We start from the raw sequence: 288,358 nt of genomic DNA, 5'->3' as shown, positions 1-288,358 counted from the left end.
GACAGAAAGAGGCCCATCATATATGTCTTCAAGTTGTTCTTTTCTGAGTCGGAGACCCAACAAGGAGAGTTGCTAAGAGGACGTATTTTCCAAAATAAGAATACCAACCATCTTCTCTTAGACAGAAAAGCTTTCCAATATTTCTTTCCATATTTCAGGAGGGAAATACTTCAGATTGAGAGCGCAGTTATTTTACACAAAGTCAATTGAGAGGTGTAGCAAATATTGAACTTGTAATGTATGTACCTTTAAGGGGGGGAACTACTTTCTACAGCTCATGTATACTGTAGTACCGGCAGTGACCACACCTGTATATAACGCTGAGTAGTAATCTGTTGTTTCAGTTGCAGTTTGAACCACATTGAGTAAACACCTGTTGTACCGTTCTCTGCAGTCCTTTTCTTATTAAGATACACGGATCTAACAGTGGCGACGAGCAAGTTTGAACCTACCTGCAACTCTGCATCACCTCCCAGGGATTCGCTCCTGGAGAACAGTGGAAGAAGGTCGAGTCCAGAAGCACGGGCGTCGACCATGGGCAACCACCCAGTCATCCAGCGGAGATTTGAGCATCGCAGGGGAGGCTGTCGAGAGCCAGGCTTGGCTTTCCAGTCATGGTGGTCCAGCGAAACGGGCTGGCAACAGGTACTGCGCAGACCCTTCCCAGACAGCGGCGGGCTAGAGCCTGACCGGGCAGCACAGAAAAAGGCCGAGCAGCATCGACGGGGGAGAGAGAGAGGGCAGAGCGCACAGGGCACAGCCGGTGTTCAGGACCGAGCAGCGTCAACGGGGGAGAGAGACGAGAGAGAGCAGAGTGCAGCCGGTGTTCAAGGGCCGAGCAGCGTCAACGGGGGAGAGAGGCACGCAGGAAAACGCAAGGCACTGCCATTGCCACGAGGACCGTAGAGTGGCATTGGCAGCAGCGCAGGAGCAGCGCATGAAACCCACAGGGCGTCGCCATTTGCCACGAGGACCGCCGAGAGCGGCGTTGGCAGCAGCGCGGGAGACGCCATTTTAAGCCGCAGCGGGGAAGAAAGGAAAGCGCGGGAGACGCCATTTTAAGCCAGTCTAACCACACCCAAAAATGCAGAAGAGTGGCAGTATCACAGCGTTCGACAATGAAGTCAAAGATTGGACGACATATGTCGAACGCATAGAAGTATACTGCAAGGCGAATGAAGTGCCAGATGACAAGAAAGCGCTGGTATTGTTGAATTCAATGGGTGCAAAAACGTATGGCTTACTACGAAACCTAGTAACCCCAGAAAAGCCAGTAGAAAAGGATTTTGAAAACAGTGTCAATCCCTCAGGACCACTTAAACCTCACACCGCTGCTGATAGCAGAAAGATTTAAGTTTCACAAAAGGAACCAGCATAAAGATGAAAGTAATGCTGAGTATTTAACGGAACTGCGCAAGCTATCGAAACACTGCCAGTTTGGAACGAGACTAGCAGATACTTTAAGGGACAAGTTTGTGTGTGGGCTTCAAAGTGAAGGAACCCAGAAACGGCTTCTATCAGAAAAGGATCTTACGCTGGACAAGGCTTTCAGCATTGCAGTATCACAGGAGGCAGCAGCACGGGGCGCTGCAGAGATACAACGGAGACCGCAAGAATATGGCACAAATGAAATGTCATACGGAACAGTGAAGTGCTATCGCTGCGGCAGAACAACACACGACCAGAATGATTGCTGGTTCAAAGACAAAGTGTGCAGACAGTGTGGAAAAGTAGGACACATAGCACGGGTCTGCAGGTCGGGAAAGAAAACCAGCAATAAGAAACCGACCAAAGGGAAGTACAAGAAGGTACATAAGATAACGGAGAATAGTTCAGATGAACAAAAGAGTGATAACGACTCCGAAAGCAGGGAACTGAGTTGTCTGAAACTACATAATGTGATCACAACGGAGGATCACCGAACCATTTGGGTCACTCTCAAGATAGCAGGAGTCCAGGTAAAGATGGAATTGGACACAGGATCAGCTCTAACAGTCATAAACCAACGGGACTACGAGCGGCTATTCTCACACATACCCTTGAGAGACACAAAAATTATTTTGAAGACGTACACGGGGCAAAAAGTCTACCCCAAAGGAAAAATAAGGGTGACCGTTATATATAACGGTAAGGAAACACCAAAACTAGACCTGCATGTATTGCAAGATGGAGGACCACCATTACTGGGACGTGAATGGATCCGGAAAATACAACTGGATTGGCATTCCATACAGGCACTGACTGTGGCTGACAAAAAGGATGACGACGTCACACCTGGGTGACTGTCAAAGATCCTAACTGACGCGAAAGAAGTGTTCCAGCAAGGACTCGGAACACTAAAAGGCATGACAGCGACGATTAAAATTGAAGAAAACGCAAGCCGTCGAAGCAGAGCTGGAGAGTCTGGAACGTTCAGGTGTACTGTCCAAGGTAGACTGGAGCGAGTGGGCTACACCCATCGTCCCTATGATGAAAAAGTCGTTGAGCAGCACGCCTGGGGAACCAAGGAAGGTTCGCATCTGTGGGGACTTTAAGGTAACAGTGAACCCGGTCCTTCACACCGTACAATATCCACTTCCGTGGATTGAAGATATTTTCGCCTCGCTATCTGGAGGGAAACGCTTCACTAAGATTGATCTGGCCCAGGCGTATCTGCAAATGGAGGTAGAAGAAGCATCAAAAAAATACCTCACAATCAACACCCATAAAGGTCTCTACCAATACAACCGGCTGGTATTCGGGGTAGCATCAGCTCCGGCTATTTGGCAGAGGGCAATGGAACAAGTCCTGCAAGGGATCCCAGGGACCCAGTGTTATTTGGACGACATCCTGGTCACGGGCGAAAATGACAGTGATCACCTTGCCAACCTGGAGCAGGTGCTCACTAGATTGCAGGAATATGGGCTCCGAGCTAACCGCCACAAATGCGAGTTTTTTAGAAAACAGATCTCGTATTGTGGCCACGTTATCGATAAAGAGGGGTTACATAAGTCCCCAGAGAAGATTGAGGTAGTAGTCAAGGCTCCAGCACCGGAAAATGTGTCACAACTGAGGTCGTTCCTCGGGCTGGTAAACTACTACCATAAGTTCTTGCCAAATTTGTCTACAATACTACACCCACTGAACACCCTACTGCAAACTGGGGTGCCATGGAAGTGGAATGACGAATGTAGACGAGCTTTCCAGAAGAGCAAAACACTAATCACATCAAAAGAGGTATTGGCCCATTACAACCCAGCGTTACCAATTCGGTTGGCTTGTGATGCGTCACCCTACGGCATTGGAGTGGTGCTGTCGCACAAATTCTCGGACGGGTCAGAGAGGCCAATAGCCTTTGCGTCACGATCACTAACCTCAGCCGAGCGTAACTACGCCCAGATTGACAGGGAGGCACTCAGCCTAGTGTGGGGAGTGAAAAAGTTCAATCACTATCTGCACGGGCAGAAATTCACCTTGCTGACTGATCACCAGCCTCTTGTCTCCATTTTTAATCCGAAGAAGGGCGTTCCGGTGATGACTGCGCAACGACTACAAAGATGGTCACTTTTTCTAGGGGCGCACCACTATGAGATTGAATATAAGGGCACGAAACAGCATGGAAACGCTGATGGGCTATCACGCCTGCCACTGCCTACTGCGGAGGAAGCACCAGCAGTGGATCCTGTCGAAATATTCCATTCGACTATAGTTGAATACCTACCGGTAACTAACGCTTGTATCGAAAAGGAAACCCGAAATGACCCGACACTGTCTCGGGTATATGATTTGACGGTGAAGAGATGGCCAGCATATGGCGACTCACTGTTGCCAGCATTCTCGACAAGGAGAGAACAGCTGTCAGTGTGCCGGGGGACCTTGATGTGTGGATCCCGAGTGGTAATTCCACCCAAGTTAAGGGAGAGAGCGCTCAATGAGCTTCATGAGGGTCATCTGGGAGGGGTAAAAATGAAACGCCTAGCCAGGGCTTATGTGTGGTGGCCGGGAATCGATAAACAAATCGAGGACCTGACCAAGAGCTGCTCAGGATGCCAGAAAGTCCAAAATGCACCACCACAGGCCCCTCTACACCCATGGGAGTGGCCCTCATCTCCATGGCAACGGGTGCATCTTGATTTTGCTGGTCCATTCATGGACTCAATGTTTTTAATAGCCGTGGATGCGCACTCGAAATGGCCTGAGGTCATCAAAATGTCCTCCACCACCACGGAGAAAACTATTGCAGTCCTACGGACCATTTTTGCCAGGAATGGCTTGCCAGAACAGATTTGCTCCAACAACGGACCACAGTTTGTGTCCGAAGAGTTCCGGAGGTTCTTGAAAAAGAATGGGGTAAGGCATTACACATCCGCCCCGTATCATCCAGCCACAAATGGATTGGCTGAGAGGTTCGTACAAACCTTTAAGAAGGCAATAAAGGCTATGTACAATGACAACATTCCTCTGCAGCACAAGGTGGACAATTTCCTGTTCGCCTACCGGAATGCGACACATGCAGTCACCAACCAGGCCCCAGCCATGATGTTCTTTAACCGAAGGTTAAGATCTCACCTGGATTTGCTCAGACCAAACGTACGAAGAGATGTTGAGAGTAAGCAATTCCAGCACATCCATGAGAAGCCAACAAGGAGCTTCAATGTAGGGCAACCAGTCTTGGCCCGCAACTACCGAACAGAAAAATGGCAGCCAGGAACGATATGCACACGGCAGGGCCCACTAATGTACACAGTGGACGTTGGGGAGAGCATCGTGAGACGCCATGCTGACCAGATCCTAGAGTCACAGGAACAAGTCAACCCCATGCCTCGCCCATACGTACCTGGTGATGAACCCGACGTACAGATAGCATCTACCCCAGAAACAGTAGCATCGGAAGCTGATGAACCAACTGACGACAGGGGGCCAGAATCGCCTCCGCACCAAGAGCAAGACACTTGGGAAAGGCACTATCCAGAAAGGATCAGGAAGCCTCCCCAAAGACTGAATTTTAGACTATTTTCAGCTAATGTTGCATGTTAAAAGTGTTAATTGTAATTAGTTTGATATTTAATTGTTAAATGAGTGTTATGGTACTGTTAATCTAAAAGGGGAGGAATTGTAATGTATGTACCTTTAAGGGGGGAACTACTTTCTACAGCTCATGTATACTGTAGTACCAGCAGTGACCACACCTGTATATAATGCTGAGTAGTAATCTGTTGTTTCAGTTGCAGTTTGAACCACGTTGAGTAAACACCTGTTGTACCGTTCTCTGCAGTCCTTTTCTTATTAAGATACATGGATCTAACAAAACTGATATCACAGCACTTTGTACTGTAGTGGGATCTAATGGGTAGAGCCCCAGTGTAATTGAAACATAGAAGATAGGAGCAGGAGTAGGCCATTCAGCCCCTCGAGCCCGCGCCACCATTTAATGAGATCATGGCTGATCATCCAAATTCAGTACCCTGTCCATGCTTTCTCCCCTTGATCCCTTTAGCCTTAAGAAATATATCTAACTCCTTCTTGAATATATTTAATATTTAATGAATTGGCCTCAACTGTCCTGTGTGGCAGAGAATTCCACAGGTTCACCACTCTCTGGGTGAAGAAATTCCTCCTCATCTCAGTCCTAAATGGCTTACCCCTTATCCTTAGACTGTGACCCCTGGTTCTGGACTCCCCCACCATCGGGAACATCCTTCCTGCATCTAGTCTGTCAAGTCCTGTTAGAATTTTATAAGTTTCAATGAGATCCCCTCTCATTCTTCTAAACTCTAGTGAATATAAGCCTAATCGACCCAATCTTTCCTCATATGTCATTCCTGCCATCCCAGGTATCAGTCTGGTGAATCTTCGCTGCACTCTCTCCATGGCAAGAACATCCTTCTTCAGATAAGCCGACCAAAACGGCACAGTACTTAAGGTGTGGTCTCACCAAGGCCCTGTACAACTGCAGCAAGACATTCTTGCTCCTGTACTCGAATCCTCTTGCTATGAAGGCCAACATACCATTTGCCTTCTTAACCGCCTGCTGCACCTGCATGCTTACCTTCAGCGACTGGTACACAAGTACACCCAGGTCTCGTTGCACTTCCCCTTTTCCCAATCTATTGCCGTTCAGATAATAATCTGTCTTCCTGTTTTTGCCACCGAAGTTGTACTGGTCTCACTGGACGTGCTCCTATCTAGTTATCCAGCCAGCTAAACACTCATTCAAATAATTCCTCGAGAAGCGGGTTTGCTGTTTTGAAGCTTTACTTGAACAAATTTGTGAAACTGTAAACAAAGACAAAGTATGTTTTGTACTAGAACTGAGTACTATACATTAGATGTTACATGAAATATAAACCTGTTTATGACAATAGAATAGACTAATTGTATAACTAAATAGCACTGGAGCTAAACTTCAGAAACTAACAACTAATAACTTCTTATAGACAAAGTCTTGTCAAAATACTACACTGACAAGGTTGTTCTCATGTTATTAAACAAAGATACTCACAGACATTGCGTCTTACCTAGCGTATGAGAAGAGATGGAACAGGATTGAGAATCCCTTATGTAGCTTTTTTCATAACTTTGCCAGGTTCTTCCTGGAATACTACTTCCAGGTCAAACAGGAACAAGGTCAAATAACCTAATGCTATACACTAACTACCACTAGAGGGTGCTATCTGCATGTAATAAGTCCAGAACACTCCCCGTCTGGGGTCATTAGCGACTCCACATAATCCTAACTCTACTTGTCACTGGAGGGGCCATGCATTCATCATGGCGGTGACCTCAGCCATCAGTGTGGTCAAGACTTCATGTGTGAGGCACGACGATCTACCTTGGAGAAGCATGCAGTCGAGGATGCGGCGGGCAATGCCGATTATGCGCTCCCATGCGCCACCCATGTGGGATGAGTGAGGTGGGTTGAATACCCAGGTACATTTCTGCTCTTGGAGATACTTCTCCACACTCTCCGAGCTGGAACTTGATCCATCCATCTTCAGCTCTCTGCAAGCGCCAACAAAGTTTGTGCCGCAATCTGAGCATATTTGCTTTGCCGGGCCTCTGATTGAGAAAAACCTTCGATGTGTACAGCTCTTGTGGACATACATGAGAACATCACTGCCCACCTTTTGCTATTGGCGTGTTCTCCTCTGGTGCGGCGTGAGACGATGTCCCATGGTCTGAAGACGTCTACACCTACATAGGTGAAAGGTGGTGCTACTTGTAGCCGCTCGGCTGGCAGATCTGCCATCTGTTGGTGCTCTGTCTTCCCACGGAGTTTCTTGCAGGTGACACATTTGAAAAGCGTGCCGCTGATACATCTCTTAGCTCCAACCAACCAGAGGCCATCTGCTCTGATGGCACCTTCGGTGAAATGTCTGCCCTGGTGCTTCACAGCCTCATGATGATGACGCACAAGCAGAGTGGCCAGGTGATGACGACCTGGAATGAGGATGGGGTTGGTTGCATTTGTTCCTAGTTGAGACTGCGATATGCGTCCCCCAACTCTGAGAAGTCCGTCGATATCGACGATAGGATGCAGCTTCCGTAGACTGCTGTGAGGGGGTAGGTTGCATTCTGCTGCTATGCACTCAACTCTTCTGAGTAACACTCGTGTTGGACGCTCTTCATCACAAGGATTTTGGCTCTCTTGAGCTCCTCTTCAGAGGGACTCTTACGACAGATGTGCCACCCATGGCAGCTACTCTCTTGTGTAGGCTGGGAGAAGGTATGAGCTATGTGGGTTAGGCGTGCTACTGTCTTTATGAGAGTGTTCCATTTGGAGAAACGCTCGAAGCGTTTGGTGCTCATCAGATCCTTAGAGATTTGAGTAATGTTCGCTGTGACTTGTGGGCGTATCTTGGAGTCAGAAACAGGGTTGAGGAGGTCGAATGACTCATTGAGTTCGAAGGAGTGCAGGGACTGATCCTGAAGAAAAGCAGGTCCTGACAGCCAAGTTGTGCTGCTGAGAAGGGACGCTGTTAGAGATCTAGACCCATGGTCAGCTGGGTTCAGGTCTGTGGGGACGTACCTTCACTGGTCGGGGGATGTGGACTGTCGAATACATTGGACCCTGTTGTTCACGTATACGTAGAACCGTCTACTTTGGTTATGGATATATCCTAGCATCACTTTGCTGTCTATATAATGCGTGATGCTGTCGAACTTCAGATCAATCTCCTCTACTATGAACTCTGCAATCTCAACTGCTAATACTGCTGCGCACAGTTCCAATCTGGGTATGGTGAGGTCTGGCTGGGGTGCCAACTTGGCCTTACCAAAGACAAAGCTGACTTTGCTTTGTCCATCTTGAGTGGTGACCTTCAGATAAGCCACACCTGCAATGGCCTTAGCGGATGCATCTGCAAAGACACAAAGCTCTTTGAATTGGGCATTTGAGGGAGAGAAGGATGTATAGGAGCGAGGTATTCGGATCTCCTGTAAGTCTTGAAGTGAGTCTCTCCATCTGTCCCACTCTGCTTCCATCTCTTCAGGGAGGGGTGAATCCCACTCTTCAGTGCATGTGGAGAGTTCCCTGAGGAGCAGCCTGCCTTGTATGGTGACAAGGGCTAAGAAGCCGAGAGGGTCATATAGGCTGTTGACTGTAGAGAACACTCCTCTATGTGTGAAGGGTTTCTTGTCATCTAAGGCTTGGAACATGAACTGTTGCTATGTTCCAAGACACTCCTAGGCTATGCTGTAGGGGGAGGTCATCAGTGAAGAGGCCTAGATCTTTAACGTCCTTAGCACGATCTTCAGGGGGTAATGCCTCCATCACTGCTGGTCTGTTAGAGGCTATCTTGTGTAGCCTGAGGTTGGATAGTGCAAGTAGTTCCTGAGCTCGTCCAAGGGTACTGATGGACTTTGCTTCAGTCGGGAATGACTTCAGTGCATCGTCGACGTAGAACTCTCGTTCGATGAACCCTCTCACATCACTGCCAAATTCGTCTTCTTCTTCCTTGGCAGCCCTCCTTAGTCCGTATATAGCAACAGCAGGGGATGGGCTATTCCCGAAGACATGGACACGCATTCTGTAGTCCACAATGTCTCTGTTGGGGTCGTTGTTGCGATACCACAGGAAGTGGAGGAAGTCTCTGTGGTCTTCTCTCACCACAAAGCAGTGAAACATGTGCTGGATATCGGCAGTGATGGCGACGGGCTCTTTCCTGAATCTCGAGTACTCCCAAGAGGCTGTTGTTGAGGTCAGGCCCTGTGAGGAGTACGTCGTTGAGAGAGACTCCCTGATATGGTGCACTGGAGTCAAACACCATGCGGATCTGTTCCGGCTTTTTGGGGTGATAGACTCCAAAGGAAGGGAGGTACCAACACTCTTGGCCTTCCTGGAGTGGAGGAGCTATCTCTGCATAATCATTGACAAGCATTTTCTTGACAAACTCTAGGAAGTGTGCTTTCATCTTCGGCTTCTTCTCTAGTGTGCGACGGAGTGAGTTAAGACGATTATAGGCATACTCCCTGTTGTTCGGCAGCCGTCATCTGGGGTTCTGGAAGGGTAAGGGTGCAACTCAGCTGTTAGAGCTGTCACGAGAGACCTCATTGTCCATAATCTGGAGGAATCTCATGTCGTCGATCGATGGAGCAAGTTTGTGGTCATTGGCGGTGCGACAGAAGACTGACTGACCCGGGTTCTCTCCAGTGAGCATCATCTGTGTGCTGTTTGTGGAGATCAGCACTGGGGGGTTCTGAGGCTGGGCCGTATGACTGAACTTCTCTGTCACTCGGATCTGACAGGTAGCTTGGACGACCATTCTCCAAGATGGAAGTTTTGAGTGTGCTCACTTGAGATGGCTTGTGAGCACCCCTGAGGCACACATCTCCAACAATGACCCAGCCGAGGTCTAGCCTTTAGGCGAAAGGGGCGTCATGTGGACCGTTGATCTGTTTCCTTATCTTATGTACCCTCAGGATGTCCCTTCCCAACAACAGAAGTATGTCTGCATCTGGATCAAGAGGTGGGATCTCGTCTGCAATGCACCTCAGATGACGGTGGTGATGAGCTGCATTCGGAGTGGGAATCTCAGAACGGTTGTCGGGGACTTGATTACATTTGATCAGTGTAGGAAGGGGGAGACTAATCTTCCCATCGGCTGACTCAACAACATAACCACAGGCCCTCCTGCCGGCTGTCTCTGAAAATCCAGCACACGTCTTCAGCGTGTAAGGCGACGGACTTCCTTTGACCTTGAAGATGTCAAAGAACTCGGATCTTGCTAGAGAATGATTGCTTTGTTCGTCTAGTATGGCATACATCTTTTCAGATTCCTGGTGACGTCCTACAGGGTACACATTAACGAGGCATATCTTGGAGCATGCTCTTGCGCTCACTCCTTCTCCACACACCTCGGTGCACTTGGATATAATCTCCGGACCGGCAGCTCCCTCTCTCTCCCTGCCGTTCTCTGAGGCGGGAGGAGGCGACTCTGACTTCCAAGGAGCTGGGCCTGGGTGGAGTGCTGAAATGTGCCAATCACTTTCACATTCCGTGCATTTTGCATCTACCTTGCAGTTCTTGGCGAGATGGTTCGTGGAAGAGCAGCACTTGAAACATTTTGAGTTCTCTTTGAGATACTGTTTGCGGTCTTCCAGGGACATCTCGCTGAAGCCTCTGCACTTCTTTAATGGATAGGGCTTGCTGTGGATGGGGCATTGTTTGCTCATATCCTCAGATTTCTTCTGATCCTTCGTGTTCTCGGTTGAAGACACTTGCATTTTGTGGACAGATATTGGTGTCTTTCCATGTCTGTCAAACTTATCTCTCCTGGCAAGTGCTGTGTAGGAGGGGAAGAGGTTGAAGCTGGGGTCGGTGCTGGCTTTGGCTTCTTTACGGATGAAGTTGGCAAACACAGAGAATGGAGGGAAGGTAACGTTGTGCTTTAGCTTGAACTCTGACCCGAACGATATCCACTTCTCCTGCAGATTGAATGGAAGCTTCTCAATGATGGGACTTACCCCTCTGGAAGTGTCTAAGTACGATAGGCCGGATAGGTAGCCGTCCTGCTTTGTGGCTTCAAGTTCCGACAGCAGAGCTCCAAGGTCGCGGAGCTTCTGGGGTTCCTTATTTGTCAACTTCGGAAAGTTCTCCAACCTGGCAAAGAGAGCCCTTTCAATGGCTTCAGGCGAGCCGTAGCTTTCTTCCAGCCTCACCCAAGCCATCTTCAACCCCGCTGGCAGATGTCCCACACTGACCGCTTTTATCCTGCCTGCCTGTCCGGCGGACTCTGGGCCGAGCCATTTGATAAGGAGGTCGAGCACTTCTCCTGCCGACAGGTTTAAGCCCGATATGGCACCGTGGAAGGAGGACTTCCACGCCCGATAATTCTCTGGCCTGTCATCGAACGTGGTTAACCCTGTAGTCACCAGCTGGCTGCGTGCAAGGTATTTGGCAAGGTCGTAGGTGCTGGGACCTTTGCCAGGGTTGCCTTGAGTAGGGGCTCTGTTGGGGGTCTCAAGGAAATGAGAGGGAGTTTCCTGTTGACTTTCTCTCTTCAGCGCTCCATTCCTCTGCACCGTGTCCTCTGTTTTGCAGGGGAGGATCCTGTGACTTGAGGCACGCTGTCCATTTTGACCTTGATTGGTGCCATGGGGCATGTTATATGAAGTGCTTGAGTCTGTAGAGATGTGCGGGTCTTCATCCCTCTCTCTCGTAAACTGTATATCGGCTTGGTCGCTCACGTAATCTCTGGTGCGCTGTCGTCGACTCTACCGCGGAACGGGAATTAAAGGTTTGTTAGCTGTCTCAGGATCAGCTTCCACTAAAATTGCCTCCAATACTTGTGCCTCAGCTAATGCAGCATCTATCTCTTTTTCTTCCTGTAGAGTGTCTAATGTGGCTTGGAGACGGGCTTGGTCAGCTTTGAGGCAGGCCTGGTCAGCTTGGAGACGGGCCTGGTCAGCTTTGAGACAGGCCTGTCCAACTTTTATTTCTATTTCTTTGTCGGCATGCGCAGCTCTGGCTTGGGCTGCTTCTAGCTTAGCCCGTGCTTTGGCGATGGCCATGCTTACCCTAGAACCACCTGATGACCGTGAGCCGGCTGATGACCGTGAGCCAGCTGATGACAGTGAACCAGCTGGTGATCTAGAGCAACGAGAGCTTATAGACAGATTGTCAAATTCTACAGTTTCATCTAACTGTTTAAGGTCTTCTACTCGCTGAGTAGCGTTTTCAGTATTATCTTCTGACATGTTGATGTGAGGTAAGTGTGGTGTACAAGGTGAAGACTTAAGCTGGCTCTGTCGTGATGGCCTACTCTGAGTCCTTGCTGCTCCACGTGGAGGCTCTCCTCTCTTCACAGCTAGCCGTATTGCTGTCTTTTCACTGTACTGGTCTCGCTAGACGTGCTCCTATCTAATTATCCAGCCAGCTAAACACTCATTCAAATAATTCCTCGAGAAGCAGGTTGCTGTTTTGAAGCTTTACTTGAACAAATTTGTGAAACTGTAAACAAAGACAAAGTATATTTTGTACATAGAACTGAGTACTATACATTAGATGTTACATAAGATATAAACATGTTTATGACAATAGAATAGACTAATTGTATAACTAAATAGCACTGGAGCTAAACTTCGGTAACTAACAACTAATAACTTCTTACAGACAAAGTATTGTCAAAATACTACACTGACAAGGTTGTTCTCATGTTATTAAACAAAGATACTCACAGACATTGCGTCTTGCCTAGCGTATGAGAAGAGATGGAACAGGATTGAGAATCCCTTATGTAGCTTTCTTCATAACTTTGCCAGGTTCTTCCTGGAATACTACTTCCGGGTCAAACAGGAACAAGGTCAAATAACCTAATGCTATACACTAACTACCACTAGAGGGTGCTATCTGCATGTAATAAGTCCAGAACAGAAGTGGATAACCTCGCATTTATCCACATTATACTGCATTTGCCATGCATCTGTCCAATCACCCAACCTGTCCAAATCATATTGGAGTTTCTCTGCATCCTCCTCACAGCACACACGCCCACCCAGCTTTGTGTCATCTGCAAACTTGGAGATATTACATCTAGTTCCCTCGTCTAGATCATTTATATATATTGTGAATAGCTGGGGTCCTCGCACCGATCCCTGCGGTACCCAACTAGTCACTGCCTGCCACTCGGAAAAAGAGCAAAGTTATTAATATTTATTGCACACTGGTATCTGGCTATGTATGTAGAGCTGGATTCTTGTTTGATTATATTTGGGTTTTTTTGATGCTATTATACCAAAAATACAATTCATGTTTAAGTTTATTTTGTGCTATAATAGGAAATTGTCTAAAACTGATAGATACTAATTACTTTTGCTCTACACACAGATCATAACCACCCAATACAAAAGAGTACACACAGATCATGATATACAAACTAGGAACCTCTCTCAAGTGAGGTGAACTGTCGAGAAACAATTTGGAAAAAAAACTGCAGCATTTTGTGGGAGGAGCTTAAATATCAATTTATGTCATAACGTCATGACATCACAAATGTGAAACCCCAGTCTGACTGTAGGTATGATACATCAGGGCAACTGGCTATGAATCCATCTGAGTGTAGGTATGAAGCATTAGGAGCGCATCAGTTATCAGGATGCAATCTGTTAGTACTATGTGTTGAAAATTGGCCATGGTCCAAAAGTTCTCCCTTTAGCCTCAACTATAAAAGATGACATGCACCCTGTTGTAATACACTTTCCTACAGACATCTGTGTACTGCAGTAACTTTCAAGTGTTATCAACTTATGGTCTTTTTTCATGCTGAATGATTACATTTTTGTCATGTACAGTGCTTTTTTTTTACATCTCTCATTGTGGACATGGTGACAGGGTCAGGATGAAGTTGTGAAAATTTCTAACTGTGTAAGCTCTGCAGGATTCATTTGAAGAAACTTGCTCTGATCTTTTCAATCAGATAGGTTCAGCACTGACACCTTTGCTGTAATAAATGTTCAAGTTGACACTCAAGCCATTCTATATTTTCAAGGTGGAGCTAGGATGAGCTGGACCACCAGCTAATTTGGCTTTTTGAAACCTGCAATTTTGTATTGCGCATTGTTGCATTTATTCTACATCAAAAATAGCTTGAAACACATTTTTTCAATGTAAACAGGCCTTAAATGTCAGCTGTAGCTCAGTGGGTAGCACACTCGCCTCTGAGTCAGAAGGTTGTGGGTTCAAGTCCCACGCCAGGGACTTGAGCACATAAAGCTAGGCTGACACTCCAATGCAGTGCTGAGGGAGAGCTGCACTGTCAGAGCTGGCGTCTTTCGGATGAGACGTTAAACCGAGGCCCTGTCTGCTCTCCCAGGTGAACGTAAAAGATCCCATGGCACTATTTCGAAGAAGAGCAGGGGAGTTATCCCCAGTGTCCTGGCCAATAGCTATTCCTCAACCACCATAACAAAAACATCTGGTCATTATCACATTGCTGTTTGTGGGAGCTTGCTGTGCAAATTGGCTGCTGCGTTTTCCATATTACAACAGTGACTCCACTTCAAAGAGTACTTCATTGGCAGTAAAGCGCTTTGAGACGTTCGGTGATTGTGAAAGGCGCTGTATAAATGCAAGTCTTTCTTTCTTAAAACACTCACTTTAAATCATCTAACCACTACTTCTAAACTTATCTTTTCTCCTAGTTTTTTCTGGCGCGTTTACAGTTTTCTTCTTCCCTCCTCTCTTGAAAGTACCTGCAGTAAATGAGTTTCAGCAAACTTTTATGATTATGGAGGGCACCACAGCTAATCCCAATCCTGTTCTTGCTTCATGCCTACACACTTGCACTTTCCAGCACTCTGGATAGTAATCAGTAGTGGAACTCTATGCCTTCCCCTTTCCCCAATTGTTGCCAATGCTAAGATCATCTCACTCAGCACAGAGTGGGATTCAAACCTGGAATTTTAAGAATATCAGAGAATCTTACAGTACAGGAGGAGGCCCATCGTGCCTGTGCTGGTTCTTTGAAAGAACTATCCGATTAGCCCCTCTCCCCTGCTTTTTCCTCATAGCACTGCAAATTTTTCCTTTTCAAGTGTTTATAGTAAAATCTCTTACAGAAATTTGAAAAAATTCTCATCTCCCCCCTGTAGAATTAATGTACTAATGAAGCAAATATGCAGTGAATGTACAACATATAGGGTGAATGTACTAGTGAAACATAGGGGTCAATTTTCTGGCAGCCGTCGGGCGGCTTTTCATGCGGCCGGGGGCCGAAAATCGCCGAAAAAGCGGGTCGCGACCACCCCCCACGCCGGATTCCCCGCCCCGTCCGACTTTCGGACCGCCGTTTCTCTCCGACCTACTTCAGTCCCGCCCGCCACTGGTGGGACTGGCCGTCGGAACAGTAATGATCAATTATCACCTTGTTTAAGCCGATTTTAGGCTGCCCTTGCGACTTTCAGAGATTCCCCATGCAAAACACGCCTGCGGGGAACCCCGCTGATGAAACCTGGCGTGAAGCTTGCCGGCTTGCTAGATGTCAGCTGCAGGTCAGGGAAAGCTGCGATTTAAAGGGACAGCATTTGTATGTTGAAGGACCTTGTTGTTGCAGGTTTGGGGCTACTTCTTCAAGGCTTGGGCACAGCTGTGGAAGGTTGGAGCCTCACACACTTCTCCAATGCGATCTCCTGGGAAGCCCCTCTCACCACCCTCACTCAGCGCTTCCTCAGCGGAGGCATCTACGAGAAGCATGGGACGCCTTTTTTTCCTTCCCTTCTTGCCATTAGAGGATCTCCAGCAGCAGAGGTGGCAGCAGCAGAACCAGGAACAGCAGGCTGCTGCTCACTCACCTGAAGCTGCACAGGCCAGAAGGGGCCAGCGCTTGGAAGTGGCTTGAGAGCACCTTGCTGCGCTTTAGGGGGCCATGTGGACCCGTTTCTGCACTGGCAGTCCTACTCAGAAGGACTTCCATGAAGATCTGGTTTCTCTGTTCAATAGATGGCCAACACTGCTCAAGAGATGTCATTCTCTTATGAGCACTCACCATGTTTTCCGTACCCTGGCGAGTTATCTCCTCCATGGAGGTTGCCAACCTTTCCATGGTGATGCGTTCCTGCACCAATGACTCCACAAAGGCTCTGCTCATGGTCGCTATGGACTCCTCCATTCGCTCCACACTCGCAGCGACCCTGGAGACAAAACCTGCCAGAGACTCCTGCATCTGTGCATGGAGATCCATCACCTCTTCTCTTGCGGATGGACCCAGAGGCAGAGGGTCGACATGCAGCGCAGCTGAGCTGAGCTGAGCAGGCAGAGTACTGTGCCCTCCGACGAGGACTCTCCACTGCTGTCCCTGTCTCCAGAATCTGCTGAGGCTCACTTGTGAGCTGTGAAGCACCAGGTGACAACACTACTCTATGTCCCATAGGTTCCCCCGAGGTGTGAATGTCTGCGCTGGTGCTGGGTGCGCTTACTTCTGCTGACGCTGCACCCTCAGAGGTTGGAGCTTCCTCTGAGGAGTCTGGCTGCACAGCCTCTTCCTCCTCCATAGTGGGGACGGGGGCTCTGGGTGGTCCTGTGGGGGAGTAGAGGAAGGAGTTAGAGATGTGATGCCAAGGTTACATGCACATTCGAGTTGACATCTGCTGACACCTGCATCCATGCAGCCTTGGTCTCAGTGGGAGGCCTCTTCCTGCCTGACCTAGGGAAGAGGACCTCCCTGTGGGCCCTAACCCCATCCAATAATGCCTGCAGTGACGCTTCATCGAATTTGGAGGCAGCTCAGGGTCTGGCACTGGCCACAGCTGCTGCAGGCTCCTCTGCCATCCTGTATGGTTCGTTTGGAAGCCTTCAGAGGATGCAGTGCTTGCTATGGACCTTGAAAGCACCACGAATGATGACATCATACTGTGGTGCTTTCTGACATGAATTGGACAATTAGCAAGGCTTCCCACATGCTGGGAATTAATTGGCCACTTGAGGGAAAATTGCGTGGAGCTGGCTGACACTTTTTTATGTGTGTCAGAAACCCCACATTCAGGGAAACCTGACCATTTCCCACACAAGCCGAAAATCGGGGCCATAGAGAAGGTACCCTAGAATGTGAAACCAACATTGGAACATAGAGCTAATGTAGTAATAAAGTAAAGAATCAATATCGGAGACTTGGAAACTGTTGTTCCCAATGTGGAATGTTAGATTAAGGTACTGAAGAAATACAGATGAGACACGCTGGCACTGGTGAATACGAATCCACGTTTTCCCGAAGTTCTGACGAAGGGTCATCGGCGGCGGACCTGGGTGAGGCGGCGGCGGCAGAGGAGCGACTACAAAAGCGGCGGTGAGGTGCAGGTAGGCCCCACAGCTTAACAATCTCCGAGCTCAGAGGGAGAGAGAGAAGTAAAAAGTAATCGAAGTGTGACATCACCAGAAAGCAGGTAAGTGATTGGTTCGTGAGTATTTCTCTCTTTTTCCAAACTTAAACTCTGTGGTCTATAGTTTAGAGGGTCTCTGTGGTGTAGCGGGGACTGTTGGTAAACCAGGGCCCTTAAGTATATCATTTACCTGTAGTGTAATTGGTGGGATTGATTTGATTTAATTTAATTTGAATTAATTAAAGGGTAAGTCATGGCAGGAGAGCTCGGCCCCGTGGTATGCTCCTCCTGCGCTATGTGGGAACTCAGGGACACTTCCTGTGTCCCTGATGACCATGTGTGCAGGAAGTGTATCCAGCTGCAGCTACTGGCAGACCGCATTGCGGCACTGGAGCTGCGACTGGATACATACTGGACCATTCACGATGCTGAGGACGTCATGGATATCACGTTTAATCAGTTGGTCACACCGCAGGTAAAGGTTGCACAGGCAGAAAGGGAATGGTTGACCACCAGTCAGTAGTAGTAGACACAGGCAGGTAGTGCAGGAGTCCCCTGTGGACACCCCCCCTCTCAAATAGATATACCACTTTGAATACTGTTGAGGGGATGGCTTATCAGGGGAAAGCAGCAGCAGCCAACTTCCTGGCACCAGGGGTGGTTCGGCAGCACAGGACGGGAGGAAAAAGAGGGGTAGAGCTATAGTAATAGGGGATTCTATTGTAAGGGGAATAGATAGGCGCTTCTGCGGCCGCAAACGAGACTCCAGGATGGTGTGTTGCCTCCCTGGTGCAAGGGTCAAGGATGTCTCAGAGCGGTTGCAGAACATTTTGGAAGGGGAGGGTTAACAGCCAGTTTTCGTGGTGCATATAGGTACCAACAATATAGGTAAAAAACAGGATGAGGTCCTAAAAGCTGAATATAGGGAGTTAGGAGGTAAATTAAAAAATAAGACCTCAAAGGTAGTAATCTCGGGATTGCTACCAGTGCCACGTGCTAGTCAGAGTAGAAATAGAAGGATATTTCAGATGAATACGTGGCTAGAGGAATGGTGCGAGGGGGAGGGATTCAAATTCCTGGGACATTGGAACCAGTTCTGGGGGAGGTGGGACCAGTACAAACCGGACGGTTTGCACCTGGGCAGGGCTGGGACCGATGTCCTAGTGGGAGTGTTTGCTAGTGCTCTGGGGGAGGGTTTAAACTAAAATGGCAGGGTGTTGGGTACCTGAGCAGGGAGACAGAGGAAAGGGAAACAAGGATAAAAGCAAAAGGTAGGACGGAGAAAAACAAAAGTGGCAGTCAGAGAAATCAACGGTTTTAATCAAACATGGCCACAAGAAATGATCATTCTAAAAGGTCGAAGAGTGTTAAAAAAACAAGCCTGAAGGCTTTGTGTCTTAATGCGAGGAGCATTCGTAATAAGGTGAATGAATTAGCTGCGCAAGTAGAGGTAAACGAATATGATATGATTGGGATTACGGAAACATGGCTCCAGGGTGGCCAAGGCTGGGAACTCAACATCCAGGGGTATTCAATATTCAGGAAAGATAGGCAAAAAGGAAAAGGAGGTGGGGTAGCATTGCTGGTTAAAGAAGGGATTAACACAATTGTAAGGAAGGATATTAGCTCTGATGATGTGGAATCTCTATAGGTAGAACTGAGAAATACCAAGGGGCAGAAAACGTTAGTGGGAGTGGTATATAGACCTCCAAACAGTAATGCGGAGGTTGGCGATGGCATTAAAAGGGAAATTAGAGAAGCGTGCAATAAGGGCACAGCAGTTATCATGGGTGACTTTAATCTACATATCGATTGGGCTAACCAAATTAGTAACAATACTGTGGAGGAGGAATTCTGGACCAATATGTCAAGGAACCAACGAGAGATCAGGCCATCTTAGACTGGGTATTATGTAATGAGAAAGGATTAATTAGCAATCTTGTTGTATGAGGCCCCTTGGGTGGGAGCGATCATAATATGATAGAATTCTTCATTAAGATGGAGAGTGAAGTAGTTGACTCAGAGACGAGGGTCCTGAATTTAAATAAATGAAACTACGGTGGTATGAGGCGCGAGTTGGGTAGGATTGATTGGGAAATGTCACTCAAAGGGTTGACGTTGGATAGGCAATGACAAACATTCAAAGACCGCATGGATGAACTACAGAATGTGTTCATCCCAGTTTGACATAAAAATAAAACAGAAAAGGTGACTCAACCGTGGCTAACAAGGGAAATTAGGGATAGCATAAGATCCAAGGAGAGGACATATAAATTGGCCAGAAAAAGCAGTAAACCTGAGGATTGGGAGCAGTTTAGGATTCAACAAAGGAGGACAAAGGGATTAATTAAGAGGGGGAAAATAGAGTATGAGAGTAAGCTTTCAGGGAACATAAAAACTGACTGTAAAAGCTTCTACAGATATGTGCAGAGAAAAAGATTGGTGAAGTCAAGCGTAGGTCTCTTGCAGTCAGAATCAGGGGAATTTATAATGGGGAACAAAGAAATGGCAGACCAATTAAATACATATTTTGGTTCTGTCTTCACAAAGGAGGACACAAATAATCTCCCAGAGATGTTGGGGAACATAGGGTCTGATGAAAGGGAGGAACTGAAAGAAATCAGTATTTCTAGGGAAATGGTGTTAGGGAAATTGACGGGATTGAAGGCCGATGAATCCCCACGGCCTGATAATCTACATCCTAGGGTACTTAAGGAAGTGGCCCTAGAAATAGTAGATGCTGTGGTGTATGTGCCTTTAAGAGCCCCCTGTGTACTGTAATGCCGGTAATGGCCACTCGGGCTATATAAGCCTGTATAGTGTCTTGTATCTGTCAGTTCACCTCCAGACTTAGTTCAGTAAACACCTGTGAAACCAACTCCTGCATTCCGTGTCTCCATTAACACACGGATACAACAGTGGCGACGAATTGGAAATGGACTTACCTGCAATTCGGCAGCACCTCAAGGAGATCGATTCCTCAGACGAAAGTCGAAGAAAAACAAGAAAGAAAAAAAAAAAACTGTGGTTTCACCAGCTAGCCGAGCTGGTGGCAGGTACTGCAATAATCCTTCCTGAGCGGCAGGCTGGGGCTCCATCGGCTGGCTCTGCAGCGGGGCCGAGCAGTGAAGGCGGAGGCAAACAGAGACAGAGGGTGGAGCACTCAGGAGACGGCCGGCGCTGCAAAGCAGGTCGGCGTTCGGACCAAGCAAAGGGAGGGAAAAGTCCCAGAGAGTCCGGCGGGAATGAGTCTCCACCTATTAAAAATACCTATGTGAATAAAAACCGCGGAGAACAGCGTTGTCAGCAGCGGCAGCGGCGGGAAAGCGCGGGAGGCGCCATTTTTTTCTGCGGGGAAGAAAGGAAAGCGCAGGAGGTGCCATTTTTTTTTCCAGGATGCCTAAGACTGGCAATATTACTGCTTTCGATAGCGATATAGAGGATTGGACCACATATGTGGAAAGAGTGGAGATTTATTGCACAGCAAATGAAATAGAGGATGATAAAAAGGCATCAGTACTTCTAAATCTAATGGGCGCAAGGACATACGGGCTGTTACGAAACTTAATCACTCCAGCCAAACCGAAGGACAAGAATTTTAAGGAGATTGTTGATACCCTACAGGAGCACTTAAACCCAACACCGCTACTGATAGCAGAACGGTTCAAATTCTTCAGGAGGAATCAGCACAAGAATGAAAGTAACGCTGATTACCTCACCGAATTAAGGAAGCTGTCAAAGCACTGCCAATTCGGGGCAGGACTGGCAGATTCTCTTCGAGACAAATTCGTCTGCGGTCTCCTAAGTGAAGGAACACAAAAAAGGCTACTTTCTGAGAAAGATTTGACACTGGACAAGGCTTTCAGTGTGGCTGTATCATACGAAGCAGCCGCAAGAGGAGCTGCAGAGATACAGCAAAAGCCACAGGACTTCGGCACCCATGAAATGACACAGGGTTTCGAGAGATGTTATCGCTGCGGCAGATCCACCCATGCCCAGAGGGACTGCTGGTTCAAGGACAAAGCATGCAGGCAATGCGGAAAGATTGGACACATTGCACGTGTATGCCGATCTGGAAATAAAAAATCCACGGACAGGAAAAAAATTAATAAGGAAAAGTACAGAAAGGCACAAATGACGGACAGTAGCTCCGAAGACCAGAAGAGCGATAGCGACTCCGGAAACAAGAGACTAAGCTGTCTCAAATTACATAATGTAATTGCCAAAGAAGATTACCAGACCATTTGGGTTACCCTCACGATAGCGGGGTCCCCAGTTAAAATGGAGCTAGATACAGGATCAGTTCTGACCGTCATAAGTCGACGGGATTATGAGCGGCTATTTCCGCATATACCTTTGAAAGACACATCCATTATCTTGAAAACATATACGGGGCAGAAAGTATACCCCAAAGGGAAAATAAGGGTGCCTGTTGTATACAACGGCAAGGAAATACAGAAGTTGTATTTATACGTTCTGCAAGATGGTGGTCCACCGCTGTTGGGATGTGAATGGATCAGGAAGATACGTTTAGACTGGCACTCCATTCAGGCACTGACGGTGACCAGTAAGAAAAAAAATGATGATGGCGTCATACCTGAACGATTAAAAGACATCTTGGCCAATGCCAAGGATTTGTTTCAACAGGAACTAGGAACCTTGAAAGGCGTCACCGCCTCAATAAAAGTAGAAGATGCGGCAATTCCCAAATTTTTTAAGGCAAGGCCGGTGCCATACGCAATTCGTCCAGCAGTCAAGGCAGAGCTGGAGAATTTGGAAAAGGCAGGCGTATTATCCAAGATAGATTGGAGCGAGTGGGCAACACCCATCGTCCCGGTCATGAAGAAAACGTTGAATAATGATAAATCTGAAGAACAGAGAAAAATTCGCATCTGTGGAGACTTCAAGGTGATTGTAAACCCAGTCCTTCACACGGTACAGTATCCTCTTCCGAGGATAGAAGATATTTTCGCCTCACTATCCGGAGGGAAACGTTTCACCAAAATTGACTTGGCACAGGTATATCTACAGATGGAGGTTGAAGAGGCCTCTAAAAAGTATCTCACGATAAATACACACAAAGGCCTGTACCAGTACAATTGACTGGTTTTCGGAGTAGCATCAGCTCCAGCTATCTGGCAAAGAGCTATGGAGCAAGTCCTCCAAGGGATTCCGGGGACTCAATGCTACCTAGACGACATCCTTGTAACAGGAGAAAACGACAACGAGCACCTTGCCAATTTGGAGCAGGTGCTCACTCGGCTGAGAGAACGGGGCCTACGAGCAAATCACCCCAAGTGCGAATTTTTCCAGAAACAAATATATTGTGGCCACATAATTAACGAGGAAGGGTTGCATAAGTCACCTGAAAAAATTGAAGCGGTCATAAAAGCCCCAGCACCTGAAAATGTCTCACAATTAAGGTCGTTCCTGGGATTGATAAATTACTATCATAAATTTTTACCGAACTTGTCAACTCTTCTGCACCCTCTTAACGAACTGCTACAAACGGGAGTAATTTGGAAATGGAGCGAAGACTGTAAACGTGCCTTCCATAAATGCAAAGGCTTGATCACGTCCAAGGAAGTTTTGGCTCATTACAACCCATCACTGCCAATCAGACTGGTGTGCGATGCATCCACTTACGGCGTAGGAGCGGTATTATCGCATAGATTCCCTGATGGCTCGGAGCGGCCGATAGCTTTTGCGTCACGCTCATGGAACTCAGCTGAGCGTAACTATTCCCAGATCAACAGGGAAGCACTCAGCCTGGTGTGGGGAGTGAAGAAATTCAACCATTACCTACACGGACAAAAATTTACCTTGTTGACTGACCATCAACCCCTCGTCTCCATATTCAACCCTTAAAAGGGTGTTCCCATTATGACAGCGCAAAGGCTACAGAGGTGGTCCCTTTTCCTAGGGGCACACCAATATGACATAGAATACAAAGGATCAAAACAGCATGGGAATGCTGACGGTTTATCGCGCCTACCGTTGCCAATGGTAGAAGAGGCACCTACAGTGGACCCAGTGGAGATGTTCCACTCAACCATAGTGGAATGTCTACCAGTAACAAATTCTGCCATTGAAAAGAAAACGAGAAATGACCCGACTCTCTCACGAGTCTACGATTTAACGGTGAAGGGATGGCCAGCACATGGCGAACCACTGTTGCCAGCATTCTCGCAAAGAAGAGAACAGCTGTCAGTGTGCCGAGGAACCTTGATGTGTGGATCCAGAGTGGTGATTCCACCCAAACTCCAGGATAAAGTGCTAAAGGAGCTTCACGAGGGGCGTCTGGGTGGAGTGAAAATGAAGAACCTAGCCAGAGCATTTGTGTGGTGGCCAGTTATCGATGGAGACATCGAAGAAATGACCAAGAGCTGCCTAGGATGCCAGAAGGTCCAAAACGCCCCACCACAAGCCCCTCTACATCCATGGGAGTGGCCCTCATCTCCATGGCAAAGGGTACACATCGACTTTGCTGGTCTATTTATGGACTCAATGTTGATGCACACTCCAAGTGGCCGGAGGTAATAAAGATGTCCTCCACCACCACGGAAAAAACCATCACAGTATTAAGGACCATATTTGCCAGGAATGGGCTGCCTGAACAGATCTGTTCTGATAATGGACCGCAATTTGTGTCCGAAGAATTCAGGAAGTTCTTAAAAAACAATGGGGTTAAGCACTACACGTCCGCCCCATACCATCCCGCCACCAATGGATTGGGTGAAAGGTTTGTCCAGACCTTCAAGAAGGCCATAAAGGCCATGGATAATGAAGACATAAATCTACAGCATAAGGTAGATAACTTCTTGTTTGCATACAGGAATGCAACACATGTGGTTACAAACCAAACTCCCGCCATGATGTTCTTCAAAAGAAGCCTAAGATGCCGGCTGGATTTGATCAAGCCAAACATCAGAAGGGATGTGGAGAACCAGCAATTTCAAGGCATGAATGAAAGGCCAACTAGAACCTTCCAGATAGGTCAACAAGTTTTGGCCCGGGACTACCGTACCGAGAAATGGCAGCCTGGAACTATTTGCACATGACTAGGACCGCTGATGTATACCATGGACATTGGAGAAAGCATAATAAGGCGCCATGCTGACCAGATCATAGAGTCATCCGAAAAGGGACAACCTACACCACAACTCTATACGCCTAATGATGAAGCAGAGATACCCATAGTATCTACCTCCGATCCGGTGATACTGGAACCAGATGAACCCGACACTGGCATTCAAGCCGAATTGACCTTGCCACAAGAACCTACTACACCACCAAAAACTACTACACCACCGAGGCGTTATCCAGACCGAGTCAGGAAGCCTCCAGAGAGACTGACTTATAATTGATTAACTGCAGCAAATGTGTAGATTATTGTTCTTGTAACATGTTAATTAATAATTACTTAAAATGTTATGTGCTGGTTGTCTAAAAGGGGAGGAATTGTGGTGTATGTGCCTTTAAGAGCCCCCTGTGTACTGTAATGCCGGTAATGGCCACTCGGGCTATATAAGCCTGTATAGTGTCTTGTATCTGTTAGTTCACCTCCAGACTTTGTTCAGTAAACACCTGTGAAACCAACTCCTGCATTCCGTGTCTCCATTAACACACGGATACAACAGATGCATTGCTGATCATCTTCCAACATTCGATAGAATCTGGAACAGTACCCATGGATTGGAGGGTAGCTAATGTTACCCAACTATTCAAAAAAGGTGGCAGAGAGAAACTGGGGAATTACAGACCGGTAAGCCTGACATCGGTAGTGGGGAAAATGCTAGAGTCCATTATAAAAGATGTAATAGCAGAGCACTTGGAAAACAGTGACATGATCGGACAAAGTCAACATGGGTTTACAAAAGGTAAATCGTGCTTGACTAATCTACTGGAATTTTTTGAGGATGTAACTGGTAAAATAGATAAGGGAGAACCAGTGGATGTGGTGTATTTGGACTTTCAGAAGGCTTTTGATAAGGTCCCGCATAAGAGATTAGCGTGTAAAGTTAAGGCACATGGGATTGGGGGCAAGGTATTGACTTGGATAGAGAATTGGTTGGCAGACAGAAAGCAAAGAGTTGGAATAAATGGGTTTTTTCCGAGTGGCAGGCAGTGACTAGTGGGGTACCGCAGTGATCGGTCCTTGGACCCCAGTATTCACAATATATATTAATGATCTAGACAAGGGAACTAGATGTAATATCTCCAAATTTGCAGACGACACAAAGCTGGGTGGGCGTGTGTGCTGTGAGGAGGATGCTGAGAAACTCCAGTATGATTTGGACAGGTTGGGTGATTGGGCAGAAGCTTGGCAGATGCAATATAACGTGGATAAATGCGAGGTTATCCATTTTGGTGTCAAAAACAGGAAGGCAGATTATTATCTGAATGGCAATAGATTGGGAGAAGGGGAAGTGCAACGAGACCTGGGTGTCCTTGTGCACCAGTCGCTGAAGGTAAGCATGCAGGTGCAGCAGGCGGTTAAGAAGGCAAATGGTATGTTGGCCTTCGTAGCGAGAGGGTTTGAGTACAGGAACAAGGATGTCTTGCTGCAGTTGTACAGGGCCTTGGTGAGACCACATCTTGAGTATTGTGTGCAGTTTTGGTCGCCTTATCTGATGAAAGATGTTCTTGTCATGGAGGGAGTGCAGCAAAGATTCACCAGGCTGATACCTGAGATGGCAAGGATGACGTATGAGGAGAGATTGGGTTGATTGGGCTTATACTCGCTGGAGTTTAGAAGAATGAGAGGTGATCTCATTGAAACTTATAAATTTCTAACAGGACTAGACAGACTAGATGCAGGAAGGATGTTCCCGATGGTCGGGGAATCCAGAACCAGGGGTCACAGTGTAAGGATAAGGGGTAAGCCATTTAGGACAGAGATGAGGAGGAATTTCATCACCCAGAGAGTGGTGAACCTGTGGAATTCTCTACCACAGAAGACAGTAGAGGCCAATTCATTAAATATATTCAAGAAGGAGTTGGATATATTTCTTAAGGCTAAAGGGATCAAGGAATATGGGGAGAAGGCAGAGACAGGGTACTGAATTTGGATGATCGGCCATGATCTCATTGAATGGCAGAGCAGGCTCGAGGGGCCGAATGGCCTACTCCTGCTCCTATCTTCTATGTTTCTATGTTTCCCAAGGATGAATGGTAACAAAGTGCTCAAAGAATGTAAAATTGTTCTACCTTCTGTAGACTTGTGTTTAACTCTTCCTTTTTGGTGTAATTATGAAATGGGTATAGGAAGATTATGGGCCCAGAAATTCGGGTCCCAACGCGCGAGTACGCACGGGGTACTCACGCGTGGACCCGATGGAAGTCCCGGTTTCTTGCATGCACTGCGCATGTGCGGGAAACCGGCACTTCCGTTCCTCTGAACGAAGTGGTTCAGAAGTCGAGCGCTTGCGCTTTGAACTTACATTTTTTTTACTGGTTTTTCCGTGAGGGTAAGTCTTTAGATTTTAGAAATGTAAAAACCAGGCGTAAGGACTGCATTTTAAAAGGTAAGTGGTCAATTAATTAAAATTAAAACATTTTTTCCACAGGTTTATTATTTTTAAATACTTTAAAGCAAGGTAAGTTTATTTTTAGCCCTGTTTTTTTATAAAATTATTTTTTTCAAAAATTTAAATTATTGTTTAAAATAGTTATTTAATGTCATTTATAGCTTATTTTAAAAGTGTGATTTAAAAAAAAAGGTATTTGAAGGTTTACTGTTATTTTGGGGCCTGTATATTCATAAGTTTAGACAGGTCTTCCTGTCAATCTTATGAATGGGCTTTTCCCTCCTCTGATTGGCTGCCCATGGCTCACGTGATCCCAGGGGACGCATCGCACTAACTATGCCCCTGGGACACGCAAGCACAGCGCGCCAGGAGTTGGAGCAGGGCCCGGAGCAGAATTCCACAGGAGCCCAGAGCTCAACTGCTGGCGCGCAAGGTAAGTGCAGGTCGGGGGCTTGCACCCGCGGGAAGCCCCCGACCCGAATTTCTGGGCCAATGAAAATACTACATTTCTGACGAAGAGTCACTGACCTGAAAAGTTAACTCAGCTTCTCTCTCCATCGATGCTGTCTGGCCTGCTGAGTGCTTCCAGCATTTTCTGTTGTTACTTCAGATTTCCAGCATCTGCAGTATTTTGCTATTGCTCAAAGAATGTGCTGTGTGATAAAGTGTCTGGTACCAAGAATAGAAACATAGAAGATAGGAGCAGGAGTAGGCCATTCGGTCCTTCCACCATTTAATGAGATCATGGCTGATCATTCAAATTCAGTACCCTGTCTCTGCTTTCTCCCCATATCCCTTGATCCCTTTAGCCTCAAGAAATATATCCAACTCCTTCTTGAATATATTTAATGAATTGGCCTCAACTGTCCTGTGTGGCATAGAACTCCACAGGTTCACCACTCTCTGGGTGAAGAAATTCCTCCTCATCTCTGTTCTAAATGGCTTACCCCTTATCCTTACACTGTGACCCCTGGTTCTGGACTCCCCCGCCATCGGTAACATCCTTCCTGCATCTAGTCTGTCTAGACCTGTTAGAATTTTATAAGTTTCAATGCTTCTAAACTCTAGCGAATATAAGCTTAATCGACCCAGTCTCTCCTCATACGTCATTCCTACCATCCCAGGTATCAGTCTGGTGAATCTTCGCTGCACTGTCTCCATGGCAAGAACATCCTTCCTCAGATAAGGCGACCAAAACTGCACACAATACTCAAGGTGTGGTCTCACCAAGGCCCTGTACAACTGCAGCAAGACATCCTTGCTCCTGTACTCGAATCCTCTCGCTATGAAGGCCAACATACCATTTGCCTTCTTAACCGCCTGCTGCACCTGCATGCTTACCTTCAGCGACTGATACACAAGGACACCCAGGTCTCGTTGCACTTCCCCTTTTCCCAATCTATTGCCGTTCAGATAATAATCGAAGTGGATAACCTCGCATTTATCCACATTATACTGCATTTGCCATGCATCTGCCCAATCACCCAACCTGTCCAAATCATTCTGGAGTTTCTCTGCATCCTCCTCACAGCACACACACCCAGCTTTGTGTCATCTGCAAACCTGGAGATATTACATCTAGTTCCCTCGTCTAGATCATTTATATATATTGTGAATAGCTGGGGTCCTAGCACCGATCCCTATGGTACCCCAGTAGTCACTGCCTGCCATTCGGAAAAAGACGCGTTTATTCCAACTCTTTGCTTCCTGTCTGCCAGCCAGTTCTCTATCCAAGACAGTACCTTACCCCCAATCCCATGTGCCTTAACATTACACGCTAATCTCTTATGCGGGACCTTATCGAAAGCCTTCTGAAAGTCCAAATACACCACATCCACTGGTTCTCCCTTATCCTACCAGTTACATCCTCAAAAAATTCCAGTAGATTACTCAAGCATGATTTACCTTTTGTAAATCCATGTTGAATTTGTCTGAACCTGTCACTGTTTTCCAAGTGCTTTGCTATTACATCTTTTATAATGGACTCTAGCATTTTCCCCACTACCGATGTCAGGCTTACCAGTCTATAATTCCCCGTTTTCTCTCTACCACCCTTTTTAAATACAGGGGTTACATTAGCTATCCTCCAATCCATGGGAACTGTTCCAGAGTTTATAGAGTTTTGGAAGATGACCAGCAATGCATCTACTATTTCTAGGGCCATTTCGTTAAGTACCCTAGGACGTAGATTATCAGGCCCTGGGGATTTATCGGCCTTCAATCCCGTCAATTTCCCTAACACCATTTCCCTACAAATATTGATTTCATTCAATTCCTCCCTCTCATTAGACCCTATGTTCCCCGACATCTCTGGGAGGTAATTTGTGTCCTCCTTTGTGAAGACAGAACCAAAGTATGTATTTAATTGGTCTGCCATTTCTTTGTTCCCCATTATAAATTCCCCTGTTTCTGACTGCAAGGGACCTACTCTTGACTTCACCAATCTTTTTCTCTTCACATATCTATAGAAGCTTTTACAGTCAGTTTTTATGTTCCTTGCAAGCTTACTCTCATAATCTATTTTGCCCCTCTTCATTAATCTCTTTGTCGTTTTTTGCTGAAACCTAAAATGCTCCCAATCCTCAGGTTTGCTGCTTTTTCTGGCCAAATTATATGTCCTCTCCTTGCATCTTATGCTATCTCTAATTTCCCTTGTTAGTCACCTTTTTTGTTGAATTTTTATGCCAAACAGGGATGAACAAATTCTGTAGTTCATCCATGTGATCTTTAAATGTTTGCCGTTGCCTATCCACCGTCAACCCTTTAAGTAACATTCTCCAATCCATCCTAGCCAACTCATGCCTCATACCATCGCAGTTTCCTTTATTTAAATTCAGGACCCTAGTCTCTGAGTCAACTACTTCACTCTCCATTTTAATGAAGAATTCTATCATATGATGATCGCTCCGCCCCAAGGGGCCTCGCATAACAAGATTGCTAATTAATCCTTTCTCATTACATAATACCCAGTCTAAAATGGCCTGATCTCTAGTTGGTTCCTTGACATATTGGTCCAGGAAACCATCCCGTATACACTCTAGGAATTCCTCCTCCATAGTATTGTTACTAATTTGGTTAGCCCAATCTATATGTAGATTAAAGTCACCCATGATAACTGCTATGCCCATATTGCACACATCTCTAATTTCCCTTTTAATACCATCCCCAACCTCAGCATTACTGTTTGGGGGTCTGTATACAACTCCCACTAACATTTTCTGCCCCTTGGTATTTCTCAGCTCTGCCCATACAGATTCCACATCATCAGAGCTAATATCCTGCCTTACTATTGTGTTAATCTCCTCTTTAACCAGCAATGCTATCCCACCCCCTTTTCCTTTTTGCCTGTCCTTCCTGAATATTGAATACCCCTGGATGTTGAATTCCCAGTCTTGGTCACCCTGGAGCCATGTCTCCGTAATCCCAATCATATCATATCCGTTTACATCTATTTACGCAGCTAATTCATCCACCTTATTACAAATGCTCCTCGCATTAAGACACAAAGCCTTCGGGCTTGATTTTTTAACACTCTTGGCCCTTTTAGAATTATTATGTACTGTGGCCCTGTTTGATTTACACCCTTGATTTCTCTGCCTTCCACTTTTGCTTTTCTCCTTCCTGTCTTTTGTTTCTATCCTTGCTTCCCTTTCCTCTGTCTCCCTGCACAGGTTCCCAAACCCCAGCCATTTTAGTTTAAACCCTCCCCAACAGCACCAGCAAACACTCCCCCTAGGACATTGGTTCCAGTCCCGCCCAGGTGCAAACCGTCCAGTTTGTACTGGTCCCACCTCCCCCAGAATCAGTTCCAATGTCCCAGGAATTTGAATCCCTCCCCCTTGCACCATTCACCTAGCCATGTATTCACCTGAAATATCCTTCTATTTCTACTCTGACTAGCACGTGGCACTGGTAGCAATCCTGAGATTACTACCTTTGAGGTCCTATTTTTTAATTTACCTCCTAACTCCCTATATTCAGCTTTTAGGACCTCATCCCATTTTTTACCTATATCGTTGGTACCTATATGCACCACGACAACTGGCTGTTCACCCTCCCCCTCCAGAATGCCCTGCAGCTGCCCCAAGACATCCTTGACCCTTGCACCAGGGAGGCAACATACCATCCTGGAGTCTCGTTTGCGGCCGCAGAAATGCCTATCTATTCCCCTTACAATAGGATCCCCTATCACTGTAGCTCTCCCGCTCTTTTTGCTCCTGTCCTGTACAGCAGGACCACCCCTGGTGCCAGGAAGTTGGCTGCTGCTGCCTTCCCCCGATAAGCCATCTCTCTCAACAATATCCAAAGTGGTATATCTGTTTGAAAGGGGATGGCCACAGGGGACCCCTGCACTACCTGCCTCCGCCTATTACTCTGCCTGGTGGTCACCCATTCCCTTCCTGCCTGTGCAGCCTTTACCTGCGGTGTGACCAACTCCCTAAACGCGCTATCCACGATGTCCTCAGCATCACAAATGCTCCAGTATGTATCCATTCGCAGCTCCAGCGCCGCAATGCGGTCTGTCAGTAGCTGCAGCTGGATACACTTCCCGCACACATCATCGTCAAGGACACAAGAAGTGTCCCTGACTTCCCACATATTGCAGGAGGAGCATGCCACGGGACCGAGCTGTGCTGCCATGACTTACCCTTTAATTAATTCAAATTAAATTAAATCAAATCAATACCACTAATTACACTACAACTCCCCGCTACACAACAGAGACCCTAGAAACTATAAACCACAAAAATTAAGTTTGGAAAAAAGCGAAAAAGAGCGAAATACTCACCAACCAATCACTTACCTGCTTTCTGGTGACGTCACACTTCGATTACTTTTTACTTCTCGCTGCTGCCGCCAGTAAGTCTGGGCCGTTCTCACTCCCCCGCTCTTTAACTCCTCGGTCCCTACCCAGGGCCGCTCTCGCTGCTGCCACTGGTATGTCTGGGCCACTCTTGCTCCCCGCTCTTTAACTCCTTGGTCTCCGCACTCAGTCTCCACCCAGGGCTGCTCTCGCTGCTGCCGCCGGTGAATGGTAGTCATCTTCATTAACTAAACTGTCTATAAGATGTATGTTTACTTCTTAGTTCTACTTTCTATAGATTTGTGTTTAACTCTTCCTTTTTGGTGTAATTATGAAATGGGTATAGGAAGATAATGAAAATACTACCTTTATGATGGACGTGTTAACATGCACCCAGGACCTGAAATGATTTAAAAGGAGAGATTTTCAGCAGCTCTGGTGATCACATGCCTGGGAACTGGCAAGCAAGATAGAACAGTTAGCAGACATGTCTCCCAGGTCAGCTGTTCTATTAGTCTGTTGAAGCTTGTTTTTAGGACTTTAAGGTTTGTTTTACAGTGTCAGCTGTGGCTCAGTTGGTAGCACACTCGCTTCTAAGTCAGAAGGTTGTGGATTCAAGTCCCACTCCAGAGACTTGAACACATAAATCTAGGCTGACACTGCAGTGCAGTGCCGAGGGAGTGCTGCACTGTCAGAGGTGCCGTCTTTCGAATGAGACGTTAAACCCCGTTTGCTCTCTCAGGTGGACGTAAAAGATCCCTCGGCACTATTTCTAAGAAAAGCAGGGGCGTGATCCCTGGTGTCCTGGCCAATATTTATCCCTCAACCAACATAACAAAAACAGATTATCTGGTCATAATCACATTGCTGTTTGTGGGAGCTTGCTGTACGCAAATTGGCTGCCGCATTGCCCACATTACAACAGTGACTACACTCCAAAAGTACTTCATTGACTGTAAAGTGCTTTGAGATGTCTGGTGGTTATGAAAGGCGCTATATAAATGCAAGTCTTTCCTTCTTTATGTTAAATCTGTGACTTACCATAAAGCCTATTAAAAAGTTATATTGTGTAGTGTCTTCGGTGAAGGTTCTGAGCCAAATTTTAAACATCTAACGAATGAGTCTAACAGACTGACTGGCCTGTATATTTTAGCACTACACCAGACAGTGATTTTGCCTACTTATCTACTTCCGTTATCAACTCAGTGTCTTTCAATACTGGCCTTAGAAGGTTTTTCAATAATATAAAATATTTCCATTCTTACTGGTTCTTCATTAGCAGGACAAATCCTGGCTTAGCATGTTTCTATTAACACGTCCATCATAAATGTAGTATTTTCATTATCTTCCTATTTCTCAAAAACATTCTACTGTGGCGGTACCACCGGTTGTCCCTTACATTGAGATACATAATTCCCTTTAACTTACCTTTGAATGTATCTGTTACTGCACTCAGGCTTCATTCCTGTACTCTGCGTGATGACGTCATGACGTCAGAGCTTGGAACCTTCTGGCAGTAGAGCTCGGAACCTGCTAGCAGTTGAGCTCGGAACCTGCTGGCAGTTGAGCTCGGAACCTGCTGGCAGTTGAGCTCGGAACCTGCTAGCGGTTGAGCTCAGAATCTGCTAGCAGTTGAGCTCGGAAACTTCTAGTCAGTCCACGTGGCGTCCCCGCTGGGGAAAGACCTACACCACAGTGCTCCTGCAGTCAGCCATCTTACCTGCTACCTTACCTGTTGTATTTAACCTGTTCCTGTAAATAAACAACTTATTTATAGTTCGTCGAAGTCGAACTCAATTATTTAGTGGCGATGCACACGAATCGCTATATTGGTGACCCAACGACGTGAGTACGGGAGCTCATCAATTCCAACACTACAATTGGTGAACCCGTATCCGTGAACGATTTTCACGGTAGCAACGCGCGCCTGAACTTGTCTTCCCACAAGACAACCGACGCACAACCGACGAACAACCACGGAACAGCAACCGCCTAACACCGATTCCTCCAAAGGCGACCCCGTCTTTGCGAACGTATTCGCAAGGTAAGCGCAGTCTGGAGCAGATCCCGTTTGACACGGACAAAACTCAACCGGACCCCGTTTTTTTGTGAGCAATTTTCACAAAAGAAGCACGCCATGGAAGCACCAGCCGTTTTGCTGTCGCTACCGCAATCCAGGGAGCCACAGTCTCCCTCGTGCTTTATAAAGGTAGAAGCCCCGTTTGACGAGAACATCGATGCGGCACCGACCACGCACTTGCTTACGGTCCCCGTACTTGTCTTTCCTACCGCCACACGGATCGTCCGCCTCTACGTCCAAAGCAACAGCAAGTATACATCTCTCCAAGCGCGGGGTACAGCATGTTTGGGCCCACAAAATTGGAGCGCGCCCTGCGGGGATACCACGAGGACTCACCCCCACGAAACACGAGGACGCACTCCTCGCGTACGAGGACCCATCCCTCACGAACCATGAGGACCTATCCCTCGTGAAAAACGATGACTCCTTCTCCGCCGACGACACACCAGCCCTTCAGCCTGCTGGTTGTGTTACCTACTACACGTTTCGGCGCGAACGAAAAGCGTTGCCGCCCTCACGGCTGTTTTCTCCTAAATCTACAACAACTACAAGTGTTGCCGCCCTCCAGGCAGAGTTTACCCCTCCCGAAAGCAACAACAACCTGGACCGTTGCCGCCCTTTCTCCAGTTTTCCCTTTAACAAACGCAAACGTCTACTGAAGCTGCACACATCGAGGACGGGTCCAACGGGCATCCTGCGGCCGCGATCAGCCACGTGAAAGTTGCTGGCCTCACCGATCACTGGTCAACGCAGTAACTCTTCACCCTCTGTTGTGTTAACGTCGTAGCACTATGGCATGCACCGTTCCGCGTGTTCCAGCCTCCTGAAGGTTTCGCTCACCTGTCGGCGAGTTCATCGACCTCGCCCGTCGGCGTTCCTGCAGATTTTGTCAGAACAAGGACTTGTTCCAACATCAACAGAGTCATCGCCCGCGTCCGCCCGACTTGCCCGTCACTCTGACAAGGCCTGCTGTTTCGCACGTCTCCACGGTCCTTTGCCTGACGGATACACTTTATTCGCCACGACGCGCCTAAGGATCAGCTTACTTCGCCCGCCAAGTCAAGACAGCACGACCGCCGAGACCACCAGCTCGTCAGACCATCTCATCCTTGGACTTTCATTAAAGCGAATTCTGGGGGGGCCTATGTGGCGGTACCACCGGTTGTCCCTTACATTGAGATACATAATTCCCTTTAACTTACCTTTAAATGTATCTGTTACTGCACTCAGGCTTCATTCCTGTACTCTGCGTGATGATGTCATGACGTCAGAGCTTGGAACCTTCTGGTAGTAGAGCTCGGAACCTGCTAGCAGTTGAGCTCAGAACTTGCTAGCAGTTGAGCTCGGAAACTTCTAGTCAGTCCTCGCGGTGTCCCCGCTGGGGAAAGACCTACACCACGGTGCTCCTACAGTCAGCCATCTTACCTGCTACCTTACCTGTTGTATTTAACCTGTTCCTGTAAATAAACAACTTATTTATAGTTCGTCGAAGTCGAACTCGATTATTTAGTGGCGATGCACACGAATCGCTACACTACATTATATTTTGTAATTTTGATTAATGTAACCACATCTACAAATGTACAGTAGTTGTATAATTTTACTTGCATGACTTCAATTGGTAAAAATCACAAAGTCGGTCAAAATGTTGTCAAACCTACAAACTTTCCCATTCAGAAATCCATTGCTGTATTAAATTAGCACACCTTAATTGGGTCCAGAAGAATGAGAAGGCATTCAGGTCCAGCTCTCAGCATATAATCCTTAATGGTCCTCCCAATTACAAAAGCAAATAGAAGCAGTTGACTTCATTCATTCTTCCTATATCCTATTCCTTTTACATTCTGTTCTATATTGAAACATAAATCAAAATGTGAAACAGTTTCATGCCCTGGACTCTGACATGTCAAAGGGATTTTCAGTGTAGAGCTCATTCATCCTCTTGGCTAGGCCCATTATCCATGGGTACTAAAGGGTGTCTCATTTTCAGAAAGGTTGATGAAGATCAAGGGGGATGTTTTCTGCTTTTTGAAACCATGGTGTTAATTTAGTAATTTTCTTTTTCTTTTAACAGCATTTTAATACTAATTACTTTAATTTTCCATTGGGTAAGTCTGATCAATGGGCTTGCCATCAGAAAGCAGGCCAATTAGAGTCATCTGCGATAATGATCCTTTGGCACCCCTCAAATGGCTGAACAGTCACTTAACTGGTCAAGTAATGGTCCATGACATCAATTCAGCTCTAGAGGATAGGAAACTGTAGGAAATTAAGCACAGCAGTTAATTTATACAATAGCAAAATACTGCAGATGTTGGAAATCCGAAATAACAACAGAAAATGCTGGAAAAACTCAGCAAGTCAGGCAACATCCGTGGAGAGAAATTTGAGTTGACGTTTCGGGTTTGACCCTTCTTCAAAACTGGAGAGAAAAGGAACTAGATCGAAGGCAGGGCTGCGATCGGACAAAAAAAAAAAAAAAAAAAAGCCCATTTCACTGATGCACAGCTGTTTTGGGATTTTGAAAGATGAATTTATAGATATATGGCCTAAGAACCAAAGAACATTCTCTTATGTGTGTAAGCAGCCTCCGAGTTGTGAAATCAGAAACAATTCAACTTTTAAAATTGTGTGCATGGTCTACCCGTGTTGTTTGTATTGAAAATTAAAATTAATTTCTTGGTTCTGATCTTCTTTGTACATGTAATGATCTACTTAACAATCAGACCTGGAGATTTCCCATGAGGGAGATTTAAATATACAGCTGAGCAGTACATCATGACTTTTAAACAGTTTACTGTACCTCTGTTTAAAGTGTCAGTGGATGGAGTGCTAATTGAATTGAGAGCAGTGCAGTAAACCATTGAAGAGTCCCGATAGCAGTTGGTAGGATCCGTGAGAGTTGATGTGTCTTCAATGGCAAATATTCCTAAAATATTTAGCAACAAATTTCGCTCCTTTTCTTGTGTGGAAAACAATAATCACACTAATGTGATGGCTGGCGCCCGTTGCGCTGCTCTTCATGTTATCAGGTGCAGAGGCCTGAGGTTTATCATACATCTGCTGCACATTGCTCCCATTGCAGCCGGCCAGCACTAAGAGCGCTGGTAGCCCGCACACAAAATATGCGCAAGGTTCATTGAAGTCCTACAATTTATTTCAACTTATCTCTCAGTTTTTTTTGTCAGTTTTACTGTTAATCTCCGTAGTTGTTACAGTCTGAAAGCACTCAAATTGCACTACTTTCAGAGGTAGTTTCCTAGTCAGCCAGAATATAGTAGGGCTTTCTTCAGTTTGCCAATGCATATGGATCTATAGGTCTTCTTGAAGATGATGGCAACTGGCTGCCTGCTGATCCCGAGCCTCTGGAGGCAGAACTCCTCAGTTATTGCCTTGGCCTGTCGGTGCAATGGCCAGAATGGTGGTGAATGTGGGCAGAATGTCTCTGGTGCCATTTCATATCTCTGGCAACTCTACTGATTGTTTCTGTTTAGTCTGGCACCTTCGGGATAATTTTGCAAAATTCTGTTGCCAGAGCAGAGCCTTGGTAGCTACAAATGCTGGTCAGAGATAGGGCTGAAACAGTACAGCCACCATTCTCTGACTCACGCTCACTGCAAAGGAGACTCCGCCACAGCAGCGTAGCCTCTTCAATGGAAATAAAAATCGGCAGATGCCCAAAGTCAAAATGCCCCCCACCATTCCTGAAAGCAGCCAGCATCCTCATTAAGAACCCATGACTTTGAACCTGGTTTATAGTAAGTTCCGAGGAATGTGCTTGCCAAGGGAGAACTTATATTAAAATATTATAATTAGCTTTATTAGTTGTACAGCCGGAACCAGGAACTGGTGGTAAACTGACAGCCAGAGACAAAAATGGCATCGCGGTCCTAACTAAGTCATCTCATTCCGATTACCATACATTCACGAGGATCGTACCGGTGGGAGCTACAACCACCAGGATCAAGCTCCGCCTCAAATCGAAACGAGTGCTCACTCTGTATGGTGGTACTTGGATTTCTGGTTAATCAACAGAAGCTTACAGTTCTGCTCCACCACAGCTCTCCACATAATGCCCCATATCAAAGGGCTCAAATATTAATTGTATAAACTTAAGGTCAGTAAGTGAACTGAGGCTATGGGCTGGATTTTGTCAATGGGGACGTGATGGAGGCGGAACTCCCACTTTTTGGGTTGTAGTCCCTCCTCCATCGATTTGTGGCCAACCCACGCTATTTTCCCATGATTGACCTTGTTAAGCCCGCCCAGCAGGCTCAGCAGGCCAATTAAGGGACACCTGGTTACTGGTGACGTCAGTGATTGACATTTCATCTGTCAAGAGCTTTTGACAGATGAAAAATCAGCGTTTGACAACTCTGTGAAGCTGTCAAACACTGACAATCTGTCTTCTAACTTGAGTCCTTCTACTCAGACTCAGTTAGAGATCTCTCCAGACTAGAAAGCAGAAGGCTGCAGCTTTTGACATTTCAGCGGCCATTTTGCTTTCTGTGCCGGTGAACTGAGGGACTCCCGAGAACTGAAGGAAGGAAGCCTGCTGGAGAAAGTAAAGGTAAGTAAAACTTATTAAAACACTTTACACTTACCTCACACACTTATCTCTGCACACATGCACTCATCACTCACCTGCACAACGGATATCTCGACCCCTCCAACCCCTTCAGACCGACGGACCACCTCGCTAACTTGGCGTGGTTCGGAGCCGTTGGGAAGCCCACACTTCAGGGCTAAAAATAGGGATTAGGCAAAAAACTGCCTGTTAACTACCTGTTAACAGGCAGTTAATTGGCACTAATCCCCTTCCCGCCTCGGGGAGGCGGCTCCCAGCACAGGTCGGGTACCCGCCTCCTGGGACATTGACACGGAGGCGGGTTGGGGGCGGGATGGGTTTGTGCCCCCCTATTCTGCAATTTTCCCACCACTCCTGCCTTCAAACCCGCCTCCACGGGGCTTGGAAATTCGAGCCCTATATGTTCATTTAGGCCACTTTAAAGAAAGCTCCCTCTGAAACAAATGTTGGTTCTTACCTAATGCTGAAGCAGGTGATCGTTGCTGTGCTTAATTTCCTACAGTTTCCCATCCTCCAGAGAAAGATTTTTCCCTGGTTGAGTTTCCCTGTCCCCAGCCCAGGGACACTGAGGCCAATTAGAATCATAGAATTATAGAATGGTTACAGCACAGAAGGAGGCCATTCGTCCTGTCAAGGACGTGCAGGCTCTCTGCAAGAGCAGCTGCAGTTGTAGAAATCCTAATACTACCCAGAGAACAGCTAACTTAGCATAGACCAGGGATTTAGCATTTAACCTTCTTAAATAATGTTTCAGCTAACAGAGACTTTCACAGTGTTGATAAGAAAAGTAAAGGACGAGAAAAAGTCTCTTTGTTGCACTGGAACTCAAGACTCTAGTACTCCAACTTTCCCACAACAATTTACTAACAATCCTTACAGTGCTTTGGATTTATGGGTAGTATCTGTATTACATTGAATGTGTTTCATGAAAAACAGTTTTTAGTAAATGAATATTAAGAAAATAAAAGGCTAACACCAAATTTAGTTCTGTTTGCAGGTTTGTTTTATGTGTTATTCCCCTTTTATTGATAAAGCAAGCCTCATACTACAGGACACCACCAAGGGTGAAAAGAGTAAAAGAAATGTGGTAAATTTGGAAGTAGTGATTAGATGAGTTTTAAAAACCCAAAGATTGAGAGACGTGAAGAGTTCCACAGTTTTGAGTTCTGGGGAAAGAATGTGTTAGAATAGAAGACTGTGCAATGAGAGTTGACGTCGGGATGTAAAGAGGAGGACATGCATGTAGTCTTTACAATTGCAGCTTAGGTAACAAGAGCGGAAACTCAAGAAACATTGACTATAATAGTTTTGATAAAGTCAAGAAAAGTTGCAAGACAAAGCTAAGTTGGCAATTGGAGGTGGGAAATGGATCCCCTGTCTGATGGTGAGCTTTCTCTTCTTTCCTCACCAGGTCTATGAGAGGTATTAGACTCAAGACGTGGATGGATTTGCTCTTTATAAAGTGGTAAGAGTCATTGAAGGTTGTTTGTTACAAAAGATAAAACCAACCTTCTTGGAAGAGATATGGAATTCCATTTGATGCCATGGAAATCGTGAGAACTAGAGTGTCAATAGATGAGTGACCGCAGGTGAAATGAGCCAAGGTAAACAGGACCCTGGTATATAACTTTAAAAAGGCTAAATTCAATGAAATGAGGGAACAACTAAAGGAAATAAACTAGGGAGGATGTTCAACAATACTTCAACAGAAGAAAGTGGAATACCTTTAATACTGAGCATACACGATAAATACATCCCCAAATCCAACAAACTCTGACTAAATAAATGTGACCCAAAATGGATTAACACACAAATGAAAAGATGAAAAACGGCCTGTACAAATCCTGCAGAGTGCAAGGAGAAGGGACTAACTAGGGTGAAGACAAGAAAAATGCAGAAACACGTTAAAAGGGTCATCAAAGAGGCAAGAGACCTGGAAAATAGCACAGCAGGTGTGGCTAAACATAACAGTGAAAAATTCTTTCAGTACCACAACAAGAGGGCAGTCAGAGAAGAAGTGAATACCATAAAAGTTACAAATGGGATCCAGTGTTTCCCAATGTTCTTGGAATAATACCACAATACTTGCCATGTTCCTTCAGCTCCAACATCACTGTTGTCTTTCATTCAGTTCATACCATGCTCAGGGCAAATACTTGTAACAGTAAGAAAAGTAGAAATAAAAAATAAAATTGAAGTATCAATTAGGATGAGCATGCTAAGGTCAGTGCTATCAGTGTTATTACTGCAGTGCTTCTCACATTCCTCCACCATATTGAAAACCTGGACGCAGTAGCACAAGGCTTGAGCCGCCTTGCCCAATTCCAATAGCTGCTTTTCAAAGTTAAGAAAAATGTATTGGCATGTGCATTGTTCTGACTGCCAGCCAAGAAATCATCAGTGGCATCCAAGAAAAAATGCCACTGCAACATGCAAAGTCCATTGGGCAGGATTAAAGACAAAAGAGAAAATGCAGACTTTGGGCAGCAGTCGATTCAACTGTAAGATTATAGTCTTTTTGCTTATTAAATTGTTTATCAACACTTATTTTCTTTATACACATATATATGCAGACAATCATAATTAGCTTACAAGGCAAAGTAACTGGCTTAGCAGAAGGGTAGATGGGAAATTACTGAGTAGCTTGATTTATAAAAAAGAGCAACCATTTTAAAATAGTACATATAACCAAACAATGGCACATTGAAAAGGCATAAAGTTACAGACTTTGAAAAGACAGGAGTTGTAACGGCTCTAGAAACACATCTGCTCAACCACAGAAACCAGACTGATAAGGTAGCAACCAGACAGATAGGGGAGGGGCCTATGTGTTGAACCAAGGTTCTTGAAAATAGTTTAACTGCTGTGGAAATTTACAAAAGAGGAAGGACTGGGTAATGTCTGAAGCGGGAAAGGAAGGTTGAGTGTCAGCTAGTGATAGGTCCAGGGAAGCTCCATAGGTTTGAATTGAAAATGATGGTATAAGAAGGGGACCCCAGTAGTGCTTAAGGATAGAAGATTGGAGTCAAGTTCGGTAAATTCGGGGAGACACTCAGAGGTGGATATGGGCCTGGGGCCTGAGCCGGAGGGTGCAGACAATTCTTTCTTTTAGCCAAGGCATAACGGGATAGTATAACTCTTCATTATACCTTGTAAACTGCTGCTTAAGATACGGTAATTATATTGATCCTTGTTTGTGATTAATAAAATTTTAATCACTGCTACCAATACAGGTCAACATCGAAGCATTTGGAATAATAGAGGTCCCAAAAGGAGGGATTCTTACAGATGGCAATATCACAACCTATGGGGTAGATCTTGACTTTATTTAATAGTGTAAAAGAGTGATAGCGAGTCGGCAGCCCGTTTTACAACTCTCCTGATTTTTACTTCCATTGAAGTCAATTGAAGACAGGGTATTGTAGAAACATTGGCCTAGAAATTCAGCCGCGTTTGCGCCCACTTAGGGGCGAAAGAGTGGGTTGCGCCGGAAGTTTTTTAGTGCCCGAAATTAAGTTGGTCCCTAACAGCGGCGTTAGCCGGTAGCGCTGCGCCGGCACCGATGACATCATCGGTGTGCGCAGCGCCCCGGTTCCAACGCGATTCCGTGCCGAAGGCCAAATTCAGTTGCGGCCGCCTCGCCCGCAGCGGCCGCAAACAATGTTTGAAAAATGGGGCCTTGCAGCTCCGAGAGGCCGGCGCATAAAGGTGGAGGGGCGGCCGGCCGCTTTCCCGGCGGCCGCATGGCCGCACCTCCCTCCCCGGACTCCTGCACCACCCCCCCGCGGCATTGCTGTCTGACTCCCGCGAGCCCGGCACTTCTCCGTGGTGCCGGGCTCATTTGCCGGGGGAATCCAGCGGCGATGTCACGGCTGCAGGCAGCTCCTCCTTAAGAGAAGGAGGAGGCCTGCAGTACCCCAGCCTGCCGCACCGCATCGGGTGGCGCAGCGGCAGCTGGACGCCTGAAATAGACTTTCATCGCCCCAAGCGAGGCGGCCAAACCCTGCAATAGTGCCCGCCTCCGTCTTGGCCCGTCGCAACTGAATTTCAGGCGGGCGCTACGGGAATCCGGGCGAGCGCTAAATTTCGGGCGCTAAAGACCTGGCGGGGCCTTACTGAATTTCTAGGCCAGTAAGTCCTTTTCATTTATACAGTGAATGCTTAAGCTGAGGTAAGATAGATTCATAGGTCAGTAAGGATAGAAAGGTATTTTAAGTTTCTTATAGTCAGTTACAAAATTCCTTCTGCTTCCCACACATTTTATAGCTGAGAAAGTTAATACTGCTATGAGCTTTCTAAAACTGACCACAACAGCATCTCCCCTTAAAACTGAAATGCTAATTTTTAAAAATTATTTTATACCAGAACAGCTTTTAGCTTGAATTGCTTTTGAAAATGTTAGATTTTAAAATAAAATAACTGCTATGGTTTATATAGGTCCCAGAAAAAAACAGTAAAAAAGTCAGATAGGCAAAGAAATTGAACCAACAACACAAATTAAAATGCATCAACCTTTTGATTTACAGCAAGGTAGAATTGGTGACGGGTGATTATGATTCATACAGTTTAAATCAGTTTAAGTACACCATAAAATGACTTCTGGTGGCAAGATGGGCACTGCAGTATTTAGAAAATTTTACTTTATTTTGAAAAATAGTATTTCAAAGACAAAGGCTCTTTAAAAAAGAAAAATTAAAAATCACAAACAAGAAACAAAACCAATTTAGAAGCAAAAGGTTATTGATAAGAGAACATTTAACCTCCAGTAAAATAAAAGTAGATGGTGTTTTAATACAGAAAACAATGGCATGGCTAACAGGAAGGAGGAGGACAAGAATATGCACTTTGGATAGAAGTCGCTAATCCAAGTTGACACAGCAGTATATACGTATGGATCGGTGGGAAAATGAACTGCTGGAGAACTTTCCACCAAAACAATGGAGACAGAACTAATGGCTTTGTATAAATTATTTTAATTTTATTTATTTTCAGATGTTAAGCCCTCTCGCTATTAGATAGGTAATGCACACTTCATCAATGCTAGCCTTCGAACTAAGGACCAAATCCAGCATCCCTCAGAGGGTGAGTTTCAGATCATTATTTCTGCTGACACAGTGCAGCTGTTGCAGAGTTTTTTCTAGGAGCAGCTTCGATTTTTTTTCTCTACCACAGAAGTCTTTAGTGGGAACAAGAAAGCATGCCCTGTTTGAGCTGTGATCTAACACCAGCTGACAGGCAGGTTTCAGGCGAATCTCTGGGGCTGTAGCCTCTTGAGTGGCTTTACCACTCCAGAACTCAATTACAGCAGAGTTTTACGCTCCATGGCAAAGCTGCAGCCTTTTTTCTTGATGCAAAACCCTATCACATGGAAAAGTAAATAAGTCATGACGATGATATGGTTCACCATCTAATATTCATTGTGGTACATATGTTAGGAAATTGGAAGCCAGAATGAACCCTTGCTCTTCATTTGTATCTACTCATAGCTGTGACTGCAAAAAAAAATGAAGTGTGGGCAGAAAGATTTGGTTGTTTACTTTGCATATTAATAGCTATTCAGTTATAAGAGTAACTGTTCACTCTTGATGGAGGAAATGTTAATTAGTTAATATAAATGGCATCTAATTACCGTCTGCTGTACATTAGCATGTGCTTTGTGATATAAAGGTTTGGCTGGTGACATCTGCTTTAATAATGCAATGCACAGCTTCCTAAGGGGGACAGGGCTTGATTTGAAACTGAATATGGCGCACTTGAAATTCTCTCCCCTCAGGAACACTGACTAACTGATGAGTGCCATGAGCCAGAGTGGGGACTGATTCTGTCAAATCAGGCTCAAACAAAAGGCATAATGTGGAATCTTCTCAACTCTCTGTGAAGTAATGTGAGCAGACACTTCTGACATTAGACAGTGCATCAGTCGTGGAACACAGTAAAGTTCACCCTCTTACCAGAAGGATGATCTTGGATGACAGAAAGAAGAAAAAAGGAATTTGTGTTAATTTTTTTTACTGAAAATTTTAATTTCATCACTTTAAGTATAATTAGAATAAAACAACAGGGTAAGTGGCTTGGAAGCTTGAGTCTTTCAACATTCTACTCCTGAGGTCAGAAGTTTAATTCCAAGGGCTGCCCTGTAGCTTTTGAGTTTATCATCTCAGTTGGGTGAATTTTGGTCCATCCTTAGTGAAGCCACTAGAATGGAATGATGCACAAACTTTTGCAGAAGTCAAGAGCTCCATCTTGGTAGAAAGAAGAAAAAGAACTTGATACTATGGCTCAGTCTGGGAACAGTCACTTAGTTTGCAAAAGTGTGTTACTGGACGATAGTGATAGGAGTCTGTGCCTTAGGCTTTTTTTAATGAAGAGACCTAGGCGAAGGACGAAGGCCTATAGTGCAGGATACCATCAAAGTTGAAAGCAGGAAAGCCAGAAAGCAGGCACAGACACGAGGGGTCAAATGGCCTTTTTTCTGTGCTGTAAACCTCTATGGTTCTAGCAACATGAAGAAATAATGATTTGATCATGTTAACCTTGGACTTGTTTGAGAAGGGAAGGACTAAGGAAGGCAATTAGTTCCATAGCTTTGAGGTCCTCAGAAAGAAAGAGTTAGAGTTAGAGGCAGTGCAATTAGTGTTTGTTTTGCTCTTCATTCAGGAGGAAGATACATACTGGTGAGCTGCTTGCACTCTATTTGATTATTTGGTTTCCTAGTCCTAGAATCCAGATAACTATTGTTGGCCATTTCTGTGCTTAGATGCATTCATCCATTCAGTAATCCTCAGAAACCCTAGTATTTATACTTAACACATAACACTGTTGCCTTATAAGTCTGTGGCCTAGAAATTCAGTTAAGGCCCGCCAGCAGGCTAACGCCCAAAAGTTAGCGCTGCGTGCGGAGCCAGAAATTCACTTTTAGCGCCCCAAGTCGGAACCGGGCGCTGTTCCAGGGTGTGCCCGCCTCCGCTTGGGGCGCTGAAAGTGAATTTCAACGCTCCAGCTGCCGCTGCGCCACCCGATGCAGTGCGGCAGGCTGGGGTACTGCAGACCTCCTCCTTCTCTTAAGGAGGAGCTGCCTGCAGCCGTGAGATCGCCGCTGGATTCTGCCAGCAAATGAGCCCGGCACCACGGAGAAGTGCCGGGCTCGCGGGAATCAGCCACCAATGCCGCGGGGGGGGTGGTGTAGGAGGCCGGGGAGGGAGGTGCGGGCAGGCGGCCGCCGAAAAAGCGGCCGGCCGCACCTCCACCTTAAAGCGCCCCAGTTGCGCAGCAGTACGGCCCCATTTTTCCAGCGCTGTTTGCGGCCGCTGCAGAAGAGGCGGCCGCAACTAAATATGGGGTTTGGGCCGGAAGCGGGGCGGAACCGGGGCACTGCGCACACCGATGACGTCATCGGTGTCGGTGCAGCGCTACCGGCTACCACCGCCATTACCGCAGCGCTGAATATCAGCGCACCCTCTTACACTGGCGCAGAAACCCTCTTTGGGCGAAAAGTGGGCGCAAAGCCTACTGAATTTCTAGGCCTGTGTTTCTTCTCATATATCCCAAATTGTCGTTACTCAAACCATCTGCTTTTTGTTGCACACGAACTTCAAATACAACCACGACTGCAAAAAATGTTTACAAGGTTGATACCAGAACTGAGACGTTATAACTGAGGGGTGACCTAATAGAGGTCTTATGAGGGGGTTGAATAGGGTAGTTATGGAGAAGATGTTTCCACTTGTGGGGGGAGTCCAAAACTAGAGGTCGTAAATATAAGTTAGTCACTATTAAATCCAATAAGGAATTCAGGAGCAACATCTTTGCCCAAAGAGTGGTTAGAATATGGAACTTACTACCACATGGAATAGATGAGGTGAATAGCATGGATGCATTTAAGGGTAAGCTAGATAAATAGGTGAGGGAGAAAGGAATAGAAGGGTATGCTGATAGAGTTAGAGGAAGTAGGGTGGGAGGAGGCTCGTGTGGAGCATAAACATTGGCATAGACCAGTTCGGCCAAATGGCCTGTTTCTGCACTGTATTCTATGTTATTCTAGCTAATACTTCTTGATTTCCCTTTTGGTGATGTCCTGCTTTCCAGCCTTGGCCCTTCACAGATTCCTCAGTTTAAAAAAAAAAATTGACTCATTGAAGCCTTCTTTTTAAATGGGTTTAGCACGGGGCTATAATTTGCTTTGTCTAGGTTTGTTTGATTCTAAGGCCTAGAAATTCAGTTGTTTGCGCCAGCCGCTAGCGCCTTAGGAGGAGGAGATGTGGGGCGCTAGGCGGCTAGCGGCCGTGCGCAGTGCGATCTGCGCCTCTCCCCAACTTCAGTAAAGATTTAGCGGCGGCACAAAGCCTTTGCGCGCGCTCAGCTGCGCGCGCAGATCCTGACGTCATTTCATCGTGCAACGCCCTTTGTGCGCCCCAAACCGGAAATTCAGTGGCGCCGGCCTATTGTGTGCCTGGCACCCCTAGCGACTGGTAGAGGGGAACGGTTCCCAGTCGCTGCGGGGTGCGGGGGGCGCAAATTAAAGGGCACTCCTCCTGCAGTAGAAAAGGCAGCCATTTTGCAACACTCCTTCTTTGTGAGAGACGGATCTTTGCAGAGAGACAAAGGTAGAGAGCTTTCTGGTTTGGCTCAACACTCGCACAGGTACTTGTGGCTTCAGGCCACAGCTTTCCACTTGTCTTTAACTTCAGAGCCATATCATTGATTGGAAACATATAATGGGGGCTGCAATGGGTGCAAACGTTGGCCTTCTCCATTGCATTCAAAGGGCTCACAGACGCCGTGAGAGAGTGCCAGTCATGGCCAGACGGAGAGGGGGCAACAGGCGTCGGCAGAGGAGGCCTTACCCACCCAGGGTATACCGCCAGCAGTTCTCATATCTGAACATGTCTGACGAGCAATGTGTTCGGAGGCTGTGATTCCGAAGGGCGGTGGTCACTGAGATCTGCCACCTGCTTCGCGGAGATCTGCAGCCACATCTGAGGAGCAGGACGTCTCTGTCGGTGGCAGTGAAGGTGACGGTGTCTCTCAACTTCTATGCCACCGGCTCCTTCCAATCCGCTACTGGGGACATTTCCAACATCTCCCAGTTTGCCGTACATTGCTGCATCCGCCAGGTGACCAATGCCCTTTTCAGAAGGAGACGTCAGTTCATCTCCTTCTCCATGGCCCTTGTCAAGCAGCAACAGCGTGCAATGGGCTTTGCAGCATTAGCGGGCTTCCCCATGGTGCAGGGCGCCATTGACTGCACGCATGTGGCTTTGCGGGCACCTCTGGAGAATGCCGAGGATTACCGCAACCGGAAGGGCTACCATTCGCTCAACGTGCAGTTGGTGTGTGACCACAGGCAGCTCATCCTAGCTGTCAATGCCCGCTTTCCAGGCAGCAGCCACGATGCCTTCATCCTGCGCCAGACTTCTGTGGCAGACATGTTCCAGGCCCAGCCTCACCCACGAGGATGGCTTCTCGGGGACAAAGGCTATCCTTTGTGCACCTGGCTGATGACCCCGCTCCGTGCGCCCAGCACCCCTGCTGAAGAGGGATACAATGACAGCCATCAAGCAACCAGGAACATCATTGAGCAAACAATCGGCGTCCTGAAGCAACGGTTCCGCTGTCTGGATCGTTCCGGAGGAGCACTACAGTATTCGCCTGAGCGAGTCTCCCATTTCGTGGTTGTGTGCTGCATGCTGCACAACCTGGCTATCCGCAGGACTCAGCCACTGCCACCAGACATTGGAGGACCACCACAGGAGGAGGAGGAGGAGGAGGAGGACCAGCACAGGAGGGAGGCAGAAAGTGCAAGGGCTGCCCGTCGGCGGCTTATTGAACGTCGGTTCTAGGCCCCCTCTCAGGGAATGGCTTGTGGCACAAGATGAATGTAGCCACTCCACAAGCCCTCAGCCGAGCAAGGCAACCAGGACTTCCAAAAGAAAGCATGGACAGTGCGATTTAAGAACATTTATTTCTTTGAAACCTCTGCCCTTCCCACATTACAAATTAATGGAGAGAAGCCCCCCCAAAAAACACAAATCGACCAGTCTCGGCCTTTCAAAAAACACAAATCGACCAGTCTCGGCCTTTCAAAAAACACAAATCGACCAGTCTCGGCCTTTACAAGTGAAACAAAACATTTGGGCACACCTACTTTTTGCCCTGCGAGGGTGATGCCTTTTGCATCCGTGACTGGCCCCTGCCCGCCCTGCAGCTCCTCCTCAATGGGACCCCAGTGGCTGCAGCAAGGCTGGGGGAAGGCTGCGGAGGGTCAGATGGCGAGACGGCAGATGCCCTTGGGGGTCGGCCTGCACCAGCTCTGGCCCTGGAGGGGCCGGCTGCTGACTGCTGCAACTCTGCTTGTGCGGCAGCAGTCTGTCCAGCGGCTGGTGGCAGCTGCAATGGAGGAGTGGCAGTGTCGGCTGCAGGAATGCTGCCAACCTGACAGATCACAGGTACTCCCTGGTCGCCTGAGACAGTGGCACTCGCACGGGCCAGCACTGCAGCATGCGCAGCAATCTGCTGAAGCACAGACTGCTGGGCTGCTGCGGCGCGGCGAGTGCCCTGGCGATGCCTGGCCGATCCAGCGAGGGTGGCAGCAGTTAGTGCCCGTGTGGCCCTGGTCTGTGTCCGCATGACACCAGCCAGTGAATGGACGGCACGACTGAGCACTTGGCTAGAAGCCGCCTGTGCTGCCCCGAATTCCTTCACACTCCTTGACAGTGACTCTATGGAGTCAGGCATCCTTGCCACTGCAGCCATGAGCTCAGTGTGCCTGCGCTCAGCCTGGGCGGCCATTTCCTCTAGGAGCCGCACCTCCTCTGCGCTCACCGTCGCAGGACTGGAGGCCGGACTCACCCTCTGGGGCGAAGTCCGCCGAGCTTCCCCACCCCTCCCGCGTTGCTGCAGGCCGCTGGGCCCCGGAGCTTCACTCTCCTCCGACCCTTCCCCCCGGCTCCCCTCCAGGGAAGACGTGTCCCCATCATCGCCATGGGCTGCCTCGGCTGAGGGTGGCACTGATGGTCCGGCTTCCTCTTCCTCTTCGCCCTCCGATTCACTCACAGTGCCAGGTTGAGGGCCCGCCTTCTCACCTGGCGATTCAGCATCTGAAAGCAGGGAGGCACAAGAGTTGCTTTAGAGTGAGGACAGGGCGGCAGCGAGGGAGGCATGAGTGCTGCTATGCACTGCATTGGTCGGACAGTGGCAAAGGATGCTGTTCTGAGGCGCAAGTGGAAAGAGAGAGGTCAAAAAGGTGATGCCCTTACCATTGGGGCCCAGAACAGGGTCGGCATCTCCACTGGCGATGGGGCCAATCAGCCGGCCTGCCATAATGCGCTCCACACGCTGGTCCAGGTCGGAGAGCTCTTTGAGGTCAGGACGGCCTCCCCCGGTCTCACGCTGCTGCCTCCGGTTGTGCGCCACCTTGGCCTGCAAGAGAAAGGACGGCCTCTAAGTACAGTGTGAAGCCCTGATCTTGTCTGCACTGCCTCCCATGGTGGACTAGCCCTGACAGTGTGAAGCCCTGATCTTGTCTGCACTGCCTCCCATGGTGGACTAGCCCTGACAGTGTGAAGCCCTGATCTTGGCTGTACTGCCTCCCATGGTGGACTAGCCCTGACAGTGTGAAGCCCTGATCTTGGCTGTACTGCCTCCCATGGTGGACTAGCCCTGACAGTGTGAAGCCCTGATCTTGGCTGTACTGCCTCCCATGGTCGAATAGCTTGTACAGTGTGTAAAGTGCTGAATGTGCAAGTGATTTTCATGACAGTCCCATAGCTGCTGGATGAGGGCTGGGCATTAGGGGTTTCAGGTCCCTTTGCCCATAAACTGAGGTGCACATGCAGGGATGAGGAGGACACTGGAAAGGGTACTCACCCTGACAACCTGAGTGAGGTCGTTGAACTTTTTCCGGCATTGCACAGGAGTCCTGGCAACCACGCTGTTGGAGGTCACCCTGTTTGACACCTCCCTCCAGGCTTTCCGATAGGCGCTGGGCAGCGGCCTCCTGCCACCTTCAGGGAACAGAACATGGCGCCTGCGCTCCACTGCGCCAACCAGCACCCTCAGGTCACCGTCGCTGAAGCGCTGCGCTCTCTCCCTGGCCTTCTCCATAGTCCTGGGCGTTGCACAGATCAAGCAGCAGTGGTCAGGCCTTGCTTCAGGGCTGCAGTGTGCAGGGCGTGGCAGGCAAACAAATCCACCCTCCCCCTTTAACAGCTCACCGGCGCCAGAGTGTCTGCCGTCAATCAGCAACTCGCCGCACCTGCGCTGCGCTCGCCCTCGGGGGTATCGCCCCGGGCCGCCGGCTTAGCACCTAATGATAGTCGTGCATCGCCTGTTTTAGCGCAGCAGCAACCTCTTGGGGCGATGCCACTGAATATCGGCGAAGGTGGCACGAAGTTGCGCCGGGCGCAAACTTTAGCGGCCGCCCGGCTGTAGCGCCCCAAACGCGGCTATACTGAATTTCTAGGCCTAAGAGACTTGTGCAGCCAGTTTTGTTGAAATATATTGAGGTGTTCAGCTGATGTCAATTTTCTTGCAATATTTGCATGTAGCATGAGGCGAGGAGAAGATAATACTTTGGTTAATAAGGATAATTACGTAACACAAAAATCCAGTTTACAAGTTTCTACAGCCTGTAAGGGAAATAACAAAAGCAAAATACTGCAGATGCTGGAAATCTGAAATTAAAACAGAAAATGTTGTAACACTCAGCAGATCAGCCAGCATCTGTGGAGAGAGAAACAGAATTAATGGCCCAGAAATTCGGGTCTCCGGGGGTGAGTACGCACAGGGTACTCACCCGTAAGCCCAATGGAAGTGCCGGTTTTGTGCATGCACTGCGCATGCGCGGGAAACCAGCACTTCCATTCCCCTGAAAGAAGGGGTTAAGAGGTGGAACGCGTGCGCGGGAGAGGCAGCGCGTGCGCATCGAACTTACGTTTTTTTTCCAGGTTTCTCCGGGAAGGTAAGTCTCCAGGAGTTAGACATGTAAAAAGCAGTCGCAAGGCCTGCTTTTTAACAAGGTAAGTGGTGAATTAATTAAAATTAAACTTTTTTTCCCCACAGGTTTATTATTTTTAAATACTTTAAAGAAAGGTAAGTTTATTTTTAGCCCCGTTAGAAAATGTAATTAATTTTTTCAAACATTTAAATTATTGTTTAAAATAGTTATTTCATGTAATTTATAGTTTATTTTAAAAATGTGATTTAAAAAAAAAATGTATTTGAGGTTTTAGTGATGTTTTGGGGCTTATAGTATTTATAGGTTTGACAGCCCTTCCTGTCAAACTTATGAATGAAGCATTCCCTGCTACCATTGGCTCTCCATGGCCCACGTGATCCTACGGAACGCATCGAACTAACTACGCCCCTGGGATACGCAAGCACTGCACGCCGGCAGTTGGAGGAGGCCCAGGATCGGAATCCCACGGGGGCCCACAGCTCAACGGCCGGCGCGCAAGGTAAGTGCAGGTCGGAGGCTTGCACCTGCGGGAAGACTCCGACCCGAATTTCTAGGCCAATGTTTCAAAAAGGTTATTGACCTGAAACGTTAACACTGTGTTTCCTACCACAGATGCTGCCTGACCTGCTGAGTGTTTCCAGCATTTTATGTTTTTATTTTGGAAGTGAAAGAAAATGGACAAAATATGCATCTTAAAAAAAGAAAATAGGAGAGGGAGCAGTTTTGTTACATGAAAACCAAGCCTATGTAAATGCATGAGTGCATATTTGAAATCATAAGCTAGAAAGTGTATTCTCATTGATGTAGAATTGAAATTCATTGGCCCTGAATTTGTGGTCGGAGGCTTCCTGCCTCCGACCACAAATGCCTCCGATCAGCAAATAAAATGCCGGCATACCTGGTGGTCTGGGAGGTACGGAGATTCGCGGTCCTGGGCCTCTCTCGGTACCCACGGGTAGAGGCCCACCTACCCCAGGGATGCAGGTGGTTTGCAAGCATCCCTGAGATCACGTGGGCTAGCCCAACCAATGAAAGAAGGGGTTCCCTATTCATGCTTATGGAGATTCCTTATGTACGGAAACCTCATAAGCATGAATGGGAATACCACAAAAAATACATCTATACATCAAATAAATGTAAAAAAAATTACATATATAAAATTAATTAAAATGTCATTTAATTAAATATTTAAAACAAAATTTTATTTTTTTCAAAAATAAATTAAAATGTTTTAAAGTGGCTAAAAATAAACTTACCTTATTGTACAGGTCTTCCAATGTATAAATGATTAAAAAAAAAAAAAAAAAATTTTTTTATCAAAAACTCTTACACTGGTAAAAGCAGGCCTTACGCCTGCTTTTACCAGGCAAATTTCATGGGCATTCGCTGGGCAGAAGTTGGGCAAATAGTCCAACTCTCTGTCCACGGGTGCCCTTTTCCCAGGGATGCAGATGATCTGTCAAGAAAATTGTTGATATGCCTAAACCCGGAACGTACGTGGCCCTTACGGACGCATACACACCCATATGGGCCGCAAGTTATGGCCCATTATATGCTCAAACATTTATTACCTCTTTTTCTTCCTGGCAACATTTTCTTGTGGTAATTTTCATAATACATTTTGTACAATAAAACTTGATTTCAATGTTCATGCTTACCCACAGCTTTAAACATTTATTTGTTTAAAATATTAAAATAGAATAAGTTAAATGAGTTGGAACAGTTCATGTGCTGAGAGCCTATGATGTCAGTATAATGAGTATAGCTGGATTGATGGAGGTTGCTAATGTGTTTAACCAACGAGGGAGGAAAGTCATTCCAAACTTTATGGCTCAAAGAGTTAAATATAAATTGCTAGATCACAGTCAGATCAATGTCAGCACTGAGATTGTTTAACAAAATGTTGCTAAATGCTTAGAATACTCACTGAGAATTCCACATTGGAATCTTAAATCTGCTGTGTCATTGAACAGCTAAAGCTATTTTTTTGACAATGACATTCCTTCATTTAGGGTTTTCCCTCCCTTTCCTGATCATTTCATGTCTCATATCATCTGTGGCTGAGCAGATGGGTAATTTATTCCCAGGTCTCAGACAATGTAACTGGGAAGTGTTCATTAGGAGAGCACCTCACTTCTTATGATTTTCCTTCGGTCCTTCCCTTTGGAAGGACATATGTACACTCTGCCCAGCACTTCCAAAAAGCAGCATACAGTCATAACAGCACAGAAGGAGGCCATTCGGCCCACCGAGTCCGCGCAGGCTCTCTGCAGAGCAATCCAGTCAATCCCACTCCCTCGCTCTATCCCCGTAGCCCTGCAAGTTTATTTCCCTCAAGTGCCGATCCAGTCTCCTCTGGAAAATATTGATTGTCTCCGCTTCCACCACTTCCGTCGGCAGCGAGTTCCAGTCCTCACCACTCGTTGCGTAAAAAAGTTTTTCCTCACATCCCCCCCTGTATCTCTTGCCCAAAACCTTAAATCTGGGTCCCCTTGTCCTTGTACCATCAACTAGTGGGAACAGACTTTCCCCACCTAGCCTATCCAAACCTGTCATAATCTTGTTCACCTCCATCAAATCACCCCTCAACCTCCTTTGCTCTAATGAAAACAAATCCAGCTTCTCCAACCTGTCCTTGTAGCTAAGATCCCCCATCCCTGGAACCATTCTGCTAAATCTGCTCTGCACCCTCTCAAGGGCCTTCACATCCTTCCTAAAGTGTGGTGACCAGAACTGGACGCAATACTCCAGTTGTGGCCTAACCAGCGCTTTATAAAGGTTCAGCATAACTTCTCTACTTTTGTACTCAATACCTCTATTTATGAAGCCCAAGATCCCATATGCTTTGTTAACCACTCTCTCAATATGTCCTGCCACCTTCAGGGATCTATGCACATATACTCCCAGGTCCCTCTGTCCCTGCACACTCTTTAAAACTGTGCCATTAAGTGTATACTGCCTCTCCCTGTTCCTTCTGTCACAATGCATCACCTCACACTTCCCTGTATTAAATTCCATCTGCCACTTGTCTGCCCATTCTGCTAGCCTTTATGTCCTGTTGCACTCGATTGATATCATCATCACTGTTTGCCACACCCCCAAGTTTGGTGTCATCGGCAAATTTAGAAATTCTACTCTGTATTCCAATATCCAGGTCATTTATATATATCAAAAAAAGCAGTGGCCCCAGCACTGACCCTTGGGGAACACCACTGTCTACCATCCTCCTGTCTGAAAAACAGCCATTTACCACAACTCGATGTTATCTGTCCTTAAGCCAATTCCTTCTCCAAACTGCCACTGACCCACCTATTCCATGAGCCTCAATTTTGTTAACCAGCCTTCTATGTGGTACTTTGTCAAACACCTTCCTAAAATCCATGTAGACAACATCCATTGCATTCCCTTCATCAATCCTCCCTGTTACTTCATCAAAAAGTAAATTAGATTAGTCAAACACGATCTGCCTTTTACAAATCCATGTTGGCTCTCTATAATTAGCTTAAACCCCTGCAAGTGCCCGTTAATTTTTTTCCTTGATTACTGTTTCTAAAACTTTACCCACCACTGATGTTACGCTGACCGGCCTGTTGTTACTAGGATTGTCCTTTCACCCTTTCTTGAACAATGGTGTCACATTTGCCACTTTCCAATCCTCAGGCACCTCCCCCACATCTAGGGAAGATTGGAAAATTATGGCAAGCCCTTCTGCTATCTCCTCCCCCAATTCCCTTAGCAACCTGGGATGCAAGCCATCTGGACCAGGTGACTTATCCACTCTAAGCATACCCAGCCTTTCTAGTACATCCTGTCTATCAATTTTCACCCCTTCCATTGCTTCTACCTTTTCCACTTCTCCTGATATTTTGTCAGCCTCCACCTCCTTAGTAAACACCGATACAAAGTACTCATTAAATATTCTAGCCTTGCCTGCGCCTCTAAGCATATATCACCTTCTTTGTCCCTAATAGGCCCCACCCCACCTCTTACTACCCACTTACTGTTTACATGCCTGTAGAAGATTTTTGGGTTCCCTTTTATGTTAATCGCCATTCTACTCTCATATTCTCTCTTTGCCAATCTTATTTTCATCTTCACTTCCCCTCTCAACTTATTGTATTTGGTCTGGTTCTCCCTTGAAGAATTCACCTGACATTCATCATACACCCTCTTTTTTTGTTTCATCATCTTCTCTATCTCCCTCGTCATCCAAGGAGCCCTTGCTTTGGTTCCCTTATCCTTCCCTCTTGTTGGAATGTATCTAGCCTGTACTTGGAACATCTCCTCCTTAAAGATCACCCATTGTTCCGTTACAGTTTTTCCTGTCAGTCTTTGGTTCCATTTTACGCTGGCTAGATCCCTTTGCATCCCATTGAAGTTAGCCCTATTCCAGTTTAGAAGTTCCACTCTAGATTGTTCCTTGCTCCTCTCCATTGCTAATCTAAGCAATTAAGCATTGCTAAGCATGCTTAAGATCAGGAGCTCAATGTGCAGGAGATGGTGCGTCACGTCTGTTCCATGGCAAAGTTTGTTGGTGTTGCACTCGCCACCTGACATCAGGAAGCTCATCATATGGTCTTTAACAAAAAACTCATGGGTTGCTGCTGATATATTCTTTTCCTTCTTAAATGTTCTTGAATAAACACTTCTATTACATTTGTGCCATGATAGCGGACTTGTGATAGTTTGGGCATTAGCACCAGTGGCAGTGACTGGACAGTGATGCAATAAAATTTGTTAGTGCACGATGTTTAGTAAAACAAAGGTTCAACAGTGAGGGCCAACACAGGCAATGAATCGCTGATCTTCCCTTCCCCCTCCCCCGCAACGTGAACAGAATTAGAATTGAAAAAGAAAAGAGCTAACAGAGCTAGGCTGTTTGCTTAAATAAAGAAAAATCAGATCATTGTTGAATCAATACCAATGCTATAATTTTACCCTTATGACCTTATAAACCCCTGGTGTACACATTCAGAACATTGATTTTAGAATTTTTTTTATTACATCCTCCCTGTGCTTCTGCTTAAAGATTCAATCTCCTGCTGCTGCAAATATCACTACAAATCTAAACTCTGTTTAAAAATCATTTAGATCTGTGCTCATGGCAAAACAACCACTGGCATTGTAAACCACTCCTTATCTTTACCTGATATATGGCTGCCTTTACATTCATTATTGCTTAACCACATTATTGACACAATACACATTTCTATTTTTGAATCTTTCTCCCCATACGATAGTGCTCTGCAACCAAATTGAGCTCCTTCCAAGGTGCCTTTTGAGGTTCATCACCCCTATATTCATGTTTTGTTTAGTTCTTTGAACTTGTGTCCCATTACTCCTGTACAATATCACCTGGCCTCTGCTTGGTACCTCTCTCTGATGGCAAGCCTGTGATTGGGAATTATAACAACAACTTGCATTCCTACATTACAACAGTTACTACACTTCAAAAGTACTTCATTGGCTATAAAGCGCTTTGGGACGTCCTGAGTGTGTTGATTTCTTTTTGGGTTCAATAAAGACTCATTTCTTGAAAGAGAAAGTTGTTTTAATCTAAAGTCTATTCAACTCTTTTTAACAGCCTTTTTACAGAACACTCTATACTGTGATGCAGCTAGAATCAAAGTGAAAGTAAAACTCTCTGCCTTGCTTCTCTCGGTCACATGACCTCTGCTGGTCAGGCATAAGTAATCAATACCTGCAATCATGCTATTAAGACATCATAATCGAACAGGCAAATAACATCACTATTTGCTGATATCATTACATCTCCCTTTCTTAAAACAAAAGTATTTTACTTTTAACTAACAACATGTTTTCTTTGTATTAATCTGCATTTTAACTGTAACACTTAATGAACTTACATTATCATGATCAAGGTTTTTTACCCTTGCTTTGTGTGTTCACATGAAATATGTCAATACACTAGAACTAGAAGAAAGAATAAGATAACATTACTTCCTTCTTTAACAATAGTCCTTAAATTTGCTCAATGAGTCTCTCAGGAGGCTTCACGTGTCTTGAGGATTTTCTGATTGATTGTCCTTGAATCTGAGTTGTTGCCTCAGATGATTGGTTCTCAGCTGTGTGAGCAGGTTGTTCACCAGTATCAGTCTCTTGACCTGCTGTGGCTGGTCCCATGAGAAGATCTCGACGATTTCTTCTCAGAACAGCACCCTCATCTGTCTGAATGGTGTATGATCTTGGTTGAACTTCACTCAGGACAGTTCCCTTCTGAGTCCATGTGTTTGTTTTGTCTTTCAACCTTACTTGGTCACCAGTGTGGAGTTCAGGTAGGTTTTGTGTTCCTCTGTCATAGTAGTACTTTTGCTTTTCTTTCTGTTGCTCTTTGAACTTCCTCACTTTCTCCCCCTCTTTTGTTTTCAGGAGGTTCTCCGGGATGGGTAGGTTTGACCTTAGCCGACGTCCCATCAGGAGTTGGGCTGGTGACATACCACACTCGAGCGGCGTTGTGCGGTATACAAGCATGCTTTGGTAGAAGTCAGTTCCACTGTCTTTTGCCTTGTACATCAGTCTTTTCACTGTCTGGACTGATTTTTCCACTAGTCCATTGGACTGTGGATAGTGAGGACTTGACGTTGTGTGGACAAAGTCCCACTCTTTGACAAAGTGTCGGAAATTTGCATTGTTAAACTGGGGTCCGTTGTCTGTGAAGACCTCGCTTGCCACGCCATGTCTGGAGAATATGGCTTTCATACTTATCACAGCTTCTGCAGTGGTGGTGTACAGTCTACAAACCTCTGGATACAGGGAGTAATAGTCTGTGACGACAAGATAGTCCTTCCCTTGACATACGAATAGGTCAGCGCCTACCTTCTGGTAAGGTCTGTCTGGTGCTGGGTGTGGCTTTTCCCAGACCTAGATCTTGCTCTCTTAGCAGCCTTTCCCTTAGATCATTAGCTGGAATACCACACACCAGTCTGTCTTTTATCAGCGAGTCTGTGAGTCCCCCAAATTCACACGATTTGCTCTGGTTTCTCAGTTCAGTCACATACTGATCAATAGTCTCGCCGATTTTCTGTACACGTGAAAAATTTGTGCCTCTCAAACGTAACGTTGCGTTTAGGTATGCAGTAGGCCTCAAACTGTTCCATTATTTTATCTAGCTTCATTTTGTCTCCATCAACAGCAAATGTGAAGTTATTATATACCTCCAGCGCTTCATCACCCACGACATGTAAGAACAGTGACGCTTTTACATTATCACTTTTCTCTTCAGCTCCGATTGCTGATAAATACAACTCTAAAAGTTGTTTGAACCTTCTCCAATTTTCAGCCACATTACCTGACAATTGAAGCGTCGCCGGTGGGTGTAAACCTTCCATTTTTTCACTTCGTTAGCTATTCTCTAATGGTAAGCAACGATGTTCTCTTCTGGCTTGCTAATCTGTGGAGAGCTGATTTTGCTTACTTGCCACAACTGCTTGCACTGTCCCATCAAGTTGCTAACTTCAGATTTTTTTTTTTTTTCTTTCAGCCACTTCTGACATCATGTGTTGATTTCTTTTTGGGTTCAATAAAGACTCATTTCTTGAAAGAGAAAGTTGTTTTAATCTAAAGTCTATTCAACTCTTTTTAACAGCCTTTTTACAGAACACTCTATACTGTGATGCAGCTAGAATCAAAGTGAAAGTAAAACTCTCTGCCTTGCTTCTCTCGGTCACATGACCTCTGCTGGTCAGGCATAAGTAATCAATACCTGCAATCATGCTATTAAGACATCATAATCGAACAGGCAAATAACATCACTATTTGCTGATATCATTACACTGAGGTCGTGAACGACGCGATATAAATGCAAGTCTTTCTTTTTATATAGAAAAAAGAAAGAACCTGCATTTATATAGTGCTTTTGACAGCATCAGGATGTTCCAAAGTGCTTCACAGCCAATTAAGTACTTTTGTAATGTAGCCACTGTTGTAATGTAGAGAAACATGGCAGCCAATTTGCACACAGCAAGGTCCCACAAATAGCAATGAGATAAATGACCAATTAAACAACTTTAGTGGTGTTGTTTGTGTTGTGCCGGTACCTTTCTACCTAGACACAATTTAGGACTCAGAACTCAGAGATTCAAACATGAAGTGCTTTATTGGAAGGAAAGGAAGTTCTGGAAAGTTCCGAACAAAGAGAGCTAAACTTAACCGAGAACACCCAACCATTTATCTCCTGTGACAGCGCCACTATAGGTGGGAGGAGAACACACAATAGAACACACAATACATAACATTTCCTCCCCTCTTGAATGGAAGGGCCACATTATTCCTCAACAGGTAAGTTACTTTCAATGCACTCAACTAACCAAGGGTAGAGGAAGACTGCCTCAAACCCTGACTTTACCCTGGGGTTTATTCTGCCCCAGTCTTGTGGGTAAGTCGCTAAGCCTACAGATCCAAGCGTCTTGGAGGCCGCCGCTCTCTGACAGGATACCGGCGGTCATCGCTGGCTTCCTCAGCAGTAGGCATTGACACAGGCCTAGATGGAGAAGGTGCCTGTGTCAGTTGAAAGTCAGGAGTTTGCACAGGTGGAACAGTCTCTTTGACTTCCTGTGTTGGAGAAGAGCACTGTGGCAAAGGATGCTGGTTTGCGGTATCATCCGGAAACAGTTCAGGCCAACCAGCCGTTGGAGCCTCTGTGGCTGTCTCTGCTCCTAGCAACAGTTGATCTGTGTGTCTTCTCCAGACGACATCCTCAGCAGTCTCAACCGTGTAAGACACAGGGCCCGTCTGCGCGATCACCGTAGCAGGAACCCATTTCGGTCCAGTGTTGTAGTTTCGAGCTAGGACGTGCTCTCCCGGATGAAACCGTCTCTCCTTGGCTCTTTTCTCTCTCTTTTCAACTTGAGCTTGTTGTTGACGATGGACAACCTGCTCTGCCCTTGGATGTTTGAGTAAGTCAAAACTTGTCCGCAACTGCCTCTTCATCATGAGCGAAGCGGGGGAAGTTTTGGTTGTGGCATGCGGCTTGTTCCTGTAGGACAACAGGAAGCTGTTCAGACGTTGGTGGATTGAGCCCTGACCTTGCGATGCCTTCAAGGCGTGCTTCAAAGTTTGCACGAACCTTTCTGCCTGGCCATTAGTAGAGGGATGATAGGGCGCAGACCTGATGTGTTGGACACCATTCACATGCAGGAAGGTTGCAAACTCCTGTGATACAAATTGTGGACCGTTGTCACTTACGAGTTGTTCCGGTGAGCCATAACGGCTGAACATCTCACCAAGTTTCTCAATTGTTTTCTCTGCCGTGGTAGACCTCATCACAGCGACCTCCGGCCACTTGCTACGAGCATCTACAACCACCATAAACATCTTCTCTTCGAAAGGACTGGTGAAGTCCACATGTACTCGCTGCCACACTTCTGCAGGCCAATCCCAGGGGTGTAGGGTTGCCAGCTGTGGAACATTCCGGACCCTTTGACATGGGGAACATGTTTTGGCTTTCTCCTCAATATTCCCATTGAGACCTGGCCACCAGAAGTAGCTTCTTGCCATTTCCTTCATCCGAACCATCCCACTGTGGCCTGTATGAAGTTGTTGCAGTATAGGTTCCCTCAGAGGTGGCGGAATGATGACACGGCGTCCCCAAAGAAGACAACCTGCCTGGATGGAGAGCTCATGTCTTTTTGAAACGTAAGGTTTCAAACTAGGAGAATCTCCTATAGCTCTCCCTCGAATGACATTGTCTCAGACAGGACTGGATCGTTGCGGGTGTACCTTCGCACCTGAACTGCAGTGACAGGTGCTCCCTCCACTTGTCTAAAGTAGGAGATGTCTATCTGATGAGGCTCTGGGGGAGTAACAGGCAAGGGTAGCCTCGAGAGACCGTCTGCGTTGCCGTGCAAGTCTGATTTGCGATATTTGATGTCGTATGTGTGTCCTGACAACAGTAAAGCCCACCTTTGCATCCTGCTTGCAGCGAGAGACGGAATTCCGGTGTGGGGCCCGAAGATTGAAGTCAATGGACGGTGGTCCGTCAGGAGTGTGAACCTTCCCCCAAACAGGTACTGATGAAATTTTCGAATTCCAAAAACGATTCCCAAGGCCTCGCGCTCGATCTGCGCATAGTTACTCTCGGCCTTGTTCAAGGTGCATGATGCGAAGGCGATAGGTTTCTCTTCACCCGAAGGCATGATGTGGGATATGACTGCTCCCACACCATATGGTGATGCATCACATGCTAGCTGCACGGGTAGCTTTGGGTCGAAGTGTGTCAGGACCTCTGATTTCAGCAATGCTTTCTTTGCGAAAGCTTCGTTGCACAGTTCAGTCCATTTCCATGTTTTGCCTTGACATAGCAACTGATGTAATGGCTTTAGCAATGTTGCTAAGTCTGGAATAAACTTCCCATAGTAGTTAAGTAGCCCCAAAAATGAACGTAACTGGCTCACATTCTGGGGTGATGGATCCCATTCTCATCGCCACTTGTTGTGTCGGTACCTTTCTACCTAGACACAATTTAGGACTCAGAACTCAGAGTTTCAAACATGAAGTGCTTTATTGGAAGGAAAGGAAGTTCTGGAAAGTTCCAAACAAAGAGAGCTAAACTTAACCAAGAACACCCAACCATTTATCTCCTGTGACAGCGCCACCACAGGTGGGAGGAGAACACACAATACATAACTACAACTACAACACTGGACCGAAATGGGTTCCTGCTTCGGTGATCGCGCAGACGGGCCCTGTGTCTTACACGGTTGAGACTGCTGAGGACGTCGTCTGGAGAAGACACAATAGAACACACAATACATAACAGTTTGAGGGATAAATGTTGGCTTGGTCACCATGGGAAATTCCCATGTTTTCAAAAAGTGCAATGGGATCTTTTACGAGTAGAGAGGACCTTGGGTTAACGTCTCATCTGAAAGACAGCACCTCCAACACTACAGCACTAGAGTGTTAGCTGATATTGTGAGCTCAAGTCCTGGTGTGTTTAACATAGCAAATTGCCCTAAGGTGTTTTACAGAGGTGAAAAATAGATGCCAGTTAGTCGCAGAAGAATTGGGGCATATGACCAAAGGGAATGTTAAATATAGAAAGCTTTGAGGAGGTTTTTGAAGGTGGGGAGGGAGATTATGAAGCGAGCTCCAGAATGCAGGGCCTAGATAGCCGAAGGCCCTGCCACAAAAGGTGGTACCAAAAGTGGTGGGAGAGAGTATGAAAGGGAGATCAGAGTTGGAAGTGCAGAGGGCCTGAAAGAGGTATGAGAGATAGAGAGAGGTGAGACTATGGATGAATTAGTAGATGAGGGTTTTGACACCAATCCATTGGGGGATAAGGAGGCAATGAGATGATCTTGTAACCTACTAATTTTTCTGTCCTCATTCACTGTGTACTATGGAAAAAAGAACTCAGCTGGCAATTTTAGAACTAATCTCCGATAGAAAATAATCTATTCTAGCAATACTGAGGCTTGGAGATACAAAATACTAAAGCCATCACACAAAAAAATGAGACATAGAAACATAGAAGATAGGAGCAGGAGTAGGCCATTCGGCCCCTCGAGCCTGTTCCACCATTTAATGAGATCATGGCTGATCATCCAAATTCAGTACCCTGTCCCTTCTTTCTCCCCATATCCCTTGATCCATTTAGCCTTAAGAAATATATCTAACTCCTTCTTGAATATATTTAATGAATTGGCCTCAACTGCCTTGTGTGGTAGAGAATTCCACAGGTTCACCACTCTCTGGGTGAAGAAATTCCTCCTCATCTCAGTCCTAAATGGCTTACCCCTTATCTTTAGACTGTGACCCCTGGTTCTGGACTCCCCGACCATCGGGAACATCCTTCCTGCATCTAGTCTGTCTAGTCCTGTTAGAATTTTATAAGTTTCAATGAGATCCCCTCTCATTCTTCTAAACTCTAGCGAATATAAGCCTAATCGACCCAATCTCTCCTCATACATCATTCCTGCCATCCCAGGTATCAGTCTGGTGAATTTTCGCTGCACTCTCTCCATGGCAAGAACATCCTTCCTCAGATAAGGTGACCAAAACTGTACACAATACTCAAGGTGTGGTCTCACCAAGGCCCTGTACAACTGCAGCAAGACATCCTTGCTCCTGTACTCAAATCCTCTCGCTACGAAGGCCAACATACCATATGCCTTCTTAACCGCCTGCTGCACCTGCATGCTTACCTTCAGCAACTGGTGCACAAGGACACCCAGGTCTCGTTGCACTTCCCCTTTTCCCAATCTATTGCCGTTCAGATAATAATCTGCCTTCCTGTTTTTGCCACCAAAGTGGATAACCTCGCATTTATCCACATTATACTGCATTTACCATGCATCTGCCCAATCGCCCAACCTGTCCAAATCATACTGGAGTTTCTCTGCATCCTCCTCACAGCACACATGCCCACCCAGCTTTGTGTCGTCTGCAAACTTGGAGATATTACATCTAGTTCCCTCATCTAGATCATTTATATATCTTTTATATCTTTTATATCATTTATGAATCTTTTAAAAGATAAATAAACTGAAATCTTGCAATAGTTTTTTCTATTTTCTCTCATTTCTCTGATGAAGTTGCAGACACATGGTAGGGCATGGTTCCAGAGCGTCAGCAGCCCCCCAGTAACTTACCCAAGTGGTCATTACTAATGTGTAACCCCAGACAGTGTCAGCAGGTGATCTGACAATGGATCTTATGTAGAAATACCAGCATAGAAACAGGTAATTTGGCCCAACAGGTCGATGCTTGTATTTATGCTCCACATAAGCCTCCTCCCACCTTACTTCATCTCACCCTCTATTGATAGTATCAGAATCAAACCTGATGCTGCCACCTACACTCATGTACTTTCCAACAGATGTCATTGAAAAGCAGTCAGGAACAGGGACCCAGGACGATTTTTCTCACCCCTATTGAGGCAAATTGTAGTATCCCAGTTGCTGTCCTGGCTTAGTACCACACCACTACATCAATTTGCCCACTGAACTATTATGGCAGCAAAAACTGCCAGGATTGGAGCCATTCAACACTCAATTCACTAATTCAGGACTCTAAGCAAATGTCATAATTGTGCCAACAAGTTAGTGCAATGTTGCTTGATATACTAAATTTTACTTCAAAAGCCACACTGGTCGGAAGACAACCCAGCTGCAAGTGAGATCTAGTCGTATCAAACTCTTAGATGTCCAAATGTTATCCTCATCAGCTGGTGAAGACCCACTATCATTACAGTCCTTGTGATGGGCACCACATAACCACCACTTTTCTTTATTCTCTTACAGGAGTGAAGTTAGGAAACACTTCTATACGCAAAGGGTGGTAGAAGTTTGGAACTCTCTTCCGCAAACGGCAGTTGATGCTGGGTCAATTGTTAATTTTAAATCTGAGATAGATATCTGTTAACCAAAGGTATTAAGAGATATGGGGCAAAGGCGGGTATACGGAGTTAGGTCACAGATCAGCCATAATCTCATTGAATGGTGGAACAGGCTTGAGGGGCTAAATGGCCTGCTCCTGTTCCTGTGTATCTATATGTTCCTATTGTAGCTATCATATCCAAGTCCTCAAAGGTCTGTAACTCAAAAACTTAAAATGGCACAATGGTGACCTTGGAGTAAGAGTGAAGCAATGAAACTAAAGTACCTTTGGTACAGCAAAAACTTGAGATTAGTAGAGATCCCATTTTTTCTAATACTGTTCATTACACTCCAGAGTAGGTGTAACAAATAGATAACTTGGCTGTGGGAGGCCAGGATGGTGTCATGAATCTTACCGTTCATGTAGAAATGACTCATGAGATAACACTGGGCAGCCAGCTGGTGGCGCCGTCCAAGAAAAGTATAAATACTCGGGCATGGGCCCAGCTTGCTCAGCACATTTTTGTAACCAGGAACTAGTGATGTAACTAGAACTCATGGTTGTGAAACAGTTGATTAAAGCCTTGTTTTATACTCAAACCAAGTGCTTAGTAGTTTTCTTACGTCAGATAGCATTCCTGCCTCAAGTGGCCTCAAGCCATGAAGCTCCTCCTTCACAGTACATTGATCATGCAAACACTTCTGGTACCAAATTCTCTTTATAGCTTTCAAAATGTACAAATAGGTTATATTGTGTCATGTTGTGGCTGGAAAATAATTTTCTAAACACTTATTAACACTAAATGTTATAAAGTAGTTATACAAAAGAAAGGTATCATTCAATCAATCTCAGTGGCTACAATCTATTCAATTAATAAAAAAATCTGCTACAATCTTCTTATTTATGTGCTTCAATGTAGAAATGTTGCATCGTCCTGAAAGGCTTATGTTGTCAACTGATGTTGTACAGTATCTGATTTCCAGGACATTGAACATTTTGTTTTGCAGTAAACAATGGCCTAACATGAAACACGTGGAATTACATTTAGTTGCAACATCCTATATCAGACACTGTTCTGACATCATCGGTTCTCTTTAGGAAGCAGCCGAGATACTCTATGGCTTCCACAGAAGGATAAATTTGTGCACAGATGCCACAAACCATAGAAGCAAGGATGTTGGGTACTCACTTGTGGTGGCCAATTATGTTATCCACAACATGCAGAGCAGTGTACATTACTGAAAACATCTTCCTGCATAACTTTCACTTTGTTAGTGCCAACATCACTGAATCCTATTCTCATGAAATTGGGATGGTTGCAATTATTCAACAAAAGCTTTTTGACCTAATAGATATTGATTGTTGGTTGGTAATGTCTAACAGCGTGGAATTCAGCAGTAGAAATCTATGCTAATCATTGGCAGAGCACCCTGTGCACTGTGGCTGGTGTAATGGAGCCACTTGGTGGACTACTGATGTATATAATAATAAAGCCACGTGCAGTACAGTTCTTACTGGAAAATGTTGTGCTGTTATACACTGTGTCTCAAGATATCACAGAATTGGCGATAAGGATGCGATTGCGGATTCCCTAGCTGAAATTTTTGTTGGAGGATAATCCTGCCAACCGACAGAGGTTAGAGGTTAGAGGTTCTTCGTTTTGCAGAAAAACTTAAAAATCCTAGATAAATTTCGAGCACATGTGGCTGAACTGTCAACGTTACCAGAGTCCAGATGGCCGCGCCTATGGGAATAATAGGACACTTGGGTGAGTTCCATCATGACCGAGAGAATTTCGGAGCATATGTGGAACGGCTAGAAATGTTTTTCACCGCGAATAGTATCGTCGAAATCTCCGGTGATGTAAACTGTAACCAGGCGGTTTTAGAAATGAAACAGGCTATTTTTTTGACTGAAGCAGGCCCCGAGATGTATAAAACCCTGAAAAATGTGTTTGTTCCCACCAAGCCAAAGGGCACGCCACTGAAAGAGATCCTAAACAAGTTATAACAGCACTGCAGTCCTGAGCCCCTGGAAATTGCTGAAAGTTATCATTCTGGAACACGTGATCAATTAAATGACGAGGGTATCAGTGAATACATTGTAGCTTTAAAAAAGCTATCCATTCAATGTCATTTTGGAAACTCTCAGGACCGAGTTTTGTGTGACTGCTTTGTTTGTGGGTTGAAAAATGAACGTATCAGAAGTAAATTGTTGACAACCCCTAATTTGACGTTTGACTTAGTTTGTCAATGTCGATGGATATGGCCGGCCGATACTCCTGAGAGTTCTGCGCCATTTCCAGTCGTCAGACAACCGAGGTGAATTGGCTGCAGGCTAAAAGTAAAAGGCAGTTGGGCCCCAAGGCCTCTGCAACTGGCCAAGGTAACGGCATTAAAATCGTGCTATCAGTGCCCGGGACAACACATCGCTCAAAGCTGTCCATATGTGAAGGCAGAGTGTTTCTACTGCAAGAAAACTGGGCACCTTGTGAAGGCATACCGCCAGAAGAGTAAACCGACTGGCAATGCAAGAAGTAGAAATCGCCAGACACTACATACCATTGAAGAGAAGCAGCAGGATGAGGAGTTTCTGGAGATTCATGTAATCAGGAGCACAAAGGTATCTAACAGCGATTCGAGTAGATGTTGCAGGAACCAGGATACCCATGGAAATCGACACTGTTGCATCCGTGAGCGTAGTACCGGAATAACTATATCGCGACAAGTTGCTTGATTATTGATCACTAAAGATGGATTGAAATGAGATTTTTCGTGTGGAAGCGAAATTTGCATCGTTAGATGATGTCCTCAAGCAGTATCTGAAGTTGTTCAACAAAACGGGCAGTCCAATCCAAGACTTCAAGGCGAGTGTCAGAGTGCAGAAGGACACAAGACCAGTTTACTGCAAGCCACGTCCCGTAACATACACACTCAAGGAGAAAGTTGAGCAAGAACTCAAAAGACTAGAAACTGAGAACATTATCTCTAAGGTAGATCTGATAAATTGGGCTACACCCATTGTTGTTGTACCTAAGTCAGATGGAAAGTTAAGGTTGTGTGGTGATTGTAAGGTAACCGTAAACCAGGTTCTAGAGTGTAATCTATCCAATACATTGCCAAATGTGGAAGATTTGTTCACAATGCTGACAGGTGGCCAGATCTTTTCAAAGTTAGATCTAACAAACGCCTACCTACAACTTGGTTTAGATAAAGAGATAGAGTACATAGTCGGTCAGTGTACAACATGTCAGTCGTTGAGCAAGAAACTACTATCAGTACCATTACAGCCATGGAAATGGCCTCCCAGAGTGTGGCAAAGGTTACATGTAGATTTTGCTGAGCTAGAAGGACAGCAATTGTTCATAGTGATAGATAGCCACTCGAAGTGGGTAGAGGTGTTTCCGATGCGGATAATAACAACAAGCAAAACACTAGACAATTTGCGAAGATTGTTTTTCTTCATACAGCCTCCCAGAAGAAATTGTGTCTAATAATGGACTGCAATTTTGTTCAGAAGAGTTCACACAGTTCGTGAGCAGAAACAGTGTGAAACATACCAAAGTTCCACCGTACCACCCTGCTTCAAATGGTGCAGCAGAGCGCACAGAACAAATTGTCAAACGTGCCCTCAAGCAAATGTTGGATCCAAATCCAAAGAAACATCAGTTGTCATTGGACCACAAACTGGCAAATTTTCTGATTACCTATTGGAATACTCCTCATACCACTACTGGTAGAAAACCAGCAGAGTTGTTTCTCAAACAACAGCCATGAACCAGGTTCTCGTTGTTGAAGCCAAACCTGGCACAGTCCGTAGAAGAGAAACAATCAAGGCAGAAAGAGAGTCATGATGAAGGTAGAGTTAGAGAGAGAAGTGTGAAGTTTAACCAGAAGGTTAGAGTGAAGATCCATCACTGTAAATGGTTAAAGTGATTACCAGGAAGAGTAGTGAAGCTATGTGGCCCTCGCACATATTTGGTCAAGATGTTTGATCATGGAAAGGTTACGTTTGTTCACATTGATCATATCTTACCTACAGATGTGGAAGGAGTTGTAAGCTGGGATGATTCAATTTATTCTGATGAGTCAGATAGTCTTGTTACACGTAGAGTACAAGTAGCAAATCCTACATCAGACGTACCAGAAACAAGTCCAAGACAAAGTCAGAATTTAAGTCTGAGCCCGAGTCAGGCAGACTATCAGTCTGAAAGTGTAGAGAGTCCAAATGTAGATCAAGGTCAGCCCCTGGAGAAAAATTCTCCGCAGGCTCAGCCTAGAATGAGTCAAAGTCCTACAACAAGATCTGAAAGTTCTGTTCAAGAAAGAAGGTATCATCTTTGAAACAGAAAACCAGTGGTTAAGTTTAATCTGTAAATATGGAAAATAAGTTCATATTTTTTGTTTGTGTTACAGAATTCTATAGTAGAATTTGGAAATATAAAATGGGTTCCATTTGAGAAATGTATACCAAGAGTTGTGTATACCACGCAAGTCATGTACAATGATTATTTGCTATGATTAACTACTTCACTAAGGAGGGAGAAGTGTAATAGAGCCACCTGGTGGACTAGTGATGTACATAATAATAAAGCCATGTGCAGTACAGTTCTTACCGGAAGCCATGTTGTGTTGTTGTATATATATATGCTGTGTCTCAAGATATCACAGCTGGCAGATGTATATGGACTTGTTGGGTTGATTGTGAAAAGGGCCAAATCACATTTGGAGATTCGGGTACTTTATTTTTGAGGTGGAAAACCAGCGGAAACAGCCTATGACCCAATTTGTTGTCCAGTCAGCTAAGCTGCCTCAGAAACGCAGAAACAGCATGGAATTTCAGGATCCAAGAATTTAGAAGAGGGAGGTTTTTTACACTAAGTGTAATAACTTGATGGAATAGGTTATCAGGAAAGTATATCATGGACAATATAAATGGGTATATGATAGTTCAATGTATTTCTGAAGAGAGAAAGGAATATGGGATACAGTGAGGAGGTAGGCAGGTCGGTTTGAGATCTATTAAAAACAAGGAATGACTTTTTCCCTATTCCTAAGAATGTTTTTATAGCAGCCGTCTGGTTTCCCTGAATTTGCAATAAAAGGTTTGACTTTTAAAAAATAAACATCAAGAACCCGAGAGGTTTGTTTCTAACTATATTTAAGCATTATCTAGATTAGCAGCATTTATCGTCAAAGCTAAATGTATTACAAGACAACCATTTCTTGGCTGAAGAAAAACTGTTGTGATGCTGTCAGACTTACTCAGCTAGACTTCTCATGAAGCTAATGTTAATTTATTTCCTTAGAAAGCTGGCTTGTAACTTTAGGTGATGTGTTTTGCTATGGTTATAATGAGCCTTGCTTTGTGCTTGGTGCTGCAGCAGGAAATGGAGAGCAGATTAGAATACTATTCTACAATTAGAACACGTTCCTGCAAAGTCTCCATCCCTTTCTCTCAGCTTCTTTGTTTCTGTCATACTTGTTTTCATATGGCATCCTTCTGTCCTTTCCAACTGCTGTCCCATATCTAACTTCCTTTTTTTAAGGTCCTTGACCATGTTATTGCTTTCTAGCTCCATGCTTCTCTTACCCCAAATTCTTTCTTCAAATTGCTACAATTTGGTTTCTGTCCTGCCCACAACTTTAGTCAAATCACCAATGACATCTTCTGTGACTATGATCCTCTTGACCTCCTCATCCTCCTCAACCTCTCTCTGGTGTTCAACCTGGAGTACTGTGTACAATTTTGGTCTCCTTACCTAAGGAAGGATATACTTGCCATAGAGCGAGTGCAACAAAGGTTCTCGAGATTGATTCCTGGGATGGTGTGACTGTCGTATGAGAAGAGATTGAGTAAACTAGGCCTCTATTCTCTTGAATTCAGAAGAATGAGAGGGGATCTCATTGAAGCATACAAAATTATTTCAGGGCTTGATAGGGTGGATGCTAGGAGAATGTTTCCCTTGGCTGGGGAGTCTTGAACCAGGGGCCACAGCCTCAGGATAAAGGGTAGGCCATTCAGGACTGAGATGAGAAGACATTTCTTCACGCAGAGGGTGGTCAATCTTTGGAATTCTCTACCCCAGAGGGCTGTGGAGGCTCAGTCATTGGGTATATTCAAAACAGAAATCGATAGATTTCTGACTCGTAAATGCATCAAGGGATATGGTGATAGGGCCGGTGAATGGAGTTGAGGCAGAAGATCTGCCATGATCTCATTGAATGGCAGAGCAGGCTCGAAGGGCCAAATGGCCTACTCCTCCTATTTCTTATGTTCTTATGTTCTTATGATTGACCACTCCAACTTCCTCCACCAACTCTCCTCATTGGTTAGTTCCCAGAGGAACACCCATTCCTGGTTCCACTCCTACTTGAACCAACAGAGTTGGCACATTCCCCTTGTGCCCCCACTAGGTCACCTCTGGAGTATTCATAGGTTCTATCTGTGTGCCCCTCTTCATTATTTACATGCTATTCCTCAATTAATGGCAGAGCTATACTATGGAATTCCCTCCCTAAACTTCTTCATCTTGCCACTTCCTTCCTTGCCTATAAGAACTCCTCTAAATGTATCCTTTCACCATGCTTTCGGCCAACTCTACTAAATCTTCTACAACAGCTTGGTTGGTTTTTTAATATATGACACATCTTTGGGTATTTTATTGCATTAAAGGTGTTATAAAATGTTAATTATTGTTGTTGATGACTCAATTTTCTACACCAGAGCTTCTATGATGTCCTCCTTTTTGATCAGCTGAAGTTTGCTCAGGTTAAGAAAATCCTTCGTCACATTAGCTCAATTTCTCTACTCTCAACTCTTCTTCCCTCCCCCTTACACTGACAACAGGGTCCTCTTGTCCTCAGCTTTAATCCCAGCATCCTGCACACCCACATTTCTGTCATTTACAACATAGTCCCAGCACCCAATGATTGCTTTACGGAGGGATCCACCCGCCGCTGACCCAAGCTAGTGTGGTCAGGGAAAGATCAACTAATTTACATTATTAATGCAGATGTTTGCACCACACAAAGTGCACCATGGGTGCCTGCCGTTGATGAGAAGCAGCAAAATGAGACAGAGTACCTCCCCCTGGAAACATCTTTATCTTGTGCCTAGTGGCCCCTTTCTAAGGTAAAAAATCTCAACAATATCACAGGCCTGGAACCCCAAGGTAAGCCCTACATTTCTCATTCAGCAGACTGGTATGCCTGCTCTCATTTGGCATATCTGCCTGCCAATGCTCTGCCAGGCCAGTGACGAGGAAACTAGGCCTGGCAGAGGCTCTGCCCCCAGTAATTGCTGTAGACATCCAGGACCACGCCTATCTGGATCCCGGCCTAATTTTCAGCCTTTCCACCAGATCCCCATCAGTCTTATGTCAGGAGTGAGCTGAAACGGCCATAGATTTTCGGTCTACTATGCGTGCTCTTGATCTTTATCTGTTGTTCTGCCCTTTTTGTTTTAGTCAGTCCAAAAAGGATTCTCTTCTTCAATCATTTCTAACAAAGGGTCCCACTTTAAATATTAATTTGTCTTTTCTCGTTTCAGATGGAGAATGTAGATAGAGGGAGCTAATTGTTGGAGCTACCTAGAGGGAGCTTGGGAAGGGGGGGATGGGGTGGATAGTTGGGATGCATAGCTCTCAACTGTATTAATTTGAACAGGATGTCCCAATTCTATGGAGGAATTTAAATCCTGGATTGCTGTGAACTGTCCCAATGTCTCTTTTAACCTGAATACTTAATCAGGGAAACAGGCCCAGGGACAAATGGCCAACACCAGGGATCATTTATCTTATTATGTGCAGACCATCAACATTCAAATAACCTAATGAGTGTTACATATATTTTCCACAAATGCAAATTAAGTGCACTTCTGTCTGGTATCTCCTTAATTTGTGTTTATTTCCATATAAAAATAATTATATCTCAGGAGTTGTTACAAAGTAGTAAAGCTCATCTTGAGGTTATAAACAGCTCAAGCTTCACTTTTGTGCTTTATAATATCTTGATTAGATTCCTAGGAATCTATTATATCTATTATTCTTAACCTCTTTACTTTTTGTCTATACAGTACTTTGTTTAATACCTGCTGTGTAGGCTTAAGGACCAAACACATTTTCTACACAGTCAATATACTCTATTTTTAAAACATTTTCACTTTTGGTCTATAAACACTTCTCTCTATTTCAATGTAGATTATGTGTGTTAAAATATATTGCTTACCCTTCAAAGTGTGGAGTAAGTCTATTTTACATTCAGTAGTAAGAGCTTCAGGCTGCTCACAGCTAAACAGGCAGCAGAGAGAGTTGTGAGGTTACTGACAATTCCACTTACATCAGTCAGTTTATCAGGTCAAGTGCAAAGAGGGGTAGTACCGTATGGTTCAGTTTTGTATTTACAGCTGTCGTCTCACTATATTCAAATATGGAATAATTTGATATTTTTAAATCCTTCAGGAAGTGATCTACACACAGCCTTCTCCGTTAAGTGATCTAAGTAGATTATGAATAGTATTCATTTAACAGCTAGGGAACAAGTACCTCAGGTAAGTGAAAAAAGTAAATGGGTACACTCTGAAATTATCCTGGGGAAACACCAAATAGGAAAGAGAATTCTGTGCCAACTTGTTTTTAGTCTGCATTTCCAGTCAAGAACCGATAGCTCCGATTGTAACTTGGGAAATGTGTACAGCATGCATGGGGGCCACAGTGGGCAGCAAGCTCACATCTCGGTCCCGCATGGGACCTGGAAAGATTTGAATTCCCTGGCCTCATTTCAATGTTGGAGGTGTCTCCTACCCGAATTTGGCAGGAATCACCATCTGGCTGGTGGGCAGGAGTGGGTATTGGGCAGGAGGCCCACAGGAATGATCCCCAGCACTAAGGTAAGTGGTAAAAGAGGTTCAGTGAGAGTATACTGGTCATGGGGGTGGGTGGAGGGGTGTACGTTCAGGGCAGAGGAGGCCCAAGGTTTCCTTGAGGAACACTCCTGCACCTCCAGGCAAACAAGGAAACCATAAAAAAATGAAAACCATAATTTTGAAACTTTATTTTCCTTGAACCCGTGATGCATATCTTAAGAAGGACCCCGCCAACTTGGGGTGGGTGTTCTTGCCTCCAGCTCAGGAGAGCAGGTGAAAAAGCAAACCGGCCAGCTCCTGGGGGCTGGAGGGCGGGCACGTAACTTTGGTGATTTTAACTGCCCACCCGCTCGGTTTTCACCAGGCAGGTAGGGTTAACCTCATCCTTCTCTGTGTTAGAATGCTACTACTTGACCTGGTTCTAGGTAACGAATCAGAACAAATATATGACCTAAAAATAGAGAAATGTTTGGGAAGCAGTGAGCACAATGTAATTTGATTCTGCATAAGAATAGAAGCATTTGAATGGAAAAGAAGTAAATTATATAGCAAGATAAAATAAAGGACATTGCCTAAATTAAATGGAGGAAACCTTGGTAAATAAATGGGAAATATTTAAACAGGAGGTGGAAAGGATAAAAATCAAGTATACATCAGTAAATAAAAAAGGTGTGTATCAAGTGCTGGTGTTCCAAAGGTGAATAGGGAGATTAGTTTAAAAATCTGAAACTAAAAGAAGAAGCATTATGTACTTACAGGGAAGACAATAAAAAGAAAGTTAGAATAAATATAAAGCAGATAGGAAAGTTCTAAACAGGGAGATAAGAAGAACTAAGAGGGAATGTGAGAAGGTGATAAGAAATGAATGAGGCAAGCTTGCATTGGAGAGTGAAGGGATGGCAGAGGTACTAAATAAGTACTTGGCCTGAGTTTACACAAAGGATGTGAATGTTGGGATTGAAGAACCTGATTTTGTAGAGTAATTTGGAGGTTATGATTCAAAGCGAGATGGTATTAAAGAAGTTAGTCAAACATAAGGTACAGAAATCCCCAGAACTTGATAGTTTATATCCAAGGTTCCTGACGGAAGCTGGGGAAGAAATACTGATGGCTCCGACCATATTTTTGTGAAATTATGTGGAAAGGAAAATTGTGCCGGGAATGTGGGAAATGGGATACTGCTCTTCAGAAAAGGAGGTGGAGTTGAGGCAGAATATTTTAGACCAGTTAGTATTACTTCACTTGTAAACTATTAGAGTCTATAAAATGAAATTAAGTTACTAATTTACGTAGGAAACTTATGGCAAGCTAAGGAGAATATTATTCACATGAATGGTGAGAGAAGGTTGCGGGGAGGCAGAAATCAAAGGGGAGAAGTAAAAGGAAGTTTCTTTGAATGGAAAGGTGAGATGAGTCATGGTCCACATAGATCCGTGTTAGAGCTGCTCTTATTATTATTAATAAATAAATGATCTGGACTTTGGCATTAAGAGAGCAACATTGAAATGTTCTGATGATGCCAAATTGTGACTAGGATTGTGAAAGAGTGTAGGAGGTCATAGAGAGGCCAACTGGTTGGGCAAATTGGCAGCAGATGCAGTTCTGTGTAGAAAAACATTGTTTGACACATTTTAGAAGTATGAATATGGAAAGAAAATACACTTTAAATGGTGGCATTTTAAATGGAGTAGAGGAGCAGACAGATCTTGGTGTGCAGATGCATGTAATTAAAAATGGCATCGCAGGTAACTTAGGCCATAAAAAGGACACACAGAATCCTTGTTTCTGCATCTAGAGGCATGGAATACAAATGCAAGGAGGTAATATTGCCCTTAGTTAGGTCGCAGTTGGAATATTGTGTACACTTTTAGGTTACCCCATTACTGGAAGGATATAAAAACAATAGAAAAGGTGCATCATAGATTCAATGGACTATTACCTGGGATGAAGGATGACAGTTATGAAAAGAGACTTGAAAAGTTAGGACTTTTTTAACCAAGTTGTGAAAATTTAAGGGATGAACTGATAGCAGTCTTAAAAATAAAAAAGAATTACATTTATATGGAGCCTTTCACGACCACTGGGCGTCCCAAAGCATTTACAGCCAATGAAGTACTTTTTGAAGTGTAGTCACTGTTGTAATGTAGGAAACGTGGCAGCCAATTTGCGCACAGCAAGCTCCCACAAACAGCAATGTGATAATGATCAGATAATCTGTTTTTTAGTGATGTTGACTGAGGGATAAATATTGGCCAGGACACCAGGGATAACTCTTCTGCTCTTCTAAATAGTGCCATGGAATCTTTTACGTCCACCTGAGAGAGTAGACGGGGCCTCGGTTTAACATCTCATCTGAAAGACGGCACCTCCGACAGTGCAGCACTCCCTCAGCACTGCACTGGAGTGTCAGCCTAGATTTTTGTGCTCAAGTCTCTGGGGTGAGACTTGAACCCACAACCTTGTGACTCAGAGGCGAGGGTGCGCCCAACTGAGCCACTGGCTGTTGAGATTATGATGGTGAACAGTGGTTTCCATTGGTCAGTGAGATGCTAACAAAAGAGCACAAATTTAAGATAATCACAAAAAGAAAAATTAAAGGGGATGTTAGAAAAACATTCTTTATACAGAGGATGGTTCGAATGTGGAATTCTCTGCCACAAACTATTGTTAACACTGAGTCCATAAACTCTTTTAAAAGGGAATCAGATAGTTGCTTGAAAAAGGGGGGATATTAAAGGGAATGCAGGGCGAGTAGGAGAGTGGCTAATGTGGAGAAAAAGGACTGCAGTCCTCATGGACTGAATGGCCGATTTCTGTGCTGTAAAATTCTATGGTTCTACTTGATATTTTTTTTCTTCACCTTTGTGCCATGAAACAAAAACCTCTAATTCTCCTGGCAGCATACAGAAGAGCAAGCTAATTGTGCCAGCCATTCAAATCTCATTGCAGTAAATGTATATGACCCCGGGGTGCTGTAATTAGTCAGTCTGACTGCTGGCACCTTCAAAATAAAGTGAAAATATGGCTCCTAGGTACAATAAACTGAGTTCATAATGGAATTATTTTTCAAGTGGAAACGGTTCTGCGATATAATGAAAATACGAGTGTTCCAAATTCTGTTTAACTTGTTTATATTGCAGGGCATATTCAGAGCACCATCAATATTGAAACAATTGCACATGCCACTTACGTTTACCATTGGTGAATCTGGAGGGATGGAATGAAACCGTCTCATTAAGTCACGTTCTGTGCCTCCAGAAGCATGTATGTCACCTAATTTATATTACAACACTGCCTCCAAAAAGTGAGATTTGTCACTTCATTAATGAAGTTATTAAACACCAAGAAAAATGTTTGCACGTTTCTGTAGCTCCCAGTCAGAGACCTTAAAATTAGAGAAAAAGATGCACCAGATCTTGGAACTCAGGAGTGACAGGCAAAACTGTCAAACAATGGGCTTAGTGGAAAAGGCACTCTTCATCATGATTATATTGGAACTGAAAATGACTCCAAGTCTGTCTCTTAACAGGGAAGAAACTCATCAAGGTGGTTCCAAATCTAACTATCTTCCTCAAACACTTCAAGGTAATCAAATACAAATCATCAGACAGATTAGGATAAGAGGTCTCACGGTAGCCAAGTGTACTTCTTAAGAAGATGCACACATTTTCAAGATATCAACAAACATAAAGCAATCTGTTGATTCATTGCATAAACTATAGCAGCAACACAATGATGATCTCATGCAAAATTACAACAGCATGCATTTTATGTAACACCTTTAATGTAGGAAAACATCTCAAGGCACTTGACAGGAACGTAATTGGACAAAAATTGACACCGAGCCAAAGAAAGAGATCTTGAGAGGGATGATTAAAAACTTGGTCAAAGAGGTAGACTTTAAGGAGGATCTTAAAGGAGGACTGAGAGGTGCAGAGGCAGAGGGGTTTAGGAAGAGAATTCTAGACCTTAGAGCCTAGATGGCTGAAGGCAATGGTGGGGTGAAGGAAGTGGGGGATATGTAAGACTGTTCATAACCTCGCTTCCTATTTAACCCTGAGTTGAGCTTTTGACCCCATATTGTCTCCATCAAGTAGAGCACCTACTTGCACCTAGAGTCATAGAGTCATAGAGTTATACAGCACAGAAAGAGGCCCTTCAGCCCATCGTGTCTGGGCCGTCCATCAAGCCCTGTCCAATCTAATCCCATTTTCCAGCATTTGGTCCATAGCCTTGTATGTAATGGCATTTCAAGTGCTCATCCAAACACCCTTTTAGGCAGTGAGTTCCAGACTCCAACCACCCTCCTCAAATCCCCTCTAAACCTCCTGCCCCTTACCTTGAATCTATGCCCCCTTGTTATTGACCCCCCTACTAAAGTTCCTCTTTATCTACCCTATCTATGCCCCTCATCATTTTGTACACCTCAATCAGGTCCCCCTCTGTAACATCGCCTGTCTGTGCCCCTGTCTCAGCCCATCTGCTGCTTAAACTTTCATCCTTGCTTCTGTCACCTCCAAACTCGACTATTCCAATTCTCTCCTGGCCGGTCACCCATCACCCACCCTCCATAAACTTGAGTTCATCCAAAACTTCGCTGCTGGAGGAGGTTACAGAGATAGGATGGTGAAGCATTTGAACACGAGGATGAGAATTTTAAATTTTAGACGTTAGTTAACTGGGAACCATTTTTGTTCATCGAGCACAGGGGTGAAAGGTAAGCAGGACTTGGTGTAGATTAGGACATGGGCAGCAAAGTTTTGGATGAGCACAAGTTAGATGCTGTATAAACTTCCCCCCAACCACCGCCCCACCAACACTACAAAGCAGACCTAAAATGACCAAACCATTCCTGACACACACACACCCATTGCTCGAAGTTAAGAAATGTCTCACCATTCACTCCAGACCACTTCCCAAGTAGCAGGCAAAAATGGACAAGACGGGAAAGTGATGCAAAGAAATAAATTTATGTGTGTCATAAATACAACTGAAACTCAACACTAACATTTTGGCAAACACCCATGTGTATACCCTTGTGCATCTACAATTGTGTCATTTTTCTTTTCTGAGTGCTTCTACGAGGTGCACCACATGTGGCTTCAGTAGAGGTAGAGGCAGGCTGCTCACTTCCCTGCTCTGACTGTTTAGACACTTTTGGCAGACGTCCTCTGGGCTTTGGAGCCTGTGAGGGCCCCGCCAAAGACTGCTCTTCCTGTAACTGCGCAGGGACAGACTCGGCTATTGGGTTCCAAGGCAGCATGTGGGGCTCTGACTGAGGGGGAGGCAAGGGGGAGAAGTGGGAGTGCTTTGAGCAGAGCCCCCACTTCCATGTACCCTCTCACCATCATCCCTCTCATGGGTCACCCGCACCTCTCTGCTAACAAGGAGCACCTTGCTGCACATCAGTGGGGCGGTGAACGCCGAAGTCTACATTTGTATCCCTCTTAGAGATGAGTCCAATAAGAGTCTGCAAGCTGTTGTTCACAGCAAGCATGTTCTCGTTTGACTGGCACATTAGCTGCGCTATGGCTCCATCCCTCTGCCTAACATCTGTCTGAGGCTGAAACACACTGTTCGCAACCTTGGTGACATATTTGACCCTGAAATGAGCTTCCGACCACATATCGGTGGCATAACTAAGACCGCCTATTTCCACCTCCGTACCATCGCCCGTTTCTGCCCTTGCCTCAGCTCATCCGCTGCTAAAACCCTCATTCATGCCTTTGTTACCTCTAGACTTGACTATTCCAATGCACTCCTGGCTGGCCTCCCACATTCTACCCTATGTAAACTTGAGGTCATCCAAAACTCGGCTGCCCGTGTCCTAACTTGCACCAAGTCCCGTTCACCAATCACCCAGTGCTTGCTGATCTACATTGGCTCCTTGTTAAGCAACACCTCAATTTCAAAATTCTCATCCTTGTTTTGAAATCCCTCCATGGCTTCACCCCTCCCTATCTCTGTAATCTCCTCCAGCCCCACAACTCCCCCCCGCAAGCCTGCCCCCGCCACCCTCAAGATATCTACGCTCCTCTAATTCTGCCCTTTTGAGTATCCCTGATTATAATCACTCAACCATTGGTGGCCGTGCCTTCTGTTGCCTTGGCCTTAAGCCTAGGCCCTAAGCTATGGAATTCCCTGCCTAAACCTCTCTGCCTCTCTACCTCTCTTTCCTCCTTTAATTTACAACAAATACACATTCCTTTAAGGCACAAAAACCCCACAGGAAAAGTGGTCCAACCGTGGCTAACAAGAGAAGTTAAAGATAGTATTATGTCAAAGGAAGAGGCTTATAATGTTGCCAAAAAGAGTAGTAAGCCTGAGGATAGGGAGGATTTTAGAATTCAGCAAAGGAGGACCAAGAAATTGACAAAGAAAGGGAAAATAGAATGAGAGTAAACTAGCGAGAGACATAAAAAGCTTCTACAGGTATGTAAAAAGTAAAAGATTAGTGAAAGTAAATGTGGGTCTCTTACAGGCTGAGACAGGAGAAATTATAATGGAGAATAAGGAAATGGCAGAGAAATTAAACAAATACTTTTCAAGATGCAAAAATCTGCCCGGAAATAGTGGAGAACCAAGGGTCTAGCGAGAATGAGGAACTGAAAGGAATTAGTATTAGTAAAAAAATAGTACTGGAGAAATTAATGGGACTGAAAGTTGATAAATCCACTGGACCTGATGGCCCGCATCCTGGGGTTTTGAAAGAGATAGCTATAGAGATAGTGGATGCATTGGTTGCCATTATCCAAAATTCCATAGATTCTAGAATGGTTCCCACAGATTGGAAGGTAGTAAATGTAACCCCACTATTTAAGAAAGGAGGGAGAGGGATAATGGAGAATGACAGACCAGTTAGCCTGACATCAATAGTAGGGAAAATGCTAGAATCTATTATTAAGGACGTGGTAACAGGGCACTTAGAAAATAATAATAGGATTGGGCAGAGCCAACACGGATTTATGAAAGGGAAATCGTGGTTGACAAATCTGTTAGTTTTTTGAGGTTGTAACTAGCAGAATAGATAAGGGGGAACCAGTGGATATGGTGTATTTGGATTTTCAGAAGGCATTCGATAAGGTGCCACACAAGAGATTATTAAACAAAATTAGGGCTCATGAGATTGGGGGTAATATACTAGCATGGATTGAGGATTGGTTAACAGACAGAAAACAGAGAGTTGGTATAAACGGGTCATTTTCAGGTTGGCAGGCTGTAATTAGTGGGGTACCGCAAGGATCAGTGCTTGGGCCTCAGCTATTCACAATCTACATCAATAATTTGGATGAGGGGACCAAATGTAATATATCCAAGTTTGCTGATGATACAAAGCTGGGTGGGAATGTAAGTTGTGAGGAGGCTTCAAGGGGATATAGACAGGCTTAGTGAGTGGGCAAGAACATGGCAAATTGAATATAATGTGGAGAAATGTGAAGTTATCCACTTTGGTAGGAAAAATAGAAAAGCAGAGTATTTTTAAATGGTGAAAGATTGGGAAATGTTGGTGTCCAGAGGGACCTGGGTGTCCTTGTACATGAATCACTAAAAGTTAACATGCAGGTACAGCAAGCAATTAAGAAAGCAAATGGTCTTTATTACAAGCCTTTATTACAAGAGGATTTGAGTATAAGAGTAAAGACGTCTTACTACAATTATATAGGGCCCTGGTGAGACCACACCTGGAGTATTGTGTACAGTTTTGGTCTCCATACCTAAAGAAGGATATACTTGCCATAGAGGGAGTGCAAGGAAGGTTCACCAGGCTGGTTCCTGGGATGGGGGGATTGTCCTATGAGGAGAGATTGAGTAGACTAGGCCTATATTCTCCAGAGTTTAGAAGAATGAGAGGTGATCTCATTGAAACATACAAAATTCTTACAGAGCTTGACAGGCTGGATGCAGGGAGGAAGTTTCCCCTGACTGGGGAGTCTAGAACCGGGGTCACAGTCTTAGAATAAGCGGTCGGCCATTTAGGACTGAGATGAGGAGAAATGTATTCACTCAGAGGGTGGTGAATCTTTGGAATTCTCTACCCCAGTGGGCTGTGGAGGCTCAGTCGTTGAGTATATTCAAGACAGAGATCAATAGATTTTTGAATATTAAGGGAATCAAGGGATATGGGGATAGTGCAGCAAAGTGGAGATGAGGTAGAAGATCAGCCATGATCTTATTGAATGGCGGAGCAGGCTCGAAGGGCGAAATGGCCTACTCCTGCTACTATTTCTTATGTTCTTATGTTTTTAAGACGTTCTTTAAAGCCTACCTTTTTGACCAAGCTTTTGGTCATCTAACCTAATTTCTCCTTATATGGCTTGGTGTCAAATTTTTTGTCTTATAATACTCCTGTGAAGCGCCTTGAGACATTTTACGATGTTAAAGGCGCTATATAAATACAAGTTGTTGTAGTTCATGCAGGTGGCCATCCTTTCTATGGAAGAGCACATCGTCACCATCGCCTGCTCATGTTGGAGATGGACTCCTCCATTCTCTCTACAATCGTGGAAAAGCTGCCAGAGCCTCGCACATTTGTTGCTGCTCCTCCAAGATCAACCTCTTTGTCAACGGCCCCCGAGGTTCAGCATCTGCATCCAGCTGAACAGAGCTTGGAGCGTCCTGTGCCCTCCGGTGAGGACTCTTCACTGCTGTCCCTGTCTCCACCATCTGCTCTTGCTCACTTGTGATGTGTGAGACACCAGGTGACAACACTATTCTATATCTAGATGTGCGTATATCTGTGCTGGTGCTGGGTGTGCTTGGGTCTGGTGATGGTGCACCCTCAGAGATTGCAGCTTCCTCTGAGGAGTTGTCTTCCTCCTGCGGTTGGACAGTGGGGGGCGGGGGGGCACTTGATGGACCTGTGGGAGAGTAAAGACATGAATTAGAACTCTTATGATAAGAATGTTTAACGTTACTATTTGCACATCATGATATTTCACAGGCTGCTGACATCAATCACCATGAGTGACTGTTGTATGCCATGTGGCTGTTTGATATTTGATTCTGTCACCAGGTTGCTGGGAGGTCCCCCTCTCTCCATCTTCCACCGTCAGCAGCTCTGCCACTCGCTTAATTCCAGCGCTGCTTCCACTGCTGGTGTCAATGTATTGTAAATTGGAGGGTCATCTCCGGTTCTCTGTCTCTCCCTATTGTTCTGTGCTCCCTTCTCCAGCAAGGAGGGAAAGAAAAGTTTGAGTGAGAGTGATGGAATGAGTGTAGGGGATGGATGCGCTACATCTCTAGAGGGTGATTATGAGGGAGTGGCATGACATTGCCAAATGGCCTCCTTCTATGATTGCATTAGGTTGAAAGTGAGTGTAAGTGGTGGATACTCAGATGGGGATGTGAATAGGCGCATAGACAGTGAGGGATGGGTGCACCTGCAAGATAGGTTGGTGTGAGGGGTGATGTGCAAGAGTAGGCTTGGAAAGGCAGAGTGATGGGGTTGGGGTGACACGCACATCAGGATGTAGTTGAATGTGGCATTGAACTCAGCTTTTCTGACCTCATGAGGTCATTAAATCTCTTCCTACACTGCATCCAGGAGTGGCTGATAACACCCCTGCTGCTCACTTTGTGTGCGATCTCCAGCCATGCCCTCTTTGTTTCAATGGCTAGCCTCTTCCTGCCATCACCAGGGAACAGGACCTCCTTCCTTGTTCTCACTCCCTGGAGCAGAAAATCAGGAAATGGAAGGGAGAGAGGAACTCAAGAAAATTACAATCACCAGGGAAGTAGTACTGAGCAAATTGTTGAAGCTGCGGGCTGACAAGTCCCTGGGTCCTGATGGACTTCATCCTAGGATCTTAAAAGAAGTGGCTAGTGAGATAGTTGATGCGTTGGTTTTAATTTTCCAAAATTCCCTAGATTTGGGGAAGGTTCTATTAGATTGGAAAATAGCGAATGTAACTCCTTTATTCAAAAAGGGAGACAGAAAGCAGGAAACTACAGGCCAGTTAGCTTAACATCTGTTATAGGGAAGATGTTAGAAGCTATTATTAAAGATGTTATAGCAGGACACTTAGAAAAGTTCAAGGTAATCAGGCAGAGTCAACATGGTTTTGTGAAAGGGAAATCACGTTTAACCAATTTATTGACGTTCTTTGAGGAAGTAACATGTACTGTGAACAAAGGGGAACCGGTGGATGTACTGTACTTAGATTTCCAGAAGGCATTTGATAAGGTGCCTCATCAAAGGTTATTGCAGAAAATAAAAGCTCATGGTGTAGGGGGTAACATATTGGCATGGATAGTAGATTGGCTAGCTAACAGGAAACAGAGAGTAGGCATAAATGGGTCATTTTCTGGTTGGCAAGATGTAATGAGTGGTGTGCCATAGGGATCAGTGCTGGGGCCTCAACTTTTTACAATTTATATAAATGACTTGGATGAAGGGACTGAAGGTATGGTAGCTAAATTTGCTGATGACACAAAGATAGGTAGGAAAGTAAATTATGAAGAGGACATAAGAAGGCTAAAAAGGGATATAGATAGTTTAAGTGAGTGGGCAAAGATCTGGCAAATGGAGTATAATGTGGGAAAATGTGAAATTGTCCATTTTGGCAGGAATAATAAAAAAGCATATTATCTAAATGGTGAGAGATTGCAGAGCTCTGAGATGCAGAGGGATCTGGGTGTCCTAGTGCATGAATCGCAAAAGGTTAGTATGCAGGTACAGCAAGTAATAAGGAAAGCTAATAGAATGTTATTGTTTATTGCGAGGGGAATTGAATACAAAAGTAGGGAGGTTATGCTTCAGTTAACCAGGGCATTGGTGAGACCACATCTGGAGTACCATGTGCAGTATTGGTCTCCTTATTTAAGGAAGGATGTAAATGTGTTGGAAGCAGTTCAGAGAAGGTTTACTAGACTAATGCCTGGAATGGGTGGGTTGCCTAATGAGGAAAGGTTGGACAGGCTAGGCTTGTACCCACTGGAGTTTAGAAGAGTAAGAGGTGACTTGATTGAAACATATAAGATCCTGAGGAGTCTGGACAGGGTGGATGTGGAGAGGATGTTTCCTCTTGTGGGAGAATCTAGAACTAGGGGTCACTGTTTAAAAATGAGGGGTTGCCCATTTAAGACAGAGATGAGGAGAAATTTTTTCTCATAGCGGGTCGTGAGTCTTTGGAGCTCTCTTCCTCAGAGGGCGGTAGAAGCAGAGTCTTTGAATATTTTTAAGGCAGAGGTAGATAGATTCTTGATAAGCAAGGGGGTGAAAGGTTATCGGGGGTAGGCGGGAACATGAAGTAATCAGATCAGCCATGATCTTATTGAATGGCGGAGCAGGCTCGAGGGGACGAGTGGCCTACTCCTGCTCCTAATTCATATGTTCATATGAATCTGAGAACCTGGGCACAGACTTCTGGCGCTGAGACTGCATCATTGGCTATAAATGATTGCACCCTCACAGTCAACGTATTAGATGTAACAGCGACAGGCACCTCTCACACTCCTACAACAACCTTCAACTCTGATGTGTGCAAAGCTCCTTTAAATAGGCGAGCTGAAGGCGAATCATCCGTGATGTCATCAGACCCGATCCATTTAATTGGCCAGGAAACCCACATGACTCAGTCAGTTGATCTAGTTAAGTTAAAAATACAGTGGAGAACGTGCTGATGAAAAGTTCACGATGGTGACCTGCTACGCGGCCTCTCCGCACTCGAACCCACTTTGGTAAAAATTCAGCTCATGGTATGGTTTAAAAGAGGCTTTTGATTCTGCATTGTATGTCACTGATTTGGAATTTGTCTGAATGTTTTGAATGTTCTTTAATGCAGGATCAAGGGAATGGTGAAGGATGTAACAAGGTCTATTAAGCAAAGGGGCTCTGTGTAACTTCTCAGGTCACTGGAATCACTGAGCAATTAGGTGATCTTTCACATCTCTTGCTGCAAGGTATTGAGGTGGCCCTCCTCCTTCTTCTTCTTCCTTGCCTTCCCCCTGGTTTTCCTTGTCTGATGAGGACAGCTGCTGTACTTCATTCAAATACAGGCTCTCTGCATAATGCGGTTGTGCAGTATGCAGCACACCACTATGATGGGCCCAGAAATTTGGGTCGGAGGCTTCCCGTGGGTGCAAGCCCCCGACCTGCACTTACCTTGCGTGCCAGCCGTTGAGCTGTGGGCCCACGTGGGATTCCGATCCTGGGCCTGCTCCAACTGCTGGCGCGCAGAGCTTGCATATCCCGGGGCGCAGTTAGTTCGAAGCGTCCCCTGGGATCACGTGGGCCATGGAGAGCCAATGGTAGCAGGGAATGCTTCATTCAGAAATTTGACAGGAAGAGCAGTCAAATCTATAAATACTATAAGCCCCAAAACATAACTAAAACTTCAAATACATTTTTTTTTAAATCACATTTTTAAAATAATTATAAATTACATGAAATAGCTATTTTAAACATTAATTTAAATTTTTGAAAAAATTAATTACATTTTCTAACGGGGCTAAAAATAAACTTCCCTTTCTTTAAAGTATTTAAAAATAATAAACCTGTGGTAAAAATGTTTTAATGTTAATTAATTCACCACTTACCTTGTTAAAAGCAGGCCTTGTGCCTGCTTTTTAAAAGTGTAACTGCTGGAGACTTACCCTCCCGGAGAAACCTGCAAAAAAAACGTAAGTTCGATGCGCACGCGCTGCCTCTCCGGCGTACGCGTTCGACCTGTGAACCCCTTACTTCAAGGGAACGGAAGTTCTGGTTTCCCGCGCATGCGCAGTGCATGCACGAAACCGGCACTTTCGTTGGGCCTACGCGTGAGTACACAGCGCGTAGTCACGCGTGGGGACCCGAATTTCTGGGCCGATATGTTCTGATGCTAGTGATGTGGTGCTCTAATGGCAGCATATGTGCAGTCAATTACCTTTTAAAAAATATTTGTGCTTGGGGTGTGGTTGATGCTGGTAAGTGTTGCATTTATTTCCCACCCCTAGTTGCCCTAAGGGTCAACCATGCAAGTGTAGGACTGGGGTCACATGTAGGCCAGACCAGATAAGGGTGGCAGGTTCCCTTCCCTGAAGGAGGACTAATGTGAACTAATTGGATTTTTACAACAATCCGGCAGAATTCATGGTTATCGAATCTGGTGACAGTCCACAAATTAATAGATTTATTGAATTAAACTTTCCAATTTGCCATGGTGGGATTCAAACTCACTGGACTGCTAGTTCAGTACCATAACCACGAGGCTATCATAGCCAGTACCCTGGACGTGAAGGAAACCAGCCACTGCTGCAAATCCCTGAGTTCTCTTGTGTTGACTGTTGAGGTCAATGGGAAAGGTGTTGTACTGTTCAGCCCTGGCAAATAGGGTGATGGTGACCTGCTTAATGCAGCTGTGTACTGCAGACAGGGAAATGCAGCTGATGTCCCCTGTAGCAGACGAAAATAAGTCAGTGGCGAAGAGGTTAAAGGCTGTGGTGACTTTCACAGTAACCAGCAAAGCATGATCCTCTGGTCCAACAGGCACCAGTACAAAAAAATTCTCCTCGTGATCATGATTGAATTGGTATATGCATCATCTGGTATTGCACTGAGCTATACAGACCAGGAAGGGTGAGTGCTAAAATTGGGTTCACTACTCTTCTAAGAGAGCAAAACTAATCGGGGTTCCTGCTCCCAATTATATCACTATGGCTCATGTTGGAGTGTGCAGCTGTGTGGATGTCAGATAAGGGCAGGATTGTATTTAACTGCAATTCACTCACAGTGAAATACCTGTTGACATTCACTGTGGGTGCTCATGTATAAAGAAGAGTTATTTGTATGAGGTGTTGGAGAACTCCTAGTGCCTGAGCAACTGTGCCTCACCCAAATGCCATTATTCCTCTCCAGCATGAGTCTCTATGTTCAGGAGGGGAAGGGAAAATACTGGAATAATAAATAAAAGATGTTAAATGTTTTAAATTGTAACATTATAGGGTCCTGAATATAAAACTCACTGGTTTAGACCAAACTTTCCATCAAACCCCTTTCACCAGCAGAAATCCATGTATACATAAATGAAATAAAATAATGGCCCGGATTTTGCGGTCGGTAACGCCGCCATACCTCCTTTGAAATCTACTGGAAGTTCGGGATTTCCACATGTGTGCGAAATCTGGAATTTGTGGTCTATCAACATACGCGTTGACAGGCCTCCGTGCAGGCCACGAAAAAGTAATTGCTGGCGCAGATTTTGGCTATTTGCCCACCAACTGGCCAGCAATTGTGCACAGAAATGTTACGGTTGATGCAAACAGGTTCAGGGCCTGTTTGCATCAGCGAAAGGCAATTTTTCAGGCATGATTGAAACATTTTCATATCGTACATTATACACATACATGGAATCAAATGAGTTTCTGCAAATATTGGCCCGAATTAGAGTTCCAATGATGCCTAAAATGATCAAAAAATTACATTTTTAGTGAGGTTGGTGGAATGAAGCTACTTACAAATTAAATTCCAATTCTGTAAATTGTAATTAGATCGGATTTCGGGATTTCATTACATCTCATTGTGGGATTCCCTTCGGAAATGATTAAAATGGAATTCTGCTTTGTGATTTGAGGACCATAGAATCATAGAATGGTTACAGCACGGAAGATGGCCATTCGGCCCGTCGAGCCCGTGCTGGCTCTCTGCAAGAACACGTCAGCTAGTCCCACTCTCCCACCCTTTCCCCGCAGCCCTGCAATTTTTTTTCTAGGCCCACGTGATCCCTGGTACGTTTCCGCACCGCCTGCATCCCTGGGATCTACAGGCCATTAGGCTGCCCTCTGCCTCGCATCCTCAGACCGCAAGTTTTCGTAGCCTCGCCGCCAGCAGGTAGGTGCGTAATTTTTTCGCGGGTCGGAGACGTACTCTGGAGGTACGCCTCTGACTGCAATTTTTGGCCTAATGCGACCTAAATGCCATTTATTTAACCTGGCAGTTCAAAGTGCCTCCTGTGCACAGCAGCAGCAGCCCGCAAAGCTGGCGAACAGATTCAAAGTGTTCATTTTATGGGAGGAAAAGATATCATGTTAACGTGCATTAAGACTTTGTGCAGGTTTGTGTGAGTAAAATAGCCCCAAGTGCTTTGTAATAAATCGGTGGGCTGGAGCACTGTGGGTGTGCTGAGCACAGACTGTACCAGAGCTGTGTCTCAAGGGTCCTTCATCCAAACGCCTATTCATAGACAGAGTAAAAGCAAATAATGCTGTGAGCAAAACTCATAGTTCTTCAGTTAACCGGAATTCTGTGTTTTCAGTAATAACCTGAGTAGAACTTTTAGTCAGGTTCTTCAGCTCTTATGTATGGGTGTATGCTGACATTTTCAGCAGCAATCCATCTGGGGTTTTTTTTTTGTTTTATTTTCTGTTCATATTACTGAAAGATTGGTTTGAGAAATAAAAGTTAAAGACAGCAAGTACAGGTATTTTTATCTACCGAGCAGTATCAAGGCTGGAAAGTTAGGGCATTTGTTTTGGGAACTGAAGCCCAACAGAGTGAAAAGGGTAAAATTTGGGGCAGGTGGAAAGTATTTTATTATTCACAGCCTTATGTTCCTCGCCGACTTTACCTTATCTCAAAGTAGCACATATTTTATATCCCACTCTTCCATGAGCAATTGCTGCTTTCCAGTATCACTTCAAAGTGGTCATTCTTCATCTATAAGCTCAGAAAATGAATCTCAGTAGGTGAGCAAGATGTAGGGGAGGGGCATCAGCCAGGCCAGATCCTGATTCAGCAGATGTCAGTCCATGCTCAGTTTTGTGCCAATTTATTCCAAATTGGGGATGGCTCGATGTTCTGGGCCTGTGCCCACTAGGAAACAGGCAGAGAATGACCAAAATATTTGGCATAGGATACCTATGGTTCTCAGAGAAAGGAAACTTTCATCTCATAAATCCAGGTTGGATTCAAAAAGACGTTCCAGTGGCCTAAAGAGATATTGATTTATTTTATATCCCAGTATTTCTGTTGTGCAAAGAAACTGAAAACGATGAGAGTGGCACAGAGCAGCAGACCACTAGGTCCCCCCATCTCATTTGAAAATGGGGAATCTTGCTGGGGTACAATTCCATAGGCACCTCTGGTACTTTAGCCAAGTGGCCATGTTCAGTTGTAAGGTTAATAGTGACTGTCGGCAGCTAATTTGACTGGAGAGAGAATGGAAGGGTGCAACACAACCAGATTCTGCCTTCAGCCAAAATTTATACACTTGCGCTTTCCAGCAAGGGTCATTGAATAGTAATCAGGAGCGGGAAAATTGACTAAATGTTTACCATTCCTTCATGCAAGGAAAGAGGCCAATTGCAGCCCGAATCCTCGCCCTAGCTGAAATCAGACAACTTAGTATAGCCTATGGACTGAACTGTGGTTCCCTGATCTGTGTGGCTTAATAGCACACCCAAGTAATGCATTTATCCAGTAGGTCATCGGGGGAGCTGTTGGTTGATTCTTCATCAATTCTCAGCTGACTGATGGCACAAAGATGTTGGCCCACTCGAATCACAATACCGCTGCCTACCTAACACTGACTGGGAGATAACTGTGGGGAAATGCACAATCCAGGCCATTTTGTCCCTTCAGTTCCAGTACTGATGGAGATCTTTCAGGGTGAGGAGGGGGATTATTGAGGTCCAGATTTTTTTTTGAATGTACCACAAATAGCCATTATTTCCATAAAGAAACTGTTGGCAGTGTTACCCTTGTGTCAGAGAAAAAGTGGTACAAATCAAAGATCAGCTAACATTAAATGCCCAGACTATTAATATTTACCTCTAAAATTTCTTATCTAGTTGCTAGTGATTTCTTAGCTCTAATCAAACTGTAATATTTTTCAAAGCATTGTTCCAGTCATTTTCAAGCTAGCTGCTAAAATGCAATTGTGTAGCTAAATGCTTCCAGGTAAAAAAAATGTCAGTATCATCCTGGGGTCCAACCTATTCCCTGCTGGCGAAAAGACACAGAAGGATCATAAAAAAATGAAATCCTTCAGTGTCCACTCTACTCCAAAATATTGGTCTACATGAATAATGTCATCCTTCACCTTAATGGACATTAGAAAATAAAGCAATTTTCCCAATTATTTTTTTTTCTTCTTGAGTACCGAGTGCAGTAGGATCAACAGTAGTCCTTTGTGTTGAGTTAAATGTGCTTAATTAAATGGACCCATTAGTTCTATCTACCACAACAACAGACCACAAAAAAAATTCTCAGACATGAGTAGATAGAAGAATACGCTGTTATTTAGCTCTTTTCAAACTGTGGACACGACCCGGGTTTTTAAAAGCCTGGAAACTGCTAATTGCATTTTCCTTTTTTAAATATATAAAAATGCCAGTTGGAGTGCTTGTTGCCAGACAGATTCTTTCTCATCCCATTAGCAGTCAAATTAAATTCCAAAAAGCAGTGTACAATCTGGCAAGAGGTTTACAAGGAGAAGAAGACTGATAGCAACCGGCTATCGCTACTTGCAAGTGAAGTCCATGATGATTCTTGATGGCACTGCAAAGCGGTTCCCTTTATCCATGAAGCGTATGAGACGCACTGACGTGACAGAGATTGTTGTGGCAGGAGCAACTGGAGAGTGTCCAGAGACTGAATACTCCAGTATTAACATCATCCCTGTGGATTCTACTGAGTTGATCTTCAAAATGTCAGCGGCTCGTAACTTTTGGCTAAAATAGGTTAAAAAAAAAGCACGTATACACTGCTTCCACATTTTTTAATCTCTGAAGACTTCAGATCTTTTGAAACTCTCAAGGCCAACTCACACATAATGTATTCTTTATGTGCGGCAGAGGAGTTCACAGGGGCCACTAGAGGAATCATTGCCTGAACTTGCTGCAGGCAATGCAGTCAAATAAAATAGCACTTGAAAACCATAGAGAGGTTAAACTGGTAATGATACATTCTCAAAAGGAATGTGATAAAAGATGAACAATTTTAAGAGACTATGTCTAACCTTGATACATCAGGGAGAGCAAATATTTGCAATCCTGCCTTCATGAAGCAGCCGACTGCAGCACAGTCTTCAGCTGCTTTAAGACAGCGTATTTTAAACCTTGCGCCCTACTCCTTAGGAGGTTTGGGAGAGCAGGCAGTGATGGCTGCAGAGTTTGACATGAATGAGCTAAGTTTTGCTTGTCAGCTTCTTAAATTGTAAAGCATACCACTGGTCTCCCAAATAACTAACCTCAGGAATGGTTTCTCTTCCATCTCCTGAGCACTCTTCAGCCTTCTGGTCTGAACATTGACTTCAACAACTTCAGACCTTAATTGTTTACCTGATATTCTTCTTGTATTCTTCCATTTACGTTCCACTGTTTCCCCTTCCAAATTGGAGCCATATTTATATATATTTTTAATAATCTTTACAATGTCTTTTCATATGCCTTGACTGAGATGACACTTGTATAATGTGCAGCAATATGTGTCTCTTTCCACCAATCTGATTATAGGCTCTTAAAATTTTTATTTCTGCAACTAGTTGGTATATCTGAAATCTTAACAGCTGCCTGTTGGTCTCTACTACCCTTTTTGTTTTGGGCAGTCCTATATAGCTCTCCCACCCCTTTATTGGACATGCCAGTTCTGATGAAAGGTCCCACTCAAAACTGTCACCTTTCTTTCTGTTTCAGATGCTGAATGACCTGTTGTGCATTTGTGGTATTTTTGCCTTATCCAAAAAACTAAATTCAGTTAATACAATTTTAGTAATACTGATAAACTACAAACACCTGCATAGCTTTTCTCTGATTATAAATGAATCTCTTCTAATAAGTGGAGACATTGGCCCTGAAAATCTGCAGGGATGCAATCCTGGTAATAATGATGGGTTTTCACCCCCCACAGAAGTCCGCTAATGACCCCACCAAACTTCACAGGGTCAACGGTGGTAGGAGTGGGCCATCAGCGGTTTGAGGGGGCATCTGCACGACCCCCTGCCAAAGATCCTAGAAATACATAAGAAAATAAGAACTAGCAACAGGAGTAGGCCATTCGGCCCCTCGAGCCTGCTCTGCCATTCAATAAGATCATGTTTGATCTTCTACCTTAACTCCACTTTCCTGCACTATCCCCATATCCCTTGATTCCCTTAATATCCAAAAATCTATCGATCTCTGTCTTAAATATACTCGACGACTGAGCCTCCACAGCCCTCTGGGGTAGAGAATTCCAAAGATTCACCACCCTCTGAGTGAAGAAATTTCTCCTCATCTCAGTCCTAAATAGCTGACCCCTTATTCTGAGAATGTGACCCCTGGTTCTTGTCACCTCAGCCAGGGGAAACATCCTCCCTGCATCTACCCTGCCAAGCCGTGCAAAAATGTTGTATGTTTCAATGAGATCACCTCTCATTCTTCTAAACTCTAGAGAATATAGGCCCAGTCTACTCAATCTCTCTTCATAGGACAATCCCCCCATCCCAGGAACCAGTCTGGCGAACCCTCACTGCACTCCCCCCATGGCAAGTATATCCTTCCTTAGGTAAGGAGACCAAAACTGTACACAACACTCCAGGTGTGGTCTCACCAGGGCCCTGTATAATTGCAGTAAGACGTCTTTACTCTTACTCTGAAATTGTCTTGTAATAAAGGCTAATGTACCATTTGCTTTCCTAACTGCTGGCTGTACCTGCATGTTAACCTTCAGTGATTCGTGCACAAGGACACCCAAGTCCCTCTGAACACCAACATTTCCCAATCTCTCACCATTTAAAAAATACTCTGCTTTTCTATTTTCCCGACCAAAGTGGATAACTTCACATTATATTCCATTTGCCATGTTCTTGCCCACTCACCTAGCCTGTCAATATCCCCTTGAAGCCTCTTTGCATCCTCCTCACAACTTACATCCCATCTCGCTTTGTATCAGCAAACTTGGATATATTACATTTGGTCCCCTCATCCAAATCATTGATGTAGATTGTGAAAGCTGAGGCCAGGATTAAAGGTCTGGCTGGGGATGTGGAGGAGAGAGGCCTCCTGCGAAAGTAATAGTTGGTGCCCTGAGCAGCCTCCTGTGCCAGGCATCCATTTTAAATTTAAAAGAAAATATTTGGCACCAATCTTCAGAGCCCCAACCACAGCCAGGACCCCTCCCCCCACAAGGTCACTTGCATCTTTCTGGAGACCGGTACATTGCATCTCACACAGTGTATTGGCCTCCAAATGTGGACAGGTCCCAATGAGACCGAGGAAGTGGGAAATCCTAGCTCAGTGTTTGTGTTTTGTATTCCCTGCTCTTTGTTCTGCACCTAAAATAATGCCACTGAAAACTCCCATGCAAGGCCAGGACCCAGTGTAAAAAGTTCCAGTGGACTGTCCAGCTCCCAACAGAGTTATGCCGGAAGTCCAGTGGAATGGCTGGGTAAATTTGGGGTCATTGTACTTTCAAACTGGAAAATGTATCAATAAAATCATCATCTTAGGTGAGCAAGTGTAATAGCAGTGTTGTTAAGACAGGAGGGATAGACGCCAGAGGTCCTAAAATAATGCCACTGAAAACTCCCATGCAGGGCCAGGACCCAGTGTAAAAAGTTCCAGTGGAGTTTCCAACTGTTCTGACCAACTCCCAACAGAGGTACAGAACTGAGTAGGAGACATATTAAAGAATGATTCAACAATCTTCAGTGTGGGTTCATTGCTGGGCATGTTGGGGGAGGAAAAGGACGACAATGAGCAACATAGGAAAATCAGAGGCCATAGGAGCTGGACCACCAGGATCCACTACAACCAATGCAGCATGTTTACTGCTAGCAACAGAGCTACCACAAGGATTGTGGGGTGTCTGTGCCTCAACAAAGAAATTCGTAGATGAATTGTGCCATCTCTTGGAACCATACCAGGAACCAAAGAGTTGCATCAACAACATGCTGCTAGTAGCAGTAAAAGGTGACAGCAGCATTCAATGTTTTTTGCCACAGGCTCCTTCCAGGCAATGACGGGAGACTTAGCAAGGATCAGTCAGTTTGCTGTTCAGAACTGTATTATCCAGGTCACAAATGTTCTGGTTCAACATGCTGGTGAATGTACTAAGATCAGTGTTAACTTGCAGTAATAACACAGGAAAGGTTGACAGGCATTTTTGTAATTTCATCCCCTAGATGAGACTGGCAACTTAATGCCAAATTAGGTTTTATGCTGTGGACCAATGCCCACAAAGAACTGGTTTAAGACTATTCAAACTAATTTCAGGCAGGACCGTTACAGGCTCTGAAATGGGAACATGCTCCATTTCCCAGGACTATCATCCCTCACCTTGATGAAAAAAACAATGAAATCACACCCTGCAAAAAAATGAAAGCTGAAATACCCAAGATGGTTAATAACATGTTTTAGCATCCAGTTTGAGTTGTGAATAAAAGCTGTTTTACTGCTGGACCGGATTTAATGTCTGGACTTAGGTCTGCTATTGGACAAAGTTCAATACTTGTGGAAAAAAAACCTGACAAGATTTATACTTTAGAAACTAATTTTTTTAAAGTTTGAACGTTATAAACAATTATCTGGACCACACAGAAAGGAAAGTCATGTCTGTGTGTAAGTTTATCCAATTTATCCAGACACTGACAACCCTATGGGAAATACTAACATTGTTCAGTCTTCACACATTCAGCATTGGTGAAATATCAAGAACATAAAGACCACCTACTGTCTGAAACAAGCTAAGACAACTCCTGCATGTCGTTCCAGTCGGGTCAGTCGCTCAGTGGTTGAAATGAAGATGGCCTAGTCACTCTTGAATGCTTCTCTGCAACCTTGACCTAACCCTGGATGAGTTACACATTTCAGTGATTTTAGTTTGAGGCAAGTTGAGGCAGAGGAACTGTTGGTTTTCTCCAATATATGGGATTTATCTTGCATGTGGATCACTATACCAAAGGTCACAGAATATCCCAATTTAGGGTTGTCAACTATCCAAAAGCGCACACCAGACATCAAAGGGCTGATTTTAACCCCCTGCACCGGACAAGAATGGAGTGTGCGGGGCGTTAAATTCGGGGCAACGTGGTACCCACCTTGTTCGCGCCGCACTCGCTTTCCACACCATTTTAACAGGTGCGTTTCTGGCTGTGTCGGAGGCCCTCGTCCCAGGCAGGCAAGAGCTTCATTAAAATGCAAAAGTCAGCATCCTATGACACAATTGGGACACCGACCCCGTTTTAACTGTGCGTTGCGCGTGTCACGCAGTGTCCCAAATCCTCTCGCAAAACCTGGTGCCAAGCAGAAGCAGGCCCAGAAGAGGACCAGGAAGGAAAGTTTCAAAAACCTTTTTGGGTTTCCTTGTGTGCCAGGAGGAGCAGGAGTACTTTAGTCCTCCCCTGCCACATGCTTGCCCCCTCCCCCAACCGTGATGACCTCTTGAACCTCCCCCCCCACCCCAACCCACTTCTCGGTGCCAGGGACCCTTCCCATGGGTCCCTGGTGGGGGCCTCCTGGGAGACTCACCTGGGAGACGGTTACGAAGCCCAGGAGTTTAAATAGCCCAGGGCTTGCTCCAGCACAGCCATGTAAGTTCGACGAACGCTCCACCACCCCAACGCCAAACTTGAACCATGAGTTAAAATCGGGCCTCAATATTCATTTTCTTTTTAAATAGAAACCCATTTTTCCATTGACGTCTCATGTCTTATGAAATGGAGGCATATTAATTGTTAAGAATATGAAGAATGTTCACCCTCAGCAAAGTCCACTACCCAAGACATAATCCATTACCCATTTTGCTGTCGTCTGTTCTGGAGTTGACAGAGTTAGCAAAACTGCAGTTATGATGTTCTGAGCCTATAAACTCTTGTTGGGAGGTTAAGTATTCGTCTGAGTACACCTTCTATTGGCTCTCCCTCCAGCTGCAGTTCTGTTTGCTCCTTCCTCCTCCCAGAGTGGGAATCCCAGAAAGATCCCTATTAAGAAACAACTGCAATTGCAGGAGCTCCTTTACAGGTCAGAACCTACAAACACTTTTAATCCTTTCAGGTCAAAAACCACACAAGCTGCTGCAAAAAATGCACTATATAGCTTTATTTGAGAACAGCTGAGGATCCATTTAAATAGCGTTTGAAATGATTTGTATAATGCATGGTTGGTAGGCAGGAGCAGGAAGTGGTGTTCGGGAGTAAGGTCAGAAAACAGTGTCAGCATTGTAATGACATCACTTGACCCTGATTCCAATTTATTCATGAGGCTCTAGGAATGTCAGTCATGTCACCAGGAGGGAGGTGGCACCGGCACTGAGTGTCAACGCTCTCACCCCCAGGAATTCAAACCAGTGCTGCAAGAAGTTTAATGACCTCATCAAGGCAGGCAAGGTAACAACAGAGGACACTCTCTGGCCACCATCACACTCTTCACCCTCTTAAAGCAACACTTGTACAACTAGCCCTTCACACTGCACTCTGGTTAAGTGGGGCTCGGGATTTTGCACTATGGCTACCTAGCTCCCCTTACTTACATGCACAACCCTCCCATGCCACTTGGCACTCTCGCCTCAACTGCTAGCCTTCCCCTCATTTACTCTACCTTCTTTCAGGAGAAATTGGCCACCAGAGGGGACATTGCCACCTTTAAACCCAACGCACCATACGAGAAGAAGGCCGTCATGGGGAGGCACTCTGCTCTTTGCCATAGCAAACGACAAAGTCAGTGGCATGTTGCTGGCACCAGGTTAGCGATTGAACATCTACACCGTTGCATTAACATAGGTGAGGAGCTCGATGGAGGAAGAAGTGCCAAAGAAGTAGGGGGAAAGACCTGGGTGTGATTTGGTGATGAGGGTTACACCGCCACTGCAGTGGTTTGGGCAGAGCATGTGGTGGAAGGTATAGCCAGGTGGGAAGGCTTCAGTAGGGGAAAGGTGTCATCACCTGTAAGTCAAGTTTCAGTCAAGACCATGATGGCAATGCAATCATCCACAATAAGATCATGAATGCCAAGGGCCTTGTTCGCAACTAAACGGACATTCTGGAGGGAGATGTGGAGAAGGGTGGTGATTGCTAATCTGCTGACAGTAGTGGGTGGGACAAGTAGGATAGGAAGGAGGTTGACGAGATTAGCCAACAGTGGACGCACTGGTTGGGAAGGTCGGCAAGAGAGTAGGATGGGGCAATCGGGGTTGCTGCTCGTGAGAAGGCAGTGACGAGTGCCTTGATAGGCCTTTCGGAGAATATCAAGAGAGGCATAGAGGGCAGCTGTGGGCTTGTCCAGGAGGGAGCCAAGCCTGGAATGGCGGCAGGAGAGTAGGAAGGTAGACGAAGAGTCAACGGTTGGGGTAGGGATTTAGGGGTGGGGGGCAAGGTACTCGAGAAGGGAGAAATGAAAAGAGGCATGAATGGGAAACAGGATATGGAAGAGACAGGAGGGAAGGGCTCAAGATGGGTAAAGAAAAGAAAAAGGGAACTAGAAGTAATGGTCTTGGGTCTGGATCGGCAGCCAAAATGCACACGTGAATCAACACAGAGGAAATTTAGGTTACATAGGCATGGTAAAGATTATGATAGATATATTCTGGTTCTAAATGGAGAATAGGGACAATAAGAATGAGCCCAAATTTAAAGTCAGAGGTACCTTAGTGGGATGAAGTTGACCTGTAGATAGGGTGTGGTCAGCTTGGAGCACTGACTAATTAATGACCAGATTCAGAGACAATGTGAAGGGCAAGTGAGTCTAGAGGCTGTTTGAGGGGCAGAGTATCAGTAGGTGCACTGCCTGCGGTTTTCCATTATGGGGAGCTGAGGAAGTGTGAAGAATTGACCATGAACCCGCATTAGGTTGATCCAGGGATCCAGCGGAAGTGAGTAGTGGCCTTCATGACTATCTAGTGCACGCCAACAGATCCAATATACCAGTGGAGGTATACCAGCGGTAACTTGGCTCAGTCAGTGATGTAATCCTCAACCAATCACAACACAAAGAAACACATGATTGAGGTAAACTCACTGACATAAACTAGTAAGCCTGCAGTAGGGATGCCATTACCCAACACTTCTCCAAGTGAAAGTGGCCTCTACTGGGAGCAACCTGCTAATTTTATTTTATAACTTGAATTTTCGCATTTTTTCCCCATAACCTTGCAAATTAATTTATTATTAAATCCAGCCCAGGTCATCTTGTTCATTCTCGGAAAACTAGAACTAGCTTCAGCTTTAATTGTCGGCTTCCATAAAATACAGAATAATTACAGAAAAACAAACCTTGCCTTTTAACAATGCCAACTTGCAGCCTGAGCAAATCCCCATTCTCATTATTATTTAAATTATTCAGAAATGGCCACTTATCGTTGAGATATGCCTGGAATCATGACTAATCTATTGACACTTACTGCAATTTCCATACAATTTGCTCTGCTAATTTTCTCCATATGGCGTATGTTTGTAATACTTTGTCAGCAATTTTCCCTGCTTTGACTTGTATTCACTGTTATTAATCACGCTTATTCTGATCTTGCTGACCGGTCCTTACTGTGGCTGTTTACATGAAATTGCCCAACATCAGTTTAAATGTCGCTACATTTTAAAAGTCTGATTATTCACTAGTTCCACCTACATGTATTATTTTAGCTCAGTGGTACTCATACTATGGCCCAGAAACCATTTGTGGCTTGGTAGACTTGTTGCTCCATTTGCAGACGGGTTTCCATCCTCACCAATCTACCTGTCGCAGATGCATCTGTCCATGACTGAATTGGTAGCAGTGACCACCGCACTGTCCTTGTAGAGACAAAATCCCGTCTTCACACTGAGGACACCCTCCATCGTGTTGTGTGGCACTACCACTGTGCTAAATAGGATAGAGTCAGAACAGATCTAGTAGCTCAAAACTGGGCATCCATGAGGCGCTGTGGGCCATCAGCAGCAGCAGAATTGTATTCCACCACAATCTGTAATCTCATGGCCTGGCATATCACTCACTCTACCATTATCATCAAGCCAGGGGACCAACCCTGGTTCAATGGGGAGCATGGCACCAGGTGTACCTAAAAATTAGGTGCCAACCTGGGGAAGCTGCAACACGGACTACATCCATGCTAAACAGCGGAAGCAGCATACTATGGACAGAGCCAAGCGATCCCACAATCAACGGATCAGATCAAAGCTCTGCAGGCCTGTCACATCCAGTCGTGAATGGTGGTGGACAATTAAACAACTAACAAGAGGAGGAGGCTCCATGAATATCCCCATCCTCAATGATGGCAGAGCCCAGCACGCGAGTGCAAAAGACAAGGCTGAAGCGGTTGCAACCATCTTCAGCCAGAAGTGCCGAGTCGATGATCCATGTTGGCCTCCACCATCACAGAAGCCAGTTTTCAGCCAATTCGATTCACTCCATGTGATATCAAGAAACGATTGAGCGCACTGGATACAGCAAAGGCTATGGGCCTCGACAACATCCCAGCTATCATGCTGAAGACTTTGCTCCAGAACTAGCCGCGCCTCTAGCCAAGCTGTTCCAGTACAGCGTGGGAGAAAATTTCTGCTCATCCAGAACTGGATGTCGGACAAGCAGTCTGACAATTTAGAGACCGTGGAGGGGTTGAGAGAAGTGGTAGTGAGGTAGAGCTGGGTGTCGTCAGCGTACATGTGGAAACTGACGCTGTGTTTTCGGATGATGTCACCAAGGGGCAACATGCAGATGAGAAATAGGAGGGGGCCAAGGATAGATCCTTGGGGGACACCAGAGGTAACGATGCGGGAGCCGGAAGAGAAGCCATTGGAGGTGATTCTCTGGCTACGATTAGATAAATAAGAATGGAACCAGGCAAGCGCAGTCCCACCCAGCTGGATGACTGCAGGAAGGATGTTTCTGATGGCCAGGGAGTCCAGAACCAGGAATCATAGTCTAAGGATAAGGGGTAAGCCATTTAGGACTGAAATGAGGAGGAATTTCTTCACCCAGAGAGTGGTGAACCTGTGGAATTCTCTGCCACAGAGGGCGGTGGAGGCCAGTTCATTAAATATATTCAAGAAAGAGTTGGATATATTTCTTGAGGCTAAAGGGATCCAGGGATATGGGGAAAAGGCAGGGACAGGGTACTGAATTTGGATGATCAGCCATGATCACATTGAATGGCGGAGCAGGCTCGAAGGGCCGAATGGCCTACTCCTGCTCCTATCTTCTATGTTTCTATGACGGTAGAGAGGCGTTGGAGAAGGATGGAGTGCTCAACCGTGTCAAAGGCTGCAGACAAGTCAAGAAGGACAAGGAGGGTTAGTTTACCTTTGTCACAGTCACAAAGGATGTCATTTGTGACTTTGATGAGAGCCGTTTCGGTACTGTGGTTAGGGCGGAAGCCTGATTGGAGGGATTCAAACATGGAATTGCGGGAAAGATGGGCATGGATTTGAGAGGCAACAACACGTTCAAGGACTTTGGAGAGGAAAGGGAGGTTGGAGATGGGGCGGTAGTTTGCAAGGACGGAGGGGTCAAGGGTTGGTTTTTTGAGGAGGGGGTGATAACGGCAGATTTGAGGGAGAGGTGGACAGTAATCATCAGCAAAGTGATGGAAGATGTCGTTGACAGTGCTATCAAGCGGCACTTTCTCACCAATAACCTGCTCACCGATGCTTAGTTTGGGTTCTGCCAGGACCACTCGGCTCCAGAGCTCATTAAAGCCTTGGTCCAAACATGGACAAAAGAGCTGAATTCCAGAGGTGAGGTGAGAGTGACTGCCCTTGACTGAGTGTGGCATCAAGGAGCCCTAGTAAAATTGAAGTCAATGGGAATCAGGGGAAAACTCTGCACTGGCTGGAGTCATACCTAGCACAAAGGAAGATGGTTGTGGTTGTTGGAGGTCAATCATCACATCCCCAGGACATCACTGCAGGAGTTCCTCAGGGCAGTGTCCTAGGCCCAAACATCTTCAGCTGCTTCATCAATGACCTTCCCTCCATCATAAGTTCAGAAGTGGGGATGTTCACTGATGATTTCAGTGTTCAGTTTCATTCGCAACTCCTCAGATAATGAAGCAGTCCATGCCCGCATGCAGCAAGACCTGGATGACATTCAGGCTTGGGCTGATAAGTGGCAAGTAACATTCAAGCCACACAAGTGCAAAGCAATGACTATCTCCAACAAGCGAGAGTCTAACTGTTTTCCCTTGACATTCAACAGCATTACCATCGCCGAATCCCCCATTATCAACATCCTTGCGGGGGTCACCATTAACCAGAAACTTAACTGGACCAGTCACATAAATACTGTGGCAACAAGAACAGGTCAGAGGCTGGGTATTCTGTGGCGAGTGTCTCACCTCCTGACTCCCCAAAGCCTTTCCACCATCTACAAGGCACAAGTCAGGAGTGTGATGGAATACTCTCCACTTGCCTGGATGAGTGTAGCTCCAACAACACTCAAGAAGCTTGACACCATCCAGGACAAAGCATCCTGCTTGATTGGTACTCCATCCACCACCCTAAACATTCACTTCCTTCACCACCGGCGTACCGTGACTGCAGTGTGTACCATCTACAAGATGCGCTGCAGCAACTCGCCAAGGCTTCTTCAGCAGCACCTCCCAAATCTGCGATCTCTACCACCTAGAAGGACAAGGGCAGCAGGCGCATGGGAACACCAACACCTCCAAGTTCCCCTCCTAACCACACACCATCCTGACTTGGAAATATATCGCTGTTCCTTCATCGTCGCTGGGTCAAAATCCTGGAACTCCCTCCCTAACAGCACTGTGGGAGTACCTTCACCACACGGACTGCAGCGGTTGAAGAAGGCGGCTCACCACCACCTTCTCAAGGGCAATTAGGGAAGGGCAATAAATGCTGGCCTTGCCACTGACACCCACATCCCAGGAATGAATAAAAAAAAATTCATGGTCTTTCCTGGCTGTTGAGCTGGGATTCAATAAAGTTGCTCTCCAGCAAAAGGAATCAAAGGAATGCATTTAGGAAGCAAGGTTATCCCAACTCCCATATATCAAATGAAAGGGCTCTGCCAAAAGAAGAACTTCAATAAAGCTATAGGTCCTATACTTTCCTGTGGAGAAATGCTGGCCCTCCACTTGGCAACTATCCATTCTATCATGACTGCATTCAGGATCTCAGTATAAGGAGAATCACAAGCAGTGACCTGAATCCCTTGACTCAGTTATTCAATGTTTATACCATGCACAGAGTGGGATTTAAAAAAAATCTATATGTATACAAATCTAACATTTTAAAGGTCTTTTTCACATTGTGTTTAACTGTTTCCAGTAGGCTCTAGTAGTGTCCATGTGGCTGGACACTGCTGCGTAGGCATGTAGTGTACCCGGTGTTGTGTACCTGGTCATGGGAAGAAATGTACGGAAAGTGGCTGCCACATCTGGCCACATAACAACGGTGACTACACTTCAAAAGAAGGGAAGAGAAGATAAAGTTCAAGAGAGTGATTGTAAGAGCCAAAGTGGGTGGATTAACGATAGAGGGAGTAAAAAATGGATACACCAGAGTGATTACAAGGCAGCAATGAGGGACTGAAGTGATTTTTAAATCATGATCAAGATATATTATAATGTAGGAATGGTCAAATTCCTATCTAGAGATTGAGTTCGACGCAGGCAATCAATCAAAAAGGTTTTTAATGTCAAACTAACGAGTTTAAACAGATTGATGCAAGAGAACTATGAATACAGGTCTTAACAGGTCGGAGGCTCCACGAGGACTGCCAGGGCGGTCCCGTGGATGACGTCATCACGTTTTCCCCGCGTTTGGGTGATCACGTGATTAGCGGCATGACGTCATCGCTTTTGCCCGCGCTCTTAAAGGGACCGCGCACTGTACATGCAAACAGTATATACAATGGTACAGATTTAGTCTGTAGCTAACACATCGTTAAAGGGAATTATGTACAGTTGTTCAGAGTCCCTCAGTGGCTCTGCCACAATAAAGCTATTACATTTAACAGTGACATAACTATGCTGTATATATTCCATTTTCTTTCTGGTGACATATTATTACCCTTAGACCCATGCATGAAGTAATAATTACTTCAAAAAAACCTGATGGAGTGCTGGTTAGATTAGTCTGTAAGACATACCTCATAGACAATTACATTTAAAGTACAGTTTCTGTGAAGACCAGCTGGTTAAGGCAAAGTTAAAGCCACAGCACCACCCTCAGCATTCCGGAAAGCAGTGCAGTCTTCTATCAGAGGAGAGGTACAGCACTCACATGCAGACACTGCATTGTTAGAAGGGCAACTCCCTCAATTGTTTGATAGCAAAATACTGCAGATGCTGGAAATCCGAAATAACAACAGAAAATGCTGGAAAAACTCAGCAGGCCAGGCAACATCCGTGGAGAGAAATTAGAGTCGACGTTTCGGGTCTAACCCTTTTTCAAAACTGGAAAACTGTTCCAGTTTCCAGTTTTGAAAAACCTTTCCAGTTTTGAAAAAGGGTTAGACCCGAAACGTCGACTCTAATTTCTCTCCACGGATGTTGCCTGGCCTGCTGAGTTTTTCCAGCATTTTCTGTTGTTATTCCCTCAATTGTTTTCTCTTTGCAGGAGTAAACAGGTTTTGATGCGGAACTGTGCATTTTATTGTGAAGTAACAGATAATGGACTCGTATCCTGTCAATGATTAAACCAACAGAACTGTTACAGTACAAGTCAGACAGGTTTGCACTTAGTATTGCAGAATTTCACGTTAGTTTTAGAGAGGAAAAGGTCTCACAAGTGCATTAACAGTTCAGAACTAATTTCTTTCCTGGGATTAGGGTAGTCAGCTTTTGCCAACCAAAGAGAAGGGGAGAGGAGAGAGTTATTGGACAGTCAGCAACAGGACTGAAAGAGATCCACAGTAAGACTGAAGAAGCCAGCTTGAACAGCCCTTCCAGATACGCCCACATTTGAGCAATATTCCAACAACAAACTCGGTCATAATGCATCGGTCATTAGCCATAGTCTATGAATTTGAGACATGCAAACACAAAAGTGCTGGAACTAAAGTAGTAGATTGCACTGAATGATGCATAACTTTGTAAAGTGTAAGGATGTATGACATTGTGTGAAGTAACTCTACTGTAGTATGCTGGGAGTTCAACCTGTAATTGTAGCGTGGAGTAAGGTAGTCCAGTCCTGCTTTGAACCACCCGTTAATAAAGTTATTATCCTTTAATTACCCTAACTTGGTTCTTGACCAGTAGGTATTTGAGGAAATTGAGTTGGGGGGGAGCCTGGACCACAGTACTCTCACTTCTCCTGGATCTACAAAACTGAAAGTATAAAGAAGTTACCTTTTTGTAGCCACTGGAGACCCAGAAAACTCAGGATGCATGGCTCATGATCTTGATGACAAATTTCAAGCATGGTCCTAAAACAACAACAACTTGTATTTATATAGCACCTTTAACATGGTAAAGCGTCCCAAGGTGCTTCACAGGAGCATAGACAAAATTTGACACAGAATCAGAGACCAAAAGCTTGGTCTGAGAGGTAGGTTTTAAGGAGGGTCTTGAATAAGAGAGGTGGAGAGGTTTAGGGAGGGAATTCAGGGCCTAGACACCTGAAGACTTGCCACCAATGGTGGGGTGAAGGAAGTGGGGGGTGGACAAGAGGCCAGAGTTGGAGGAACGCAGAGTTCTCGGAGGGCTGTAGGAGGTTACAGATATAGGGAGGAGCGAGGCCATGGAGGGATTTGAACATGAGGATGAAAATTTTAAAATGCAGGTGTTCGGGGACTGGTATCCAATGTAGGTCAGTGAACACAGGGGTGAATGGGACTTGGTCCGGGTTAGCATATGGGCTGTAGAGTTTTGGATGAGCTTAAGTTTATGGATGGTGGAAGCTGGCCAAGAGAGCATTGGAATAGTTGAGTCTGGAAGTAACAAAAACAGGCATGTGGGCCCTGATTTGCTTATTCAAGGCACCTAACACATGTTTCAGGTAATAAAAACAGAAAGTGCTGGAAATACTCAGCAGGTCAGGCAGCATCTGTGGAGAGAGAGAAATTTGAGCTGCAATTTGAGCCCGACCCTGTTCAACATATACATAAATGAATTAGCAGACATGCTGGAGCAAAGCGAGTCACCAGGTCTCCGTCTCCTAGATGGAGAAGTGAAATCCCTGTTCTATGCGGACGACCTGGTTCTGCTGTCTCCCACAGAACAGGGATTACAGCAACAACTAGACCTACTCGACAAATACTGCCAAAATTGGGCTCTAACAGTAAATCTAAAGAAAACCAACATCATGATTTTTCAAAAAAGGCCCAGATGTCAGGAAAACAAATACCAGTTTACCCTCAGTGATATCACTATAGGACACACTATGAGCTACACCTACCTTGGTCTAACTATTACAGCATCAGGGAGCTTCAGCATAGCAGTGAATGCACTAAAAGAAAAAGCCCGAAGAGCCCTATATGCAATAAAAAGAAAATTCTACAACATCCAAATCCCAATCAAAATCTGGCTCAAAATATTTGACAGCATAATCCTGCCCATTGCACTGTACGGTAGTGAAGTATGGGGCCCGCTAAATCACCAAAGCTACACTAAATGGGAAAAACATACAATAGAAGCCCTACATGCAGAATTCTGCCGAAGCATCCTTCGCACCCAAAGGAAAACGCCAACAAATGCATGCAGAGCCGAACTAGGCAGATACCCACTGATAATAAACATCCAAAAACGAGCACTAAACTTCCTAAATCACCTCAAATCTAGCTCCCCAGACACCCTTCATTTCAAAGCCTTTCAGACCCAAGAGCTAAACCCAGAAAAGAGTCCCCTGAGTCAGCTGCTACGGAAACTAAGTACTCAGCCGGACCCTGACCAGCCCCAGACCAACACAGCCGCCCAAACACCAATCCGAGTGAACCAAATCATTAAAAAATGCAAAGAAACCTACCTGGAACATTGGAACAAAATAACCGAAAGCCAAAGCAGATTAGAATGTTACCGGGCCCTAAAAAGAGAATATAAACTGGCAGACTACCTCACGACCATCAGAGACACAAAACAGAGACAGACCCTCACCAGGTACAGACTAAGCGACCACCAACTGGAAATTGAAAAAGGCAGATACAAGAAATCCTGGCAGCCTAGAGAGAATAGAATATGCGATCAATGTCTGGCTGGCGAGGTTGAAACAGAAATGCATTTCCTCCTAAAATGCGAAAAATTCAACACATCAAGAAACATATTATTCAACAAGCTAAGCCAAACAACCCCAGATTTCAAGGAATTGGATGATCTGTCAAAATTGAGATTAGTCCTAGGAGAAGGAGACAGACCATACCTTGGGGCCAAATATGTAACAACATGTCACAACCTGAGGACTGTTTAAAATTAAGACTGTTTAAAATTAATATTGAACGTACCAAATGAAGTACAAAGACTGTTTAAAATTAATATTGTTTAAAAGTAATATTGTATATACCCAACAAATGTCAAATCGATTGACACCTACAGAATGTTGGAAAACTGTACCTTTTTGCTATGTAAGCTTTGGCAATATGGTTCTCTGTAAACTTTCATGCCAATAAAGCATTTTAATTGGAATTGGAATTGGAATTGGAGAAACAGAGTTAACGTTTCAGGTCGATGACCCTTTGTCATCGACCTGAAACGTTAACTCTGTTGCTCTCTCCACAGATGCTGCCTGACCTGCTGAGTATTTCCAGCATTTTCTGTTTTTATTTCAGATTTCCAGCATCTGCAGTATTTTGCTTTTGTATACATGTTTCAGGTAGGTGTGCTGGACACTTGGATGTCGCCTGCTTCCAATTTGACAGCCAGTGCACTTTTGGGGAAGATGGCCTGAAATTGGTTCTCCCAATGCCAATTTTTTGTCCAAAAAGAGAGGACCAATTCCCCCTCCCATCTTCAGGAGTGGATGGTGGCTATTATATCTGAGGAAAGGTCATCGATCTGAAACTTTAACTCTGTTTCTGTGGAGATGCTGCCTGACCTGCTGAGTATTTCCAGCATTTCCTGTTTTTATATCCCACCTGTCTGACATTAAGAAGCGAGTCCCTGCCTTTCTTTCTCTCTCGGTTGCGATGCAGTCCACCGGCACTTCACCAACTTTGCAAGGTCACTGGTCGAGTGCAACCGTGAAATTACGAATTCAAATTCTTCAGTTTATTTTTAAATATGTCTGGTCACAGCCAGTAAAGGTGGGTGGCTGCGCAAAATAAGAAGTCAAGGAGGCTGCGACCCTGGTTCCTATGGTTACTGTTAGTTGGTGCGGTGTTTAAAGGACATACGCCACTTCCACTGAGCAACACGAGATTTACCAGAGGGAAGCCGCCAGTCCCATATCTCGGAAAACTTTCAGCCGGCCATCATTTCGGCCTCTACCAATAGTCGTTCAGGGGGGGGGTGGTGGTCGTCTGAACTTCCAAAATAAGTTTTAAATCTGAAGTAATAGGATTAAAAATGTTTAAATGCTGTTATGTAGAATATTTTTCCATAAAACATTACGTTCCTAGAAGTTTAACTGATGCGTTCCTGAACTGCTTTAAGGTAATAAAAGGTAAGTGCTCTCCCTGCTCGCACTTGGTGTGGCGCGGTGACCTTTGTGCAGCTCCGCTCTGCTCCTCCCCCCCCCCCCGGTAACATGGCGGCGCTCGTCAGGTCGGCGCGGTTAGTGAAGCGGCTGCCGGTTGTTCGCTCCCTGCGCCTCAGTCCCGGCTCCTGCTCCAGGCCGGGCCACAGGGAGGCCGGCAACGGCGCCGCCGCTCGTTATTGCCCCAGCGGCGCGTGGATCAGGTGAGTCGGTCTCCTGGCGGTGTCAGTGAGGAGAGGCCCGGGGGACTGGAGCTCGGGGCCCCGGGGACAGAGAGACACAGGCCACGGCTGGTCGGACGGTAGTGGGGTGGGGGAGACCCGACCCGACCCAGGAATAGACGGGTGGACGCTTTAAATTATATGTCGGCCGCAAACCTGCTGGAAGCTCAGACCGAATGTGTCTCTGTCCCTTTTTTTAAATAAAATTAAAATATAAGTGAAGGAGGGGGAAATGTAAAATCGTTTTAATTTTCTTCTGAAATAAAGGCGGCTCAGGAACCCGGTCACTTCTGCTCCGCATTGTCATACCTGACAGATCTCTGACCTTGAGGCCCATGTGCTCAGCAGGGTGAGGGTGTGGAGTGAGGTAGGGATTGTAAATGTTCAAACATCAAGATTTTATTATCCCCCATTGGAGATTCAGCTCAGATCATTAAGGTGTTTTTTTCCTCTCACTCCAGATGACCCTCCCCGAGTCACTATCCCAACTCTTCACTATTCTTCGACCTTCCTGCTGCTGTCCCATGCTTGACTCCTTCCTGGATAATCCCACAGCTGCCTGCCTCTCTCTTGGCATTCTCAGAGCCCATCGAGGCACTTGCTCTCCTTACGAGCAGCAACCCCAATTGCCCCACTCTCTGACTTTCCCACCCAGTGTGCCATCTGGGGACTAATCTCACCAACCTCCTTCCCATCCCATTCACCTCTTCCCTCTTTCTCCCTCTCGTCCCCGTTCACTTCCTCTTTTGCTCCTTCTTTTGCTTCTCCTCCACCTGCCCTCCCATCCCAACTTGGTCAAATTGCTTTCTCACACATGAAGAATGACCATTCGTGAAAGGCATCGGAGGCCTGCTCATGCTCATGGAACCGTACCTGAGTATGAGAGATTCTTGAACGTATTGATTCAAAGTGCATCTGTCTCCATTTTGATTCATATCAGGGGGTCTTGGAAGATACTAACTTCAGTCTAGGCACAGTCCTCCTGGACTATGTTGTGTAGGGTTGAAAGATGGTCTTTCACAATTCTTTTCAATGATGGCAAAGTCCCAATACAGATTGAGTTTGTGGCTTTTTTGTTCATGACTCAGTACTCTGACACTTGCATATGGGCCAGAGGAAATTCTTCCATTGCAAGATCCAGGACCAAGCTATGAGATGGATTTGTAACAAAAATGTCACTGACTACCCCAGAGGGGGACTGGCCTCTCAGTGGGCATGCTGCTTCGTCAAAGCCTCATACATGAGCACCTGGATTAAGTAGTTGATATGCAAACCTGGGATGTGTCCTGAATGTCAAGGTATTTGACACAGCTCAAGCTGCTCTACATAGGTTCTGTGATGCTGCACTCTCACCTCTGAGTCAGACGGTTGTGAGTTGAAGATTCAATCTAGAACTGCTGCATGAGCCAGGTAGATCCATAATGAAGGGTCCACTTCATTGATCGACCAAACAGACTCACTTACACAGTGGGAGCTGAGATTCTTCCTATTTATTGCTTGATAATCCTGCAATAAGCAGGGCGATCCTAACTCATCCCATGTCCTATCCATCACCAAGACGATATCCACCTCCACAACATCGCTGACCTCTGCTCCATCTATCATACTGTTGGGTCTCCAGAGATCAGAACATTATATTAAATAGTGTCTTCAACAGCACTTCAGTGTAAAACCAATGTATTGGGAGCCTGTCGACTAAGTAGGGCCCAGATGATGGTCCTTTGTAAACCAATCAGTGCTACTTCACTTCAGGCTGGTCTTTGATATATAAATGTACTCTTCATGCGTGATTTCAACCCCGTGAACTTTTCTATATTTCTTATCCTTACAGACTTCCGTCCCTCTATTAATCTGCTCAACACTCTAAAATAACTAAGTCAGGTGCCAGTCTTTTTTCATTCTGTCCCTCTAGTAGAGAGATGCAAAAAAAATGTAATTCTCTGTAGGTCTCATGTTGCTGCATAGCAGTAGCAGAGTTTGACCAAGGAATTAATCAGGACACCCCAAATTGAAGTAGTTGATGATGATGGGTGATACATAACAGGGGTTGGATGACATTCCAACATTTATTAAGTTGGGTGCTATAGGAACGAGAGAAAATATTTCCAAGGGCAGATTAATTTTGGATTGGATTCCTGATGACTGAAAACACTTGGATTTAAAGACTTGGTTACAATTATTTCAGCTGCTGACTCAAGAAGATTACATTTGAAAAGCTTATATATGGGTAAATACATCAATAGTTCTCCGAGATTAGAACACTTCATGGATGGAGGACACATTTAAGAAATGTGTCTGCAGATAGAGCTATGTGAAAATTTGACAAGGGGAAGGAAATTGAGATGTAATTTTTCCCATTGACAGCCTCAGCAAAAATAGCTCTGCCATAAGTAATTGTAAGAAGTCATACAACACCAGGTTATAGTCCAACAGCTTTATTTGAAATCACAAGCTTTCGGAGCGCTGCTCCTTCGTCACCTGACGAAGGAGCAGCGCTCCGAAAGCTTGTGATTTCAAATAAAGCTGTTGGACTATAACCTGGTGTTGTATGACTTCTTACATTTGTCCACCCCAGTCCAACACCAGCATCTCCACACCATAAGTAATTGTGGCAGAGATTTTGAATTGGTGGGGGTGTCATTACTGTAAAATGCTTCTCTTAAGCAGCACAAACCATCAAGTAAATATTGAGTGGTTTGCATAGCGTGACGTCAGAAAGCCTTTCTTCTGCTCACTCGGGAGAGTTACCCAGAATCTTCTCCCAACACTTTTAGCTTATGCTCATGGCAAAATGGTTTCCATAAGTAGACCGAATGTAGTGGAAAATGAAAATTGTATCCTTCTGCCTGCTATGAATGGGCTGACGCCTACAATTAATCAGTGCCCCAAAACTGTGGTATTGAACAGTGGAGATCACTTGGGATGTTCACTCGATTCTCTTGACTTTGAAAAGTGGAAAATATGTCTGACGAATGCAAATAAGCTAAAACAAATAGGCCTATTTACAGGTTGCAGTACATAGAAGTAGTAAGACAGAGCAAGGTATCTGAGAGTATAGTACTGTACTTAAAAAATAATAAAAATAGAATCAGATCACAAGTTTAAGACACAGCTTTTGGGTGAAGGTCTTTGGTACACCTTCATGTTGTAATATGGGCCTGAGCAAATCCTTTCATTACATGTGTCAGAGTTCTGAGCCATGAATTAAAAACTGTTCTGATGTATGTCCTATAAGCCACAAACTCAATCTGCATTGGGACTTTGCCATCATTGAAGAAAAAATGTGAAAGACCATCTTTGCAACATAACCCTGAAGCACTGTTACTGGGCTGATATTGGCATCCTTCATTGACTTTTTTATTGAGGTATAGTTCCATGAGTGCCAGTTGCTCTTATGTATCTGGTTCAAGTTGTTATTCTTCATGTGCGAGCTTAGACACCATCAGCAGGCTTTTGAACAATAGAAAACACCACACCTGAGTCCGATTCTGTCTTCACCCAATATCTACATGCACACTTTCTAGCCATCCTCACTGGATGGCAAACAGGAACTCCAACATAGCAGAAGCGTGGTGAGGTCAATTCTGCTGCCCCTGTTGCTGACCTGTCTACTAACTCATTACCAATGAGGGATCAAACCTGGGAGCTTCTTGTCTCTATGGCTTAGCACTACACCAGGCAGTGCCATCATCCATTGAACCATTGGTGGTGCTTAGATTTTAAACTTCTCAACCTAAGTTAACTTGCAGAAGTTAATATTTGCTGCTTGATTGTTGGTCTCCACTGTTGCTTGCGTGCCCTCAATTTAATTTTCCAGTTTACCTATGAATTAAGAGAACCTCTCTAACTAAGAACATGTTTATCAGTACTATAATAGTGACTTTTGTAATTGTGTGCAACTGTCTAAAGCTATTTATCATTTTATCAGTTTTTCCAGATCTCTGAACAGCAATGTGCGATTGTGTGCTGTTGCCACAGAGCAGAAGGCACCTGCCAAAGATGAAGGAAGCACAGCGGTTCGGGCCAAGCAGGCCATGCAATTTGACTGGGCCTTGAACAAGCTGGACTCTTCTGTTCGGAGAACAGGTCGCATCACGAAAACCCTGCTGTTGAAGATTTTTCATGACATCTGTCGAACAGGTTTGGTTTTTGTTACATTTATGCTTGTAACATTTTTTAAAATTGGGTTTTAGTTTATAAAGGTTTGCATGATGTTCTCTGTCCCTAGCCTGTCAGTACTAAAGTATGTACTTCAAAATAATTTAAAGTAAATTTATAACACCTCTATTGGTTTCTCTCTCTTTCTTTCTTTGACGTGTGTTTTAAGATTTACATGATTACCTAAATGTTCAGTGTTTATTTATTTAAATAATATCCCTACCTAGTTTTCTCTGCCTCTGCCATTCTCCCAGTTGAGCTTGAGCTGGAATCCACATATTTGGATCATGTGGGCTAAAAATGGACAAGGGCAGCAGGCGCATGGGAACACCACCACCTCCAAGTTCCCCTCCAAGTCACACACCATCCTGACTTGGAAATATATCGCCGATCCTTCATCATCGCTGGGTCAAAATCCTGGACCGCCCTACCTAACAGCACTGTGGGGAGTACCTTTACCACACAGACTCCAGCAGTTCAAGAAGGCAGCTCACCACCACCTTCTCGAGGGCAACTAGGGATGGGCAATAAATGCCAGCGATGCCCACATCCCATGAACGAATAAAAAAAAAACAACTTCAAAGGCTGTTTTTATTTAATCCATTGATTTTTTTTTTTTTTAAGTTTGATTTGATTTGTAGTGACCAGGTCCAAATATGATGTGATGTTTGGTTCACCTGGTGGAGAGCTGAGTGTAGTCAAAATAAGCTGTCATGTTCTTGACATTTAAACAACAACAACTTGCTTTTATACAGCACCTTTAACCGAGTAAAACGTCCCAAGGCACTTCTCAGGAGTGTTATCAAACAAAATTTGACACTGAGGGATATTAGGGCATATGATCAAAAGCTTGGTCAAAGGGGAAGGTTTTAAGGAGCGTCTTAAAGGAGGAAAGAGAGGTTGAGAGGTTTAGGGAGGGAATTCCAGGGTTTAGGGAGGGAATTGCAAAGCTTAGGGTCTCAGCAGCTGAATGCCGGCCACCAGTGGTGGAGCGATTTAAAATGCACAAGAGGCCAGAATTGGAGGAGTGCAGATATCTCAGGGTGAACAGAACTTGGTGCGAGTTAGGATACGGGCAGCAGAGCTTTGGATGAGCTTAAGTTTATGGAGGGTGAAAGATGGGAGACTGGCCAGGAGTGCACTGGAATAGTCAAGTCTAGAGACAATAAAGGCATGGATGAGGGTTAAATAGAGAAAATAGGTTACTGGATGGCTGTCAGTGGGTTGTAGGGCAGTAATCTAATCAAGCTAGGGTTCCTATGATGTCATAAGATGTTCGAGCCGAGGCTCAGTAGTTCTTCAGTTGAAGCCTGAGATTGGATTATTCTCTATAGTCCAGTGACTGTCAGCTGTTTTTTTTTGTGTTGTATGGAATTTTGAACTTTTTTTTGATAGTTTTCGCTTCTGATGTCACAGGTTAATAATGCCAATTGCATTTTGGCCCTTTGCAAGCTGCTGGGTTATCGTGGATAGTTAAAATGAAAATATTATTGTCCCGGTTGTATAAAACCATCCATAAATTTCACAACTTGACTAAGCACAAAGTCTACGAATACAGGAGATGACCTTCAGTGAATTGCAGAATAAATATATAAAAGGACATGCAATTCATCATATATCATAACCTAAAGCATCTGATGTGGAATATTTAGAAAAAGAACCATTTTAAAGGGCACGGAAATGTTCATGGCTCTTTCAGCAAGACAGCATAGGCTCAATGGCAAAATGGTGGCCTCTTGTGTTGCAAACTTCTATGATTCTATATCCATTGGAAATGCCTACAATGAAGACCGAGAAATATCTCATCTGGATTGTAGAAGTTAGGCATGTTCATTGGCAGTTGAGTGGTAGGAAGAGAAAGGAGCTTTGATTTTAAAGAAATAAAGACTTGCATTTATATAGCGCCTTTTGTAACCTCAGGACGTCCCGAAGTGCTTTCCAGCCAATGAAGTACTTTTTGAAGTGTAGTCACTGTTGTAATGTAGGAAACCTGGCTACCAATTTGCGCACAGCAAGGTCCCACAAACAGCAATGTGATAATGACCAGATCATCTGGTTTTTTTTGTAATGTTGGTTGAGGAATAAATATTGGCCAGGACACTGGGGAGACCTCCTGCTTTTCTTCAAAATAGTGCCATGGAATCTTTTACATCCACCTGAGAGGGCAAACGGGGCCTCAGTTTAAAGTCATATTTGAAAGATGGCACTTCCGACAGTGCAGCAGTCCCTCATTATTGCATGGAGTGTCATTGGCCCAGAAATTCGGGTCCCAACGCGTGAGTATGCATGGGGTACTCACGCATAGGCCCAACGAAAGTGCCGGTTTCGTGCATGCACTGCGCATGCGCGGGAAACCGGCACTTCCGTTCCCCTGAAAGAAGGGGTTCAGAAGTCGAACGTGTGCGCCGGAGAGGCAGCGCGTGCGCATTGAACACTTTTTTGCAGGTTTTTCCGGGAGGGTAAGTCTCCAGCAGTTACACTTTTCTAAAAAGCAGGCGCAAGGCCTGCTTTTAACAAGGTAAGTGGTGAATTAATTAAAATTAAAACATTTTTTCCACAGGTTTATTATTTTTTAATACTTTAAAGAAAGGTAAGTTTATTTTTAGCCCCATTAGAAAATGTAATTAATTTTTTCAAAAATTTAAATTATTGTTTAAAACAGTTATTTCATGTAATTTATAGTTTATTTTAAAAATGTGATGGTTTAAAAAAAAATTATTTGAGGTTTTAGTGATGTTTTGGGGCTTATATAGTATTTATAGGTTTGACAGCTCTTCCTGTCAAACTTATGAATGAAGCATTCCCTGCTACCATTGGCTCTCCATGGCCCACGTGATCCCAGGGGACGCATCGAACTAACTGCGCCCCTGGGATACGCAAGCACTGCGCGCTGGCAGTTGGAGGAGGCCCAGGATCGGAATCCCACGTGGGCCTACAGCTCAACGGCCGGCGAGCTAGGTAAGAGCAGGTCGGGGGCTTGCACCCGCGGGAAGCCCCCGACCTGAATTTCTGGGCCATTATGTTGAAGTCTCTGGAGTGAGACTTGAACCCACAACCTTTTGACTCAGGTGAGAGCGCTACCACTGAGCCATGACTGACACCATATTTATGAATGGTCTGCAAAACTGAGCAGATTGAGGATTGAACCCATGTCACCCTCTTCCATAATGCTGTGCTGCAGTGTTCCAGTGTGCGACACATTCTCTGACACACAATTTGTTTATGCTATACATATAAAATAATCCTTTTCACTGTCCTCATTACTCTACCTCTCCTGGTATCACTGATTGATAGATGCTGGACTGTAAATCAATGGCAGCAGCAGCCCTCTAGTAGCTCACACAATTGGACATATTCACTGTTCTTGTATTGTTACAAGGTCATTTCATACTGTACTATTTGTCTTTTCAGTGACAGTTTGAGGCTAGGGCTTGGAAGAAGAAGGTGTAAAGGGAAAATTGATCAGTGGTGGGAATTGTGTGTAGTATTTCCAATGATGTCTTCGTGTTGCAAGTGAGTTTGTGCTATTGCATTCAGCACATTCTAGACAACTTGATTATTTTTGATGGATTTGGTGGCTACGTTCCTTCTGTGATGCCACTGTATCAGAGAAATGTTTGGAGTTGCCCATGGGAATCAAGGTCTTGGTTTCAAGGTTGCACAATTTAAATAAATAAATAAATAAATAAATAAATAAATAAATAAAAATGAGACATGATAGGTGATAAGTGTAGCATGCTTGGGAGGAAAACGGTGACTGGACCTAATGGTTCCCAAAGCTCTCCATCACTGCGGGGTTTGGAGGGGGGGTGGTTACTTGCGTCATTCCTGGGTCTGTTGTAGACTAATTGATAGAGAATGATTGTTACAATTATAATGGAGTGGTTGACTAATTATATCATACGTTTACCAGGATGGTAGAAGGCAAACTAGATGGACCTTGGTCTGTTTCCGTCTAGCAATTCCTATGAAGCCCCCAGTGAAAGGCCAACAGCCATAGTGTAAGATTTCGCCAAAGTTGAAAAGAGTAAAAGAAAAGATGAGTTAAGTCAGGAGGTGGTGATTAGTTGATGCTGGATTTGAGTTTGAAAAACCTTAAGCTTGTAGAAGGAAGCGAAGACTGAGGGAGGTAAAGAGTGCTGCAGTTTTAAAATCCTGGTAAAGCAATTAATGTAGGAGATTATACAGTGACTCTTTATTTTAACACAATAGGATTGTAGAAGGAGGAGGAATGTGTGGCATGGTTTATTTGGAGCTTAGAAGGAACAAGCAAGGGAAGTTCAGAGGAGCACTGAGACATAATTAGTTACGAACATTTATGGGCATAAAGGCAGTATTTTCATCAAGGTTAAGATGAAAGTGCTGGACATTTATTTATTTTTCCTGAAGGTAAGAAGCCTCTCTGGTCCTCGATGTTCTCCCAAGTCCATTTGCTGTAAAAATAGACAGGTGGGCAAATGACTCCCAGATCTCCTCCAGTGCCATTGTTAATTGACTGCAGGAAGGTGTGCAAGTGTGCCAGAGTTTGGAGGCTCCACAGATTTAGGAAAGGAAAGCTTGTGCTCACTCTGATACGACATGTCGGTCCTCTAGCACTAATATGATTTGTTTCTCTACATTGCAACAGTGACAGCATCTCAGAATTACCTCCAAAGAGCTCCACAGCCAGTGAGGTTGTGAAAGGTGCTACACAAATTCAAGTTCTTCTTTTGCTTGTAGTCTTGAGATTAAATCACAGCCCTGGATCCATCACTGCCATTTTTCAAATAGTTATACAGGATAGTACTGTTGCAAGTAACAGGATATAGTTACTTTGCAGTTCGAAAATAGTTTGTGTTTGCAAGATCATGAGATAGGTACAGGTAAGGAAGGCAATTTTGCCAAACTTAGCTCATCCATTCAGAAAGATTCTAGCATTTCCCACCATTACCACATTCAGCATTTTTTAAATGATTACTTATGCTATACTATCCAGGGGTCATTCCATATTTATTAGTCGCTGTCTGTGAAGAACTTCCTGACATCAGCCCTAAATTTGCATTTTACTAGTTTTAACCTGTGCCCTTTTTTTCCACTGTCATGATTTAGTTTGAAGTAGAAGTAGAGTTCCTGATTTACATTTTCTATAATTGTTTGCTATCATGTATGCATGTATATATATATTTAAAATATATTGAGTTCCCTTCTTAGTCATCTTATTTCAAGGCTGAAAAATCCAAGTTTTTTCACTGTTTCCTCACACCTCAATTCTTTGGCCCTGGGGATCAATATTGTGGTTCTTTTGAGCTGCTTCCCAGGATTGAGTCTCTTGTGTCTGTGACCAGAATTGAATACGGTACTCAAGGTGTGGGCTGGCCAGACTACGTGCTCGCATCACTGGGAACGGAAGAAGTTATATCAGTACTAAGTGAGATTGAAGGGATGCTATAAGCATGTTACATGTTTTTAAAGTTGTATTTACTGTTGAAATTATTTAAATTAGGCTATGATGTGGTACAGTAATTAAAAAAATTTTTTTTTTAAGTGTTTCGCTCAAATGACTTGGTCGGGTGGTCTCAAGTCTGCGTTAAAACCTATAATAACTTGCTGGGTATAATCTTACTCGGAAGTTATATGTCTAATATGAAATGGAGAAAAGTGTAAAAATATTGTAGATCTAAAGGGGATTGGTATTGTTGAACACTTGGGTCTGGAATTTAAAAATAAACTTTGATTTTTCTGACTGAAGGCAATTATTTTGTTTCACCATGCCTGTCTAAATACCATTAGAGAGTGTGGTAACCACCCACGTACCACTACTTAGGGTTTATTTTTGTGTTAACCCTGACAGATGACATGCTATGCATCTTTTGAGTGACTTGTCTTCTCGTTTAGTTGACATTTGTGACCTGTGATATCGCAAACATGTATGGCGGAAAAAATGATGGATATCAAGTTCGAGAGTGCTATGCACTGTGTTATGGCTATAACTTTACAAAGAAATATAATCTTGGATTGGTATTCCGGGTAGAACCTAGATCGCTTTGTGATGTGGATCTGATGGGAATTTGTTACCTAGGATTAAATAGAATATACAGCACAGAAACAGGCTATTTGGCCCAACCAGTGTTTATGCTCCACTCGAGCCTCCTCCCGTCTTTCCTCATCTAACACTATCAGCATAACCCTCTATTCTCTTCTCCCTCATATGCTTATCTAACCGCTCCTTAAATGCATCTACACTATTTGCTTCAACCACTCCCTGTGGTAGTGCGTTCCACATTCTCACCACTCTCTGGGCAAAGATGTTTCTTCTGAATTCCCTATTTGATATTAATGGCCTCTAGTTTTGCTCTTCCCCACAAGTGGAAACACTCTCACTCTCTCTCTCTCTTTCTCTCTATATCAAAACCTTTCATGATTTTAAACACCTCTATTAGGTCACCCCTCAGCCTTCTCTTTTCAAGAGGAAAGAGACCCAGCCTGTTCATCCTTTCCTGATAGGTATAACCTCACATTTGTGGTATCAGCCTTGTAAATCTTCTCTGCAACCTCTCCGGTGCCTCTATATCTTTTTTATAATATGGCGACCAGAATTGTACACAGTACTCCCAAGTGTGGTCTAACCAAGGTTCAATGCAAGTTTAGCATAACTTCTCTACTTTTCAATTATATCCCTCTAGAAATAAACCTTTGTGCTTGGCTTGCTTTTTTTATGCCCTTGTTAACCTGTGTTGATACTTTTAGTGATTTGTTTATTTGTACTCCTAGATCCCTTTGCTCCTTTACCCATTTAGATTCTTATTTTCCAAGTAATATGCGACCTCCTTATTTTTCTTACCAAAATGTTATACCTCACATTTATCTGTGTTGAATTTCATTTGCCAATTATATGCCCATTCTGCAAATTTATTAATGTCTTGTAATTTGTTGCAGTCCTCCAGTATTGGCTATGCCCCCCAATTTGGTGTCGTCTGCAAATTTAGAACTTGTGTTTTTGATTCCAAAGTCTAAATCGTTAATATAAATCATGAACAACAGTGGTCCCAGCACTGATCCTTGTGGAACACCACTTCCCACCTTCTGCCACTCTGAATAGCTACCCTTTACCCCTACTCTCTGCTTTCTGTCTTGAAGCCAGCTAGCTATCCATTCTATTTCAGACTATAACCCCAGCCCATATTTTTTCACATGGCAGCTGTTGATGATTCTGCCATCCCCATTTGCAACATTTAACCATTCCTGCCTTCCACCCTATCACAGACTGTTCCTTTTGTTCTTCCCCTCCCCCTTTCCGTCTCTGCACTTGATTAAAACCTCTTACATTTCTAACTTTTTCCAGTTCTGACAAAGAATCACAGACCTGAAACGTTAACTCTGTTTTTCTCTCCACGGATGCTGCCAGGCCTGCTGAGTGTTCCTCGCATTTTCTGTTGTTATTTCAGCTATCCATTCTGCTACTTGCCCTGACTCCGCATTCCCTTACATTATTCATTAGTTTATTATGTGGTTCCTTATCGAAGGCCTTTTGAAAATCTAGATAAATTACATCTACAGCATTACCCTTGTCTACTCTCTCTGTTACCTCTTCAAAAAGTTCAATTAGGTTGGTCAAGCAAGACCTTTCCCTTTTGAAATCCATGCTGACTTTATTATAGTTTTCATTTCTAGATGTTCTATTTTCGCCTTTAGTAGAGATTCCATTATTTTTCCTACCACCGATGTTAAGCTGACTGGCCTAAAGTTCCCTGTACATGTTCTATCTCCCTTCTTAAATATAGGTATTAAGTTAGCTATCTGCCAGTCCTCTGGCATTCACCTTTTTCTAACGAATTACTAAATATGTGTAATAATGCCTCTGCTATTTCTTTCCTAGATTCTTTTAAAATGCGTGGATGTAATCCGTCCGGACCAGGGGTCTTATCCTCTTTGAGTTTCATTAGTTTATTTAGTATATCTCCTCGTTTTATTTTAAATGCAATTAACTCATTACTAATCTTATCATCTGATGTCATCTCCACCTGTTCTATCTCCCTGGTAAATACTGAAGCAAAGTAATTATTTAATATCTCTGCCATTTCTCTATTGCTGCCTGTGTTATTATCTTCTCCATCCCTTAGTGGGCCTATTCCCATCCCGACCTTTTTTTATTTATGTGCCTGCAAAATATATTACTCTTTTGTTTTATGTTCCTTGATAATTTAATTTCATAGTTCCTCTTTGCCTTCCTAATTTTTTTTTTTACTTCTCTCCTAATCCCCCCTTCTTCTCCCTTATCATGTACTTAATGTATGCCTCTTTCCTTACCCTCAATTTTTCCCATATGGCTTTATTCATCCACGGTGTCTCATTAGTGTGTAGCTTGTTCTTGTTTATTAGCGGAATATATTTTTCCTGGACTCTGGTGAACACTGTTTTAAATGTTTCCCACTGCTGTTCTACTTCATTGTTTGCCAATACTGTTGTCCATTTTATTTTCCCAAGTACTAATCTCAGCCCCTCAAAATCAGCTTTTCCCTAATCTATTACCCTGGTCTTTGTCATACCTATGTCCTTCACAATTATTATCTTAAAGCGTATTATATTATGAACACTGTTGCCTAGATGTTCACCTACTTTTACTTCTCTTATCTGCTCTGGTTCATTCCCATTACTAGATCCAATAGCGAATCCTCCCTTGTTGGGCTTTTTACATACAAGTTAGAAAGGAGTCCTGTACACATTGTAGGAACTCCATTCCCTTATCCCCTTTACCGACCTCTTCTGTCCAATTACTATCTGGGTAGTTGAAATCCCCCATGATGATTATTCTATGTTTCGTCTTCATTTCCCTAATTTATTTGCATATTTCTGAGCCACGGTGCCTTGGTCTGCATTGTGGCTGTCCTCCCCGCAGTCTTTCTCCTTGTCCTCGCATGTAGCGAGGACATTGTACCTGTTGGACAGGACCAGTGTCTGTGGGACCTCCTTCTCAACCTCTCCTAAGTCCCCATTACCCATCACACCCTAACAGTCACACCCTCCTTTTCCTGAATCTGTGCTTTCCTCTGGGGTGTGACTATATTCTGGATAAAACTATCCAGAAATTCCACCCTGTCCCTTATGTTTCGGAGTGCCTCTAACTCGCACTCCAGCTCATTGACACTGAACCGGAGTGCCTGAAGGCAGAGATATTTCCTGCAGATGTGGAAATCCTGGACAGTCTTGCTGTCCACAAACTCCCACGTACTACAGTCCTGACACAGACCTTATTTATTTGTTTATTTAATTAGTTAAAGTTTTTAATCAAACAATTATTTATAGTTATTTTAATGATTTAGTTTATCTAGCTAAGATAATATTTAATAACTTAATAGTTATAGTTCCCCAGCTCTTAGCTTTAAAAAAAAACTGTACTACTCATCCACCTACCTGCTGTACTATGATGTCATTCCTTGTTTTTTTATTAAATTGCCGCTCAGGTCCACTGTGTCCCGCTCATTATATCTGCCCCCCTCAGCCGATTCTCCCGCTCGTTATATCTGACCCTCTCAGCAGATTCTCCCGCTCTTTATATCCGTTAATTCTTTTATCTGGTGTCACACTAGTTGATTTTTCCGTACACCCTATCTAACCCAACAACGTTGTGTATTCTTTTTACCTTTTTAATATATTTTTTTAAGGTCATTTTTTTTCTTAAAACCAGGTTTTCCGAGTGGCAATCAAGCCTTGCTCCTGCTGCGTAGTTGTGGTTCCCTGCTTCCAGAGATGCAACTGCCGGAAAGAACAGATTTGGCTCACAGAATCTGGGCCAAACTACAAGAGCTAGGTATGGACACGAGTAGCATCTCTTTTCTCTACCATAATGAAGCAGGGCACTCTGATGGATAATAGAAATAGTTGGTGTCCCCTCGGATGCTTACAGTGGATTAGGAAGAATCCTCAAAGTTTGGTTGTATACGTATGGCAGAGCAATGCCCAAGCGTGCAAATGAAGGCAGCGTAAAAATACATAATTGAGTTTATTTTTTCCTGGACTAGAATGTTGATTTATCAACCAGACAGGAGGAGATTGGCTAAGCTATGCTTTGAGGCAATGTTTTGCGCAAGTCTTTATCCGGCCAAAGATTCTGACATAATTAGAAAGGTGGATAATTGATGTGCAGATAATTGAGTTCTCATTGTACTTTGTTTATTGTGAACAGAGTCTCTAATGAGGGGACAAAATCAAGAAACCATCAAAAGGAATATGTAATAAAGAGCAGCATTTAACTTCAATGTGTAAAACCTTGTTTGGTACTTCTAGTGCATGAAAATGTTTATTGAGATTCAGTTTTATAACACCATACACACAATGTTCCTCTAATTTTTTGGTTAAGAATTCAAATAAACATCGGCCCAGATTTTGCGGTCAGCGGCGAAGAAACGGCGCTTGCCGTTCACTACGTTTACAGCTGCCCACGGACATTTTGCGGGCTTTTGAGCTGTAATTTACGGTATTTAGAGATAATTTTCAGCGTGGTGCCCTCTGCAGGGCAAGCAACATTGTAAAATCCTATACAGAAAGCAAAATACAGGGAGGGAAAGAAAGATGGGATTAAGGGAGAGAGATAAACAAAAAGTAAAAAAAAATTCAAAAATGTTTAAGTCTCTAAAAATAATGAAATTCTGAAGGAATGCGACGCCACACTTGTGAAATTAAATTTTCAGTGGCTGAGAGGTTGTTTGGCAATATTTAAGACTTATCACGCCATTAAAAATTCACTTGCACCTGAATGCACCAGCCCTAACTTTTTCTGACATGTTTAGTGGGTAACTAGTGGGTAAATGCAGCAACTTCACGCCTTGAGAATGGATTTCAATGCTGAATCTCTCAGCAAAGCTTGTGGAGGAGCAGGGCAGCTCGGACAGTAACTTACAGATTTCCGCATTTAACTGCGCACATGCGGGCTCCGGAAGTTGATGTCCGATTTACTCCACAATAACGATGAGCGCTGTTGGCTTCACCGTTGACCTTAATGCAAAATCCAAGCCATTAAATTGTAGACGCAATACACCTTTTTTGTGATTCTTATCCATATTTGGCCAGTGAAAATCGCAGCCTTCCAGATTTATTCTGTTTTGCAACAGATAAACATCGTTGTGACAAACTCTATTTTCCATTGTCACAAGTGTGTTCATTATCTCACAAATGTGAAATATTGATGCTGTGAATTTATCCTGTTTTATGGTGTATGGGCAAGTAAGCTAAAGATTGCATCCATTTCTTTTGTATGACTATATTTAAAATGGCAGTAGCTCCAGGCAAGTTACTATATTCATAAACACTTGTAAAAAATGTGAAAAATCTAGGTGGCAGATAGATTATATAATTCATCTGTACTGCTGTAAAGGCATGGAAATAAACTTTGTAACTGTCCAGGTCGTTTCCTCGATTTGGCTTGAATAAATCATCAGATAATTTGTTGAGTTATTTTATGATTTATTGAGCTACTATGTCAACAAGATGATTAGTCTCAAATTCTGTGAATAAATCACACTCACATATTACGGTCACATTTACTACGCAATTTCTATAGCTGTTAATGTTATCAGTATTAACCCTTTGCCTTCATCGACATTATGAACTCAAAAAGCCCACTCTGCTAATAGTATACTTTTTTTTATTAATGAGGATAAAACATTTTGAGACAAAACATCTCGTAAAATATAAGGGCTTGAGTTTTTTTTAACACTTTATTAGTGTATATGGTCAAAGTGAGTGCGACAACCAGATCTAACTAAGCACCCTCAGCTGTTGCTATCAACTACGTGCGAGGCTCTTGCACCATGATGCATGTTAACCTCCTGCTTGAAAGGATCACAGAAGTTAGCACCATCTATGGAACCCATAGATTTCCAGGACACATTAAAACGAAGAGTAAATTTAACCATCTTTATTGTTGGGATTAATGTTCAAAATTGGAATCTGCGAACGACAATGTACAAAGTGATGCACGATACTATCTTATAGAATATAACAAGCTGAACTTAAACTATTTAGTGAAGTTACTGTTGCTTGGAGCTGTGAGGGAACAATGAGCTCAATTAATCGTCTTTATCTTCAAATTATTGTAATTCATGCTCATTGAGGTGACGAATATTAGTGTGGAGAATGAAATGCTTTTAATTTTAAGCATGCTGGTCAGGTGAAGCACAGTTTCATCCATAGTAAAACTCCCTCTACTCTCCCAGAGGAGCACCCCCTGATGTTTTTCCATTTCTCACCTGAGCGATCTTGTGGCCTTTAAGCGAGATTGCCAATTAGTGCTGAATTATGGACAGTTTTATGTTATGGATGTATGCCCAATAGGAACTGGGTTGAGATAGCTCAAATACATTTGGTGTATGACCTTTACAGCTGGTAGACAAGAGGTTTTCATATTGGGCTAAATTTGATCCTAAGTTCCAAAGGTGAAGACTGTTTTTACCTTCTAAGTTGTGCAGATGTAATAATTACCAGTAGCTGAGAGTTGAAGTGTGCTGATTATTTTCTTCTCGCCAATCTTTGATACCTAGGTGCTGCTTATGATGTGAGCCATTACAATGCATTGTTGAAAGTCTATCTTCAGAATGAGCACAAGTTTTCACCAACTGATTTTCTGGCAAAAATGGAATCTGCAAATGTGCAACCTAACAGAGTAAGTTATTACCCTATTTAGTGTGAAGTTTCAAAATCCATTGTTTCTCTATTTTACAATTGTTATTTTGATTAAAACTACAATATTTTCAATGTTGCCAGTACATGAAATGTGCACTTAAATGTCACATTTTACAACAGTTAATGCAGTTTTCTGTTTTCTCACGTAAAGTAGAAAATGTTTGGAGCCTGGAGAGTCCCCCCCCCCCCGGCCACCCGGCCTCCTAAATCTGATTCAAATTACAAAAAAACGTTCTTGTCCAGTTTTCTTAAAACATACATTTAACCTTTCAGAATGAAACCGAATTTTATACTTTCTCTTTTTTTAAAAAAAAACCCAGCAAGCTGTGCATATTTTGATTTGATTTTGAAGATGAATTGCACGTACAGATATTTTTTATTTACTAACTTGTTTAATCTTTGTGTATAAATTGCGAACCATTAAGCAAATTGGTACATTTTTTGTAAATTAAATGAAGCAATTACTCGAGAGTGTTTGGTTTTTTCCCCCCTCAATACACAGGTTACCTTCCAGAGACTGATAACAGCATATTGTAATGAAGGAGATATTGAGGGTGCAAGGTATGGTTTTTAAAATGATTCTTAATGTACTGTAATTAGTGTGCCTGGGGAATGCTAAGACATGTTTGGTCTTGTTCGCATAATAATTAACCAGAGTTTGAAGAGCAATTTTAAGTATTTTTTATTATGAAGAAGCATACTGTAAAACATTTTTTTAAAAATTGTTATGAATACGTAAGTACTCAGTCCTTGATGCTTGAAAAGCCCAAATATTACAGAGGCTGAAAAACACATCGGGAACTTGCATGGTTTTCAAGGATGTCTGGTAACTGTGGTTCAGATATTTTAATTGGAGTTTATGCCATTTGTTTGTGGTTTCTAAGTAATTTTTCCTCCTGCTTACCATTACCAGTAACATTTTTGACAGTGTTTTCTGTGTGCCCCTGGGTTTAAAGCACACCGATTAGCTCAGTTTAATTTTATTGACGTGGGAAATTAAAATGCACTGCTCTTCATGCAGAATGTCATCTAGAACGCAGCTCAGGTTCAAATTGTTGCAAATCCTAAGCAAGTCTTGCGTGAATGGTACTAAATGAATTAACTCCCTTCTGCTACAGTTTTCATCAACAGATACTAGGTTTTTATCCTGTTTAACCCCTAAAATGAAATACCTCCAATTTGGAAGTGTAATCCTGGAGGTTGTGCTTTTTTGGTACTTCTCTATTATAAAGCTATGTTCTGCTAAAAGTATTTTTCACCCGAAAGGTCTAATGTTCTAAACACATAAGAATAGATGCAAGAGTTTTGTTGATTTGAAGCCACTACAGTGGTTGGACAAATCAGTGTTACATCTTGCTGGCGTCAGGGAATTGGTTAGGAATTCTGGAATTTTACTCTAAAGTTTAGCAATTTTTTTTCCTAGTTTCCTGAATTCACCCCAAAATTCAAATAGTTATGATAAACTATTATGCAGAAGTAAAAATGTAATTATCTTTACAAAGGTATTCAAATCAGTACTTAAGTCTGCACTCTTGCTTTTGTGGCCATTTTTAAAAGAGAAAAAAACTTGCGTTTACATAGTACCTTTCAGGTCCTCGATGTCTCAAAGCCTGCATATTGCTTTTGAAATGTAGTCACTGTTTTGTAGCAAAGGTGACAGCTAATTTACACACAGCAAGGTCCAACCAGCAGCAATTGAGGTTAATGACCAGCTAATGTTTTTGAAGGTATTGTTTGAGGGATAAGTGTTGTGCCAGGCAACGGGGAGCATTCCCCAGCTGCTCTTTGAATAGTGCTGTGGGATCTTTAACATCCACATGAATAAGCAGACACGGCCTCAGTTCAATCTCTTGCTATCACTGGTCCGAGCTATATTAAGATTTGTAAAAACAGACTATATGTTCCCCTCTTTGCAGTGCTGGGAGTATCTTAATGTTGGTTGGTATCTTAAATGGTTGAACATTCAATTTCCAACCTGGTGGTTTTGTTTTCAAGTCCCACAAGCTCACTGGAAATGTATTGGTCCTTGGGTGGATTGCTACATTAAGCTCTACGTAAAACTGAGACTTTGCATTTTGGGTGGGGGTGGTTGGGAGCGGGAAAAAAGAAAATTGTTCTTGTGCAACTTGACATACTGGTTAACAACAGAAAATGCTGGAAACACTCAGGCCAAGCAGCATCCGTGGAGAGAGAAACAGAGTTAACGTTTCAGGTCTGGGACCCTTCATCAGAACTGGAAAAAGCTGGAGATGTAACAGACATTAAGCAGGTGCAGAGACGGTGGGGTGGTGGGAAGGGAGGAAGGAATTGAAGGAACATACTGCATACTGTGCTTATGTAAGAGTCGGGAAAGATAAAATGCTACAAATAGGGATGGCAAAACAAAATGGGGACAGGGGCTATAGTTTGAAATTGTTTAACTCGATATGAGTCCGGAAGGCTGTAAAGTGCCTACTCGAAAGATGAGGCGCTGTTCCTCAAGCTTACGTTGAGCTTCATTGGAACAATGTAATAAGCCGAGGATAGAGAGATCAGAGTGGGAGTGAAGCGGGTTCCCCTTGTCCTCACCTTTCACCCTACCAGCCTCCACATTCAACGGATCATCCTCCGCCATTTCCACCACCTCCAATGTGATCCCACCACCAAACGCATCTTCCCCTCACCTCCCCTTTCAGTATTCCGAAGGGACCACTCCCTCCGCGACACCCTGGTCCACTCCTCAATCACCCCTAACAGCCCTTCCCCTTCACCTGGCACCTTCCCGTGCAAGCGCAGGAGATGCAACACCTGCCCTTTTACCTCCTCCCTTCCCACTGTCCAGGGCCCCAAACACCCCTTCCAGGTGAAACAGCGATTTACTTGTACTTCTTGCAATTTAGTATACTGTATTCGCTGCTCACGATGCGGTCACCTCTACATTGGGGAGACCAAACGCAGATTGGGCGACCGCTTTGCGGAACACCTCCGTTCAGTCCGTAAGGGTGACCCTGAGCTTCCGGTCGCCTGTCACTTTAATTCACCGCTTCACTCCCACTCTGATCTCTCTGTCCTCAGGCTATTGCATTGTTCCAATGAAGCTCACCGTAAGCTCGAGGAACAGCACCTCATCTTTCGATTAGGCACTTTACGACCTTCTGGACTCAACATTGAGTTCAACAATTTCATACTATAACCCCTGCCCCCCATTTTTCATGCTGAATGATTTTGCCATCCCCATTTGCAACATTTTACCTTTCCTGCCTCTTACATAAGCACAGTATGCAGTATGTTCCTTCAATTCCTTCCTTCCCTCCCCCCCACCGGTATCTGCACCTGCTTAATATCTGTTACATCTCCAGCTTTTTCCAGTTCTGATGAAGGGTCCCAGACCTGAAACGTTAACTCTGTTTCTCTCTCCACGGATGCTGCCTGGCCTGCTGAGTGTTTCCAGTGTTTTCTGTTGCTTTTTCAGATTTCCAGCATCCGCAGAATTTTGCTATTGACATACTGGTTATTGTCCAGGTGAACACTTCAAACAATCACAGGGCAGCATTAATAGTGGTAGTTGGAGAAGTCGATGGCTTACGTAGCCCACAGTTCCAGTTGAAAAGTAGGTATGTGGTAGAGTGATTTGAAGGAAGCAGAGGAGAAACGATTTTGAAAATTTAGCATGAAATTAAACATCTTTGAACATGCTGCCAGTTTTAAATGCAAGGGTGCAGTTTTAAGTATTTTTCAAAACATTGAAATAACATTGTTCAAATCAAAGACAGTTACATTTTTACTTCTGTATAATAGTTTTTCAATTATTTGAATTTTGGGGGAATTTAGGAAACTAGAAAGAACTTCTGTGCATATCAAACAGATTGAAATGAACAGGTTCATTGGTAAAAGGAGATAGTTAAAGTAAATGCAAATTTTTTGGTATCTAATCTGTTTGGCCTATAGGTAATGTTTTCATTGCTTTTATGTTGATGAGTATAGAACTAAGCAATGTTAATAATTATTGATGATTCATTCTCTTTTTTAGTAAGATTCTAGGTTTCATGAAGAGTAAAGATCTACCAATTACAGAGGCGGTGTTCAATTCCCTGGTGACGGGACATGCACGGGCTGGGTAGGTAAAATACTGCAGTTAAGACTTGGAAGGCATATTGCTAAAAAAAAAATCTTAAATCTATTATTATTAATGCATTAAAGTCTTCGAACTGTGTGCACTGATATACCTATCAATTCATTCCATGAAAAGCGACGAGTTAAGATAGTAACTATAGGTTTTTATTGGCTAAATAACAGAGCCCACCCTCGTGGGTGATCGGTTCCAACAAGGAAGAATACTAGCCAAGCGGTCACCTTTATACCTGGGCAAGCAGGCGGAGCCATGGGCGGAGTCAGCTGAGGTATGCCTAGGTATAACAGCGTGCGTGGCAAGAGGTAACCTTGTGTAGTGATAACAACAGTGTAACAATAGTGAACGGTTGTGAACGGTAACAGTGGTTTACCACATGCACTTCCTGTCAACTTTTTCTATTATAAATATGGGTACGGTAGTGTAGTGGTGATGTTACAGGACGAGCAATCCTGAGAACATGAGTTCAGATCCCACCATGGCAGTTTGAGAATTTGAATTCAGTTTAAGAAATCTGGAAATAAAAAGCTGGTATCAGTAAAAGTGACCATGAAGGTGTCGGAATATCGTAAAAGCCAAACTTATTCACTGCCCTTTAGGGAAGGAAATCTGACGTCCTTACCTGGTCTGGCCTATGTGTGACTCCAGTCCGACACCAATGTGTTTGATTCTTAACTGCTCTCTTAAGTGACCTAGCAAGCCAATCAGTTGGACTGCAGCTGTTCAAGAAGAAGGTCCACAGCCACTTCCTCATGGGAACTAGGGATGGGCAACTTGCTGGTCTTGCTGGCAATGGCCACATTCTGAGAATGAATGAATAAAAACAAAATCCTAATTTTTAGTGGAAACTGTCTGTTAACTTGTCATGCTGCACTTGCACCCTCCTACCATTGGAGGCTCTGACGACTTTGGGCTATCCATGCAGCTACCTTCGACACTTCCTCCCCTCTCTAATTGCTTCCCCATCTCTGACTACTTTCTTCCACTTACACTCATCAAACGTGTTGTGGCCTCCCACCTCCATGCCTGTCTTTTCCAAAACTTCCTATTTTAATTTCTCTAATCTGGCTTCCACCCTTCTTGAATGACTGAAACCAGCCTGTCAAAAGTCACGAATAACATCTTCTGTGGCTGTGAACATGATGTATCACCCCTCCTTGTGCGCTTCAACCTTTTTGCAGTGTTTGACTATGGCATCCTCCCTGAACACCCCTCCTATTGGACTGCTCCATCAGACTGTCCTTGTGTCCACTTCAAGCTTTCCAAATGCATCCAGTGTATCTCTAGCAATGGTTTATCTTCCCTTGCCTGTACAGTCATCTGTTACAACATTTCTGTGTAGAAGTATATTTTCTAAATATAGGATAATGCACAGTCTGTCTTTTTATAAGGCAATAACTCACCTTGATGTTGACATGTATGATGAACTATGAGAGTGGAGCGCAAGTAATTCAAGTACATTATCAAATCTCAATCTTGGAATATATTCCTGAATGTGGTGGTTATAATACATAAAGACTTAAAGATTTCTTGCTGTTCATGGTGCACAGCGACAGATTGCAGGCTTTCACAATGGAATTGTTAATCAACAGGCAATGTTGTTGGGATTTATTTAACTGTGATAGAGGGGAATATAGTGTTGTACATGATAGTTGTATACTTTCAACAACGCTATCTTCCTCATGCACTATTTTCTGGGCGAACGGGGCAGATCATTTTTTAAAATTCGTTTTTATGGGATGTGGGTGTCGCTGGCAAGGCCAGCATTTATTGCCCATCCCTAATTGCCCTCAAAGGTGATGGTGAACCGCCGCCTTGAACCACTGCAGTCTGTGTGATGAAGATACTCCCACAGTGCTGTTAGGGAGGGAGTTCCAGGATTTTGACCCAGCGACGATGAAGGATCAGTGATATACTTTAAGTCAGGATGATGTATGACTTGGAGGGGAACTTGGAGGTGGTGGTGTTGTTCCCATGCACCTGCTGCCCTTGTCCTTCTAGGTGGAAGAGGTCGCGGGTTTGGGAGGTGCTGCTGAAGAAGCCTTGGCGAGTTGCTGCAGTGCATCTTGTAGATGGTACACACTGCAGCCACGGTACGCCAGTGGTGGAGGGAGTGGATGTTTAAGGTGGTAGAGGGGGTGCCAATGAAGCGGGCTGCTTTGTCCTGGATGGGGTTGAGCTTCTTGAGTGTTGCTGGAGCTGCACTCATCCAGGCAAGTGGAAAGTATTCCATCACACTCCTTACTTGTGCCTTGTCGATGGTAGAAAGACTTTGGGGAGTCAGGAGGTGAGACACTCGCCGCAGAATACCTAGCCTCTGACCTGCTCTTGTTGCCACAGTATTTATGTGGCTGGTCCAGTTAAGTTTCTAGTCAATGGTGACCCCCAGGATGATGATGGTGGGGGATTTGCTGATGGTAATGCCGTTGAATGTCAAGGGGCGGTGTTTAGACTCTTGCTTGTTGGTGATAGTCATTGCCTGGCACTTGTGTGGCGTGAATGTTACCTGCCACTTATCAGCCCAAGCCTGAATGTCGTCCAGGTCTTGTTGCATGCGGACATGGACTGCTTCATTATCTGAGGAGTTGTGAATGGTGCTGAACACTGTGCAGTCATCAGCGAACATCCCCATTTCTGACCTCCTGTTGGAGGGAAGGTCATTGATGAAACAGCTGAAGATGGTTCATCAATATCATTGAATCCAGGGCTCTCTTGTCTGTTAACTTGTATTTTAATATGACTGATGTGAGTTGGCTTGTCCACCTTGCCTCCCTTTCTCAGAATAATTTGATCACGATCTTGCAATATGATTGGGTGTCAGTTTGCATTATGCTACTTTAAATTTTTCCTATTTGTATCGTTTTAGCACTATTTAATGTTTGTAAATGTCTTTTAGTAGATGCTGGTCTCAGATCTGACCGTCTTGAAAATTTCTGTCTGCAGCCAGAATGTGTAAACTGCTTCCTAAATTCTCTACTGTGTAGCTTCATTTCTGCCCCCAACTGCTTCTCCGAAGGAGGGGAAGCGAGAAGTATGTAGCAAGGGTCTCTTATTGGGTCCTGCTGTAACAAGTCAAATAACTTCAACATGACTATTTTGCACATGTATTTAAGTGATTCATCTGGCGTATGGTAATGTCTTGGTTCTCTTTTCACACTTTTCGTCCTGCCCCCAGGAAAAGGTCCGTAGTATGTGTTTTCATTCAGTTGGTAGCACTCTTGCTTTTGAATCAGAAAGTTAGAGGTTCAAACCCCATTTCAGAACTTAAGCTACAAATTTAGGCTGATACTCCAGTGCCGTGCTGAGGGAGTGCTGTATTGTTGAGTGAGACAAGAAAGAAAGAAAAATTTGCCTTTCACGACCTCAGGATGTCCCAAAGCACTTTACAGCCAATGAAGAACTTTTGAAGTGTAGTCACTGTTGTACTGTAGGAATACTGTAGCCATTAAACATCTGCATGTTGCAATGATTCAAGTGGATGTTGAAGATCCCATTCAAAGAAGAATAGGGAGTTCTTCTAGTGTCCTGGCCATTATTCTCTTAGTAAACATTCTTCCCTCCACCAACCATAATAAAACAATTAATAAGATCAATTAATCTCTGTAATTAGTTGGATCTTGTGTGCAATATGGCTAAAACATTTTGCTACATAACAATACCATTTGCACTTCAAAGTCATTTTTGGTACTTGGAGCACTTTAAGATGGTTCTGCGAGATGAGATAAAGCGCTATATAAATACAAATTCTTGTTTTCCTTTGCACTAATGCTTTGTCTGTATTTCTGAACGAATACATTTTTGAGCATTGCATATCTCCATTGTTGAATATAAACTTAATAATACAGTTGCTGTATGAATCAACTGATGCAGCTAGCAGAACTCTGCATTTTCTACACACTTCATTTCATCTGCCTTTGTGTGTTAATTTGTAAACTTCTATTTCAGTGACATGGAAAGTGCAGAGGGCATTCTAACTGTGATGAGAGGTGCAGGAATTGAGCCTGGCCCAGATACCTATGTTGCCCTGCTGAATGCATATGCTGAAAAGGGAGATATGGAGAACATGAAACAGGTAGAAAACTGGGCAGCAGCTGTTGCTTTTATTTGAGTCAAACTTAATTGCAATAGGTTGAACAGAATACTGTTTATATAGAAACATTATGTAAAATTCATATGGTATCCTTTAGAATGTAGAGTTAGTTTTGTGTGAAAATCCTAAAATCTTAGGAGCTCTGCGTGAGTGTGATAATGTTTTTGATCTTGAGCATAGATTTTTTTTTTACTTGTAATGCTTAATCATTTGTTGAAATGCAGACATGTCATAATTTTGAAGTCGTCTCTGTTTCAAAAGTATTAAAAGACTCGAGATGTCGACTTTTGCCACTGTCAGGGTCTTTGAGTGAAAACATGCCTAGAATTTGCTTTCAGTGGTGGAAAATCCTGTCGCTTTTAAAGGCATGAGTCTTTGAAGTACAGTTAAAGGATAGTGGTGTTGCGGAAGGAATATTTTCCAGTTATAGCAGCGGTCAGAGGTGCATTGAATTGGCAAGATGCAGTGGAATCCTCAATTTTCTTAGCCAAAACCATTGACTCTGGCCCCACTATCAGAAGAAAATGTCCTACTGCACCACTTGAAATTTTCTGTCTCCTACTTCAGCTGATTGCTGATGAGTGCAGAATTATGAGCTGTATCCTGCAGTGGATTGACATTGATGAAACTCATTTTGCGTAGTATCCTTTCAGCCGGCAAAGAGAAGAGACTTTCACTCAGCAAAGAGAAGAAACTTTCACTCAGTCAGTTCAGGTTGGGTTCCTGCGTAGCTAAAGTAAACGTTGGTCCCTTAGAGGACGAGACTGGGGAAATAATACAGGAAACTGTTAGATCCGTGTATCTTGATGTTGTGTGTCCTTCAATAATTAGACAAGAGACTGCAGGGAACAATCAACAGGTGTTTACTGGATGAGGGTTACTCTAAAACTAACTCTACAGATCCCTACTCAGGGTTTATATACAGGTGTGGTCACTGCCGGTACTACAGTATACAGGAGCTGTAAGAAGTAGTTCTCCCCTTAAAGGTACATACACTACAATTCCTCCCCTTTTAGATTAACAGTACCATAACATTCATTTAACAATTAAATATCAACTAATTACAATTAACACTTTTAACATGCAACATTAACTGAAAATAGTCCATTTATAAATTCAGTCTTTGGGGCGGCTTCCTGATCCTTTCTGGATAGCGCCTTTCCTGAGTGTCCTGCTCTTGGTGTGGAGGCGTTTCTGGCCCCCTGTTGTCGGTTGGTTCATCAGCTTCCGATGCTACTGTTTCTGGGGTAGATGCTACCTGTATGTCGGGTTCATCACCAGGTACGCGAGACACGGGGTTGACTCGTTCCTGTGACTCTAGGATCTGGTCGACATGGCGTCTCACAATGTTCTCCCCAACATCCACTGTGCACATTAGTGGCCCCTGCCGTGTGCATATCGTTCCTGGTTGCCATTTCTCTGTTCGGTAGTCGCGGGCCAAGACTGGTTGCCCTACATTGAAGCTCCTTGTCGGCTTCTCATTGATGCGCTGGAATTGCTTATTCTCAACATCTCTTCGTACATTTGGTCTGAGCAAATCCAGACGAGATCTCCACCTTCGGTTAAAGAACATCATGGCCGGGGTCTGGTTGGTGACTGCATGTGTTGCATTTCTGTAGGCTAACAGGAAATTGTCCACCTTATGCTGCAGTGGAATGTCGTCATCGCACATGGCCCTTACTGCTTTTTTAAAGGTTTGTACGAACCTCTCAGCCAATCCATTTGTGGCTGGATGATACGGGGCGGATGTGTAATGCCTTACCCCATTCCTTTTCATAAATCTTCGAAACTCTTCGGACACAAACTGTGGTCCGTTATCAGAGCAAATCTGCTCTGGCCAGCCGTTCCTGGCAAATATGGTCCGTAGGACTGCAATAGTTTTCTCCGTGGTGGTGGAGGACATTTTGATCACCTCAGGCCATTTCGAGTGCGCATCCACGGCTATTAAGAACGTTGAGTCCATGAATGGACCAGCAAAATCAATATGCACCCGTTGCCATGGAGATGAGGGCCACTCCCATGGGTGTAGAGGGGCATGTGGTGGTGCATTTTGGACCTTCTGGCATCCTGAGCAGCTCTTTGTCAGGTCCTTGATTTGCTGATCGATCCCCGGCCACCACACATAAGCCCTAGCAAGACTTTTCATTTTCACCCCTCCCAGATGGCCTTCGTGAAGCTCATTGAGCACTCTCCCTTAACTTGGGTGGAATTACCACTCGGGATCCACACACCACTGCCCCCTGGCATACTGACAGCTGTTCTCTTCTGGATGAGAATGCTGGCAACGGTGAGTCGCCATGTGTTGGCCATCCCTGCACCGTCAAGTCATATACCCGAGACAGTGTCGGGTCATTTCGGATCTCCTCCTCTATATCAGCGTTAGTTACTGGCAAGCGTTCAATTATAGTCGAATAAAATATTTCGACAGGGTCCACTGCTGGTGCTTCCTCCGCAGTAGGCAGTGGCAGGCATGATAGCCCATCAGCATTTCCATGCTGTTTCGTGCCCTTATACTCGATTTCATATTGGTTCGCCCCTAGAAAAAGGGACCATCTGTGTAGCCATTGCGCAGTCATCACCGGAACGCCCTTCTTTGGATTAAAGATGGAGACAAGTGGTTGGCGGTCAGTCAGCAAGGTGAACTTCTGCCCGTGCAGATAGTGGTTGAACTTTTTCACTCCCCACACTGGGCTGAGGGCCTCCTTGTCAATCTGGGCGTAGTTACGCTCGGCTGAGGTTAGTGACCGAGACGCAAAGGCTACTGGCCTCTCCGAGCCGTCCGGGAATTTGTGCGACAGCACCGCTCCAATGCCATAGGGTGATGCATCACACGTCAACCGAATTGGTAGTGCTGGGTTGAAATGAGCCAATACCTCTTTTGATGTGATCAATTCTTTGCACTTCTGGAAAGCTCGTTTACATTCGTCATTCCACTTCCATGGTACCCCCGTTTGCAGTAGGGTGTTCAGTGGGTGTAGTACTGTAGACAAATTTGGCAAGAACTTATGGTAGTAGTTCACCAGCCCGAGGAACGACCTCAGTTGTGACACATTTTCCGGTGCTGGAGCCTTGACTACTGCCTCAATCTTTTCAGGGGACTTACGTAACCCCTCTTCATGAATAACGTGGCCACAATACGAGATCTGCTTCTGGAAAAACTCGCATTTGTGGCGATTAGCTCGGAGCCCATATTCCTTCAATCTAGTGAGCACCTGCTCCAGGTTGGCGAGGTGATCACTGTCATTTTCGCCCGTGACCAGGATGTCGTCGAAATAACACTGGGTCCCTGGAATCCCTTGCAGGACTTGATCCATTGCCCTTTGCCAAATAGCCTGAGCTGATGCTACCCCGAACACCAGCCGGTTGTATTGGTAGAGACCTTTGAGTGTTGATCATGAGGTACTGTTTCGAGGCTTCTTCTGCCTCCATTTGCAGGTACGCCTGGGCCAGATCAATCTTAGTGAAGCGTTTCCCTCCAGATAGCAAGGCGAAAATATCTTCAATCCGCGGAAGCGGATATTGTACAGTGTGAAGGACTGGGTTCACTGTCACCTTCAAGTCCCCACAGATGCGAACCTTCTTTGGTTCCCCAGGTGTATTACTCAACGACCTCTTCATTACAGGAACGATGGGTGTAGCCCACTCGCTCCAGTCCACTTTGGATAGCACTCCTGAACGTTCCAAACCTTCCAGCTCTGCTTCGACGGCTGGGCGGATCGCATAAGGTACCGGTCTGGCCTTTAAAAAAAACTTTGGGCTTGCATTTTCCTCTATTTTGATCGTCGCTGTTATGCCTTTTAGTGTTCCGAGTCCCTCCTGGAACACTTGTGTGTCAGTTAGCATTTTTGACAGTCATTCAGGTGTGACATCGTCATCCTTTTTGGCATCTACAGTCAGTGCTTGTATGGAATGCCAATCTAGCTGTATCTTCCGGATCCATTCACGTCCTAGTAGTGGTGGTCCTCCATCTGGCAATACATATAGGTCCATTTTTGGTGTTTCGTTGCCGTTATATATAACGTTCACCCTTATTTTTCCTTTGGGGTAGACTTTTTGCCCCGTGTACATCTTCAAGACAATCTCTGTATCTCTCAAGGGTATATGTGAGAATAGCCGCTTGTAGTCCCTTCGGTGTATGACTGTTAGGGCTGATCCTGTGTCCAATTCCATTTTCACTTGGACTCCGACTATCTTGAGCGTGACCCAGATAGTTTGGTGATCCTCCGTTTTGATCACATTATGTAGTTTCAGACAACCCAGCTCCTTGCTTCCAGAGTCTGTATCACTTTTCTGTTCGTCTGCACTACTCTCCGTCACCTTATGTACCTTCTTGTACTTCTCCTGTGGGGATTTCTTGCTGCTGGTTTTCTTTTCCGACCTGCAGACTCTTGCTATGTGTCCTACTTTTCCACACTGTCTGCACACTTGGTCCTTGAACCAGCAATCCTTATGGTCGTGTGTTCTGCCGCAGCGATAGCACTTCACTGTTCCGTATGACATTTCATTTGTGCCATGTTCTTGTGGTCTCCGTTGTATCTCTGCCGCGCCCCGTGCGGCTGCTTCGTGTGATACCATGCTGAAAGCCTTGTCCAGCGTAAGATCCTTTTCTGATAGAAGCCGTTTCTGGGTTCCTTCACTTTGAAGCCCACACACAAACTTGTCCCTTAAAGTATCTGCTAGTCCCGTTACAAACTGGCAGTGTTTCGATAGCTTGCGCAGTTCCGTTAAAAACTCAGCATTACTTTCATCTTTATGCTGGTTCCTTTTGTGAAACTTAAATCTTTCCGCTATCAGCAGCGGCGTGGGGTCTGTGGTCCTGTAGGATTGACACTATGTTTTCAAAATCCTTTTCCACTGGCTTCTCTGGGGTTACTAGGTTTCGCAGTAAGCCATACGTTTTTGCACCCATTGAATTCAACAATACCAGCGCTTTCCTGTCATCTGGCACTCCATTCGCCTTGCAGTACACTTCTATGCGTTCGACGTATGTCGTCCAATCTTCGACTTCATTGTCGAACGCTGTGACACTGCCACTCTTCGGCATCCCTGGGTGTGGTTAGACTCGCTCAAAATGGCGTCTCCCACGCTTTCCTTTCTTCCCCGCTGATGCTGCTCGGCCCTTGAACACCGGCTGCGCTCTGCGCGTTTTCCTGCGTGCCTCTCTCGTTGACGCTGCTCGGCCCTTGAACACCGGCTACGCTCTGCTCTCTCACGTCGACGCCGCTCGGTCCTGAACACCGGCTGCGCCCTGTGCGCTCTACCCTCTCTCTTCTCCCGTCGACGCTGCTCGGCCTTTTTCTGTGCCGTCGGTCGGCTCTAGCCGCCGCTGTCCGGGAAGGGTCTGCGCCGTACCTGTTGCCAGCCCGTTTCGCTGGCCCACCGTGACTGGAGAACCAAGCCCAGCTCTCAACAGCCTCCCCTGCGATGCTCAAGTCTCCGCTGGATGGTCGACGCCCGTGCTTCTGGACTCGGCCTTCTTCTTTCACTGTTCTCCAGGAGCGAATCCCTGGGAGGTGATGCAGAGTTGCAGGTAGGTTTGAATCTTCTCGTCGCCAATGTTAGATCCGTGTATCTTGATGTTGTGTGTCCTTCAATAATTAGACAAGAGACTGCAGGGAACAATCAACAGGTGTTTACTGGATGAGGGTTACTCTAAAACTAACTCTACAGATCCCTACTCAGGGTTTATATACAGGTGTGGTCACTGCCGGTACTTACAGTATACAGGAGCTGTAAAAAGTAGTTCTCCCCTTAAAGGTACATACACTACAGAAACTTCGCGATATCCGGCACCGACGGGACCGGCGTGATGCCGATCTATGAAAACTTCCAGACAGACCAGCGCTAATGTTGAAGGATACGGAGGTTTTCATCTCCGTATCTGACAACAAACACTGTTGCTTTGCAACAGCTTGTAAACAGTTGGCCCGTACCATGGAAGTGTCTCTGTAGCTTAGCAACAGCTTCAGAGAGGCTTTCCAGAGACTGACTGTTTAAAAAACAATGCTAGGAGAAGAAAAAAAAAGAAGAAAATCCTAACAAAATGGCTGCTGATTTCTGCCATTAGATCGAGGTTTCCGGACATACAACCTCCGGATAAACCAAAGTTTCCTGTAATGGGAAACAAGGAAATGGCAGAGGCATTGAACAAATATTTTGCATCTGTCTTCACAGTAGAGGACACTAAAAACATCCCAGTAATTGTAGAAAATCAAGGGGCAAAAGGGAGGGAGGAACTTAAAACAATCTATATCACTGGAGAAAGGTGCTAGGCAAACTTATGGGTCTAAAGGCTGACCAGTCCCCTGGACCTCATGGCCTGCATCCTAGGGTCTTAAAAGAAGTGGCTACAGAGATAGTGGATGCATTGGTTGTAATCTTCCAACATTCCCTTGACTCTGGGAAAAATCCCAGCAGATTGGAAAACCGCAAATGTAACGCTTTTATTCAAAAAAGGAGGGAGACAGAAAGCAGGACACTGTAGGCCAGTTATCCTAACATCTGTCATTGGCAAAATGCTCAAATCCATTATTAAGGAAGTACTGTAGTAGCATGGCATTTAGAAAATCATAATACAATCAAACAGAGTCAACATGGTTTTATGAAAGGGAAATCATGTTTGATAAATCTATTAGAGTTCTTTGAGGAGGTAATGAGCAGGGTGGATAAAGGGAAACCAGTAGATGTAGTGTACGTATTTGGATTTCCAAAAGGCATTCGATAAGGTGCCACATAAAAGGTTACTGCATAAGATTAGAGCTCACGGTGTTGGGGATAATATATTAGATTGGGCAGAGGATTGGCTAACTAACAGAAAACAGAGAGTCGGGATAAATGGGTCATTTTCAGGATGGCAATCTGTAACTAGTGGGGTGCCACAGGGATCAGTGCTGGGGCCTCAACTATTTTCAATCTATATTAATGACTTGGATGAAGGAAGCGAGTGAATTGTAGCCAAATTTGCAGACGATACAAAGATAGGTGGGAAAGCAAGTTGTGAGGAGGACACAAAGAGTCTGCAAAGAGATATAGATAGGTTACTTGAGTGGGCAAGAATTTGACAGATGGAGTAAAATGTGGGAAAATGTCAAGTTATCCACTTTGGTAGAAGGAATAGAAAAGAAAAAGAGAGAATATGGCGATACAGAGGGATTTGGGTGTCCTCGTACATGAAACACAAAAAGTTAACATGCAGGTGCAGCGAGTAATTAGGAAGGCAAATGGAATGTTGGCCTTTATTTCAAGGGGGATAGAGTAGAAAAGTAGGGGAAGTCTTGCTACAACTGTACAGGGCGCTGGTGAGACCACACCTGGAGTACTGCGTACAGTTTTGATCTTATTTAAGGAGGGATATACTTGCATTGGAGGCAGTTCAGAGAAGGTTCACGAGGTTGATTCCTGGGATGGAAGGGTTGTCTTATGAGGAAAAGTTGAGCAGGTTGGGCCAATACTCATTGGAGTTTGGAAGAATGAGAGGTGATCTTATTGAAACATATAAGATTCTGAGGGGGTTGGATCAGGGTAGATGCTGAGAGGATGTTTCCCCTTGTGGGATATTCTAGAACGAGGAAGCATAGTCTCAGAATAAGGGGTCGCCCATTTAAGACGGAGATGAGGAGGACTTTCTTCTCTGAGGGTCGTGAATCTTTGGAATTCTTTACTCCAGAGCGCTGTGGAAGCTGAGTTATTGAATATGTTCAAGTCCGAGATAGACAGATTTTTGAACAACAGGGGAGTCGAGGGTTATGGGGAGCGGGCAGGAAAGTGGAGTTGAGGCCAAAATCGGATCAACCATGATCTCATTAAATGGCGGAGCAGGCTCGAGGGGCCGAATGGCCTGCTCCTGCTCCTATTTCTTAAGTTGTTATGTACCACAGTTCCCCCCCTTGTGCAACTCTTTGAATTCATTCATTAATGCAGAATCTGCAAAGGGATATAGACAGGCTAGGTGAGGTGAGTGGGCAAACATTTGGCAGATGGAGTATAATGTGGGAAAGTGCGAGGTTATCCACTTTGGCAGGAAAATTAAAAAAGCAAACTATTATTTAAGTGGAGAGAGATTACAAAATGCTACAGTTCAGAGGGACCTGGGGGTCCTTGTGCATGAAACACAAAGTTAGCATGCAGGTACAGCAAGTAATCAAACAGTCAAATGGAATGTTGGCCTTTATTTCAAGGGGGTTGGAGTATAAAAACAGGGAAGTCCTGCTACAACTGTACAAGGTATTGGTGAGGCCACACCTTGAGCACTGCGTACAGTTTTGGTCTCCTTATTTAAGGAAGGATGTACTTGCATTGGAGGCAGTTCAGAGACGATTCACTAGGTTAATTCCAGAGATGAGGGGTTTGACTTAGTTGAGCAGGCTGGGCCTATACTCATTGGAATTTAGAAGAATGAGAGGTGATCTTATCGAAACATATAAGATACTGAGGGGGCTCGACAAGGTAGATGCAGAGAGGATGTTTCCCCTCATGGGGAAATCTAGAACTCGGAGGCACAGTTTCAGAATAAAGGGTCGCCCTTTTAGAACTGAGATGAGGAGGAACTTCTTCTCTCAGAGGGTCGTAAATCTGTGGAATTCTCTGCCCCAGAGAGCCGTGGAGGCTGGGTCATTAAATACATTTCAAGTGGAGATAGACAAATTTTTGCAAGATAAGGGAGTGAAGGGTTATGGGGAGCGGGCTGGGAAGTGGCTTTGAGCCCTAGATCAGCCATGATCTTGAATGGCGGAGCAGGCTCGAGGGGCCAAGTGGCCTATTCCTGCTCCTATTTCTTATGTTCTAAATCAAGCCTGGTTCAAACCTGCAGTTCTTACTGTGGCATATTCATTATCTTGGTTAGGAGTGGATTCTCTGTTCCTCCCCCATAGGGAGGAAGGGAAGGAACTTGGTAGACAAATCTCTCTGGGTTGCAGTACCCATCTAGAACCTGGTCATACAGTGTGTCAGAGTTTTAGGTGCTGGTTGCAAGAGAAAGGGGTTGGGGTGCAAGTTTGTGGGGAGGGTAATGGTGGTAGCTAAAGAAAAGGGGCAGACAGATGAGAAATCTGAATGCCAGCTGATGTTCTTCCCACATGAAACTCTCATTCCCTAGTTAGTGAAACACTAATTTCAGCCACAAAAAATATCATAATTTGCCTTAAGTGCAGACATTCCATGATGTTGAAGCCTTTTTGTTTAAAAAATGTTTTAAAAAAAGTACTGAAATTGTTTTCAGCATAATGAAGTGACATGCTTCTCCTATAATACCATGTGATGTCCTGTAACCTCAAATGATTAAATTAATATTTGTATAAAATAAAGTTGGTGCAAGATTTCTAGTGTAGGGTTTAGTGCATAATGTGGTATGGTTCTTTGTTTCTCCTTGCTCAATATGTGCATTATCTGATCTGTTGTCCTATGGTGTGCTGTTAAAAACTAGTTCTACAGATTTCAGATTTAGATTTATTTGCCATATGTAACAAGTACAATGGAATGCTTGCTCCCCGTAGGGACGCGTCAGCTATACATACAGCGCCGCGTTCAGGGTCAATACAATGGCTTCCCGTGGCAGTGGGAGCACGATGTCCCTCAGCCGCTCTGTCCTCCTCTTTACCGTGGCCTCCTCCTCACTGTTGCCGGCTCCACGTGTGGTGGCCTGCTTCTCCCGCTCTGGCCGCCGTGCCCGGCTCCCCTCCTCACAGCCGGACTGCGAGTTACCCGAAATGGAGCTGCCGGCTGACGTGCTGCAGCGTGTCGTGAGTCTGCTGCTGCTGCTCGTTGCGCTGCGCTCCTCCGCCCGACTTGCCGAACACATCGTCGGGATGTGAATGCTCCAATGTGGCCTCCTCTTCACCGGCTCCACGCTCCACGGCCTGGGGCCTACTTCTCCCTCTCACGGGTCGGCCTCTGGCCGCCATGCTCGGCTCCCCTCCTCCCAGTCGGAAGTCCTTCCCGCCGAGGAGCTGCCGGCCGATGTGCTCCAGCGGGTCGGCTTGGCTGCTGCTGCTGCTCACCGTGCTGCGCTGCCTCTGCCCAACTCGCCGAGCACTTCGCTCCGGTTGCGGGAGCGAGCGGCGAGAGCTGGCTGCCCGAAGCAGGGAGAGCGATCTCAGCACTGGACTGTCACAGCCGCCATCCAGCACAAGGTTGGGAGGAAGTAAAAGGGCTCAGATTTTCAAATTTAACGCTTCTGTGGTTTTTTTTTTTTTTTTTAAAAGAGCCTGTTCGTTTTAAAAAATTCCCTTCAATTCAGGCTACAAAATGTATAAGCCACAGAAAATAAGATGATGGTCTTTTTCCAAAATTATTTTCTTCTACTCAGAATTTGGTTCCATCGATGCTATATTTTGTAGGTACCTGATTAGTAATTGGTAGGTTTACAGCATAAAAGAACTGATTGTGACCAAGTTGGGATAAAGGAAGAGATTAAAAAGTGTTGAAGGAAAAATAACAATTTCTCTTAGTACTGCCTTAAGATATTTGTGTAATTTGAATCTAAAGCCTATTTTTGTGTGGTTAATCTTTCCCTTGTTGATAGACACTGGAGAAAGTTGAAAAGACAGATGCCAGCCTGATGGACAGGGACTTGATGCAAATTATCTTCAGCCTGGCCAAGTCTGGCTATCCACAATATGTTCAGGATATTGTGGAGCGGATGAGACATGACAGGGGATATGTGCCAGGCAAGTTCCACACTAGTAGTGCATATATATGGTGATCAGTTGTGATTCCTCAAACCTTATTTACCTTCAAACACTTGACTGAGAATTTGGCTTAGAGTGCATTAAACATTTTCAATGTTTTTTAATTTAAAAGTCAAAACAAATTTTCTTTCTAGTTGAATGGATGAAAAGTGCCATATGTTCCTAGACATTCTTTTTCTCTTGCCATTTTCCCAAAGATGATCCTGCAGAATCTAGTAAAATGTATCTTCTTGGGGAATATGTGAATATTGGACAAAAAACCCTTGTTCGGTGCTTGAAACTTCATTGCTAAATCACCAGCTTTTTGTTATTTACGTACTCAGGAAGTGTGTTCTACCGAATTACTGTTCTAAATGTTTATAAAGAGAGATGCAAAGAAAAGCTGCAAAAGGCCGAAAAGTACAAAAGTTGATCATCTGAAAGAGAACTTATCTGACTGCATTTCTGTTTTATATTATAAACGGGAAGTATCTGTATTCTTTTTGGCATCTTGGTAATATCCCTTGGTTGCCTTGTTTCATGCTTTAGATTTGTAGACTAGAGGCAACTTAGAAGCAGAGAATTTGTGTAGAACTCCTTCATGTGATAGTTCTTCTTCTTAGGCAGTCCCTCGGAACCGAGGATGACTTGCTTCCACATTTAAAAATGAGTTCACAGGTGACTGATTAGTCCAATGCGGGACCGACAGTCTCTGTCACAGATGGGTCAGACGGTGGTTGAAGGGGCGGGTGGGTGGGGTGCTTGGGTTGACGTGCGCTGCCTGCGCTTGGCTTCCGCTTGCTCCCGGCGAAGAGACTCGAGGTGTTCGGCGCATTCCCTGGATGCTTCTCCTCCACTTTGTGCGGTCTCGGGCCAGGGATTCCCAGGTGTCGGTGGGGATGTTACACTTTTTCAAGGAGGCTTTCAGGGTGTCGTTGAAGCGTTTCCTCTGCCCACCTGGGGCTCTCTTGCCGTGTTGGAGCTCCGAGTAGAGTGCTTGTTTTGGGAGTCTCGTATCGGGCATGCGGACAATGTGACCCGTCCATCGGAGCTGATTGAGCGTGGTCAAAGCTTCGATGCTGGGGGTGTTGGCCTGAGCAAGAACACTGACGTTGGTGTGCCTATCCTGCCAATGGATTTGCAGGATCTTGCGGAGGCAGCATTGATAGTACCTTTCCAGTGTTTTGAGGTGCCTGCTGTACATGGTCCATGTCTCTGAGGCATACAACAGGGCGGGTGTCACTGCTGCTCTGAAGACCATGAGCTTAGTGCCGGGTTTGAGGTCCTGGTCTTCAAATACACTCTTTCTCAGGCGACCGAAGGCTGCACTGGCACACTGAAGGCGGTGTTGGACTTCGTTGTCGACGTCTGACTTTGTTGACAGTAGGCTCCCGAGGTATGGAAAGTGGTCCACGTTGTCCAAGGCCTTGATAATTGGGGGGCAGTACTGTGTGGCGGGGGCAGGTTGGTAGAGGACCTTTGTCTTACGGATGTTTAGTTTAAGGCCCATGCTCTCGTACGCTTTGGTGAAGGTGTTGATGATGGTTTGGAGTTCGACCTCCGGGTGAGTGCAGATGCAAGCGTCGTCTGCATACTGTAATTCGACGACAAAGGATGGGACGACCTTGGATCTGGACTGGAGACAACGGAGTTTGAACAGTTTCCTGTTTGTTCTGTAAATTAGCTCCACTCCAGTGGGGAGCTTACTGAGGGTGAGATGGAGTATTGCAGCAAGGAAGATCGAGAAGAGTGTTGGTGTGACGACACAGCCTTACTTGACCCCGGTTCGTACGTGAATTGGGTCTGTGGTGGAACCGTTGGTCAGGATCACGGCTTGCATGTCGTCGTGAAGCAGGCGGAGGATAGTGACAAACTTTTGAGGGCAGCCGAATTTGAGGAGGACACTCCATAATCCCTCACGGTTGACAGTGTCGAAGGCCTTTGTGAGATCAAAGAAGGCCATGTACAGCGGTTGGTGCTGTTCCCTGTATTTCTCTTGTAGTTGACGTGCGGTGAAGATCATGTCCATTGTGCCCCTTAGTGGGCGGAAACCGCATTGCAACTCTGGGATGAGCTCTTCGGCCACTGGGAGAAGGCGATTGAGGAGGATTCTTGCGATGCTGTCTGCCACAGGGAAACTCCTCTGTAATTACTGCAATCAGACTTGTCACCTTTCTTGAAGATGATCACAATCACGACGTATGTGATAATAAGTTCTGCTTTACTGACATAATGACATACTGTAATAAGGATTTTGGAAAGCACACTCTATTCATGATTTATCATGTGAGGGCAAATTCTACATAAATTGTCTTTCCAGATTCTTTCAGCCGTTCTGAAGCATAAAACAAGACGAGAAAGAATGATGCAAGTGAATATTCCAGATATCTTGAGTCATAATTATGGGACAATTCAGCAGACTCTCTTTTCCTTTTGAGGTTTTTCTCTTGTAATTTATAGCAGCTGAAGGGCTAGAGTGCATTTCATTTGCCGTATTCTGAAAGTAAACTCTGAAATTTTAACTGTATACATTTTTCACACTTTTGCTGTAGATCTTGGAGTATTTTAAAAATTGCTTGAGAAATCCTGTTAGTTAAGAGGGCTTTTGGGGGATCCTAACATTGGGCACTTTCACAACTCCTTCCCAGGGATAGTTTCTGATTAAAGGCTTCTTGTCAGATGGGAAGAGTAAGCCACCTTCCTATAGGAAGGGTACATTATCCACACCCCTAGCAGCTAAATCAAAAGTAGTACAGTAAACTCTTGTTTGAACAGCACTTAATTATCCGGAATTCTCTAATCGGCAAAATTGATACAGGTAGACTACCTTTTATCCGAACTTCCGAAAACCGAAACCCTCTAAAAACCGAAGGTTTTTTCGTTCAGCGTAAGTCGTGCGCACGACATGACCAGAGTGGCGCACGACTTACGCTGAGCAGAGGGTCAGCGTAAGTCATGCGCACGGACCCCCGCCGACCCCGACCCCCGCCGACTTACGCTGAGCAGAGGGTCAGTGTAAGTCGTGCGCACGACCCCCCCCCCCCCCGCGGAACCACCTGACTCTTCCAAAGGCTCGAAAGCAACGAGAGCTCTGAGCCCGCGGCGGTGCAGGCCCCTGTTCTGAGCGAGCACGACGACCTGTTGGTGGAAATGCGGAACTTCATTGCATTCCAGGCTAGCAGCGACGGACAAGCCACGACTGCGGACCCCCGCCGACGCCGACCCCGACCCCCGCCGACACCCCCGCCAACCCCGAACCCCGCCGACCCCGACCCCCCCGCGGACCCCCGCCGATGCCGAGACCCCCCGACACCCCCGCTGACCCACCTTCCGAAATCCGAAATTTTCCGAAAACCGAAACACGGCTGGTCCCGAGGTTTTCGGATAAAGGATAGTCCACCTGTACTCCGAAAACAACACCTCAATAACCGGAAATGTTGCCGAATCTGAGTCTCCCACGCTGACCGAGTTAGTCAGTGGGGGTAGTTCTCCAAACCGCCACTACGCGGCATCTTGGCGCTGTCGGAAGTCTCTTCCGATCCGAACACCTCAGGAACAGGAAATGCTGCCGAGTCGGAGTCTCCCGCGGTGGCCGAGTTAAAAATAGCCTCGGTAGACATACCTCTCCGTTTTTCGGAATTTTTAATCAACTGGCACCATCCCGGTCCCGTCGGTGATGAAAGCGTTTACTGTACTGATATTCGGTTTGGAAGAGGAGCGGGTTGTTTGGGGTCTCCTGGGCAAGGGAATTGTGCAAAGTAAAAGGAAACTTAAGTTGAGATGGATGTGTGGGGAGGAAACAAACTTTTTTTTAAACTGGAGACTGTAAAATATGATGGGTTTTGCAATTGTATGGGGATGTGTGGGAATAAAAGGTTTACTGTTTTGAATTAGATTTTTTTTGTTGTAATTTGCAATTAATGTTTATGAACAAGGTTGCTGGATTGCAATACTTTCCACATTTAATAACTGCTTATATGAAGTCAACCAAACACAAATAGCTGAGCAAACTTTTCATCTGTATGTTGATTATGTTTAAATGTTCAATAAGGAATATATGTTTTATGAAGCAGATGTGTGCTTCATAATTACAACTTAATTGGTTGTAATTGAACAATTGCCACAGCATAGCTTATTTTTTTAACTTGTTCATTGTTACAGATGCAATGAATCTGTGCTTGAGCCTGATTACACAAGGTTTGGAAGAAACTGCTTTCCAGGTGTTGAAAACCTTTCCCACATTTCAGTCTGAGAACCAAAATGGAGATTCATTCGATCTTGGCAACTTCTTCATCCGGCACTGTATTAATCTAGACACGGTAAGACGGAGCAACTTGGTGATAATCCCATAATATCATCATAAAAATGATACTCGAGCCAATACACGTTAATGCTATGCTTATGTTATATTATAGAATCATAGAACAGTACAGCACAAAAGGAGGCCATTTGGCCCACCGAGTCTGTGCCGGCTCTTTCGAAGAGCAATCTTTGTTCACCAGCTCAAAATGCTCCCTTTTCAACCAATACCATTAGTATTTCATTCGAGTGGTACAGAGCCCAAACTACACTCTCCATCGATCACTCCATTTTCCTTTGGGACTGCCGTAACATGCTCTTTTCCTACTTGTCCCATTGAAGTCAGCACAACACCAGCAATGTTTTTTTTCTCCTGCCGCTGCAACTTCATCTCCAGAGTACCCCAAGGTTCCATTCTTCATTCCTTCTTTTCTCTTGTTTACATGTTGCTCCTCCATTATATTTTTCATTGGCATTTTGTCAGTTTCCATATGCATGCTAGTGGCATCCAGCTCCATTTCTCCATCACCCCCTTGACTCCATGACCATCTCTGTGTTGTTGGACTGTGTGTTCAATATCAAGACATGGATGAGCTCCTCATATTGAGCATTGGGATGACCCAAAGCCAACTTGGTCAGCCCCAAACTTGTGCACTGAGCCCTTGCCCCTAAATTCCCCTGCTTGGCTGCCTACTCTTCAGGTAACTCAACCGTAACCTTGGCATACTCTCCCTGAACCCATTCACTTGCGACTTCTGTCCCCAACTTTAAAAGCCTGTACAAAACCTTGCTTTTCAACCAAACCTTTGGTTATTTTCTTAAGTATTCTACTGCTTTGTGTTATTTCTGCTCCATAAAGTGCCTTTGGACATTTGCTGTGTTAGAGGCTTGCTATATAAATCCAAATTGTTGGAAGGGTATAAGTGTTAATTCTTCTGCTGGATGCTTTTCACAGATAAGTGTATGGCATAAAAAAATCACATTATTGCACTTCGCTAAAATCCTAGTAACTAGTTCTATTTGTGGTGAGGATGCTTTCTTACGAAGAAATTGATTTCTACTTTTCCCCCTTGTATTATAGCCATTGGACAAGCTGTGTCACTTCTGTGAGGGACTAAAGGAGGCCAATCTGCACTCGACTCCTTTCCAGTTTGCTCTTTACTGTGCTCTGGATGCCAAAAAAACTGGTATATTATATGTAAAACTTGAAGTTTGGGAGACATTGTTGAAGAGCGTTGATCGTTTCTGACACACCCTTTCGTCATAGACTTGGGTGAAGTTTAAAATTCTAAAACTTTAAGGGGATGGCATTTCCGTAGCACTGTGTGGAAGTTTAGAACATGCTAAACTGGAGCGTATTTTTTATCTCCAACCCAAAATCTCCTTTGCTATGCTCAATTGCCTTCTATAACTAGAAAGGAACTATTTAGGTTGGTATTACTAAAGTTTTGTCAAAGGGCATAATCTTAGCAACCAATCTTAATGCTTCAATATACTGCACAGTGGAATGAGTTTAATGTGCGAAGAGGAAACTACTACAATCAAACTGTTCCCAATTTCTCCTCTTCACATTTACAACCAATTGCCATCTCAGAGGCCAAAAGTACAATTTGAATGTATTTGTATGAATTCAGTTTGCACAAAAGCAAAAGAAAGCACTAAGAATAGCTTCACAAGTATACTTAACACATGAGAAAGATTTAGGTCAGCTGACAAGAATTTCAAAGTATCTTCTCCAAAGAGGGTTTCTCTTTGTCCAGTAAACTGCAAGAGTTCCTGATATATTAGTATGTGGGAGTAACGGCATCCCTGTTATTCCCATGAGCCCAGTATTGCCTTTGACATAACTGAAACTGAACTGAGAAATAACTCAACAGCCTGCAGTGTATAACTGGGATTAGTAGGCCTCTGAGCACAGAGTTGACAATTGAGCCATGTTAAATGCAGACTTTGTGAGATTCACTGCAATGCAATCATAGCAATTATAAGTAGTAACTGCCTTAATTAATGTCATTACTTCAATTCACATGAGGCTAAATTCATGGGATGGAAAGAAAATGCTTAGTTTAGGGGTTTGCTAGTGCTGTTGTGGAGGGTTTAAACTAATTTGGCAGGGGGATGGGCACCAGGATGTACCATTAGAAAGGAGAAACAAGGTGCACCGGATTGGGAGAGACAGATAGCACTAGAGTAAGAAAAAGTACGGTATTAGGTGGAGTCAGACAAAGAGCGAATAGAAGAAGGACAAAGATAGATTTGCAGTGCATGTGTATAAACGCATGAAGTATGGTAAATAAGGTTGGTGAGCTGCAGGCGCAAATAGCCACATGGGACTATGATGCCATGGCAATAACAAAGACCTGGCTCAAAAAAGGGCAGGATTGGGTGCTAAATATTCCTGGATATAAGGATTCAGGAAAGACAAAAGGCAAAAATGGAGGTGTGTTGGGGTATTGATTAGGAGAATATTACGGTGCTGGAGAGAGAGGATGTCCTGGAGGGGTCAAGGACAGAATCTATTTGGTTAGGGTTAAGAAACAATAGAGGTGCCATTACACTACTAGGTGTATTCTATAGGCCACCAACTATTGAGAAGGATACAGAGGAACAAATTTGCTGGGAAATTACAGAGAGGTGCAAGAACTATAGAGTAGTGATAATGGGGGACTTAAACTATCCAAATATAGACTGGGATAGTAATAGTGTAAAGGGTAGAGAGGGGGAAGAATTTCTGAAGTGTGTTCAGGAGAACCTTCTTGATCAGTATGTTTCTGGCCCACAAGGAAGGAGGCATTGCTGGATCTGGTTCTGGGGAATGAGGTGGGTCAAGTGGAGAAAGTGTCAGTCGGGGAACACTTGGGGAACAGTGATCATAAGGTTTAGATTAGCTATGGAAAAAGACGAGGAGCAATTGAGAGTAAAAATACTTCATTGGAGGAGGGCCAATTTCAGTGGGTTGAGAATGGATTTGGCCCGGGTAAATTGGAATTAAAGATTGGCAGGTAAAACTGTAATCGAACAATGGGCTGCCTTTAAAGAGGAGATGGTTTGGGTACAGTTGAGGTACATTCCCACGAGGGGGAAAGGTAGGGCAACCAAAGCCACAGCTCCCTGGATGCCAAAAGAGATAGAGAGTAAGATGAAGCAGAAAAAGGGGACGTATGACAGATATCAGTTTGAGAATACAAGTGAGAACCAGGCTGAATATAGAAAGTTCAGAGCGGAAGTGAAAAAGGAAATATAAGGGCAAAGAGAGAGTATGAGAATACATTGGCAGCTAAGATAAAAAGGGAATCCAAAAGTCTTCTATAGACATATAAATAATAAAATGGCAGTAAGAGGAGGGGTGGGGCCAATTAGGGACCAAAAAGGAGACCTACGCATGGAGGCAGAGGGCATGGCTGATGTACTAAACGAGTACTTTGCATCTGTCTTTACCAAGGAAGAAGATGCTGCCAAAGTCAAAGTGAAACAGGAGGTAGTTGAGATACTGGATGGGATAAAAGTTGATAAAGAGGAGTTACTAGAAAGGCTGGCTGTACTTACATAGAAACATAGAAGATAGGAGCAGGAGTAGGCCATTCGGCCCTTCGAGCCTGCTCCGCCATTCAATGAGATCATGGCTGATTCAATTCAGTACCCTGTCCCTGTCTTCTCCCCATATCCCTTGATCCCTTTAGCCTCAAGAAATATATTCAACTCTTTCTTGAATATATTTAATGAACTGGCCTCCACCGCCCTCTGTGGCAGAGAATTCCACAGGTTCACCACTCTCTGGGTGAAGAAATTCCTCCTCATTTCAGTCCTAAATGGCTTACCCCTTATCCTTAGACTATGACCCCTGGCTCTGGACTCCCCGGCCATCCGAAACATCCTTCCTGCATCTAGTCTGTCCAGACCTGACAGAATTTTATAGGTTTTGATGAGATCCCCTCTCAATCTTCTAAACTCCAGTGAGTATAAGCCCAATCGACACAATCTCTCCTCATACGTCATTCCTGCCATCCCAGGTATTAGCCTGGTGAATCTTCACTGCACTCCCTCCATGGCAAGAATGTCCTTCCTCAGGTAAGGTGACCAAAACTGCACACACTACTCAAGGTGCAGTCTCACCAAGGCCTTGTACAACTGTAGCAAGACATCCTTGTTCCTGTACTTGAACCCTCTTGCTACGAAGGCCAACATACCATTTGCCTTCTTAACCGCCTGCTGCACCTGCATGCTTACCTTCAGCGACTGGCGCACAATAACACCCAGGTCTCTTTGCACTTCCCTTCTCCCAATCTATTGCCATTCAAATAATCTGCCTTCATGTTTTTGCCACCAAAGTGGATAACCTCACATTTATCCACATTATAGTGCATTTGCCATGTTTCTGCCCAATCACCCAACCTGTCCAAATCGTACTGGAGTTTCACGACATCCTCCTCACAGCTTACCCTCCCACCCAGCTTTGTGTCGTCTGCAAATTTGGAGATATTACATCCAATTCCCTCGTCCAGATCATTAATATATATTGTGAACAGCTGGGGTCCTAGGACCGATCCTTGCGGTACCCCACTAGTCACTGCCTGCCACTTGGAAAACGACCCGTTTATTCCAACTCTTTGCTTTCTGTCCGCCAACCAGTTCTCTATCCAAGTCAATACCTTGCCCCCAATCCCATGTGCCTTAATTTTGCACGCCAATCTCTTATGTGGGACCTTATCGAAAGCCTTCTGAAAGTCCAAATACACCACATCCACTGATTCTCCCTTATCTATTTTACCAGTTACATCCTCAAAAAATTCCAGTAGATTAGTCAAGCATGATTTACCTTTTGTAAATCCATGTTGACTTTGTCCGATCCTGTCACTGCTTTCCAAGTGCTCTGCTATTACATCTTTTATAATAGACTCTAGCATTTTCCCCACTACCGATGTCAAGCTTACCGGTCTATAATTCCCCGCTTTTTCTCTACCACCTTTTTTGAATAGTGGGGTAACATTAGCTACCCTCCAATCCATGGGTACCGTTCCAGAGTCTATCGAGTTCTGGAAGATGACCAGCAATGCATCTACTATCTCTAGGGCCACTTCCTTAAGTACCCTGGGATGTAGACCATCAGGCCCTGGGGATTTATCGGCCTTCAGTCCCATCAATTTTCCTAACACCATTTCCCTACAAATGCTGATTTCTTTCAGTTCCTCCCTTTCATCAGACCTTATGTTCCCCGGCATCTCTGGGAGGTTATTTGTGTCCTCCTTTGTGAAGACAGAACCAAAGTATGTATTTTGTTGGTCTCCATTTCCTTGTTTCCCATTCGAATTTCCCCTGATTCTGACTGTAAGGGACCTACGCTTGACTTCACCAATCTTTTTCTCTTCACATATCTATAAAAGCTTTTACAGTCACTTTCTATGTTCCCTGCTAGCTTACTCTCAAATTCTATTTTCTCTTTCTTAATTAATCCCTTTGTCCTCCTTTGTTGACTCTTAAACTGCTCCAAATCCTCAGGATTATTGCTTTTTCTGGCCAATTTATATGTCCTCTCCTTGGATCTTATGCTATCCCTAATTTCCCTTGTTAGCCACGGTTAAGCCACCTTTTTTGTTTTATTTTTATGCCAAACTGGGATGAACAAATTCTGTAGCTCATCCATTCGGTCTTTGAATGTTTGCCATTGCCTATCTACCGTCAACCCTTTTGAGTGCCATTCCCCAATCAATCCTACCCAACTCGCTCCTCGGACCATCGTAGTTTCCTTTATTTAAATTGAGGACCCTTGTCTCTGAGTCAACTACTTCATTCTCCATCTTAATGAAGAATTCGATCATATTATGATCGCTCTGACCCAAGGGGCCTCTTACAACAAGATTGCTAATTAATCCTTTCTCGTTACATAATACCCAGTCTAAGATGGCCTGATCTCCGGTTGGTTCCTCGACATATTGGTCCAGGAAACCATCCCGTAAACACTCCAGGAATTCCTCCTCCACAGTATTGTTACTAATTTGGTTGGCCCAATCTATATGTAGATTAAAGTCACCCATGATGACTGCTGTGCCCTTATTGCACGCTTCTTTAATTTCCCTTTTAATGCCATCCCCAACCTCCGCCTTACTGTTTGGAGGTCTATATACCACTCCCACTAATGTTTTTTTCCCCTTAGTATTTCTCAGTTCTACCCATACAGATTCCACATCATCAGAGCTAATATCCTTCATTACAATTGTATTAATCCCTTCGTTAACCAGTCATGCTACCCCACCTCCCTTTCCTTTTTGCCTACCTTAAAGTAGATAAGTCACCAGGACCAGATGGGCTGCATCCTAGGATGCTAAGGGAGGTAAGGGTGGAAATTGTGGAGGTACTGGCCATAATCTTCCAATCCTACTTAGATACGGGGGTGGTGCCAGAGGACTGGAGAATTGCAAAAAAGGTTGTAAGGATAAACCCAGCTGTGGTGTATGTGCCTTTAAGAGCCCCCTGTGTACTGTAATGCCGGTAATGGCCACTCGGGCTATATAAGCCTGTATGTTGTCTTGTATCTGTTAGTTCACCTCCAGACTTTGTCCAGTAAACACCTGTAAACCAACTCCTGCATTCCGTGTCTCCATTAACACACGGATACAACAGTGGCGACGAATTGGAAACGGACTTACCTGCAATTCGGCAGCACCTCAAGGAGATCGATTCCTCAGACGAAGGAAGAAGAAAAAAAAAGAAGAAAAAAACTGTGGTTTCACCAGCTAGCCGGGCTGGTGGCAGGTACTGCAATAATCCTTCCTGGGCGGCGGGCTGGGGCTCGATCGGCTGGCTCTACAGCGGGCCCAAGCAGTGAAGGCGCAGGCAAACAAATACGAAGGGTGGAGCACTCGGGAGATGGCCAGCTCTGCAAAGCAGGTCGGCGTTCGGACCACGCAGAGGGCGGGGAAAGTCCCAGAGAGTCCGGCGGGAACAAGTCTCCGACTTTTAAAAATATTTGTATAAATAAAAACAGCGGAGAACAGTGTTGTCAGCAGCAACAGCGGCGGGAAAGCGCGGGAGGTGCCATTTTTTTTTAGGATGCCTAAGACTGGCAACATTACTACTTTCGATAGTGATGTAGAGGATTGGGCCACATATGTGGAAAGAGTGGAAGTATATTGCACAGCGAATGAAATAAAGGATGATAAGGCATCGGTACTTCTAAATCTAATGGGCGCAAGGACATACAGGCTGTTACGAAACTTAATCACTCCAGCCAAACCGATGGACAAGAATTTTAAGGAGATTGTTGATACCCTACACTGCCAATTCGGGGCAGGACTGGCAGGTTCTCTACGAGACAAATTCGTCTGCGGTCTCCTAAGTGAAGGAACACAAAAAAGGCTACTTTCTGAGAAAGATTTGACACTGGACAAGGCTTTCAGTGCAAGAGGAGCTGCAGAGATACAGCAAAAGCCAGAGGACTTCGGCACCCATGAAATGACACAGGGTTTCGAGAGATGTTATCGCTGCGGCAGATCCACCCATGACCAGAGGGACTGCTGGTTCAAGGACAAAGCATGCAGGCAATGCGGAAAGATGGGACACATTACACGTGTATGCCGATCTGGAAACAAAAAAATCCACCGACAGAAAAAATATCAATAAGGAAAAGTACAGAAAGGTACAAATGATGACGGACAGTAGCTCCGAAGACCAGAAGAGCGATAGCGACTCCGGAAACAAGAGACTAAGCTCTCTCAAATTACATAATGTAATTGCCAAAGAAGATTACCAGACCATTTGGGTTACCCTCACGATAGCGGGGTCCCCAGTTAAAATGGAGCTAGATACAGGATCAGCTCTGACCGTCATAAGTAGACGGGATTACGAGCGGCTATTTCCGCATATACCTTTGAAAGACACATCCATTATCTTGAAAACATATACGGGGCAGAAAGTATACCCCAAAGGGAAAATAAAGGTGCCTGTTGTATACAACGGCAAGGAAATACAGAAGTTGTATTTATACGTTCTGCAAGATGGTGGTCCAGGAAGATACGTTTAGACTGGCACTCCATTCAGGCACTGACGGTGACCAGTAAGAAAAAAAATGATGATGACATCATACCTGAACGATTAAAAGACACCTTGGCCAACGCCAAAGAAGTGTTCCAACAGGAACTAGGAACCTTGAAAGGCATCACCGCCTCAATAAAGGTGGAAGATGCGGCAATTCCCACGTTCTTTAAGGCAAGGCCGGTGCCATACGCAATTCATCCAGCAGTCGAGGCAGAGCTGGAGAATTTGGAAAAGACAGGCGTGTTATCCAAGCTAGATTGGAGCGAGTGGGCAACACCCATCATCCCGGTCATGAAGAAAACGTTAAATAATGATAAATCTGAAGAACAGAGAAAAATTCGCATCTGTGGGGACTTCAAGGTGACTGTAAACCCAGTCCTTCACACGATACAGTATCCTCTTCCGAGGATAGAAGATATTTTCGCCTCACTATCCGGAGGGAAACGTTTCACAAAAATTGACTTGGCACAGGCATATCTACAGATGGAGGTTGAGGAGGCCTCTAAAAAGTATCTCTCAATAAACACACACAAAGGCCTGTACCAGTACAATCGACTGGTTTTCGGAATAGCATCAGCTCCAGCTATCTGGCAAAGAGCTATGGAACAAGTCCTGCAAGGGATTCCTGGGACTCAATGCTACCTAGACGACATCCTTGTAACAGGAGAAAACGACAACGAACACCTTGCCAATTTGGAAAAGGTGCTCACTCGGCTGAGAGAACGGGGCCTACGAGCAAACCGCCCCAAGTGCGAATTTTTCCAGAAACAAATATCATATTGTGGCCACATAATTAATGAAGAAGGGTTGCATAAGTCCCCTGAGAAAATTGAAGCGGTCATAAAAGCACCAGCACCTGAAAATGTCTCACAATTAAGGTCGTTCCTGGGATTAATAAATTACTACCATAAATTTTTACCGAACTTGTCAACTGTTCTGCACCCTCTTAACGAACTGCTACAAACGGGAGTAATTTGGGAATGGAGCGAGGACTGTAAACGTGCCTTCCATAAATGTAAAGGCTTGATCACGTCCAAGGAAGTTTTGGCTCATCACAACCCATCACTGCCAATCAGACTGGCATGCGATGCATCCCCTTACGGTGTAGGAGCGGTTTTATCACATAGATTCCCTGATGGCTCAGAACGGCCGATAGCTTTTGCGTCACGCTCATTGAACTCAGCTGAGCGTAACTGCCCAGATCGACAGGGAAGCACTCAGCCTGGTATGGGGAGTGAAGAAATTCAACCATTACCTACACGGACAAAAATTTACCTTGTTGACTGACCATCAACCCCTCGTCTCCATATTCAACCCTAAAAAGGGTGTTCCCATTATGACAGCGCAAAGGCTACAGAGGTGGTCCCTTTTCCTAGGGGCACACCAATATGACATAGAATACAAAGGATCAAAACAGCATAGGAATGCTGAAGGTTTATCGCGCCTACCGTTGCCAACGGTAGAAGAGGCACCTGCAGTAGACCCAGTAGAGATGTTCCACTCAACCATAGTGGAATGTCTACCAGTAACAAATTCTGCCATTGAAAAGGAAACGAGAAATGACCCGACTCTCTCTCGAGTCTACGATTTAACGGTGAAGGGACGGCCAGCACATGGCGAACCACTGTTGCCAGCATTCTCGCAAAGAAGAGAACAGCTGTCAGTGTGCCGAGGAACCTTGATGTGTGGATCCAGAGTGGTGATTCCACCCAAACTCCAGGATAAAGTGCTAAAGGAGCTTCACGAGGGGCATCTGGGTGGAGTGAAAATGAAGAACCTAGCCAGAGCGTTTGTGTGGTGGCCAGGTATCGATGGAGACATCGAAGAAATGACCAAGGGCTGTCTAGGATGCCAGAAGGTCCAAAACGCCCCACCACAAGCCCCTCTACATCCATGGGAGTGGCCCTCATCTCCATGGCAAAGGGTACACATCGACTTTAATGGACTCAATGTTCCTAATCGCGGTTGATGCACACTCCAGGTGGCCGGAGGTAATAAAGATGTCCTCCACCACCACGGAAAAAACCATCACAGTATTAAGGACCATATTTGCCAGGAATGGGCTGCCTGAACAGATCTGTTCTGATAATGGACCGCAATTTGTGTCCGAAGAATTCAGGAAGTTCTTAAAAAAAACAATGGGGTTAAGCACTACACGTCCGCCCCATACCATCCCACCACCAATGGATTGGCTGAAAGGTTTGTCCAGACCTTCAAGAAGGCCATAAAGGCCATGGGTAATGAAGACATAAAACTTCAGCATAAGGTAGATAACTTCTTGTTTGCATACAGGAATGCAACACATGTGGTTACAAACCAAACTCCCGCCATGATGTTCTTCAATAGAAGCCTAAGATGCCGGCTGGATTTGATCAAGCCAAACATCAGAAGGGACGTGGAGAACCGGCAATTTCAAGGCATGAATGAAAGGCCGACTAGAACCTTCCAGATAGGTCAACAAGTTTTGGCCCGGGACTACCGTACCGAGAAATGGCAGCCTGGAATTATTTGCACACGACTAGGACCGCTGATGTATACCGTGGACATTGGAGAAAACATAATAAGGCGCCATGCTGACCAGATCCTAGAGTCATCCGAAAAGGGACAACCTACACCACAACTCTATATGCCTAATGATGAAGTAGAGATACCCATAGTATCTACCTCCGATCCAGTGATACTGGAACCAGATGAACCCAACACTGGCATTCAAGCCGAATCAGCCTTGCCAAAAGAACCTACTACACCACCAGAAACTACTACACCCCCGAGGCGTTATCCGGACCGAGTCAGGAAGCCTCCAGAGAGACTGACTTATAATTGATTAACTGCCGCAATGTGTAGATTATTGTTCTTGTAACATGTTAATTAATGATTACTTAAAATATTATGTACTGGTTGTCTAAAAGGGGAGGAATTGTAGTGTATGTGCCTTTAAGAGCCCCCTGTGTACTGTAATGCCGGTAATGGCCACTCGGGCTATATAAGCTTGTATATTGTCTTGTATCTGTTAGTTCACCTCCAGACTTTGTCCAGTAAACACCTGTAAACCAACTCCTGCATTCCGTGCCTTCATTAACACACGGATACAACACCAGCAACTACAGGCCAGTCAGTTTAACCTCGGTAGTGGGGAAGCTTTTAGAAACGATAATCCGGAACAGAATTAACAGTCACTTGGACAAGTGTGCATTAATTAAGGAAAGCCAGCACGGATTTGTTAAAGGCAAATTGTGCTTAACTAACTTGATTGAGTTTTTTGATGAGGTAACAGTTGGTTGATGAGGACAATGCGGTTGATGTGGTGTACATGGACTTCCAAAAGGCGTTTGATAGAGAGCCACATAATGGGCTTGCCAGCAAAGTTGAAGTCCATGGAATAAAAGGGACAGTGGCAGCATGGATACAAAATTGGCTAAGTGACAGGAAACAGAGTAGTGGTGAATGGTTGTTTTTTGGACTGGAGGAAGGTGGTGTTCCCCAGGGGTTGATACTGGGACCACTGCTTTTCTTGATTTTTATTAATGACTTGGACTTGGGTGTACAGGGCACAATTTCAAAATTTCCAGATGAGACAAAACTTTGAAGTGTAGTGAACAGTGAGGAGGATAGGGTTAGACTTCAAGAGGACATAGACAGGCTGGTGGAATGGGCAGACACATGGCAGATGAAATTTAATGCAGAAAAGTGCAAAGTGATACATTTTGGTAGGAAGGACCATGAGAAGCAGTATAAACTAAAGGGGGTGGATGAACAGAGACACCCGGGGGTATATGTGCACAAATCGTTGAAGGTGGCAGGGCAGGTTGAGAAAGCAGTTAAAAAAGCATACGGGATCCTGGGCTTCATAAATAGAGTGCAAAAGCAAGGACGTTGTGATGAACCTTTATAAAACTTTGGTTTGGCTTCAATTGGAGTAATGTGTCCAATTCTGGGCACTGCGCTTTAGGAAGGATGTGAAGGCCTTGGAGAGGGTGCTGAAAGGATGTACGAGAATGATTCCAGGGATGAGGGACTTCAGTTGTATGATCCAAAATTCTATAGATTATGGAACAGTTCCTGCAGATTGGAGGGTGGCAAATGTAACCCCACTATTTTTAAAAAAAAAAAAAAAAAAAAAGGAGGGAGAGAGAAAACAGAGAACTACAGACCAGTTAGCCTAACATCAGTAGTAGGGAAAATGCTAGAGTCTATTATAAAGGATGTGATAACAGGACACTTAGAAAATATCAACGGGATTAGACAAAGTCAACATGGATTTATGAAAGGGAAATCGTGTTTGACAAACCTGCTGAAGTTTTTTGAGGATGTAACTGGTAGAATAGATAAGGGAGAACCAGTGGATGTGGTGTATTTGGATTTTCAGAAGGCCTTTAATAAAGTCCCACATAAAAGGTTAGTGTGCAAAATTAAAGCACATGGGATTGGGGGTAATTTTCTGGCATGGATTGAAAATTGGTTAACAGACAGGAAACAGAGAGTAGGAATAAATGGGTCTTTTTCGGGGTGGCAGGCGGTGACTGGTGGGGTACCGCAGGGATCAGTGCTTGGACCCCAGCTATTCACAATATATATCAATGATTTGGATGAGGGAACCAAATGTTATGTTTCCAAGTTTGACGACGACATGAAACTAGGTGAGACTGAGTTGTGAGGAGGAAGCAAAGAGGCTTCAAGGTAATTTAGACAAGTTGAGTGAGTGGGCAAATACAGTATAACGTGGATAAATGTGAAGTTATCCACTTCGGTAGGAAAAACAGAAAGGCAGAGTTTATTTAAATGGTGATAGATTTGGAAATGTTGATGTACAGAGGGACTTTGGTGTCCTTGTACACCAGTCACTGAAAGTAAACATGCAGGTGCAGCAAGCAGTTCGGAAGGCAAATGGTATATTGGCCTTCATTGCAAGAGGATTTGAGTACAGGAGCAAGGATGTCTTAATAGTGTTATACAGGGCATTGGTGAGACCACACCTGGAGTACTGTGTGCAGTTTTGGTCTCCTTACCTAAGGAAGGATAGTGCCATAGAGAGAGTGCAGCGAAGGTTCACCAAAGTGATTCTTGGGATGGCAGGACTGTCGTATGAGGAGAGATTGGGTCGACTAGGCCTGTATTCACTAGAGTTTAGAAGAATGAGGGGATCTCATTGAAACGTATAAAATTCTGACAGGGCTAGACAGACTGGATGCAGGGAGGATGTTTCCCCTGGCTGAGGGGTCTAGAAAGAGGGGCCACAGTCTCCGGATAAGGGGTAGGACATTTAGGACTGAGATGAGGAGAAATGTCTTCACTCAGAGGGTGGTGAACCTGTGGAATTCTCTACCACAGAAGGCTGTGGAGGCCAAGTCACTGAATATTTTTAAGAAGGAGATAGATAGATTTCTCGACACAAAAGGCATCAAGGGGCATGGGGAGAGAGAGGGAATATGGTATTGAGATAGAGGACCAGCCATGATCATATTGAATGGAGACGGCTGGAAGGGCCGAATGGCCTACTCTTATTTTTCTATGTTTCTATATGGAGTGGAGAAGCTGGGGTTGTTCTCCTTAGAGCAGAGAAGATTGAGAGGAGATTTGATAGAGGTGTTCAAAATCATGAGGGATCTGGACAGAGTAGATATAGAGAAACTGTTCTCAATGGCAGAAGGGTCGATAACCAGAGTACACAGATTTAAGGTGATTGGCAGAAGAACGTTAAGGGCTGCGGGGAAAGTGCAGGGGAGTGGGACTAGCTGAAGTGCTCTTGCAGAGAGCCGGCACAGGCTCGACGAGCCGAATGGCCTTCTTCCATGCTGTAACCATTCTATGATTCTAGTATCTATCTGTTTGGTACTTGTGATGATTAAGTAGTTTCCTTTTATATTTCTAGGAATGTCAATTGAGCTCATGAAGATCATGCAGAAGGAAGGTTTCCCTGTTAGGCCCCATTATTTTTGGCCTGTGCTCGCACAACATCAGAAAGAAAAGAACATACAAGGTTTGTGATATTCTAACCCTTTTCATTTGCTGAATATTTGCAATAAGACCAGCAGCTATTTGACTCTTGAATGGGGTAAGTGAGGAGCATAGGGCAGATAAGAAAGCTTCAACAGGATCCTAAGCAAATGAGACTGATCCTAAGTGGGAAGCACACAGTTTTGCAGCAGTAATTTAAAATCCAATCTTGGGTCCTAATCCCATTCCAGTTCCCCAAGTAACTCATTTGTCTAATCTGTGTCTGCACTTGTTAAATAAATCAAAATGTGTTTGTTTTTTTGAAGATGAACATTACTGTAATTATAATTATATTCCATGTAAAATCAATGAATGATTTTTTTTTACTGATGGCTCTTGTATATTTCACATTTTTATACACAAGAAATTCTTTGACCTACAGCTCTTTAAGACAAATGTTTGCTTATAGGTATTAAGCTCTTTTTTTTATAGAATTGAATTATAGAGCAATGCTTATATAAAAATGTCTCAAATGTTTTACACAGTTATTTACCTTTTGGAGTGTAGTGACTGATGTAGGCAAACATTGCAGTCATTCTGCACCAGCAGTGTCCCACATACATCAAGGAGATGAATACATGTTTTTTTTTGTATTCATTAAAGAACTGGATATTAGGCAGAGCACTGGGAAAATTTCTTGCTTTTTGACTAGTGGCATACAATCTCCAATATCTAACTGAACACGCAGCTGGGACCTTGCTATAATGGATGTCACCTCCAACAATTCAGCAATTCTACAGTACTGCACCTCAGTATTGCCACAGATATGCTCAAGACTGGTGTGGGATTCAAACTCTTAACTCTCTGACCCAGTGATGAGGATTCTACCAACTGAGCCAAGCTAGTACTAGTAGTGAAAGGATATAGTTTGCAAAGCTTAGTAATTCATTGGTTAGTTGCTTTATGAAGATATTTTTATGCCTCTGGTATGTACTGTCAATGAATTTTCCTATGTTTTACTGGTTTGCTAGAAAAGTAGCTTTGTGCTTTGTAGATGTATGTATTGATGGCTTTCATTATCTAGTGTACATCAAGTCATGTTTTAATGACCTCTGAGTCTTGTCTTTGGAAAATCTCACATTTACCTACTGAAAAGATGTTTAGCAGTGCTGTGGAAATGTTGGTACAGAGCGTACAAACAAAGGAGTGCACTAACAAATAGGGTCCGGGTAAGAAAAAATGGTAATAAGACAAATAGGGCCATAGTACAAAAAAATGTTAAGATGTCTAAAAATGTTAAAAAGACAAATCTAAAGGCACTGTATCTGAATGCACGAAACATTCATAATAAGGTAGACGAATTAACAGCGCAAATAGATGTAAACGGATACGATATAATTGCGATTACGGAGACATGGCTGCAGGGTGACCAAGGCTGGGAGCTGAATATCCAAGGATATTCGATATTTAGAAAGGACGGGCAAAAGGGAAAAGGAGGTGGGGTGGCATAGTTAGTAAAAGATGAAATCAGAGCAATAGTGAGAAAGGAATATTGTCTCAGAAAATAAAGATGTAGAATCAGTCTGGGTAGAGCTAAGAAGCACCAAGGGGCAGAAAACATTGGTGGGAGTTGTCTATAGGCCTCCAAACAGTAGTGGAGTAGTGGATGGCATCAAACAGTAAATTAGAGATGCATGTAACAAGGGTATTACAGTAATCATGGGTGACTTTAATCTACAAACCAAATTAGCAATAATACTGTGGAGGATGAATTCCTGGAGTGGGTACGAGATGGTTTTTTAGACCAGTATGTTGAGGAACCAACTAGGGAACAGGCTATCCTAGATTGGGTATTGTGCAATGAGAAGGGGTTAATTAATAATCTTGTGTGGGGTCCTTTAGGGAACAGTGACCATAACATGATAGAATTCTTCATTAAGATAGAAAGTGAAGAAGTCCAATTCGAAACTAGGGTCCTAAATCTAAAAAAAGGAAACTACAAAGGTATGAGCAGTGAGTTGGCTATGATTGATTGGGGAGCTTCATTAAAAGGCATGACAGTGGACAGGCAATGGCTAACATTTAAGAAACGAATGCATGAATTGCAACAGTTATACATTCCTTTCTGGCGCAAAAACACGAAAGGAAAAGCAGCCCAACCATGGCTAACAAAAGGAATTAAGGATAGTATTAGATCCAAAAAGGAGTCATAAAAAGTTGCCAGAAAAGGTAGCCAGCCTGAGGATTGGGAGCAGTTTAGAATTCAGCAAAAAAGGACCAAGAGATTAATTAAGAGGGGAGAAATAGATTGAGTGTAAACTTGCAAGGAACACAAAAGCGGACTTTAAAAGCTTCTACAAGTATGGAAAAAGAAAAAGATTAGTGAAGACAAATGTAGGTCCCTTACAGTCAGAAACGGGAGAATTTATAATGGGGGAAAAAGGAAATGGCAGAGCAATTAAACAAATACTTTGGTTCTGTCTTCACGGAAGAGGACACAAATAACTTCCCAGAAATGCTAGGGAACCAAGGGTCTAGTGAGAAGGAGGAATTAAAGGAAATTAGTATTAGTAAAAAAAATAGTGCTGGAGAAATTAATGGGACTGAAAGCCGATAAATCCCAGGGCCTGATAATCTGCATCCCAGAGCACTAAAAGAGGTAGCCATGGAAATAGTGGATGCATTGGTTGTCATCTTCCAAAATTGTATAGATTATGGAACAGTTCCTGCAGATTGGAGGGTGGCAAATGTAACCCCACTATTTAAAAAAGGAGGGAGAGAGAAAACAGGGAACTACAGACCGATTAGCCTAACATCAGTAGTAGGGAAAATGCTAGAGTCTATTATAAAGGATGTGATAACAGGACACTTAGAAAATATCAACGGGATTAGACAAAGTCAACATGGATTTATGAAAGGGAAATCGTGTTTGACAAACCTGCTGAAGTTTTTTGAGGATGTAACTGGTAGAATAGATAAGGGAGAACCAGTGGATGTGGTGTATTTGGATTTTCAGAAGGCCTTTAATAAAGTCCCACATAAAAGGTTAGTGTGCAAAATTAAAGCACATGGGATTGGGGGTAATTTTCTGGCATGGATTGAAAATTGGTTAACAGACAGGAAACAGAGAGTAGGAATAAATGGGTCTTTTTCGGGGTGGCAGGCGGTGACTGGTGCGGTACCGCAGGGATCAGTGCTTGGGCCCCAGCTATTCACTATATATCAATGATTTGGATGAGGGAGCCAAATGTAATATTTCCAAGTTTGCTGACAACACGAAACTAGGTGGGATTGTGAGAAGGATGCAAAGAGGCTTCAAGGCGATTTTAGACAAGTTGAGTGAATGGGCAAATACATGGCAGATGCAGTATAACATGGATAAGTGTGAAGTTATCCACTTTGGTAGGATAAACAGAAAGGCAGAGTATTATTTAGATTGTGATATATTGGGAAATGTTGATGTACAAAGGGACCTGGGTGTCCTTGTACACCAGTCACTGAAAGCAAACATGCAGCTGCAGCAAGCAGTTAGGAAGGCAAATGGTATGTTATAGAGTCATAGTTATACAGCACAGAAAGAGGCCCTTCGGCCCATCATGTCCGTGCCGGCCATCAAGCCCTGTCTATTCTAATCCCATTTTCCAGCACTTGGTCCGTAGTCTTGTAAGCTATGACGTTTCAAGTGCTCATCTAAATGCTTCTTGAATGTTGAGGGTTCCTGCCTCTACCACCCTTTCAGGCAGTGAGTTCCAGATTTCAACCACACTCTGGGTGAAATGTTTTTTTCTCAAATCCCCTTTTAACCACCTGCATCTTACCATGAAACTATGCCCCTGGTTATTGACCCCTCTACTAAGGGGAAAAGTTCCTTTCTATCTACCCTATCTATGCCCCTCATAATTTTGTACACCTCAATCAGGTCCCCCCTCAGCCTTCTCTGCTCTAAGGAAAACAACCCCAACCTGTCCAGTCTCTCATAGAAACATAGAAGATAGGAGCAGGAGTAGGCCATTCAGCCCCTCGAGCCTGTTTCGCCATTTAATGAGATCATGGCTGATCATCCAAATTCAGTACCCTGTCCCTGCTTTCTCCCCATATCCCTTGATCCCTTTAGCCTTAAGAAATATATCTAACTCCTTCTTGAATATATTTAATAAGTTGGCCTCAACTGCCCTCTGTGGTAGAGAATTCCACAGGTTCACCACTCTCTGGGTGAAGAAATTCCTCCTCATCTCTGTCCTAAATGGCTTACTCCTTAGACTGTGACCCCTGGTTCTGGACTCCCCCGCCATCTGGAACATCCTTCCTGCATCTAGTCTGTCTAGTCCTGTTAGAATTTTATACGTTTCAATGAGATCCCCTCTCATTCTTCTAAACTCTAGCGAATATAAGCCTAATCGACCCAATCTCTCTTCATACGTCATTCCTGCCATCCCAGGTATCAGTCTGGTGAATCTTCGCTGCACTCCCTCCATGGCAAGAACATCCTTCCTCAGATAAAAGGCGACCAAAACTGCACACAATACTCAAGGTGTGGCCTCGCCAAGGCCCTGTACAACTGCAGCAAGACATCCTTGCTCCTGTACTCGAATCCTCTCGCTATGAAGGTCAACATACCATTTGCCTTCTTAACCGCCTGCTGCACCTGCATGCTTACCCTCAGCAACTGGTGCACAAGGACACCCAGGTCTAGTTGGACTTCCCCTTTTCCCAATCTATTGCCATTCAGATAATCTGTCGTCTTGTTTTTGCCACCAAAGTGGATAACCTCGCATTTATTCACATTATACTGCATCTGCCATGCATCTGCCTAATCACCCAACCTGTCCAAATCATACTGGAGTTTCTCTGCATCCTCCTCACAGTACACACGCCCACCCAGCTTTGTGTTGCTTGCAAACTTGGAGATATTACATCTAGTTCCCGCGTCTAGATCATTAATATATATTGTGAATAGCTGGGCTCCTAGCACCGGTCCCTGCGGTACCCCACTAGTCACTGCCTGCCACTTGGAAAAAGACCCATTTATTCCAACTCTCTGCTTCCTGTCTGCCAACCAGTTCTCTATCCAAGTCAGTACCTTACCCCCAATCCCATGTGCTTTAACTTTGCACGCCAATCTCTTATGCGGGACCTTATCGAAAGCCTTCTGAAAGTCCAAATACACCACATCCACTGGTTCTCCCTTATCTATTCTACCAGTTACATCCTCAAAACATTCCAGTAGATTAGTCAAGCATGATTTACCTTTTGTAAATCTATGTTGACTTTGTCCGATCCTGTCACTGTTTTCCGAGTGCTCTCCTATTGCATCTTTTATAATGGACTCTAGCATTGTCCCCACTACCGATGTCAGGCTTACTGGTCTATAATTCCCCGTTTTCTCTCTACCACCTTTTTTAAATAGTGGGGTTACATTAGCTACCCTCCAATCCATGGGAACTATTCCAGAGTCTATAGAATTTTGGAAGATGACCAGCAATGCATCTACTATTTCTAGGGCCACTTCCTTATGTACCCTAGGATGTAGATTATCAGGCCCTGGGGATTTATCGGCCTTCAATGCCGTCAATTTCCCAAACACCATTTCCCTACAAATACTAATTGCTACCTCTCATTAGACCCTATGTTCCCTGACATTTCTGGAACGTTATTTGTGTCCTCCTCTGTGAAGACAGAACCAAAGTATGTATTTAATTGGTCGGCCATTTCTTTGTTCCCCATTATAAATTCCCCTGATTCTGACTGCAAGGGACCTACGCTTGACTTCACCAATCCTTTTCTCTTCACATGTCTGTAGAAGCTTTTGCAGTCAGTTTTTATGGTCCCTGCAAGCTTACTCTCATTCTATTTTCCCCCTCTTAATTAATCCCTTTGTCCTCCTTTGCTGAATCCTAAACTGCTCCCAATCCTCAGTTTTGCTGCTTTTTCTGGCTAATTTATATGTCCTCTCCTTGGATCTTATGCTATCCCTAATTTCTCTTGTTAGCCATGGTTGAGTCACCTTTTTTGTTTTATTTTTATGCCAAACAGGCATGAACAAATTCTGTAGTTCATCCATACGATCTTTATATGTTTGCCATTGCCTATCCACCGTCAACCCTTTAAGTAACGTTCCCCAATCCATCCTAGTCAACTTGCGCCTCATACCATCGTAGTTTCCTTTATTTAAATTCAGGACCCTAGTCTCTGAATCAAATACTTCACTCTCCATCTTAATGAAGAATTCGATCATATTATGATCGCTCCTCCCCAAGGGGCCTCGCACAACAACATTGCTAATTAATCCTTTCTCATTACGTAATACCCAGTCTAAGATGGCCTGATCTCTCGTTGGTTCCTCGACATATTGGTCCAGGAAACCAAATCGTATACACTCTAGGAATTCCTCCTCCACAGTATTGTTACTAATTTGGTTAGCCCAATCTATATGTAGATTAAAGTCACCCATGATAACTGTTGTGCCCTTATTGCATGCGTCTCTAATTTCCCGTTTAATGCCATCCTCCATGCTATGGCTCCAGGGTGGCCAAGGCTGGGAATTCAACATCCAGCGGTATTCAATATTCAGGAAGGACAGGCGAAAAAGAAAAGGAGGTGAGTTAGCATTGCTGGTTAAAGAGGAGATTAACACAATAGTAAGGAAGGATATTGGCTTTGATGATGTGGAATCTGTATGGGTAGAGCTGAGAAATACCAAGGGGCACAGGTTCCCAACCCCCTGCCATTTTAGTTTAAACCCTCCCCACAGCACTAGCAAACTCCCCCCTAGGACATCGGTCCTGCCCAGGTGCAAACCGTCCAGTTTGGACTGGTCCCACCTCCCCCAGAACCGGTTCCAATGTCCCTGGACTTTGAATCCCTCCCCCTTGCACCATTCCTCTTGCCACGTATTCATCTAAAATATCCTTCTATTTCTACTCTGACTAGCATGTGGCACTGGTAGCAATCCTGAGATTACTACCTTTGAGGTCCTATTTTTTAATTTACCTCCTAACTCCCTATATTCAGCTTTTAGGACCTCATCCTGTTTTTTACCTATATCGTTGGTACCTATATGCACTGCGACAACTAGTTGTTCACCCTCCCCCTCCAGAATACCCTCTCTTCATAGCTGAAGCGCTCCAACCCAGGTAACATCCTGGTGAATCTCTGCACCCTCTTCAATGCAATCATATCCTTCCTATGGTGTGGTGACCAGAACTGCACACCGTATTCCAGCTGTGGCCTAACTAGCGTTTTGTACACCTCCATCATAACCTCCCTGCTCTTATATTCTATGCCTCGGTTATGCCTTTTTAACCACCTTATCTACCTGTCCTACTGCCTTCAACGATCTATGTACATGCACACCAAGGTCCCTCTGACCTTCTGGCCTTTCTAGGGTCCTACCATTCATTGTGTATTCCCTTGCCTTGTTAGTCTTCCCAAAATGCATCACCTCACACTTCTCAGGGTTAAATTCCATTTGCCACCGTTCTGCCCATCTAACCAACCCGTCTATATCGTCCTATAGCCTGAGGCTTCCCTCTTCGCTATTTATCACTCCACCAATTTTTGTGTCATCTGCGAACTTACTGATCATACCTCCTACATTCATACTAAATCATTAATGTACACTACAGACAGCAAAGGACCCAGCACCGATCTCTGCAGTACACTACTGGACATAGGCTTCCAGTCACAAAAACAACCTTCGACCATCACCCTCTGCCTCCTGCCACTAAGCCAATTTTGGATCCAATGTGCCAAATTGCCCTGGATCTCATGGGCTCTTACCTTCTTGACCAGTCTCCCATGTGGGACTTTGTCAAAAGCCTTATTGAAGCCCATGTAGACTACATCAACTGCACTACCCTCATCCACGCACCTAGTCACCCCCTCGAAAAATTCACTAAAATTGGTTAGACATGATCTCCCCCTGACAAAGCCATGCTGACTATCCTTGATTAATCCTTACCTCTCCAAGCGGAGACTAATTCTGTCCCTCAGAATTTTTTCTAATAATTTCCCTACCACTGATGTTAGGCTCACTGGCCTGTAATTCCCTGGTTTATCCCTGCTACTACTACTTCTGAGGCAGACCCTCGGAACCGAGGACGACTTGCTTCCACATTAAAAATGAGTTCTCACGTGACCGATGAGTCCAATACGGGACCTACAATCTCTGTCACAGGTGGGGCAGACGGTGGTTGAAGGGGCAGGTGGGTGGGGTGCTTGGGTTGACGTGCTCTCCTTGCGCTGCCTGCGCTTGGCTTCCGCTTACTCCTGGCGAAGAGACTCTAGGTGTTCGGCGCCTTCCCGGATGCTTCTCCTCCACTTTGTGCGGTCTTGGGCCAGGGATTCCCAGGTGTCGGTGGGGATGTTACACTTTTTCAAGGAGGCTTTGAGGGTGTCCTTGAAGCGTTTCCTCTGCCCACCTGGGGGGCTCTTGCTGTGCCGGAGCTCCGAGTAGAGCGCTTGTTTTGGGAGTCTCGTATCAGGCATGCGGACAATGTGACCCGTCCATCGGAGCTGATCGAGCATGGTCAAAGCTTCATTGTTGGCCTGAGCAAGAACACTAACATTGGTGTGCCTATCCTGCCAATGGATTTGCACGATCTTGCGGAGGCAGAGTTGGCGGTACCTCTCCAGTGCTTTGAGGTGCATGCTGTACATGGTCCATGTCTCTGAGGCATATACAGCAGGGTGGGTATCACTGCTGCTCTGTAGACCATGAGCTTAGTGCCGGGTTTGAGGTCCTGGTCTTCAAACACTCTCTTGATCTCGTGCTGAACCAATCTCAGCAAAGGCCACTGCATAACGGTCAGGAGTGGGATCTCTATGTCCTTCAGAAGCTAATTATACCAGAGTTTAGGCTGCATGGGCTCAGGAACATATCACATTGTATATTTACCTACTGATCCTTTAAGTGGTCTGAGACTTCCTTTTAAGATGTTTCTTTTCATGCTTTAGTCTCCCTGTACCAGATGCCATCACAGTTAAGGCGGTGGGTGATGTCATTCTGAAGATAGTAGTGGCTTGGGGTGAATTTTTCTTCTAATTTGCGCCCTATCTTTTAAGAAGCACCTGGACTCAGTTCAGTGTTCTTTCTCTTCTTTCACCCCATCCCCCATGACAGCATAGGTGAGATCAGGAACTCCGTATATGAGGAAGATTTTGGGTGTGGACCTTTGTCCCATCGTTCTGTGGTCCAGTGCATTGCTGTAGTGTTTAATATTGTAAAATTGAATAAATATGTAGAATATTTCTTTAGTACACTTTCATGAGTAAAATTTAAAAAAAAACTGCTGTTAAAGCTCTAGCACATTATAATGAGGATTGGAAAGTGGCAAATATGACCCCATTGTTCAAGAAAGGGTGCAAGGACAATCCTAGTAACTACAGGCTGGTCAGTTTAACATCAATGGTGGGTAAAGTTTTAGAAACAGTAATCAACGAAAAAATTAGCGGGCACTTGGAGAGTTTTAAACAAATTAACGAGAGCCAACACAGATTTGTAAAAGGCAGATCATGTTTGACTAATCTCATTGAATTTTTTGATGAAGTAACAGTGAGGATCGATGAAGGGAATGCAATGGCTGTTGTCTACATGGATTTTAGGAAGGCATTTGACAAGGTACCACATAGCAGGCTGGTTAACAAAATTGAGGCTCATGGAATAGGTGGATCAGTGGCAGCTTGGATAAGGAATTGGCTTAAGGATAGAAAACAGTAAGTTGTGGTAAATGGCTGTTTTTCAGACTGGAGGATGGTAGACAGTGGTGTTCCCCAAGGATCAGTGCTGGGGCCACTGCTTTTTGTGATACATATAAATGACCTGGATATTGGGATATTGGAATACAGTAGAATTTCTAAATTTGCTGATAGCACCAAACTTGGCAGTGTGGCAAACAGTGAGGATGATACCAATCGACTGCAGCAGGACATAGAAAGGCTAGCAGAATGGGCAGACAAGTGGCAGATGGAATTTAATACAGAGAAGTGTGAGGTGATTCATTTTGGCAGAAGGAACAGGGAGAGGCAATATACACTTAATGGCACAGTTTTAAAGAGTGTGCAGGGACAGAGGGACCTGGGAGTATATGTGCATAGATCCCTGAAGGTGGCAGGACATATTGAGAGAGTGGTTAGCAAAGCATATGAGATCTTGGGCTTCATAAATAGAGGTATTGAGTACAAAAGTAGAGAAGTTATGCTGAACCTTTATAAAGCGCTGGTTAGGCCACAACTGGAGTATTGCCTCCAGTTCTGGTCACCACACTTTAGGAAGGATGTGAAGGCCCTTGAGAGGGTGCAGAGGAGATTTACCAGAATGGTTCCGGGGATGGGGGATCTTAGCTACAAGGACAGGTTGGAGAAGCTGGATTTGTTTTCATTAGAGCAAAGGAGGTTGAGGGGTGATTTGATGGAGGTGAACAAGATTATGACAGGTTTGGATAGGCTAGACGGGGAAAGGCTGTTCCCACTAGTTGATGGTACAAGGACTAGGGGACACAGATTTAAGGTTTTGGGCAAGAGATACAGGGGGGGATGTGAGGAAAAACTTTTTTACGCAGCGAGTGGTGAGGACCTGGAACTCGCTGCCGACGGAAGTGGAGGCTTCAAGGGGAGGCTGGATAGGCACTTGAGAGAAATAAACTTGCAGGGCTACGGGGATAGAGCGGGGGAATGGGACTGATTGGATTGCTCCACAGAGAGCCGGCAAGGACTTGATGGGCCGAATGGCCTCCTTCTCTGCCGTTATGACTAATGATCCTGCAGGATATTGCCTGGTAATTGATCCAGTTCCTCTTTCGAGACATTTTTGTGTACTTCATATTTTAGCCTTGCTTCTTGAAGCCAATCTTTGACAAAACATCTCCCTACTTCCCTCCAGCTTATGGAGAATAAATAAGGGTCATTTCCAATATGGTCATAAAGCGATGAAAGAATAATTTGCCTTTTTTTTTTACAAAAAGTGATCTGATTGCTATGTTTAGATTTTTTAGCTTGATACCAGAGGTTGAGTGTCCCGAATCCGGCAAACTCGGGACCGAGGCCAAGCTGGTTTTGGGGTTTTTCCGGACTTCGGAACGTGTTTCTGATGTCCGAAGCCCGGAAACGCCCGAGCCCAGGTTGCGATATTTCCAGACTTCGGACATCAGAAACACGTGCCGAGTCTGGAAATGCCTGGGCCCAGGTTGCATTTTTGGTAAGCCATCCTCGGTGTCCGGATTCCACAGCATTTTACGGATTCCGGACCCCTGCCACCAATCGTCCTGGATTCCAGAACTCCGGATTTGGGACGCGCAACCTGTATTAACATATCGTGTCCAGTTTTGGGCACCCTTTAGGAAGCATGTCAAGACCATAAATTGAGTAAAGAGGCTCACTTATGTGATACCAGGGATGACAGGCTTTAGTTATGAGGAGAGACTATAGAAACTGGTTTTCGAAAGGTTTTGATATGGTGAATAGCAAAAACATATTTCCACTGGTTGGTGAATTGGTTAGAGGAAGGGATAAATTTAATATCAAAGGGATAAAAGGAGAGATTAGGACAATGTTTTTTAAACAGAGGGTTGTTGGGATGTGGAATACCCTACCAGAAACAGTGCTGGAAAGAGAATCTGTATTTGCTGTTAAAAAGAAATGGATAAATATTTGGTAAAGGAAAATAAATAAAAGTATGGTAAAAGGGTAGGGGGTTGCGGCTACGTGGTTGGTTCTTTCAGACAGCTGGCACAGGCATGATGGGCCAAATGGCCGCCTTCTGTGATGTAAAATTCTATCAATTCGAAATCTCTTCCATTGCATCTCTCCTGTCTTGCCAGTCGTTTTCATTGTTTATGTTGACTACCAGTGCATTTCATGTTTAGTTTGTCGTCATGTTCATGTTGAGGGATTTGTGTAATTTCTGCAGGTTAATTAGTTAAAAAAATTGCATTTGATTACCTGAAAATTCAAAATCACCCATGCGTTCAAGGAAGGGTATTTTATTAGCGATATATTTTCTTGTGAAACTAAATTGTCTTTCTGCATATCAGAAACTACATACAGAGTTTATATCTTTTTAAAAATGTCAATTTTATCTCCCAATTTTTAAAATATAAGTTTAGCCAATTTTGACTTTATTTTGTCACCCAAATTTCAGGTCTATTCTGAGACTCTAAAGCTCTTAAATAAATATTATGAATTGTATCACATGTCTCAGCCTAGACACTGTACATCAGGCAAAGAAAATATGAAAGCTTGTTGCTTCTAGCTCTTTGTTATTTAATTTAACTGTCATTTCTTTCCCATAACTGCTTTTCACCGCTGTTAGTTGAAGGCACATCTGTTCCTATGCTTGTCAGAATTATAAAGTGTAAAAAAGAGAAGCAGCACTTTGCCTTGAACATTTGATTTAAAAAAATGTTGAAATCCTAAATCACACAGTATATTGAATAGGAGGAAATTAATTACTAAATGTCAAAAAAATGTTGGTTTCTGCTTACTCCGATTTATCAGATGTTCAACCAAAATTCTGCTTTTTAAAAAAATATTTTTTTATTATTGTGACATGGCCTAAGAACGGAATTGCCTATAACGGGTAGAAATTTGTCCAGGGAAGGGAAGGAAGTGTCAGTCAAATAAAGCAGAGCTAGAAGCAATGAATGTTAAATGTTTTCTTCAGTCTGACGTGTAGAATCTGTGTTTAGCAATGCGATGCACTTCGAAATACAGTACTATCTGCTTAGCTCTCTTTGACCTGTTGCGTTGGCAGGTCAGATTGTTTCTAGCCTGCCACTTGACTGTGCCCCACTGTGACAATTCTCGGAGTTCCTACTTGTTAAGAAAACAAATATTTTTGCATCCAATTTATTATAGTTCCAGGGGCTGCATTTTGATCATGGGCATATTTATTCTTTCCAATCTGTGGGTTGAGATTTTGCACAATATTAAACCTGTATTAAATAATGAACTGTTCATCATAGTGAAAACTTATTTGCATAGAGAGCTGAAACTTCTTTTTATCATAGACTGCCTGTTGCAGTCAACATACACGGGAAAATGTAAAAAAAAATTAAAAATTGGATTGGATTTTTAAAACATAGGCTGTCTGTTGTAAGAATATCTCATTGGCTGGTGCTAGGAGTCTATCTGAAATTTTAAAAATATATTACAGCCCCTGGACTTCCAAATAAATTGTTGGCTTTGGAGAGTACCTAAGTTCTGAGGTGTTCAACTTTGTTCAACCTGGGGCTGGCCCCCTGCCTACTCTCCTATGTGAGCAAAACTATGTGGGAGAAATGAAAAATGATGAGGGAAGGAAAAGTTAATTTTATCCTATGCCAAAAGAATTGCAAATTTTCCAAATAACAAAAAAAATGCAATTTGACAGAATAGCCTGACGTTTGGACTGTGCAGCGTGTTTGATTTAAATGCATTATTTATGACACGGTTGTCAACAAGCTTATTTAGTCTGTTGGTACCAATATGTTATTGGAAGAATTGCAGTTAACCGGGTACACTATTGTTGTACCAATGATTGCGTGATAACGCACAATCTCAAATTGCTCCCATTACTGCCACCACCAGGGACTTGTCCTGATTATATGTAATTCAGATTGCTTTCTCCATGTACAATCCCAAGTTTGGAAGGGTGTAACAATACTGAGTGTTTTTCACAATTCATGTGCTCATAGCATGAAAAGTTTGCATGTCCACCATTGCACATTACAGAAATTTCAGTGACCGCATTGAATGAGCTGTGTATTTTAGAAATTACTTCAGGACTAGAATAACTAAAATGCTAGACGTTGACTGAATAAAATGGTGATTTGTGTGGCAGTTTGAGCGTTTATCAGCAAGAAGAAGCCAGAATTGTCAACCTTGGTAGAGAAACAATTACAGGAAACTCTTTGGTATCCGGCACCGACGGGACCGGGATGGTGCCGGTTGATTAAAAATTCCAGATGACGGAGAGGGTTATCTACCGAGGCTATTTTTAACAAACAAAAATTTTTAAAAATCAAAAAATGTGCAGTACAGGAAACTTTGTGATATCCGGCACCGAGCTGTTGCCGATCTATCAAAACTGACGGACAAACCAGCGCTAATGTTGAAGCATATGGAGGTTTTCAGCTCCGTATCTGGCAACAAACACTGTTGCTTCGTAACAGCTTCTAAACAGTCAGCCCATACCTTGGAAGCGTCTCTGTAGCTTAGCAACAGCTTCAGAGAGACTTTGCAGAGCCTGACTGTTGGAAAAAAAAAAGCCACGAGAAGAAAAAAAACACTCCATATCTGGCAACAAACACTGTTGCTTAGCAACAGCTTCTAAACAGTCGGCCCGTACCTTGGAAGCGTCTCTGTAGCTTAGCAACAGCTTCAGAGAGACTTTGCAGGGCCTGACTGTTGGAAAAAAAAGCCACGAGAAGAAAAAAAACCGAACAAAATGGCTCCTGATTTTTGCCGGTGGATCGAGGTTTCCGGACATTCAACCTCCGGATAAACCAAAGTTTCCTGTATACAGTAATTGGACTTCCGACAGCGCCAAGAAGCCGAGTAGTGGCACTTTGGAGAACTACCCCCACTGACTAACTCGGCCACCGCGGGAGACTCGGCCTCGGCAACATTTCCGGTTATTGAGGTGTTAATAGAGAATTCCGGATATTTAGGTGCTGTTTAAACGAGAGTTTCCTGTAGTTTGTAATTGCTCTGGTTGCAGTTAGTAAGGTTGGATGGTTTTTGAGGGTCAATGGGATAGGCTGAGAAAGATGGATCTCAAATTCAAATGCGAGGTGAAGTGATGAAATGAGACTGAGATACAAATTATAAGAAGCAAGCATCAGGCTGAAATGTAAGAGGGGCACAGAGCACTCAACTATCATACCCTCTTCCCAATTTTATGCCAAGTGTGTTTTGGCAATTTTCATAAACGTGGTCTAATTGCATGCTTATGGCTATAAATTCATTTAAATTAACCCAAAAAGAGGTTTTAAATATTTTAACTATGGTTAAAAGAATGGCAAGTGCATGATTATCATCAGAACTGGTGGTAAATGTTGTGGTAAATGTTATGGTAAAACAACTTCACAATCAGCGAATTGTAATTGTACACTGACACTATACAGTACTCTCGGAAATGATAGAAAATTATGTTAGTAAAATTGTAGCTCTGGGAAATTACTGTGAAATGATTAAAATTAATCTCTCGCGTTATGGAAGTGAACATGTGAAGTAATTTTAATGGGCTTTTCTCATTCCAAAAGGTAGGATTGATGCTTGGGTTTTGAATTAAGACATTTCAGAACGGAGATTTTTGTCTGCCAAGCATCACCGTGGACCCTTTTCACCATTCTGATTTGTTCATGTCCATAGTGTTGCTGTAGAAATAATTTGTGTGCATTATGAAGCTGTCTGGATTTTTTTGTTTACAGGGTTCTTAAATAGAATTTAATTGACTGGCATCTGTTTTGAACAAGCTTTGGGTCTGAGAAAAGGTCATTTTTTTTATTCCCTCTCAGACAGTGATTAGTAATCCTGCATCTGTTCTGTAGCTGTAGTTATGAGGGTCATTATCGAGAGAGGTTACTGACTTAATTGTTTGTGTACTGCTAATTAGCAGTAGTTTTTCATTAAGTGGAGAAGTTCTTTCCAAATAAACTGTAGTACCATTAGTTTGAGATTAAGTGGAGATGCTGAGTGGCGTCTGAGCGTAAATATAGCGACAGCTAACAAATATGTTTTTAACATGATATGAACATCCTTCTTTGGAAAATAAGATATGCCTTGATATTGAAAGATGCCAGCTCCTGATATAAAATTACGACAGAACTTGATGAACATCATTTCTTTTTTAATGACAGAATAATGAATGAAATAATAGAATATCTGCCTTGAGCTATATTATTCAGCAAAATACTGTTGGCCATAAAGGCAGAACTTTACTTCAGAAATTGCCTGGAATTTTTTTTAACTGCTTTGTGATGTGAAGAGCATTTTTAAAATGTGCATGCAAAACAAGGGACATGTAAGGTTTGAAATGTTTGAATCCAAGGCAGGAAAGCCTGAATAGCCTTTCTGTCTTCAATCAATACAAAAAAAAACTCTTGCTGCTTTGAAAAAAATCCAGAATCATAGCTTAAAATTAAAAGTTATTTTTAGGTACATATGTCATTAATAAGTATCCATTTAGTGACCCCCCCCCCTCCTTAGTTTAAGTATAAGGCCAGTTTGACAAATAATCTTTAGACTGTAAAGGAGCTTCTTCAAGTATGTGCTGGTTTACCTTAAATTTTTCTCTCTCCCAGCTCCTCCCCCCGCCCCCCCCCCCCCCCAAAAAAAAATACAATAATGCATATAAAAATGAGTATGGAGGAGTTCTAGGGCAAAATAGGAAAAGTGGTGTGACTTTAATTTGGAGTGACTTAGCCCCACATATACATTTGTGCTCAAAGGGAAATCACTTTGGATTATCAGCACTGTAGCGCACTGCATAAAATATTGAAGGCTACTTTACTTTCTAAAGGTGGCACTCCAGGCTATAAGAGCTTTAAGCAAATTTTAAATTTACAAATAACTGACAGAGGTAGCTGATGAGCTGTGAACAGCATATGCTGCCTTACTTCAAAGATGTCGCATCAGCTGACAAGTCCTTTCTTAATAACAGAATTGTTGCATTTGCTTCTGATGTGATTTAAGAGGAAGGGGAGCATTATTGCAATGCTGGGAGTGAGCTGTAAAGTTTTGTTGTGTTTGAAGTCATCTTTCAAGTTAAATTGAAAACAGCATGGAAATCCAAAGGACAGTTTCTTTAATTGTTCTACATTTTTTTTGCAGTGAGATTTTTCTCTCTGTTGTCGCAGTGAGTAATAGAAAGTAAGAGATGAAGTATGCAAGGGGGCTGGATTCAGAGCCGAGACAATAGATAAAGCTTTTGACATATGTGTTTTATAACTTAATATGGTATAGAGAGTGTCAATAATTCTCAGAGAGAGCAAATTTGTTTGTAAAATGACAGCTAAAGTTGGTTTAGATTGGACAGTGGCTGTCAAAATGTGCTAAATATTCTCTTGACCTGTTGAGTTAAAGTGTGATTTTGAGATTGTACACATCATCACTCTAAATCAAAATATGCATTCAGCTCAGAAAAGGGTATTCTTCCTATTCTGTTCCTTCCCCACCCCAAAATAAATCTGTTGTAGAGATGGGGTGATGTGGAAAACATTAAGTGGGTGCAGTTGTTATTATCCCCAACTGTTAGTCTGTCACTGTTTGTAGACAAAATCCTGTGATTTGCACCCATGATCCTGCAAATGCAAACTTAATCTTCAAGATCAGAAATTAGAGATGAAAGTTCATTTGATCCATCTTAACTCATCCATCCAGAGAACCTATTTCCCCCCACCCCACAGCCCCATACACCATCTAAATGTTTCTTAAATGATCCTAGGGTTATAACCTGCACTACATATCCAGAAGCCCATTCCACAAGCTGATTACTTGCTGCAAAGAATCACAGCAGTTCGGAATTTGCTTCTTGTTTGAACCTGTGCCCCCTTTATCCTTCTGTCATGTTTTAATTGCAGCAGTGGTCCAGATTTATCTCTTCTATACTGCTTGCTGTCTTGTATGTCTTGGATGTTCACTCAGTTGCCACCTTTCAAGGCTTAAAAAGGCCAAATCTCAAAGGTCAATCCTCATAATCTCTAGTGTTAGAGGACAGAGTTAACGTTGTGGCTCTCCTCAGCATTGCCTTCAGAGCTTGTGTCTCACTGACTAGAACTGGATGCAGTACTCGAGGCAAGTCCTGACGATAGCACTTTACAGTTTGAAGAATGACTTCCTCCAACTTGATCTCTACTGTATTGACTATAAAATTCATTATTCTTTTTGTTTTGTTGAATGCTGCTCCACAGTAATTAATTGGTTAAGTATCAAGCCTGTTCAGATTCTATGATGCCTTTTAACTTCATTTTTAACTACGGAGATAGTTTTAGATGAGACGTCAAACCAAGGGCCATATCTGCACTTCTGGTGGACGTAAAACATCCCATGGCACCTTTCCAAGAAGAGCAAGGGAGTTCTCCCAGTGTCCTGGTTAATATTTATCACTCAACCAACATCACCAATATAGATTATATCTGCTCATTTATCTCATTGTTGTTTGTGGGATCTAGCGACGCACAAATTGGCTGCCGCTTTTGCCTACGTTAAGACAGTGATTATGACAGAGATTACACTTCCAAAGCAAAAAGAAAGACTTGCATTTATGTAGCGCCTTTCACGACCACCGGACGTCCCAAAGCGTTTTACAGCCAATGAAGTACTTTTTTTGAAGTTCAGTCACTGTTGTAATGTAGGAAACGCGGCAAGCTCCCACAAATAGCAATGTGAAAATGAACAGATAATCTGTTTTATTGATGTTGATTGAGGAATAAATATTGGCCAGAGCATCGGGGATAATTCCCCTGCTCTTCAAAAGAGTGTCATGGGATCTTTTACGTCCACTTAATAGAGTTTAACGTCTCATCCAAAAGATGGCACCTCCTACAATGCAGCATTCCCTCAGTAGTGCACCAGAGTGTTGGCCTAGATTTTTGTGCTCCAGTGTCTGGAGTGGGACTTGAACCCACAACCTAAGACTGAGGCGAGGGTGCTACCAACTGAGCCACTGCTGATGCACAACAATAGAATCTCTCCCCGTCGGGGAATTGAACCCCGTTCTCACATGTGACAGGTGGGAATACTGAGCACTAAACTAATGAAGAATCAATGTTAACGTGTCATTGGCTGTAAAGCACTTTGGTACGTCATGTGGTTGTGAAAGGCGCTATATAAATGCGTGTTCTTTCATTCAGCACCATTCATGAAGTTTGTTTTTTCTTCCTCCATGTAATACTTTGCACTAGTCTGTATTAAATTTAATCTGTCACGGTTTTGACTATTTGCATATTTTACGTAACTCATTTTGTAGGTCCTTGGCAAGCTTCTCCGATTCATTGAACCCCTCTAATTTGGTACTGCCTGTGAATTTGGTCAGTTTTCATAGGGATTTCTAATCCAAGTCCTAACACTTGTCCTTGGGGCATTCCACTTAGCACTTGGAGGTGGACAACTAGGACAAAAATGTGCCACTGTTTAAATGTTTTAACTATGCTTGAACACAATTGTTGTAAATAAAAACAAATTGCTGCAAAAATACAGCAGTGAGCATCTGAAGTAGAAATGCAGATTAACATTTTAGGTAGAACTCTTGATCAAAACTCTCTTGTGTTGGGTATAAAATATTTTCACTAAAGGCTCAAGGTGATATACCTTAGCATTTCTTAAGAGGATAGAGAAGGAAATGTATTTAATAAGCTGCTGTTACATATGTGCATTGATAACAAAATAAAATCTTCATGTACAAATAACTATGTATTAATTTACAGGGACTATAGAAGTACTGAAAGCCATGCAGAATCTCGGACTAGAACCCGATGTGGAGACCTATGCAAACTACGTGCAGTCATCATTTGACAACATCGAGATAGCTCGTACCCAGCTTGAGGTTTGCATCAATAATATCTCTTAATCAATAACAACAACTTGCATTTATATATAGTACCTTTATCGTAGTGAAATGTCCCATGGCAAAGACAAATAGACCAAATCCACATTATACAAATTTGCTGCCATGGATGAAAATGCATTGCAATAGAATAATTATCATTCCTAATACTCTAAATAGGCCTACATAATCATTGTAGGAATAGATTAAGATGGGAAATTAGCAACATGTACAGAATATTTAATTCCTTTATCGCCAGGTTTGTTTTTGAATCACTGTTTTTAATTTAGTTCATCGACTTCACATGCAGCTTAATTGTTTTTATTTAGTTTTTTTGTTTTAGCTATTCACTGAGATTATGTGCATTAAATTGCACTGCTGGTACTAATGCATGTAGATGGATATAGGATTTGTTTTAGAAACAGTCAGATTGGCAGTCATTACATAAACTTTGACATATTAGCAAGCCTTTTGATTAAGTGCTATTTGCACAACATAGTAGGTCTAGTTAATGGGTCAACTAAAGTCTATTAACATTATTAGTTAAAAGAAGAAAAAATGTATTGATCTGACGGTTGTTTTGTCTATAAAGGAAAATGGATGCCTGGTCAACACAATTGGATTTTATGCCTCTGAACTCAGAACAGAAGCTATAAATGGACATTTGGACAAAGTTTATTCTATGTGTAAGTACTGTAATGTCCTGCAAAAAGACCTTTTTTACCAGATGGGATTTAAAAAATAAGGTTATAAATAGTGATATATAATAAGATAGATTGATCTGGCTTTTTTTTTTTTAAAAAGTCTTGATTTAAACACAAGGATGGGAATTTCTTTGGAGATAGAATTTAGGGAGTTAGGAGCCAAGCTAAAAAGTAGGACCTCGAAGGTAGTAATCTCTGGATTACTACCAGTGCCACGTGCTAGTAAGAGTACAGAGAACAGGATAGTTAGGCTAAATACGTGGCTTGAGCAGTGGTGTAAGAGGGAGGGTTTTAAATTTTTGAGGCATTGGAACCAGTTTTGTGGTAGGTGTGACCTATACAAAAGGGACGGTCTACACCTGTGCAGAGATGGAACTGATGTTCTCGGGGTAATTTTTGATAAAGCAGTTCGGGAGCATTTAAACTAGTATGGCAGGGGGCTAGAAACCTATGTAGTGAAATAGAGGAAAGTGAAAGGCAGACAGAAATAAATGGTAAAAGGGTGAGGAACAAAAAACGAAGGGCCAAACTAATTCATAAAAATTGTGAGCATAAAAAAAGCCTGAGGGTTTTATACCTTAATGCGAGAAGCATCAGGAACAAGGTAGATGAATTAGCTGTGGAAATAGAGGTTAATAATTATGATCTAATTGGGATTACGGAAACATGGTTGCAGGGTGAGCAGGGCTGGGAGCTTAACATACAGGGGTATTCAGTATTTAGGAAGGATCGACAAAAAAGAAAGGGAGGAGGGGTAGCATTGCTAGTAAAAGAGGGGATAAATGCAATTGAAAGGAAGGATATTAACTCAGTTAATACAGAATCTATATGGGTGGAGCTAAGAAATAGCGAGGGGCGAAAAACATTAATAGGAGTGGTATATAGGCCTCCAAATAGTAAAATAGAGGTTAGGGAGGGCATCACGAGGGAAATTAGAGAAGCGTGCAATAAGAGCACAGCTGTCATCATAGGTGACTTTAACTTACATATAGATTGGACTAGCCTAATCAGTAAAAATAATGAGGAGGAGGAATTCCTTGAGTGTTTGAGGGATGGTTATCTGGATCAATATGTCGAGGAACCAACTCGGGAACAGGCTATATTGGACTGGGTACTGTGCAATGAGAAGGGACTAATCAGTAATCTTGTTGTACGGGGACCCTTGGGTCAGAGCGATCATAACATGATCGATTTCTCACTCGAAATGGAGAGCGAAGAAATTGACTCAGAGACTAAGGTCCTGAATTTAAACAAGGGGAATTATGATGCCATGAGACGGGAACTGAGTAGGTCTGATTGGACAACGTTCCTGGGAGGACTGGAGGTAGATAAACAATGGCAAACATTTAAAGATAGAATGACAAAATTGCAAAAATTGTTTATACCAATCTGGCATAAAAGGAAATCTAAAAAGGTGACTCAACCGTGGATAACAGGGGAAATTAGAGACAGCATAAAATCCAAAGATAGGGCGTATAAAATAGCCAAAAAAAGCGCCAGAGCGGAAGATTGGGAACAGTTTAAGATAGAGCAAAGGAGGGCAAAGGGCATAATCAAGAGGGGCAAAATAGCTTACGAAAACAAGCTGGCGGAAAATATAAAAACTAACTCCAAAAGCTTTTATAAGTATATCAAAAGGAAAAGACTGGTGAAAACCAAAGTTGGTCCATTGCAGTCAGATACGGGGGAATATATAATGGGAAATAAGGAAATGGCAGATCAACTAAATGCATACTTTGGGTCAGTCTTTACGAAGGAAGACACAAAAAACCTCCCTGGGATATCGGGAAAAATAGGGACATTGGCAAAGGAGGAACTGACGCAAATCAATATCTCTAAGGATATGGTGTTAAGGAAGCTAAAGGGATTGAAGGTGGACAAATCCCCAGGGCCTGATAACATGCATCCTAGGGTACTGAAGGAGGTGGCCCTAGAGATAGCGGATGCACTAAGGATGATTTTTCAGAATTCATTAGACTCGGGAACAGTGCCGATGGATTGGAGGGTAGCTAACGTTACCCCACTATTCAAAAAGGGGGGTAGGGAAAAAGCAGGTAATTACAGACCTGTAAGCCTTACATCAGTTGTGGGCAAAATGCTGGAGTCCATCATTAAGGATGAAATAGCGGAGCACTTAGCAAATGGGGACAGGATAGGACAGAGTCAACATGGATTTACAAAGGGTAAATCGTGCTTGACTAATCTATTGGAATTTTTTGAGGGAGTAACTGGTAGAATAGATGGGGGAGAGCCAGTAGATGTGGTGTACCTGGACTTCCAAAAGGCCTTCGATAAGGTCCCACATAAAAGATTAGCATGGAAAATTGAGGCTCATGGGATAAAGGGGAAAGTTTTGGCGTGGATAGGGAACTGGCTGTCAGATAGAAAACAGAGAGTTGGAATAAACGGCTCATTTTCTGAATGGCAGGCAGTAACAAGTGGGGTACCACAGGGATCTGTCCTGGGCCCCCAGCTGTTCACAATTTACATTAATGACCTGGATCAGGGAGTCGGATGCAGCATTTCCAAATTTGCAGACGACACTAAACTAGGAGGGGGGGTGGGCTCAGAGGAAGAGACCAGGAAGCTCCAGAGCGATTTGGACAGACTGGGCGATTGGGCGGATAAATGGCAGATGCACTATAATGTGGACAAGTGCGAAGTTATCCACCTTGGGTGCAGGAACGGGAGGGCAAATTATTATTTAAATGGCAATAGATTGGGAGAGGGGGAAGTACAGAGAGACCTGGGTGTTCTTGTACACCAGTCACTGAAGGCGAGCATGCAGGTGCAACAGGCGGTCAAGAAGGCAAACGGTATGCTGGCCTTCATAGCAAAAGGGTTAGAATACAGGAACAGGGATACCTTGCTGCAGCTGTACAGGGCACTGGTGAGACCACACCTCGAGTACTGTGTACAGTTTTGGTCGCCTCATCTGAGGAAGGATGTTCTTGCCATGGAGGGGGTGCAGCGGCGATTCACCAGGCTGATACCAGGAATGGCGGGAATGACCTATGAGGAGAGACTATGTAGTTTAGGGATGTACACACTGGAGTTTAGAAGATTGAGAGGGGACCTCATAGAAGTGTATAAAATTCTGACAGGTCTAGACAGACTGGATGCAGAAGGAATGTTTCCCTTGGCGGGTGAGAACAGAACTAGAGGACATAATTTAAGGATAAGGGCTAAACCATTTAGGACAGAGATGAGGGGGAATTTCTTCACTCAGAGAGTGGTGAACCTGTGGAACTCATTGCCACAGAGGGCAGTGTATGCCAGCTCATTAAATATATTTAAGAGGGAATTAGATATATTTCTACGGGCAAAAGGGGTTAAGGGTTACGGAGAGAAGGCGGGGACGGGATACTGAATTAAAGGATCAGCCATGATCTCATTAAATGGCGGAGCAGGCACGAAGGGCCGAATGGCCTACTCCTGCTCCTATCTTCTATGTATCTATGTATCTATACTCTTGCTCTGCTGGAATTTCCGCTGCACTTCCCGGTGGAGTTACATCAGCGGAGCGAGAGCAGCTTTGAGGAAATTTACCCCAAGGATTTTGCAACTTGAATATCAAATGTAAACACACGGCACAATTATCGCAAGTAATAAGATAATCACTGACACGAAACTGGTACTGACATTTGATTTGACTCTGATGTTTTAACTCATGAAAATGTTTGAACTTTCAAAAAAAAACGATGATCAATTGATCAAAATTACACCATAAAAATATGTAGCATTTTGAGAAATTGATGCGGAAACTAATGTATTCGGTATTGTATAATCTACATAAATGAGCCGATCTGTCAATGCAGATTCCTGAACTTTTTGTAATCGCATCTATAGAGGTTGTTACAGTGCTGCTGCTTTTGTAATTTGCTGATGGGCTTACAATGCAATTTCTGCCCTTATCTCCTTGTCAGTAATGTAAAGTTAGTGCTTTAAAAAATAAATGAATGAATAGAATATTCTGTCCTTCTAAAACGATTTCTCACGCACCTACCACGGTGTAAAATGATTTTGGTGATGGCTGTTTCAATTTGCTATTTTTCCAAATCTATGATTTACATTTCTCTTGGCAGTATCCACACCCACAAATCCTGCAGTGGATTTAAGTAGTTTCAGAGGGAGTCTTATTTTAGGATTTAAAAGGTGAGTTGATAGTATATATATTTTTTAAAACTCGAGCATTTGAACAATAGTTGCAGAACCAGTTAATGCTGTGTTATTGGGCCGATTGATTAGGTTATATTTAAGTTACGGGGCTGTGTAAATGCTTGCATTGGTAATTAAATATTCAACCATTTACTGCATAATTTGGTATTTTAGCAGAAAAATAATTTTATTTTTTATTAGGGTCCCATCTGTTGCAAAATCAGCATTGACTGACTGATGAAATGTGTTTTTTATATTTACCCAGCAATTACAATACCACGCTCCAGTGAAGCACAAATATTATTTTTACATTTTAATATCGTTTGGTCAATCATTCAGATATTCTAAATGATTGTAAATATGGTGCAACTTTTAGCATGACTGCATTCTGTATTTTTTTATAGTAATATGTTAACATGTTACTGACTCATTTAGCCTGAATTTCTTTATTCACTAATATATATATGTCCACTGCCAACCTAATGAATTTGGGATCAGAACTGCATTTTTGTACTTGATGGCATTCTTGCAATATTAGCTCAGTCTTCCATAGAACAGGCTCTGAATAACTCATGTCAGGTGGATGTAACAATGAAGTTGAATGTCTGTTCTGGTTTAACTGAATGACAAATTGATTTGTTGGCAATCTAGTAACTCTGAGTGAAACATCTCTGCCATAAATGCAAGTGAGGAAGGTTTAGAGTGCTGTAACATAGAGCTGTGTGTCAGCTTACATATCAGATGATGTCACCAAGAAATGAAGAAAAGTTTCTAAGGATAAATCCTTTGGTGTCCCCCGAGACGATGGTGTGGGTGGTAAGAGAAGCCATTGCTTGTGATGTTCTGGCTACATTTGGATAGGTAAGAATGGCACCTACTGTGGGAAGCCCCACTGAGCTGGACAACGGAGGAGAGGTGTTGGAGGAGGATGGTGTGGTCGACCATGTCAAAGGCTGCAGATAGGTCAAGGAGCGATAATGCATCATGGTCACAATCACAGAGAAAGTAATTTGCAACCATTAGGGCTATTATGGTGCTAAAACCAGATTGAAGGGATTCAAACGGAGAGCTGTGGCCGAGGTAGAAATGGATTTGGGATTTTGGAGGGGGAAAGGAGGTTGGAGAAGGGGTGGTAGTTTGCAAGAACAGAGAGATGGAGGGTGGAGACTTTTGAAAAGTGAGCTAACTTAACTGATTGATCCCGTCTACGTAGCTTTTTAGAATTTTTTTAATTATTTGTTCACGGGATGTGGGTGTCGCTGGCAAGGCCGACATTTATTGCCCATCCCTAATTGCCCTTGAGAAGGTGGTGGTGAGCTGCCAATTCAGAGGGCAGTTAAGAGTCAATCACATTGCTGTGGGTTTGGAGTCACATAAAGGCCAGACCGGGTAAGGACGGCAGATTTCCTTCCCTGAAGGACATTAGTGAACCAGATGGGTTTTTATGACAATCCGGTAGTTTCATGGTCACCATACTAGCTTTATTTTCCAAATTTATTTCATTTACTGAATTTAAATTCCCCAGCTGCCGTGGTGGGATGTGAACCCATGTCTCTGGATAATTAGTCCAGACTTCGGGATTACTAGTCCAGTAACATAACCACTATGCTACCGTACCCCTAAAGAATTTCAAACTTAAAAAAAAATCCTCTGACTGGTATGGTTTCATGCCAGTGTTGCTGGAGAGTTCTGGGTGATTTTTCTTTATCCTCCATAGCCCTGGGACGTTCAAGTCAACTGTACATGTTCCAGTCGACATAAGTTTACTCAACGTAGATTCAGGCCTGCATGGCAAATTGTATAGGTCAGGAAATAGACAAAATGGTAGCAATGATGTTTTGCCCACTGTCATTTCCTTTTGAAGTGAAAACATACTGTGCTTGCATTGGATTATATGTCCATGATCTAAGATTGTAGAAAATACTTACAAATAAGACAGCTTGCCTTTTTTAAATTACTGGCTATAAATGGCTGCACAGTCTCCCTAAATGCAGCCATCAATGGTTACATGCACTTTTTAATTTACCATCAAAACTTTGCCTTTGCAAATACATTTTTAATAGTTTGGTTGTGCCCTAATGAGTACCCTTCATTAATGCAGTACACCATTCTAACATTGCTGAATGCTAAGTAATTCCATTTATGTTTAGAAGCCTAAACACAGAATTATTTTAACTCTAATAAAGAATGCAGACACTGTGTAATTATTAAGTTAGGGCTCTGTAAACTGTTAATACCCACCATTTATCAGCACTTAATTCTAGTTCCTGGAAATCGCATGGGAATGAAAGGCTTGATTTTTTTGTTTCAAGTGCTTATTTACAAAAAACTTTTTAAGAGTATGAATTCCCACTCTCCTTGGTTTTACTGGGACTTGGCATCGTGATCAAAAATTGCATTTGAGCAAATTCAAAAACGATTAAGTAAAATGGAAAGGAAGAGCCGTGTGGTGTTTGCAAGTCTGCTAAGTGACACAAGTGTGAGCCGTTTGACCACAACTGGTTGTTGGCAAAAGTCCACCGCATAAAGCTGCGCTCCACTATTTACTGCTAGATTGACAACTCATGGCATAAAGCTGCTGGTGAGGCAAATGGAAATAATAAAGAAAGTAATTTGGGATAAAAGCATTTTATAGGAGTACAGCAGAGGGTGGTCCACCCTGCTGCTCATCCATACTGTACAGCCCTTGTCCACCCCACCTCTCGTCCATTTGACCCCTCACCCATACAGTACAGCACTAGTCCATACTGTACCGTGTTCACCCACCCTGCCCATCATCCATTCGATACAGTCCTCATCCGCCCTGCTCCTAGGCCGTACTGTACCGTGTTCACCCACCCTGCCCATCATCCATTCGATACAGTCCCTGCCCACCCTGCTCCTAGGCCGTACTGTACAGTGTTCACCCACCCTGCCCATCATCCATTTGATAGTCCCTGCCCACCCTGCTCCTAGGCCGTACTGTACCGTGTTCGCCCACCCTGCCCATCATCCATTCGATACAGTCCCCGTCCACCCTGCTCCTAGGCCGTACTGTACCGTGTTCACCCACCCTGCCCATCATCCATTCGATACAGTCCCCGCCCACCCTGCTCCTAGGCCGTACTGTACAGAGTTCGCCCACCCTGCCCATCATCCATTCGATACAGTCCTCGCCCACCCTGCTCCTAGGCCGTACTGTACAGTGTTCGCCCACCCTGCCCATCATCCATTCAATAGTCCCGGCTCCTAGGCCGTACTGTACAGTGTTCGCCCACCCTGCCCATCATCCATTGATACAGTCCTCGCCCACCCTGCTCCTAGGCTGTACTGTACAGTGTTCGCCCACCCTGCCCCATCATCCATTCGATACAGTCCCCGCCCACCCTGCTCCTAGGCTGTACTGTACCGTGTTCGCCCACCCTGCCCATCATCCATTCGATACAGTCACCGCCCACCCTGCTCCTAGGCTGTACTGTACAGTGTTCACCCACCCTGCCCATCATCCATTTGATACAGTCTTCGTCCACCCTGCTCCTAGGCCGCACTGTACCGTGTTCGCCCACCCTGCCCATCATCCATTCGATACAGTCCCCGCCCACCCTGCCCCTAGGCCATACTGTACAGTGTTCGCCCACCCTGCCCCTAGTTCTGACTGTACAGCCCCCATCCATGAGCACAAATTTATGAAACAGTTTCGATGGGGAAACGTTTTTTGATTAATTTGGTTACCGCACCCACCTATAATTTTGGTTTTGATTCAGTAACTTGGTAAAAATTTAAGTTGAACAATTTGCTAAAATGTAGTGGAAGGCGCAATTGGACATTTCGTTTCAGAGAACCTGTTTCTCTTTTTTGTTAAAGCTTTTAAATAGTTCTGTACTTTCTGTAAAACTCTATGGTTGTTTATCAAAATCAATTTAATTGAAATATGATTCTTTATGTTCTACTGCCCTCTGCAGGTCTAAAGATATTGATTTTCTTGCCAAGGTAAGTGCTGGAAAATAACTCAATTCACTTAGCTGCATGTCCCACCAGAACAGTGCAAACTGTAAACATAAATTTCTTATTTTAATCATTCAAATATAGTAGAATATTGAGAGGTATCAAAAACCCTTATTTTTCTTCATGTAAATTTTCTTCTGCCTTTTAATATTAAATCGGAGACAGTACACGATTCACTACTACGTAGAGATGTAGTATTTATGTGGGTCACTTTTAACCTTCTGGCAAATTCTTCAGTATTTAATTACTTTAAAGCTGACGTGCTAAAGGTTACTGTAAGCATTTACATTTTAAAAAATTATAGTCATTAACTCAGTGTTAAGATACCTAAATAGAATTTTTTTTTAATAAGAAAGTGCCTATCCTTGGAAGATGTTCGTATTTTGTTCAGAATTTTATTTCCTAAGGCAAGTTGAGCTATTGAGCAGACCTTGATCTCTGCAGCACTTTACAGATGAAATGCCACAATGTACTGTTGATTAATACCTTTATAGAAAAGTGCTTTGTTATTTAGAGAATACAATTTCAAACTCTGCTTGTTCTTGCGTTCCTCTATCACCTACAATATATGATTATTTTGTCTTCCCAGATAACGGAATTGTTGTACAAAGATGAGCGTTATTGCCAGAATTCTCCAGGACCGACTGGTAGCGTTTCAATTTCTTTGATTGTAACTCGCCCACAAATCCGTTCTATCTAATGATGGGGCTTGAAGGATTACAGGCGTAACGCTGATTGCTTTTTTTTTTGAAGTGAAATTTTTAAAGTGTGTGTTCAGAAAACCTTGAAGTATCTTTCTGCTTGATGTGAGCTTTCTTATTAATAGAAAACTACAACCACTTTTGTATTTGTAGCTTTTTGATAAAAAATCTTAATTTTAAATGAAAAATTGATGGGGTTACTGAGAAGCAATAGGTGTTTATGCCAAATGTTGATATTGCAGTTATGATATTGAAAGTGTGTTGGTGTATATCCATGTTTTTTTGGTTTGGCTTCTATTTAGCATTCTTTGCACCGAGTTGTTTGCCTTTATATGCTCCTAAGAAGCGAGATCTATGTGCCTCATTGATGATTGTTGCCATTTCACACACTTAAATTCGAGTTACTTCTTACACCAAATGATTTGTAATAGATTAATCTTGATAACGCGATAATCTCAGTAATTTGTGGCGTGATTGTCTTGTTTTTCATTTTTTTTTCTTGCAGAGGCTGTTGGTTATTTTCTTTATAACTTGATTGACAGCATGGGTGACTCTGAGGTGCAGGCCAAGGAGGAGCATTTGAGACAATACTTCCATCAGCTGAACAAGATGGTACCATTTCATTCTAGCTGCATAATGCATGTCATGTCTGACATGTATCTATTATACTTAAAAACTGCTGCTTTTAAGTACACCAGGTCTCTCTTAATGACATGGCTGAAGTTGGAGAAGCAAATTACATTTCAAGTAATTCCAGTTATACAATTTCTAGACACATCTTTCAGTAGCATTGAATTTAAACTTGTTTTGTTTCTTTCAGGATATTGTAATCCCAGCAAATATCTACAGAGGAATTCGAAATTTGCTGGATGCTTACCACGTCCCTGAGTTAATTAAGGTGGTTTACAATACATTTGTCTTTTCCCTCATGTATACAGATTTTTCTACAAGAGAAGTAATGTGCTGTTATGTTCATATATTGTGTGGTTTGAAATATCTTCCCAAACTTGTATATATGTAGAGGATGAGGAAATGATGGCTCAATGGGTAAATGCACCACAGGATTGGTCACTGAGCCATATCAGTTAGGAAGGTCCTATCTTAGATCTGTGTCTATCATTAGTTAGCTGACCTCTTCTAAGGTGTCTGTGGGGGTGGTACAATTTGCCTACGTATCTTTAAGGAGAGTGAAAGTCAGTTAAGCTTCCTGGCTCCCAATTGCTATACAGTGAATGGAGATGAGTTGTGTGATTGAAGAAAGTGATGCCCTTTGTGGCTGAATAGCTTGTGCACAATCACTATTTAAGCCTACCTTTTAAAGAATAGACCCTTGAAATGGGTAATAGAGGTTTTCTGACACCTGTGGACCCAAAGAAGAGGCACTGTCTTTGAGAGAAGCAAGAAATTGGTGATAGAAGGGAGATGGGAAAAGAATAGCCAGTTTCTACATTTTATAACCTCATAGCCCACTTTGTCCTTGCCTGTACTGTCGTGCAGAGTAGGTTTCTGCATTACTTCTGATTGTATTGTGAAGAATGAGGTTCATATACTTGACATGAGTCCATCCTGAAAGGCACTCCGCTGGTATAAATAATGTAAGATTGTCCTTTTGTATACAGAACAAATCTGGCCTAGTACAGTGGCTCTTAAATTCCAATTCAACCCAACCTGACAGCCGAAAGTTATTAACCCGCCTGAACTAATGCCTATGTCTCTATGCATTTATAAAATGTTAGATACCTAGGACCAGTGCGGTAATTAGGATTGACATAGTAACTTTTTTTCAGTGATGAAATGTATAATAATCTTGGAAAACATTTTTCCCCTCCTGATAATGTGCTTACTTTGCATTACGTAGTGTTTTGATCAGGTACAGATCAGAACAGTACAGAGCTCTTCTATGTCACCCTAGCAATGTACCTTATCTATAACCTCAAAAGGTTTTGTAATGTTTTGAGTACAGTTACTGATTTTTGAAGGTTTTTCAGCTGGCATTGCTGGTATCCTATGTACCAGTATCCAGTCATTATTGACTTATTCCAGCTCAATTACCTCTGGATCAGCACCCAGGCTGCTCCCAGATGCTGCTTGCTGCGTTTCCTCTTGGAAGGGAAGGGGTGAGAGAATTAAATTAACATTGAAAACTAGAGTACCGCAAACAAGTAACACGACTTGCATCAATTTTGATTTGTAGATTTTTTTTTTTTTTTTGCCAGGAGGGGCAGATGAGGTGGTGATGTACTTAAGTGAAATTACCTTACCAGCTCTGATCTTTTACGATATTTGAAGCCAAATTTTGAATTGTATTACTCTTAAAATGTTCAACTCCCTTCTCCTCGCCACCGATTTTCCCCCCCCCCCGCCCCCACTCCCCGACCCCCACCGGAAAGTGAATGAAAACCATCAATTTCACATTTTCTAAATACAAAAATTGCTATGTTTCAGGATGTCATTATGTTGGTGGATGAACAGGATAAGCTGTCTGCTGCTGACCTCCCAAAAGTGAGTAGGAAGTTTAGCATAGAATAACTATACTTACTACTTATGTTCAGATTGGAAATGCAACTTTAAAAAGATATGTTCTGTTGAAAATCAAAATCGGCTCTAATTAGATCATGTCCTGCTATCATGCTTCATTGTTATCCCAGTTTAGCAGTGAGACTAATTTATTCACGCAGAATGCAGTTCTACTTAAGTAGATGATTAACTGGCCTAAGAAGCCTGGTGTTGTATTCCTCTTCAATTGTATGGGTGCATTCAGGTAAGTTTTTGTCTCTGTTTTTGAGAGTGTTTTTATCCTCCTCTTCCTGTGCCTGCTGCAATGCCTGAAAGCTCTTGTCAGATTGATGCCAAAGGTGCTTGCAGCCAGTTACCAAAAGGTGCAGAGACCGCCCAAGTGTAATGGTCCCTCTGATTTACCATTCCTCGAAACTGGGTGACACAAATTGGGAACTGAGCAAACTGGAACATGAACATGAACATGCAGTATTGGGTATCTTGATATTTTCCCGAGAGAGAAAGTGCCTTATCTCTTTGCGGTGGGGATTTGATGCTTTCTGTGTATAGTTCCAAAGCAAACGTTCCTTTTTTATTAGCTAGACAGTGAATGCTGTTGCCTTGAGAAGATGTGAATAAATCCGTATTTTAATATTGTTTGCCCGCTGAATTAAAATACAAAGGTGATGAGAGAATGGTAATGTGCATTTTATATTAAAAACAATAGATTGTTTTAATTAATGATTCAAATTATTTAACCTGAAATAGTTGTCCAAATGACAATTTTTTCCATTTGTGAAGAGTCTCTAACGTGTATTATTTTGATTTGTCAGGGGTCTGAGGCTAAAATTGTTGCCCTGGAAACAAAATTGGCAGAGCTAAAAATGGAGAACAAATCCATTGGAGAGATACTGAAACAACTGATCCTATTGCTTTGTGGGACTGAGGTAATGTGGGCAGTTTCTTCGGTAAAATATATGGTCTAATGCAAAATGGAGGTAATGTATATTTTAAAAAATCTTAGGTTTAAAAACAATGAAATGATTAATGAGCAGAGTTGTCAATCCCAGAAATGATTTCCAGTGAAATTCTAACGCAGGATGATTATAAATGATAGTATAGAAGCCACTCTTGGATTTTTTTTTTTTTTTTTTTTTACAGCTTTCATTGGTTGCAACATTTAGTCATGCATGTATAGATTGTTATACTTAGACAGTGGCTCAGGGTGGATAGTACACATTGGCAGGATGTGAGCCATTGGTTTATGGATGACTTAGGGAATACGCTCTTCTCTGTTACAAGAGAGTTTAGGTGCTATGGTGCTATCTGGATGATTTTGTGTCCATTTTATACTCTCACCCACCCTCCCCTCTTCAGCAGACATGGTGTAGAAAGTACTTACAACATGGAGCCATGTACTCAAAGACAATATAGTGAATAGATTCGGAGTTATGATGTCTCGAATACAGCCATGTTCCTGCTATTGCGTCATGATTTTCTGTTTGAATCAATGATTCCAGTTCCCCAAATTTGTTTCTTATACACTATGCGTTAATATACAAATGCTTTCACTTGGATTTCCTTGGTTTTTGCAATTTGTCCTTTATTTGTTATTCCACACCATGATTTCTTGACCGCAGTGTTTGATCTTTTTACAGATCGGAAGCATTTATATACTGAGGGCATCACACTTTTTGCTCTGATAATACATTGACTATGAGCTAATGGTTCTGACTGATCAACACCAAATTTAAGTAACTATGTAAAATCTGATCTGCACTTGTAGCCTTAAAGACCTGAAATTATCTTAAGCTGCTTCTGCAAATCTGGGTGTGCAGTTAAATGAGCAGAGATAATCTTTCAAATGGCTTGGTGACCAGATAAATTTAGCTGCAAGTTGCTTTCTGATTTATCAATGGTTTTGTTCATTTTCCCCCTTCCATTTAAGACTGTCTTGCCATAAATGTTGGTATTCCAAGTATTTTCACTTTAATCTTCATATGGACTGGGCAAATCAAATTGGCAAAGGAAGTCTGGAAGATGAGTTCATGGAATGCATTCTAGACAGTTTCCTAAAACAATACGTAATGGAACCAACCAGGGAACAGGCTATTTTAGATATTGTATTGTGTAATGAGAGAGGGTTAATTAGTAGTCTCAAAGGATCCTTGGGGAAGAGTGATCATAATATTTTAGAATTTCATATAGATTTTGAGAGTGACGTACTTAAGTGTGAAACTAGTGTATTAAACTTTAATAAAGCCAATTACATAAGGTATGATTACATAGAAAGTCTGCCACTGCTTATCTACCATCATACCTTTCAACCTAATTTCCCACGGTAATTATACCATTGCTAAGGTAGATTGGGAAATTAGGTTAAAAGGTATTGCATAGGATATACGGCCATTCGACTCAACCAGTCCATGCCGGAGTTTATGCTCCACACAAACCTCCTCACGGCTTTCCTCATCTAAATCTATCAGCATAACCCTCTGTTCCCTTTTCCCTCATATGCTTGTCTAGCTTCTCCTTAAATGCATCTATACTATTCACTTCAACCACTCCCTGTGGTAGCGAGTTCCACATTCTCACCACTCTTTGGGTAAAGAAGTTTCTTCTGAATTCCCTATTGGATTTCTTGGTGACTACTTATATTGATGGCCTCCAGTTATGCTCTTCCCCACAAGTGGAAACATTCTCTCTCTATCCACACGCTCAAAATTTTTCATATAATTTTAAAGACCTCTGTTAGATCACACTTCAGCCCTTTTTCAAGAGAAGAGAGACCCAACCTGTTCATCCTTTCCTGATATGTATACCCTCGCATTTCTGGTTTCATCCTTGTCAATCTTCTCTGCAACCTCTCCAGTGCCTCTATATCCTCTTTTTAATATGGTGACCAGAACTGTACGCAGTACTCTTAAGTGTGGTCTAACCAAGGTTCGATACAGGTTTAGCATAACTTCCCTACTTTTCAATTCAATTCCTCCACAAATAAACCCTAGTGCTTGGTTTGCTTTTTTTTGGCCTTGCTAACCTGTGTCGCAACTTCTAGTGATTTGTGTATTTGTACTCCGAGATCCCTTTGTTCCTCTACCCCACCTAGACTCACACCCTCCAAGTGATGAGTGACTTCCCTATTCTTCCTACCAAAATGTAATACCTCACATTTGTCTGTGTTGAACTTCATTATATGCCCATTCTGCAAGTTTATTAATGTCCTCCTGTAATTTGTTGCAGTCCTCCTCGGTATTGACTATCCCTCCCTAATTTGGTGTCATCCGCAAATTTAGAAATTATGTTTTTGATTCCAAAGTCTAAATCCTTAATGTAAATTGTGAACAGCAGTGGTTCCAGCACTTTTCCTTGTGGAATACCACGACCCACCTTCTGCCGCTGTGGATAGCTACCCTTTATTCCTGTTCTCTGTTTTCTGTCCTGAAGCCAGCCAGCAGTCCATTCTGCTACTTGTCCTCTGACTCCGCATTCTCTGACCTTGTTCATCAGTCTATTATGTGGTACCTTAGCGAAGGCCCTTTGAAAATCCAGATAAATTACATCTACTGCATTGCCATTGCCTACTCTCTCTGTTAACTCTTTAAAAAAAAATTCAATAAGTTTGGTCAAGCAAGACTTTCCCTTTTGAAATCCATGCTGACTATTCATTATTATAATTTTGGTTTCTAGATGTTCTTCTATTTTCTCCTTTAGTAGGGATTCCATTATTTTTCCCACCACCGATGTTAAGCTGACTGGACTATAATTCCCTGGACAAGTTCTATCCCCCTTCTTAAATACAGGTATTACGTTAGCTATCCGCCAGTCCTCTGGCTTACACCTTTTTCTAACGAATTATTAAATATGCGTAGTAATGCCTCTGCTGTCTCTTCCCTAGATTCTTTTAAAATACAGGAAACTTTGTGATATCCGGCACCGATAGGACCGAGCCGTTGCCGTCCCATCAAAACTGCCGGACAAACCAGCGCTAATGTTAAAACATACAGAAGCTTTTGAGCTCTGTATCTAGCAACAAACCCTGTGCTTCTAAACAGTCGGCCGTAGCTTGCAAGCGTCTCTGTAGCTAAGCAACAGCTTTAGCTAGACCTTGCAGAGCCTGACTAGTGAAAAAAAATCAACGAAAAGAAAATTAACTTAATGAACCGACTCCTGAATTTTGCCGGTGGCTCGAGCATTCTGGACAGTTAACCTCTGGATAAACCAAAGTTTCCTGTACGTGGATGCAATCCACCAGGAGTTTTATCCTCTTGGGAGTTTGATTAGTTTAGTTTATTTAATATATCCGCTTTTTTATTTTAAATGCACTAATCTCATTATGGTATGATGGTAAATAAGCAGTGGCAAACATTTAAAGAAGTATTCCAACATTCTCAACGAATATCCATCCATTGAGAAATAAAAACTCCTCGGGAAAAGTGATTCATCCGTGGCTAACCAAAGAAGTTAAAGATCGTATTAGATTAAAAGAAGAGGCTTATAATGTTGCAAATATAGCAGTAAGCCTGAGGATTGGAAGAGCTTTAGAAACCAACAAAGGTTGACCAAAAAATTGATAAAAAGGGAGAAAATAGAATACGAGAGTAAATTAGCAAGAAATATAAAAAACGATTGTAAGAGCTTCTACAAGTATGTAAAAAGGAAGAGAGTAGCAAAAGTAAGCATTGTTCCCTTAGAGGCTGAGAGAGGAGAAATTATGATGGGGAATAGGGAAATGGCAGAGACTTTAAACATATTTTGTATCTGCCTTCACAGTAGAAGACACAAAAACCATTCCAAAAATAATGGAAACCGAGGAGCAGCTAATGAGAGTGAGGAACTTAAAGTAATTAATATCAGTAGTGAAAAAGTACTTGAGAAACTAATGGGACTAAAAGCTGACAAATCCCCTGGACCTGATGGCCTACATCCTAGGGTTCTAAAAGAGGTGGCTGCAGAGATAGTGGATGCATTTGTTGTGATCTTCCAAAATTACCTAGATTCTAGAATGGTCCCAGCGGGTTAGAAGGTAGCAAATGTAACCCTGCTATTCAAGAAAAGAGGGAGAGAGAAAACCGGGAACTACAGGCCAGTTAGTCTCACGTCAGTCATCGGGAAAATGCTGGAATCCGTTAATAAGGAAGTGATAACAGGGCACTTAGAAAATCATATGATTAGGCAGAGTCAACATGGTTTTATGAAAGGGAAATAGTGTTTAACAAATTTATTTCAGTTTTTTGGGGATATAGCTAGCGGAGTAGATAAAGGTGAACTAGTAGATGTAGTATATTTGGATTTCCAAAAGACATTCGATAAGGTGCCACATAAAAGGTTGCTATAAGGGCTCATGGGGTTGGGGGTAATGTATCAGCATGGATAGAGGATTGGTTAACGGATAGAAACAGAAAGTAGGGATAAATGGGTTATTTTCCGGTTGGCAGGCAGTAACCAGTGGGGTGCCACAAGGATCAGTGCTTGGGTCTCAGCTATTTACAATCTATATTAATGACTTGGATGAAGGGACCGAGTGCAATGCATCCAAGTTTGCCGATGATACAAAGCTAGGTGGGAAAGTAAGCTGTGAGGAGGACTGGAGAGCCTGCAAAGGGATATAGACTGGTTAAGTGGGTGGGCTATAAGGTGGCAGATGGAGTACAGTGTGGAGAAATGTAAGGTTATTCACTTTGGTAGGAAGAATAGAAAAACAATATTTTTTAAATGTGAGAAACTATTAAATGTTGGTGTTCAGAGAGATTTAGGTGTCTTCGTACACGAAACATAGAGTTAGCATGCAGGTACAGCAAGCAATTAGGAAGGCAAATGGCATTGTGGCCTTTATTGTAAGGAGGTTAGAGTATAAGAGTAAGGATGTCTTGCAACAATTGTACAGGGCTTTGGTGAGACCACATTTGGAGTACTGTGCACAGTTCTGGCCTCCTTATCTGAGGGAGGACATACTTGTCTTAGAGGCGATGCAACAAAGGTTCACTAGATTGATCCCTGGGATGAGAGGCTTGTCCTATGAGGAGAGACTGAGTAGATTGGGCCTATACTCTGGCGTTTAGACGAATGAGAGGTGATCTAATTGAAACATACGAGATTCTGAGGGGGATTGACAGGGTAGATGTTGAGAGGTTGTTTTCTCTGGCTGGAGAATTTAGAACTAGGGGCATCGTCTCAGGATAAGGGGTCGGCCATTTAAGACTGAGGTAAGGAGGAATTTCTTCAATCAGAGGGGTTGTGAATCTGGAATTCTCTGCCCCAAAGGGCTGTAGATGCTGAGTTGTTGACTATATTCAAGATTGAGATATAGACTTTTGGACTCTCGGGGAATCAAGGAATAAGAAGGTCAGGCGGGAAAGTGGAGTTGAGGTCGAAGATCAGCCATGATCTTATTGAATGGCGGAGCAGGCTTGAAGGGCCGTATGGCTTACTCCTAATTCTTTTCTTGTGTTCTTAGCATGGTTAATTGAGCAAATACTTAACTTTTTTTCTAATAAAATATTTGACCTTTTTTGCTGCTTTTGAATTTTTTTAGAAATTCTGTGCTTTCTTATTCAAAGTGGGAATGCCTTCCCTTCTCAAATCCCCATTCACAGAGAAGGCCAATTAAGTTCTTGCTCAGTTCATAAAATAAGAAATCATACCGTTAAAAATGTTATTGTTCCAATTGGAAACAAGTTAATGATCCTTGTGTAGGCCCTCAAATGCAAATGTGCAAGCCATGGATACAGCTTTACTTGTAGCTACACAGCTGGAATACAGCACTGACCAGTGTAAGAAAGCTAACACATAGCTTACTCCTCACCAAGGAACTGTCTGGGGTTTTACCTCCAAGTTTAGGTCTAGGGATGTGTTGCCTGACTCAGTTCCCAAACTGTCTTGCATTTAACCCAGTTTAGATTAATTTACTAACCCTCGGTTAGGCTGTCCTCAAGCTGCTGAGCAAGTGAATAAATTCTCTCTCGCCAAATCATCAAGGAAGAAGCCAAGACCACAAGTCATGCACTAAACACTATTCATTGGTTACAAATCACAACTTCAAGTTAAAGTTGGGTACGCAATCACTTCATAGAATGCATAAGAGTAATCCGAGTTATCTAGCAGTTGAGCAGCAAATCATTACTAGACAGAGATACTTAAAAAAGAGTAACAAAGGTTACACAGGCAATTCAGTGTATATCACTATAAATCAACACTGATGGATGCTGAGCATTAACTAGAGCAGTGACCAGAGTCTGAGGTTACAAATTGGTAAGATTATTTAAAGAGTAATTCCTTAGTTAGCTGACGAGTTAACCACTTTGAATAACTGGTCTATGAAATAGCCCATGTCTACATGTGTGATTAATAATGTTCAGAACTTATACGGCCCCATTCTTATGAGTTGAGTCAGTCTCCTTCCTTCCCTGGGACACAGGCAGAAGCTTCTGGAGTGTTAAGTCAATGAGCCCTCTTTCAGCAACGGGGCTATCAGTTTCTACTTGAACTTCCAACTGAACCCACCTTGTCCCCTTCCTCTGATCTTGGGCACTTAAAAAGTTAACTTTGCCTGCAATTGGCTGGTACAGCCTCTCGTGCTAACTCACTTTCTTACTCCTTTGTCCTATACCTTTACAGGCTGTACCTGGTAAAGGCACTTTTCTGCAATTGCTAGGTAATGGTTCTTAAAGATCAAAGAGAGCCTGAGTGAGCTAACAGAAAGACTGATAGTTCTAAAAAGCCAAAGAGAGACAGCTTGCTTTCTATAGAAAAAGATTGGTACTGACTGTCTATTCCTACCTAACACTGAGGGGTGCAGAACCCTCTATTTTTATATTTTAATTTTAAAGGGAGATCTCCCAACATTCACTTAATCAATCTGGATGACATTGGTGCCAGAAGGTCTCCTTGACCTTCTGCCAATCAAATTTGTTGAATGTAGAGTCCTGTGGCTGCCACTGAGTTTCTGGAGCATGGCTTTTCCCCCAGCAACACAGTTTGTGTCGTCTTGATTTTTACGACCCCACTACTGATCTTGCATTTTTCAAACATTTTTTTCACACAAATGGGAAGCATCATCATCTTTATGTTCTGTTAAGTGATACCTAAGTGGCTTGAGTTAGGGATAATGGCTTCTCATATGGTTAAGGGATGTTTGTAGTATAAATACAGACCTTCCTGGTGCAATTAACCTCGAGGTTTTATGGCTTTAATTAATTTATGGCCTTTAGCAGGGAGGATTTTATGGCCAGATTATATGGCAAATTCTATGACCAAAAACCTAGGCGATGGTTTGAACTAGCTGTTAACTTTTGCAAACTAAAAGCCTTTTCCCAGCATTCAGTTCAGCAGCTGAACTTGATTTTGTGTGGTCAACTTTCAAGCTAAAACTCCATTTTAGGGCATTTCCCCCACAAACCTTAAAACCACGATTCGGTAATTTACGGGTACTGGTCCTACATCAGTATACAACAACATCGATTGGCCATCCATCAGGAAACTAATACATTTTTTATATGCTGATTTGCGGAATACAATTTCTAGTCTAGCCAGAAGTAAAATACAAGATGCTGAAAATACACAACAGGTTATGAAGTATCTGAAAGTGGGATAAAGTTTAAGGTTTTATGTGTGACCTTTGATCAGCAATAGTGGTAAGAAAATTTGCCACACTAATCCAGCTCTGACTTACCCAACCTGTATCTGGTTCGAATTGAAGTAATGGACACGTTAGTGAACCAGCTGTATCTATTACTTGCTGCCTGGAAAACCAACACAGGCTGTAGGTGGGAGCGTACAATTGCAAACTGCTCAGTCTGACCACATATAAAATAGTGGCTCTGAAATTTTAAAAAAAAACTTATTTGGCAGTTTGTTGATAGAAATGTAGTATAAATTGTACTGTTGGTACCAAGTCCAGGCGTGCAATTCATTCAAAATCCTTAATTTAACTGGTGTCTGGTTCCCAAGGGGTTTAACTGCTTTTTGTTTTTTTTCAACCCCAGCACTATTGGTCATAAGAAAATTATATGCTTGAGACAGATGACACTCGTTTTAAAACTTCACCATGTGCATTGCTTGATACTTAGTTCAAATATTAATGGTGAGCCTAATAAATAGCCCCTCAACATTTTTTTTGTTCTGATGTCTTGTTAAAAATGAAATAGTTCTTTACTTACCAGTTTTTGGCAAGATAAAGTATCGCAAAATAGGAAATCATGTAAATTATATATTACATAACCTGCTTAATGCATTCCAGATTCTCCAAAAAATAAGACAAATTAAAAACAAATGCGAAGTATGTCAGGACAGTTTTATACTTAAGAAACTAAAGATAATGATGGTGAAATCCCGGTTGAAAAATAAACGCCGCCTAGATTTACGCCCTCTTTTCCTTATCAATTCGTGATCTCTTGTCTGACTTCTATCCTCACAGTCCTCATCTCACTTCGTCGAGTACTTTGCTTATTTACTCATTTTGTTGATTGGTATTAGTCTGATGTTTTGTGATACTATAACATGGGGTAAGGAGGGGATGTGGGCCCTCCTGCAGCAAAACTCTGAAACCTGAATTGCAACTGACCTAGACCCAAAATGGAACAAACTTAGCTACTCAGAAAAGAAAATGTGTGTAAGACGTATCTGGGAATGCACGTCTCCAACAATACACTATCTGATGACTTTGGAAATTACTCAGATTATGCTCCCACCATTTATGTTTTTTTTTTAACTACTCGATTGTATTTACTGCCTTTTGATGCATAGTCAAAGCCATTTATTGATGTGTGTGATAAGGTGGTGTCGGGCCAAGCTCTTTGGATGGGTACATGAAATTAAAAAAGGGGCTATAGTGAAGCATATGTTACAGTCTTTGCCCCACCCCCAGGTACATGTGTTCACTTTTTGTTGGAAGCAGTAATATGAGCCAAAATGAGTAGCTACAGTGGAAATTATGAATTTTATATAGAACCTAATTGCTTTCTGTCAGTGCATCCATTGTGGGGAGGATATCTTAAAATTAGCCAATTTGTTCTTCTAGTTGCCCTATAAAACTGCAAACACACTATGAAACAGTCTACAGAATTTTAGCTCAAAAATGTTTAATCTCAGATTGGTCTATTAGCCAGAATTGTCTGGAAAATGTTAATGCTCTAACTCTAAATCATGAGTGGGTTGTAATGTCATTCTCCCCACAGTATACTATATGAAGGAGAAGCTATGAAGAAAAATGCTATGTTACATTTTGGATTTTTTGTAACTTCGAGCACTTGGGAGCGCACTGAGTGCACTAATTTGAGAGGGGAACTCCCTTTTTAAAATGTCATAGAACTAGAAGCAGAAAATCCATGTGTTTCTTAATTTTTGTTTTATTTTTCTCACCAGTTTTCCAAAGGTGTTAACTCCTTGCTGGGATACTATTCCACAGGAGTTGAGCCCCCTCTGATACCTTGTCCAAATGGCCATTATTCATGTGTGAGCCTTGACAATGGATGTCAGCAGGGTATTCAAAAAGGGAAGAGGCCAGGAGGGAAACATTACAGCTAAATCTAATTTTGCCCTCGCCCGACACCACTTTCCTAGAGAGGTTACTAAATAGCAATCAGGAGCAGGAATGCTGACTAGATTTCCCTGCCCCACTTTCCTGAACCCAGGGATCCTGAGCTCAATTGTAGTTTCCCTACTCCTGCTCTGGCTGAAATCAGCTAACTCAGCACAGAGAGTGCTGGCCTGCTTGGTTTAGACAATTGTTTGATGAATACCGATGAGTAAACGTAACTCAGGTAATGCTTGGTTCTTTGCAGCGCTCTTTTGAGGTATTTTCTTGTCTCCTTTTTTTTGAGCCTCACTACCCCGCATTAGCCCCACCTAGCAGGTAGGCCACCTGCCACTCAAACTGGTTTCTAGAAGTTGTGTGGGTGGCTCTTTACTCCCTCATTTTATTTTTTTACCCTCTCTCCCTGTGAAAGGTACGTGAGTTTTGGTGGCTAACTCCCTACAAATGTTGTGCTATGATTACTATGAACTCCTGCATTGTTACTGGTCAAAACCTTCCCATGAATGTGTGAGATTATATAACTGGATAATTGCACCTATGTCAGAAATTGAGGCCTGTCCAGATGTTAGTAAAATGATTTATATTTCATGTCATTCCATTTTCTGTGTTGTATTTAAACTGAAGGGGAGAAAGCAATTCTGTTAGGAAATATAATATTACAATGAAATGGGTTTAATCTTAACTAAAAATACATTTATGTATAAAATAGCTCAATAATATTTGCTCCGTAGATAAAGTACTTGACAATCTCTGGGCCCTCTCAATTTCTTTTCAAAAATGATCTTTCTCATTTGTTTTGCCAGCTGCATTTTATTTTAAAAGATGTGGAGTGAACCCACCTGTGTAATAATTAAGTGTACTGAACAGTAACTAAGACTGCAACAGCGTCTGTAGAGGTTCTGGCGTGAGAGAAAATCTTAGCTTTGTATTCCGCCAAGACCCTCTTCAGCAGAACTGTTTTTTTCATTCTCTTTTTAGAATATGCAAAAAGCCCTTGAAGTGAAAGCCCAGTATGAATCGGACATGGCTATCGGTGGCTACGCTGCACTAATAAATCTTTGCTGTCGACACGATAATGCAGAAGAGGCACTGAACCTGAAACAAGAAGTGTAAGTACACTAGTGCAGAAATATGTCAGATTAATTTATGCTGATATACAGTCCTCCTTGAATTAAACAAGTAGTAATCTTTAAACCCCCTTCATAAAATCTTAATCAGAGTCTGGACCATGGCTAAATTAAAAGTGAGAGTTGCTACACGTTGATTTTTATACAGCATGAAGTTGAGCGTTGCATTATTGCAACATTTTGAAGTACTAAATAAAACTCTGTTCAATTGTGAAAAACTAACCTTATTTTCTCATTATTCTGAAATTTAAGGGACCGTAAAGATTCCTCTGTTACCCTTGACACAAATAAGTACTTGGCACTTGTGAGGGTCCTAGCCAAGCATGGTAAATTAGAAGGTAAGCTGACTGCTCCTGTAAAACAATTATTTTTTTTAAATCACAGTGAAGCATTTACATCTCCGTAAAGTAATGAGAATTTCACTTTATTTTAATGGTATATATCATGCCTTCAAAGGTTATATTAACATATCGCATAATAATTTTCATGTGAATTCACATAGAAGTGCTGGACAGTGCAGGCCATTACAGTAGTTATAATGGCTTGGCAAGCTTGTCATTTACATTTTGCACAGTTCAGTGCATTTGCTTTTTTTTTGCAGCATTTTTGTATTAACATAGCCATTCGATTTAAGTTTGAGGAACATGACTTGTGGCATAGATTGCCTACTGTGTCCACACTAATGGTTTTTATTTTTGTTTTAGTATGGTAATGCATAATAATAAATTGAATGCAAAGTTGCACGACATTTATAAAACAGTTTTAATATGCTATTTGGAAATAAATGTTCAGTACAATTTAAAAATTATATTTGGAACTTATTAAAACATTTTGAAATAATCCACTCTGTTGGATTAGTTGCTAAAAGCCACAATGCTTGCATTACTGCCTATAATTTGTAGTTTATTGAAATAAGAGAATGGACTACGTCTGTTTCATAAGGAGAACTAATTTGTTCAGATTATTGAACCTTATTTTTTTAATGTAGACTGTTAAAAAGCTTTCCCTCGCTAAGACTGGATAATTAGTATCGGCTCTGCAAACAGGCTGTATCGGTATCAAGCCATTAGTCTAGATGTAAATACAGTGTAAACACATCTTAATTATCTGGCCTCGTGACAAACCATCTGCTAGAGAAACAATAGTGTGATTTAGCAGATGTTATCATTGAAGGATAAAAGCATCCATTTAGTGAGATTGTGCAGCTACAGGGCAGGCTGTGCAGGGTTATACAGTGCAGAGTGGGCACACAGATACTGCCTATAATTTGTAGTCACAGTAGCAGAGAAATGATAAAATCATGCCATTGTGGTATATAATTGTAGTCTCGCATTGATACAGAAGTAGTAATTAACTTGAAATCTGCATTATACTCCAGAATTTGCATTCTTGCTTAGTTAAAATGCCATTTTTAAAAAAAGGCAGTTTGTTTTCCTCTTGAATAAATTTTAACTGGGGACCTTTTGTGTTTTGCATTGTAGATGCTATTCTAATCCTAAAGGAGATGAAAGAGAAAGAGGTTGTTCTAAGAGACACAACTATTACTTCATTCTTCCATATCCTGAATGCTGCAGCCATGAGGGGAGAAGCAGATACAGTGAAACAGCTACACGAATCTATTGTGAATTTGGGGTTGGCCAAGCCTACTGCCAACCTGTGTTCACCGCTGATTGCAGTCCATCTTGATCAGTAAGTTGAAATATCAAAATCAACATTTCCCAGTAGCAACAGACTAAATGTCCTGCTGAACAAAGGACTCTCCTCCCTGCCCCGCCGTACTGGTGTGCACACTTATTTATTTTGCAAAATATCACATTTTAATTGACTCTGTGGAATAAAGTGATTTTTTTTCTTCGTTATTAACGAAGCTTAGAGTCTGAAACATCTGGTAAAGAATTTATGTCCCAATAAAATCTTTTGGTGTATATTTTAGAAAACATTTTGACAGAATTGCACACCTCAAGTGGCGATTGAAATGTTCCAAGAATTAGCATGAAAAATACAATGTTATGTAGAAATGTGGAAGAACAGTAGCTAGACTCTTGAAGATCTCCATTTTGAAAATAAAATTATGGGGTGTGATGGGAAATTATTTAATTGTAATGGCTCACCCAATTCAGTTGTAACTTTAAAGGCTAGGTTTTCCTGTACTTTGTTGCTATTTAGAAAACCTTATTTAAAAGCCCTCCCTGTACTTGTGGTCAAAATTAATTTAAACCCATGGTATTGGAACTTGCACTCCACTGTTTCTGAATGTTTAAAACTGAGCTGCATCAGTAAAACACCTTAAACCGAAGCCATCCAGTCACCTTTTACATGCATGCCAATGACACCTGACTCTTCCCCTCCGCCACATCTCTCAACCCACCCACTGCATCTATGCTGTTAGGCCATATTGTCCTGGATGAGCTGTAACATCCTTCAGCTAAATATTTGGAAGACCAAAGCCATCGTTTTCAGCCGCGACCTTCACCACGAACGCCATCTCCCCCGCCCCATCGCTGTCTCGGCTTCAACCAGACGGTTCACAACCTCGACGCCCTGTTTAGCCCCGAGCTGAACATGGCGTTGCCATGTAGTCTCCATCACACAGGCGCCTACTTATGCTGCTTGTATCCTATCCCACACCAAACCAGCTCACCTGCTGCCCCTATACTTGCTGATCTGCATTGCCTCCTGATCTCCCAATGCCTCATATTTAAAATTATCCTCCATGTGTTTAAATCAATATCTATGTAACCTTCTCCAGCCCACCTGTGCTCTCCATTCCTCTGACTCCAGTTTCTTGTGCATACCCACCATTGGCCACTGTGCCTTCAGCTGTTTAGGTCCCACTTTTCACATTCTCTCTGAGGATTTTCTGAATCTCTGCCTTCTTGTTATCCTTTTAAGACCCTCCCTTTAAGATCCTTTGACCAAGCCTTTGCTCACCCCACCTAATTTTTGTTTTTGGCTTAGTTTCCATTTTTCTTGTCTCTGAAACGCCTTGGGACCTTTTCAATGTTAAAGGTGCGAAAAATACAAATTCTTGTGATTGTAATAAACCTGTCTAAAAAGTCTTCAATTGATTCTGTCTTTGCATGTCTGTGCTTCAGTAATGGGAAGCAAACCTCTTATGAAATGTGGAGAAAAAGTGCTTCTGTGGCAGTCTGATGATCTTCGATCTACAGTTTGCTGCAATGTTTTATTTTTGTCCTTAATTTCTGTTGGTTCGCACCAAATTTATAAATGCTATATTGCAGAAAATTTAGACTATATGCTGGCGCTGTCTGCTGTTAACTTCACCGATTTTTGAAGCGGTCTTTCAAATGTGTACTTCAACATAGAGGAAGTACTGTATCAGAGACTTTATGTACAACAATCGTGCAAGTAGAAGACAAAACATTTTATTGTAATTTTAGTTGACTTAAAACTTGCCATTGGTAACCCTTTAGAAATGAATATTTTGGATTTTTGTTTTGTTTTTGTTTGAATACTTATTTTAAGGGGGACAAGCTTATGACGACATATGGGGAAACTAACTGCGTTACTAAGTCTAGCACTGCGGAGCAGTCAAATTTACATATACAATTGAAATGACATGATCATTGAACCACTCTGCATTAATGACAGTATCCACTGACGTTAATTCAGCTTCTTTGCATACTGCCAGGTTCAGTTGCTCCTTCAAGATGGTTCCCCTCATGTCGTCATCAACACTTCTTTTTTTCTAAATTGCACAAATGTGCATCAGTAGGCACATTCTTTTAATTTTTGAGGGCTACTGATGGTAAGCCTCCATGCTTAATTCTTTTGTTATAATGTCGCAGTGTAGCATCTTGCTATGACAATAGCCTTAGCCACAGCTTTTTGCCTATGGAACAAGAGTTTCAGTAATGGCAGCAGAAAGGAGTGAGTTACATACTGTTGATCAACATCAAATCCCTTGGGAAGCACAGTTTCCCAAATTCTAGATTAACCCCTTGCAGGAATAAAACCTCAACTCTATATAATTAGCTCAACAAATGTAACCCCACTATTTAAGAAAGGAGGGAGAGAGAAAACGGGGAACTACAGACCAGTTAGCCGTACATCGGTAACAGGGAAAATGCTAGAATCTATTATTAAGGACGTGGTAACAGGGCACTTAGAAAATAATAATAGGATTGGGCAGAGTCAACACGGATTTATGAAAGGGAAATCGTGTTTGACGAATCTGTTCAAGTTTTTTGAGGTTGTAATTAGCAGAATAGATAAAGGGGGACCAGTGGATGTGGTGTATTTGGATTTTCAGAAGGCATTCTATAAGGTGCCACACAACAGGTTATTGATCAAAATTAGGGCTCATGAGATTGGGGGTAATATATTAGCATGGATTGAGGATTGGTTAACAGGCAGGAAACAGAGAGTAGGGATAAACGGGTCATTTTCGGGTTGGCAGGCTGTAACTAGTGGGGTACCGCAAGGATTGGTGCTTGGGCCTCAGCTATTCACAATCTATCTATATCAATGATTTGGATGAGGGGACCAAATGTAATATATCCAAGTTTGCTGATGATACAGCACTAGGTGGGAATGTAAGTTGTGAGGAGAATGCCAAGAGGCTTCAAAGGGATATCGACAAGCTAAGTGAGTGGGCAAGAACATGGCAAATGGAATATAATGTGGAGAAATGTGAAGTTATCCACTTTGGTAGGAAAGCTAGAAAACCAGAGTATTTTTTAAATGGTGAGAGATTGGGAAATGTTGGTTTTCAGTGGGACCTGGGTGTCCTTGTACACGAATCACTGAAAGTTAACATGCAGGTACAACAAGCAATTGGGAAAGCAAATGGCATGTTGGCCTTTATTACAAGAGGATTTGAGTATAAGAGTAAAGGCGTCTTACTGCAATTATATAGGGCCCTGGTGAGACCACACCTGGAGTATTGTGTACAGTTTTGGTCTCCTTACCGAAGGAAGGATATACTTGTCATAGAGGGAGTGCAACGAAGGTTCACCAGACTGGTTCCTGGGATGGGGGGTTTGTCCTATGAGGAGAGATTGAGTAGACTAGGCCTACATTCTCTACAGTTTAGAAGAATGAGAGGTGATCTCATTGAAACATACAAAATTCTTATAGGGTTTGACAGGGTAGATGCAGGGAGGATATTTCTCCTGGCTGGGGAGTCTAGAACCAGGGGGTCACAGTCTCAGAATAAGGGGTCAGTCATTTAGGACTGAGATGAGAAATTTCTTCACTCAGAGGGTGGTGAATCTTTGGAATTCTCTACCCCAGAGGGCTGTGGAGGCTCAGTCATTGAGTATATTCAAGACAGAGATTGATAGATTTTTGGATATTAAGCAAATCAAGGGGTATGGGGATAGTGCAGGAAAGTGGAATTAAGGTCGAAGATCAGCCATGATCTTATTGAATGGCGGAGCAGGCTCGAGGGGCCGAATGGCCTACTCCTGCTCCTATTTCTTATGTTCTTAAATGCACTGAATGCATTTTAGTTTTTTTCCTGTGCAATTTACTTCCACCTTCATTTCAAGGTGCTGCCTCTTGTCGAAATGTGGTTGATTTATTTACGCACTTCACAACTGGCCGTTCATATGTGGGAGCATACATGCATAGTGTTGTGAGGCTATTCAGCCGTGAGAGATAGCACAACAAAGCCCAAACCCAATCCAGACCTTTCCATCAGAATTCACTGGCTAGCATTCATCAGCAGGAATCCTGGTTATTCTTTCACATTGGCTAAATCATGAGTACTCTAGTGCCCCCAGCCCAGCTAAGAGCTGACTTAGTGTGGACTGCAAATCGAACCAGGCACCTTTCTCGTCTGTAGAGCTCAATTCTACAACAGGCACACTTGCCGACATTTCATCAGGCGATCAAGTTGCATTTTATAATGATTAGAACATCCATTTTGAGAGCTTTTGCTTGGAGAGGTTCGGAACTGAGCATATACAAATGTGGTACTGGGTCAAAAGCAGGTGTTTTGCTAAATTGGGGGATTTGAGATACATTGTTGGGCAGTGTGGAGGAAATGCTCAGGATTACTACTCACCTCTCTGTTCTCGGAGTGCCTAGTGCATACAAAGTGCAGAGGTGTTCTATTCTTCAGCTCAGGCATTCCTGTCCTTAATTAGCTCTTCAGATTGTCAGGCTTGTCAGCTCAGTACTTCAGGAGCATGATTGAAGTGTCAATTCAGAATGTAAACAATTGAGCTTACTCTGTTCTATGAGGTATACTGAGTAAAATTATCATGCCATTCAAGGTATTGTTTTGAGAATGGGGCTTTATATTTAAGTAGCTGCTAATGAAATATTTTGATGGGGGAGGGGAGGGGAACGAGTAAATGCATAGATAAGAAAAAAAAGGGACACCAGCTTCTCCCAAATGAACACAACTATCAGCCACGACTAATTAAGAACGAAGTGTTATTGTAAATATCTTGTAGTGATGTTTAGTGAGGCTGACAGATATAAAATGCATTAATAGCTGCAGACATGGTCTTCTCTATCCACTTTGCATATTTTGACCGGAGGCAGCTATTTTTAAGAACAAAGCATTTCAAACTGAAAATATTTGATCCTTAAGATTTCAATTTTCTAATATTTATCCTACTGAGTCACAGCACAGAAATGAAAAAGTTTGTTGTCTGAAGCGTGTTCCTTCCCCTCTCCCCGTTTCATACTGTGTTCTAACGATAGTGAAGACTTCAGTGTGGCTTGCCTTATTTTTTAAACTCAGGTTTTTTTTTGCAATTATGAATTTAGCATCATCAGCGATGAAGGACAAAAGTAGTTCATTTGCTTTGCGGAGACAGGACACTGATAAGATGATTTTTCGTCAAGGATCATTGGGTTGTAATTAAGTTGCATTCATGGCTATTGCATTTTGAAGGATGATTGGTAAATGACAGGCTTCATGTGCTTAGCATGGACAGCGTTAGCAATTTTTTCTGTCCCTGTCAGAAAATCCTGTTGAGGCTGATAATGTAAATGCAGCATATTATTCCGAACAAAAGAGCAGGGAAATGAGCTATCTTGTCTAGTCATTCAGTTGTTTAACAGTGACTTCCAGTTAGACTTAATTGGTTGGAAAGCACTTGACATGTGAAGTTACAGCTATTTCGAATGCGTGTTTGAGTAAATTTTAAAGTAAGTGACAGCTAAATTGTACCTAGGGAAATTATAAAGCCTTCAACACAGTTAATTTTTTGAGGATTAGTTGTAATTGCAACACCAGTCTCCTTGAAGATTCCTCATTATGTCTAATGAACAGAGAAACATTTAGCTCAGTAAAGAGCCAGTCCTTTAAATGTATGATTGTGCAAAGCTGATTGTACCGTGTAGAATTGATTTCCCTGTACACTAACATCTGGTTTAGATTTGCAGATTGGGATTTGTTACACAAGTGTCTTTTTTTGCCTCCAGTCTCTTTCTGTTCCACCCTCCCCCTCTTTTATTTTGCTCCTTTCCCTGAGGTTTTCAGCTTCAAAAGACAAGCTTTTCAATCAGTAAGCCTGTCATGAATTGCCACTTAACTGAAGCTTTTAACATAACGTTACCGCACTACATGGCAATTAAAATCAACAGTCCACAATGTTTTCTTACATTATATAAAAGTGAACTGTCTCTTGCTCTTCCATTGTAAAGTTCTTCATCACTGAACAAATGGGGGCTAAGCAGTTGAATAGCTGCTGTAAGCTTTTCACGACAGTGGTCTATTGTTTGTCTCGTCTGTTGCTTTTATTTAGTTGCACCATCTATTCACAGATAAAAATTAACCTGTAATTTTGTCTTCATACAAAATGACAAAAATTTGAATGTCTCAGTAGGGTTCCACTCACTGTACTGTAAACATGGCTTGGGAAGGGTATAAGGTACATATCTATCATGTGAAGCTGCGTTTACACTGAAGTATAGCACTGTGTTTAGATTGTAATGATCCCAATTTAGTTATTTCATTTTAGTACTTGAGACTCTTTTTTTTATTTTTTCAATGTTTAGTGGGTTGTCTTAACAGACATTTAATGACAGCATACCCTGTTCTTTAAATGTAACAGAGGCAGTAGTTTTATTTTGTGATTATTGCTGCCTATTATCATCTAGCCAAGAGGATAAGACAATCTGGATCATGGGGGAGGGAAATCTTTGGCTGTTCATTTTAAAAACAGGTTGGGTGATTGGGCAGAAGCATGGCAGATGCAGTATAATGTGGATAAATGCGAGGTTATCCACTTTGGTGGCAAAAACAGGAAGGCAGATTATTATCTGAACGGCAATAGATTGGGAGAAGGGGAAGTGCAACGAGACCTGGGTGTTCTTGTGCACCAGTCGCTGAAGGTAAGCATGCAGGTGCAGCAGGCGGTTAAGAAGGCAAATGGTATGTTGGCCTTCATAGCGAGAGGATTCAAATACAGGAACAAGGATGTCTTGCTGCAGTTGTACAGGGCCTTGGTGAGACCACACCTTGAGTATTGTGTGCAGTTTTGGTCACCTTATCTGAGGAAGGATGTTGTTGCCATGGAGGGAGTGCAGCGAAGATTCACCAGACTGATAGCTGGGATGGCAGGAAAGATGTATGAGGAGAGATTGGGTCGATTGGGCTTATACTCGCTGGAGTTTAGAAGAATGAGAGGGGATCTCATTGAAACGTATAAAATTCTAACAGGACTAGACAGACTAGATGCAGGAAGGATGTTCCCAATGGCGGGGGAGTCCAGAACCAGGGGTCACAGTCTAAGGATAAGGGGTAAGCCATTTAGGACAGAGATGAGGAGGAATTTCTTCACCCAGAGAGTGGTGAACCTGTGGAATTCTCTACCACAGAAGGCAGTTGAGGCCAATTCATTAAATATATTCAAGGAGGAGTTAGATATATTTCTTACTGCTAAAGGGATCAAGGGATATGGGGAGAAAGCAGGGACAGGGTACTGAGTTTGGGTGATCAGCCATGATCTCATTGAATGGCGGAGCAGGCTCGAGGGGCCGAATGGCCTACACCTGCTCCTATCTTCTATGTTTCTATAATGTAACTGCAAACCCGCTGGGCCATTCTTTGCGACTCCTACGAGTGCGTACGAGCTGCGCACGCGCCCATAGGAGCCATGCAAGTGCCGGGTTTAGGCTTGCGAAACGCATGTGCTAAAACCCGGCAATTGCGATCTGTCAAGAATCTTCTTGACCGATCCTCCGCATCCCCAGGCGTAAGGTCTACTTTTACCAGCATAAGAGTTTTAAAAAAATAGAAAAATAAAATTTTATCACTCACTTATACATTAAAAACCCTGTCCAATAAAGTAAGCTTATTTTTAGTCCCGTTAAAACAAATTTTTTTAAAAATTCAAAAAATTAAATTCTTGTTTAAAAATATTAAATTAAATGCCATTTTAATTAATTTTACATATGTAACTTTAAAAAAAATATTTTATGTGTTTGTGTATTTTTTAAGTCATCCTCATTCATACTTATGACAGTTCAGTATGTACGGAACTGTCAAAAGTATGAATGGGGATTCGCTTTTTTCATTGGTTGGGCTGGCCCACGTGATCCCAGGGGCGCTTGTGAACCGCATGTGCCCCTGAGATACGTGGGCCTCTACGCATTTCTACTAGGAGAGGCCCAGGATCGCAAGCCTCTGTATCTCCCGGACCACCAGGTAAATGCTTAGAAAATTTGATGATCGGAGGCATCCGCCTGCGGGAAGCCTCCGATCGCAAATTCAGGCCCATTATTTTTAGGCACACATTTATGATGATGTTACAAATAGCCAACGGTGGAATTTTTTCCCCACGATTCTTTATGGTCACTAGAAACTACATACAAGTACTGGCTGACAATGTAATTAAATACAAACAGCTACTTCTATATCAGTAATTCCTTCACCCCTTCTAGCCCCTCGATTTGAAGTGGTAAACCAAAAGCTTCACCTCTGTGCAGCATTCTGCACACCAGGATAAACAAATTGGAAACACAGCAGACTTGGAATTTGGCTCTGGGAAAACATACTTGGAAGTTGAGCACTTCTGTCATTTGAGCTGTCAGACTACTAGGGATAGTTTTTTTTTTAAAAAGTAAGTGGGAACTATGCCCTGTATACTTGTTCTTGAAGCCAGAATGCTTTACTCTGGTATATGTCACCCACATGACATGCATTAAAAAATAAATTTGTGTAACGGTGAGACAAAACTTAATTCAATCAAGGGGTTCTGGCGTCATAAATAGGATGCTTACGGCTTTTGAGTATTTTCACAACCTCAAAACTTGAATTACATCTTTCAATTTGTTGGCAGAAATTATATACTGAATAGTTTGTATTTTTATGTTTACAGCTTTTGCTGGAAGTGAATGTGTGATTTTAGGTTAAAAAGCAATGAAGTCGATTGTGATGTGAGGACTGACTATTAATGGAATCACGTGATGGTAATATAACAGTCCAGGGTTTTACTTGAAAATTCAGCTGAGTAAATTATTTGTGTATGTTGTATTAAGTGAAAACATCCTGTAACATACCCAACAACCTATGTGCTCTGCTTTTCAGTTCAACGTTGTACCTTGTATAAGCAGAACCAAGTTTATTTTTGCAAAGTACTGCGGATGCTGGAAATCCTCTCCACCGATGCTGCCTGACCTGCTGAGTGTTTCCAGCATTTTCTGTTGTTATTCCAAGTTTATTTTGATGACCACCTCCATGTTGGCAGATTGCCTGTCCGACATGATGTCATGGATGAGCCACTATTTCCTCCAAAGCAACATCAGGAAGACTGAAGCCTTTGTTTTCAGCCTTTGCGTAAATTCCGATGCCTTTACACTGATTCCATTTCCCCGTCCTCGGCTATTTGTTCAGGCTGACCCAGACAGTATGAAACCTTGACGTCCTGTTCAATCCTGAGCTGAGCTTTAAACCCAACATCCTTTCCATCACTAAGACTGCCTAATTCCACCTGTGCAACGGTGCCTACCTCTGCAACTGCCTTTGGCTGTTAAAAACCGTTTTTCCATTCTTATGTGACCTCTTGACTCATTCACTCCAAATGCTCTCTTTTCTGGCCTCAGATCCTGCACTCTCAAAGCTGCAGCTCATCCAAAACATAGGTGCCTGTATCCTATCATTCATTAAGGCCTGCTTAATCATTACCTCTGTCTTCGCTGACCTACGTTCACTCCTTGTTTCCCAACATGTCAATTTAAACTCCTTGTGCTCAAATTACCCCCTAGCCTCACCCCAGCTATCTCTGTAACCTACTCCAACTACATGTCTCTTCTTGCATCCTTTGATTCTGGCCTTTTGCACACACCCTGCCTCCCCATTGGTGCCAGAGCCATTAGCTGCCTTGGCCATACTCTCTCAATCTCCCTTCTAAAGCCCATCACCCCTCCACTTCACTTCGCTCTCTGAAACCCATAATTTCAGCCACCCCTCCTAATCTCCCTTCATGGCATGGCATCTGTATCAATTTCTGAAGTGCCGTGAGACATTTTTACATCGACGGCGTTATTCTAATGCAAGTCAACGTCTGTGAAGCAGGGAAGTTTATTGCACTCTTCCCCAAATGCTTTATGCTTTACTCGAATGTTCAATATCTATATATACTAGAGGATTTTATTGAGCACTAGTGCAAAAAGGCATACAGTCTTTTTGTGAAGTTAATAAAACATAACAACTTGTATTTATATAATGCCTTTAACATAGTAAAACATCCCAAAGCGCTTCACAGGAGTATTATAAGACAAAGAATTGACACAAACATAGAAACATAGAAGATAGGAGCAGGTGTAGGCCATTCGGCCCCTCGAGCCTGCTCCGCCATTCAATGAGATCATGGCTGATCATCCAAATTCAGTACCCCCCCCCCCCCCCACCTGCCTTCTCCCCATATCCCTTGATCCTTTTAGCCTTAAGAAATATATCCAACTCCTTCTTGAATATATTTAATGAATTGGCCTCCACTGCCTTCTGTGGTAGTGAATTCCACAGGTTCACCACTCTCTGGGTGAAGAAATTCCTCCTCATCTCAGTCCTAAATGGCTTACCCCTTATCCTGAGACTGTGACCCCTGGTTCTGGACTCCCCGGCCATCGGGAACATCCTTCCTGCATCTAGTCTGTCCAGGCCTGACAGAATTTTATAGGTTTCGATGAGATCCCCTCTCAATCTTCTAAACTCCAGTGAGTACAAGCCCAGTCGACCCAATCTCTCCTCGTACGTCATTCCTGCCATCCCAGGTATTAGCCTGGTGAATCTTTGCTGCACTCCTTCCATGGCAAGAACGTCCTTCCTCAGATAAGGCGACCAAAACTGCACACAATACTCAAGGTGCGGTCTCACCAAGGCCCTGTACAACTGCAGCAAGACATCCTTGTTCCTGTACTCGAACCCTCTTGCTACGAAGGCCAACATACCATTTGCCTTCTTAACCGCCTACTGCACCTGCATGCTTACCTTCAGCGACTGGTGCACAAGAACACCCAGGTCTCTCTGCACTTCCCCTTCTCCCAATCTATTGCCATTCAAATAATCTGCCTTCCTGTTTTTGCCACCAAAGTGGATAACCTCACAATTATCCACATTATAGTGCATTTGCCATGTTTCTGCCCAATCACCCAACCTGTCCAATTCGCACTGGAGTTTCACAGCATACCCTCCCACCCAGCTTTGTGTCGTCTGCAAATTTGGAGATACTACATCCAATTCCCTCGTCCAGATCATCATTAATATATATTGTGAACAGCTGGGGTCCTAGGACCGATCCTTGCGGTACCCCACTAGTCACTGCCTGCCCCTCGGAAAACGACCAGTTTATTGCAACTCTTGCTTACTATCTGCCAACCAGTTCTCTATCCAAGTCAATACCTTGCCCCCAATCCCATGTGCCTTAATTTTACAAGCTAATCTCTTATGCGGGACCTTATCGAAAGCCTTCTGAAAGTCCAAATACACCACATCCACTGGTTCTCCCTTATCTATTTTACCCGTTACATCCTCAAAAAATTCCAGTAGATTAGTCAAGCATGATTTACCTTTTGTAAATCCATGTAAGAAATTATGGCAGATGACCAAAAGCTTGGTCAAAAAGGTAGGTTTTACGTAGCGTCTTAAAGGAGGATAGCAAAGTGGAGAGGCCTAGGGAGGAAGTTCTAGGGCCTAGGCAGCTGAAGGCACGGCCACCGGTGGTTGAACGATTATAATCAGCGATGCTCAAGAGGGCAGAATTCGAGGAGCGCAGTTATCTCGGGGGATTGTGGGGCTGAAGGAGATTACAGAGATAGGCAGGGGTGAGGCCATGGAGGGATTTGAAAACAAGCATGAGAATTTTGAAATCAAGGCCTTGCTTAACCGGGAGCCAATGTAGGTCAGCGAGCACAGGGGTGATGGGTGAACGGGACTTGGTGCGAGTTAGGACACGGGCAACCGAGTTTTGGATGACCTCAAGTTTACGTAGGGTAGAGTGTGGGAGGCCAACTAGGAGTGCGTTGGAATAGTCCAGTCTTGAGGTGGTAGTTGTTAATAAAACATGTTTATAAACTGCAGGTTTACATCTAAATAAAAGTTACAAAGAGCTTCTGGTGGGGGGAAAAAATCATAACATTTTTGCTGTACATATTTAGGTACTTATTTTAATATTGGGAATGAGGCTTACTGACCTCATTTTCAGATGTGTGGCTCTTCAAGCTAGAATCCATTGTTTTTAAGCTTTCAGTTTGTCTATGAATGTTCAGAATGAAATTTGTCAGGTGCTTGCTTTTCAGAAACCTACTGGTAATATCCACTTTTACGAATCTGTTGATGTATTTAGCTGCATTTCTTATAACCCAGAATTTATTTTAAAACATCATTTTCACTGGTACTTACATTTTCAGCTGGGACATTAATGGAGAACTTTACATTAGCTTGGCTGTCCATTTTTTTACTGGGTGGATGGACATTGTCTAATTTGTATTGCTCTCCTGTCAAATCCTGTCCGTAGTTGGGAAGAACATAGTAACTCATTCTCAATTGGACGATTCATTGCAGCATCTGTTAGATAACTGGTAGTGCCATTATTGCTCCGCACATGTTGTGGTGTCAACCAACCAGAGTGGTATTGGTGGCTACTACACCTTTACCCTTCTAGCTAAAAAAAAAAAGTTATGTGTCAGTTTAAAAAAAAATTATACTGAAATTCCATTGCAGAGTTAGTGAATTAAAAAAAAACAAGCAGCTAAAGCATTGCTTGGTGAAACTGTGGTAAGTGATACTGTCCCTAAACAGGATATTTTTTTGAGGGATGCGATGGGACTGTACATTAATATTCCAAAACACAGTGCCATGGGGTTTATGCCTCAATTCCCAGGCTAGATTCTCCTCTGCCAGGAGAAAAAATGGGATGGCAAATAGGCATTGATCATTATGGACCTCGGTGCCAAGACAAGAGTGTCACGGCTAGAAACCTTGTGAGCTTGTTGCTGGTTTCTCTTGGTAGTAGAAGTGGGAGTGCCGCTAAAAAGGAGAAAGAAATGTAATATTTCTGAATTAGATAGCCTAATGGTAAAGAATTTAGCTGTCGGAGTGCTCTGACTTCTTTCACAGGGTATTACTTGGTGTGCATTAATCTCTTAAGCAAAAATGTGTATCTTAGCAAGTCACACATGCTCTCGAATATTGCTTTGATTATTAATTGCTATAATGCTATAATTGAGGTAATGCTCTAATATGTTACTGAGGCTTTCTGCTTTCTGTTTCAGGGGGAATCTACCTGCTGCACTGGATGCAATTATTGATTGTCACAAGAAATACAACCAAATGCCTAGACTCCATGATGTTTTGTGCAAGTTGGTTGAGCAGGGAGACACAGATCTCTTACAGAAAGGTAATAAAGGAGATACTAAAGTTTTCACCAGATTCCCTCCCCTCTCACTCCAATTGAATTCATATCACAACACCCTAATTATTGTATGTCTTTTTAAAAATAAAAAAAAAAACCCTGTGATAAATTGCAGGTTTTTATAGATTAATTTTAATTTGATTTTACTGAGTTAGTTTTGGAACAGACTTCTAGTGTGTTAACTTGTGAATTCATAATTGTTATAAAGCTTTATATACTTGCAACTTCACAATAGGTAGATATATAATTATTTAGTAGAAGAGACTACATAAAATAATCTTTGATACAAATTTTATACGTGAAAAGTACTTTTACCCCTCGACCTCCTGTTGAGTTTTTATTTCCTATTTTAATTTTATCTTCCTATATTTGAATGTTGTCTCTCCGCTTTCAAGTGGGAGAGCAGTGAGAATATCTCGTGCTCTTTGCTGCTCTGTAATTGGTGCACTAGTAGATGTACGAGTGTTTGATGTTGAATGTTATTTCTTTAAATTTGCTTTCTGCTGTGCTTCCCTTTGTCTCTCCTACTTGTTGCTTCTCTAGATGGTTCCAGTGTGGTGTCACAAATTTCTGTGGCAGCAAATTTTCCTTTTATTTTAATTCACTGTCAGGAATAAGTCAGTTTCCAACTGCTGCCTCTTCTGGAAGACATTTTGTGAACAGAGTGCTTCTGTTTTATTGAGTTGTAGATTCTCATATAGGAACTAAAAAAATAAATAGAATCCTCGAAACTGGATGAAAGAACAAGTGCTGGAAATGCACACTAAGTTGGTTCAGTATTACAGAGAAAAGAAATAAGATTCACATTTATATTGTGTCTTTTGTGAACGTCAGAGTGCTTACATCCAAAAAATACTTTGGAGTACAGTAACTGTTATGTAGGGGAAAAACAGATTTATATTTTGGTTGGGAACCTTCACCATATCTGATTGAATGTTTACATATGCACCATTTAGTGGTTTTGCAAACCCTTCACTGGGGAATATCAGCCCAATACTTTAAGACCAGTGACTTTAATTTATGAGGAACACCGAAGCAGGTTGTGCTTGTTTTCTTGGAAAAGAGGAGATGCCGAGTTGACCTAATAATACGAGTTTTTAAAATAATGGAAATTGAGAATTAATCCGGACAAATTGTTCACTCTGACCAAAGCTTTAAAACTAGTGAGTAAATGAGATATTCAGACAGAATTGTTTCATGCAAAATGCAATTGAGAGAGGTATTAGTTTTTGGGGCTAACCAGGTGGACTGTGGTGTCTTTTCCATTCCTGTGCTTTCTTGTGTTTTTGTCACATGGAATATGTAACCAGGAAAGGCTACTGAAATAAATCGTATAACTGGTTCCAGAGGCAATTAAACATGATCCTACAGTGAAAGTGAGGATGATCGATCAAAAAGGGGTAGGCTTGTTAGGACAAGGGTTATTTTCCCATTCCTGAAATTTCCCCCCTTAAAAGGAACCCCCCTCCACCCCCCCCCCCCCAATACTGCCAGCCAAAAATCTGCATCATGACTGTATAAAAGATGTGTGAATTAACTTTTTCTTTCCTTTTCCACCACCCTCAAAAACAAAAATGATATGTAGATCCTTATGAATTATAGCATACATAAAATCTGGAATTTTGCTGACAATTTTGGTGTGAAAAGAGAGAAAGATTTAACTTTAATTTTAACTCTTGTTGCAATTAATGTTTTAAAATTTTTCTCTTGTACTTACAGCTATGGATTTTGTAAACCAGGAGCGAGGTGAAATGACAATGCTGTATGACCTCTTTTTCGCTTTTCTTCAGACTGGGAAATATAAAGAGGCCAGAAAAATTATTGAGGTGGGACTTCATCCTATTATGCTGCTCACACAGCCATTTTAGTTTGAACAATGAGCGTCAATTAATATTCTGAACCTAAAATGAGTATTAGTCTAATTCTGACTGATGCAATTTAGTCTACAAATTGAATAATGTTAACCTTATTAGCGGTGATAAGTATAGAATTTCTTCTTTTGATGTCTGCATGGCGCTGCAATAAGAATTATAGCCATTGTTTTTGTTAGATGTTGTTCAAATTTAAATATTTTTCTAGCTCCGCTTGATTGAGTTGCTCCTTTTATGCCAAATATTATGTTTGCATATTAAACCTGCGATTGTGGAACAATTAAATTAAACTGCCAGTCCTGGGTGTATAAAGTTCTTAATCCCCTTTACTGATCAATTCTTTTGTTGTGCTTAAAAGCAGTGGAATTTAATTTGCTGTAGACAGAGGGTGAATCTGGTCAGATTTACTGTAGGGCATGTCTAGGAGCAAATAATCAGCCAGTCTGCTACAGCATCATATTAAATTCAACTTTTCCTTCCTGTAATTCCTTAAGCAGCTTATGATCAGCCAAAGGTGACTGATCACTCAACTAAATTTTGCATACTATATCTGGTCCTGATTAACATCTTTCATAGCAATATAAAAGGATAAGTTAGAGTAAAACTGTCTGCTTGCCCAGCTTTTACATTTGTTTCTTGGTACACTTGTTGGAGCCTAATTTTTTTTTAAAGTATTATCTCCTTTAATTTTTGTCATGGTGCATATCAATGGAATATGGGAGGCATTGTCTTCATTTTTATAGTCAATTATCATCTTGCTGCAAGACTTTTTATGAAGACGTGGGAACAGGAGTAGACCATTCAGCCCCTCAAGCCTGTTCCGCCATTCAGTTAGATCGTGGCTGATCTGTACCTCAACTCCATTTACCTGTCATTGTTCCATATCACTTTGATACCCTTGCCTAACAAAAATCTATTGATCTTGGTCTTGAGAATTTCAATTGACTCCGTATCCACAGCCTTTTGGAGGAGAGTTCTAGATTTCCACTGTTCTTTGTGTGGGAAAGAGTGCTTCCGTTTTAACTCCTAAATGGCGTAGCTCTAATTTTCAAATTGTGCCCCCTTTGTTTTGGATTCCCCCACCAGAGGAAATAATTTCACTGTGTCTACCCTATCAAATCCCGTAATATTTTTAATTACCTAAATTGGGTCAACTCTCCTCCATTGAGTATAGATTTTGGCCTCCCAAATTTGATTGTGGCGGCAGAGAATCACAGAATCACAGAATCCCCACAGTGCAGATAGAGGCCATTTCAGCCCATCGAGCCTGCACCGACACATATCCCACCCGATCACCGTAACCCCTACACCAACACATATCCCACCCTATCCCTGTAACCCCCCTAACACTAAGGGTCAATTTATCATAGCCAATCAACCTATCCCGCACATTTTTGGACTGTGGGAGGAAACCGGAGCACCCGGAGAAAACCCACGCAAACACGGGGAGAATGTGCAAACTCCACACAGACAGTCGCCCGAGGCCAGATTCGAACCCGGGTCTCTGGCGCTGTGAGGCAACAGTGCTAACCACTATGCCATTATGTATTATGTATTATGTATTAAGCTATATACTGTAACATGGAGGTGAAGTGCTAGCACTCATGGGTCTGTGACTGTTGATGGGAGAAACTTGAGGCAATGACTTGAGAGTGTAGTACTTTACAGTATATTGGCTTAAGTAGTTTTCCATTACTGGCACCAATTCGCCAAGTGACAACATTGCATGACCCTTCTGACTATTCCATATCCACTGATATAATGCACATTATTTATAGCTTCCCCAGACTGCATTTCTTGTGCTTTACTAGCTAACAATTTGTATGATTTTAAAAGTCTGCGTGTATAGAGAGGGTGTATTTTACTGAGTAAAGGCGGACAGCAAGATGGCCAGCCATGAAGAAGCCAGATGGCCCTATCATCAGTTTATGCTGTCAGTAGATTGGTACTGTCGCTTTTGCTGATCTTTTACTTTTATGAATCTGAGTGGTTAATCTTGGTATGCCACCAATTTAATATTTTTTTTCCCTCTAAGGAATTGCTGCATTGATTTATTCATGCAAGAATGGAACATTTTATGCTGTTCTTTAAACTGTTATCTGGAAATCCTATTTATAATCCAGTTCCTTGTTCTAAAAGGTTATATTGATACTGATTACATACTTTAACATTTTATCGTAACATACATATATAATGTAAAAAATAGTTAGGAGTTAAAGTGAGCAGGAGAAAATGAGCTGTAAAAAAAAAAAAAACAGAAAATGCTGGAAATACACACAGCAAGCCAGTTAGAATCTGTGAAGAGGCAAGATCGGTTATGACATTTTAGGTGTGTACTCATAAGAAAATGAGCTGCAGTTGCTACTTGTGGGGGGAAAAAAACAGTGGTGTGAATGGCTAGCTTATTGGAGGGAAGCATTACTGCTTTAATCAAAGCTACAAAAATATTTTGGAACCATTTTTGTTCATTTTTCTTCCTGTTTTTAGTTTTTAAAAGATTTTCTCCTCTTTTGACATCCTTTTCTCCTGTTCTGCAGCACCACGAGCATAGTATAGGATGGCCAATAATTTAAACATAAGTGATATGTATCCTGGAACAGGCTCCTTAGGGAGATGCTGGAAGCAGTTAGTATTGATTAATTCACATCCAAATTAGATAGATTTCTTTCAAAAAATAATAATTTGGGATACAGTATATGAGTAATCTGAGACATGACATTATAACTGTAGCATGCTTGGGAGGAACAGATGACTTTGGATCTGTGGTTCCCAAAGCTCTCCAGCACTGGGGGTTTCCTCTCCTCATGTCTGGGTCGGTTGTAGACTAATTAATAGTGAATGACTGTCATGATTAGCCAAGAACGCCATTATCATTGTGTAATGCAACTACCAGGATGGTACAAGGCGAACTAGATGAATCTTGGTCTGTTTTCGTTTAACAATTCCTGCGTTCCTACAGTGACCATCTTGTGCTTGCTGGTGCCATGATTTTGGAGACCTATAAAAATGACCTTGTTTAAAAGAATAATAATGTTTTAAAAAGATTGATGTGAGGAGCAAGCATAGCATTTTAAAGCATTAAGACTCCGCGGAGATCATATTGTATCAAAGTAGTCAGTTTTAGTTCGACTAATTCCATACATCTACATGCAACAGTTCCCACATGAAACAAGATGTATTTTTGAAACAGTGCACACCTAGTAAAGCTGCCTTCAACTTGAGCATGTCATCCACCTTTGGTTTACTGTGAAATTGTTGATGAGATAAACTAAGCAGAGAGGAAAATAACAAAAGTACTGTTCATACAAATTGTAACAAATGTGATTATGTCTGCCTAGGATGAAATGAATCAAATGTTTCCCTGTAGCATCACTAGATAGAATTCATGCTCATTGCAGGAGACTCCAATTGAAAACTACTGTATGAAATAAACTGAGTGCGAAGTGTAAGGCTAGTTCCTTTTTACCCTCTGTTTTGTAATATTAGGATATAGTGCAAGAAGGAGGAGTAACAGTAAGGAAGGTCAGAGCAAAGTGGAAAAAGGGTGCATAAAAAGTGGGAAAGAAAAGAGACTGAAAATTAAGGGGGGGGAGAATAAATCAGAAGCACTGGAAATTAATCGGAGTAAGCGTGGTGAGATTGAAGTGGAATCTGGGGTGAGAATGGAGTGAAGAAAATGAATATGACGGGCAAGATAAGCAAGGAGAAGAGTAGGCTTAAAATAAAACCATGGTCACCTAGTTAGTTGCTGGCTCACAGTCCCAATGTCCTACCATAGGAAGTGGCCTTTAACACTAAAAGAAAGCAAAATAGATACAATTCACAATGGTGTCTGAAGGGTCTGATCACTTGTATCTGTGCTGGAAAATTAGATGATGACTTCTAGGATTGCTGACTGACCACTCCTGGGGCTATAAAGTAACTGCTGTAAACTGTGTTACTGGATATTTTTGTTTGCCAAAACAACCTAGCATCCAAGACCAGCAATGAAGGTACTGCTGACTTGGTACCAGTACAGTTGTGCCCCTGTGCTTCCATTCTTTCTCAAATCCTCATTTTACGTGTGGAAAATGTTTGAATGATAATAATGTACCATTTCTTTAAACTTACAGCAGGATGGAGCAATAAGAACATGCTGATTTGAGATGAAACCGTTCTGTAATAAAAATCAATCAGTCATAGGTTGAGGCTAAAACCCTAATCTGACAAGCATGAGCTCAGTTCAACTCTTACATACACAAAAAGGGATGGCACAACTCAAATAAAAATGTGCGTCAACAGATGTACAGTAAAATTGCAGTTGATATGTTGGTGTAGATACAACATAGTAGCATGCATCATTTGCTTTTGGTTTTACAGAACTTGCATGGCTTTGAATATATTTAATCTGTAGTAGAAGAATGAAAATGTCTGGGGATTTGCTGTACAGCTATGCAATCATGTTCCGCTTGTGCAAAGAGTTGCACTTCAACTTGGTAGATAAGAAAATGGGTGCAGAAGACCTCTGGGGAAAACATTCCATTTAGCGTTAATGTAGACTAGACTATAGTAATTTTTCTCAACAAGCTTTGTGAATATTTAGTTTTGAATCCCTAATGGATTTTGGAATAGAAGGGCATGAATAGATGAAGAGGGTGTAATGGTGTGAACTGGAAGGGCCTTAATCAATTGAGGATATGTTGTTATTCCAGTCATGTGTAGCAACACTAATGTAGGATGTCAAACAACTTCCTGCCACAAGAAGTATAATTTCAACTACATAATTGTGTGAAATGGATGTTTTATGTCTTTGCCACTGTTCTGCAGTTAATAAGGTACCTTGGCTGGCAAAGCACTACTTAGTATTTGAGCAATAAGCTGTAAATGTAGAACATCCACTGAGGTTAGGAGATTTAGTTAAGCTGACCTAGATGTTCTTTTGAGGATTGAGACTTATTGTAAGTGAAAACTGTTCTCAATATCAGATGAAACTGAAGGATATCTGCATTTATTGCTTAGCTGTCCTTGAAATGACAGGCACATCAATCAAGTCTAAACACAGGAGATTTAATACATTGCATGTTGTGGATTTGTGTATTGTTGCGATCAGTGTCATTTGGATAAGCAAAGATATTGAAAGTTGTAATCAAATGTACTATTTGTTCTATACCTACAATCAAACTCCTTTGTTTAATTTTCAGGATTCAGTGGTGTAATATTTAATTTCATGCTATAGTTTTTATGTAAACCTACTTTAAATGGTAATGTTAACATGAAAATTTATCTGCTTCATCAACCTCAATGTAGGAAGTATGAACTTGTTGAGAACTTACGGAGTATTATCACATTGATTTGATTTTAGAACCATTGAAGAGTTAGTGTGTGCTTATTTAAATCCTTAGAATTTTGGAAGCTCAGCACATCAATCTGATTGTAAGTGTAACATTTAGAATAATTTGAAAAAGCATCTTTAGGAACTTGTTAAATATAAACTATAAACTACACAGCAGAGGCTTCCTTTCTCAAATGAAGTGAATTTGTATAAACTCCACATTAAACTATTCTTATAATCAATAAGTTAACACGGTTGTATTAATTGTCTGGAGCGTAAATAGTATCGGCCACAAATGGCTTACGGAGCAGGCATAAAAACATCTGATTACAGTATTAAAGCTATTTGTGCCACAACAAGCCAGTTGTAATTTATGTAGATTCATTTTTTTTTAAATGGTAGAATTGCATTGTGGACTAATTTAATTAATTGCTGTTTTACCATAATTACCACTGCCCTAAATTTCCTTTGGTAATTCTATGTATAAAAATGTGATCATCTCCTACAGGTGCTAAAACACAATCATCCTAAGAAATGTATTCATTTTGTTCAAGTGCCCTCTATTAACCTATCCTTTTTTTCTTTCAAATAAATTCTATTTCCTACAGACTCCTGGCCTGAGAGCACGCCCAGGGAGGCTTCAGTGGTTTGCAGATAAGTGCACAGCCACAAATCAGGTAGGTCAGCTGTGCGGTTTCTCAGTAGTAAAACAAGATTATCAAAAGAAAGTTGGTGGTGGGGAGGGGAGAAGAGAATGGGGTCGTTTGTAAGCGTATTTCTAATCCAGGTGAATCTTCTAAACAGTAAAACAAGACTGTGCAATCCCTTTCTTATAAAACCCCTTCTAATTAGACTGTTTTGGAAATCTTTCAATATTAACAAATTGTGTCAATTAAGAACTTTATGTATCATTTCTGAAATATTTTCCTAATTTGCTTCAGGCTGAAGCACTTGAGAACATGGTGGAAATGACCCAGAAGCTATTTGAATGTGACAGGGACCAGATGTACTACTATCTTCTGAAGCTTTTCAGTGAGTGAACTTCATATATATATATTATACTGGGAATGAAGTACAGTACATTATTTTTTTAAATCTTGAAGCACTACATAGGTCATTTGCAATCAGAAATGATGCTAATTCCTCAGAGTAGATGAGACTGACTACAGCATTAAAGCTCTCCAGCATCAGAGTGAGCATAAAATGTGTAATTATAATGTATTTTTGACAACTGACAGTTGGATCATCCCACTATAAATCTAATGCTTTCTCTTTTATTCCCCCTTGGGTGAAGGGGGCGGGGCAGAAGAGGCGAATTGGCAGATGATTGCTACTGATCTTTTACTAACCTAATAGGCACCAACCTATTGAATTCCAAAGTCAGAATGCTTCAATTTGTTTTTTTTTAAAAAAGTTACATATTTGTGTAACCTAAAATAGATTTTTCTTTAAAGGTCATTCTTAGTACTGACTCTTCCAGCAGATTAGTTTATGGTGCTAAGTGGTATGTGTATGTTGCATACAACCTATGAGCTTTGCAATTACTGTTCCACAGCCCTAGTCCTCATGCTATGTATTGTTTTGGGAGACTGGTAAGAATGATCCCCTGTGAACAGTTTGTTTGCAGTTTCTGAGGCGGATTACTATTTTTCTATTCAAATTTCAACATGGCTTGCAATTTAATGTTGGTATTCTCAGTCTGCGAGTGAGTCAGATTTTCTGCTGTTTCCTTTGTATATGATTTGTTTCCTCTCATGCTGCAGTGTCAGTAATCAGAAAGCATGTCACAAATTGAACAGAATCTGTTATGTTAACACTTAATCTACAGATCATAGTTTTTACAAATTACTTTGTGTATATTTAGATGACTCTGCGCTCCTCCAATTCTGGCCTCTTGCACATCCCCAATTTTAATCGCTTCGCCATTGCCAAGGCCTTAAGCTCTGGAATTCCCTCCCTAAACCTCTCCGCCGCTCTAGCTCTCTTTCCTCCTTTAAGACGCTCCTTAAAACCTACCATCATCTGCCCATATATCTCCTTATTTGGCTTGGTGTTAAATTTTGTTCGATTACGCTCCTTTGAAGTACCTTGGGACCCTTTGCTACGTTAAAGGTGCTGTATAAATGCAGGTTGTTTTTGAAAAAGAAGCATCAAATGTAGAGTTTTACACAGATTTTACAGTAGGTTTAAGTGAGTGAAAAGGCTACGGTAAAGAGGGTACAGTAGCATAGTGGTTATATTATGTTACTCTAGTAATCCAGAGGCTTGGACTAATAATCCAGAGACACAAGTTCAAATCCCACAACGGCATCTGGGAATTTAAATTCAGTTAATTAAATAAATCTGGAATAAAAAGCTATGAAATGACCAGATTGTCAAAAAATCCATCTGGTTCACTAATGTGCTTTAGGGAAGGAAATCTGCCGTCCTTGCCCGGTCTGGCCTATATGTGACTCCAGACCCACAGCAATGTGGTTGACTCTTAACTGCCCTCTGAAATGGCCTGGCAAGCCACTTAGTTGTACCAAACCGCTACAAAGAACTACAGTAGTGGTTCAAGAAGGCAGCTCACCACCACCATCTCAAGGGCAATTAGGGATGGGCAATAAATGCTGGCCTTGCCACCGACGTCCACATCTCATGAATGAATAAAAAAATTATAATGGACACTGCAATGGCTGCCTTTGGGTGCTATACTGACAAATACAATTTGGTCTCTGCTCAGTTAACTGATCTCAGATGAGGACACTGCAGTTAACTTTGAGCTATAGTAGGAAAAAACCAGCTAGGATTCCCACTCCTGGTCGCTATTCATCAACTGGTGAAAAGTATAATTGTAAATCTGGCTGTAGGATAAAACTCAGCTCTGATCTCCCATCCCCTCCCCCTCCTCCTCCATAGTTGAACAGTCTTGATATTCATTGTCCAGGCTCACTTATGAAGACTGACTACTTAGGCAGAATTCAGTTCTCATTTTTATATCAGAGATTCGGTCCTTATTTTTATGAAATATTTCAGTTTCATATTATTTATCGTTTAAATAGCAAATTGTACAGCAATTTGTGAAGTAGAGTTGGTGGGAGCATTGGAGTTTCTGTACAGTACAGACTGAGCAGCTGGGAGGTGCAAAACTGAGGCTTGATAGCACCACCACTGACGAGACTGTGCAATTACAGCCTGACAAGTTTTAAAGTGTAACCAGGTTACATAAGCAGTTTCCATTAATCGACATAGAAATTTGTAATGGAAAACAAGATTTTGAGTAAATTACCAGTTGGTCTCCCATCAAGATTAAGTGCAGTCTTCAGGTTAAGCAGGGTTAGAGGGTGGAGGATAATTGTGCCAAAACCAAGGTAGAACTGCGATGATGGAAATGAGAATAGGGTGGGGGTGGATGTGTGGGGTTGGTAGAGTGGGGTGGTGGAAAGGAGAAGGTAGAGCAGAGTTAGGAGGAGGTAGAAGCAACTGGGATGAGCAATGGTGGAATGTGGAGCAGGGTTCGGGAGGGGGGGAATGGGAGTAAGGCCTGAGCAAAGTTAGAGGCCTGTGGTAAGGAGAGAAAATTGAAGGTCACAGGAGGTGCAAGAGCATGCCTGGAGCATAGAAGAAGAGGCTGTACTTATGTAATTGTGACACCGGTATGTTACGGGATGGGGAGGGAGAAGAGATGGAATTGGGAGGAGAGGCGAAGAGCATGGGGAGAGGGCACTTGCTGGGATATAATTCAAGGGATGTGTCTAGTCCTTTTGTAACATTAAAATATATTGCCTTAAGTATCATTTTTCATTTGGTGTTTTAGTACGCTAAATAAGCCGAGTAACAACTATGCATGGCACTGGGTACTCATGAGTTTGAGTTGTGAATGCTGAATGAGTTCTGGAAGTTTTTTCATGTGTAAGTAATAACATGTCAGAAAATAATAACTGTCAAGGCACATTGTGTTGAGACCTGAGGTTGTATAAGGCAAGACTTGACTGTAGGAAAGTGTCCCTTTTCTTTGGCTGTTAAAAGACCAAAGAGAAAACGATTTCTACAGGGTCAATCTGTATTCGTATGGACACCAGCCAACAGCACAAAGCTGCCTTTAATTTGTTTTTGAGAAGACTACAAAGGTTAGATGTCACAAGAAGGCTGACAGATGGTGCATAGTGTGCGGGGCAGGGAGGGGGGGTGGGTCTGTGTTTATTGCATTTAACCTTCAACGTACTTTTACCATGGAAGTAATCTGTGGTGCCACTGGGTACCAAAATAAAAAAAACTTGCCTTTACTAGTACTATTTTACTCTTAAAGAGGAAATTTATTGCATTGGTTCAGTATCCTAAAAATTATAAAAGAAATTTTTATCTGTTACTGTTGTCTCTTATTTTTAGGGCTCTTGGTTTTCATAGAATCAGAGCATTTTACAGCACAGAAACAGGTCATTTGGTTCATCAAGTCTGTCCTAATGTTTTTCCTGACTTGAGCCACCTAGTCGAATCCCACTCTCCTGCTTGCTCCCTATACCCTTTAATATTCCTTTATCTCAATCAACTTTTCTAATTGCCTTTTTTTTTTAAAAATTACAGATTCTATTTCCGCGATGGTTTGTGACCAAAAAATTCACATTCTAACCACCCTCTGTTTAAAGGAATTTTTCTCTCTGCCACTACAATTCTTCTTACGATTACCTTAAATCCTGTTATTATCTTGCTGACAATTGGAAATCGTATTATTTATGACCCTTTATAATCTTGAGGACCTCTACTTATATCACCCCTTAACCTTAGAGTCATAGAGTTTTACAGCACAGAAAGAGGCCCTTCGGCCCATCGTGTCTGCGCCGCCCATCCATCCCTGTCCAGTCTAATCCCATTTTCCAGCATTTGGTCCATAGCCTTGTATGCAATGGCATTTCAAGTGCTCATCCAAATGCTTCTTGAATGTTGTGAGGGTTCCTGCCTCTACCACCCTTTCAGGCATTGAGTTCCACATTCCAACCACCCTCTGGGTGAAGAAGTTCCTCCTCAAATCCCCTCTAAATCTCCTGCCCCTTACCCTGAATCTATGCCCCCTTGTTATTGACCCCCCTACTAAGGGGAAAAGTTCCTCTTTATCTACCCTATCTATGCCCCTCATCATTTTGTACACCTCAATCAGGTCCCCCCTCAGCCTTCTTTGCTCCAAGGAAAACAACCCCAGCCTGTCCAGCCTCTCTTCATATCTGAGGCGCTCCATCCCAGGTAACATCCTGGTGAATCTTCTCTGCACCCTCTCCAAAGCAATCACATCCTTCCTATAGTGAGGCGACCAGAACTGCACACAGTACTCCAGCTGTGGCCTCACCAGCGTTTTGTACAGCTCCATCATAACCTCCCTGCTCTTATATTCTATGCCTCGGCTAATGAAGGCAAGTATCCCATATGCCTTTTTAACCACCTTATCTACCTGTTCCGCTGCCTTCAGGGATCTATGTACATATACACCAAGGTCCCTCTGACCCTCTGTACTTCCTAGGGTCCTACCACTCATTGTGTATTCCCTTGCCTTATTTGTAAGTCCAAAATGCATCACCTCGCACTTTTCAGGGTTAAATTCCATTTGCCACTTTTCCGCCCATCTGACCAACCCGTTTATATCGTCCTGTAGCCTGAGGCTTTCCTCCTCGCAATTTACCACCCCACCAATTTTCGTGTCATCTGCGAACTTACTGATCATACCTTTTACATTCTCATCCAAATCATTTATGTAGATCACAAACAACAAGGGACCCAGCACCGATCCCTGAGGTACCCCACTGGACACAGGCTTCCAGTCACAAAAGCAACCTTCGACCATCACCCTCTGCCTCCTGCCACTCAGCCAGTTGAGGATCCAACGCGCCAAGGCACCCTGGATCCCATGGGCTCTTACCTTCTTGACCAGTCTCCTATGCGGGACTTTGTCAAAAGTTTTACTGAAGTCCATGTAAACCACATCCACAGCATTTCCCTCATCCACCCCCCTAGTCACCCCCTCGAAAAATTCAATCAGATTTGTCAGACATGATTTACCCTTGACAAAGCCATGCTGACTATCCCTGATTAATCCTTGCCTCTCCAAGTGGAGACTAATTTTGTCCCTCAGAATTTTTTCCAATAATTTCCCTACCACAGATGTTAGGCTCACTGGCCTGTAATTCCCTGGTTTATCCCTGCTACCCTTCTTGAATAATGGTACTACGTTAGCTGTTCTCCAGTCCTCTGGTACATCCCCTGTGGCCAGAGAGGTTCTGAAAATTTGTGTCAGAGCCCCTGCAATCTCCTCCTTTGCCTCCCACAGCAGCCTGGGATACATCTCGTCCGGGCCTGGGGATTTATCCACTTTTTGGCCTGCTAAAACCGCTAGCACCTCCTCCCTCTCGATGCTAATATGTTCAAGTATGTCACAGTCCCCTTGCCCGATTTCTGTGTCTGCATCGTCTTTCTCCATAGTGAACACAGATGCAAAAAATTCATTTAAAACCCCGCCTACCTCATCTGGCTCTACACACAGATTGCCACTTTGGTCCCTAATGGGCCCTACCCTTTCCCTGGTTATCCTCTTGCCCTTAATATACTTATAAAACATCTTAGGATTTTCCTTTATTTTGCTCGCCAGTGTTATTTCATGGCCCCTCCTCGCCCTCCTAATTTCTTTTTTAAGTACGCCCCTGCACTTTTTATACTCCTCTAGGGCTTCTTCCGTCTTTAGTCTTTTGTAACTGCCAAAAGCCCCCCTTTTATTCCTAATGCATTTTTGTATATCCCTTGTCATCCAAGGTTCCCTTTGCTTGTTGGTCCCACCCTTGACCTTTACAGGAACATGTTGGCGTTGTACTCTCTCTATTTCCCTTCTGAAAGTCTCCCACTGTTTTGATGTGGATTTTCCTATAAGTAGCTGCTCCCAGTCCACTTTGGCCAGATCCTGCCTTATCATATTAAAATCGGCCTTCCCCCAATTTAGAACCCTTATTTCCGGGCCGTCTTTGTCCTTTGCCATGACCACCTTAAATCTCACCGAATTATGGTCACTGTCGCCAAAATGCTCTCCTACTGACACTTCCACCACTTGCCCGGCTACATTCCCTAGAATTAGGTCCAGTACCGCCCCCTCTCTTGTAGGACTTTCTACATGTTGGCTCAAAAAGCTCTCCTGGATGCACTTTAAGAATTCTGCACCCTCTAAGCCTTTCACACTCTGACTATCCCAATTTATATTGGGGAAGTTGAAACCTTCTCAACTCTAGTGAGAAAAGTCCTAACTTTTCAAGTCTTTTGTGTAACTGTAACCCCTCATATCTAGTGACATTATAGTGAATCTGTGTTGCACCTTTACCATTGCTTTAATGTCCTTCCTGTAGCCTATCTGAGGTCTTGTACAAGTTCAACATAATCTCCTTGCTTTTGTATTCTATGGGCCTGAATTTCCAATTGGAGGCTTCTTGCAGGCGGATGCCTCCGATCGTAAAAAATCTGCGCACTTGCCTGCCGGTTCCGTAGGTCCCGAGACTTCCGATCCTGGGCCTCTCCACTACGAAATGCGCAGAGGCCCAGGTATCCCAGGGGCGCAGGCGGTTCGCAAGCGTCCCTGGGATCACGTGGACCATGGGGAACCAGTCAAAGAAGGGAATCCCCCTTCACACTTTTGACAGGTCTCTACGCACGGATCTGTCAAAAGTATGAATAGGGATCACTTAAAAAAATAGTTAAACATTAAATACATTTTTTAATCACTTATTTAAAATTAGTTAAAATTGCATTAAATTAAATATTTTAAGCATTTAATTTTTTGAAAAAAGTAATTAAAGTTTTTTACGGGACTAAAAATAAACTTACTGACATGATTCAGTCATTCATGAAAGAAAGACTTATGAAATAATACTGAGCGGCCTGCAGGTGGCACTGTCCAGGGAGAGTATAAATACTCGGGCACGGGCCCAGCTTGCGTAGGGCATTCTTAACAGGAACTAGTGAAGGACACAACTAGACCTCCATGTTGTAAAACAGTTAATTAAAGCTTTGTTTAACGCTTAGACCAAGTGCCTAGTAGTTTTCTTTTTTTTTAAAGTATTTTTTAAATTACAAATGAGTGGGGGGAAAAAAAGTTTTAAACTCTTGTGCTGGTAAAAGCAGGCCTTACTCCCGCTTTTACCAGGCGTAAGATTTTTAAAGGTTTACAGCGGGCGGAAGTTGTGCAGAAAGTGGAACTCACCACTCGCGGAGGCCCTTCTCCCGAGCAGGCGTCCGATCTGTCAAGAGGATCGCAAGTGCCGGATTTTAGCACATGCACTTCACATGCCTAAACCCAGCACTTGCGCGGCCCGTGGGGATCAGAAAACCAAGGCCATATCTATTTGTGGGGCCACCTTTATGACATGTATTACTGTACTCCAAGGTCCTCTCCATTTAAAATCTTATTATTTAAATTACTTCCTTTTCCTATTCTAAGTTTCAAAATGTATCACTTCACATTTCTCTGCATTGGACATCAGCTACCATCTTGCTAGTCCTTATTACCTCCTGCGGTCTTTTGCCCCCCCCTCTCCCAAAGTTTGGTGTCATCAGCAGATTTCAATATTGGTTTCTTCAATTCCCAAGTCCCGATCATTCATCACACCTTCCTAGTCCAAGAAACGTCTTGCTCATATCCTTTGCTTTCTGCCCTGCAACCATCTCTCTTTGTATGACTGCATTCCCCTTAATTCCAGGTGCTATTATTGTTGTCATGAGTCTCGTACGTAGTTTAACTAGTGCAACCTGACTGAGCATAACATTTTGAGATGAGTGTTGATGTTGAGAATGCAGATAAAGCACCAGAAGGTGGGGAGGATGAGAATTTAAAAAACAAAATTCTCACCACGGTATCTCCATCTGATATTTAAAAAATACTGATTGCATGATTGTGACCAAGGGATCCATTATGCTCATATCTACTTTTCCTGGGTGTTCTGCTTTTAAACAGTTTTACGCTGGTTTTGAGGGTTTTCTAAACTAAACAAATGATTAAAACCTGTTGAAAGGTGTTGGCCTCCTAATTTAGGACAGTTGTTTTCCTGACATTTCCCAAGCAAGGCCCAGAAATATAATCCTTTGGTGCTTAGCATTGACTCTAACATCAGCCTCTTGCTCAGCAAAAATGGTGCATTATTGGATAAGTGAATCATGTTTCTATTCTAGCCTCAAATGCTGAGAGATGAGACCCTGCTCAAGAGTCCAGTCACCTGTGATGAGCTAAATATTTGTTTTCAAAATGTATTCTGAAAATAGCTTTGTTTTCAGATAAAGACTTCAACAAAAGGTCATTTTGCCGTCTTATCCTGGAGGTCATATTTATTGTGTTGTGTTCAGCAATGTACTCCACTTGCTGGCACCTTAAATAAATCAGATTCAGTGGGCAAAGCAACTTGATTACACTTCTTTGTGCACTCATGATTGACACAGATGGAGAAGATTTGTTTTAAATATTCTGTTTGGTTATAAAAATTTGGCTGTATTTATTTTTATATTCACATAACTTCTTTAAACCAGCATTATATGCAAGTAGATTTGGCTATCGCACATGATTGATTCCTAGGCTGGTTGACTCTACATTCTGAATTTTAAAGGCAGAGGGAAAAAAAATCTCACTTTCAAAACATTTGGGAATACACCTAATTGGAAGACTTTTCCTTTTCAGTTTTTCTCCTCCTCGCAACCTATCCAACAGAGGCCCTGAAATTATTTCCTATTCACCCTTCTTGCTTCTTAAGTAAACTTCTTATTTTAAACAGAGGAAAATAATGACTGGCGAAAAGCTGATGCAATGTGGACCAAAATGCAGGAGGAAAATGTGGTACCCCGAGAGCGAACGCTCCGATTACTTGCTGAAATACTCAAGAGCAATGGTCAAGAAATTCCATTTGAAGTTCCTGAGGTAACTAATTTTTTTAACCAACAATGATTTAGTTTGCATTTCTTAAATCCTAATGAAAGCTTAATCAAAATATATAGTTGCTATTGAGTGTCTAGTTAATGCACCACCAATTATTTCACATTTACACTGGAACGGGAGTCAGCCATTCAGCCACTCGAGCCTGTTCTGCTATTCCGTTAACTCGTGGTTGATCTGCACTTCATTTACTTGCCTTTGTTCCACTTCCCTCGATACCCTTGCCGAACAAAAATCTATCGATCTCCGTCTTGAAAATTTCTATTGACTCCGATCCACAGCCTTTTGGGGGAGGGAGTTCCAGATTTCCACCACCCTTTGTGAGGAAAAAGTGCTTCCTAATTGTAATCCTAAATGGCCTAGCTCTAATTTGAAGATCCCTCTTGTTCTGGATTACCCCCCAGATGAAATAGTTTCTCTGTTTCTACCTAATGGAAGCCCTTAATCTTTTTAAATACCTCGATTAGATCATACCTCAACCGTCTAAACTTAAGGGAATACAAGACAAGTTTATGCAACCTGTCCTCATAATTTAACCCTTTAAGCCCTGGTATAACTCTGGTGAATCTGCACTGTACCCCTTCCAAGGCCAATATATCTTTCTTGAGGTTTGGTGCCCAAAACTGAATGCAGTGTTCCAGATGGGGTCTGACCAAGGCTCTATACAACTGAAGCATCACTTCCTCACTTTGGAATTCCAATCCCCTTGAGATAAAGGCCAACATTCCATTAACCTTTTTGATTACTTTTTGTACCTGTGCGCTAGCTTTTATTTATTTTTGATCATAGACACCTTTGCTCTTCCACAGCTTCCAGTCTCTCACTATTAAGAAAATATTCTGATTTGTTTTCCCCACATTTATCTCCATCTGCCATAGTTTTGCTCACTTACTTAGTCTATGTCCCTTTGTAACTTCTTCCTCCCATCCACACAACTTACTGTGCTTCCTAACTTTTAGTGTCATCTACCAACTTAAATATACAATTCTCTATTCCTTCATCGTTAGTATATGGTGAAAAGTCGTCCCATCCTCTGTCGTCGAATTACAGTATGCAGACGACGCTTGCGTCTGCGCTCACTCGGAGGTTGAACTCCAAACCATCGTCAACACCTTCACCGACGCGTACGAGAGCATGGGCCTTACACTAAACATCCGTAAGACAAAGGTCCTCTACCAACCTGCCCACAGTACTGCCCCCCGATTATCAAAATCCACGACAAGGCCTTGGACAACGTGGATCACTTTCCATACCTCGGGAGCCTACTGTCAACAAGGGCAGACGTCGACGATGAAGTTCAACACCGCCTTCAGTGTGCCAGTGCAGCCTTCGGTCGCCTGAGGAAGAGTGTTTGAAGACCAGGACCTCAAACTCGGCACTAAGCTCATGGTCTACAGAGCAGCAGTGATACCTGCCCTGCTATATGCCTCAGAGACGTGGACCATGTACAGCAGGCACCTCAAAGCACTGGAGAGGTACCACCAACGCTGCCTCCGCAAGATCCTGCAAATCCATTGGCAGGATAGGCGCACCAATGTCAGTGTTCTTGCTCAGGCCAACATCCCCAGCATCGAAGCTTTGACCACGCTCGATCAGCTCCGATGGACGGGTCACATTGTCCGCATGCCCAATGTGAGACTCCCAAAACAAGCACTCTACTCGGAGCTCCGACACGGCAAGAGAGCCCCAGGTGGGCAGAGGAAACGCTTCAAGGACACCCTCAAAGCCTCCTTGAAAAAGTGTAACGTTCCCACCGACACCTGGGAATCCCTGGCCCAAGACCGCACAAAGTGGAGGAGAAGCATCCGGGAAGGCGCCGAACACCTCGAGTCTCTTCGTCGGGAGCAAGCGGAAGCCAAGCGCAAGGAGCGCACGTCAACCCAAGCACCCCACCCACCCACCCGCCCTTTCAACCACCGTCTGCCCCACCTGTGACAAAGACTGTAGGTCCCACATTGGACTCGTGAGTCACCTGAGAACTCATTTTTAGTGTGGAAGCAAGTCATCCTCGGTTCTGAGGGACTGCCTAAGAGGGAAGAGAGATGGTGAAAAGCTGATGTCGCAGTACAGATCCCCGAGGAACACTACTTGTCACATCCCACCAACCAGAGAACAAATTCTTCATCCTTTATACTCCCTGTCTCCTACCTCCCAACCAATTACCAAGCCAACATAACATTAATGTTACACTTATAGCTTAAATGTCTTCGTACACCAACGTAGAAAGTACAGATAGTTGACTGTTGGAAAGCAAGGACTTGCAACTGAATGAAACTTCTATATAAAATTAAAAGCTTATCTGATTGCATAACTTTGCAAATGCCACAGATCTGAATGAATTATGCTGGCGGTGGCATGAGTTGGTTATTTTTCATGGAACAATAGGTTAAAAAGGTTTTTGTTAATACAGTTTAAAATTTTGTGTTAAGAAGCAGTTACCAGTTGGGTTCGGAGTTGGTGAACTCAAGCTGATGTGGTCTTATTTACTCCAGGATACAGTTGAGGATAGAGCTTCGAGGATGAAGTACAGTAGAGGAAAAATCAACGTCACTATTTTTGCTGCTGTGGAGGAAATCTTGGATTTTGAAACTATATTGATTGAAGTTTCAATTAGCAGCAACAGCTATTTATATAGCATCTTTAGCTTTGAAGCACCTTGGGATTTCTGCTTCAAGGATGTGAGGGCCGGGAGCTGTATTCGTTTAATTTTTGTGTGTTTAACAAACAAGGAACTAGACTAACTTTTTTTTGATTTGTGTGTTTTTCATCTGAGGAGGAGAAATCCAGAATATTTGGCCATCTTATTCTTAGCGGACCTGTGAGCTGATTGCATTATTTGATAGATGTTTATATTAAATGTTGAACCAACAGTTAGACTTGGAAATAATTGTGTATTGTTATGGTCATGTGTGTTCTGGATCCAGAAAGTATATTTGTGAGTTTCTTTTGCTGTATGAATTTATGTTTTATAAGTTTTATTGTATTTAGCAATTCAAATGGTGGGGTTTAGGTGTCAGATGCTGATGGTTTGATTAACATAGAAACATAGAAGATAGGAGCAGGAGTATGCCATTCGGCCCCTCGAGCCTGCTCCGCCATTCAATGCGATCATGGCTGATCATCCAAATTCAGTACCCTGTCCCTGCTTTCTCCCCATATCCCTTGATCCCTTTTAGCCTTAAGAAATATATCCAACTCCTTCTTGAATATATTTAATGAATTGGCCTCTACTGCCTTCTGTGGTAGAGAATTCCACAGGTTCACCACTCTCTGGGTGAAGAAATTCCTCCTAATTTCTGTCCTAAATGGCTTACCCCCCCCCCCCCCGGGTTCTGGACTCCCCGACCATCGGGAACATCCTTGCAGCATCTAGTCTGTCCAGTCCTGTCAGAATTTTATAAGTTTCAATGAGATCCCCTCTCATTCTTCTAAACTCCAGCGAGTATAAGCCCAATCAACCCAATCTCTTCTCTTATACGTCATTCCTGCCATCCCAGGTATCAGCCTGGTGAATCTTCGCTGAACTCCCTCCATGGCAACAACATCCTTCCTCAGATAAGGCGACCAAAACTGCACACAATACTCACGGTGTGGTCTCACCAAGGCCCTGTACAACTGCAGCAAGACATCCTTGTTCCTGTACTCAAACCCTCTCGCTATGAAGGCCAACATACCATTTGCTTTCTTAACCGCCTGCTGCACCTGCATGCTTACCTTCAGCGACTGGTGCACAAGGACACCCAGCTCTCGTTGCACTTCCCCTTCTCCCAGTCTATTGCCATTCAGATAATAATCTGCCTTCCTGTTTTTGCCACCAAAGTGGATAACCTCACATTTATCCACATTATATTGCATCTGCCATGCTTCTGCCCAATCACCCAACCTGTCCAAATCATCCTGGAGTTTTTCGGCATCCTCCTCACAGCACACACACCCACCCAGCTTTGTGTCGTCTGCAAATTTGGAGATATTACATCTAGTTCCCTTGTCTAGATCATTAATATATATTGTGAATAGCTGGGGTCCAAGGACCGATCCCTGTGGTACCCCACTAGTCACTGCCTGCCACTCGGAAAAAGACCTGTTTATTCCAACTCTTTGCTTTCTGTCTGCCAACCAGTTCTCTATCCAAGTCAGTACCTTGCCCCCAATCCCATGTGCCTTAACTTTACACGCTAATCTCTTATGCGGGACCTTATCGAAAGCCTTTTGAAAGTCCAAATACACCTAGTTTCTTTTGTTGTTTTGCCTTCCACTGCCTGTTGTGATTTTTATTGGATGACTGACCTTTTCTCAGTCCCGTACATTCTCCTATTCTATCATTGTCATGGTTTAGGATTTTCGACATTTATTCTGAGGTAAAACTGGAATATTGTGTGCCGGTTTGCTTTTTTAGCTATATAGACGTGAAAGCTGTCACAGTGTCTCATTTTCTGTTGTGAATGTTTGTGTTTTGATTGGACACACATCTCTTGGCTTTGTACTGGTTCTTTTTTTTGTTTGTCTTTCTGTTGTGTATTTAGGTATATTTGGCCATTTTCATCTGTAGTTAAAGTTATGCCCCTCCATTTGAAATTGTATTGGCCTTGCTATGTACTAAAAGTATTCAACTATAGTGTTAATTAGTGCTTGTTTGAGCTCTGTTGCATACAGTTTCACTATGAATGTGAATGCTGCAGTGTTCAAGACGGAGTTAAATATATTTCTTAAGGCTAAAGGGATCAAGGGATATGGGGAGAAGGCAGGGACAAGGTACTGAATTTGGATGATCAGCCATGATCTCATTAAATGGCGGAGCAGGCTCGAGGGGCCGAACGGCCTACTCCTGCTCCTATCTTCTATGTATCTATGTAGTGTCTTCAACATTTATGTCCTTTTGTTACCTCCAGACTCAACTATTCCAATGTTCTCCTGGCCAGCCTCCCATCTTCCACCCTCCGTAAACTTGAGCTCCTGCAAAACTCTGTCTGTATCCTAACTCACACCAAGTCCCGTTCCCCATTACCCCTGTGCTCGCTGATCTACATTGTCTGCCGATCCACCAATGTCTCGATTTTAAAATTCTCATCCTCGTGTTCAAATCCTTCCATGGCCTTGCCCCTCCCTATCTCTGTAATCTCCTCCAGCCCTATAACCCTCCGAGTACTCTCTGTTCCTCCAAGCTGGTCTCTTGCGCATCCCCCACTTCCTTCACTCCAGCATTGGTGGCAGTGCCTTCAGCCATCTTGACCCTGAGCTCTGGAATTCCCTCCCTAATCCTCTCCGCCTCTCTCTCCTCCTTTAAGACGCTCTTTAAAACCTACCACTTTGATTGTTACCTGTCCTAATGTCTCCTTCTTTGGCTTGGTGTCAATTTTCATCTGATTATGGTCCTGTGAAGTATTGTGGGACATTTTACTGCGTTAAAGGAGCTATATAAATATAAGCTGTTGTTGATCTAAAGGTGGCCATTTTGAGAACCAGTTTTCAAATAGTTTCTCTGCAAGGCAGCTACATAAAGTAATCTACAGTCCGTTTTATTATTGTGTGTTTCCCAATCTTGTAAAGTAGATGGGCAATTTTTATATGTCAATTTCAAATTATACCTGCTGACAGCAATGGGATGGGTTCTGTAGGTGGTAAAACTGACTAAAAACAAACTGAGTTCTTGCAACTTGCAAGATAGCTAATCTTGTAAAGTTAGGAGCGACCAACTCATTTGACTACTGAGTATGACAAATATTAACCTTTGGGCTGGTGAAATGATGCAGGGAAAAGGAAACTAGTAATATGATCTTGCCTGACTCCTGACAGCTGATGTGCTAAGGGTTGGATTTAGGTGATGCTGTGGAATGGTAGGATATGGGTTCATCCACACACTTTGCTGAGCCATGCAATGTGATGAGATGCCTAGTGGAGTCCAAACATTTCCCCAGAGGGAGGCGAAGCTGTCATGAATATCATCCTAGACTGCTCTCACTCAGCCCAGACAGTTTCTGAGCAGCATTGTTGGAGTCATCCATGCTACCTGTCAGTTAGGAGTGTGTGTGCTGTTAAACTTGGAGCAATAGAGTAATGTGGCTTTAATAAAAGAGAGTACCTAACCCATAGAAGAAAACAAAATGAAGGTTATGCATTCGTTTGACTTCATTTATATGTCTACTGTTGTTCCTATTTATTTTGCACAAATCTGACATTCTAATTTTTTTTTTAAATTATTACTCAGACATGGTATGAGGATGCTACAAAGTCCACCTCGCCTGCTGCTGAAGCAAGAGCTGCCAATTTGCCTGTTGACACTGCCAGTGACTATCAACGCAGTCTACTCATACTTTCCAAGAAGAACAATATTCAAGGTACAATTTGTAACAAAAAAAATGTTTCTTTGATCTCCAAATTAGAAATAAATTTCAACATTTTTATACCTAGGGTCAAAGCTCAAAAATTAAGGCTCCATATTCCTGCATATTCCCAGCCGCCTTTAATTAGAAATTTTACTAATATTAAAAGTTGGCTTTGGGTGAGTGACCAGATGGGCTACCCCAGTATCTGTGTGGGGGGAGAGAAGAAGAAAATTGCAGTGAAGGAAAAATGCAGCATGTCCGGATGCACATTCCTGTCAGTTTGATCATTTACTTGCATTACTCCATTCTGTACATGCACACCATATTTTAGAAACTGAACTTTTTTTTGCTGTTTCAGGCCCTCCTGACTTAAATGTGCTGTTATGACCTCATTGACAGTTTATACATTTTTAAAAATTCGGTCTGCTTTCAGTATTTAAGTAGGATTATTCACAAACTACTTGTTGCTCGTGCTTGTTAAGATCTGGAACGCACTACCTGAAAGGGTGGTGGAATCAGATTCCATAGGAACTTTTAAAATGCAATTGGATATGCATTTGAAGAGAAGTAATTTGCAGGGTTATAGGGGAAAAGCTGAGGTGTGGGACTAAATATTACAGCTCTTTCAAAGAGCCACCACAAGCACGATGGGCTGAATGGCCTCCTGTGCTGTAAAATTATCTGATTCTATGCTACTAATTGTTACTGTGGAAGAGACTAGAGATCAGATTTTTCTCAAATGGAGAAATCTAGTGTGTCTTTGAGTTCCTCATCAATAGGGAGATCTGGTTTTCTACCGATTCCTCATGAATGCAGAGATCTGGTGTGTCACTGGTTTGCTTGCAATTGGAGAAATATAGTCAAGCTTCCCCTACTTGAAACTCTCTTCCCTACCTGGCGTTTTCCTGGGAATCTGGGTTAAATAATTTTTACGATTTACTTTTTAAAAAAATCAATCTTTTCAGTTTCTCCTGCTCAGAGGATTAAAATGGTGACATTTTTGGTCAGTGCAATATGTTGTATAAAATGTGGTGCCTCTGTGCACAAACTATATTGTGTCTCGGAGGCTGTTCCTTTCAGCTATGGTCTATTTACAGATCACCAAATCTGGAGTGTGCAACTCTGCGCCTCCAATCCTAATTCTTTCACTATATGTCTTCTCACTGGACTTTTCTGACCATTAGCTCTCTTAGAACATTCTGCAACAATCACATTGTGTGAACTAGTCTGTCTTGTTTGACACTATGCCATGAAATGGTTTCTAACAATTTTTTGCTGCCTTTCCTCGCACCAGCTGCTACTTTGACTCTAAGGCTACGAATTTAGTAGTGCTGAGATGGCGGGTTTGGAGGCGGGTCTGTTGCGAAAATCGTAGAAGTTGGGGGCGGGCTACGAACTCGCCTCCACGCAACTTTGGGAAGTGTCGGGTCAGTCACTCCCGAACTGACCCGACACCAAACAGCGGGAGAGGCTGTTAAGGCAGTTAACTGCCTGGATAATCCTATTTTAAAGGGTTGATCTGATTTTCGAGGTTTTTCAACCTGCTGTCCACCTTCATAAAAATACGCCAGCTGAATCGAGCCGGATTGAGCGAGGACCTGAATTGTTGCCAGCTGCTCGAACAGCTTAAAAGCAGTCCTGCAATCTCTCATTCTTTCACATGCCACAACTTAGTGGTTTGAGGTTTGGAAGACATTTTGCAGCTCTACTAATCTTGAGTGTTGAGGCTGAAATCCATGTGCAGTGTGAGCTCCTTGGAATACCCTCTGGCCACTTTGTCTGAGCGCAAACAACCTCCATTCCTCGACTGAGATATATACCAGCGGTATGGGAACCATTTATATCCCCTCATCCTGGTCGTCCGATTCGGAGGAAGAGGCACTGTGGCAGCAGCGCAACCAGGCACAGCAGCAGCACCAACAGCAGGAGTGCCAACCTCCTCCTCAACCACCTGATGATGCACAGGACAGAGGGTGTCAGCGCAGGCCTGCACCTCGCTGCAGGAGATACCCCCAACACCAACCGGGTTTACAGGCAGAGGATGAGCGTCCTCAACATGAGTGAGCAGCAGTGCCAAAGGAGGCTGAGACTTTCGTGAGATGTAGTCGCTGACATCTGCACAATGCTGCACCAACACCTGGAGCCCAGAGGAGCGTGTGGACACTCTTTACCAGTGGCTGTCAGTCACCACCGCACTCAACTTCTTTGCTTCGGGCTCCTTCCCGGGATCATCTGCAGACATCAGCGGCAACTCTCAGTAGGCCGCACACGCCTGCATCATGCAGGCTACCAATACCCTCTTTGCAAAGGCACACAATTACATCCAGTTCTCCACGGATGAAGCAAGTGTAACCATGCGTGCGGTTGGCTTTGTAAATGTGGCAGGCTTCCCAAGGGTGCAGGGCGTCGTAGACTGCACACGTGGCCATTAGGGCACCCCATCCCAACCCAGCTGTTTTTATCAACCGCAAGGTCTTCCACTCCCTTCACGTCCAGCTGGTGTGTAACCACAGGAACATCATCATGCATGTTTGCGTCAAGTATCCTGGCAGTTGCCATGACTCCTTCATCCTGCGGCAGTCTACTGTGCCTCGGCTCTTCAATCCGCCAACCCAACCTTCCAGATGGCTACTTGGCGATGAGGGCTATCCTCTGGAAAAAGTGGCTCAGGATACCGATGAGGTAGCCATCAAACGAGGCTGAGGAGCGGTACAATGTGAGCCACATTTCCACCAGAAGCATCATAGAGCAAACCATCAGCTTTCTCAAAATGCGATTCGGATGCCTCGACAGATCTGGTGGAGCCCTGCAGTATGCACCAGCCACGGTATCCAGAATGATCATCGTCTGCTGTGCACTGTACAACATCACACAGCAGCATGGCTTACCGCTGCCTGAGGAACAAGTAGCTCAGCGCAGAGCATCCTCGGAAGAGGAAGAGGAGGTGCGTCTTGCGGCTCCGGATGTGACCAATGCAGCAGCCCTCGAGCTCATAGCTGGCTGTCACGCAAGGGATGTACTCATCCATGCCAGATTTGCGTAAGCTTACTCTTCAACCACAGGTGGTTAGCATATGGCTATGAATGTGTGGACGACCTTCCTAAAACACCATACATCATCTCCAATAAACGGTGCTTTCCTATCACTTTCACCATCATCATTACAAATGCAAGTCGCCCTGAGCCCTCAATGTGCAACTTCCATTTCCCAGAGCACATAGGCCAGAACTTCAGCTGTTTGCCATCACTTTTGTTTAATACATTCACAAAAGGATGACAATGGCAAATATAAACCAGAACAAAAGACAACAGAACAAAACACCCAAGTGACCACCCTTGTGACTATTTGTGCTATATCTTCCTCTTGCGCATGCTTCTATGTGGTGCTTCCCCTGTGGCTGCAGCAGATGTAGAGGCACCTTGCTCACTTTGATGCTGCGCCTGCTTAGACGCCTTTGGCGGGCGTCCTCTGGGTTTGGGAGCCTGAGCGGGCTCTGCAACAGTCTGCTCTTGCAGGTGCTGAAACGGCCATCGCAGTTGGGTGAGCTCTGAGGGCTCCGCAGTGGCGTGGTTGTGAGAGCGCTTGGAGAGGAGCCCACACTTCCTGGTTGTCTTGTCTCCAACATCCCTCTCTTGGGTCACCCACACTTCAGTGCTAGCAAGTGGTTGGAGAGCACCTTGCTGCACATCAGTGGGGCCATGAGGACCCGTCTCAGTAGTGACAATCCTCATAACGGGGACGTCCATATACCTCTGGTGTCTCTCAATAGATGCCCATCTATCACCCATAGCAGACCATCTATTGAGAAGAGTCACCATGCTCTGTTGAGCCTGGCAACTTATGTCCTCCAAGGAGGTTGCCACTCTCCATGGCGGCACGTTCATGCGCCATTGCCTCCACCATGGCAGTGCTCATGTTTGAGATGGACTCCTCCATTCTCTACACACTCGCAGTTACCGTGGCTGTAAAACCTGTCAGAGACTCCTGCACTTGTTGCTGAAGTTCCAGCACTGCTCTCTTTCTGGATGGCCCCAAAGGCACAGCATCTGCATGCAGCTGAGCAGAGCTAGGAGTGTCCTACGACCTCTGACGAGGACTCTCCACTGCTGTCCCTGTCTCCACCATCTGCTGATGCTCACTTGTGAGCTGTGATACACCAGGTGACAACACTACTCTGTCGCGATGGCCTCGCCGAGGTGTGTGTATCTGCGCTGGTGCTGGGTGCGTTGAGTACTGGTGACGCTGCTCCCTCAAAGGCTGCAGGTTCCTCTGAGGAGTCATCTTCCTCCTGGACAGTGGGGAGGGGGGCGAGTCCTGTGGGAGAGTAAAGGCATAAGTTAGACATCTGATTTTTAGGTAACAGACACATCCCTTGGTGCAGATGATACAAAGTAAATCTCTATGAACATCATATGCCATTGCAGTCAATCATTAAATCTAAATGAGAGGGATGGAACTCTATTCTGTCACCAGCTTCGTCTAGTGCGCCCATCTCTCCGTCCCTCACTTCCAGGTCCTCGCCACTTCCAACGATCTCGTGTGCAGCTTCCTCAGCACTTATCAATGTTGCGAGGGATGGTGGCCCCCCTCCTATCTTTGCGCTCTCCCTCTTATTGTGGGCTATCTTTTCCTGCAAGGAGGGACACAAGTGGAGTTTCAGCGAGAGTGATGGAGTGACTGTGAAGAATCCATAACATGGAAGGTTAGAGGGAGACAAAGATGGAGCGAGGTGCCAAGAAGAAGCTAGCTTCCTGTGCGTTGTTAGTTGTTGTCATTGCATAACAGTGAGAGCGAGTATGAGGGGTGCATAGTAGAATGGTGAAGTGATTCAGTACAGAGAGAGATGGATAGGCAACGGTGCAAGGGAAGTAAGGATAAGGTGGGATGTGGAGGAGCAGGCTTACAAAGCAGAGTGCTGGTGATGAGAAGAGAAGGGAAGTAGGTAAGTGTGATGTGATACTCACTTTTGCTGATCGCAGAAGATCATTCAACCATTTCTGGCACTGGATCCAGGTGCGTGAACAAATGGACCTAGCGCTGACCACCTCAGCAATGTGCAGCCAGGCTGCCTTTGTTTGCTGAGGAGGCTTCCTCCGGCTATCGGGAGGGAACAGAATCTCCCTGCACCTTCTTACTCCCTCCACAAGAGCTTGGAGGAGGAATCCTCATTGAAATGTGGAGCAGCCTTCGGTTTGGAAACACTCATTGTGGCCTTGCCACATTCAGATACCAGCAGAAACGAGTAATGAAAGGCTGAGGCTCCATGGGACCCTTAAAAACAACTGCACCAATGACGTCATCAGAGGTGACTAACAGACCCGATCCCAGACATTGGACCTGTCAGCGCGCACCACTGCACTTAAGGGGCCAATTAAATTTAAACTTCAACTTTGGAGCGGCTGCAGCCGGCAGCGGGTCCGGACCCTGCCCACCAGGCAAGTCACCTCCTCAATTAAATTCGTGGTCTAAGTGTTAGCCTTGGCTCAGTGGTAGCACTCTCACATCTGAATGTCGTGTGGCTTGAGCACCTAATCTCGGCTGAGGGTGCCATCTTTTGGAGGAGATGTTAAATCTGCCCTCTCGGGTGGATGTAAAACATCGCATGGCACTATTTAAAGAAGAGCAGAAGAGTTTTCTCTGTGTCCTGGTCAACATTTATCCCTCTCCCAACATCACTGAAACAGATTATTTGATCATTATCTCATTGCTGTTTGTGAGACCTTGCTGTGTGCAAATTGGCTCCCATGTTCTCTAAATTACAATAGTGACACTTCAAAAGTACTTCATTGTGAAGCACTTTGAGACATCCTGAGGTCATGAAAAGCACTAAATAAGTGCAAATTCTCTCTTCTGCCCCTCTGCCTGTACAAATAGGGTAACTGATGTTCTAGCTAGCATGAAAGGTTTTGTACCTCATTATTCCCATTCTTGGTTCAGTTACCCTTGTCATTCAGTTGTCTGATGTAAAAATTCTGCACCTTACACCCGAGCCTAGATTTTCAAATATTGGAATTATTTATGCCAGAATGGCTATTGGTGGGGTTACACTAAAGTGGAATTGTGCCGTTTGCAGCTAATTTCCCTGATAGATCATTAGCAAAGCTTTAGATGAAAATTCCAATTGGTGCAGAGAGCACATCAATCTCTCTACACCAAGATTAGTGCTGGGAGTGGAAAATTGTGTTTAAATGAAATTTGAAGTCATGGGGACAATTAATGATCCTGTCCTCATGCACTGTCCACATTTATGTACTTTCAAGCAGGGATTACTGGGATTGTTTTTAAAAAAAAAAAAAAAAAAAAAAATCATTCATGGGATGTGGACGTTGCTGGCAAGGCAGCTTTTATTGTCCATCCCTAATTGCCCTTGAGAAGGTGGTGATGAGCTGCCTTCTTGAACCGCTGCAGTCCATGCGGTGAAGGTATTCCCACAGTGCTGTTAGGTAGGGAGTTGCAGGACTTTGACCCAGCGACGATGAAGGAAAGGTGATATATTTCCAAGTCAGGATGGTGTGTGACTTAACATAGAAACGTGGAAGATAATAGCAGGAGTAGGCCATTCGGCCCCTCGAGCCTGCTCCGCCATTCAATGTGATCATGGCTGATCATCCAAATTCAGTACCCGGTCCCTGCTTTCTCCCCATACCCCTTGATCCCTTTAGCCTTAAGAAATATATCCAACTCCTTCTTGAATATATTTAATGAATTGGCCTCTACTGCCTTCTGTGGTAGAGAATTCCACAGGTTCATCACTCTCTGGGTGAAGAAATTCCTCCTCATCTCTGTCCTAAATGGCCTACCCCTTATCCTTAGACTGTGACCCCTGGTTCTGGATTCCCCGACCATCGGGAGCATCATTCCTACATCTAGTCTGTCCAGTCCTGTCAGAATTTTATAAGTTTCAATGTGATCCCCTCTCATTCTTCTAAACTCCAGCGAGTACAAGCCCAATCAACCCAATCTCTCCTCATTCGCCATTCCTGCCATCCCAGGTATCAGCCTGGTGAATCTTCGCTGAACTCCTTCCATGGCAACAACATCCTTCCTCAGATAAGGCGACCAAAACTGCACACAATACTCACGGTGTGGTCTCACCAAGGCCCTGTACAACTGCAGCAAGACATCCTTGTTCCTGTACTCAAACCCTTTCGCTATGAAGGCCAACATACCATTTGCCGCCTTAACCGCCTGCTGCACCTGCATGCTTACCTTCAGTGACTGGTGCACAAGGACACCCAGCTCTCGTTGCACTTCCCCTTCTCCTAATCTATTGCCATTCAGATAATCTGCCTTCCTGTTTTTGCCACCAAAGTGGATAACCTCACATTTATCCACGTTCTATTGCATCTGCCATGCTTCTGCCCAATCACCCAACCTGTCCAAATCATCCTGGAGTTTCTCTGCATCCTCCTCACAGCACACGCTCCCACCTGGCTTTGTGTCGTCTGCAGATTTGGAGATATTACATCTAGTTCCCTTGTCTAGATCATTAATATATATTGTGAATAGCTAGGGTCCAAGGACTGATCCCTGCGGCACCCCACTAGTCACTGCCTGCCACTCGGAAAAAGACCCATTTATTCCAACTCTTTGCTTTCTGTCTGCCAACCAGTTTTCTATCCAAGTCAATACCTTGCCCCCAATCCCATGTGCCTTAACTTTACACGCTAATCTCTTATGCGGGACTTTAGCAAAAGCCTTCTGAAAGTCCAAATATACCACATCCACTGGTTCTCCCTTATCTATTTTACCAGTTACATCCTCAAAAAATTCCAGTAGATTAGTCAAGCACGATTTACCTTTTGTAAATCCATGTTGACTTTGTCTGATCCTGTCACTGTTTTCCAAGTGCTTTGCTATTACATCTTTTATGATGGACTCTCGCATTTTCCCCACTATCGATGTCTGTAATTCTCCGTTTTCTCTCTCCCACCTTTTTTGAATAGTGGGGTAACATTAGCTACCCTCCAATCCATGGGTACTGTTCCAGATTCCATCGAATGTTGGAAGATGGTCAGCAATGCAGCTGCTATTTCTAGGGCCACTTCCTTAAGTACCCTAGGATGTAGATTATCAGGCCCTGGGGATTTATCAGCCTTCAGTCCCATCAATTTCCTTAACACCATTTCCTTACAAATACTGATTCTTTCAGTTCCTCCCCTTCATCAGACCCTATGTTCCCCGACATCTCTGGGAGGTTATTTGTGTCCTCCTTTGTGAAGACAGAACCAAAATATGTATCTAATTGGTCTGCCATTTCTTTGTTCCCCATTATAAATTCCCCTGATTCTGACTGCAAGGGACCTACGCTTGACTTCACCAACCTTCTTCTCTTCACATATCTATAAAAGCTTTTACAGTCAGTTTTTATGTTCCCTGAAAGCTTGCTCTCATATTCTATTTTCCCCTTCTTAATTAATCCCTTTGTCCTCCTTTGTTGAATCCTAAACTGCTCCCAACCCTCAGGTTTACTGCTTTTTCTGGCCAATTTATATGTCCTCTCCTTGGATTTTATGCTATCCCTAATTTCCCTTGTTAGCCACGGTTGAGTCACCTTTTCTGTTTTATTTTTATGCCAAACTGGGATGAACAAATTCTGTAGTTCATCCATGTGGTCTTTGAATGCTTGTCATTGCCTATCCACCGTCAACCCTTTGAGTGACATTCCCCAATCAATCCTACCCAACTCGCGCCTCAGACCATCATAGTTTCCTTTATTTAAATTCAGGACCCTAGTCTCTGAGTCAACTACTTCATCCTCCATCTTCATGAAGAAATTCTATCATATTATGATCGCTCCGACCCAAGGGGCCTCGTCCAAGATTGCTAATTAATCCTTTCTCGTTACATAATACCCAGTCTAAGATGGCCTGATCTCTGGTTGGTTCCTCGACATATTGGTCCAGGAAACCATCCCGTAAACACTCAAGGAATTCCTCCTCCAGAGTATTGTTACTAATTTGGTTAGCCCAATCTATATGTAGATTAAAGTCACCCATGATGACTGCTGTGCCCTTATTGCACGCTTCTCTAATTTCCCTTTTAATACCATCCCCAACCTCTGCATTACTGTTTGGCGGTCTGTATACCACTCCCACTAACGTTTTCTGCCCCTTGGTATTTCTCAGTTCTACCCATACAGATTCCACATCATCAGAGCTAATATCCTTCCTTACAATTGTGTTAATCCCTTCTTTAACCAGCAATGCTACCCCACCTCCCTTTCCTTTTTGCCTACCTTTTCTGAATATCGAATACCCCTGGATGTTGATTGCCCAGTCTTGGCCACCCTGGAGCCATGTTCCTGTAATCCCAATCAAATCCTATTCGTTTACCTCTATTTGCGCAGCTAATTCATCCACCTTATTCTGAATGCTCCTCGCATTAAGACACAAAGTCTTCAGGCTTGTTTTTTTAACGCTCTTAGACCTATTAGAATTATTATTTACTGTGGCCATGCTTGATTTAAACCGTTGATTTCTCTGACTGCACTTTTGTTTTTCTCCTTCCTATCTTTTGCTTTTACCCTTGTTTCCCTTTCCTCTGTCCCGTGTTCAGGTTCCTAACCCCCTGCCATTTTAGTTTAAACCCTCCCCCAGAGCACTAGCAAACACTCCCCCGAGGACATCGGTCCCGGCCCTGCCCAGGTGCAAACTGTCCGGTTTGAACTGGTCCCACTTCCCCCAGAACCGGTTCCAATGTCCCAGGAATTTGAATCCCTCCCCCTTGCACCATTCCTCTAGCCACGTATTCATTCATCTGAAATATCCTTCTATTTCTACTCTGACTAGCACTTGGCACTGGTAACAATCCTGAGATTACTACCTTTGAGGTCCTATTTTTTAATTTACCTCCTTCCCCTATATTCAGCTTTTAGGACCTCATCCCATTTTTTACCTATATCGTTAGTGCCTATACGCACTACGACAACTGGCTGTTCATCCTCCCCTTCCAAAATGTTCTGCAGCCGCTCTGAGACATCCTTGACCCTTGCACCAGGGAGGCAACACACCATCCTGGAGTCTCGTTTGTGGCCGCAGAAAGGCCTATCTATTCACCTTACAATAGAGTCCCCTATTACTATAGCTCTCCCGCTCTTTTTCCTCCCGTCCTGTGCAGCAGAGCCACCCCTGGTGCCAGGAAATTGGCTGCTGCTGCCTTCCTCTGATAAGCCATCCCCCCCAATAGTACTCAAAGTGGTGTATTTGTTTGAGAGGGGGATTGCCACAGGGAACCCCTGTACTACCTGCCTGCGCCTAGTACTCAGTCTGTTGGTCACCCCTTCCCTTTCTGCCTGTCCATCCTTTGCCTGCAGTGTGACCAACTGCTTAAACGTGTTATCCACGAATTCCTCAGCATCGCGAATGGTCCAGTATGCATCCAATCGCAGCTCCAGCGCCGCAATGCGGTCTGCCAGTAGCTGCAGCTGGATACACTTCCCGCACACATGGTTGTCAGGGACACAGGAAGTGTCCCTGAGTTCCCACATAGCGCAGGAGGAGCATGCCACGAGGCCGAGCTTTGCTGCCATGACTTGCCCTTTAATTAATTCAAATTAAATTGAATCAAATCAATCCCACCAATTACACTACAGTTAAGTGATATACTTAAGGGCCCTGGTTTACCAACAGTCCCCGCTACACCACAGCAACCTTAAAAACTATAAACCACAGAGTTAAAGTTTAAAAAGAGAGAAATACTCGCCAACGAATCACTTACCTGCTTCCTGGTTATGTCACACTTTGATTACTTTTTACTTCCCTCCCTCTGAGCTCGGAGACTGGTATGCCTCTCGAGCCTCGCCGCCATTTAAATTTACCTCCGCTGCCTCGCTCCAATCAGGTCCGCTGTGGGGGCCTCTCGAGCCTCGCCACCGTTTAAGTTTACCTCCGCTGTCTACTTGGAGGGGAACTTGGAGACGGTGGTGTTCCCATGCGCCTGCTGCCTTTGTCCATCTAGGTGGTACAGGTTGCAGGTTTGGGAGGTGCTTGTCGAAGAAGCCTTGGCAAGTTGCTGCAGTGCATCTTGTAGATGGTACACACTGCAGCCACAGTGCGCCGGTGGGGGAGGGAGTGAATGTTTAAGGTGGTGGATGGGGTGCCAATCAAGCGGGCTGCTTTGTCCTGGATGGTATCGAGCTTCTTGTGTTGTTGGAGCTACACTCATCCAGGCAACTGGAGTGTATTCCCTCACACTCCTGACTTGTGCCTTGTAGAGGGTGGAAAGGAGTCAGGAGATGAGTCACTTGCCGCAGAATACCCAGTTTCTGACCTGCTTTAGTAGCCACAGTATTTATGTGGCTGGTCCAGTTAAGTTTCCTGTCAATAGTGACCCCAGGATGTTGATAGTGAAGGATTTGCCAATGGTAATGCCACTGAATGTCAAGAGTTTCTTGGAATGCATTGGGCCCAAAATCCCAGGAACAAAAAGGTGGTGTTCAAAATGCACACTGCACCAGCTGGCTGCTGCTTATTTTTTAAGATTTAATTTACAGTACTGTAACACCATAGCTAATTTTACTTACTAAAAAGTAATGGATTTTTCTGTTCTCTGCAATGGTATTCATAAAATGAGAATTAAACCTTCATTACTGAAGGGGACTAATGACTGAAGAAGCCCAAATGATTTCTTTTAAGCTGTTGAAAATTAGATTTCTTTGACATTTGTTTTTAGGGGCTTGCAAACATTAGCAGAATGGTGTGTTCATTATAATTCTATTTTAATGGAAGCTCTATTCATTTTTGTTAGAAGCCCTTAGCGTATTCCTGGAAGCTGAAAAGAAGGGTCTAGTATTCAGCTCAGCTGCTTATTCAAGCTTCATGAACACTCTTCTGAGTCATGGATTATTGGAGGAAGCCATGGATGTCAAAAGCAAGTAAGTTTTTTATGGAATGGGGGGAGTAAAGGTGGAGTGAAAAAATGTTAGGGTGACTGCTGGAGATTAGTGCTCTAACAGTAGTTCAGCGTTTTAATTGTAGGAAAAGATTTGAAGATAGTGAAATGTAAATCCTTTATTGTCTGCATTACACTGTCTCATGTACAAATTGTTGATTTAAGACTGACAGATGGAAAAGGAGAAATCACGACTGAGCAATGGGTGCTTAGGCAGGGATTAAGGGGATTGGCTCTGAGAGTAAGAAAATCCAGAGACTGATGCCGTATTATTTGAACCCTGGAGGCTGAAAGTGACTGAGAGGGATAGTTTAACCCTGTGAAGGATTTTCTTGGGATTGATCACAGTAATTCTCACATGACCCTGATTCCCTTCAGATCTTCAGAATTCTTGAGGTCAAGTAATGTGCTTGCGGTGGAGGAGTGCTGTTCAGTTTCGTGCAGTGAGATAATTGTTCAAGTTTAGCTCAAATGGCCCTCTGATAAATTGTGTAATTCTCATCCACTGAAAGATTGTGCAGTGTGGATTATGCACTTTCTTTCTTGCATGAATTGACGCTTTCTGGCTTTTAAAGATAATGTTCTTTTGTCATTAAAAGTTTTTAATTTCTCCAAGGTTGTCATGCAGTGTTTGACAGTGCACAGGATGGCATTTAACACAGGAAAGCTTTGGTCCAGAAAGATAATTTTTTTTGTTAAAAACTCCATCTGTAGAAATGCCCAGGAGGAAAAATTATCTGTATACAGATTATCAGGCAGCAGAATAAACTAAGGATCTACGAGAGAGCAGAGAGCTAATGTCCTATTAATGTGGCTATGTATGAGGTAATACATTTTACAAAAAAAAACAAGGAATGGGCATTTACACTTAATGGAAAGACATGAAGGGTCTGGATGAACAAAGAGACCTAGGTGTTCAAATACATAATTCCCTGAAGATGCGAGTCATGGTATAAAACCATAGAATGTTTGGTTTTATTGATAAGGGCATAGAATCAGAGTTATGGGATAATGATGAATGTACTAAAAACATAGGTTAGGCTACTATTAGAGCACTGTGTTCAGTTTTGGGCACACTACGGTAGAAAAAACATTCACTCCGATGATGCCCAGGATGGGAAATGGCTAACGAGAGATTTAATAGAAGTTTTTTTAAATTATGACGTATTTAGATGGTGATTAAGAAAAGACTATTTCCTCTGGGGAAGTCAGTGATGAAGTGTTCATCAACTTAACATTTATCACTGAAAGTGAGGAGGGAGCCAAGGAGAAATCTCCTTACCCAGAGGGTTGTTCAAGCACAGAATACTTTGCCACAGGGAATAGCACAGGCTAAAACCATTGAAGCTTTTAAGGTAAAATTGGATTAATGTTTGAAGCAAAGGAAAATGCAAGGTTTTGGGGAGAGCGCTCGGCAATATGATTCATTTTGGATTGCTTTAGCAGAGATGGAACAGAAATGAAACTGGAGCTTTATTACCTAAAGCTTCCAGCTGTTGCAGGAAGAACATTCATTCACTGTTACAGTACGAGATCATTCCATTAAGCTGTTATCTGCATGATTGAACCTTTGGCCAGAAAAAGAACTAACTCCTACTGTCACTCAGCAAAGTACTATTTTTATTGGTGTGATTAAATTTATTAAAATCTTGCTTGCCTGCTAGTAAATTTTGCAAAAATTAGTTGAACAGCTTTACGGTTGCAGTGGTAGAATTGTCACTTAGCTGGATTTTTATCATCATAGCTGTTTTTTTTAAATTATTGCCAGTTGGACATTTTAACCTGCAGTACTATAGATGTTCTTAATATTGTAGTGTAATCACTAATTGAGAAATAAATTAAAACCAAATGGAATAATAGTGCTCCACCAGAAAACATGAGTGAGGATCAAGGAGGGTGAAGGAAATTGGATGTTTGGTGTCAGAAGAGATGCATGAATGAGTAAGTGGGATCAGGACATTCACATGCCTGGGAAGGAGTTGCTGATTTGATCTATAGATGAGTTGGTCTCCAAGGTAACAGTGGAGCCACATTATGGAGGCCTGTTGTTTGAGGCATCATGCAAAATTGGAAGGACCAATCAGAGATATGGGAGCAAATGCAAGTACTGAACAAAACTCGAGGAGCGGTGGTAGGAGCAGTTGATCTGGAGAAACATGGATAGGCTGAGAAATGGAAGGGGATCCAGAAGGAGGAGGTCCAGGGACCAAAACTAACCGGCAAGGAGCATTGCAGTGCATTGCAAGAAACCCTGACAATGCACAGGTTCTTAGCAACACAGCTCAAATAATGAATAAACACAGCCACTAATTTCATTATTGCATTTTAGCCAAGACTCACTAGTTTATGCCAGCTTGCCTTAGTGGTAGCACGCTTGGCTCTGAATCTGAAGGTTATGGGCAAAAGGATGGTGACAATCCTGTCACGTTGTATAATGAGTTTTTGCTGTTCACTGTATCAAGTGGACTTCCAGGTACCTGTGGTACATTTAACAAGGGCTTAAACCTGCACTTGTCAGTAGGCTGATGACTCGGCGGGGGGAGGGGGAGCGGTGGATGAAGGTAAACAGATTGTTTACAGTCATGGTGATGTGCCTGGTTACGAAGGTTTGGAACCAGGTCAGTCATCTGTATACTTTATACACCATTTTATTTTCCTGAATACATTCAAGTGAAAATCTTTCTCATGTATGAAAGCAAATTGCTCCAAATGGTGTTTTTAAAATAAGTGTATTAAAGAATGACTTCATCACATGGATGTGGTGTAATTTAACAAGGGACACAGCTCAAGCAACTTCAGAGTCTGGAAGCATGAGGCACTAATTATGAAACTGTAGAACACCCAAATCCTTTTGATTTTATCATAACTTTTCACTTCCTGTGCCCAAATGGGGAATTCCTGTAAATGTGGGTATGTTTCAGTTGACTTGTGGGGGGAGGGGCGGAGCAAAGCTCGAGTAATTCAAATGCACCATCTGAACTCTGAGATTGGATTACTGCTTCAAGTTTCCTTGGTTCTAATTTAAAACTCTTTCATTATATACAATAAATTTGAATTGAAGAGTTACTTTTGTGTGGTGTATTTTATATGAATGTCTTCTGATGCTGTTTGAAGATAAGTACAGTGTGATATGGAAAAAATGTCATTACTAATTTGCATGATTTGAAGCTCTATTGGGATGGCATGACTGAATCTGCTGTGCCAGGTTATTTTTAAATGGTGTATTATAGAAAGTTTCACGATCTAAATGAGTGAATACGTAATTGTGAGAATAATTGTCAACTATTTAATGATGACCCGGATATTCCAATCCCTACGGGTGGGTATACGCTGTGTACCCATCCGTAGGGACATTGGAAATGCCGGTTTCAGGCATGCACAGCAAGAATGCTCTTGACTAATCGGACGCCTGCCCTAGAGAAGGGCCTCCACGGGCGGATAGTTCCGCTTTCTGGAGCCCCTCCGCCCGCAGAAAACCTTTAGAATTCTTACGCCTGGTAAAAGCAGGTGTAAGGCCTGCTTTTACCAGGATAAGAGTTGAAAAAAAGTTTTTAAAAAATGAAAAAATAAATTTCAGTCATTTATCATTTAAAAATACTTTTTAAAAAAAAAAGGGAAGTTTATTTTTAGCCCTGTTTAAACTATTTAATTTATTGTAATTTCAACTAATTTTAAAAATGTGATTTAAAAAAATAAAATAAAAATTTATTGTATGTTTTGAAGTGTTTTTGGGGTGATCTCGGGTGATCTCCATTCATATATTTGACAGGTCTATCTGTCAAGTGTATGAAGGGAGATTCCCTTCTTTGATTGGCTCCCCATGGCCCATGTGATCCCAGGGACGCTTGCGAACCGCATGCGCTCCTGGGATACGTAGGATTTGTAATGTCTGAAAATGCCTCTGACAATAAATTGCTTTTAAAATGCACTGATTGCTATGTGGGAAAACAGAAAGATAACTGACCAATTGATCTATTTTTGGTGATATTAGTTCAAGGGGCAATGTTGGCCAGGACAGTACAGCGGGCCTCTTGGATTGTTCAATGTCCATCTGATCCACCTCAATAGGTGGATGAGATCTGCAGATGTCTCATCTGATGGACGACATTTCTGGCCTGCGGAAGTCCCTCTGTACTGCACTAGTTTTTATCCTGAACCCGCAACCTTCTGACGAGAGAGTACTACCAACGGAGCCAAGCTGACAGTGCTCTGTCACAGATGGACTGAGATTTAATTTGTTGTTGAATTTTCAAGTGTGAATTGTAAAGCAATTGTACACTTTGATTGCACAGTGGGCTAAAAGATTTTAAATGCTATGTAGAGAGTGTGTATATATTTTGTGGGCAAATTGCTAAATTTCACAGCCAGAGAATCCGTACAAAAACCCAAATGATTCTTGCATGTCAGATGCCACTTAATAGCTGCATGTGGTGTTATGTGGATTGATTTTAAAAAAGTACTTGTGGTTTTGCCACAAAGTGTCGGCTCTGAGATGAACTACAGATCCTCCCAATGATGTGTCTTGGTTGTTTAGATGCACAAAACAGCTGTCGTTACTCACTGTCAGTGGTGGATATTGTATGTGACTCTGACTTCACAGCAAGACATGATTCTCTACCAGCACCCCCTGCCACCCCCCCCCAAAAATCACTTGCAGTCTGAGACTCTGATCTGCGACTTTTTTAATGTCTAATATCTTTATGTTTAAGAGATAATGTTCTGGAAGCTAGACCACTTGCTTAAACATTACTCTCTCTCTGCTGCCTCGGGTACCACTTATGGCAGCTGTCAGGACCAAAAACAAGAAAGGGAGAGAAAAAACACGATTTCAGTATTTGACGTTCTAACATAAAAGCTTGTCTACAGGTCGACATTTGTGGCAAAATTTTTAACATTGGAATGGTAGTTTTTATAATTTCACCTCAGTCTCAACCATTTATTATCATATCAGAAGCATGTCAGTAATTCCTTTCTAAATGTCTGCTTCTTTAGAGTTGAGACCCGCATCAAGGGCTTTACACTAAACGACGCTGCCAACAGCCTACTCATCATAACGCAAGTTAGGCGGGATAATCTGAAAGGTATGTCACACATTATGACCTTTACATCATGTTAATGCCTCTGCAGATTTTCATGTAACGCCTTTCGTACGCTGTGATAAAGGAGTCCATTTAGCAAATTACCTGCTTATCAAGAGTCTTTTGTAGTAGCTGAGAGACATAAATTACTATATATGCATCTATAATACAACTGAAGCTGAATATGAATGTACTTGTCATTTGGCCACTTAGTCCAGTTTCCATTCCATTTAACAGAGGATGGTTTTGTCTCAGCTAAAGCAGTGGGCTGCAGACTTATGGTGGGGGGAGGGGGTGAAAGTACAAGCTTTCAAGAATTTTAGAAATGGATGAATGAGCAAATTCACCTTGAAATAGTTACAAAATAATAGAAAATCTTACAGCAGAGCAATTTCAACTAATGAAATTTTGTTGAAAATAAGATATTGGGTAAGAACTTTTCCTCAGGGATAGGTAAGGAAGATTCATGCATATATTAATATTTTCATTGAGGGTATTGGTTAATAATTATTTTTACATGGTAAATTAAATGTACATACTGAGACATGCTGCCGGAAAAGGCTGATATTAACAATTATAAATGCATATTGTTGCTAACAAAATGGATTGTACAAAAATGGGAAACTTTGCTTTTGTATACAGGAGTTTGCTTTCTTTAAACATATGTTCCTTTAAGTTGTACTCTGTTTTAAGCAACTAAAAGGTAGGATTTTATAGACAAGAACTCGGGTCACTATCACATTGCCTTTGATATCTTTTTTCCGATGCTGTTTCTTTTTCTGACGAGTAGATTAACAAGATTTTATGCTTTAATTTTATAATTATAGCAGATAGTAAGTGTGAAGTTTAATTGCTCCTAAAGGCGTTTAATTATAATTGAATTGCTGCAAGGTGTATATTTGTAAAATGGCATGTCGGATAGTATTTGAACAGTTGCAGCACACAAGCACATGTTTATATTGAAGATCTTTTGTTTAAAGTAATGACAATGACATCATTTATTTTAATAATACAGTGCATTTCAGACAAAATATGCAAGAAAGAGCTTTACCAATGAATTTTTAATGCTGTGGCACTTTCCATTCTTGAATCCATTAAATCTTCCCCCCCACAGAATCAGAAGCTTTTGTTTTTTTGTGCAACTCTATAAATAAGATCTTCAGGTTTTAAAAGTGGGATGAACATGTTTATTCCTGTTATGCAATCTGTTCTGGTCTGTTCGCATTGAAAAGTGACTTGTTCTTGGGGGGAAATATCTGAAGTAATTTAGTTGTGCGTGTGATATATATATATAAATATAAAATCCTGTGAAAATGAATGTTTTTGAAAGAAGAAAACTGGAAAATGTTGCTCCCCAAACTGCCCCTTGTGACAATGTGCAGTGACCAAAACGTTTACACATGACAGTAAATTTCACTAAATGCGATACATTTTGCAGCCATCCATATCTGTCATCAATTCCCCTACACCAATAGAGCTCCAACTTTCTTTTGAACAAAATGGGTCCCCAAAGAGCTGAGACAATAAAAAAGGAAAAATTGTAAAGATCTGCCTGTAAACCTGATTAGCTGGAGGCACCAATTTCATAGAAGATGTTAACTAAAATCACAACTTTAAATAATTTTCCGTTTCTATTAGCTCTGTTGCAGTTGGTCACACAACAAACAAAATATAAGCATTTTCTGTGAAACTATTGACTTGTGTTTGCATCTGTTGGAGGGGGAAATGCAATTGCAGTGATTAGGGAGATTCTTCTGGAACAAATTGATTGACCCCTGAATAGCTTTATGAATCCTCTTCACTTTTTTTGTGTAAATGTTTCCTCTTAGATGCTCAAACTACCCTGCAGGAGATGTTGCAAGCTGGTCAAGTGCCCAGCCAGCTCGCTGTTGCACGGCTAGTCCAAGCTATGGCTTTGAAGGGAGATGTGGAGAAAATTCAGTCTGTGGAACAATTGATGGGAAACCTGGCACGGTCTATCAATTTGTCCAGGATGCTATTTATCAATAACTTAGTCCTGGCTCACATAAAGAAGTAAGTAAACCTTTTTGTCAGAAATTGTATCGAGCTGAACTACTGTGAATTCAAGTAAGATTTTCATTTCAGAAGCTTAAAGAAACTAAAGTTTCAAGCATTGCCTAAGATAGCACTTCTTAGATACAAGATTATCCTATTCATTTGGGGTATTTGTAACTTTTTTGAAAAGGAAAAATGCTCATGTACTCTCTCATGAAAATTTTGTAAATAATTCTCAAAAGTTACACAATTGTGATTGCCTGACATTGCTTAATTTTTAACACGCATACATAAATATGTACATGTATGCAAACATATATAATTGCATGGATTAATTTTTTTGAAGTCCGTATTTATATGGATCTTTTGCACTAACCGACAGCTAGTATTTTATTCTGTAATTCTCTTTCCTGCTGTCTTTCTTGCCTCCTTCCCCATAGATACTGGTTTCCTGAAAAGTGAAAATGATCATCCTCTATTCAATCACACTAGTATTGATGATCAGTATGAAGACTCTAACCCTGGTTCAATAAGGATATGTGTGTTTCTAATCTGGAACATGAAGGATTAAAAATGTGGTGGGATGGGGAATGGGGATAATCATTTAAGTTAATTAATTGTTGTGAACTTCCATTTTAATTTATTGTAGGCAGGGCTTAACCACAGAATTTTAAAAATACTTAATATAAATTAGCAAGTAACAGGTTAAAAATAATTTTAGTCAAGATTTTAATTTAAGAAGTCATGAATAGTCCCAAATAATTTGTACCATTTAACCTCTTCTCACAAAGATGAGCTGAGAACGTTAGTCACATGATTCTCCAGTCCAGCTGCAAATCGACTTCAAACATCTGTGTAAATTTTAGTTTCCTGTTTCATTATCGTTCCCATTGTGGTTTCAATTTTGCCTTGTTTAAATAATGTATCGCGGGTGGGCTGGCTGAATAGCTAGTCATTGTATGAGTGGAATATAAAGTGTATCTTATGGCTGCTTACCACATACTTCATACCACATATTGGCTTAATAATTAAAATAACAATTGGTGGCAGACATATCCATTTTTAAATAAAACTGTGTTAGTGTGGAGATTGCAGACATGTTTAAATATTGTTATTGTGAATGATTTCCATTTTTCCACATTTGTTCTCTGATACTTCCTATTTCAAAAAAAGGGTGTTGTAATTCATGGACAGACCTTTCATGCGGTATAATGCTGCACTGGGGTTTATTAAAATGGGGCATGGTGTAAGGATTTTGATTTTGGCAGAGATGTGGATATGCAGTGAGCTCATTCTAGTTTCCTGGGATTCAGGATTGCAGGCAAAGAAAGGCTTGTGCACCACTGCCCGAGTCTTTCTGCCAAATCCATATCCAGCCCATTTCTTTATTTTTCTCTTTGTGGCAAGTACTTGATGGGGAGTATTGCAACTTCCAGTCTTGCTTTCACTAAAGATAAAGCTGTTTTTGTACAGCTGTGTGCCTGCATCTCCTTTCATAGTGCATCTTGAAAAATATGTTAACTCCTACATGCAACTTACAAAATAAGTGACATTCGCAGAAGGACATGTGTATCTATGTTAATAAATATTTAATTGAATGATCAAGATTGTTATGACTTTTCAGCCTGAATTATTTAGAGATGATGCCTTAGTGCAATATTTGCATGTTTAAGAATTCAGTGCGCCATGTAAACGGAGTGATTGAGTGTGCAGATAACCACACAACAGTCGGTGTCATTTAACATAAGTTTTATTTTATTTCTTTTAAAAGTGCATCATGATGACTTAGACTTTTCAAGGTCATAATTCGTTGCAGTAATGCATCTGAATACTGTTGATTGTGTCTATTCAGTTGTGAATTCTTTTTCTGGTTTCATCATTCTGCTTCACTGCGGTAACAGCTGTACAAAAAAACTTCAATAGTTTCCTCATTTTGTAATATTTATGAAAAAAATGAAACATTGATGCTTTCTACCTCTGTTTCATGTCCAGGAGGTGCTTTTAAGATTTTAATTAAGATGCAATACAACCTTTTTTGTTCCTTTTTTTTTCTTTCAGTAATAATATTGACACCGCAGTGAATTATGTTGAGCCCTTCTACATTCCAGGAGAAAATAGTTCTCAACAGCAAGTAACAAGTATGTCCTATGTGTTCCGAAAGGTTTTGGAGGAAAATTGTGAAGAAGCATTGGACAAATGTAAGTTCATCTGATTATGCTTGCTGTGTGTCAGCTGAGCTATATTTCTTGCACTTGGATGGGGAGATATAAGAGCGAACAGTAGAGGGCAGGACAGCAGATTTACTAAGTGTTACATTGAAGACCTTTGATCTTTTGGTGCTCTTTATTCCCCTTTGTACTCGAGTCCTGAAGCCACCAATTAGTTCCATTCATCTAGGATCCTATTTCACAGTCTAGCAACAGAAATTGCAATGGTCCGCCTCTCTTTATCTTATCTGCCTGAGATAGAGCACCAAATACTGCACGGTACTGCAGCTAGTGGCGCATTAGCTAAGAAATGGCAACTCTCATGCAAACAGTGTTGGGTGAGTTTGACAGGTAGCAGTGGGTTGACTTTACACCACCAAGCCTTTTATCAGATTACCACAGTTGGCTTTAGACTCCGCTCCAGTCACTTATTGATCTTTCATCATATCTGCCATGTTGATTTTTTTTCTTTACAGTCTGTCTCTCTCTAAATTTAATGACTTTCCATGACCAACGACCCCGCAAATTTACTTTGAGAAAGTGAAAAGTAAAAATCCTGGCTAATACAGTTTAAACTTGGACGGTTAGTTACAAAGCTTTGGAAACTTGAAACAAAAGAGTATCACTGAGAAATAACTTTACCCCCTATAGTCACGGTGAAAGCAGTTAATCAATGATATTTTTCTCTCTCCTTTTTCGGTCAATTTTTTCTCTCTCTTCCCCCCCCTCCCCCCCCCCCCCCCAAAAAAAGGCATTGACTTCTTGATGCCTTACTGGGGGTATCGTTCACCCTACAAAATTCTGCAGGGGTATGGTTCCACAGGTACTGTTCATGCTCCAGTGCCTTACCCGAGCGAGTGCGCATTTTTTAGGAGTGACCCTTTACAGTGAGTGCTGGCAAGATATTTAATTGAGGGAGGTACCAAAACCAAGCCCTATCCTGTCGTCTTGATGTCCACACACACATGCTTCCAGCAGAGTTGTTAGTTAGCAGTAAGAAGCATTATCCCAGGCCAAGCATTCCTCCTCAGGAGCACTGAGATCCACATGTAGCACAGACCAGAAATCAAACCTGCCATCTTCCTCATCTGGCCTCATTGTTTTAACCAGCTAAGCTAATGAGGAAGATCTGCGACTTTCTAAGTAACTCCTGTAACAATCCAGGAAGAAACAAATATGCAATTTAAATACAAGGCTTCATTCACTCCTCCTGATTTCTTTTCCCCCACTCCCACTCTAAATTTACTTCACATGCCTACGCTAACTTGGATAGATGGACAATTCAGCTAGCAGCTGTCTTAACAAGCAGCATCAGCAGATTCATCTAAACAAAACAAAGTGAGACTTTTTTTTCCACCCATCCTCTTCCTTCTCCCACCTGTTAACATTTGGGTAGCTGAAACACGAATAATACTGCGACTTAATAAAAAAAAATAAGTAACAATGGCAGTTGAATGCTCATGGAGCAAGTTAGAAGATTCTTGTGCTACATTTAAATAAAATGAAAAAGGAGTCTAGCATTTTATGTCTGTTGCCTTCTATATTGCAGTGGGTGCCATGGCTGAACGATTAGCTAACCATTTTGCAGTGTACAAGCCTGTGACTGATCTCTTTCTACAATTTTTGGATATAGACAGAACGGAGGATGCCAAATTCCTTTTACAGGTACACACTAATAATTTTGCATTAGTACCTCTTTTATATATATATATATATATATATATATATATATATAAAAAAATTAATAGTCACTGTTTATTTTTTATTTTTTGAAATGAATATTTAAACTGTCCATGCTAATAGTATTGACGTGGAGCTACTGTGCGCAGCCTTGTGAAGAACGATCATAATAGATGTTTATTAACTTAGGCTTCAATTTCAACAGTGTGTTCAACTCCGCTCCCTCAGTGTTGAACACAATTCCTGATCAATTCCCCCAATTATGTCCTCAACACTTGGTGCTGAATGAAGCAAATTTATTCCCCAGTAAATCAAGAGAGAAATAAAAGATGTGTTAAATAATTATTTTCAATTATTTGATTTCTTTTTTGTTTGGTTGGGAAACTTTATTTACAAGAGTGTCTTTATAAAAACAAATACTGAGCGCAGCTGTCATCATTGAGGTGCAATGCAGTTGAGTGAATGCTGAGAATTAGGCAGCTGGACAATTGTGTATTCTGCTCTGATGTGCAGCGTGACCATTTTAAAATATTATGGTAAAACATACAAAACACTTCCTGTGGTTGTTGTAGAAAATAGATATCTGTATTCTCCTGTAATTAGCAACCAGTTGAATAAAAATTACTCCTATAATTAAACTGGAGAGCTTCTAGTTCTCCATGTGAACTCCAGTACGAATGTTTACATTTCTTCTCATTAATGCTATACTTCCCTCCTAATTTCAGTACATCTTTCCTCTGTGCTTGAAATAAATTAAAGTACTACCGCATACTGTTATCAATTTCTTTACAATAAAAGTGCTGTAAAATTGATGACACTCAATTCAAATGCTACATATCTTGGAAGTGAAGTTTGTGTACACAGCAATGCATTCTTTTCCAACATATCTAGAATCACTATCTGTACTCTCCAATGTTAGGTACCAGTAGAGTAAAACTGACTCCTGTAATTAAACTGGAAATCTCCATTTCTCCATGTGAACTCCGCTATCACTATTTAGACTTTTTCTCTTATTGGTGCTTAAACTTCCCCATAATTTCAGTACATCCTTCCTCTATGCTGTAAAATGCAATTGCTGCTGCAAGATGTGAAGATTTATTGCTGCATCATTCAGCGTTTTTTTAATCAGAGTCATGTTCTGTCTGCAATTTTCCAACAACTCACAAATACATAAATTCATAAGTTGCCGTTACTACATGTTCTGAATTTGCAGTAAATGACAGGGTGGTAATCTTCAGGGAATGAGACAACAGCATTCAGGCTTTTTGATGGTTTAAGATGTAAAACAGAGCAAATGTTGAGTAGTCTGTAGGGAATAAAAGCTGCCATTGACAGTGTACACACATGCACTGACAAAGAGTCTATTCCCAGCAGGTGGCAGCCAAACAATCAGTGATCTTGCAGATTGCTGGGTTCATGGGTACTCACGCTGTCAGCCGGTGCACAGTTTTCTCTCCTGACAGTAAACAACACAGCTTTTGCTTGTAATGCAATATGATTAATAAATGCAAAGAGTTAAAGCAAACCAAACCAAACATTGAGCTGGCACAGCCCACAATTAATATCTATTGTCAAATATTGTTGCGCATTTAGACAATAGATGTATTTGTTATCCCTTCTATAAACTTAAAACACAAACACAGCAGCATTGATGTATTCAGTGTGAACAGTATAACTGCATAAATCGTAAGCAACATTTTTTTGGGGAGGGGGAGTTCTGTTGAACGTAGAACATAGGAATCTTGACCAGGAAAAGGCATTCAGGCTTAACAAGCCTGTCCCTTTTTAATAGCTCAACCCATCAACCTACCCAAGAGAATGATGACATTTAGAATTTTTACCTTTACAAGACGACAGCAGAAAAAAAAAGTTAAAAGCTCTTTTAGTGTTTTATTTTGGTGAAATTCAATGGAGATCAACAAATTCAAACAGGTGTGTTCAGCTGTGCATTCTGTTACCTGGTCTATTTTCTCCATTCATAGCTGTGTATAATTGTGTTGCTCAAGTTGTGAAAGCATGTTGTGTGAAATTCTCCGGATATCCGAGATTTAAATCTGAAATACAAGCAGGTAATACTGGAAATTCACAGTGGGTTTGGGTTGAGCATCTGAAAGAAAAAAGACCTGTTCAGATGTTTGGACCCAATTAAAACATTAACCTACCTTTCTATTTTGGGTGCTGATAAATCTGTGCATTTCCAACATTTTCTGTTTTATCCCAATACCTGCCTTGATAATGACATCAGTATAATTCAGGGTTATGGGATTGAGGGATATGCTGCTGCTGGGTATTCTCAAAGAGGAAGGGAAGAGAGGAAATTGCATGAAAAGTGTGATGTGGGAAACCTGGAAGCCCGGTGTGAGCTGATGCTTTAAGAATTGGCGCCTGGGCTGTTTTTCTTGAAATCACCTCAGCGTAGTGTTGCTTGTGAAGTGCAGATCCTCATTCTAGTGAAAGATATCACTTTTTTTGGACTTGCCCATACTCATACCTGACTGGTTTTCTTTCATTCTGATGGAATATTGTATACGTTTGTACCTGTTGTGTCCTCTCTTGCGTAAAACCAGGGTCAAAATCTCAACCAATGTCTTAAGCGGACACCATTCTCGGAATGCTGTAATGCATTAGGACTTGGGTCTGTGCCTGAGATCCTGATTTGAATCTTGCCTCTTGACAATTGCCAGGTAGAAGCCGTCCCAACAGAAGTAAAAATACAATAGGGCCAGCAATTCTATTCTGATTCAGCCCAGTGCTGTGAGCGCTGGGATAGCTCTGATTCTTAATAACATATCCAAAAGAAAACACTGAGGGTATCAAGAAAAGCACTGACTCTCAGGTCAGACAGGCCAAAGTGACGGTTCAGAGACACGTTGAGCAATAATTTTGATCAAGGGCAACCAGTGAAAGGAAGATGGTCTGCAAATATATGCTTGGTCGAACTACAAGTACCATTGCATACAACTGTATAAATGTAAAACTTAAAATGGCATGTTTTCTTCAGTTTTTCTTCGATAACTGTGCAGAACTTGGTGGATTGGGATGTGAGCAGAAAATACATGCCAAAATACGAAAAATCTGGAGAATAGTGGTGAAAGACAGAGAGTCAGAAGTTTAAAATAATTGATGTATTTTGGCACTAAACAGTTACTTTTTTTTTAAAACAGTTGCTTATTACTGAAATCTACTGAATTTGTAATAAATTCAAGTGAACGAGATATTTTTGATGTGCTCCCACCTTCCATTTATTAATATGGTGCAGGTTATATATTTGGCTTATGGTTTTTGTGCAGGATAGTGGCCATGCACAGTGTGACTGTAATTCAGGCTGAGACTTGGTCAGATACATAGTCTGGGCAAGAAAATACTTGCTTAACTGTATTTGACAAAGGACTAGTGCTGTGGGTTTCTGCACTGCCCTTGCACGCTGGGGACCTTGGTTCAAATCAGCCAGACTAAGAGGATGAAAGTCTTCGATCTATGATTTGTGGATGTCCTCTGTACAGTCAGCTTAGGCAATCTGAAATAGGCAGGGACTCGCTGCATAACACTGTCTTTAATTTACCACAAATTGGTACTAGAACGGCAGTTTACTCCGGCCACAGAAACAGCTAGTGTTGAATACAGTAGAGGTTAGTCTAAAGGCTTGTGGTTGGGCAGAATAAAGGAATCTTTACTCTGTATTTGGTCTTGTAATACCTGGCTTGGTGTTGACTTCAAAATGAAAAATGTATTCCATTATTCATCACTAACATCCTCGCCTTAAGTCACAGAATATGTATATAGTGTGAACTACATTTTTCAATATACAACCACGTAAAAAAGATGGAACCTTTAGGATTAAGTAATTTAAATGTTAAATATTTAGTCGATATATATATAAAAGTTTGTTAAGTCACATTTATGGGACCCATCACTTCAGTGTATAAGTACTGAAAAGTCAAAGTATTTGCCCCAAGAGCTACCCTCTCAACAGATTATTCATTTAAATGTCACCAATGTCTTTGGGTTTGATGTTTTTCAGAGATGCCCTGCAATTGCAGAACAGAAAAGGAGTTTGGTTTCGTTCATTACCAGGGCTGCACAAAAACCTGGGCAGGTAAGAGCACTAAAGAGTCATCAAAATGTTTGCAGTGTTCTGTTTTAATTTATTTTGTATACAGTGTAGGGGAAAAGTGTTTGTTCCATTCAGAAAGTTCCTCCTGCTCACACTGAGCCATATGCTGTTTTCTAGCCAAGGGATTGGACAGGGACTTGCACCTAAGGTGCTATCAGTAATAAGTGACACACTTTAACCGTCTGTCGAAGGTGTTGGACACATGTAGCTAGGGGGACTCATCCTCCCAATTTTTTTTACCCCCATAGGAAAGCTACCCTCTGCTAGCCCCTCACCCACCTCATTCACAATCAACAATCCAGCTAAGGTTGAAAATTTATCAGGCAAGTGGGTGGAGCGGGTAAATTCACCCTACCTTCCCAGAAAATTATCTTTAAAATAAATTGAAGAATGATCCCTACAGTATAGTCTCAGTTGATCTTCTAATAATAAAAATCTACTGCTGTGTAACTGGCTGCCCAAAAATAACTATCCAGAAAGGGATGACCATATAAGAAATTTTAACAGCATAAAAGGCTAATGGGCCTAACAAGCTTGTTCCTTGTTGCATAGATCAACACCATCTCACCATTATCTTCAAATGATTTCTTTCTCTGGTAGAGTCATCTGATGTACCCATTTGTACTGTCTGCTCTAATGGCTTTCCTGAGTAATTTATTGCACAATTCTATACACTTTGGGTAAAAACAAATGTTTACCTGACTGCCAAGGTTACGCAGTGCTAACTGTCAACCTGCAGTGTTGCCGAAAAAAAATCTTAATTGTCCTTTCAGGGTAATACACTGATAATATACATGTAGAAGAATGCAGGAATAGAGGCATTATCTGCTGGAGTTGTTAATCACCGAGCAGTATTGCCAAGGTTTATCCAACATATTGCCATCTGGTTATATTTATTTGTCTTTTTTGCCTCAGGCTCACAAGATCAATGGGCTCCTTGACCTGATGAAAGATTTTCCAGAAAAAGAAGTCGCATATTCATACCTAATGAAATGTTACGGTAAACTATTTATTGTCATGTTTATTTTACTGAATAAGATTACATATATTTAGCAACACTGTTAAGGCTATTAAAAATGTCTTTGTATCTCTTTCTCTAGCATTAGACAATAATGTGGTTTCTGCAAAGGCTTTGTACGAAAAGGTTAAAGAAGAAAAGATGATACCAGATGAGCTGTTTCTGAAGCGTTTTGCCGTGTTACTGAAAAATTCAGGGGAACCTGTCTCCTTCACTGAGCCCCCTGTGAGTATTTCCTACCCAAATCATCCATTGTTTCAGCCTCTGATCCATTACTGAGGGAAACCCAGGGCTATGAGACTATTGTATTACTGCAAAGCGCTCCACAAAGCAACCTAGTCACCAACTGGTGACGTGTTAAATTTGGATATCAGTAAAGATTAGGATTCAGCCTTGGATGGGTGCCCCTCTGAATCGGGTTCAGTGCTGTACCATGGACAGCATACTCGGTTCTTTTCTGTTCTGCTTTCAGCATTACAACAGGTGGGTGCGATTAAGTGGATGCAATTAAATGGGTACAATGTAGCAGCAGGTCGGTGAGCAAACCTGATGTGCGACAAAGTGGTAGGATACAGGTTCCTGCTTGCGATTTCCCACACAGTGAATTCCCAATTTTAATGTTTGTTGTAGGAATGTACTCAGTGGAAACTGCATGACCACCCATGAGGAAGCAAAATCTGAGGGCGAATCATCTGTGGTTTTTGCCCAGAGAGTGGTGGGTGAAGAGAAATATAGTGCGAGGAGTTTTTTTTTAAATGCGTTTTAAAATCAGCAACTGAGGGATGTGCAAGTCTGTAAATATCACAATTGTAGTAAAGCATTCTTGCAACATTTTCCTTCTATCACTTGGTACTGCATTATGGAGTCCCTAATCACACTGGTTGGGTTGAAGCATTGAATTTCACCTCTGGAACCTGGATTTCAATCCAATCAATAAATGAGTTGGGTAACCACAGCCTAGTGGGTGTGGCAAACGTCAGTACGAAACTGTCTGGTGTTCACAAATTTGCACTAAGTTGACACCCATTCAAGGCTGAAGTGGAAAGATTGACATTGATTTATCAGGGGCCAGAAATTAGGATCGGGAGCTTGCCGCGCGTGCAAGCCCCCGATGTGCACTCACCCTGCGCGCTGTCATCTGAAGCCCGGGCCTGCTTGCATTTCCTGTCACTGGCCCGGTTCAGATGTCGGCGCGATGTGCTTGCCTGATCCAGCGGCGTAGTTAGTGCGATGTGCTGGCTGGGATCAGGTGAGCACTCTGCAGCCAATCAGGGGAGGGGAAACTCATTCATGAGTTTGATAGTAAAGACTGTCAAACTCATGAAAAGTACAGGTGCTCAAAAGACTAGTTTAACTTTAATTAAAATTTTAAAAAACATCCCAATAATTAAATAAACTATAAATAACTTTAAAAAACTATTTAAAACAATTAATAAAATTTTTGAAAAAAATAATTTTTTACGATATCAGGTCTAAAAATAAACTTACCTTACTGTAAAGTCCTTAACAACAATGAAGCTGTGGAAAAAATGTAATAATTTTAAATAATAGACCACTTACCTTCAAGAATCCACTCCTTACGCCTCCTTTTTTCATTTCTAAAAAGTTCAGGCCCTTGCACACGCGCAAACCTGTCAAAAAGAAGGAAGTTCAACGCGTGCGCGCAGGTAACCCCTTGGTTCGATGGAGAGGAAATGCCGGTTTCCCGCGCATGCGCTGTGCATGCTGAAATCCGGCACTTCCAATGGGCCCACGCGTGAGTACACAGTCCGTACTCGCGCGTTGGGACCGGAATTACTGGCCCAATGTTGGCCCCGTAAAAACTGAAAGCTGTGATATCGTCAATGATGAGGAAATGGTGGACATGTTGAATAAGATAGGGTGACTGAGCACCTCAAAAATTTTCACTTAATCAGAAAGAGCCAGCATAGATTTGTGAAAGGCAGGTCATGCCTGACGAACCTGATTTAATTTTTTGAAGAGGTGACTAAAGTACAGGAAACTTTGTTATATCCGGCACCGACGGGACCGAGCTGTTGCCGATCTATCAAAACTGCCGGACATACAAAGTTAATGTTGAAGCATACGGAGGTTTTCATCTCCGTATCTGACAACAAACACTGTTGCTTAGCAACAGCTTGTAAACAGTCGGCCCGTACCTTGGAAGCGTCTCTGTAGCTTAGCAACAGCTTCAGATAGACTTTCCAGAGCCCGACTGTTGAAAACAAAGCCACGAGAAGAAAAAAAACCTAACAAAACGGCTCCTGATTTCTGCCGGTAGATCGAGGTTTCTGGACATACAACCTCCAGATAAACCAAAGTTTCCTGTAATGGACAGGGGAATGTCTATGGATGTTATTTATATGGACTTCCAGAAAGCATTTGATAAAGTCCCACATAAGAGACTGTTAACTGAAGTAGAAGCCCACGGAATTGAGGGCAAATTATTGACCTGGTTAGGAAATTGGTTGAACTGCAGGAGACAGGCTCAATGGGTAGGGATAATGGGCAGGTAACTCTAATTGGCAGGATGTGACTAGTGGTGTCCCGCAGGGATCTGTGTTGGGGCCTCAACTATTCACAGTATTTATATTATCGACTTAGGTGATGGCATAGAAAGTCCTAGATCCAAATTTGCTGATGACACAAAGATGGGTGGAATTGTAGACCGTGTAGATGGAAGCATAACATTACGAAGGGATATCGATCGATTAAGTGAATGGGCAAAACTGTGGCAAATGGATTTCAATGTAGGCAAATGTGAGATCATCCACTTTGGACCTAAAAAGGATCGAACAGGGTACTTTCTAAATGGTGAAAAGCTAAAAACAGTGGAGGTCCAAAGAGACTTGGGGGTCCAGGTACATAGATCGTTAAATGTCATGAACAGTACAGAAAATAATCAAAAAGGCTAATGAGACGCTGGCCTTTATATCTAGAGGACTAGAATACAAGGGGGTAGAGGTTATGCTGCAGCTGTACAAAACCCTGGTTAGACCACACCTGGAGTACTGTGAGCAGTTCTGGGCACCACACCTGAGGAAGGATATATTGGCCTTGGAGGGAGTTCAGCGTAGGTTTACCAGAATGATACCCGGACGTCAAGGGTTAAGTTTCGCGGAGAGATTACACAAATTAGGGTTGTATTCCCTGTAATTTTGAAGGTTAAGGGGTGATCTGATCGAAGTTTTCAAGATATTAAGGGGAACAGATAGGGTAGATAGAGAGAAGCTATTTCTGCTGGTTGGGGAGTCTAGGACTAGGGGGCATAGTCTAAAAATTAGTCAGACCTTTTCAGGAGTGAAATTAGGAAACACTTCTATACACAAAGGGTGGTAGAAATTTTGAACTTTCTTCCACAAACGGCAATTGATGCTGGGTTAATTTTAAATCGGAGATTGATAACTTTCTGTTAACCAAAGGTATTGAGGGATATGGGCCAAAGGTGGGTATATGGAGTTAGGTCGCAGATCAGACATGGTCTCACTGAATGGCGGAGCAGGCTTGAGTGGCTGAATGGCCTACTCCTGTTCCTATGTTATAAGGGAATACTCTTTTGGAAGAGTTTTACTTAGTGTTTTAGCATAGTATCAGGGGTGCTACTAGTAACATGGTGCCATAAATGGCACTTTTGTTCCATTGCTTGTAAAGTTATGAGATTCCTGTGTTTTTCTTTCTGGTTTCCCTAGCTAAGTGGACAGGCTGTTGACATCCTAAATTTCTACTTAAGCTACCCAATGGAAAGTCCACAATAATGGCCTGGGCTTGGCTTTTCTCATTGTAGTAGCCCTGCTGAGATTGGCAACTTGGTGGCATAAAGCTGAGCTTTTCCACACTGCCCCTCTCTTTACTGTCCCACTGTCTACTTGTTCAGAAAGAAAATAACTTGGAAGGACTAATGATATCACCAAAAAAAAAGAATTGGAGAGAACTGGAAAAATTAGAATTGATATTGTTATTTTACACTAGGGATGGGGAAAACCAAGGTGGTTACAAAGAGAGATCTAGTTCTGTAGACCAAGCTTAACGATGCTTAATTGATTGTTTGTTCCATTGGTCCTCCATTTTGCTTTTGATTTAAAATGTTTTTTTATGCTCATCAGGATAAGGTATGTTGGTGTGGGTAAATGGAGTTGAGGTACAGATCAGCCATGATCTATTTGAATGGCGAAGCAGGCTAGAGATACTGAATGGTCTACTCCTGTTCCTTAATATTTCTGTGTTCCTCTGAATGGGACACTTTATATTTTGGTTACCCACTGTCAGCATCAAGCACTCTGAGGTCCGGTATAGAACATGGATGCTGAATAAAACTCTTCCCTACACTGTTCCAACACCGTACCTCAGCCCCAACCTCAAGATACCAGTGTGACCCGGCATCTCTCAGATCTCTGAGTGAGATTTCCCCGAATTCAACACTAATTAGCACTACATTGTCAGTTCAGTGCCGTGACATTTCCCCAGCAGAAACTCGATGAGATTGCTCATACCTATTTTGCGTACGATCCTTACAGACAGGAGAGACATTCACCCCATTCGCCTGGGCTGGATTTGAATCCAAAGTTCCAGAAGAGAGAGGTCAAAATTATAAAACTTTTTAATTTCTAATCCTAAAATTGAGTGAGCATCAAAAGCAAGTGTTTAATTTCTTGGTTTTGACCTATTTTGCATCTCTTCAGTCATTTTTTTTTTTTTTTTTTTTAAAGAGCAATGTTGCAGCACAGTATTCATTCAGATTGTGCTGATTTATAATAAGGCTAATACCATCACTGCTGAAAAGGTCAGTACATTTACATGTTAAAGCTCGAACACTTTGGAATGTGACATGTCGGTGTTTAGTCATACTTTGCCTTTCAAAACATAATTAGTGTTATTCAGGGGATTGTATCTGTTGGGCTGAAAGTTATCTCATCAATACATGCATATTGTTTTTAATGTAATGCTTTAAAAAACAAACAGTAGTGAGCCCGCACACAGCAGAAGGGTACAGCACTCTGTTCAGATAAATCATTAAACATTTTTTCCTCTCAAAACAGGAAAGTTTTAAATTTTATGCAGACAAGCTGAAGCAAGAAAAGGCAGCAGAACCTTCTGATGAAAACTAAGATGAAGATGGAAACTATCAGACATTTTTATACTTTTGACGAGCCAATTCTGAATGAATGTGTGTATTTCTGAAATACGGTGACTTTAACTATATGTTTGACTGTACAGGAGTATTTAATGTGACAAATAAAGATTTGGAGGAGACAAACCTTTTCTCTTGCGCTCTCTGTTCTCAGTTGGTGTTTATATCCCCTGCCATTTTATTCATTAGGTGGTACTTTTTGCTCCATTAGTTTATAAAAACTTTGAAATTACTGTCAATCTGGTGTCTGCTGTGGCTCAGCACTCTCACGAGGCACATAATCTGGGTGAACACCAGTGCAGTCTGAGGGAGTGCTGCACTGTCAGAGGAGCATGGGAGTTCTCTTGGCCAATATTTAATGCTTAGTCAACATCACCAAAACATATCTGGTTATTAACCTTGTGAAACCTTGTGGGTAAACTGCCTGCTGTGTTTGCCTATATCATAACAATGACTACACTTCAAAAGTACTTCTTTGGCTGTGAAATGGTTTGGATCATTCCAAGTCGTGAAAGGTGCTATATAAATGCAAGTTCTTATTCCAATTGTGGAAAAAGTAGCACATGAAGCAATAGGATCAAACCAAAGAAGTAGGTTATTCGAATTGTTCTCGATTACAATGCAGTCACATATTTAAACATCATGCATTGGGTGATTGCTAGAGATACTGAGTGATGGGAAATTAATCTTGCATATCCCCGCTTTCGTACAGACAAGGTTGCTGATTCTGGTGAGCAGTTGTGCTCCTGTGGTTGTCTCGACAATGTTGATAACCATGGGACTTTATGGATGTGTTGTCCCTTTAGTTGGCACTTGACCTACATATGTTGGTTTGCTGGCCAAATTAAAAGAAGGGAAAATTAAAATCAAGGCTTAGGTATGCTATTCCCCTCCTGACTGCAGAATTGGGACCCTGAAAGCTCCACAGAATTCTGTCAAGGTGACAGTGGGGCTTTCATATTTTCTGGAAATGAGCAAAGATTCAGCTGACTGGCCAAAATCTAGCCCCATGGAATCCAAGCAAAGCATCAGGCTGGAACCAACATACTATTTCTGGGTCTTCCCATAATGGTCCCCTAGACATGAATAACTTCAGGATTTTGTTCCTTCCATAGCCAACATCGGTCAAAGAAAGACCGTACATTTATATAGGAGGGGGCCAAGGATAGATCCTTGGGGGACTTCAGAGATGACGGTGGAGAAGCAGGAAGAGAAGACATTGCTGGAGATTGTCTGGCTATGATTTGATAGGTCCAAGTGAGCGCAAGCCCTCACTCGGGGGTACAGTAGCATAGTGGTAATGGTACTGGACTAGTAATCCAGAGGCCTGGAGTAATGATCCAGTAGACATCAAATCCCACCACGGCAGCTGGGTTAATTAAATAAATCTGGAATAAAAAGCTAGTATCAGTAATGGTGACCATGTAACTACCGGATTGTCATAAAAACCCATCTGGTTCACTAATGTCCTTTAGGGAAGGAAACCTGCTGTCCTTACCCGGTCTGGCCTACCAGGGGTCACAGTCTAAGGATAAGGGGTAGGCCATTTAGGACAGAAATGAAGAGGAATGTCTTCACCCAGAGAGTGGTGAACCTGTGGAATTCTTTACCACAGAAAGCAGTAGAGGCCAATTCATTAAATATATTCAAGAAGGAGTTGGATATATTTCTTAAGGCTAAAAGGGATCAAGGGGTATGGGGAGAAAGCCGGGACCGGGTACTGAAATTGGATGATCAACCATGATTGCATTGAATGGCGGAGCAGGCTCGAGGGGCCGAATGGCCTACTCCTGCTCCTATCTTCTATGTTTCTATGTTGACCCTTAACTGCCCTCTGTGGTTCAAGGCTGTGGCTCACCACCATTTCCTGAAGGACAATTTGAGATGGGCAATAAATGCTGGCCTTGCCAGTAACACCCACATTCTATGAACAAATTTTTTAAAAATCTGCTGGCGAAGTGTTGGAGGAGGATGGTGTGGACAACCATGTCAAAGGCTGCAGAGAGGTTGAGGAGCACAGAGGGAAAATACACCAGTCACACAGGATGTAGTTTGTGGCTTTGATTAGGGCTGGGGCAGAAACCTGATTGGGGAGATTCAAACATGATCTTGAAGGAAAGCTGGGCAGAGATTTGGGAGGCAACAACAGGCACAAAGACTATGGAGAAGAAAAGAGATGGGGCGGTAGTTTTCAGGGGCAGAGGGCCGAGGGTAAGTTTTTTTTGAGGAGTATGGTGCGGCTGTTTGCATGGGAGGGGGATCGCACCGGAGTAGAGGGAACTATTTAAAATATCAGCTTGCATGAGGGTCCACAAGGGAAACTGGGTGGTCAGCAGTTTAGTGGGAATGGGGGCCAAGGGAGCAGGAGATGGGCCTCATGGACAAGATGAGCTCATACAGGAAAGAGAGAAACTAGAAATGGACAGGGTCAGAACGGGAGCTGGTTTGGCTTGGTTGGCTAAGGAAAAGGGACAGAGGCAACTGAACGGATGGTCTTAATTTTAGTGACCAGTCCATGAGCTTTGCACTTATTGGTAAGGGCAAAGGGGAGATGAATGGTCGTGGAGAAAAGAAGCTGGGGATTATCTTTGCTCTCCAGGATGAACTTGGAGTAGTGGGCAATTTTGGCAGAGAAAAGGGAGGCTCGATAGTGCTTCACGTGGTCCAGCTAGAGCTGGTAATGGATGGCTAAACCGGTTATGTGCCAAATATGCTTAAGTCTGCGTTCCTTGGACTTAAGGGAGCAAAGATGGGGGCTGTACCACGGGAACAACCAGGGAGGGAGTTTTACTGGGGATAAGGGCATCAAAGGTGGAGTGAGGGAATGGTTGAGCACATTAAAGCTGCAAAATATCTTGGAAAATGGAAGGCTAGACATTTGGGAATTTGAAAGAGCAGTTCTAACTGACTTGGGGTGTGTTTTTTCCAGGGGCAGACACAAGGAAATGAGGTTGGAACTGGGAAGGGAGATATCTTTGGTGAGAGAAATGAGGAGATGGCTTTGCATTTTTTTAAAAATTTGCAGCTAATTGCCATAATTCCATTAAGTATGCACTTGTCATCTAAATTATGTGGTGTCAAGATCATAACTGATGTCATCAGCAGCAATGTGCTGTTGCATCTCCCACTTGATTACCATTTATTGCACACGTAAACCAATCTTACTGAATATAGCAGGTAGGGCTGACTCATTTATTGTAAAAACCCTTGGGAAAGGGCTCAACCCTGCACTTCATAGAGCAAGATATCATCAAGATGGATAAGAAGTGAGGCAAATCAGAAAGTTGGGGTATTAAGTTTGGGCTTTGCAAGCCTGTTGATTTGTAGAAGCAATAGAAGGTAAGGAATTTCACAGTTTTGAGCTCCTCAAAAATAATGAGTTAGAGTAGAAGATGATTGTTGAGATGATTTTGCCAGAATGAGGCTGCAGGGAAGAAGGGTTCGACCCAAAACGTCAACTCAAATTTCTCTCCACGGATGTTGCCTGACCTGCTGAGTTTTTCCAGCATTTTCTGTTGTTATTTAGGAAGGAGACTTAGTTGAACTTTGTATAAGGAGCTTGGGAGGAACAAGAACATTAAGAGGAGCACTGACTGTGTTGGCATTGAATTAAAAATAGAGACAAGAAAGGCAAGCACCGTGATCAGTTCAGCTGCATCAAACAGATAGGCACATGGGGTACCGTCATAAACCACTAGTGTCTTGGAACTGAATATAGTAATCTTTTCCCCAGCTAGATCTGTAGTGCCTATGTACTGCCTGACCTTGTTGAGTACGATTGAAGGGATTTGTGTCACCAATAGGAAATTACATTCATTTTTTTTTGCTCAAGTAGCATCAAACAGATTTTATCGGGCAACTATACAGATTAATGCTGGATTTAACCAACAGTTCGTATCCATTTTTATTTCCCAAATAGTTACACATGCACTTGGCTGCTTTTCAATTTGCCAATGCAAAATTGCTACATCCATTCTGAAATTACATAATATAACTTTTGTAATTTTACTTCTAACGGTAACAATTTGCATTTTGTCTATTAATATCATATTCAATAGAAGTGTATGCTGACAATTCTCAGAAGTATCCAAGTTGACTGATTTATCTTTAAAATATTCAGGTGCTAGGCATAGTGGGGCCGAAAATCCTTTGACCCAACAGCGGATTCCCAGTAAGGTCCTAAATTCAAGCAGTCCCTGAAAACACCTGCGCTCTGCCCAGAAGACGTCTGCCTCCCAAGTTCCACATCTACCTCAAATATAGACCCTGATAGGATTGATGCGGGTGGTATTTCTCACACTGGGTGTCACCTCGACCTTGATCTCTCTACTGCCCAGTGATCGGACGTGTACAGGTCAAACAAAGGGCAGAAGTGGGGCCCTCTGGGATCATGGCCAGGAAGAAATGCAGGAAAGTCCCATAAATGCTGTACTGGAAAGTTTTCAGTACCTCCTAGAAACAGGGCTAATCAGCAGAATTTTGGGGGTGTGAGGGGTTGCCGGTATAACCCCCTTTCCTCACCCAAGCAGCTATTCATTGATGCTTTTCCTGCCCTCCCCTTCTGTCCCGGGCCCCCAAGATGCACCTGTACTCCTGCAGTCGCCCAGCTAACCTATGTTAATGTACTGATCTCAGATCGGCAGCATTGGCAGTACCCGCTCTGCCACACTTGAGCACGCTTAGGTCCCAGTGTGTTTTTCATTTACAGGCTAGTTCATATTGATTTAAGAATGAAGAATGCTATTTTCCCAATTTTTTTCCCCTTTATTGTTCTCTCTCCAGGAGGTGCTAACTCTTGCAGGAATATACCCAGGACAATGTCAGACAATGTTGTAGACACTCAGCAGGTCAGGCAGTATCTGTGGAGAGAACAGACAGGTTGACATTTCAGGGGTGAACCCTTTATCAGAACTCCTGTCTGTTCTTTCCACAGATGCTGCCTGACCTCCTGACATTACCGCCACCCCTGTGCTGGTCTATCCTGGGGTGGGAAGGTGGGCAAATCAGCCAGTTTCCATATCCTGCTCCCTCACCATCATTACATGCGGTCAAGGGTCAGATGGCCAATATACCTGCATGAGAGGGAAAATATTTTTTTCCACCCTTTTGTTTTGGGTTTTCCCTCCCCCCCCCGCCCCCCCCCTCTTTTTTTTTTACATGGCAGCTGTCTCTCATTCGCCAGTACATTTCACACCTAATCTGAGCCGTCTTTTGTCTCTTCACTAGTCCTATCACCATCTCGTCTCGTTTTGAATACCTCTTAATGCCTATTCACTTCTTTTGTTCCCTCCCCAGCCCTGCCTTTCGATCTATTTCATTTCCTTTCCAGTTTTGAAAAAGGGTTAGACCTGAAACGTCGATTCTAATTTCTCTCCACAGATGTTGCCTGGCCTGCTGAGTTTTTCCAGCATTTTCTGTTGTTATTTCGGATTTCCAGCATCCGCAGTATTTTTTAGCACAGGTTTCATCGTCGGGGATCCAGTGTTAGGCCTTCCTACCCCTCCTCCACTGCCAGACGGCCTAATTTTTGATGGTATATTAAGAACAATTCAGCCCTTAATCATTAATCGTTTCACCATGTATGACACTGGCCTTTACAATGTCATCAGTACAACAAAGTTACTCCAAAGTTAGAAAAATGTTGACATTATTTGCTTAGCAATACTGGATGATATTGGCATAGGTCAAAAAATCTACTATTTGGTCTATCAAGCCTGTTCCTTCCACAGACCATGTCCATAGCTGTGTGATGGATTTTACCAATCCCATTTCACCTACTGGTGAAAGATTTTGCAAAGTTACTGTCTCTCAAAAGTTAAGTGAAGCAAATCTTAAGAATATGTTGATTGGAGATGTCAATCAAAACATCAATTTGCACTGCTGTTCATTGTGCTTGGTGAACCCACAGATATTCGCAGGTAGAATCTTCACTTTCCATGTGTAAGGCCTGGGTTTGATTCCAGACAACGCAAAATATAAGTCTGTTATGGTGATCGAGTGGTGAGGAATGCTTCTTTCCAAGCAAAACAGTGTATTCCAGATTCCTTGCTTTGACATTTTGATGGTCCCAGCCGCTCAGGATCCATCATGTTCCACACAATATTGATCTTCCCTATCTATTTAATAACCCTCAATCCCATTTCTAACCAGATGTTCCACCAAGATTTTTTTGAAAGGGGGTTTAAAAATGGACTACTTTAACATCATGGAATAACAAGAAGAATGGCATCATAATCATGCAGGCCTCACATAAAAAGGCCACTGTTTGCATAATTCTGTCCCCCCCCCCCCCCCACCTACAAGTATTATCTGGAAGCTAACAGGCAGCAGAATTGCTGCATGTCGCAAAGTTGATGGCTATTCCTTTTTGTATTTTTAAAATGTAATTTCTCTACAATACCGCTGGTACTCAATTGTTTCATCTTTTATTTCATTTTTAGTGTTTGAACTGAATTTAGAAGCTGACATTTTTCAATTGGACATGTAGCAATTAAATTATGAAACCTTAAAGTGCTAAAAAGCACATCTTTCATCATCGGAGTGATAACCAAAAACAAATTCATTGTGCTGGAGGGATGGGGGAAGCAAATGGCCCTTAACATTTTTTAATTGAACAAAAAGCTGTGAATTCTCATCAAATATAATGAAATTCTTGAAAGAACCAGAGGAGAAATGGTTACTATCCTTGCCATTTTATTTTGAATTCTTTACTGCTGTAGTGGATAACTGATGCACACTTTCAGAGCTTCTTAGCAAATGAGTCAGAATTAGTGCAGCATGTCTATAACTAATACATCTAGAAAAGAAACTCACAGAAGGATTAAAGCTGTTAGCAGGTACTTGAGAGATAGATTGTATTTTCCAGATTGTACACTCAGATACTTGTACAGTGCACTTAGTGGTTTTAGATTAGTACATCTTAGACAATTTTACCACATTTGTGCAGAGACGCCGGGGCTGTATAATCAGAAATCTTACCAGGCCTGTCATATCTCACTCATTGGAGTGAAACTCACTTATTTTGGTTGATAAATGTCACCTTCAAAATAAATATTGCTTCTTGCATTTAAATGGGCCTGTGATCTGTCTCGCTCTTTTCATCATAAATCTCACTCCTGTCATTTCTCCAGTGTTGACAGCTCTGAGATCTAGGAATGTGAATGTTCTTTTGGCCTGTTGTTAATATGAATGCTCATGATACTGTATAAATGTGAAGAAGGGGGAAAAAAAAGTATTTGAGCAATAGTAAACACTATGGGGTGATGGTTCGGTGGGCTAATCGCAATGCGTTAAGATTTGAATATTTTGCATTTTGCACTGGAGGGATGGGGGAAGCAAATGGTCCTTAACTTTCTAAACCTAATTTCAAATAAAGCCTGTTCAGTTACTTGTATAGAGGAGAGGTGCAACCACATATAAAGAGTTGGGTGGTATTGGGGCAATTCTGTTATCTGGATTTGGGGTGGTGGGAGGAGAAGGGGATATAACCTATGCCAAAACAATTGGTGGGTGAGGAGGGAAAATACATCCGTTTCACCCCCTAGAGGTTGTATCTATGATATAGAGAAACATGCGAGAGGTTCCTTAGATCTGATATTTATTCAGCTTGTGGGTTCAGAAGAATATCAAATACTTGTGGATCAGGAAGGTCATTTGGCTCATCTTAATTCATCCATCAGAATGATCCTATACTTACCGCACTGCTCTATCTAATTGTTTCTTGAGTGGTTGAAGGATTTTCATCACTCTGCTTAGAGGTCCATTCCAAGGCCTTAATTTTTTATAGGGTTCTACCAATCTCCTACCATAACTTCACCGGGAGATCAGTGGAACCCTGGAAGAATGGTGTCAATGACGACGTTTACGCCGTTTCACCAGGGGTTTCGCTGATCTCTCACCGGAGAACCCCCACGGAAATCCAGGCGCAATTTTTCATCACTTTCTGCTTGAAGGACTTCTTTATATTAATCTTAAAGTCACCTTTTACTAATTTGAACCAGTGTCCCAGTGCCCTACACCCACAGTTGAAATTAAAGCAGCATTCTGGATTTACATTTTCCATTCTACTTACTATTTTGTGTAACTCTAGGGTCACCTTTCCAGGTTGAAATGTCAAGTTTCTCTAGTCTTTCCTCAGAATTCAGAACCCCGGCATCAGCCTTGTGGCACCAGTGCTTGAATGCCTCCCTTGTTTCATGGCAACAAGAACTGGACACAATATTCAAGGTGTGGTCTGACCACAGCATTGAACCATGTACTCACAACTGTCATGGACTTGCACGCTACTGTTTTGGGTAATGTTGATTACTGCTCTGCATTTGTTGCACATGTTAAGCGTTGAATCTTCAAATTTCCCAGGTCTCTTTCAACTTAACTGTTTAAACACCATTCAACGCTAGTGTACCCCCCATTTTCCTTCCTACGTGCAGTACTTTACATTTGTCTGCATTAAACTTCATCCAGCAATACTCAGCCCACTCACATACCTTGTCCAACTGATTCTGTAATTTCTGAGTTGACTGCTTCGATTCCACTGCACCTCCTAGTTGGCAGTGTCTGCAAATTTGGCCGATTTGCATTGAGTTTCTGATTTCAAGTCTTTGATGTAAATGAGAAACAATAGTGGTCCCAGCACAGAGCTCTGGGGCACCCCACTCAGTATTCCCCCACCCTGACATCAATAACCTCTAACCAATACTTGTTTTCTACCCTTCAGCAAATTTCTTATCCATTACAAGTTTTTAGCCTGAAACCCCAATTTTAAGCTTAACTAGTAAATTTTTTTGTGGAACTCAGAGTAACACTAATGATTATAATGGATCACCTGGGGTGATGAAAGGCAGATTTCCCACACTGATTTTGGCTGGGCCATGAGCAGGTGCAGGGCACTTCCTCATAAGGAGAGGAAATGGTTGAGCTTGCCTTCCATACATTTGGGAAGTTAGAATAGGACTGGGAGCAGGTCCTGCTTTGTATCTCTATCTCATTCTTAGTTGGGATGCATGGGTGGTGTAGAGAGATTTTAGCGGGAAAGGGAAAATATAATGGAAACTTACATTAAAGAAACTTGCTTGCCAAACCCAGAGCCCGATGACTTAAAGCAGAGATTAATGCTGCAGGCAAACAGTTCCGTAGTATTTTCTAACTACCAAAGATATCTCTCAAGATTGTTTGCTTTTGAAGTGTAAAGTTTTCCTTAAATTTTATTTTAGATGTGCACTGTATAGCTCTGCAGCTTTTTGTTGCTCTCAACGTCTCCTCTTTTGATAGCACTAACTCAGTGTAATGTGATGCCCGGAGGACCAGCTGCCTTCTGGATTCTCATTTAATTAGCCATTCTGAACCCAGACAGTGACAGTCAGTAGAATGCACTTACCCACTGAGTTATCAGGCAAGCAGTAGCAATGCAATTTTCATAGGACAAATATGTGTACAAAGGAATTTATATGAACTTCAATCCTGGCACACACTGAAGGGGTTTTGAGTATTGAGTGGAAATGTACATAGGATCTCTATGACTGAAATTGTGAAAATCTTTCAGTTTAAGTGATGACTTGGACACGCAAAGTAGCAGGAACTGCACAGTCTGTTAACTGGAAAATAATGAAATAATTCTTTTAATTTTGTTTCATGTCATCATTTTTAATGTTTTATATGGCAGATATACAAAACATATTCGACAGCAATATATATTATATTCTTAATGTAGTTCTGCAATTCTAGATGCACTGAGATTTTTAGGCAATACTTTCCTGCCATCTGCTGGTTATTCAGTAAATGGTAGTTAAAAGTGTTTCTTTTTCCACCAATCCAGACTGATGGGATGAAAGCCTCTGTCTGCTGAGTATAAGGGTCCTAACATGCAATGAGTTTCAGCAGCCCTCCAGCCAGTTACCAGAGGGCATAACTCACAGTACAAAACTGGAATAAATTTGCGATCTCACTCGGGGAGCTCACAGATGGTTGGTGTGGGAAGTGGAAAAGTCACACCGTCGGTAGTAGTGCTCTTCAGGTGTTGAAGCAAAGGCACGTTGTTGGGCAGAGTAGAGGGAACATGATCGGATGCTTAGTGAGTGATACTGACACACTGTGCTGAAATAGATTGTATTCCAATCCCCAGCACCAACATCCCTCACCATGAAGAGCACAAAAAAGTAATGAGTTTTTTTTTGTGCCATTTTTGGAAAATCACCTTTTGCCGTTTAAAAATTTTATTTAATTAACTTATATATTTTAACTTAATTGTGCTGTGACTGCCACTGAGGGAATGCCCAAAACTGGTGTGGGAATTTGCAGGCACAGTTTTGCATTTCATCACCCCAGGGCACCATTCATCAGGAGCTCTTAAATTATTCAAGTTGAGCCCACAATATCAGACCCAACGAGTCCTAACATAGGCTCCTCTATGACAGAAGTACAACTCTCGTGGTTCCTTTCCGATTACCCTGCCCAGAGAAATACTCTTGTTGAAAATTTATTCTCTTGGAAAACAATATCCCCCCTTCCCATCTACCAACTTCCCAATTTTGTTAGATAAGTTACATATATAAACATTTCCATCTTTCAATGATTGTGTAAACAAAAGCAACCCTTTTCCACATACAAATGTTATTTCCATTATTTTCACTTTTTGTTTGGGGAGGTCAATGAAAGGAGAGTTTTTATCATTATCTACTAGCTCTCAACACATAAATAAGGGGGACAGGAAATATTTTAGATATTATAGATGAGAGATCAATGAAGAGCAATGATGCAGTACTGTATGTAATCCTGGTACAAATAGCGACGGGGCATGACCTATAGTTTAGGAAACAGGTTTAGATTTGCTGGAAGTAATTTATGAAGACATTTACTTGGTTACATTCAGCAAGAGTATTTCTCTGGGCAGGGTAATCAGAAAGGAACCACGAGAGTTGTACTTCTGTCATAGAGGAACCTATGTTAGGACTCGTTGGGTCTGATGTTGTGGGCTCAACTTGAATAATTTCAGAGCTCCTGATGAATGGTGCCCTGGGGCGATGAAATGCGGAACTGTGTCTGCAAATTCCCACACCAGTTTTGGACATTCCCTCAGTGGCAGTCACAGCACAAATTTATATTATTATATAATGCGATTAGAATCATCCATAGATTAAAATCATGTCACCGATTGAATGTAATATAATAAATATCACAGGTATGTAATATCATCACAGGCTGATTGGACTTCTTCCATTGTTACTGTTGTAAAGGTGTCACATTCTGGCACTTTGCAACAATAGGATGGCACTTTCCGACCTCTTTATGGAACAGCGGTGTTGGCAGCAGCTTTTCTTTTAATGCCAATGGTAAACGTGAAAATAATTAAATATAAAAAATGTGTTTATATCAAGGAGCTAAATAGTCATAGCAACTTCCTGCTAATGCGCTGTCATGTAATAAATATGCCACACGTGTAATATCATCACAGACTGATTGGGGTCAAAACAGTCTAATGAGTTCTTTCTTCCTCCCCTTTCCAGCCGCCCAGATCTTTCCAGAAGGCGTCAATTCTTGCAAGCATGGTTGCTCCTGTACTTCAGCAGCCATTCTTTGGGTGTGATTTTAACCCTACCTGCCCAGTGGACACTTGGCAAGTGGGCATCTAAATGTCCCGGTTACTTC

General features: G+C 43.0%; 1 protein-coding gene across 2 annotated transcripts; it reads left to right on the top strand.

Annotated features, from left to right (window-relative positions):
- The first annotated feature begins 107,963 nt into the window (after window positions 1-107,963).
- On the top strand, window positions 107,964-276,841 carry lrpprc (leucine-rich pentatricopeptide repeat containing). 2 transcript variants are annotated; one of them, XM_085980386.1, is made up of 38 exons: window positions 107,964-108,130; window positions 112,077-112,288; window positions 121,971-122,093; window positions 124,822-124,943; window positions 125,466-125,524; window positions 128,973-129,059; window positions 133,017-133,143; window positions 143,681-143,825; window positions 147,987-148,144; window positions 149,206-149,311; window positions 162,025-162,132; window positions 181,493-181,611; window positions 182,204-182,297; window positions 186,401-186,470; window positions 190,415-190,442; window positions 191,047-191,104; window positions 191,664-191,770; window positions 191,979-192,056; window positions 193,604-193,660; window positions 194,488-194,601; window positions 205,167-205,297; window positions 205,568-205,653; window positions 206,797-207,004; window positions 220,013-220,137; window positions 221,872-221,978; window positions 227,943-228,011; window positions 228,276-228,366; window positions 237,102-237,244; window positions 243,465-243,594; window positions 255,331-255,457; window positions 260,467-260,555; window positions 262,382-262,586; window positions 264,627-264,766; window positions 266,325-266,440; window positions 270,477-270,551; window positions 271,485-271,569; window positions 271,670-271,812; window positions 276,624-276,841. In XM_085980386.1, the coding sequence occupies exons 1-38, from the start codon at window positions 107,979-107,981 to the stop codon at window positions 276,690-276,692; spliced, it is 4,263 nt and encodes a 1,420-aa protein (XP_085836512.1). In that variant the 5' UTR covers window positions 107,964-107,978; the 3' UTR covers window positions 276,693-276,841. The 2 variants fall into 2 exon arrangements, with proteins under 2 accessions (XP_085836512.1, XP_085836513.1); XM_085980387.1 differs by lacking the exon at window positions 276,624-276,841 and adding an exon at window positions 276,294-276,597.
- The last annotated feature ends 11,517 nt before the right edge of the window (window positions 276,842-288,358 follow it).

The sequence above is a fragment of the Somniosus microcephalus genome, chromosome 3, assembly GCF_052327205.1.
Source record: "Somniosus microcephalus isolate GS21.2 chromosome 3, FLI_Smic_1.0, whole genome shotgun sequence".
Taxonomy (NCBI): Eukaryota; Metazoa; Chordata; class Chondrichthyes; order Squaliformes; family Somniosidae; genus Somniosus; species Somniosus microcephalus.
This window is presented reverse-complemented; position numbering and strand designations above follow the sequence as displayed.

Excerpts from the sequence above, each read along its gene's own strand:
- lrpprc (XM_085980386.1), top strand. The coding sequence starts at position 107,979 with ATGGCGGCGCTCGTCAGGTCGGCGCGGTTAGTGAAGCGGCTGCCGGTT. Across the intron at positions 207,005-220,012 it reads ATTGCAGTCCATCTTGATCA|GGGGAATCTACCTGCTGCAC; the intron begins GTAAGTTGAAAT and ends TTTCTGTTTCAG. Across the intron at positions 266,441-270,476 it reads ATGCCAAATTCCTTTTACAG|AGATGCCCTGCAATTGCAGA; the intron begins GTACACACTAAT and ends GATGTTTTTCAG.